Below are 208919 nucleotides of genomic sequence, written 5' to 3'. Positions count from 1 at the left end.
TAATGTAGAACTTTTCTGCTTAAAAAAATGTATCATGTAAAACAAACGCTACTGGCTGTTGCTCTCAAGTTTGCAAATTGTACGTCATCGAACGATCGATCCGCAATCGTGTACAATCTTATCCCAGCCATTTTCAGCCGTGTTATTCGGCCGCGCGTGGGAATTTCTCTTCCAGAGAAAATCACCGCGAAGGTCCCACCTGAAAAAGGGCGTTCTCACGCGAAGCGCGAGCTCGAGTGGTTGCTAACATTGGACATTTTCTAGAACGGCGACCTCGATCTCCGCATATGCCGCGTTCCGCTAGAGCGGAAGCGTTGTTTAATACGTACGAGATCGTTTCTGCGAAAATGTCCTACCGGGGGTGAGGCGACCCGGCGAGGGGCTAAACGGGCAATAGCTGTCACATGCTAAACGGTCAGTGTAATATGGTAATCCCGCGTGGTAATTCGCGAGGAAACAAGCAATTATATAGTGCCCGCAACACTGTTTGTTAATCGAGTTCCCGTTTTCTTTCGTATAGCTCATTCACTCGTGCAACGTTTATCACTCGAATCACCATAATTTCGCCATAAATAAACAGAATTATTTCAGTATCGTTGCATGCGATGGTCACCGAAAGTAGAAAGACGTAAACTCGCGGTGTATTTAAGAAAGGATCCAAATAACAGTGGTTTGTCAAGGTAAACATCTTAACGGACCGCGGTGGTGTAATTTTGGTGATTTACGAGGTATTTTAATACGGGATTCTCTCTCGATCTCGCCAAGCGAGAGAAGAGTCGGATAATTTAATCAACTGCACCGCCTTAATTACAGAAATTTTGAAGAAACGATAGAGAGGGATAATAATAATAATAATTTTAAGTCTCTTTAATCGATATAGCTCTTTAATCAGCTTGCTAACAAATTATCTATAGTCACTAGTCCAAAAGAAATAAAATCTATTTCTGGACATCACAGAAATACGTGTCTCATTCATCTATGTCTCTTTAATCGATGTAATTAGCTTACTAATAAGTTATCTAATAACGGTACTAAGTTAAACAGGATAAAGATAAAATCTTATTCGAAAAGACGCAAGAAATAGATAAAAATTGAGAGAACTAGACTATCTTTCGAACGCAACTTCCGCACTTGCATATTTGAATTATTCTGGTTTTTCCCCTTCACTTGCATAAATTGTGATTTTAATTATATGCACTTCCTATCCACACATAGATTTTTCATTCTTTATCAAAAGTCTAATAAAATTCTACGACACACGGTGAAAGCCGGTCCTCCGTTCCAATTCTAGTTATCAATTTATCATTGCTCTTTTATAATAAACATCAAGGTTATTGGGAATGAAAAGCGATTGATGGCCTGAATTTAAGTGTCCGCAAAGTAGGTCCGCGCTTTTCAACAAGCAAGATATTTGCCATTTGATCGTCACATATGTATACAGCTAATTACATTTTCCCTCTGTGCGTACTGCACACATGAAGAACGTAAGAGGAACAGAAGTAAAATTGTTTTATTAATTCCACACTCGACGATTATTTTTATTATCCCCCGTCAGAGTCTATAAATAATAAATCTTGGAATATCTTATAGATTTTTTTATGTTTCTGCAGCATCTAACAATGTTTCATCACTTCAATTTTCAAATACTCAGATCAATGATCGCTTGATGTTCTGACGTTGTAGTACTCTGCGACATAAAATTTATATATAAGCCAATTGCTGTTTGTGATTTTAGACAAGATTACCGTGTCTCACGCAAGATTGATTGCCGTGTCACGCACGCTTTAATAAGCGCGTCTTATAAACGCAGGACTTTTATATTAAATGAAAACCATTACATTTTTAGTTTATGACGTATGCTATATATAAGCTTAATAAATTTTACGGAGCAAGACGATTTCTTAAAAGTCATGCGGCTGTTGAAATTACGTAGACAGATATATGCGAAGAAGCTGCTCCAGATACGTCAAGAATAACGTTTGTATCGCGTAAATCGTTAAATATGATATTCTCCAGGAAATTAAGAAATTTCTAATGCAACGAGAAAGCGCTCTCTTTCCTGTCGTAAGAAAATATTCGCGAACGATATTGAACGCGCGTTGTAATAGCTTTATATTGCTTGCGCTCTTCGCGCAAATGGCGAAAATAAATATAATTAACCGAGGGATTAAACGTTAAATAATCCACTTGATGCAAAACGCTTATATCCGTAACGTAACGTATGCCGGAACGAGAAGATAAGAGGAGTAGACCCTCGGCAGCGCCCATCGCGCGTTCCGTAACGCGAGGTGATTCAGTCTTCAAACGATCTGATTAGAAGAGGAGCGCGTACGCATACTGGCCGCATGTATAATTAGGGTAACAATTATGATTACGGTAAACGCGCACGCGGTTGCCCCGAGTTAACGCGCCGCGTCGTTTAGCGTAACGACGCGACGTCTTTCCTTCGCGGAGTTTATACGACCGATTAAGTATAGATTAGCGTAAAATTTACGAGTCTCATAAATAATTAAAAAAAAAACACGTCCGTTTCGTACACTGTTAAATATGAAAGGATTAAATTTAAACCAATACCTTTAAGTTAAAATAACATTTTTTTATTTCTAACTACCATGTGAGGCAAAATTTATTATTTTAACACAAAACAATATTATTTTAACTCGATTGGTTTCGTTAAATTAACATTGTTTCAGTAAATGACATGTTGAATAAGAACAGTGGCGACCTATAGGAATGCTTAAAAATGACTCAAATTGAATATAATTTGACACTAAGAATTTAACAGTGCGTGATACACATAATAAGGCACGGTTTCTGCGAGGGTGTGATTCCGTGAAAAATCATATCAATTAAATTAAATTAATTTATTAAATAAATGTGCATTATAAACAAAAGATAAATTATTTAAATAAAAAATACTCTGACATTTTGCTACTTTTTTACAAGAAAAATATCCCGGATGTCGACACGCGCACCAGCGCGTTCATCACTGAATACTCGGAAATTAAATATATATTCCTGGCACGAATGTAGATGAGATTAGTTTTTTCCGCGCTCGAAAACAGAATCAACGTTACAAAAAAAAGAGGCTAAAATAAACTTGGAAATTATAACGCTTGAAAAATTATGACATCGTTTCTCCGCGAAAAACGTGAGAGAAACGGTTCCTTCCGAGATGATATTCCCGAGTTGAAAAACCCCGTTTCAACTATATCGCGTATGTCATAAATCATCTTGGACACTCTTATGATACCTTATGGTAGTGGTATACTGCCTGCTAATTTCACGGAATAGCCCATGCCATTGCCAATCAACGATGAAATGTAATGTGTATGAAATTGTGAAGAGGATATTATACGAAGCGTATAAGGACCGGAGTGGAAGATAGTATAATAAAAGTGAATATAGTTGAGCGGAAGGTAAACGATATCGCGGTATATCTCGTAGTGCCGGAATAATGGCCTCTAAATTTCCTTTTGTTTCATCGCGAGTCAAGTGCGGCCGAAGTTTATTGCGAAAGTTTAGTGCGCACGATTTAGAAGAGGGTTGCGTTTATTAATCGGAGCGCATCTCCCGCAAGGAAAAAGTCCAGTGTATTAGGATATTCAACCGGAGGCTTTTTATAATCTTAGGATATTTAACAAATTTATTTTAATTTCTTTTTCTATTATGTTGATTCTACTTATGCCTCAATTCTCGAAGCTTTCTTAGCAATATGTGTGCATCTTGACAAGCTTTGAGGTTTTTAAAAATTTCTCGTGTAACTCTGTTGGGCACATTACCTCAAAATATCATATCCTTTTACACACATAATTTTAAATGACAAAATATTTATATATAAATAACTTTATATACATATGTATACACATGGTTAATTCAGGACTGCAGTTACACCGTAATAATCGCTGACGAATGTAATCAGGCGTTGAAGATGCGGCCGCATTTGCATAACAAGAAGAATTACGTACGAGAACGACGAGAATTAAAGTGCGAAGAGGATGGTGTTAAATTTCCGGTTTCGTGCCGTTTGCTTAATGAGGTAACGGGTCACAAACTTCCAAATTGCCTTTTAAAAATGGTAACGGAAGTCTCTCACCGCCCTCGGACGAGATGGGCTTGTCACGAATAAACGAAACTATTATTTTTGCCGTTCTACTTTTGGACGTTTGAGACATGGCCCGGAACATCCGCTACATTATACCAGAATTCGTGAGTTTGACAGGATAATGAATGTGCTACTTTTTTTAAATATATATGCACTATCTATAATCAATATATAAAAAACATTAAATTAGATCGTTGATGAATAACCAAAAATTTGCAAATTTCTAACAAAATTAAAGTGGATTTTTCCATATAGCCAAAATGTTGAGCGTCAATGGTTTTTATAAGTTAAAATATTAAATGTTAAATATGTTCTGATAAAAAATTAAAACTAGAAAGTTTTCGTGAAATAAGCAGCAAAATAAGTTTTAACTATAAATAATAGGAAAACTAAGTAGCAAAATTAAAAATCATGTTGACAAAAATTATTAGTAAAAGAAGTAAATTAATGGATAATGTAATGTGCATGTCATCAAGTATATAAAAAATGCGAAGGTATCAAAGCAATTTATAAATAAAAACGAGAACATTTAAATGACAAATATTCTGTGACTTAAGTTTATTTATTTACACGTAAATATATTATATATGTATATATATTATATATCACTGTCTCTTGTCGCGTTATAACTTTTTTGACATTTACATGTAAATCAGCTATATATATTCTCTTCTATTCTCATCGCTCTCGCTAAAGCGGCCCATGAACAATATTATTACATAATATTTCCATATTATATAATAATATTGATTATTTGATATAAATGATATCAATGATATATTAATTATATCAATTATGTTGATATCATATGATGTCAATTATATCACTGTTATTGATACAATAAAATTGCATCAATATTTGATTGATTACGTATAAAAGCCGCGTAACACAGATTTAAAAACATGGACATTTTTTATTAGTATATTTTCTTCTCCAACATTTGACGACGTGTAGCAAAAAAAAAAGGGGGAAGAAGTAAACCGTTGGTGGGCCGAGAGCGTAATCGCGTCAAGTACCAGTAGGAGAAACCTTTCCTTTACAATTAATTCAACTCGTTCGGGAGGTCACTATTATGTCGTAGCTGACACAAAGGAAACGTGCCAAACCTCATTAATACTGTTAGCTTTTCATCGATCCGCCGTCGTTTCGCGCGTATACCCTGCATCACTTTCTTTTTCTGTCGTCAAAAAGAGCGAGATTTTCAGAAAAATCAGTATGCTATGCAACAGGATGTAAATGTGTGAATTACAATCTTGTTATCACGATTTATAGATTAATTCACAATTTCACAATGGCATAGAAATGCCGGCCGTTCAATCTGTTTAAAACGCGTTCGTCGACTCGGCATATTGACTCGAACAAAATGATCCGCTCAAAAATATATGAGTTTTTTAGAAACTCGTAGCACATCATACATTTTTTTTTCCCAGAGAAGAGAAGAGAGAAAAAAGACAATTAATTAAAAATACAATCAATCTTACGTCTAGACTCTTTGCAATAAAACAACTGCTCTCGTTTGTGTATATGTATGTCATGTACACAGCAAAAGATCCTGTCAAATCGATGGTTTCTTTTCGTCGTCGCGGCGCGTATGCATAGAGAATCTTAGACTATTCCGACATGAAAATATAACTGATCGCAGGATTTAACCATTAATGTCTTTTACGGATAATCCAACGGATTAAGCGGTGAAAGATCACACGCTTAAATATTTAAACATTATTTACATTTACAACAATCTGAAAGTTACGACGCATTCACTACCATTTTATTCGCACTGAGAACACCCGACGGTCGTTTCTTTTTGTTATTTTCTCATCGGCATCTTGTTGGTAAACCTCTCCTATCTTAACTAAAAACGTTCGATCTTGGTGAGAATAATCTATCATTTTTTAATTGTAAGATTAAAAAAAAGTAATCTACTTAATCGTACAAAGCACACAATTATTTGGCGAATTACTTTTTTTATGTGTACCTAAAGATAAAAAAAACCGTACTTAGCATTGTGTTCAAATCGCAATAATTATTGTAGCACACTTTTTACGAGGGTCAGATCACCCTTTCGCGAGTTTGAAACTCGCTTATAAAAACTTCTTTCAATCCCGCATCGCGGTCGATATAAAATTCTAATCGGGACGATCATAAAAAGTTGATCGAGACGATTATTCAAGCCGAAGAACTCGAATGAAACGTCATAGGAATCTATTCTATGAACAGACGATATTGATATACCTCTTGAATGCGGCATTAGAAGGAAGTGTTACTTTGGTCATGCACTTGCTATATGGAAAAAACTTATGGCCTCTGTGGGGTGTTTATTAAAACAGCTTTTTACCAAAAAGTTCGTGTCCCGAGTGCCGGTAACTCACTCTTTCGCATCAACAAATCTGAATACGGACTAAAAAAGTTTCTTCACACACATACAGGTCATATAAATATAATATTAAAAATGCAAATGTGTGTCACCTCGAAAGTCTCACAATCGATCCATAAAAAATATTTACTATATACAAACTGCCGTCGATTTCAACGATTGGCGTTTATCCTTTCACTATACGGTAATCATATTTCCAACCTACAGCCGTCCTGGACAAGTGTTCACACTCGAATTTGAGGTGCAATGGCCTTTCCAACTTCACGGCAGGCGGTTACTTCGAGCACTCGTTATGTATTGTACATGTATACCATATTTCTACAAACGTACTTAATGAACGACGCGAAAAGCTCTCGTGTAAGCGCTCTAAGCAGCCTGTTTATCGATCAATAGTCGTTAACTGCAACAGCACAAGTACGGTCACAGTTAAGTATTCAGTCTTGAGACGCTTTCATAAAAGCTTTTCCTTCCATTATAAAGCTTGATTTATATTCAAAATTATTATATTAATAGTGGGATAGGCACTTTATGCTTTTGAACACCTATGGTTTATGCCAAGAAAAAATATGCCTGATTATGCCCTCATTATGCGCGATTATGTGATTTCGACCTTTCACGTAATATGTAACAGCCCATGACAACTGTGAAATTGTATGAAAAATGGGAAATATAGGAATTGGGCTAGACCTGTATGTAAGACCGTGGTTACAAACATCCGTCGCCCTCAACCGTTCCCCTCTTCCTCCGCGAGACTTTTGAGATTCTCCAATCGAGAAATTTTTAGGCTGGCTTCCAACCCAGCTTCTGCGGCGGCAGAGCGGAGAAAGTGTACGATTTTGAAAAGTGTACGTCGTTTTTCCCCAAATCCGAGTGTTTTAAGTCCAAAAACGGACTTTTTTCGATAATTACGCGAGAACCACATTATGCTGCGCAGAGGTCTCATTATGTGTTATTATGCGACTAAAATCTGTCAGTACTAAGTGCGTACTATGCACAACTAATATCAAAATTAGAGCTTAAGAACAATTTTTGACATTATGCTATTATAATCAAAAGCATAAAATGCCTATCTCCATTAATAGTGTCTTGGCACATCGTCTTTCCTAGTACGTAAATATTCTGTTTATACACATATATATATGTATATATATATGGTATTCATGCAATTACGAGCGGTTCGTCATCTGAAAAGCCTCGAATTACCGGACTATCTTCTTCTTCTGTAAAAGAAAAAGAGGAGAAAGAGTCGTTAGTTTATTTTCATATTGTTTCATTCTTACCCCCCACGTTTTTCCCCACTTTTCAAATGCAAAGTAGCACTCACCTAAACCATCTGTCGTGCCTGGGAAAGTGGCTTGTCCCCGTCTCGTATCGTAGTGGCTATTGGCAAACTGCGTAAAGCTGTTAGATAGCCTCCTATGTCGAACGATGAAATATGCGAGCGCAGCACCGAGCGCTATAACGATCAAACAGATCGGTATAGCGAGGGATAATATGCTCGACGTGTTCATTATCACCGGCAGCTGCGATCCTGCGTTAAATAGAAGAAAGAAGAGATTATTATTATTAAAGCACGGCAGGGGCTCCTCACGTCGAAAAGAAATCTTAAAGACATCTCACCTGATATCTGCGTGCTCCAAGTTTCGCTCAATGGACTTTGGTAGCCTTCGTTTGTGACCAAACGCGCGGCGAAGGTGTAAATCGTATCCGTTTTGGCATCCTTGTAACGGTAAGGCGGATCTTTGGCCTGCAAGACTTTGGCGGTCGATTCGTTTATTGTTCTCGATCCCTCGGCCACCAAAATTTCATAGTACAGATTGGCATCCTTCCGGATGTTCTCCGGCAAATCCGGTTCTTGCCAATAAATCAAATATTCCGTATTATCGTGTAAGACGGTGAGTTGATGAGGCGGCTTGATTGGCGGCGCTACGTAGATAAACGGTTGCGTGGGTATGGCATTTTCGACATCTGTGGCTATTGTAATACTGTACTTCCCGCCGTACTTGATGGAATTGAACGTATGCTTCATAATGGTTTCGTTAGTCGGTGACAGTGTCACAGTCATCTGCTTGTTGAGAATCATTTCCGTAACGGAAATCTGTAATCGGAAAAAAGATACGAGATCGATAAATATTCTCGCTAAATTTTCAAATTTTTATCAATAAGAGGAAAGAAAAATTTTGGGAAAATTTCTCGTAAGTATAAATCTTTCTCAAAATCTCTCGCGATGTTATTTCCCCAGAGAAATGTTTCGTAGCATTATTGACTTACCGTGTAACTGATCGGTTCGTCAATCGTCGGACAACTCGCGCTCCACGAGACGATTATGCTATTGTTTTTATCCGGCGACGGCGTTACTCGCAATCTCTTCGGAGGTGCACGTTTGTTGAAGTGCGTCGTGACCGTAATCGGTTGATTTAAAGGTCCCGCTCCGTAATCCCCAATAACGCCAACGGCAAAGACGTACGATTCACACGCTTCCAGATCCTTGATCGTAGCCGTGAGATTAGTGGTGATGAGTTTATAAGCTGAAAACGGAAACAAACGATATTAAACGATATACAAACACATCGATTATATCACCCAAGATATAATCCTCGTGTGAAGAAAATGTAAATGACTTTTAAATACCTTTAAAGAACTCCAACATGTTGGTAGCGTAGTGAATAGCGTATTGCCACTTGATCTTCCTGTTGCTCTTCGGTGGATCCCAAGTAAGCTTGACGGTCGTTCTCTGAGACTTGACCAATTGCGCGTCGAAGTCAATTACCGTCGGGAGCACGGTGCCGTTCGTCGTGGCGGTCACCATGGCGATCCTACCGACGTACTTCTTCTTCATCGCGCCGACCTCGAAGGTGTATTTGGTACCCGGCGCCAATTTCTTAACCTCCATCAGATTTTCCATGGTCGAGACGGTTTGCAGGGCCGGATACGCTGGCGGTGCTCTGGGAGTGATGTGATACCCGTCCACGTCCTTCATCTTCTTCCACGTCAAAGTGACCGAGTGATTCGTCGTGGCCACCACACGGAGATCTTCGATGTCTTCGATGTTGGCCGAGCCGTCGAACATCAGCGTGACAACATCCGACGAGGCAGATTGATATTGCCGGTTCTTCGCCACGAGCCAAAAGGAATAATTCTTGCCCGCTTCGAAGTCCATGCTGTCGATGGCCGCGGAGGTTATCTTCTGCCAATTGAACTCCATCGGCGGTATCGGCGGCGTCATGTAGCCCTGATATCCGATGATGAGACCGTTGGGACGTACGGGCGGGTTCCAGGCGACCTCCACACGGGTGCCGTTCAGCTGCGTGACGTTCACGGACCACGGCTCGGACGGCACACCCTCGCCGGTCATCACCACCAGATACTTCGCCGGTGGGAATACGGTGGCCTGGCCCTTCACCTTCACGTAGACCGTCAGATTGTACTTGGTGTACGGCTCGAGTTTGTTGAACGGGTACTCCGTGTCCTCGATCCACTCGCTGGCGTTGGTCCACTTAGCCCCTGGTACCGCCCGCGCGATAGACGGCAGAAACTCAAACGTCACGTTCGACGGTATCGGCATCCACCAGAAGAGGAAGAAACTCGAATCGTTGACAGAGCGCTCGTCCACGCCCATCACTAACACCTGATACACGCGCGAGCCGTTCTTCTCGCAATTACTCTCGTCGAAGCCGTCTAGACAATCGTGTTTGCCGTCGCAGTAGGCCGCCAGCGGGAAGCAGCGGGTCTCGTCGCATGGGAAAAGGCCAACGTAGCAGGACGGCGTGGCAGGTGGGTTCACCTCGTGATCCGTGTGGCAACCAAGCTCGTCGCTGCCGTCCGGACACTCCTCGATGCCGTTGCAGATGCTCGAGAGCGGTACGCACGAGCCGTCTTGACGGCACATGAATTGATCGTTCTCGCGGCACGCGTGCGTCTGCTCGCAGTGTTGCTCGTCCTCGCCCGACGGACAGTCGTTGGAGCCGTCGCACACCCACGCGTTCTCAATGCAATCGCCGTTGTAGCACTGGAACTGATGCTCGCGACAGTTGCGCGGCTGTTGCGTCGTGTGAATCGGAGGCGTAGGATCCAGGCCGCCGTCCACGCCGCCGCCGCAGCCTATCTCGTCGGAATCGTCGCCGCAGTCGTCCACGCTGTCGCACTTCCACCAGTAGGGCACGCATTTCTTGTTGTTGCACATGAACATCCAGTCGTTGCAGGAGTTCATCGATATAGACGGGTTTATCGGTGGTGCGATAGTGGTGATGGTGCAATTTACCTCGTCGGAGCCGTCGACGCAGTCCTTGTCACCGTCGCATGCCCATGATTTATATATGCACCGATGTCCGTTCTCCTTAGTGTTGTTGCATGTAAACTGCCACGACTCGCACACCATGTTGTTGCAGTCCTTCTCGTCGGCGCCGTCCTCGCAGTCTGGCTCGCCGTCGCACTTCCAAGAGGTCGGTATGCACGAGTGATCCGCCTTGCAGACCATCTCGTCGGAGCGACACGTATTCGGTTGAACGTTCTTGGTGCAATTCTGCTCGTCCGAACCGTCGCGGCAGTCGTCCTCGCCGTCGCAGCGCCAACGATGAGATATACAGCGGCCGTTGTGGCACTTGAACTGCGTCTCGGTGCAATTGGTGTACGTGCAATTCACCTCATCCTTGCCGTCCTTGCAGTCACGATCCAGATCGCACACCCAGTATTTAGGTATGCATTTGTTATCGTCGCATTCGAAGTTATTCGGGCTGCACGTGGGGCGGTTGCAATGCACCTCGTCTGAGTTGTCGCCGCAGTCGTTGTCGCCGTCGCACTTCCAGAATTCGGGGATGCACACGTGGTTGTTGCAGGCAAACTGGTTGGACGAGCAGGTGCTGGCGACGCGCGGGCACGTCGAGTTGGTGTACGGCTTGACACCGTTCGGGCAGAAACACTTGCCGTCCGTCATCACCATACCGTCCGGGCAGAGACAAACGTAGCTGTTGCGCGGCGCGCCCAGGCAAATGTGCGAGCACGTGTTGTTCTTCGCGCACTCGTTCTCGCCGATCTGCACGCTGTGCGCGAAGATCTTGAGATCCATCAGACCCGCGATCTGGAAACCGACTACCGTGTTGATTCCGACCCCGTGATCCTTGTTGGCGATGAATATCATCGACTGCTTCCAATCGTCCCAATACACGTTGTCCTTGAACACAGCGACCGCGAATGGATGCGAGACACGCGCGTCGTTAGCGATGATCTTCTTGAACCTTTTACCATCGAAGTCGGAGGAAGCTATGTAATCCGCTCGAGCGTCCACCCAGTAGATACGTTCGGCGATATGATCGATCGTTATTCCGTTCGGCCATTCGACAGTGGGCTTAGTGAACAATCGTTTAACGTCCGTGCCGTCCAAGTTGGCTCGGGAGACCGAGGCATTGCCCGGTGCCCAATCGGTCCAGAACATATAGCCGTTCATAGGATGAACCGCGATACCTCGGGGCTTTTGCAGATTGTTCGGCCCTAATATCGTCCTGCGCATTCTGCCCATGGCAGGTACATCCGTTCGAATTATCTGTATCCTCATCTTAACACCGTCCACAAAATAGAGCACATTGGACACCCAATCGAAGGCCATTCCCTCGACAGAACTCAGATCGGTCTCGACGAGAATCTCGGGATAGCTAGCGCCATCCTTCAGACACTGTCTACCGATTGTGTCGTTTACAATATCTGCCCAGTACAGACAGTTATTTTTCATATCGAATTCGATTGCAATGACATTCTTTAGATCGTGCACAGGTAACGTCTCCATTTTATTCTCCACCAAGTCGATTCGCGTAATGTGTTCTCGTTGAGCGACCAATAAAAATTCCGGCCTCTCGTCCATCGGACATGGGATCTCGTCGGGCTCAAAGTTCCTCGCGAGGCCGTCGGTACAGTCATCATCGGATATCTTCACGTAGCCCTTTGTGCGATTATAAAACGCACCGGGCTGACACGTGATCGGCACGGCGTAAGGATCGTAATCGGCGACGCTGGATTTATTGCGAATGCAGTGATAGGGATTCCCGACGCGCACGAAACCGTAATCGCACTGATAATCGTTCGCGTCGCACTGACAGGTTTCCAGTCTCACTGCCCGATCGTAGTCCACGCCCTGGTAGCAATTGGAGCGCGGCGCGCGTCTCTGATACGTTTCCTTACGTCCTAACACGCAAGCCATGACCGGTTGGTCGGTGCTCGACGGAGACCAAAACTTGTAATCGTCCTCCGTGCATTCCCTCTCGAACACATTTCGTAGATCGACCTTGATGATAAGCCATTGATGCTGCCCGCTGTCCGATCCGAACATGGTGAACACCGTGGTGTTTTCTCCAGGCTCCGTCATGAGGCCGTAGACACGTAACATCTTCTCGTTGAACTCGTATGTCTCCCACGTCTCGCCCTCGTCTGTCGAGTACGAGATATCTCTGGTCTCCCCGCGCGATTTGAAATACTTAACCGCCACTAGTAAACCTCCGTGATCGCCCATGTTGAAGAAGTAATAATCCTTCAGTACTTGTTTCCACGTAAGACCGGCGTCTTTAGACACGTAGAGCGCAGGATGACCCTTCAAGCTAGATCCGATCACACCGGTGGCCATTATTATTCCGGGCGCCGATTTCGAGCTCATGATAGTGACGGATCTTGTCACCGGATATAATTGACTGAATCTCTGACTCAAATGTAACGAGCAGTCTTTTGTGCAGTGAATGTAAAATCCTTCGTGATTCGTCGATGGTGCCTTAATACTGTTCCAACTAACGCCATGATCGAAAGTGATTAATGACTCCAAGTGTTCCGGCCCGATCGAGCTTGATTTCGGGTTACCTTTGACCCGCGACGCTATGTATATACCTCGAAGACCTTCGACCTTATACAGATCCGTGAATGCCTCGTCAGCCACGTCACTACGCAAATAATACAAGGGCGTATAAATACACGGATGAGTCAAGAAAATTTAAAGAGAAAATTAACGAGGAGCTGTCTTATAATCTTATTATCTAAAATTTATAATCTTATTTTCACGAGTTTCACAGCTTTCATAGTAATTATAAGTTCGCAAAAACTTGTAATTTTATTTTTATAAAATAATTATCCGTTATATTTTGTTACTTACTTCAACCAACTGTCCTTCCAAGTACTGTTGGGAAAAAATGTGAGGATGCTCTCCAGAGACAATGTAAATATAGCTTTCTCGTGGTCTATAACTTGCGACACGTAAAGATTGATCATAGTGTCGCTGTGCGACACAGCGATGAAGACTCGATTGTACGACACGTCTACAATATGATAATCTTTGCAATCCAATTCCGTGTTAAAATGCGCCGGGACAAACGTTTGATTCTTATAGGAGACGTACAGATCCAGATGCTCCGACGTTCCATTCTGTTAAAAAGAATTCAAGCAACGATCAATGAAAACAGGTAAATTCTGAATCTTATATGAGAAATTTTACATATAGCATCGTAACACTTACCTTCGAGTTTTTCATAGTGGCGAACATGTAGTCACCTCTGATCTGGAAATTCTCAATGTTTTGAATAACCACGATAAATTCCTTTCGTATAGACATTCTAACTCGCAACGCATTGTTCGCTCTTTGATACCAGGGCAAATTTCGCAGATCCAGCTTCAAAACCGTATTTAGTCCAGTAGGCTCCGTGCGTTCAACCAATAGAACGCGATCCGAAGACCAAAAGAATGCCTTTACGAATTGGTGAATCGGTACCCAGGATGTTCCACGATCGGTCGACAGCCACAACTGAAATTGAAGTATTCCAAAGTCAGAAAGAATAATTTTCGACACTATCTTATATTCTTTAAAATAAAATAGGAACGGTATAAATTCAGAATTTAAATAATTGCTAACAATATTATACCTTCCGCGCTGGATCAACTTTGTCCAGTGCGATGAGCACCCGTGGGTCTAATTCGTAAAACGAGACTTCGCTCGGATGAAACGGCACCGTGACCCTCTGGATCGTTAGACCGTTATTATATGTTATAAAGATTAAACTATTCTGACTGTCCACGAAGACGCACTGCAAAAGAAGAAAAGTCTCGAGAAACGCTCTTCGAACAGCAGAATTGGAAATATGCCTAAGAAATATACGAGCCATTTATTTCGTAGGAAACGCTCTTGTAAAGCGGAACTCACGTGTTGGTAGTACTTAGGATGATTGGTGAATTTGTCCACAACCGCATAATGAGCATTGGGGTCGGACGAAACCCTGAACAGTTCAGTCTTATTCTCGAACGTCTCGCCGTAATCGTAACTGATGTACACAGCGCTAGGATGAGTCGGGGAGGAGAATTTACCACCTCCTTGATAGCGTACCACGGGCGTGCTATCCCTCGCTAGACATATTATTACGTTGGAGCCCTCCCCGACCCAATGTACCATCAATTGCTGATGCGAATCATTTAAAGCATTGACCTGTAACGACAAAGAAACAACATTTTTATCGAAAGGCATCAAGTATCCATAGAAAAACTTATATAACGTAAAAATAAAATAATATTTATCCTACGTGAAGTCGCACGAGGCGGCATGACGAATAATGATCGGAGATAAGAGATAACAGATAAGGGGTTCCGATAAAATAAAATTTAAAAAAAAAAACCAGAGAATAGAGAAAAAATAAACACGCAAAACACAATCTCCGCAGCCAGTCGGATGTGAGCCAAGATTTATTAGCGGTTGGACACGAGATGCACGTGCGTGTAACTCGACATCTTCAATAAGTGTAATTGTAGACGGATAGATATATGTATAGCGGGAGATGAATCATTGGGTATAACCATTCGCGGAAAAAATCTTGCTATCTCAATCAGCTCACATCCCGTCGGTGTCCGATATCACGTTGCTTTGTTCAATATTCAATGTCACGCGAAATGTCGTGCAAATTCTGAAATGAAAAGAATTAAGCAGCGAATATAATTCAGGACGCCGTTGCGCGTAATCCAGAAATGCAAATTGAATGGGCAAAAAAATTACAGAATCGGCTTTAAAAATCGCACGCGGGGAAAAAAATTCCACGATTTGAAGGTCGATCGTAGTAACGTCAAAAGTGAAAGTTAAGAGCTGTGTCCGGTTCCTTCGTTTTTTAATGCAATTAAGGTAGACGAACGACGGCACAAGGATGAAACGTATCGCGTTCGAATGAAAAGCTATTTAATTATATTAATCGAGAAGTTGTATCTGATAAAATATAAACCGCTCGTAATATACAATGAGCTTGCAAAAACAAGATAGTCCATTCTAATTACGTCGTGGTACAATTAACTATTGAATAAAAATTAAAATATGCTCACTGCTTATATGAATAAGTCGGAGATGAGATGGTGAACGTTAAATAAGAGATAATAAATCTAGCGTGCAAACGATAAGTTCGGAATAATAAAAATATGAGAAACGAAGAAGCGCGATAGATAATATTGTGATTGTTCGAATAAATCGGAGGTGAGAGAGTAAACGTTAAAATAAGAGATAATAAATATAACGTGCACGATGAATTCGGAATAATAAAAATAAGTAAAACGTAGATAATATGTGATTGTTGCTCACTGATTATGCTTATCGAATAAATCGAAGGTGAGAGAGAGAGTAAAAAAACGTTAAAATAAGAGATAATAAATATAACGCGTACAATAAACTCGGATCAATAAAAATAAGGAAAACGGAAATAAATAGAAACAATAACTTCCTCCGCCAGTGATTAAAACCAAAATGTTTTGACGATTAGATCGCACTTGAGAAGGGCTCAAACCGCGAGCCGAAACGTAGTGCATACTTTTTTTATTTTGTGCCAGTTAGTCGAGAAATAAAATAATATTTTGAAACATATAGTATTGAAAACATAATATTGATACATTATATGGCCGACCGAGATTAACGCTTGTCAAATAAATCGGAGATGAGACAACGAACGTTAACCAAGAGCTATAAATAAATATAAGGTGGTGCGATAAGCTCAAGGAATAATAAAAAAAAAAAGGGAAACGAAGAAACACACATAATACTTTGCGATACATTTGTAGCCGACTGAAACTCGTGGCGACAACGTAAAACGCTATTCTTTTAGGTGGCTCTTATCTCCTCGGCCAAATGACGAACTGCGCTTTTTTTGTTATCACGAAAATAAGTGCTCGCAACGCATGCATTATCCTCGTGCGTGTTCAAACGTGACTAAGCCCGCGACGACGACGTGGCGTAAGGCGTAAGGGGGAGACCGGGAGACGTATGTACAACGTACTACGCAGGAAAAATAAACCAGAAATCGCGGCGAGTATACTCATTCCCCCAAAAACGGCGACCTTCGGTAAAGAGAAAAAAAAGGAAAGTCCACGCCGTCCAAATAATGACGGCGCGATGCTTAAAATAATAACGGCGCGTGTACATACGTCCCGACGACGAGCGTCGGCGGGGGCGTGCTGTTTACGAAGTCCCCCGGACGGCGCGGAAAACTCGGGAAAAGCAATAAGGAAGAAAGAAAAATGATACGAAGAATGATATACGAGAAGATATGCGGGACGGTTAGTGACCCCTTGGCGTGTCAATAACGTAGCGGACCCGCGACGCTCCGTTTCTCCGTCTCTCTCTCTCTCTCTCTCTCTCTCTCTCTCTCTCTCTCTCTCTGTCTCTCTCTTTCTCTCGTCCGAGATTGATTTAATTTACTCCGGAAGAGAGAGATAATACGGCAATTATTGCCCCGGCTTATTCGCGCGCCGCGCACAAAGGACGGCGTTGTGCGCCGCCTATCTCTCTCTCTCTCTCTCTCTCTCTCTCTCTCTCCCGACGCGACGCGACGGTCCATTGGGAAAAATTCCGCAGGACGACACGCAGCAGCCAGCGGAGGCCGGAGGGCGAGGGAGGCGGAGAAGGGTGGGTGTGTGCGTGCGCGTCGCGCGCGCGCGCGCATACGTGTAGGTACGCGTCGCGTGTATGCGTCCACATATGTGTGTGTATTCGTGCGGAGCGTCTATTTGCGCGAATGTGTCGGAAGACCCGGAGGTCGTGCGACGTTTCTTCCGGTCGTTCTCGTACGCGACGCGAAAACAATCGTCGTCGTCGTCGTAGCCGTCTTCGCCGCCGCGCCGCGCCGGTCGAATTGCGACGCAACGGCGCGGCGGCGGCGGGGGCGACCTTCGGACGATCGAGCGGTTAGGTTAACTACTCGTATTGCACGTACGTACCTTCGTCGTGATGTTTGGATTATTGTTCGGGTGCTCCGGCAACGGTGCGGGCGCGGGCGCGGGCGCGGGCGCGTCTCGGCGCGTACGCGCGAATGACGTTTCCCCGTCGTCATGCTCCTGGCCGCGCGGATCCGCGTTCCGTCTGTCGACAATAAGCGGCTTCCGATACCGCGGATCGCTTGACTCCGCGACGTGCAGCCGCTTCGCCCTGTCACCGTACCGCGCTCCGTAATTGCATTCCGTTAGCAGGACCAGATGGAGGATAAACGCAAGGTAGTAATAGTGGGCCGCGCTCGACCGACCGGCCATCTTGCCCAAGACTGACTCCGCTCGCCGCGGGAGCGGCTGTATTAAATGCCTTGAGTCGCGAACTATGCGCATGCGCCTCACGCCAGACGCGCATACGTCGTCGACGGCCGCGCGCGCGCGCGCGCGCGCGCAGGTGGCGCGACGAATCCGTTCGAAACTATATTTCGAAAAATATCAATGAGGGAAGCACTTGTTTACATATATATGTTAAAATTTAATCCAATTTATGTATTGGAGATAATTATTTAAAAAAATTACATTGTCTGCACTGTCGAGAAAACGTAAGGGGCGGATTTTGTACTCGTGCCATATGTAATATATTATTCTTCAAATAAAGAAAAAAATATATCGCAATTCCTTTTTGACACTGCAGAACGCGTTAGAATTATTATACAATTTTCACTACGCAATAGAATTATATATCGATAATCTATTGATTGTTAAACGCACGAAATTTTTTTTGCGAAGAAAATTTTCCGAGGAAAAAGAAATAGAGAATCAATCGAAGAAAAAGAAACTTAAATTAACGTGACGTGATTCTTGTTTCTATCCGCGTTCCATATTTAACGCTAAATATACGTGTTTGTGAGATTCTACGGACGATATTTAATATTTTCCCATGCAAATTGTAATATACAATTTTTATTGGATAATATATAAAGAATTGTCGATTAAATATTGCGCGACAGTTCCGTAAGGAGAACCGGTCGCGAAAAAAGAAACAACGTTGCGACTCTCTTTCCCATTCCATATTCCGTGTTTGGCGCAAAATACGCTCCGTTTTCGATTCTGCAATGCGATTCGAGAAATGCATTTATCCCTCTAATTTTTCTGTATATAAGAAGATAGAATCGTCGAGAATTGAATTATTACGCGCAATTTGCGTTCCGAAAGGGAAAGAAAAGGAGAATTTGTTGTAAATATGAATCACATACGAAACGCACGCCATGATTGATCGAGATTATCGCTTTGCGATTGATTTCAGAGATTTGCTGTTATACCTTAATTATTTGGGCTTCTGCGGGTCACCTGCATGAATCAACTATTGTGAAAATAAATGCAATTGAGATAAAAGAACAAGTAAAAAAAAATTGCGAGTAATTCCATTTACTGCGCAATGAAATATGACTAACATAAGATGTATTGCGCACGTTGTAGATAAAAATAAACTTCCACCGACCCTCATTATTCGTACGTGAAATGAAAAGTGACATCACCCAATATTTTCCATTTAAACGGTTCAATTTATCATGAATTTAATGTATGTTTACCGTTAGAGCGAGAACCAATTAAGGATCATCTCCTATATATATCCTACACACACGCACACAATCCTATTCTCCCTTTTACGAGTAGGACGGGTGTTATTCGACAGAAGGGTGTGTCAAATTATTGAACGCGACCACCCGCGATCGATAAAATATGGAAAAATAACGGAAAGGAAATTTCCCGACGGGCGACGGATCGGGCCGGATTGAGGGGACGATGAGTGCTTCTATAACGGCGGCGCGCAGATGCGACAATAAAAGTATATTAGATAATAACATTCGTTCTCTCCCTCTCTCCTTTCTCGCTACACTCTTATTTCCTAGTTGGAACGTTGTTCCGCGTCGTAGAGTCGTGGTTACTCGCGCGACGTGGCCCCGGAATCTGAAAATGCCATCAGCTGAAAGCCAAATTTTCATTCAAGCTTCGACCGTGTGCGTTCAACTATATATTATATATCTGATATATATCACACATATCCGACGGTCGATTTACGATAGCTTGTTCAGCGGCTTGACTGATCGACACTGAAGACTTCCTCACCTTCGTCGCATGAAAAGACCGTTAAACTCCGTTATGGACATCAAGGATGTCCCTTATTTTGGATTATGAGATATTACACGTCGTTTATTCTGAAAACGTACGAGTAACTTGATAAATATTCCGAAGATTCTGCTTGCGCGACTCAACGTATAGAACGACAGTTTTGAATTGTAATAAGATCCAATTCGAATCTTTTAGAAATATATAGGACACGTGTAAATCGAATCGTACGATCGTTTATTGACCAAATATATATAGAAATATAGCAACTCTGTAAATGAGACGCTACAGCATTTCGTTTTCGAAGCGAATATGGCTTTTTTGAATAATGTACAAGTGATTTATATGGAGTATTTATATGGACATCCCGGAAAAAATTTATATATTATAATTATATACAAAATATATATATATATCCATGTTTTCTTTCTCTTGTATACAATCTCTATTTCACATATACAAAAACATATTAACGAGAAAAATTAGAAAATAATTGAAAGTACATATTTTCTAATTATTTTTCAAGTAAATCTTATCATTTTTCTTATATATACGAACAGAGAAAGAAAACATATATGGACATATTTTATACGTAATCGTGTACGAAAAAATATTTTCCGTAATAAATATAATAAATAATAAACGAGTATACTCTCTATTCTTTTAAATAAAAAACTATCTCTTTTCTTCTTCTCTTTAAAAGTTTATTTGTCCTCGTTGTTCCATTCGACTGAAGAGGACCTTTAATAAAAGCCAAAATTAGTTTCAACTGAGGAGTGATTGAAATGCACAGGAAACTCAATTGGAAGGTATTAAAAGCGCATAAAAAGTATATAATTGTATTGTCGAACGGACATCAGCGTCCATATTGGCCTTAATTTAATCTTCTATATGGTTTCTTTCTCTCTTAAAAGATGCAGGGTGTACAAAAAATACCACACTAATACGGAGCAAATGATCGACTATCTATATCGGTAAGAAGTCACAGTTATTACATAATATTAGTAATTAGACGATTGAGCGAGACGGTGTGTCTCGAAAGTTTCGATGCCACGATTTTATTACTGTTTATTACCATTATACAGCACTGTATATGATATTTTGACGATTTTTGAAACCTTCTAACATGGAGCATATATTGATAATTGGTATTAATGATTTACGAGAGCAAATTTCAATCAAACGTATAAAAATGAATAAGACGCATAAAATATTTTGCGCATTTAAATAAAACTCAAAAATTGATTTTGCCGCAAACTTTTTTCTTATTTTCCATTGTCTATATAAATGTACGTCAATTTTTATGAACTAGCAGAAGTTTCGATTTCAGAGCTGGTTGATTAAAGTTTAAAATCTTTAAAATCTCAATCCGCAAGGAACAATGAATAATCCATTTCTTCGGAATACATGTATAGTTGCAAAAATGCCAGACGGAGATGCTCAAAATTAAATGTATCGCTTATCGTGTTCGGAGTGCAGGACACATCGATGTAATTAAAATGATTTATTTTGCAATTCGCACACTAATCAATGAGTGAATGTTGAGCTAAACGCGATTATAGCGCGCGTCGATATGCGATAATCGGAGCGAGCTGATCGATCACTGATAGTCGTAAGACGAGAGAACAAAAATGCAAAAATAGCCTTGCCATTTATCTTTCATACCGCGAATCTATTTCGGAAGCTTTTTGTCCTAAAAATGCGAAGAACCCCAGCGAGAAATGACCCGTCGACGTCTAATTAGACGTCTATAGACGTCGATAAACGTCGATTCGACGGGTCATTTCTCGCTGGGACAACACGAGGCAAACCCGCTATAGACATGATATTCACATCAGATTTGATAGAAATCTGACGCGTTAGTTTTCTCGATGTGTTTTGTGTGTGTGCGCTTTAATATATATTTTACATATTTGTTACAACGACGTAACTCAAAAATTGCAGAGAATAGTGAAAATTCAATGCACAGCTGAATAAATAGCTAATATATAGCTAGATATTTCTATTCCTCCACAATGTAATTCATTATGCTAAAATCGCATTTAAAATATTACTTAAAATTTTAATAATTTATAACATTCAAAATTCAAATTTATTTTCTACAAAAACTTTAATTTTTTTCGAGTTATATATTTTACTATTGCAACAAATGATATGTGCGTATTCTAATTCTTCAGTTTCTTTTCGTATATTACACGGTACATAATATTATAAATAGGACTCTATCCTGAAATTCGACAGGAATTGTAGGATCTAAAATCGGCGATTCTTTTATAAATAGCTCCTTTTATAAACGTTTGCTAAAAAGTGACACTAGAATATATATGTAATAAAGATCAACGTTTACTTTGCAGATTTATCTTTATTGATATAACGACAATGTAAACTTCGACCGCAACGCGAATAATTTTGCATCTCGCCTAACTTTAAATGTAGCGATCTTTAAAAGTCTGACTTTCCGATTCGTCATTAATGAAGAGGAGATTTCCCAACAGTGGGGGGCCGAAACATTCAACGTGACTAAAGCGTATTACCAAATCACTTCTCTATCATATATTTGCATATCGCTTGCGCATCGATATCGCGCGTGTTGGCTTATTGCTCCGATCGCCTTTATCTCGTCGACAGTGAAAGGTAATACTCTTCTGTAACAATTCCACATCCATTGTCTAGAAGGTTGTCGCTGGGCAACAAGAATCTCTCGTCCAGTTGCGTTAAAATGCTACAGAGGCGTGTATTTCGTGCTTTCAAAACGAAGACCGATCTCCTTTCTGAAATATGATTCCCTTATTATATGCGAGGCGTGTCTGTTCAAGAACGACATCTTACCTTGCTCAGCCCGAGAGAAATAATAAATCGATTGTACGAGGAACAGCGGACGGGGCGTTATCGCGCCACGGACGATTACGTTGTCAGTCTCTTTGCTTTCGTGTGTGGACGATCTAAAATTCGCGCGCGTTTTGCCCGCATCTCTCCTCTCTCGAAATAAATCGACGGAGTCCGTACGGAGATTTTCGCGCGCGCGCCCATTCATCCCCGATAATTCGATAATTCGCGGTGGACGTAACTGGGGCGAGAGTTATCGCGGCGTAGTTTCCTTTTTTTTTTTTTTTTTTTAAGCCCCCGCTCGACTTCGCACGCCGCGCGGAAATCGATACCGTTAAAAATAGACGGCTATGTGCTGTTTGCGTTTTGCGCCGTCACGTGCCAACACGTGCTCCCGCGTGCGTTCGGCATTTAAACGCGGACCAATTTCGCAAACGCAACTTTGTGCTCGCAGTTGTCGCGCGTTGGCTATTGTAATCGCGTAACTTGGCGAACCGCGCTCGCGCGAAGAGCGGGATCGAGGTCGAGCGAGCGCGAACGAGCGCGAACGAACAGCCTGCCTCAACGAGCGCGAATGATATTTATTGGGATATTTATTGAGACAAATTGCTCGTTCGCGCGCACATTTATTCGTTTCAGCTCGACTGTTATATATGACTTAAACGATCGTCTCGCGATAAATAGAAAAGAATCGAAAGGAGAAAACGGATCGAGACGACTGCGATGTCTCATTTTCTCGTATTTCCACGAGCTCGTTTGCTCGTGCCCGTTCGAGTTGTTGCTACACGGTCTTTCCGCTGGCACCAATCACGCTTGATAGTTGATCGCATTTTATTTCTCAACGAAGCTGTAAAAAGGCACATTAAAAAATTACACGTTGACCTTAACGAAGTTTGAGGGTAAAGTAATCGGCGCGTACCTATACAATTACATTTTCGTGTCTCGCACGATGACAATGATTAGGAATGAAGCGAGAGATTATCAAATCCGTTTTACAAGCGAAGACGGAATTCAATAGAGCCAATAATATGATGTATAGCGTTAGATATAAAGAAAAACGAGTACTTTTTCTTTTCGCTTAGAGAAAGATACTGTGCCGCAAATGCGTTCTAACGTATCGAGGATAACAATTTGAAATATACAACCAAACGTTTAATTTAAGCGAGTATTTAATGATGCATATTGCAAATTCTTTTCGTATTAAAGCGACCCCATCGAGTAAATGCTCGAGGAAATTTTCATTTAATGTTGCTGATAATCACTGATAATACATCTCGAGAACGCCGCCCAGACGTTTTCCTTATTGAAAACATACGGGGAAGACCGTTTTAAAACGAAAAGAATCACCATGTCAAAAATTTGACAATTATTATATATATATATATTATCTATAATAATAATAATTTTTATTTCTTATAATTTAATACTCTTCATCGTTCTGTATTTATATATTTATAGATATATTTATATATAAAACACATAGCTATGACATACCAAATGTTGTGTTTATTTAGCAATGCGACTCTGATATTCAATTCAATGTCCTTCGCTAAATGCACATGCACGAAATTATAAAAGCGGGTGTACGATCGATTTTGATTAGAATTATTCTCGCGGACATAACGTGTATGTATGCGTGTATATAGCTCCGTATATACAAGTCTCGTAATAAGCTTAGCTGACAATACAATTTTTCTATACGAACTTAAATATCCCAAATATTTGATGTGGAGTCGCAGAATTAAGGAGACTATCGCAGAGAGATTATGTTTCGAATAAACAAAGTACACACCGGATCGAGTCGCATCGAGATAAAAAACAAATAAAACGTAACATTTCCTCGCGCATTATCAAAAAAGCCATTACAGTTCTTCCAAAGTGTACACTAAACTAAAAATTGTTTCCGAAGCGAAGGAGCTCTTAGAACGTCTCAATAGAAAATCTCTGTACTCTAGAAAGGAAAAGATAAACGTGATAAATATTAAAAAAAAAAGAAAGTTAACAATTACAAAAGAGTAATGTATAGTCCGCGTGTCACGCCAAATGTCGAGTTGGAATCAAGTGAGATACAATTGATTCGCAACAGTGATATAATACGGCTATAATAATTTACCGTAAGCCCTCACTTAATACAAACTGTATCATTTGCGCGAGTCCAGAGGTTTTTAAATACTCTTGCAATTCTGCAGAATTATGTGATATAAGGGGAGCGTGTAAAGAGGAAAGGAGAATGGGAGGTGGGGAAACTCTCTCTCTCTTTCTCTCTCTCTCTCTCTCTCTCTCTCTCTCTCTCTCTCTCTCTCTCTCTCTTGTTAGTTATTACATTTTTTTTTATAATTCTTCAATGCGGTATTTCCTTAGGGCGCTGCATATTTAACAATTTGTTAAAAGCTAGTTTATATAATATTATGTCCCAAGTTAGTGTGGCTCTTAAAATATATGGCAGTCATCCGAACGCAAACAGACACGTTTGCAGGAAAAAAAGTCAAGTAAAATACTGCGGTGCGATAATATGATAATGAAAGCGACATATCCTAAGCGATCAACACGGCTGGAATCGTTCTCGCCCTTCATTCAGTATTGTCGGAGATTATATCTGCTCTGTGTAACACGAGAACTCGCGTGAAATGCAATCAAATGCATTGAAAAAAACGTTAAAATTCTGAACTCATCGTGAAGAATAATTATAAAAATCATCATAAATCGTGACTAAGATATATCTCCTCCAAACCTTCTTTGCGGACTCAACAAGATCGTCTTCTTAACGTTCTTTAAAAAAAAAAAAAAAAAAAAAAAAAAAACCCCATTGCTGAAGTATAAAAACATCGCAGCAACTTATAAAATACTTTGTACCACGAAGAAGACGTCATTCGTTTCATTGACAAGGAAATGATCGTGCATCTTAATGCGTGATAATACATACGTAAAATGTAATGGAATTAAATCCCGTGTCAAAAGTCTGATCACGCTAACGTGGGACATCGAAAATGTCGCTTGTTCAACTAGCAAATATTGCAAAGTGTCCAAAATTCATTGAAGAACTAAATTTAATTAGACTTTCAATAGCCTACACTTGTAAATATCAACATATAACCGTTTAAATATCTCCGTTCTTCGAAAGTAGGCGTTTTCAAAGACCCGTTCAATCCGTCCTTCAATTCATTTCATAACACCGTGTGGCCATGTCTTCTAATTTTATATTAGCGTTGCTTTAACCATGTAGAGCGACGAAACATTTTTCATAAACATGATGTTGTGCAGACGCATTACGAGCGGCTTACACCGTACTTCACTGCTCCAGTTTAGCTGAAAATTAGTAAACGTGAAAGGTGTGATAATTATTTTATCAGGACAACCAATAATTGTCACTTCCAATTACTGCTTTTGTCTTACAATTTAGTAATCATATGTACATACGATGGCGAGGTTACAAGAGAAAGGATATAACTATGTAGAAAATCAAAATCCTTGTAAATCATTAAAATGCATTTTACGATTTCTCAAGGTATTTAATCAGTTGCGTCAAATAAAATTTTATATTAGCAAAATTTAAATTAAGATAATCACAATAATTGGCAATAAATCATCGCTCAAAGTTCCTCGCAAGGAAGTTCGTTATACTTGTTCTACTTTCAATTATTGCAACTTATGCATTTATACACTATTATTATTTATGAAATACATATGTTACACAAAAAAGATGCTACCATATAAAAATTTCAACGCATCGCGTAAATAATTATACATTACTTATAACTAATATGTAAAAAATAGCAAGTATATTCCGTCTTTAAGGAGCCACATATTGTGTAATATGTGTCTCGCACGCGTCTGAAAGTAGACGCGCGCGGACGATCGGTTACCTCTACGATAAAAGTTCCTGGGAATATTCTGATAGCAGAAAAAGCAATGAGAAGAATAAATGACGATGTCAGAAGCGGGTGATTGAACATAGCTACAATATAGAATTTGACAATAATGCACAATAATCTGATTATCTACGTAACACACTATATCTTATGCAAAATGAAAAAAGTATTCAAAATGAAAGCGAATAGCTATGTATATGCGTATTAAAAAGCATCTATTTACGTCGAACAATGTGATGTAGAGAATAATTGCGTTTCACATATCCGTCGTTACTGCACGAGAATCTTATTGTTAAAGACAGTAGTAGATTCTCTGCAGAAATTTACATCGATGTGGAATCTCTCCAACTATGTTATTCCTGTGGCGTATCACTCAAGCATTTTTCTCGTGAGATATTCCGGCTAAACATTTGTTTGGCGAAACACAGAAAGCTCTACACACATCCAAACCCTCTCGTTTCAGAGATTTTTACGTAATCATTCCGCATTCACAATTGGAAGAACATTCCTGTTGTATTTTCCCAGAAGCTAATCATAACGAAAGACCAAATAAAAAAAAGAAAAACAATTGGAATGATGATCGATTAATAATCGTGCAATAGTGTACGACGGCAGAATGATCTAGAGGATTGTGTGTGCGACTCACCGCATTTCTAAATGTTGTTCCAATTGTGTACTGTTTCATACGTTCATTGGTATCGCTTTCTACTTTTTGGCTTTTCTAAAATATGATAAATGCAATATGATCGAATGCGATAGGAAACGACGCGAATGGATTTCGTATGATGTTGGAGTGAGGGCGCGTATCTTTTTCGATTCATTGGCTTATGCTTTACGAGACGATCGTCCGTCACTCGTGAATGACAATGACGATGAATAATGTTTTCTACGATAACCAAATAAAACGTTGGCTATCGTATCGTCTAATGATTAATTGAAATGATATTTCAAACTGAAGAGAGCTGAAGAGAAAAAAATCAAGAAAGATCATTTCGAAAGAAGAAAAATTAGTGTCGTAATATGGAATACGAAGAGTGTTGTTAAAAGGGAAGTAAAGTGATGGAAAATGATAAACGCGTATTTTTTTTATTGCTAACAGAATATTCTCTGTCAATTTCATCGGGACGTGTTCGAAAGGATGAAGCAAGATAACAACTAAGTAACACAGGCACCTTATATACAAGAATACACGTCTTGACTTGAAACGCTGCAAAACTTAGTGATTCATACAATTCGTGATATAAATATTCGCAACATTGTCAGATATTGTAAAAATGTAGATTTAGAATTTTATTACGACGTAAGAGAGAATATTTTATTGGTCAACAGAATAGTTTATTTGTAAAATTTTTTTACACAATTTATTCGGTTTCGCTTGAAACTTGCGCTCAGTCAAATGTCCATATTATCTTAAAATTCTTGTGTACGATATTGCAATAGCAAAATTTCTTAATCAACACTTACTTTTTCTTGAGAGTGAAGAAACTACGCCGCTTAGTTTCGGCTTGTGTCGGGGCTGGCAAGGTGTGAGCCCTGGATGTGCTTGCACCTGATGTTCCCTGTGCCGCTTGATTTAACGCAGACACCCAATCATTCATTTCGGTATCGTCTTTGGCCTGGAACAGGAAGTCGGATCCGCTTTGCGACCTGTAAAGATAAAAACAAGTTTACGGCGATATCTATACATCGCAGAATGCGTATAATTATATAACATCGAGTACACTGACTTGACTCGGAAGACATGTTTCTTCTTAGTGTAATCACTCGCTACGGTAATAGTCGCGCCTCGTAAGTCAAGAGGAGCCTCTCCTTTGTACGGTTGATCGGGTGAAGCTTTGTACGACTTCTGATCTTTATATACACATAAGCTCTGCCCGCGTACGACCATGTAAACCTTGTCCCAGGAGCGATTGGACGCCTTCTTCGTCGTACTCTCCCACTCGTGCTTCCGCTGCAACGGCCCCTCGAACTCGTCGTCGCTCGGACTTCGTTGCTCTGGAAAAGGTAACAGGTTTTAACTATCTATTACGCGATAAGGAGCAATTTGCTAAAACATTTCGATAAGTCGCATCATGAATTATTTATACGAGAGAAAAACGCCACAGTCTGCGTCCCTCGCTTATCGGATGGACGATAAAGCTGCAAATAATCAATGACATATTATTTTAATCATAACAACGCATTCGGTGGAACACACCGCCCAGTTATAACACATTTCCCAGTTCCCTATTATTCTAATTTAGAGACCGCATTTGCTTAACGTTTGAGCTTCCCAACGAGCCAACATACACTGCATATTTATATTTATGACACTTGGAACAAAAACAAGCCCCGATTACTCATTCCTTTATTTGTTAGGCGTAATGCATAAGTGATAGGATATAATTTAGTTTCAGTAATGTCTTCCCATTATGTAACATATAATCATAGCAGCTGTCTTCTTGAATACACGGCAAATGATGAAATAATTGTTAAAAACCTACATAATTGAAATATGATCGATTAGTAAAGAGATTAGATGCCAGATTCCACCTGAATAACATTTCGATATAGTGTAATTTAGAATTCCGCGAGTTAAAACCACACTAATAGATATCATATTCCCGATTTCCTCGAGCAGTGACATCATTTATTTTCAGCCAAGCTGGACCACCCGTTTTCATACTTTGTGCTGTAAATATACTTCTTATATAAAGCAAAGTTGAAGTGTAATCGCGCGAGCGACTAACAAAAATGTGTAAAAAAAAAAAGTAGAAAAAAAAAGGATATTTGACGTTCAACGAACGAACGTGTAAGTGTAATTATTGCATAATTACTGCCTCGATCGTGTAAGTCTCTTTTCTCATTCACTTACCAGAAATACTGTGCTCATCATCACTCACGCCACTGCGATCTAAACTCGGCGACTTGGCGGACTTTCTCCAGCGGAAGCTCCTGAATGGTGACTTGCTGCGGCTCCGTTCCTTACGTCTTGAAGCCTCGGAGCCACTTCCTTTCGGAGCTTTACGACGTACGCAACACACATAACGTTCATTAGCTTACTTACGGTCGTACCCTAGCTTGTAGCAGAGATTTGTGTCAGGTAAACAATTTGCCGCTAATAGTCCTCATATCCACACGTGTTACGCGTTATTTTTTTTTCCATGCTTTCTAACTACATACAAAGAACATACGAGAATACACACATGCAACATGCTCATGCTTAAGATGCCAAATGAGCAATGCATGCTCGTCAAACTGTATGTAACAAGTAGGAAGTACTTTTCGCGTTTATCGCATTATAAATAATAGCTACGTTAATTTAGAAATATATATGTAACATATCTAAATATTTTTATTTCTAAATATATTTTATATATATATATATATATATATATATATATATATAGCTATACCTTTGTCTCGAGGAAATGATTTTCTAATTGGAAAGATACGTATATCACGTATACCTTTTTGACATAACTTTTAATATTATGTATATAAGAAATAAATAATCAAAAAATAATAAGAAAGAACTGAATTTGAAAAATCTATTGTTTAGTCTTTCTAATTTGTTTACTGTTAACTCTCGTTTTAATTGTAAAAAGCTAAATAAGCCTCCATACGACTGGGGTGATTATAAGCGAATTTGCTAAAGGATAAAAACCGCCGTAGACGTACGACAATCGTCGTCAAATGAAGCTCCATGAGATTTACTCACTTTCTATATATGGCTTTCGTTCTCTCCTTAAAAAATTTCCATCGTGAAAGTCATAGCATCGCGAAATTTCACAACGCGAGCGATTATTATAGAATAGTTCGTATGAGAGAGAGAGAGAGAAAGAAGTGAGCGTATGTTAATTAAGATGACGATATCTACAACGAGATGCAGAAAATAAATCAACAAACGACACGCTGTATGGAAGTAACTCGGTAATCGTGTCTTCGTTTATTATTCCTTTAATCGTTTTCACTTTTTCTTTTTCTTCAATTCGTATAACTTCTTATTATAGAAATTAGAGAATGGTAATTCACACATTCTACATATATAATATATCTGTAATGCTTTTTTAATTTAGACGTATATATGATCGAATTTGTAGTTTTACCCCGATTCTCTGAATGACATATTAAAGGGATTTTCTTAGAGAATAGAAGAAAATTTTTCTATTGTCGGTTGGCCACTGACTATTGGGAATCGTTTACATATGAGATTAACGGTTTTTTTTTATCGCTTAGAAATGCAGTTTATTTCATTACATTACAGAAATACCCGAGAATTTTTTTAGATGTCTGGCGATAGGCATTGACAGTTTTGAAAACAGTAAAATTGGAAATTTAATTTTAATTTTAATTTAATTTTCGCAGATAAAGCTATAAAATGTTACGCTTTATTTAATACACTATACAGAATTCCGGATTTCGTTTTAACATGATTTTTTAACTCCGGGGACAGAGTTGAAAAATGCTTAAGTATTTAATATTGACAATTTTGAAGAAATTGTGCTAGTGTTGTAACCGCACGTGAGATTCAAAACGATTCCGTTTCATTACCGTTAAAAAAAGTTGTCGAATAAGCTGACCTGATGCCGTGTAACAGCTAGTGATCGAAAACACTTTCTTGCATTCCCCTGTAAGCGTTATCGCTTATCGCGGCGATTCCGCGCGGAGGGATCGGGCGCGGCTCTCGCTTTACAAGAAGCGAGAACCGTGCGGTCTTGTATTTCACGTGCTATATCGTATATCTCGTACCGCGAGTCGCCAGCATTCGTGCTTGAAAATCTGCCGATTCGCCCGTCGCTCGTCCGCGTGAACAGTTTGAGAAACGAAATGTTGCGGAAAGCGTTATACGTTTTACTTTTCCTTTGCGCGCTGATAATTCTCGACAGTAAGTGCACGCTACATTATTTTACCCCTTCATTTGTCGAAAGAGATCCCTTCTTTCTTTGTCACACTCCTGCTTTCTTTCTTCTCTCTCTCTCTCTCTCTCTCTCTCTCTCTCTCTCTCTCTCTCTCTCTCTCTCTCTCTCTGCCACGATGTGTATTATTTTTCGATAACAATTAAAATGAAGTTGCTGGCTTCATATATTATATGTCAACAGTCACTTCAATTCGTGGCTTTCGTGACTGTCGCGAGTGATAGAAAAGTTATTGCAGTTTTCTTGCAATCGAGAGAGAAAGAGATTGATTGATTGCAAGAAAACTGCAATAACTTTTCTATCACTCGCGACAGTCACGAAAGCCACGAATTGAAGTGACTGTTGACATATAATATGTGAAGCCAGCAACTTCATTTTAATTGTTATCGAAAAATAATACACATCGTGGCAATTAAACCCATCCTCAAAAAATTAATAAAATTTTTCAACCGGTTTTAAGTAATTAAATAATAAGTAATTAATTTATTTAAAGGTTTTAAAAGCTTTTTTTTAACGAGAAGTCAGCGTGTGCTCGTAATACTTGCCACTGAATGGTAATAAAAATTACTTTTTATTTTCTACGACGATACGTCTCGTGTCTTGAACGGTGAAGTCTGACGATGAATGAAAAATAAAGTCGATCGTAAAAAGTTACCACGTATCCGCGACGATTGGCGACGTAGAAACATGGAATATGCAATATCTGATCTCGAGGGACTGATGTATCGGCTCATGTCGGGCGTAAAAAAATAAGGGATGAATACTTGTTGTGCAGAAAGGTCAAAGACGCCGCACTCACCGCCGGTGCAATTAATACCAGCGGTGTCACGACCCGCGCCACCCTGGTCGGCTGCCGCGATAATCGATCTAAAGATGCAGGAACTGTCGTCGCAGCATTTCGCGGGGAAATACCTGGTGCTTCTCTTCTACCCGTACGACTTCTCGTTCGTCTGCCCCTACGAACTTATCCAATTTAGCGACCGCATCGCCGAATTCCGAGATCTTGGTACGAAGTTACACATTTTTCTTCCCCCGTTATCGTTGTTAATGACGTTACAAATACGATTTTTCAGCAACAAAGTCGACGAAGAGTACTTGTAAAAAAGAAAGATTCGTCAAACAAACGTTTGGAAAACAGACTTAATTATTTTATATTAAATTTGGTTGTTCTTTATCCCGAGTTTTTATACTTATGACAATGTTTCCTCTTCTATTTTATCAGTGCTAATCAATTCTCGCATTTTGCACTAGGCTCGGAGGTAGTAGCGATCTCAACGGATTCCAAATTCTCGCACTTTGCGTGGGTGACGACTCCGCGAAAGCAGGGAGGCTTGGGCGAGATGAAGATTCCGCTGCTCTCCGACAAGAGTCGTCAGATAACGCGCGACTACGGTGTGTTGAACGAGAAACAAGGATACGCGTACAGAGCTCTATTCGTTATAGATAGACAGCAGATCATACGCCATGTGACGATCAACGACGAAGATCTACCACGATCGGTGGACGAGGTATTACGAGTTGTCAAGGATTGTTGTTTCGTGGATAAAAATGGCAATATATGTCCTTACGGGCCGCTGCCGACGAAGAACGCCTTCGGAGAAGAACCAGACTATTTCAGCACGAATTGATCTCGATCGTGTGTGAATCGCATTTCTATATACTGGGATTCCTCAACTATGAATATAATTGTTCGTTAATTATATGGTTTGCGTCAAAATCAACGATTGTACAAGATTTGAATTGATCTTGAGCAATCACTCACGGTAATATCGTGGCAGCTAAGTGGCGAAAAATATTAATAAATGACCTTTCGGCACACATAGTTTGAAATTTGAGTATTTGCGAACACTTACTTGTCGGCGTGCGGATACCTTGCGGCGGAGCTTTCACAGATGTCGGCGTGACAGGCGAGGTCCCATCTCCATCCCGGAAGGACAGCTGTCTAGGTCTTTGTGCATGCACTACACCACACCAATCACAAAATCATGCTATGTATTACTCTTATGATACATCGTTTGTTAAATGCGTCTCGCGTATATATTCATCACGGTTATACCAATTACAACGCGATCGCTGTGATTAATAGCGTGAAGGCGTGACTCTCGACGTTAATCTACAAGTTCAATGATTGATTCTTCACAGTGGTATGACCGTACGAATATTCGAGTAAATTCTATATGCAACACGTATATACGAATGATAGAACCCAATTTCGTGCTTTCGTAGATCTAGAGTGACGAATGACGATTTCATGAGTGTGCTTACCTTCCAACAAGGCATTATATTTCAACGTAATTGTGCGATAGACGGGAATGAAGTATAGTATAGTTAACAAAGGTGTACCTACCAGGTGAATGAAATGGAATTGGCAACAGATTAGTATGATCGAAAATTGAGACTATAATTAGAATTTCGCTCGATATTTCATGTCAAGTTGTTATATGTGATTTCACACGTGTGCGGTACCAAGTATCTAAAATGTTCGATAAATCGTGATAAATCGTGCTTTCTCGTGACATAACTGAACTGCCAGACGACAGAAGGAACATCTCGGGCAGAATAACGGGCCATCACCTGCTAGAGAAAAAGTTAATAGAAGCAAATAGTGATTTATGCGGGCGAGAGCGATAGGTGCGACGTGGCTATGAGTAGGTATGCTGAAAGATACAAGATTATTGCGACGTATGTGACTTAACGCTAACGTGAAATCTGAAGAACAAAGCTATCGTTAAGTACTGCTACGAAGACGTGATCTGATCATCCATCCATCACCAGTTTGTGAAATTATGGGATACCTATATACATATAGGATATGATTCACTCGAGACTACAGTTTCGAAGGAGTTGCGGAGAAATTAGAAAGATGTACTCAGATGCAGAGACGTCTCACGCTTTGACAAGTTTCATACCTATCGCGTAACACTCACCTTCCTTGGGCTTGTCTTGAGGCTGTGGTGTACGTGTAGAAGCCTTGCGATGTGCCGCTGTAGTTCGTGCATTCCGTGCCGCATTAGGGTGCATTTCGAGTGGGTAAAATGAGATGACGTGGACGACGGATTTAATACGGATCGGAATAAGTTTCGGCGTGGGTGGGGAAAAGGCAAAAATAAACGTGCTGTTAGCGATGTCACACATGCTTATCCAGACAAACCGTATTCGTAATACTATAAGTCGTCAAAGTTGAATTTTACGTCAAAAGCAAGATTTCTCGATGCATTCGCGATTATTAGTCAGAAGGAATGAAACGTTACTTTTGTTCCGCTTTTTCTCTTTCGGTTCACAATATTACTCTACCAATTGCAATCATTACCACGCCAAGTCAATAAAGAATTATACAAACATGAAAATACAATCCTATTAGGAAAAAGCACTCGACATTATATTCTAAAATAATGTGCATGTGTTATATACCGGTTATTCTATATCAGCATCTTCAAACAGAATGCAAAACCGTAGACAGAATTAGAAGATGCGGTAAGTACCGAGAAAAGTCACAGTTTCGATTAGTAAAACCCAAAACATATCCATTATGTGTAATTATATTACCGTGTCCTTCGTCCTCTCCGCGTTCTCCACTTGTTGCCCCATCAGTCTCAGCTCTACAATAAAGAAAATTCATTCATGAATTCATTCACGATATATAACGCAGTTGGCATAGATTGCGCGAAAAATATTTATGCATTACCTTTCGCTAGGTGGTTCATCTGGACTAGTAACGGGTGTCGCTTTGGCCAAACGTGCAGCCTCCGCCGCTGCCGCTTCCTCCTTCTTGCGTCTTTCTTCTTCCTCTCTTTCTTGTTCTCGTCGTTTTAGTTCTTTCAATTCGAACTGCAGTAAAAAACAAAAACTTTATTTCTATACACTCGTGATACACGAGGGAGACAGAAATATACGTTTTATCGCAGAAAATGTACGAGTTTAAACGATATATGACACAATAAAAAGTATTTCAGTATTTTACGAGCTTTTCGATTACAATGTTATTCAGTCATATATTTCCTGTGAAACTACTTACAGTAGTAAGTCGGTGCAAGGCACTAAACCTTTCTTCTTGTGCAGCTGCCGATTTTTCGAAAGCCTCGTGTTTCTTGATTAAATTCTCAACTTCGTCGATAGTATGCTGTGGAAAATGGTAAATTTTTCAAACAAGATTCGATTACATAAATTCGTATTTGCGCTCCAATGTAACTACTTACACCAAGCTCCTGGCTCATAAGATACGGCTCTTGAGCGATTAACCATGCTTCAGCAACTGCCGCATCTCGGGCAAACTGATAAACTTCCAAAACTGCAAACACAAGCAAAGCAAGTATTAAATACAATATAATCATACAAGTATGCGAGATTACAAATTCGAACAGCAAGTGCAACTTACTGAGTTGCAAGTTCTCCCAACGTTCCTCCCATCGGTGTAACAGTGCATTCCTGTGATCGGTCAACGCCGCTAATTTCTCCTTTATCTGCGCGCTGGCGTAATGATTCCTAGCTAATAGATCCTTTCCGAGATTAATGCACGCCATTAGATTATCCTCCCTGGCATCGATCTCCGCCTTCAAGCTCTGATGGTTGTTCATCAGCAATTCGACGCCGGCGACGTCGCGTGGTTTCTCGGACGTGTTCATCTGGCGCACAACGTCGTCCATCCAGATCATCAGGGTCCTGACCATGTTGAAGAATCGGAAGAGATCGCCGGTGTCCTCCAACTTGGCTCGTCTACCCTCGCACAACGATTGCAAATTGTTCCACGCCGCTACGACCTCGGCCTCGCGATTCGTGATCTCTCGCGCTTTGTCGCCCGCGTAGCTCGCCTGCAGTTTGGCGGACTCCTCCTCGATCTGCGTCACCTGATTCTGCAACGTGGACAGGTCCTGAATAAAGTTGGCGTGTTTACGTTGGAGAGCGGACACTGAGCCAGCGTCGCGACCCAATTCGTCAGACATGGCATTTTGTTTCTCCAGGATTCTGCCGAGAACGTCCTTGCAGTCGTGGAAGAATTTGTGTAACTCGCGACTGGCCACCAGCATCTGCGTGCGCGTCTCGATCAGTTCGAGCAGATCCTGCCAGACCTCGTTCAAACCGTCCTTCCACTCGGCGATCGTCGCTGCATCGGAATGACCGGTGGCGATGAGAGAATCGGCGATTTCATTCACGGCGTTCACTCGCTCGGTACCGATCGCCGCGGTGTCGCGCGCGAACTCCTTGAATCTCTCCCACAGTAGCGTCACGTGATCGTAATCCTGGCCCAACTCATGGCTACCGGCAACTAATTCTCTCTCCTGGATCCATTGCTCGAGATCGTCGACTTCTCGGTTCAGCATGAACAATTGGAGTGCCTCTTCCAGTTTGGCGCGTCGCTCGCCCGCCAGATCCTTCAGGCCGGCATACAACTTGTCCACCTGCGACTGTTTCACGGCGATCTGATCGGCCAACGGATGCTGATCGTTTATTAGCTGCCTAGCGGTCTCGCCTAGCTGACGAATCGTCTCCGCGTAATCCTCGACCGCGTGCTCAAGCGACTCGTGCTTCTTCATCAGATTCTGTGCAGAGATCTCGTCCTTACCGCGATCCTCGACCATCATGTACAGTTCCTGTTCGCTCATCCATGATTCGGCCTCGGTAGCGTCGAAGAAGTATTGCTGCGCTTTCTCGTTCTGCAGTAAATGTTTGTTTCTATCGTCAACCGCATCCTTCAGCTCGCGCCACTTCTCCGTTAACTCGGATATCAATTTCCGGAACTCGGGACTGTCCTCGTGTCCCTCGTCAATCAACTTTTGCCCGTTATTACACACTAAGTTGATCCTTGGCTCGTGATTCTCGATTTCCGTGCGCAACGACTGATTCTTCTTCTTCAACATGTGAACGTTAAATAGCGAAGTTCCATACTCGTTGCTAGTTGCCTGCGGCATCTTCTCCGCGATCCACAGTTTCTCATCCTCGACGTCGCGTCGAAATTGGAAGGCCTCTTTCTTCTTCTCAAGATGCCGTTGACGATCGATGAGCGGCGCCTTGAGCTGAGCAAATCTCTGAGCGACTTTCTCCTTCTTGAACTTGATCTCCTCCATTTTATCATCGGGTACTGTGCGTTGCAAATGTTCCGCCTGTTTGTCCAGCTCGGTAACTTGTTTCGCTTTCACCGCCATTTGAGTCTCGATCATCTGTTGCTTCTGCATCAGTATGTTCACGGATGCCAGATCGGAACCGGTATCGGTGCTTTCTATTTGCTTCTCTAATTCGTTCATCCAGGAATCAATGTCGTCACAAGTCTGGTGTATCAAAACCTCGCGGTTCGAGTCAAACAATCGTTCGCCCTTATCGTGAGTCATGGTCTCCAGATCGACGAATTGTTCCGCCAATTCGGCTACCTTCGGTTTGATAATTTCGGCCAGATCCGGTTTTTGTTGAATCAACTCGTCCGCGGCTTGCTGCAACTGCTGCAGGCGGTCTTTGTTGCTGGCGATTTCTGCTTCGAACGCCTGGTGACGCGTCCATTTGCTGTGAATGGTCTTTGCGCTTCTGTATGTCTCGTCCTGAGCAGTGATATGTTTCTCCTGCACCCATTCGCCGAGTTCCTCGCAATCTTGCAGGAACATCTGCAATTGAAGCTGGTCCTTGAGTTTCTCCATAAGTAGATTGGCCTTCTCGCGATTGATCCGCCGACGCTCGTTGATGTTCTCGGCCTTCTTCTTCACCTTATCAGACGCGAAGTGTCCCTCATCGACCAAACGTCCGGCAAACTGCACGACCGAATTGATTTTCTCGTCGTTGGCGTCCATGGTGGTCATAAAGGCCTCGTGTCGCTTGATCATGTGTTCCGCTTGTTCAAAGTTCGCCGGCGTCTCGTCTTTGGTGAGAATGTGTTCTTGCTGCGATAAAAGTACCTCCGCTTGACGCGCGTCTCGATCAAACACCTGTAGATTCAAGGAGTTGGATAGCAAGTTCTGACGATTCACCCACATCTGATGCAACTCTTCCCAGCCCATCTTCAGCGCATTCAGTCTCTCGCGCAGGAACATATATTGGGTGTCGCCATCGCCGGCCTCCGCTGTCAGCCGCTCGCCATACTCCATCATCTTCTGGTAATCGTCGGTGTAATTGTCGATCTCCTCCTTTATGTTCTGATGCTGCGTAAGCAGCTTCTCGGCATCGGCGAGACTGGTCGGAGTGTCCTCGCTGGCAACGTCGGTCTGCGTTTTCGTGAGCCATGCCTGGAAGTGATCGAGGTCGCGCAGGAATCGGTGCAGATCTCCAGCCTCCTCGAGCTTGGCATCGCGCTCTTTCAGCATCTGCGTCAACTGCTCCCAAATCAAATGAATCTGTGAGATTCTCTCGCGTATAACCGCAGCCTCTTCCGGATGTTCCTTCTGTATGATTTCCGCCTCCTTCTCCAGAGCGTCTAATTTGGCCTGAATAGCCGCCAAATCGCGTTCCATGCCGCTCAATCTGCGCTGCAGCGTCATCACGCCGGTCAAATCCATCTCCAAGCTGTCGGTCTGCTGTAGAATTCGCTTTTTGTCCTCGATCCAGGACACGGTCTCGCGACACTCGATGTGGAACGTCTGCACGCCGTGCGCAGAGTTCAATTCCTCGCGCTTGCCCTCCGCTTTCTCGCGCAGCTCGGCCCACTTCTGGTTCAGCTCGTTCTGTCGCGCGATTATCTGTTCCGAATTCGGATGTTCGACGTGCAGCAACTGCCTGGCCAGCTGATTAACCACGGCGACGCGAGATGCGTTCGCATTCATCTCCTTCTCGAAACCGTTGTAGCGGTGCTTCATGATCTCGACGTCCTCGATATCCTTGGCGGGCACCATCGTGTCCAGCATCCTGTTCTTCTCGCCGATCCATTGTTCGACTCCGTCGGTCTCGCTGAATACCTTGTACAACGACAGCGCATCCAGCAGTCTTTGCTTACGCAATTTGGCCAGCTCGAGGAGCTCCTTGTACCTGTTGTCTATCGAGGTCAGTCTCTCCAGAACCTCCGGCGATTTGGCGTCCTGCTCGCCCAATGTGGATGCCTGTTGATGAAGTTGGTCAATAGTCGTGGCATAATTCTTAAGCTCGTCCGTTACGTCTTTGTGCTTCTTCAACAACGACTGCACATTTGCCTCGTCTCTGCCGACATCCTCCGACGAGACGAGTCGCAAAGTGTCCAACATCCAAATGTCTATGTCATCCGCGTCTGCGAAAAGCTGATGATAGTCTACCGCTTCTACGAGACGCTTTCTCCTGAAAGCCGCCAAATCGAGCAGATGATTCCACATAGCGAGAATCTCCTGAAGTCTCTCCTGAATACGATCGGAGCCGAAGTGTTGTTGCCGGACTAGCTCGTCGCCGACCGCTGCGACCGACATCAACTGCGGCTCGTGCGACTGTATCTCGTTCTCCAATGCTTTGTGCTTGGACAGCAGTAGGTTGATGGTGGTCAAGTCATGACCGATGTCGCCCGTGGATACGATCTGTTCCTTCTCCTTTATCCAATTCTCCTCGTCGGCCATGTCCCAATAGAATTGCCAGAGTTTCCGAGATTCCTCGAGCCTGGTACGACGCTCGATCGCTAACCGCACCAACTCGGCGTACGCGTTCTCCAATTGTTGCACGCGCTCGACGATGATGGCCGGATCACACGGTCGATAGCCTTCTCCATGCTCTAGGAATCTCTGGCTCTGCTGAACGACGGCCTTGACTCTTTCGCCAAGCACATTGATATCTGCTTCGACGAGAGAGTGCTTTTGCAACAGATCCTCCACGCCCATCAGATGTTTGCCATAATCATCCGTCAACAGTCGCAGCTTGATCTCCTCCATGCTGTCCAATATGTATAACATTTCCTGGAAGTTCTGCTGCAGCTGCAAGGAGAGTTCCAGCCGCATCCGCCTAGCGCGTAACAATTCCAGAAGATAGTTCCACAGTCGCAGCACGTTGTCCTTGCGAGCGTTGATACGCTCAATGTCGTGATAGTTCTCCGCCTCAAGCTCCTGCGAGACCGCCATGACGGCCTGCACACGTTCCTCGTAGGCAAAGATATCAGTCTCTATAGCTTCGTGCTTCTTCGCGGCGGCTTCTACGGCAGCGAGATCGAAACCGAAGTTATCCTGCGATACCAATCGCTGATTCTCTGACAACCATGTCTCGCGCATGCTAGCCTTCCGGTTAAATCTGGCTGCTAACTGCTCCAACTTCTCTTGTCGAATCAGTTCTTCGCGCAGGGCCAATTCCCGTTCGTGTTCAGCCTTCTCCAGTCTCTCCCATGCCTTGTTGATGTCCGATATCATTTTGCCCTCTTTGGGCGTATAGGGCTTCTGATTATTTGCGCGCATCTTCGATTGTAGAGTAAACAATAACACCTCGAGATTACCTTTTTCCACAAACTTGGGCGGTTTTTCTACCGTGCGATAATTCGAGAACTGCGAAAGTTGCGATTGAACGCCTACCAGGGAATTCGCGAACCTGCGATCACCGAGGGCCTCTATCGTGGCTTCAATCCAGCGCAACAGATCGCTGGTGAGACTCTCGTATTCGTGTATCATACGGTCGTTCTCCATCGCGATACCGACTACTTTGCCGATCCTTTTACCTTGCACGGTTTCTTGTTTCATCTTCGAGAAATAGTGATAATACGTGACAACGTACGTTATGATGGACTTTTCATCCGGATGATCGACAAAGATATCCTCGGCATCCAGTAGCTTCGTGAGCCCAAGCTTGTCCTCCGCGACGTTAAAGGCATTGTTGAGATTGTAGATCGCGTTCGACTTGGAAAGCTTGTCGAACTGAATCAGATCCGGACGGTGCTTATGTATGATCGCGTTGAACGCCAAACCGTCCCGCCACGACGTCGTGAAATTTCTTACGTTCACGTTGTGATAACCCGCGGTCTTCATCTGACACCACAATAATAACGCGTCCTTGGCGGATTTGGTCTCCTGATTGTCGGTCTCTTCAATCGTGATGTCCTGAATCTGGAATCGTAGGATTATCGTCCAGATGAGACCCAGGCTAAGACGCGGATTTCCGTCGACGATATCGTGGGACCCCATGTTCTCCAGGTGTACCCTTTGCTCGCGCAAAAACTGCAGCGCCTTCTCCACGTTTTCCAGGCAGTGGATGCGCATCTTGCCCTTGGTCGGGCGCGGTAGACGCTCACCCGACAAAATCTCCAACAGCCTTATCAACATCTTGCCGTCTCGCAGATCGACGTACAGATCGCCGATTCGGCACGAACATCGGACTAAGTGGGAGTTGACCCATTTCTGGAAAGTCTTCTTTTGGACTAATTCACGCTCACCTGGTGAAAAAGATCACAAAACGTGCTAACTTTAAAACTGATTTTAGATATAGCTAAATTGTCTAGTATATCATTCAATAATAACTAAATTAAAAATTAAGAGATAAGTTTTAAATAATTAACGTAGAGTTTCTTTACCTCGAAGATCGAGCACGACTTTATCGTAACTCATTCTTAAAGTTAACGATCTGCGATTCTGATATTTATTTCTCACTTACACAAATAATCAACATTATTCTATTCAATTATGCTTAGTAAGTTTAATTTTCTATAATGTTCAATATACGTTCAACGTTAGCTATACATCTCGACCACTTTCAATCTAATCTGAGAAGCAACTGCTAAAAACTCATGAAGTTATCGAATTTTTAAAACGATTATCAAAAGGATGTGGTTGTTTGATAATCCCAACCGTAATTCTCTAAAAGCAATGCAATGTCCCACTATCACCATTCGTCATTATTACAGAATGTTATGACGAAGCCGAGCTTTAATGCACTCATTATAGAATCAATGAAAACAAATCGCACTATCGTCTTTCGCAAAAAAAGAATGATAATTGTAAAAGACATGAAAGATAATTGTGATAAAGTATACATGAATGAAGCAATTGAAGAAGAAAATCGACAGTTTCGTACCAGCTAGTGCCTTGATACGTGAGCGTTCGAAGAGTCTCGAACTCGAGTTTCCCCCGTCGTATTCGTACTCGTCGACAATCTCTTGTTGTAGCGTGGGGTCCCAACCCCCGCGCACCACCGAGATGTCGGTCGTCATTTTGTCAATCAGACCAACAGCTCACTTCTGCCGAACCCTTAAAAAGGGTGCACCTGAAAACAATTACCATAAATTCATTAACGCGAGGAACTTGTAAAAACAATTTATATATTTTTCCTCTTTCTTTTCGTCTCATAATACGTAAATAAAAAATATATTTTATAAATTTATTTTTAAATATATAGAGGGGTAAAAGCCATAGGGTGTAAGCCAATATCTTAAAAAATTTGACTTACACCACTGTAGCTTTTTTACCCCTCCATATAATATTTATAAATCTTTATAAAATCACGTCTCCATTCGTTTCGTACGCGGTACCACGTTTCCCAAACCCTTGTTCCAAATGCTAAAATATATTTTCCGCGATTCTTTATACATATTCTTTATACTTTAGATGTAAAGAATATTAAGCGCTGAAGAATATCTAAGACCTGCACGCCTAGGAAGCGCAAACCACGCATAAAATGCAAACGGGGACGTGCATGGTAATAATCATAAGAATTTCTTCCTTTTGCTGCCCACGCGGTGTAATGGCAAACAACGCGATGCCACGGTACGTTTCTTGGCAAGCTAGTCAGCGCGCTGTCACGTCAAGTCAATCTTCGTACAGATAAGAATTGCAGAGTAATCTTATCTTCTTGCACGGCGGGTCTAACGATTAATAATTGGATAAATAGTAGGGACTTCGAGGGTGATTAATGTTACGCAACACTATTCTATCGATAATAGTGCACGATTGCGCACACACGCCCATGCACGCGTAATGTAGGTCTTTCATTTATCTTCTTTTTCTTCCAATGCGCTTCGCTGGTCTCTGAGACACCTCTCGTACACGTTGCTTTTCTTCAACACTCGGCGTTACAGCTCGACCCGTGCAACGTACAACGTATATAGATATTTGGTTTTCACGTCATAAAAATTTGTATCTTTGGTATCTGAAGGTAAATACTGATAAGTCGGTTTTGAGAAGCGCTCTGCAATAAATAAACTTCAGCGCCTGTACTATATGGATTAATCGTAGTAAATCTGATTCTCCGCGTCAGGTCTATTGTTAGAGCATTTAATAAGTCATATATTTCCTTAAATCGACACCCACGGGTCGCGTTATATACAGGGTGTCCCGCGATAACCGAGTGTCTATGTTACTTCTATATATATTTTCCGTTTATTTTATATTTACATATATCGAGAATCAGCTCCTTTCTAATCGTATTGTTTATTGCGAGACACTAATTAAAATTCTATACGCTCAACATGGTATATAAAAAAAAGTTTGTAAAGAACGTATTGTATCGCAATCGTCGGTTTCTAGCGAAAATTCATCTCTCTTTTCTTTCCACTTTTATTACTCGTATGCTCGCGTTTCTGAAATCAGTCTCTCTCGCCAGCTAATTACATCGCTCTAATCGCCGAGTTTGCTATCGGAGTCGCCGGATATCAAGACGATGGCAACGTTCTGTTAACGCCCGCGGAGTACATGTCTCTAAGTATACGTGCGTTCATTTAATAGATAGCGTTGCCGCACTCGTCTCCGCGTGGGAGACGCGGCCGCCTCGCTCGCCGCGCCGACGATTACATCACGCGAATGATGTCACACACGCGAAATACACATCGCCGGCAACGGCGTCGCACCGGGCCCCGCAGGAGGGTGACTTAACGGGAAGGTAGACGCTCGCGCCGCGGCATTGGCGTAACGTCGACCTGCGACGCGGAAACTTGCATATACGGGATAAACTTGATGGAGCAAGTGCCAAGCAGACTTTAAACGTCTTACATTTACTTAGATATAAAGAAACGAAGGTCGATAAAAAAACGGATTCAATCATTTGTCTTTATACTTCTTCTTTATGTCATTGAAAAGGTTTGCATAGAGTATCCAAAGTCTGGAAATGTTAGATTTACACTAAAGTGGTAAATATATTAAATAATCTATCTGAATAGCCTAATATCACCGTAGAAAAATTATGTAAAATGACACGGATAATAGGTACAAAGCGATTTATAACTAAAGTGTGTATATGTTCATTATAAGTCACACGACGTTTACTCCTTCTGTCCGCATAATTCTGCATGCTATTTTTACAACATTGCAGAATGAAATATGCGAAATACAGTAGCACGTGTCCGATAATTCAAAATTTAAATGCATGCTAAGTTTTTGTGGCAGAAAGAGAAAATTATTTCTAGATCTATAATTAAAGGTATCAGATCAAAAAATGTTTTCTGCATCTCCTTTCATATTATAATTAATATGTATATATGTTAATGAAAAAGAGGAAGTAAAAATATATAAGCAAAAACGAATACTCTGTGTAAATAAGCATTAATCGCGTTCTTCCTAAACTCGCGCAAATGAGCAGCATCGCCAACATGATTCAACGTTAAAAGAGAACGTCATAACGAAGAATGACGCCTGATTAACCGCGTTGTCTAATTTACGACGATCCGTCGCGAACGATGTGTACCAATTAGTTCCGATAACGCGGCAGACAGTTGCATCTGCAGCTGCACGAGCGAGCGCGATATCGGCTTTTCTGTTTTTCTTTGACGAACCAAATGTCACAGGTAAGTAATACGCGGCAGGTCGCGGACGTTCGGGCGCGCGAGAAGCTCAAGGAAAACCGAAGTAAACAGATATGGGTGTCTAATGATGAAAACGACAAACTGAGAAGAGTAGCTTCGCCGAGAGCTTCGCGGCAAAACGCATCGGACGCAAACACGATTACGTCACCCTACTGGAATTAAAGACGCGCTGTGTTCACGAAATTACACGACAAGTGTGTAAAAATTCATACGGCTCATACTTGGATACATCTTACATTCTTACACGTTTTTTTCTTACAGCGTCGCAATTTTTATTACATCCATTACGTAACTGTACGTAACTGTTTGGCATTTTCAATCAACGAGAGCGTCCTCGAGGCGTTATCGTCGCGCATATAAAAACGCAAATGAAATTTATATCGCTTGCTGTCACGACGTTATTACATCTCTGCCGAATTGCATTACATCGATTATTACATCTGAAGAAGGAAAGAAAGAAATAGAGACAAAAGCGATGCAAGTCTTTTCGCACGTCTAATCCTTTCTCGAATTCGTTAATAATGCCGATGCGAAGCGAGATCGATCGCTCCGCGACGAAATCGACGCGTTCACCACGAGCGACGATGTTGAAAGCCTGGAGAACGCGGGTATGAATGGCATTCTTAAATGTCTGGACAGTCATTTACGTTGAATTAAGAGCAATTACGCGAGTGCCGTCATACTTAACGGCCGGCGTAGTGGGAACGTACGTACAGATTAATGCCTTTCGTATCCAGTGGGCGGGGTTGAGATGAATCACAAAGTGAATGACACGATAATAGAGGAAGGTTAAGTTTACTGGCACTTTCTAACACTTCTTCGGAAGAGGCAGTATGGGGGACGTAATCCCGAAACCTCCTTTTTCTGAAAGAGTTTATATACACACACATCACGGACAATTTTTAAATATTTTTTTATTCTTATGATAAAAATAAGTAATTGATTAGTTCATTAATTAATTTTAATCAAACTTAATTTAATTTATAATAAATCAATTAATAATTAAATAATTATTAAACAATTTAAAATTAATTAATTGAAATAAATTAATATATCAAATATAATACATGCAAACCTGCAGGCGCTTGAGAAACAATTTCTATTTAAAATAAAAAATAATAAAATAACAGTACCCTTCCTCACCAAGTTTTTTAACAAACGTAGACTTTACATGCTGCAGCGACTATTTATTGTACCGTAAATTTACCCGTTAGCAATTACGGTAACATTAGTATTTTTAATAACGCGGGCAATATGTCTAAAAGTGCTTTCTTTTTTTCTAAAAGAATCTCTCCTTTGAAGTTGTATATCATAAATTGAGATAGAAAGTGCAAAGATTAATAGCGTTTTTTCTAACAATTTCGTCTAGTGCGTGTATGCGCCATCGCGAAGAGCTCTCTGTTGAAGTCGATAAAGTACGGTAAAGTAAGAAGCGAAAATGGAAAACAAGAAGCTCATTGTGCGCCGAGACGAGAACAGCGCCGGTCTTTATATGCACTCTATATGCGAGTTCCCCCGCATTGCTTCGGGTGCCTCGTAAAAGCAGGATCCTGTTGTTTAAATACATTCAGCACGCTTTAAAGCTTTCTCTCATGCAAGCAGAAAGTTGTCTTCAATTCTCTCGATAACGGATACGTATATGGCCTAAATTTGTCACGTATACATTGTCTCTCGAAATCTCTCGGCTTGTCGTTTTTTTCGAGAAACTCTTGAAAAACGAATTAGACCACATATAATCACCCATAGTTTAAATTCATTCTTGCGAAGAGGTCAAATGCCTCGCCTAAATATTCATTTGTAAAACAGCGTAGACGTGTAATCCTTAATATATACCACGAAAACACAAAATCGATAGCGTCCACGCAGCAGCGTTTGACTGTTTATAATTAGCTATATTCTCGTTCCAAATCTACATAGGCATCCTAAAATTCACATCTCTAATACACGGAGAATTTTTTGTTATATTTTACCTTTAAATTCACTACAACTTGGCAACCAAGGAATTTTTTAAATATACAAGACATTTTACAAACAACGTGATAAAAATTACCAAGCAGATTGGTAAATTTTGAAAAATTATTGAAATTTCCTAGATGTATTTTAGTAAAATTAATCAAACATATTTTATATTTTAAATGTAATATATAGATATATATTAATATTTTTTATTATGGTAGATATTAATCAGAATAGCTCGCACATAAAATTCTTGGTGGTACATGTTGTCCCACAACCACCATATGATTTCAGGGCAAATTTTAACATAAAATTCTTCGTGTATTCATCATCTCTATCGTCAAATTAGCTTATGTGTAAAATTACCAACTGGAGTTTACAAAGAATTTATTTACGCAGTGTCGCGACCTCAACGATTATATTTTGTCGTGGCATGGCGAAATCGCGTATACAGATAAGCGTAACGTCGACCTCTTCGCCGTCAGTTGGTCTATCTTTAGGCCGCGCCAAGACGAGAGGATACACGGCGGGGCGGCGCGGCGCGGCGTTTCGTCGATTCGTCATTTAATGCGGATCAAATCGCGCTTTTGTGGCCCGGGGTTCGACGCGCCTTCTCTCCACCGCAAAAGGATCCGATATATAGCGAACCACCGCACCGCACCGTCTCGTCGCAACGCCGAAGGTAAGATGAACGCACGGAGCGCACGCACGCACACACCCAGGCACACGCGGGGGACATACAGAGCCAGGATTATTGATTTTCCACCGGAGTCACCGTGGCGCCGGTGTCCGCGGCGTACACACGCCGTCGAGAGCACCTGCATAAGGTGGAGAGGGCAGGTGATACCCCTGCGTTTTGCGAATCATTAACCCTTAAGTGTGCAACTTTGCATATATGCAAATACTTTTCGATGCTCCGTGTACCTACTCTTCTTTATTAGTTCGAACTGAAAACGCGCGCGGCTTTGCACATCTGTAAAGAGTCTCTGGCCCTTCTTTTTCAGCTGAATGAGAAGGCTCAGAACATTATTTATTTTAGAAATACCTATTTATTTAAGAAATATATTAATATATATATTTGTATTTGTATTTATATATTTATTTGTTTGTTTGTTTGTTTATAAGGGTTAACCCTGGAACTTCTATCCTGAGCTGCTCGAAATCATATTTCCTCTAGCTCGCTCCGACCGCGACAATTTATCACTCCGAACGCGAGATTTCCCCCACGTCTCTCGAGAGGGAGCCAAGCTTTAATCGTCAATGATACTGCATTCAGGGTGAAATGAGAGAGTAAGTGCCACTCTCAATATCCTTTGAGTTATCCGACCTACGTCCCGTATGTCGTGCGAAGAGAAGCCACCGCGATCGTGCAATATCAGTAACGGTATTTTATATATTAGCAGAATTTGTTCAAGTTTTAATTATAACAGATATAACTCGTAATAACGATAGTAACGCGCACAAGCATGAGAAATATAAATAACGAATGCATTGTGGGAACGCGCGTCATTATTTACCGCTCGCATCCAAATACATAATTCTTAACAATTACAATTAGAACACCGAGAAAAATCATTACTGCAGAAACAAATCGACGTCGTGCCTCACATTATAACCAGCGAGATTAATTTGATTCACATATATGATTTACAGGTTTAGTTTGATTTCTTCCAGCCGGATCTCTCCCAAGAAGGTTTCTCCGTCTATATCAGCTTGAAGACCATTTTAAAAAATCGACGAAATGTGCGATAGCAAGTTTAACAGCCACTTGGGCAATTACTCCCAGTCGCTTCAATGCGCTCGAAATCGTTCGGACGTTTATCGCCCGACGAACTCGCGCCATCGTGGGTCGGGTCTTGGGGAACTAAAATCACGGTTGTGTATATAGACGACGTATAGGAGTCACAATCGCGAGGAATCGCCGTTACACAGCGATTTGAGCGATTGTACTCTTCAAAACGATTCCCTGATTCCCTGCCGCAATAGGCAGCCAGCCTTTTATCAGCACCGGGGAGAGAAGAATCGCGGAGAGGTGTGAAGCGGGTAAACGCCCTTACGATGACCCAGTTTTCCCGGCAACGTGCTCCCCCCTCTGCCCCGAAGCTGCGAGCTCCCATCCCGTTAACGAGATTTCGAGAGTCGATGCTCTTGATTTGAACTTTACGGACCGTCACATCCGACGTGATGTCCGATTCGTTCCAGCCTCACGCGATTGGCCCTTACTATGCCTTTGACAGATTAACGTACGTTTTTTTTTTTTTTTTTTTTACATTTAATTGTTACACACATGCGTTTTGGAAGAAAGTCTAATTATTAATATTACTGTTTCGTGCTGTTAAATTCTCAAGAAAGCGGTGTAAATCGCGTGTAAATCAAATTAATTTAGCTTTAGTGTAAGATTAATGTAATGCAGCAATGATTTGTCTCGGTGTTCTTTACTTATAATTGTTAGGAGTTACAACGATAGCGGTAAATGCATTCGTTACTTATATTTCTCACGTTATATTAATCGTTCAGAGCTAAAAGTAACTTGCACACAGTGCAATTTTGAATTCACTCCTATACCGCGGCTACGAAGTATCCGAAAATAACACACACACAAAGCATTCTTCTTATTTTAACTGCGTCTATATATAATTTCGATAAACTTTGCACGCCGTGCTTTGGTAAAATCAATCCGCACATTCGCTTTCAATGAATCGAACATCTGATCATCTGCTTAACCAGATACGTATTTACGGCCCTAATTCGAGCAAAAAAAAAATAAAGAAATATAAAAAAAAGTGTGATTGCTCTAGAGAGTAACTGCTCGGAGAATAAAATTAACGGGGCGGGGATTCAGAGGAACCGCCCGGGGTGAATGTCCTTACGATGACCCGATTTGCTCCTCCTTCGGCCGGCGGAGAATCGTCGTTCGTCGTCAGTGGTAAAGAACGCGACTTGACTTTATGTTAATTAAGTCAAAACTGTTGACACATGTCGCGGCTTTCCCCAGAATAATCTCGCGAGCGATCGCGGCATTCCGTCGCGTGTCATCACCCAAGACCCCCCCCCCCCCCCCCCGAGAAGCGCGCTGACTCACCGAACCCCTCGTTGTTCTTATTACAGACCCGTTATTGAACAAAAGAATCGCCGCTTTGGACGTTATAAATATCCGCGAACGCGTGAGACGGACAGATACAAGAGCAGAATAGAAATTCCGCATTCCGAGTACTTGGAGCTAGCATCGATGTGCCACTGCGAATTAATTTGTCAATTGCGAATGAAATCGCCTTCTGTACCAGCGCTAACCTCACCACCTAATTACTCATCTCCCTGATTAGTTTAAAGTTTAAGCGTATAAGACGGTTCATATTAAAAAACTGTTGTTCTCAGCAGAAATAAATAAATATTCAGGAAAGCGATTAACAATCGATGTAAAAAGTGAAATAGATAAAAATTCTGTTTGTTGTCAGCGAAAATAAATAAATATTCAAAAAATAAATATTAACAATCGATGTAAAAAGTGAAACGGTTCAAAAGCAGCCCCGAAGGCTTAATCACACGCTGTATCTTCGACGATACGTATACAATAGATTATTATAAATAGCACACGTTGCTGCATTAGACGAATAATATCAACGAGGGAGATTGCGTACTGTCAAAGGCATTCAGCATGGCGCTCGCCAAGCGGCCAAGCGGCTGACAAATAATGTAACATCTCAACGACATGCACGTCTCGCTCTGTACTCAAGTCCCATTATTCACATCTCGACATTTTTCCAGCATTCTGAAGATTTTCGCATCAGATTAAATTGCAATTCGTCACGGTTTCATACATAAGGGCTTCACACGTCGGTAGTTACTCGCAGAAATCTGAGCAAATCTTCGCCTCAGCTGTTGCATTACGTAACGATTAAGTCGCGGAAATGGAGCGGCGAATCGGGTCGAATCGCGGATATATCGTCCTCGAGCACAATTCCTGTCCGTGGCGCACGGAACTTGCGGCCGAGCGACGTCAGCGCAATTTTCAGTAATTCGTACGTTCCGTTTCGTCGTCCGCGCTCGTGCCGACAAGCGATCAACAAATCGTGTTACGTCAACAAGATCCAATTGATCTAAGGAAATCGATCCTTACGCCTATTTAAACACAATAGCTCGTATAAGCGACGATTGAGGAACTTGGTACTCAGTCGCGTATTAATTAGCGCAATTTGCACGATGCAGAAAAACAAGCTGGTTAAAGTCGGCTAATTAGTAACGTTCTCGGTTTGATTACTCGTTTTGGATTCAAAAGTTCGATTCAAAGTTTACTTTTACTGATTTCTTTGCGCGTAAAAGTGATCAATTTTAAAATTGTCATGCACCTTATACCGATAAATTTTGAAGTCTTTATAAAAAGACAATAACAATAGAACACACAATACATTAAAAAACATATAAGTCTGGAACAGATTACATGCAATTAACAGTTGAGTTCTTTTTACGTGCCAATTGATTAAAAATATAAATTACGTGAAAGAAACCTCTCAACTGCTGTCTCACTTTTTCATAATTTTATATCTCTCGTAACGCAATAATTCTAATGAAATGTAAAGCAATTTCAAGACACCAAACTCAATATTTGACGGTTTAATATTTTGTGAGACCAGATTCGCTTTGCAAATCACGTTGATAAAACTCCAAAAAATTAATAATTTCTAATATATGCGTGCGATGACAAATATCACCGTGCAAACTACGCAAAAAAAAAACGATATTTCAACTGGAATTATACGAAGAGACGTTGGCTGAAAGTCCCTATTTCTAGACGGAGAGCCGACGGTTGTTACTGTACACGGGACTACGTCACATCCGCATTTGCGCTAATCTGCCCGTCGGGCAACTTGTTCGAAACGTTTTAAATACGTGGACGGAATGTCGCTTTAGAGTTTAGAGTCCCGAGATGCAAACTCTAACGCTATTCACTCTGTCGCACCAGTCGTTATTAACATGTTCGACAGCCTTAACATCCTTAACGAGAGGGGAATCTTCACAAATCCGGCACAAACTCCGTAATCCGTCTGATGATGATTCTGATGTGCACGGACGTGTCCAGTCAACAACAAAAGATTCGTAACGGTATCTCGATCGACGTTTCTGGTTATTACCGGACAATCGAAACTGTAAAACGCCTGGCGCGATTGCGCAATCCTGGGAAGTGGAATGACGTTCGTGGAAAAGTAAGAAGGTACAGTTAGGCTGGCGCCTGGATGATGATTTACTATCGTGCGTCGACGCACCCGCGAAAAAATGAGCCCCTAGTGATGACTTAGGTATGCCAAAACAATAATCAATCCTGTTTAACGCAGCACTTAACAAGTTCTACATAGGTGTAATTATAACGGCAAAAAGGAGAGAATGATTGTTTACTATCTGTCGCGTGCTTTAAAAAAATGATTTCGACATTCTCTTACATAAGATATTTTCTTCCTTAAATTTAAATAAATAACTCACCCTTCCATTCTAAATAGTTACAAATGTAATTACCATTATTCATAGTACAATTTACAATTCATATTATAATATGATTCTTAAGTCTACGAATAGCGATAACGCGGGGCGATTTACAGTAAACTATAAAGCTTTAAGAATAGATCTCTCTTGTTTAAATTTAAAACAAAAAATGTCGCTGCAATATCAATAACGTCTTCTTAAATAGATAGAAGAATTAACGCTCAAAAGCTTATAAAATAGTAGAATTAATGTTTTCTACGCGTTAGGTTTCAAGCATACAATAAAATAATAAAAATGTAACTTTCTCCGCTTAAATATTTGCATTGTTCCCTGCTCTATACGAAATACTCAATAACACATAAGCGAGTTGACAATCCGAAGCTCATCCCTCTTTCTCTCGTAGGAAGGATGCAAGCCGAGCGTCATCGATTATCTAACATTTCGCGTTTACGTTTCGCACTCCGCATGATGATGTATTGTACTCCGTCGTCTCGCGAACGAGGCTGCGCGTAATCTGGCTGCGGTAATCTGGAAACTAGGTTGCGTCGAACCCCCTTTCCGTAAACGGAAGCGCGCGGCTTATTAAAGTAATCGATATCAGAGACACAGGTATATCTCTCCCTCGCGAGTTGACAAAGCGAACGCTTCCTTCTTCTCCTCCTCCTCCTCCGCCCCTCATCTATAAAAAGAAAGATACGAGTGCACGCACGATACGTATATAAGTACGGCACGCACACACGGAAAGAGAAGAAGAGCGTAACTAGGTTTAAGTACATCGCGAGTTTAACGTGATCTCTTCCGAGGCGTCGGTCTCGCGGCATTTTCCGCTCTGAAAGTAAAGCGAGAGAGATTAGATTATTCGCGTTCGATAATTTTCCTCGAAAGCGCGGTTTACGCCTCGCGGGATCGACCCGTGTAGTGTAAACAAGAGAAGAAAGCATCGATCGCGACGATCACACCGCGATATAAAGAAAAAAAGAAGAATCGCGCTAACTTTCTCGCTAGTATACATCATGATATAACGGCGTCATGGATTATTTTTATTTATAACCAACATCATATTGCAATATTATATTTTCCTACTTTTAATTAGTATTTTTGCTGTATAAAGATGCATAAAGTTCATCTTTCGTCACACATTCATTACACATTTTTCTCATTTTCGTAACGCCGAAGTGTATTATTTTTATTTCTAATCAATATTACATCGCAATATTATAATTTTCCTACTTTTAAATTAGCATTTTTTCCGTATAAAAATGCATAAAAATTCATCTTTCGTTACTCATTCATTTACACATTATTCTCATTTTTATTATAAAAATCAAAGGAACGAGCCGATAAAAAGCGTAACATAAGTTTCACGTGATTGTTTCCCGATACCTTATCTTCCTAAAACGCGTGAATTTGTTTTGACAAAGACAGGTGCGTTTGTTTCAGCGACGCTCAAAATAATTCCAGAAGTAGAATACCAGAAGAATAAAGAAATCGCTGCTCCCTTTAATTGATCCCCAGGGCACCCGCGTAGCGTATTATTTCGTCGGGCTCGCACATCACGCAACTCGCTTCTTCATTTTACGAGGCACGTATATATTATATTATATATATGCACGTGTTTCACATAGGACCCAGAAAAGGGTATCGGGTATCTACGTTAGGAATCACGTTCGACCTCGCTATAGCGCTCGCGAGTTAACATTAATGTATATCGCGTTGCCTTGATCTCTTTCATTCGTGTTCCGCACAACTGTACGTATCGTATGCAAAACATTTTATTGCGCTTCTATTTTCATGCCACGCTCGACGCGACGTCACACAGAAGTAAAAAGTTAAACTGTCTAATTAACGGCATATTACGACGCGTCGTCCATCGGCTCGATTAAGTTACTCGCTCTTAATTCGGGAGGATGTACTGATATTCGCGCGCGCGCGCGCGCGCGAGACGCAACGAACTTCTCGGAAACTTCGGCTAAATATACTATTTTGTATGGCCTGCCTTCTTCCCGTGCCCCCGTATATTTCTCGTATCGCTATATTCGCTTCGGGGGAAAACGTTCATCCAGCTCAATTTCTCACGAGCGTGACATTTTCTATTCACGTTATGCGGACGAATCGTCCAGCCGAGAGAGAGAACTCCAAGCTTTCTTCCCATAGCTTTGTATATTTTAATGCTGCGCATGATTGTTACTAATATCCGACGCACGTATTTTAATGTAACGGGGATTCGAATTAGATCGGTGTACCGCGTGTATGTCTTAAACGTAACTGAATCTCCGCCGAAGTAAATTCGCGAATGAATTGGAGATGTAATTCCTATAGTCTTCGTATTGCGAGCGAGTTTTGACGTTCGGCAAGATAAGATCCTAACGATTAGTAGTACAAACAGAAATATCTGATTCGTAACCGTGAGCAAGCTTACGAGGGCACCGAGAGAGCGAAAGAGGCAGCAATTCGATTATGTGTGCGGACGACAATATTATTTTCAAAAGATATCAAAGTGAGAATACACACGTTGTATACAAGTGTTAAAGAAAGAAAATATGACAAACGTTTCAAAAGATTAAAATAAAAAAATATTAAATGCAAAAAAACTTGGCGTTGTGCTAGATCTTGGAATATAAGATGATAAAAAAAAATGTTTTTAATTCAGACCCTGAACATGACACACGTGTATCGTACACGCTTATCATATTTATTCATTTATTTCAGCCGCAGGTCTAGCAACGCCAAGTTTTTGCATTAAATATTTTATTTCAATTAAATATTTAAATATCTTCTCTGTTAGTGCTTGGTCAACAACTTTGCTTTAAAGGATATTTAAGCTCTAAGCCGTAAGAAATTTACCATTCACAATGGAATGTGAGGAGAATATTCGATTGTGATTGGTCAATTTCTTACGGCTTAGAGCTCAAATACTCTTTAAAGCAAAAGTTGTAGACCAGCACTTATGTTGGCGGTTTAAAAATGTTTAATTTTTTAATATATATATAAGAAGCTCGGATTTATTTTTCTTTCTTTCTCTTTTTGAGAAAAGTTTTTAATAAAATTTGTGACGTAATGGTTCAGCATTTCTGACAGTTTCCTCTTGCTGTATATCAATCACAATTAGAAATTAAGTATGCCCTCGATTATACCGCGAATGAACGAGAAGAAAAGAATAAAACAGGAAATTCGGATTACGTGTCGCTTGACCGGCGTGCAAGTGTCACGGTGAAGTAACTTTCGCGTTCAAGCGTGAACAGACACGCGTTATTATATCGGTTGGCTCTCAGAAACCACACAAACCGATCAACTTCTTCTCTACACAAAAAACAGAGGAAATTGACAAACAGAAAATCATATGTATTTGTTTCGCCGATAATTAATAAACGAGAAAGACTATTCGACCATTGGTTTTGGTCAGATTAATCGTCAAGACTTTTTCGACCATGGGTTTTGGTCTTTTTAAACCGAAGCAATCTTTGATACTTATATTTAAGCATCTCATTTAATTAAATTTAAATAATTAAATCTATTGCGAAAAATATTACTTCGGCCAGGGTTCGAACCTGGAACCTCCCTCATTCCGTGTATTTAAGGTCGAAAAAGTCTTGACGATTAATCTGACCAAAACCAATGATCAAATTGTCACGACATTAGCCAAAAACGTTGTCGAATATAAAAATAGAAATTGACAAAGACTAATAGACTAATCTTGTGCCAAAATTGGGCTCCAATATTAAAGTTCATCAGAAATTTGTGAAAAATGCAGTTTGTGAACGGGTTGGCTTCTGAGAGTATAGTAGCTCGTATCTCGAGGCGCGCGCACTCTGCCGATTATATCTGGATAATAACCATCATATACGCACAAGGTAACCGCTGAGGTAAGCGCAAATATGTTACAGGACTTGAGCGTGTAATTATTGTCATTCTCGCCGTACAGCCTTCGCGCCGCTCTGACTGAACATGCGTTATGCCGTCAGTCGCGTACGGTTCGGCTTGTCGGAAAAACAGACTTGGAGCATCTTCAATTTGAATAGATAATATCCATTGCGCAAGGCCGTATTAGTTCTTTCTTTTTCTTTATCGACAAAGTGCAACAGTTAAATCACGTTGAAAAGCGACGTTTCTCTCGCGGCGGCTAATTTGAAGAAATATTGTGAAATACGTTTTTTTTTTTTTTTTTCAAAAACAATATTAGTTGTCAATGACTTTCCAATCGCGAATTAAGTATCTAAACACAAGCGATGATCATCTTTTGGAAAAGCCACTAAAAATTCTTCGGGACATCAGAATATCGATGCCATCAAAATGTATTGAGATGAATCTTGAGCAAATCGCCAATTCTCCACAAAAATCGCGATTCTTCCTACTTAAATTAAAATGCCTGGAACGCACACAAGCGCGTCTATAGAAAAGATTAATCCTAAGCACCGATATCGGTTAAAGATTGCAAATTGCGATCGAAATATTATTCGGAATGCTAAAAGAGTGTCATAGCTGGGGCGTGTTAAACAACGATAACATGTCGTATTAAGTTCTCAATGCGACGGACTATCAACCATTAATTTATTAATATATGCCGGAGACACACGTATGCTCGACGCTGGCATACGCCGTGACGTAACTGTAAACACCGCACGCTTGGTTGAATTGATCGGAATCACTTGCGATCGAGGGCGTCGACGGGACCACGGTGCTTTAAATGCAAAGGTCAGTGATACGATGGATCGTCGATTATTCACGGCCAGATCGGTTCTCCCATAGAAATCCCATACAATTGGCTGGATACGAAAAATATGATCTACAAATCCGCTCCGCTCGACGTCCTCTCATCCTTCTTCTCATCCTTTTTCTCACGTAAATAGATATTATAGATAACAGACGCGGAATCACGCGCACATGTCTCTAAAATTAACCACAGCAAACGACACGCGACACTCGCGAGTCGTAGTCTCCCATAGGGAAAAAAGAAAATTAGCGTTGTTTCCGCGAAAAATTAACGACCGTTGTGCACGGGAAGGACGGGGGGCCGAAACGGAAGTTCAATTTTCCGGGGTTATTCCCCTCGCCCATCTGTTTCGTGCACCCGCCGACGTTCATATCGAACGAACTCGCGTTGCACACTCCGCGACCGCGAAGCTTATTCGCCGACCTCAACATTTTTCGATTCGCGATTTAAGTGACTCGGCTCTGGATTCGGCGCCGGTGACGAAACCGCTCGCGATTCAAGAGGCGGCGCAGAGACGATTGGTAAGCTTCTGTGCGTAAAGCACGATCGAAAAATATTAAGCGAGGAAGATGGATCGCGTATGAAACTTTCTCGGAGTAGAGAAGGGGAGGGAGAGCTCTGCCTCTCGCGAGAGAGGAGCTCGCTCTCTGCCTGCCTTCCCTCGACAGATTAACGTCGTTGCGTGTGCTCCCGAAATAGCGCATACCGCGTAAACGACACGAGTGTGTACACTTCTTCCTCCTCCTCCCGCGCATTCGCGAGCGAGGGGCCAGGGAACGAACGAACGAACGAACGAACGAACGAACGAACGAACGAACGCACGCGCGCACTTCCGTCGAGCACGACGCGGCGGAAGAGGATGCGCTGTTGGACGCGGAAGCGGCCGTAGATTGTGATCGGTCAGCTTCGCGAGATCGTATTAGAGTTGACATCGCGATTGTCGGCATTCATTCGCGAGTTTATTCCGGGTTAACGACGGAAGGAACCGCTATTCTCTCTTTTTTCTTTTCCAAACCGGAGCGGAGTGGAAGTTGAAGCAGCGTGCTACGTGTAGCAGGAATGACGCTCGAAGATGAGATATTTTGAATCGCTCGTCACCTAGAGCAACGCTGTTGAATTCGTGGCGTCAAGTTGTACACTTAATTTGAGTCATTTTTAACCAAAAGAATATGTCGTTAATTTAACTAAAACAATGGAGTTTAAATAACGCTGTTTTGCGTTAAAATAATAAATTTCGACACACGCGTGCTAGTTAAAAATAACAAAATGTTATTTAACTCAACGTATTGGTTTAAATTTAATCCTTTAATATTTAACGGTGAGAAGTGCCGTATGCAGAAGAGAGAGCTTGTTGCTGCAAGATTTGAAACTTGGATGTAAAAATATTGTTCGTTGGAAGCTTACTTACACCCGTTAAATTCGTAGAGTCGAATTTATATTCAAGTTGAATCACTTTTAACCATTTCTGTAGGGGCCGTCATACTATTCCTACTCGATATGTCGTTAATTTAACTGAACTAATGGAGTTAAAATAATACTGTATTGTGTCAAAATAATAAATTTCAACTCACATGGCAGTTAAAAATAACTCAAAGTATTGATTTCATTTTATAATTTTTAACGTGTAGCTTTTCACTGGCCGGAGGCATTTTCCTCGAGAACCCATATAGGGTTTTACAATCGGCCCAATACTGGGCCGGTATAACTAATACTGGCCCAGTATTGGGCCGGTATAACTAATACTGGCCCAGTATTGGGCCGATTGTAAAATCCTATATGGGAATGCGGAAAGAATGTTTTTTATTGAGTCTAAAGAACGGCCAATTTTCATATCATTCACAACACTCGACTGATTTTCAGCTTCCGCTCTCCGACGGTCAGATCTCGCCAAGTTTCGACGAGGCTTCGGGACACGCGTTCAACTCTCGATCCTTGAATTTTATCTGCGCGAGACACGGTAATGGTTTCTGATAATTCTTACATAACAGCCTACCTCAATAGGAAGTAGGGATAAAACGCGACAACGCTGCGCATCGATATATCAAGGAGAATCGAAAAGAGGTTTACTCCGTTAAACTCAACTTCCGCTTTAACCCCGTTCAAAACCTAATCTCGCCCTCGAGATGCACGCGAGTTTTCGAGAGACTCTCTCCAGACGTTTATATTTGCTCGCGCCGCGCCGCCGCGATCGAGTTGCGAGCAAGCAGGCAGGTACAAGGACAGGTTTATCTCGAGCGATCGTCGCGCGGGATCGCTTTATTTGCCCTTCCACGCCCATTGACATCAATTTAAAGCCAAGCTGACATGACGCGCTGGCGGCCCCGAGGGGGGCCGCGATTACTTCGCTCCAGGGCACTCGCGTCGCCGCGCGGCACGGATTATTAAAAAAAAAAGAAAAAGAAAAAGAAAAAAAAAACCCAGAAGACACGACACGTACCACCGTCCGTTTCCCCGTCGCGTATACGAGCGACAACGTTAACACTCGCGCGCGGGCGTGCGGAGTTACGTTCGATTCCGCTCCTCGGCGCTCGGCGCGTTCAATGGAAGCGCCGGGAAATTGGGTCACCGGCAGATAGGTCGTCTTGACAGGTGAACAAAACCGTCGGCGGCGGGGAGGGAGGGACGAACTAACGGACGGACGGACGGACGGACGGCGGGGAGGGGACGGCCCTCGATACCGCGGCGGAAATTAAAGTCGACCGACGGCGAACCACGTCGGGAAAGAAAGAGAGAGAGAGAGAGAGAGAGAGATACGGGCGAGAGAAAAAACCCGCCGACCGGCCGCCGATCGAAACCAATCGAGCGAGGATCGGGGCGTCGCGCGCGGCGCGGGGGAAGGGTTAAACGACGAGCACCGCTGACCGCGGGAGAAATCGGGAAAAGGGGGGGAGCGAAAAGGGCGGCTGCGGACGACGCCGCGATTCAATAGAGACAAGCACGGCGGGGGCCACGTTCTTCGTCAACGACGACGGCAATCAATGCCGGTAGAGCCCTACAGCCTCCGTGGGCGACACGACGCGATAACGACGCCGCGCCGCCGTCGCCACCGCCGCCGCTGCCGTCGCGACGCGATCTCCACGGATGGGACGCGATCGTTATTGACAGCGCGACTCACCGTCGCGACGCACCGGCACCGACGGGCCGTAGTACTATATATATCCAGTATACTACTATTACTACTATGTATGGAGAAAGAGAGCGGAGTGGAGAGAGAGAGAGAGAGAGAAGCCGAGACGGCGCACGCCATTTTTATCCCGACACCGATATCCACCCGTCACCGAGTCGAGGCGGCGACTCGGATACGCGCACCGTCCGGCGTTTCCGCCGTAAACGCCGGCGGAAGGTGAGACTGAGCAAACAAGTCGGGCTTATTACTTACCCTCGCGTAAGAACACCCCGCGGACACCGTCCCGCCTCGCAACTCGCATAAAAGTCCCGGCCCGGTAACACCAAAATACCACACCAAATAACGCGATCCAACAACACCGATCCGCCCGTCCACACACTCGACCGGCGCGCAACCGACTGAGCGGCGCGCGCCTACGCCGCCGCAGCCTAGTCCCTTCGCGCAAAAAGCGCCGCGCCGCGCCGCGCCGGCGCCGCCCGCTCGAGCGCGGAAAATTGAAAAAATGTTAAAGAAGGCGCGCGCGCGCGATTTTGGGCGTCGAAAAGGAAAAAAGAAAGGATCGAGGAGTTCGGTTCCAGGAGCAAGACCTTTTGCAATACTGTGTCGATCGAATAAAACTCCGAACTCCGATACCTGTGATTTCGAAAACAAATAATAACGAGCGAAGAGCACGACCGTTCTATGATATGTACGATCAATTAGAGAGAATCATTAGTCTTAATTCAAGTTCTCACAATCAATTAGTCTCTCTAATTGATTTAGAGAACGTTGCGAGATTGCAACATTATTTTCAACAAACAAAAGACGTTTCTTTGAAAAAAAAAGAAAACTTTTTTGAGGATTGTGCATGTATACGTATTTTGGTTCTACAGACTCATCGTTAGCGCATTGTAACTTACGTGTGTAATGTCGAGATAAAATCTAAAACTGACTTCGAAAGTATGAGACACTCGTCTGTATAAACTATACATTCGCAGATAAACGTTAAATTTGTACTATGTATACGTAAGCAAAACTTTGCGCGACGAAGAACATCTCGGAGGGAATGAATAAAAGATCGTCAAGATAAGGAAAAAATAATTACGGAGAGACTACTGTAGTTGCGAAAAAAGTACACAAAACTATAATAAATATTACCAGTAATTGTTATAGTTTTGTTTTTTTCGCAACTATACAGATTTCATAAGGAATCAACATTTTCAGGAATTTTGAGATAAAATATCGCTCCGATTATTTTTTTTAATAAATAAAGATGTGTGGATAAAATAATGTAAACAAGATTATCGACTACACGTGTAAAGGGAGAGAATGTAAATCAACGTGGCGTCGCCGTCGCTCCTCGGACAATCGCGAGCATTCTCATCTAGTCTCTCGGCCGTCTTACGCCGGCCGGCGTAGGAATACACGATCGCTTATGACATCATCAATCCGTATTCCGGACCGCGGTCACGCCCCATCGTCCGTGTCGCGCTCGTTAGGAGTCTCGACTCTTTCTTTTTCCCTCCCTGTTATTATGCAGATGCGTGGGCCCCCCGCCCCCGCCCGCTCTCCGCGTCGCTCGCGCGGGAAAAGGGCCCGCGTGGTCACCCTCGCCGGAGCAACCGCACCGGTTTCCGGTCCCGCAAACCTTCGATTTCGAATGTCACGCGGGGGCGATTATGCAGCCAATCGCGCCTCGGCGCACGAAACGCTTTGCGCGAAGGAATTCAAATCGCGCCGAGAACGCGACTGTGTTAAAATTTCTTTTTTTCTTTCTTTCGAATTTTACTTTACGCTTTACGCCTCAACTGCTTCGATCTCGTTATCGCAAAGATTTTGATCGATAAAATACTTCTTGCGTATTCTGTTTTTTTTTTGCACTCATCTTTTGTGTGGGATATAAAAAGCATGCTATGGAAAAAGAAACTGCAGTATACAGAAACGGAGTTTTACTGGTAATTTTTAATAAGTGGCTGCAGAGTGGATACTTTTTGAATTTCGCGTAATAATACATGTATCGGAATTTCGTATGCGAAATTCGTATATATAAAATGCGTACACTGGATATATATACAATCTTAAACTTATGTATCATGAGAATTATGACTTGCACGTATAATCTTGCGACTCCGTCTTTATCCCTTGCGATCTTGACACGAGTAATGCACTATATCACCATTGGGATATCTCGCGAAAGCGCTAAGGAAACAGAGCTGATTAATGTCGTATAGGTAATTTGTGAGAACTAATCTACGTGCGCGTCATAAATACTTAAATACTCCAAATTTTAAATACGAGAGACTTATAGAATTTAATTATAAAACATATATACGAACCTTTGGTTGCCAAATCGTTTTTTACAAACTGGGCATATATTAAATTCTGTCATGAGGACGCTCTGTGATTCGTAGTGCATCCGTTGCTCCTGCACTTGTAAGTGCTCCGCGTAGAGCAGCCCTTTGAGAACCTGCGTTCTCCGCCTTGCGTTCAGATTGTTCTGCAAACTAACTTCCAGAAAGTGCTTTATTCTACCGATAGGAACGGAATCTGGTAGAACCTCCAAAACTTTCATAGGATTTATCTTTGAAGCGTGTTCCTCCAGCAGTCGGAGGGCCATCTCTAAATCTGGCTGTGTCGTTCTTTGAATTTCCGGATTACAACCTTAAAGAGTAAATATATTTAAAAGGATATATATACATAGAGAAATATATAAAATAAAAAAATAAAAAATTATATTACTGAGTACACAAATTTTGTATGTAATCTATATATAATCCCGTTTACGTCAATATTTACCAGCCATTAAAACTCCTTCGTTGTCGGGTTTCAATAGTTGCTGAATTAGCAAAACGTATACTTCGTCGGCATTATCCGTTTGCTTTTGCTTCTCCGCGCGATCTTGATCTTAAAATAATGCCCAAACAATTACATTTTTTACTAACTTGTAATTAACACTTAACATAATTACTTAACTCAACTTACTTTGATACCTTGTATATACATTTTGGCAATATTGTGTTGCACGCGGTATATCGTTTAAAAGACTAACGTATATCGATATAGCTTGCTGATGTCGACCGAGTCGTCCAAGTATGATCGCACGTTCTTCGAACAAACTGTCAAATGGAAAATGCACTAATATCGTTTCTGGGGTATAATGTGCCGATTTCTCCAAGAATTGTTGCAACTTCTGTCGGACGTGCTGCGAAATTTCTTTCTCCGCTGGCGTTGCGTTTGCGCTCATGGAGGCCAGACACTTTTCCTTGTACTGATGTATCAAAACGTTATGGAATAATGGATTGGTGTCTTCCCAAACATGTACTACATGTTCTAAGTATTGTATCACTAAATCTTTGTGGAAACGTAAAAGGTAATCCAGTATCTTTGGTCTAGGTAAATGTTCAACTTCCTGCAAAATACAGCAAAACACATAAATAAAAGAAATAGTGAAATAATAAATGAGAAAATTGAACAAAGATGCAGCACCTGTATATCTTCCATAAATATTCTAAGGCCTTGCTCGGGATCCTCCGTTAAAACCCATCCGGCAAACTTTAGTATTAGATCCATGTGATCCTTGCCGAGATGCTGCAAATACTGTATAGTTCTCTCAGTGCCTTTCAGACTAGAATCATTTTCCTTTGCGTGTTTCTCCAGTAGCTCCAACGCTTTCTTGTGCTGCCCTTTGGTTTGATACAAAATAATGAGCTCCGGATATTTCTGATGCGTCAATAAAGTTTTCTCAGCTTCTGCCAAGTGACAATGATTCAGCCTGAGTAAAGGCGCCACCAACGCGTCAGTAGTCTAAAACAAAATCAATTCAACGTTTATTCTACTATAGTCTTCGCAAAAAGCCTTTTCTCCGCAAATTTTTATTATTCCTTTTTCTTTTACCTGTAGATAGCACTTTAAAAGGGTAGTATCTATAATCTTCAAAAGCTGCTCCGTAGCTACAACAGTTAGATTCTTTTCTCCATTTACTCCATTCTTTTCCTTTCCAAGTTCTTTGTCTTTTGCCATTAGCTTATGCCTGACCTCGGTTAGAAAAACTATCAATGCACGTAAGCCCTTTTCCAAATCGTGATCTTGCAGCTTCGGCAAACTGGGCGTTGGTTCACCGAGTTCGTTAACATTGGTCGAAGGCGTAACTAGATCCGGAAACAATCTGATCACCTCGTACGGATCGGTCCCCAGTTTCAAAAACAGATCCATCGCCTCTTGGAATCGCTTGTTGTAGAACAAATGATGCGCGTACAACGTTTGTATCTTGTATGTTTGTTTGGCTTTCTCTTCGTCCGTTATGTCTGATAGACTCTAAAATATATATACTGCATAAGAAAATAAATTATAACTTAAATTGACATTATATATAATTAACGTACAGTCAATTTTAGTGCCAACTGAAACTGATTTTGCTCCAGCAAAGTCCTAATTTGTAAAGTAACGTCAATTGCCTTGACACACCAAATCTGACTAATGGATGCCACAAAGACTTTCCCTTGTTTACACCGGTATATAAGTCTAGCCTTATTTAGATCCTTTATTGTCTGGATATGCAGACATCCTTCTAATGTATACACCTCCAATCTGTCGTGTACGATACCAAGCAAGTAAGGATCATCCCATGCTGAAATACATTATGAAAAAAAATTTGATTAATCACAATTAAAAAGAGAGAAAGGGAAAATAGTAATGATAAAGTTTATTCTCTATACCTATTACATTAGGTGTATCTGACCACTTTACTGGATTATGCTGAACCAACTCTCCCTTCGTATCCATAATAAACGATTGAGAATCTTTGCCCAGGACAAAGGAACCGTCTGATAATTTCGTAATACTTGGTTCTGGAGATTTACCGGTGGGAAAGAGCTCCTTAGGTTTACCGTTTAGGTCGAAAATTGTATAGGACAGTCCGCGAAATCCTAATATCAACGTTTCGCCGCACCTCGACAATTAATATAGATTCGTCAATAGAGCAATTACGCTGAGGCATTTTAATAAAGCTTCGGTATGCCTTACCATGATAGCTGACGAGGTATATCCGGCACGGTTAGCTCGAAATCATTAAATTCCTCAAACTTCTTTCCCTTCCAATAATATAGCTGCAATTTACGTTTGACAGCGACGCACAGGCGCACCACAGTGTTCTTTTCTCCCGTCAGGCTCTGAGTCGACTGAACCTCCAGAGTAAACAGGGTGGCGCCGCGGGTCTTTGGTAATTGACATATTTGTTGAAAGTTTGGCGAATTCAAATCATGAATGCACACAATGTTATCTGCAATTTTTCAACAATTAGACTGAGAAGCAGATATCGCCGTCGCATAAATTCAACTCATTGCGACATTGTCAACCCAGCTATACCTGTCAGGATAATCAATAAATTATATTCCGGCACAACGTCTATCTGATTAATTCGCTTCTTGTTAAAATTCTTGCTGTGACGTAACAATTCTAGCTTGTGGCTGTCATCGAACACCGACGGCACGTTGTACATAATAAGATGACCTTCCCTGGTGCCTATCAGTAAGTTGTCATCTGAAACAATTTAGAAATGCAATAAACGCTCCGCTAATCCCCAGGAATTCCTGACAATCCCATTGCATTGACCAACCAAGGGTCATCTCTTACCATAGGCAGCCATAGATTCGATTTGCACAGTGATATTTAATATAGACGTCTCCTCGTAAGCGTCGTGCATCGTTGCGGTTTTTAAAAAAGAATATATTAAAAGAATAATCACGCTTTATATATTAGTTGAATCTTTCAAACTGTCAACGATACTCGAGTCTCGAGTTGTTGGTCGACAACGCGTTCCCAGTGCATTCTACTGCATCCTCCTAAACGCGATTTGACGTTTCATCAAAGTAACCGCAGAATCGTGGCCGAACGCCGAACGCTGAACAGACCTTAATGATCTTGAGCACTCGGCTTAACACCCGCTCGTCCAATTAGCGTCCCGCATTCTTGCACGCTGAAATTTCCATTGAACGTCTCGTTACAACAGAGATTTCTGGAGATTTCTACCGTTTTCCTTTTGATTTCTTACATAGATCTCTTATTTTGCACGACGATTGTGCTGGATCATCGCGTTTGAAGGTCGTATCGTTGTATAAATAGACAGGCGTGGTGGAAAACAAGATCTAAGTTATTACGATATTGCGGAAATGTCGGTGCGCGTTGCTGTGGTACGTAATTGCGAAAAATTTTGAAATTTATCAGTAAAGAATCATTGAATTTTCAGAAGATTGATTATAGTCCTTTCTTCTATTAAGCTGCATTCGGTTATACTTCTTGCTTTAAAAATGAAATTGGTGTACAATTGAAGGCTACAAGAAAAAAAACGATCGATGTACATATGGAGTAATTTCGAGAAAAATGCAATTTAAAGTTTGAAGACATCGGCAGATATCGTAGGAAGTTATTGAAAATCTTTTGGCCTTATTCCCAATGAGCTGTAATTGCTCTTGATCAACAAACAGATAAAAATTGTGAAAGTGCCACAAGATAACAGCATGATCAGATCAATTTCGATAACAAGTGGACTTTGATCGTTTTTTCCTTGTATCTTTCAATTGAATGTTGGAGAGAAGGGGAAAAGGATGAGACGTACAGGAAGTTTAGCTATAAAGAAGAAATATAAGTTTTTATTTGTAGTTGGATTTTCATTTGCAGTCCATACTTTTTATCCTCTTCTTTCTCTAATATTTAATTGCATACTTGTTTTATTTTTAATTTAAAAATATAACACAATGCACAGCTGCAAAAAACATCTATGAATCTTAATTGACGAGTAATGCTGTTGTTCAGGTAACTGGTGGAAACAAGGGCATCGGCTTTGCCACCGTCAAAGCCCTCTGTGAACAGTACGATGGAAATGTTTACTTGACAGCTCGCGACACTACCCGTGGCTTGAACGCCGTCAGTGATCTGAAGAAGCAGGGCTTGAATCCAAAGTTCCATCAGTTGGATATCAATGACGACGACAGTGTCAATACATTCAGGGATTACTTGTGGAATAAGTACGGTGGTTTTGATGTGCTGGTTAACAATGCCGCCATAGCATTTAAAGTAATTGAAGATATTAATATAGTAATTAATAATTTAAGATGCGTCATTGATATGATATTCGACAAATATTTTTAATTCTTTATCTTCAAAACGAGATTATTTTTAAAGAATAAATTGGTTTTAAACAGAAGTAATATATTTCTTCTATATTCATATTTGTACATTTTGATAGAAAACATTTTGAATACAATCTTATGGTAATAAAGTGTTATTTCTTTTTCTAACCAGGTATATATTAAAATTTATTTATTACAGAGGAATGCTACGGAGCCTTTCGGAGTCCAAGCGGAAGAAACGATACGAGTAAACTACTTCAGCTTGCGTAGAGTGTGTACCGCTCTCTATCCGTTGCTCAGACCGCACGCCCGGGTGGTTCACGTCTCCAGTAGTGCTGGACGCCTGCGCAACATTATTGGTGAAGCGTTAAAACAGAAAATAGCCGATCCTAATCTGACTGAAGCGGAATTGGACAAAATCATGCGCGATTTTGTCACGTAAGCTTTACCATAAAAAAAAAAGTTTTTAACTCAGAAAGGTTTTTGCGAGATTTATATTTGTACATATTTATTTCCAGTGCTGCAAAATCCGGCACGCATCTACAAGCCGGTTGGTCAGATTCAGCGTACAGTGTAAGTAAAATCGGCGTTTCCGCCTTAGCTGGCATTCATCAATCCATGTTTAACGCGGATCCTCGAGAAGACATTGCAGTGAACGCGGTTCATCCTGGTTACGTAGACACCGATATGACTAACCATAAGGGATCTTTGACACCAGATGAAGGGGCTGTAGCCCCTGTTTATTGCGCGTTATTGCCGGAGGATACAGAGATAAAAGGAAAATATATCTGGTACGATAAGACATTAGCAGAATGGAAGTAAGCGTATATAACAGGTGAACAAACTGGATTGTACTTAATCAATCCTATGATACGTAACACGAACAAATAGTCGGTTGTTATACTATTACTACGTTTACGCGAGCGTTACTTCTGTAGTAACTTACGATAATTCGTTCGCGTAAACGGGATTTTGTAGTAACTTACGATAATTTACTCCGCGTAAACGGGTAAATTATCGTAAGTTACTACAGAAGTAACGCTCGCGTAAACGTAGTAAATGTAGAACACCTATTTTCTTACAAATATCTCTTATTTTAAAACAACTGAATAAAAATATATTGAAGAAGTTACATTATTACCCACATTTTTTAGAAAAAAAAACTTGCGTGAATAATGTAAAACGATTCTATATATTATTTTCTATACTAAATACGAAATGTACGCTATATATATATATATATATATATATATATATATATATATAACTTATAACTAAATAAAGGAAATGGATTCTTGACATAAGCAATACATTTAGGGTCACTTCGACCATCTGCGATTAGTTTAACCGGGCGATTATTCCTTTGGAATTGACCAATCGCATTTGTCGTTAAGCAGATTGACCAATCATGATTGGCACTTAATCGGAACGATTAAACTAATCGGAGATGGTGCAACTGGTCCTCAAATAATTCGGCCAATTGACCAATGCGATTAGTTAATTATTTCGCCGTCCGAGATGTCAGAATGACTACACAAAGCTTTATATGCCCGTATCACACTAGCGATTGGCGATTGCGTCTACGTTTACGTTTACGTCTGTTGACCAATCAGAAAGTAGCTGCTGGCGATTGCAATTCACGATTTCCGTTCTGATTGGTCCAAAGACGTAAACGCAAACGTAAACGCAATCTCCCAATCGCTAATGTGATATGGGCATTTATTACACTGGTACCGATATCTTATCATCTTATCTGCACAACGATTGCGCTTGATCATCGCGTTTGAAGGTCGTATCGTTGTATAAGTAGACAGGAGTGGTGGAAAACAGGATCCAATTAAGTTAATTATTACGGTGCGGTGTTACACAAAATGTCGGTGCGCGTTGCTGTGGTACGTAATTGGGCAAAAAATTTTGAAAATCAATCAAGAATCTGCGTTTTCGGAAGATTGATTGTATAGTCTGTTCTTTTCTTAGCTGCATTGCGTTGGTCCCGGTCTACAATATAAGGTGCTTTAAGCTAAGCCCTAAAGCCGTGATCAGACTACGGATTGGGTTTGAGATTGGATTGAAATTTAATCAATCAGAATAAAGAAAACTAACTTCAAGTTTAGTGAACTTTGCTCTAATTGGTCAAATGTCAATCCAATCTCAATCCCAATCCGTAGTCTGATCACGGCTTAAGGAATTGACAAATCACGGTCGATTATTCTCCTCATATTCGACTGTGGTTGAGCAATTTCTTAGGGCTTAGGCCCAGTTTCACCAACGCCGTTTAACTGTAAGCTCACTCTTCGTCTCTTTCTAACTGTTTTCCTTAGAACTTGAAACTGGGCCTTAGGGCTTAAAATACCTATTGTAGATCGGGATTTATACTTTCTGCTTTAAAAATAAAATAGGTATACAATTGAAGGGTACAGGGGAAAAACGATCAATGACTACGTTTACACACGACGGCTTGCAATCCGCTTTAATAACTATACCGTATACTGTCCGATCCAAAACTTTTCTTGTTTTGATCATATTGATTTAATAATTATTCAGATATCAACTTGGTAATTCTTCAGTTTAGCTACAGCAGCACAAATTTTCAACCTTATTGTCCAATGAATTGTAACTGCTCTTGATGAAAATTTAACATATAAGAATTGTAAAAGTGCCACAAGATGACATCAGATCAATTTCGATAAAAAGTAGACTTTGATCGTCTTTCTCCTGTATCTTTCAATTGGACGTTGCAGAGAAAGGGAGAAGAATGAGACGTACAGGAAACTATAAAGAAACAAAAAAAACAGATCTATGGATCTTAATTAATAAAGTAATTAATGCTGTTGTTCAGGTAACTGGCGGAAACAAAGGTATCGGGTTTGCCACCGTCAAAGCCCTCTGTCAACAGTACGATGGAAATGTTTACTTGACAGCTCGCGACACTACCCGTGGCTTGAACGCCGTCAGTGATTTGAAGAAGCAGGGCTTGAATCCAAAGTTCCATCAGTTGGATGTCAATGACGACGACAGTGTCAATACATTTCGGGATTACTTGCGGAATACGTACGGAGGTCTCGATGTGCTGGTTAACAATGCCGCCATATTTAAAGTAATTAAAGATATTAATTAATATAGTAATTAATAATTAAAGCTGCATTATTAATTCAATATTCGACAAGTATTTTTAATTCTTATCTTCAAAACAAGATTATTTTCAAAGAATAAACTTCTTTAAACAGAAGTGATATGTTATTTCTTCTATATTCATATTTATATACATTACATATTATGATAGAAAATATTTTGCATATGATTATGTGGAAAGTGTCATTTCTTTCTGAGCGGGTATATATTGAAATTTACTTATTACAGACGGATGCTACGGAGCCTTTCGGAGTCCAAGCGGAAGAAACGATACGAGTAAACTACTTCAGCTTGCGTAGAGTGTGCACCGCTCTCTATCCGTTGCTCAGACCGCACGCCCGGGTGGTTCACGTCTCCAGCAGTGCTGGACGTCTGTGCTACATAACTAGCGAAGCGTTAAAACAGAAATTGGCCGATCCAAATCTGACCGAAACAGAATTGGACAAACTCATGCGCGATTTCGTCGAGTAATTTACCATCTTTAAAAAAATTAACATTTCATTGATTAACTCGGCAAGATTTTTGTCGGATTTATATTCGTACATATTTATTTCCAGTGCTGCAAAATCTGGCACGCATCTACAAGCCGGTTGGCCAAAAGAAGCGTACGCTGGGTTAGCTGCGTACATCGCAAGTAAAATCGGCGTTTCCGCCCTAGCTGGTATTCATCAATCCATGTTTAACGCGGATCCTCGAGAAGACATTGCAGTGAACGCGGTTCATCCTGGTTACGTAGACACCGATATGACTAGCCATACGGGACGTTTGACACCAGATGAAGGGGCTGTAGCCCCTGTTTATTGCGCCTTATTGCCGGAAAATACAGAGATAAAAGGAAAATATATCTGGCATGATAAAACATTATCAGAGTGGAAATATATAATAGATGGACAAACTGGATTGTGCTAATCATTCCTATGATGCGTAACATGAACAAATAGCTAGTTGTTATACTATATATTTGTTTTTATCACGTTAAGTACTTAATAAAAAAAAGGAGCAGGGAGAACACAGAATCCACAAAACAAATGTAGAACACCTTTTTTCTTACAAATATATCTTATTTTAAAACAACTGAATAAAAATATATATTGAGGTATGTTACATTATTACCCGCATTTTTAGAGGGGAAAAAAACGCGTGAATGTGAAACGTTTCCCTATATTATTTTCTATACTAAATACGAAATGTACGTTATATATATATAACTAAAGAGAATAAATGGATTCTTGACACAAGCAATGCATTTAATAAAACTATGAGCTATCTCGCTTGAGCGGTCATCGCTTCTCTCCGCGCTGCTTCAGTTAAGAGATGGATATCTACTTCATCCACTGGAAGTTGTACGTATCGTACCACAGATCCACGTATGAAGCAATTCTTTACCGACAACTAGAATTTAATATGCATCTTGTTAATTATATTTGATTGTGCATTAAATTTAATGACTATATTGCATATAACTGTCATCGTTAGTCATTACTTTAATTTTGAATTGGCAGACAAAGGTTTAAATTTGCGCGACAAACGTCAATGGCAATTGACTTATTGACGTACCATGTGAGGATACTTCTCTGAATCCGTTACGCTGATGTCGGCCAGTTTTATGTTCAGATACTGATCAACGGAATACAATGTGCCGCAGATGCTGAAACAAAACGCGTTGTAGTGTCGGCATCAGTGTCGTATTCAAAACGTTGTAATCGCGCGACAACTCACCTGAGGTCATTTTTTAGCTCGACCACCACGTCCTTTCCGATCAAGGATTTGAAGAAGGAATAGAACAGCTGAAATATATTGAAAACACGCTCGGTTGAACTTGATAAAAATCCGGATGTTATTCGCGTGGAAGGCCGGACGTTACGTATCTCGCTATCGCGACAATCTACGTTTTAAGACTTACCATGACTAATTCGATAGATCACCGCGATCACGGGGATATTTAGTATCGCGTGTGCTACTTTGCAATTGTTTACAATGATAAATCCCTTACAAAGAGTTTCGGCGGCAAATTTATAACCTCATCGCGAAACGACGAAACGACGGAGCGACAGCGACGCATGGAGCATATATACTCCGAATTGATGAGTGGAGACCTCTGTCGGGTTGGCTTTTATGAACGGTTTTTCCCAAAATTTAGCCAAATTAAATTAACGAATCTCATTAAAATTATGCTCGGTTTTAATCGGTAAGATCAGCCGCAATCCGGTACATAACCGGATTTTCCATTTTTGCTCTTAAAAAAATTATAATAAGTAAAATACGGACTCTCGCGCAGCTAAGCCAACCCGACCGAGCTTCTTTGCAACTGCGCTATACTTTTTGCTTCACTCGGAATACTTTTTGCACTTAAAATATAGTAAATTATATTATAATTAAATATTAAAGAAGCAAAATGTAAAGCACAAAAAACTCAAGGAAAATTTAAATTTGCTTGAATGTTGCTTCTTCATAAAAGAAGCTTTGTTTTCGTTAAAAAAAAAATTTTTTTGTTTTTCTGAATGTGTTCAGAATGTTCTAAAACGTCGAAAAATTGCAATTTTATAAAATGTCTGTATGTATGTATGTGTGTGTGTGTGTGTGTGTATGTGCCAAATTAACCGAAATTTCTATAACTCTAGAACTAATCAACCACATCTTAACGAATTATATATGAAATAGGGATAGAAAAAACTGAAGAATATAATAGAATTAATAAAAATTGCTAATAATCAAGGAATTTTTTTTAAATAAAATTTTGAATTTTTGCAGAAATGTTTGTTTATGCTTTAACTTCCGCAAATTTGGAGATATCGATCTATTTCTAATTTTATTATATTTTTCAGTTTTTTTTCTACCCCTAAATTTCATATATAACTTTTAAAGATTTATTTGATTAGACCCAGCTTTATACGCGATCGAAGGTCCATAATTTTGATTGCATATAAAGCTAAGTCTAATCAACCGAATTTAAAAGAATTATATATGAAATAGGGGTAGAAAAGACTGAAAAATATAATAAAATTAGAAATATATCGATATCTTTAAATTTGCGGAAGTTAAATTCCTCTATGAGGAACCCATAAGTGCAAATTTCCAATTTGCACAATTTTTAATTAGAAATAATAGAATAAAAAAGGAAAATTAATTACGTACATATTTCAAGCAACATTCAAAAAAGAAATATTGCAAATTACTTGATATTTATTCTTTAATGCGCCTATATAAATTCTTATCAGACCGTTTTCCTAATTAAGATATGAAGATAGAGAAACGATGTGTGTGAGGGAAACGTCGAAACGTTCGTTACATTTGTGAGGAATGCATTGTCGTCAACAGGCAGTTTATCGTAATATTGAATCATGCAAAAGTTATGCGGCAGTTCAAAGCGCGAGAGATCCCCCCAAACAGTTCCGCAAGTTCGCTTCATTAAGACCACAGAGTCGACTCAATTAATCTTATTACAGTTTAATCGCGATCGCGACAGCTATAGCATCCGAATGTATCATCCGAAAATAACTCTCGATTGTTTATCGATTCGCGTAGCGACAACAAAGAAAATCAGCATTATTCTGATGCGCTTCGCAGCAAGGGATCTGAGAGAGATAGGGGGAAAAAGCATTAAAAAAACATCGAAAATTGCTAATTGATTTTTTTAAATCTAAAAATGAGGCACGAGTTTTCATGGTCGCATTCCCTCGACGGGATTACAGATGAAGAGGCAATTAGAATATGTACGTCTATGACCTTTTGAGATTATCAATCTTAATAGGCTCCATGCAAAAGAAAGAGAACTATTTCTCAGTTCAACCTAACGCTCAATTCTTCTGTGAAACGGAACAGGAGATATAAAAATATAAGAAATTCGGCGGAGCAGTCGTGGGCGTAGCAACCTAAAGTGCTAGGCATGAGAACAAAGAATCCCGAGATATAAGAAATTCCTGCCGTTTCGTTTCATTTCCGTCGAAAAAGAATCGAAATCGCTACGACAAAATAAACGCCTTATCATTGTCTTTTTCTGACCAATAATCTGTGTCAAGGTGAGCCGAATCTCAATCGGGACGTTCAGTTAGCTAAAACTGAAAAAATGTTTTCCATCAGGGCACGTTTCGCACATATACATAAAACATACCGAGAACTGAATACTAAATTCAGCGAAATTTCGCAAAAGCCACAAATATAATTAATAATTAATGCATCATGTGAAGTAAAATGGGATAATTGCATTATGTTCAACGATGCTGAAAAGAGGTCATAAGAGGTCGTGTTTATAATTTAATGTCGGCGAGTCTAATGCTAACTTGATCCTTGTTCTTTGTTATCTTATTGCTATCGCCACGTGCGACATCGCACATTTTGCTTCGTGCCTGTTCGTGCAGAACAGAAGACGAGATATTCCCCTCCAGAGATCCATGAAAGAAGGAGAAACGGTATATAAAAGGTGATTTTTCGAAATTTTAATATCGTCTTTTCTTCCTAGTGACTTCCTAAGCAAGAAAGCAAGATGAAGGGTTACATCTGCGCGATTTTGCTGTTGATTTGCGGCGAGATGGCTTACTCTGCGACGCAAGTACGAGGTATGTTGCATAATTATCCGATTGGGAGATTATCGCTGAGGAAAAGACATTTTTACGTCCGGACACTGTAAAACAAATGTGTATAGAATAATTTAGCCAATTTATAAACGACACGATATTGCCATTAGTACTTTCTCAAAAGACTTGCTACACAGAGAGAATTTTCTCTTAAAATTTACCCTGAAATCATGGTAGTTATGGGACATGTACCAGCAAGAATTTTATGCGAGCTATTCTGATTAATATCCACCATAATAAAAAATATTAATATCTATTACATTAAAATATAAAATATTTTACTAAAATATATATCTAGGAAATCTCAATAATTTTTCAAAATTTACTATTTGCTTGGTAATTTTTATCACGTTGTTTGTAAAATTGTATATTTTGTATATTTTAAAAATTCCTTGGTCGCCAAGTTGTCCCAAGTTTGTAGTGAATTTAAGGGTAAAATATAACAAAAAATTCTCTCCGTGTACTTGTCGTACACGCGTGCACACATTATGTGTGACCTCAATATTTCAATGACAGATTCATTGGCAGATTTGCAAATTATACAGGATCATTCCGAAACCAAAATGTAGCTACTTATTATTAGCTAATAATAACGCGGAAATAAATAAAAAATTTTGAGTCATATTTTTCGGACAGTATACTTTCGGATTTTAGATCACACAGAGATCACACACAGATATGCTTTTACTTTTAGGTGGCTGCCTTTTTGGAAACCAAGTGGTCAGTGTGGGTAGACACACGACTGCCCCGTGCATGGAGTTGGTTTGTGACACATACGGTCAAGTAACTATGGCTTCGTAAGTCAAAGCATCGTATAATTATACATATATCTGACTTAACTTAACTATAGATATAAGATTTCACGTATCTCGGAAAATTCTATTTAAAGAATAAAAAAAATTTCGTCTTTCACGTAAATGACGGCTTTTGATGCCTAATCTTGTAATAATCGAGAAAACTGGCTGGTACACAACGATCTTTTGATTATTCCGATCCTCGCTTTAATCCAAATTAATTAATCTTCACGGGACGTAAGCAATGACAATAATAATGTGATTAAACACCTAAATTATAAATTAACAAAGGAAAATGTGCTTAATTTATGCAAGGAACAATAGATTTTTTGGGTGATGCTGAAGCTTAATTTACCGAACTTTCAAATTCGTAAACGGTTACAAGAAAAAAAGATTACAGAAAAAACTTTAGAAATTAAAAAAAATCTTGTACATTTATTATATTTTGACTCTGTGTGTCTCTCTAGAAAGTACGCATGATTTCTGGGACACGATGTATTTGCTAACAAACTTGTAAAGTTAACGGTTAAATGAAATATATCGCGAGAAAGCATTTTATAATAAAAAAATCTCATATTATTTCACATTTCTGACAATAAGTATCTTTCTTTTTTGATTAATATATTTTAAATAATTAACAACACACTCCGTATTTCGCAATGGAATTTGCACAACTGCAAGATTCCATCGCGTTTTCAATGCTAATGTGTAAATTTTCTATCAAATCTCTTTTTCGTAATCTAATTTTATTCCATTTCTTTCCAGATGCCCGTCAATGGCTTGTAATCCTGGGGTGGAAGTTATTGGTATGATGCCTGAAAGACCAGGCAAACCCTTTCCAGATTGCTGTGCACAACCGATTTGTAAGGGTAGACATTACCCTGAAGTCGCTGACGCACCGTACTATTTGCCACAGATAGGATTCGAGTAACGCGCCATTCTCTACCTCTGCTTATTAGCTCATAATTTATTATGTATTCAGTCTTATTCATTACAGACTCACATAATCATATAGTTATTATTATATACTCTTACATTTTAAATATAACATATCAGGCGCACAACTTACATTAGAGTTACATATGTGACATCACCATACTCCGCGCGCTTTTATAAAAAAATTACTTTTCTTTATTTATTTACTAACATCTACTTCTAATTTTTCTAACGCATAACTACTTTATTTTACATATTCTCATGGAAAGAAAGTAAGGTGTGCTATTATACGCACATTTCTAAACAGCCAATAAATTTTGTTCCAGCGACCGTCATTTTGTAGTGGCAAATTAAACTGATATGCCTTCACTGCCAATACTGAAAATCTATATTATGTAACACGTGCATGGAAAGTGGTCCATTACGCGCGCGACGCGCGCGTGACAAGCCACTTTTCATGCACTTGCAACATAAAATAGGGTATGCAAGCCGTGCGAGAAGATGAAAATTCCCGGGTGCGGTAAACCGCACGAACCGAAGGCGAGTGCGTCAACTTCGCACCCGTGAATTTTCATCTTCCAGCACTTGTTGCACAATAAATAGCTATTGTATGTAAGAACATACGTGATGAAAACTACATATTTTAATACTGACAGTAAATATCGGAACATAGCCATAAGCCAAAGACACAAAAATTTAAAAATAAAACCGCGGCTGTTACAATGCTCAGAAAAATACCAAAACGCGTCCTTGGTGTATGAGTATACCTTTGTTTTCTTTCCACTATATGCATATTCTTACTTTATTATTAAATTGTTTGTATCTTTTCTGGCCTAACGTTTTAGTTAATATATCCACAATTATAAGTTAGTTGGACAATGCTTTATATTTCGATTAATTTTAATTATTTTTATACATCTCGTGCATAAATTTTATTTTTTTTATGTCTATGTGTTTGCGTCTATTCATTGTACCATTTCTAGAAGATATAAATGTTATGACACTTTCTATTTATATTTACCGCAGAAATTCGTATATAATATTCTATTAATGTCAAAAAAAAGTAATAAAAACAGTAACGACTCGTTAGTTATAGAATATAGAGTAACGATAAGTCGGTACAAATTGCAGTGGATGTATTAACTAAAAAGTGATAAACGTAAAGGAAAAGCTGTTTGTTTCCTCTGGTTGAAAGCGGTTAACACACACATCGATACATTTCAATATTATTTAATAGTTTAATACACAGTACAAAGTACTATTTAGTTTCATTACGTATGTATTTGTGGAACGGATAGACGAAATGTCTCTGTGCGTAAGTGAAGGGAGAAAAAGGCCGATGTGCTCGGGATCGAAATCGCATTACTGGCTCGACGGTTTAACGAATCAGCAAGTGGACCCATTACTCGATCTATTAGTTTAAGGGTCGGTCTCACGGCGTCCGGATAATGATGGCGGCGGCATGAGTATAGCGGCCAAGGCTGCTTCTTCCGGTTGGCGGCATTGGACCTTTGAATGTACAAAAAAAGAAATAAATACAAAATATACAAAAGATATACACAATTTATGTAAGCGTATACAGAATTTCTGTATCTGTATATCGAATATATATAGCAGGAGGCCATGGCTCGAGCTTGAGCTGCTGCGCCATTGGAGATTGGATTGGATATATCGAATATATATATAATATATATATATATATATATATATATATATATATATATATATATATTCCATGGCCTGTGTATGTATTTGGATACCATATGGATACCAATACTCGTATTAAATAACAGAAATTCCAGTCACAGAAGTATATATAGAGGGTTTGTGTATAAATCGGGTGTACAGAATTCGGGTTCTGACGGTAACTATAATACATATATTAATCTTCTGTATACTCAACTAAGAATTTTACCGCAGGTGTACACCGTATATTCGACTGTATCGAACATTTTTATATCCGGATACATCTACTTATAGGGATTATAGTGTCATTCCGGTGTGACATAAAAAAAAGTTTTTTTTCCCATTTTGCGAAAGTATAACATTTATTTAAAAATGTACTGTTAAGTTTTGGTAAAAAAAAATTTAAGTATTTCGGCTTTTGCCGCTGCTTCTTCTAGAAGTGCAAAGCGTTTTTCTTAAAACATTATTTCTTCATCTATAAACGGAGGTAAAATCTAAAAATGTAGCCAATCGATCGTTCTAAAATTTTGACAGATTATATTCTATATCAAGTATAGCTCTGGCAGGAACTAGAATTACGTCTTTTTATGTTGAATTTAACATATTTTTTACATTAAAAAATTGTCGAATTTGTTATTTCTGAACATAAATTAATTTTTTTCCAATTCTTGCAATAGCGACACTCATAAATTTTTTGTTTCAAATAAGTCTACGTGATCAAATCACTTCCGCCGCCGAGACATCTTTTTTTAAACGTGTCATCATTGCGTTGCAAAAACATTAAAAAAAATTATTTTTAATAATGTTAATATTGTTTGATATTCATTGTATAAGTAGCTTAATAAATCACAAAAAGTTTTATACTATTACAGATAGTATTCATTAAAACAAGAATTCCTGAAAATTGCTTATATACGGTATACATAAGCCTGAAAATACTACACAAACTGAGTATACAAGACAAGATGCACAAATTTCAATTACCTTTTGTTGAATATCCATTTCCTCCAGAGTAATGGTACCGACTCGCAGTATCGTTTTAGATTTCCGGTGGAGGAGGTGCGGCTGGAGCTGGTGACGGCTTCGCTCTGGCTCTAAAGAGCCGGAACCACCGGTCGTCGATGGACGGCGCGGCAAGATCATATATTCGCCGTCCTCGTGTAGGAGTGCTTCGATGTCGTCGGGAATGCCTTACCCCATCGCGTGTTCGTTCTCAAATGATCGCGATAACGATTCCGGGGATGGGTGACTTAAGTCATCATTATTTTGCCCTCCACCCCGCGTCGTTTTATTACTTTGCCGAGTGCCTCAATTTCTAGAGCTCCCTTGTTGTCGTCGGTGCCATTGCTCTCGTTGAGTTGCTGGTTGGTAATAGAAGCGCTTTTGAAATCTAGCATAAACGTGTCGGTATCATTTCCCTGTCTACTCCTCAGTCCCACGATGACAGATATTAATCAGCAAACTTCGAACGGCCCGATGTATCTGAAGACTAACTTTTCATTGAACGCAGGCTTTTTGTTGAAAAGCTTTTGTTGAAAAGCGTGGTCGTGTTTCCACACATGGTCGCCGACTTTAGGTTTCCAATCGCGGCGGCGCAAGTTGTAATGGTTTTTCTGACGGTGGAACGCTTATTGCGCTAAATTTACGCGGAAATTTTCAAAGGACTGCTCTTCTAATTTCTCGCGTTGTTCCGTCGGTGTGCAGGCCTGCCCGGCGGGTTCTTTGGGTCTGCGGAACTCTCGCCCATCGTGGTTAAGATGTGTCCCACCAGTATAACCAGTCGCGTCACGCAGAGCAGTATTAAACGCGAATTGCGATTACACTATACGTACACGAACGGTGCCTTCAGTTGATGTACTGCAAGATCATGGTCTTAATGGTCCACTCCATGCACTGGGTTACGTTGCGATTCATATGCCGGTGTAAATGCGGTGTCCCCAGATCTCGCATCACGTTTGTTAGCTTTGCGGTCTTGAGCTGCGTTCCATTGTCGTTCAAAATCATGTTCAAACGTCACGATTTGGAATTGCCTGAGCCCATTTCCTGGCATGGCAAACGCCGTGATAGGATTGCTTTCGAATTTTGCGGGCGGTACGTTTCCGTTGATAAACGACGCTTCGGAACCGGTATCGAGCAAGTTTTAAACGGTTGTTGCCATACGTATACGATCAGATACAGTCTTGGCGTGTATATTTTATTCGGTGGACTGGGGTGCGGCCGCCTTCCTTCGACCTGTGTGGCGTTTCTTGGCGGTAAGTGGCAATCCTTGATGAACACCCTATCCTTGCCGCACTGTGAGCAGAACTTCCGTGATGGTATTCTCCGGTAATCGCATAGCATGTATCCGCACTGGTTGCATCTCCAGTAGCCAGTAGCACTTTTTGCAGTCGTATAAGGTAGCGGCGATCGCAGAGTAGGCTTCAGAGTGACCGGTCGGAGCTTGCACTGGCCCTCAATGTGTTCAAACTCGTCCGCGCGCCTCAGCAGATCTTCAGCCCGGCGGATGCTCTCCTATCATTGTATATAACATACAGCTTATATCGCAGATGCATGTTCTCGTATTACAAGATATCCAATTGTTCTTCGGCGAAATATTCGCCTGCCTTACGCATCATAATAGCCAGCTCAGTTTCAATACCGAGAATTTCTACACTAAAAAAAAAGTAATTGGATAAAAAAAATATAAGTTGAGCCAACAAAATGTCTCATTGCGACGTGCCAACGAAAGATATACTTATTGCAATCATATTTGCAATTGCAATGCCATTTCAAAATCCCGGCATTGCGTGAAAGAAATATATATATGTAGTTCTTCGATTACTCTCTTAATACTATTATATGGATCACTTCCATATAATAATATTAAGAGCGTTGTAGTTGAATCAATGACATTTTTTCAATAACAGATGCTATTAAATTAACAGTTTTTTTTCTCAGTGTAGTTCGCTTACAAACATATACAAACTAGGGTTTCTTATTTAAATCGCTCTAATGTCTGCATTCCGAAATTCACTGTCAGCAACTTTCAGTACTGAAATTCTATAGTATACGTGACGTAAAATATAGATTTGCAGTACTGACAGTGAATATCGGAATACAGCCAATGTCTGTGGCACGGAACAGTCTCTGTTCGGGTGCCGTAAAACGACCTGTCGTTTCTCGAACGCAAACAAGTCAGTCGGGATTCAGGGATTGAGATATCTCGATATTTACTTAGTAGGCGGTTGCAATAAGCGAGATGCGGAAATAGTTCGGCCTACTTTCTTGTCCCATTTATAGATACGCTTAAATAGCCCCGGCGCGTAAGAATGGTGCGCGAAGTGATCGCGGCAGTGTGAGAGAGGCACACTGAGATATATAAGTAATAAGTATACTGGAGTATGCACTGGTTCGGCTGGCGCGAGCCAAAAATCCTGATAAAATAAACACTTATGCTTCACCCTTCACCAGAAGTAAGTTGATATAATATATAAGTTGAATATTTTGAACCAACTATATATGATAACTTTTATTAACTAAATTTAATTGATATTCTTTTAAATTATCAAGTTTTCTTTTTGAAGAAGTATATAGTTTAAGTTTACATTATTATAAAATTTACTTACATATCAATTATTTTTATCACCGCGTCATACTACATAATAAAATATTTATTATCTACATTATTAAATGGCTTTTATGTCACACGTGATAGACCACTTTCCACGCACTTGTAATATAAAATAGGGTGTGTGACACGTGCGGGTTGAGAATTGGACACTCGTGCAGGTGATCGCACTCGCCTTCGGCTCGTCCGTCGACTCCGCACTTGTGTCCAATTCTCAACTTCCCGCACTTGTTACACAAATAACTATTTTTTTGTAGTGCTATTCATTTTAAATTGTCTTTAATTTGTTGGTTTGATGTATTTATTTTATTTTTTCTTTTAATTTTTTTTAATTCTTCTGCAGTGTATTCTTCTAAAATATTTTTTTAATTTACAAGCAACTAAACTAGTTGTGCTTGTTCCAATTAAAGTTATTGTTCCTGAAATAGTTAATATTTTTTTCATTTTAATATATATTATTTTAATTTAGTTTAAATATTTGCTTTTGGATCCTGTTTCGGATTAAAAGTTATAGTACTTACATCAAGACCAAAATCTAAATATCTTTTTTTCGCACCAACACTTTTAAGAGCTCCATCAATAAAAGGAATTAAATATAATTTACTTTCTAATTTTTTGAATCCTAACCCAATTTTTACATGTATATTATATGCGGCTGTTTTCTTATCAAAAGCATCAACTATATTTATTTTTCTAATATTATCATTATTAAAAGTATTTGTATCAAAATGTAATGTACCAAATTTTCTTTTTCCTACATCACCAAAAGTAGACATTGATATTGCTTCCCCGTTTGTTTCTATTGTAACATTAGGATATTTATCCCTAAATTTATCAAATGTTTCTGCGTAGTCAAGATAATCTACTACTAAATATAGAGATGAATAATCAGAATGTGCTGCTGTTTTTGACCATTTTGCCCACATGTTTCTATAGTTTTTATAATTAACATTGTAAGTGATTGGTATATTTTTTCTTTTTGGCTCCCGTTTTAGATTAAAAGTTATAGTATTTACATCAAGACCAAAATCTAAATATCTTTTTTTCGCACCAACACTTTTAAGAGCTCCATCAATAAAAGGAATTAAATATAATTTACTTCCTAATTTTTTGAATCCTAACCCAATTTTTACATATATATTATATGCGGCTATTTTGTTATCAGAAGCATCAACTATATATATATTTTTAATATCATCATTATTAAAAGTATTTGTATCAAAATGTAATTTACCAAATTTTCCTTTTCCTACATCACCAAAAGTAGACGTTGATATTGCTTTACCGTTTGTTTCTATTGTAACACTAGGATATTCATCCTTAAATTTATCAAATGTTTCTGCGTAGTCAAAATAATCTACTACTAAATATACAGATGAATAATCATAATATTCTCTTTTTTTTGACCAACTTGCCCACAAGTTTCTATAGTTATTATAATTAACATTACAAGTGTAATTTTTGCTTTGATAACTATTAATTATTATTATTGGTTTATTGTTATTTTGGCTTTCATTTCTTTCTAAAAAATTAATTTTATTATTTTCTAAGTTAATTTGTTCATGTTTTTGATAAGGACTAGCAGCAATTACAGATGGGATCGCAATTCCACTAATTGTTAATATACTTAATAAACTTAAAAGCTTCTTCATTATTGTATTATCCTTTCTTACTGACTCTATGCTGACTTGTTAATCGGACAAGAATAAAAAGAGTGGTTTATAAAAATGGCAATTACAAAAGAAGAATTAATAGAACAAGGTTTAAGTGAAGAGATAGCAGATATAATGTCTTAGATCAGTTTAATAATAAAGCAAAACAAATTAGAGAATCTGCTTTTCACTAAATTTATTTCTTTTCAGGTATCTATTTGCACATCGCGGTGCTCGACAAAATAGCCGCTGACTGCCACGTAGGCCGGCCGGATATTCGCGCTAACACTCCGGTCTAACACGATTACAAATATTCGATATTCGTTGTATAAATTTATATATACGTTGCGATTTCGACGCTTATTCGCGGGTTTACGCACCGCTCGCGGGTTAACTCTTGGTTTTGTATGAGAGCAGTCAACACGTCCGCACAGCGCGAGCTCTGCCAGGAAAAGGACCTTTTGTTTCAGTATCAATTTATCGATACACTTCGCGTTATTACTCGCGACTTCACACTTGCGGGATTATATACGCGCCGCTCGCGGGTTAATTATCTCTGGTTTTAATAGAGAGCTTGATAGAGAGTATTTTATCGGTTCTATCGTTGCAGATTTAGAAAACAGATAAAACATTAATCGAATCGAATCGGTTTCTATCGCTTTAGATCCAAATAAGGAAATAACTATACAAATTTTATAGTTATGAATCGTTTTCTATGTGTACAATTATTGCTCGTCTGAATCAATCGATCGTATATACACGATATTTAGTACATATATTGTTATTTATGGTAATAATTTTATAAATAAAATGATAGACATCTTATCGATATTTATATGACTTAACCGAACCGATACATCTATCGTTTCTTATCAGAATTTTCTGACAAACAACTTATCGGATGTCTATTATTTTATTTAAATAAATTTAATAAATTTAAATAAAATGATAGACATATCATCTAATAAGTTGTTTGTCAGAAAATCCTGATAAGAAACGATAGATGTATCGGTTCGATTAAGTCATATATAAATATCGATAAAATTATGTCTATCATTTTATTTATATATATTCGTAATAATGCGCATATGGTAAAATATATATCGTGTATATACGATCGATTGATTCAGACGAGCAATAATTGTACACATAGAAAACGATTCATAACTATAAAATTTGTATAGTTATTTCCTTATTTGGATCTAAAGCGATAGAAACCGATTCGATTCGATTAATGTTTTATCTGTCTTTTAATGCAGGGTCTATACAATGGCAGTCGCAAAGTCGTGAGTCGCAAGAATTGACCAATCGCAGTCGATTATTCTCCTCAAATTCGATTGTGATTGGTCAATTCTTGCGACTCGCGACTTTACGACTCGCATTGTAGACCTCGCATAAATCTGCAACGATAGAACCGATAAGATACGATTGAAAACGATACAGATATAACTGTTTTTAATCGTTTTCTATCGGAGATGGTTACCACAGGGACGTTTCATTACGTTCACTCGTTTCGTTACTTGCGGCTAACAATAAGATGCGTAACGCGCCAGCGTATATGCGTAACCCGCGTATTCTATAATAGTAATGTGCCAAAACACTTTACGCCATTTAAAAAGTACCCGATTCAGGCTGAAGTCACATGGCATGTATTTTCCGCGTAACGCGTATTAAGCCCATTTTACAATAGCCGTAAAAGTATGTTTTAAAGCAGTAAAAATTGACCAACTATAGTCGATCATTCTTGGATTGTAAAAATCCCATTAATCAATAGCTTACTGCTTACGTCTTAAGGCTGATTTATAGAGGCCGTAAGGGCCTTGGCACATAGAAAAACTTAAGCAGTTAAACTTAAGCAGTAAGAAATCAACGGTATGGATTCGCTACCGCTTAGGGCCGTGCCTTAAGTTCTTGACTGTGATTGGCTGATTTGCTTACTGCTTGAGTTTTACTGCTTAAGTTTTTCTATGTGTCCGGGCCTTAACCGTTGATTTAAGCCGTAATCTTTAAGAAATTGACCAATCACAGTCGAATGTGAGAAGAACAATCGACTGTGATTGGTCAATTTCTTAAAGATTACGACTTACTTTACGGCTATTGTAGAATGGGCTTAATAGAAGCGTTTCGCATTTTTGGTTATTCGCATATTCACGCTTCTGATTGGGTTACGCGATACGCGTTACGCGAAAAATATCAGTCCATGTGTGCGTGACCGCACCCTTAGGGATGCATCACGCAGATCCGTCTGAATAAAGCTTAAATATAACGTGCCGACTGCCGACGCATTTCGAAGAAACGATTTGGAGTATTTACAAACCCTATGGATAGATATTCGATAAAGCAAATCTCTCTCTCTTTAAAATACATGTCACGCATATATGCCCTTTCAATGTGCAATAATACGCTCCATAATATGCAGTATGCACTGCAGTAATTGCCGCGATTGATGCACTTACCAATTGACACTCCTGGGCTATAACCCGGCGGAACTTTGGACTTGGACGTCACTGATTAGGGAGCGTTATTTTTTTAGACGTTCAACGTTACAGGCGAAAAAGAACACGAATTTCCGCAACTATGTTTTCCACCTGCGCGAGGACGTTACGGGCTACTAGCAAAGTGAGCATATTTCTTCTCGAATTCGTCGATAATCATCTCTCATTTGTTTTGCCGTTTCGATCATATGATATTCGTATTTATACTTTGCGTTCCGAGCACCATGACCTCAAAGATTCGTTCCAATTTTAACGCTAACTACATTTTCGATCTATTTTTGTGAGAAGCGTTCGATAACTCGCTGTTTACGCTTGTTCGAAGCTCGATTAGCTGCATCGTGAACAAATTTTTCGGATTGTTTCCTAAAATTTGTAGAATTTTTTTTCAATCTAAATGTCTCACAAATGTCACTTATTTTCAGTTCGGCTCGTTGGCACGTTACGAGTCTACTCTGGTCATTGCGGAGCACAATAACGAGACTCTATTGCCGCTCACCTGCAACACGTTGACAGCTGCCAAGAAGATCGGCGGCGACGTTACCGTCCTGGTGGCTGGCACGAAATGCGAGGCAGTTGCGCGGAATGCGTGCAAGGCCAAAGGCGTGTCCAAGGTCTTCCACGCGGACAGCGATGCGTTTAAGGGATTTACCGCGGAGTCGTTGACGCCGCTTGTACTTAAGCTGTGCAACGAGCACAAGTTCACGCATATATTAGCCGGTGCGAGCGCGTTTGGCAAGGCGTTACTCCCCCGAGTTAGTTCGCAATTTATTATTCCGCCAAAAGATTGTACCAACACTACGTTAATTTTATACTAATTCATATATAAATCTGTTTAAGGTTGCAGCTAAGTTGGACGTATCCCCAATAAGCGAAATTATCGATATAAAAGCTTCGGATACCTTTGTACGTACCATATACGCTGGTAATGCGATTCAGACTCTCAAATCTAAAGATAACGTGAAGGTAGTATCGGTGAGAGGTACCTCTTTTGAATCGCTACCTTTGGAAGGCGGTGACGCTACATGCGAGAGTGTCCCTGCTGGCGACTACGCTTCGAATCAAGTGGAATACGTCAAGCAAGAGCTCAGCAAGTCGGACAGGCCGGAATTGACGTCCGCTAAAGTTGTGATTTCCGGTGGACGTGGAATGAAATCTGGGGAGAACTTCCAATTGCTTTATACATTGGCGGACAAGCTCAATGCGGCAGTAGGAGCATCTCGCGCCGCAGTCGACGCTGGTTTTGTGCCAAATGATATGCAAGTAGGACAAACAGGGAAGATCGTTGCGCCTGTAAGTAAAATGATAATAATAATTTAATACGACTTTGTTTTATTAGTCGTTTCAATCTTATCTTATCTTGAGTGCGACAATTGCACGCACGACTGTGATTTCAGAATCTGTACATAGCAGTTGGAATTTCGGGAGCGATTCAGCATCTCGCTGGTATGAAGGATTCTAAGACGATTGTGGCTATTAACAAAGACCCGGAAGCACCGATCTTTCAAGTAGCGGATTATGGATTAGTCGCAGATTTATTTAAGGCTGTACCCGAGCTAACGGAGAAGTTGTAAATTACAAATGACTCGTGTAAAAATTTGTATATCAAATCGTTATTTTTGTTACTATATATTGTACTATGATACAGGAGTACTAGATTAAAATTTTTATAACGGTTTTGAGAAAAATTAATTTATTATTCTTCTATTATATTTTAAATGTTACAATTTGTTTAATGTCAATAATGTAACTAATTGATTTAAGGATGACTCCGACCAAACCTGATCAATTTAATTGGGGATTAATTCAACCGGCAAAATAACTTGAAGCAAAATTTCTAGCTATGTATAATTTTTGTTATTCCTAATCTGATATTTCCATACGTCGGACAATAAAAACTTACAGTTTTATTCATGCCAACAAATTAATACAGATGTCATTTGATAAGTTAATCGCCAATTAAATTAATTAAAGTTTTGATTGGTTTTATTGTTTCTAAGATTTATTTTTTGTAGATAAATTTTTATACTTTTTATTTTTTCTTCTCTTTCCACACCGTTTAATTTTACATATGTAAATTCAAATTCAAATTATATATAATTATTAAATTAAACTTTAGTTCTCCTATAATGACGCTTCTTTCATTAAAAAGAACAACAAGCATTTATCTGCGTCCATTTATCATATCTATCGAGGTTAGTGTTAAGAGCTATGCGACTGTATGCGACGCGAGAGGTGTTGGCCCTCGTATATGTGTGTGCTAAAAATCAATTTATTTTTACGAAATGAAGTGTAATTAATACGAAACTAATACGCATTTGATATATTCATAAACTGAAAATCTTTCTTGCAAAAGTATTTTTTTATCCACGGCAAGTACGTGTCTAGTATAATTCAATTTTTATGTTATTAGGGGTTATGTTATATGCCTTGCTTTGTTAAAAGAACATCGCCTCGTAAAACTCCGTCGAGTTATTTATTACCATATGTGGATCTTCTTTATCAAAAAATCTTAAAATTTGTCACCTCTTCGCCGTATGAAACAAAATATATCGTAATAATTTTGTCGTCGCTCAATTATAATTAATGCTTTATAGAAAATATTGATATATATGGCAAATTTTCACATTTACAGAAAATGCAGAGTATTCGTCAGTGTGTCAAGCATTTAGCGTTATACGGCAGATCCGCTATAAATAGGACGAATATATTGTCAAATGCAACAAATCTTGCGCCAGCACGTAGTTTCCATATTTCTGCGATGTGCAGAGGTAAATTGAGTAACTATGAAGCCCCAACAGGATTTCTAGATTACAATAAGACTGTATTTCCACCTCAAAAGCCGGGCGAAGAAAGAAGACCTGCCGTGAGTTGCATTTTGCCAATATTTTAATATTAAATATTAAGTTAATAGAGTTATTGATCACTTTGTACATTTGTTTCTCAGTACGTATGCCACATGAAAGCTAATATAAAATACAGTCCGAAGAAGATGTGGTACATCGCGGGTTTTGTGCGAGGAATGTCCGTGGACGAAGCTGTGAAACAGTTGAGTTTTTTATACAAGAAAGGCGCTATAATTGCGAAGGAAGTTATATTGGAAGCCCAACGGTTGGCCGTGGAAGAGCATAACGTTGAATTTAAAAGTAATTTGTGGGTTGGTGAGTATATCGATTAATGTTCGAAACCTCGGTTACACGTATCTATGAACCATTCTGTTTCCAAAGTCTTCTAACGATTCGATTAATATCGTGAAAATGTTTCTTTTTTTCAGCGGAATCGTTCGCCACTAAAGGTATCGTAATAAAGGGATTGCGGCGTCATGCTTTTGGACGCAAGGGAACCATACACTATAGGTATTGCCATTATTTTGTACGCTTGGAGGAAGGACCACCACCTAAGCATTATTACCTACCGTATCCTAAGACTGGCGAGGATTTGTTGAACGATTGGTTGAAAGAAGCGCACCAACGCAAAGTACCGAATTCTTTGTAACGTTATGAATATGTAATGCTGTAAATATATATTATATGAAAGCTAATAATTGGTATCGTATATATAAAAATGTAATAAATATGTCCTGTCTTTTAGCAGTTTTTTTGGCAGGGGTTTATTACAGACGTGCAATTTCCTGAAGGTTGCAATATCTGTTTTATTTTAAATCGTACATTTTTGAAGTGACAGTAACGAAAAATTGTGTGTCGTATAGGTATTAATGTTGTAGATAGTCATACAGACGTTGAATAGAAGAAAATTGAGAGATTTTGTTCCTTATACAGAAGTGATATCTTTATTCATTATCTGCAAGCATGGAATTACGTGATTTACAACTTTAGCTTAGTTCTTCTCCAATGACGCCTCTTTGCGTTGTACCTGAAAACAAAAAAGTTAGTTTTAACATATAAACCTTTATAAATCTTCATTAATAATGTTTCCATTATATATCTTAATATATAAATTATAAAATAATCTCAAATATAAGCATGTGCTGCATCTATAGTAAAATTGTAACAACGATAGTCTATCTTCTATCTTCTCGTCGAGTCCAAACAATCAATAATGTCAAATTATTCAAAGATGATATAAAACTAAAGAAACATCTAATATTATATCTAATAGTCTCATTCGGTACAAATATTTTAATTTTTTCTCACAATCAAGATTATGGATATAAGGTGTAATACTAATTTTATTTTAATACACATAACTACGTCAACATTTGCACAATTATATGCAATGAGAAAACGAAGGATGTTTATAACCAATATGCGGAATTAAACTGTGCACATCTTACATATCGCGCAGGCACATCTCTTACGTCATGTAAAGAGCTATATTTGTTAATTAATTAGGCTCGAACTTACCGAATAGTGTTGCCAGTCCGCATTCTCACCCATTGGGGAATCGGCCTGTTTTGCTTCAACTTTTTCGCAAGCTTTCGCTTGATAATGAACGTCTTGTGAGCCGACTGAAACACATACGAAACGAGATCAGAGTCTGTAGATATGATTTTTGAGCGTCTTCACGCGCGGGAGAATAGGATTGCGAGAAGAAAAACGGATATAACGAGAACACGCGTAAAAACTCACCATCGTGCCTGCTTACGCTTCTTCAGCAACACGCGAAGTGAAAGATGAAGGAATGAACGCGCGAGACGTGTGTTCATAAAGCGTTTTCTAGAAGACCGTTCGATAAATCGCTATGGCTTCCCCTCTGCCGTTTATTCGTGAACAATTCTCACGGCGTGCGACTTTCAACCAATCACAGAACGACATTCCTATCTCATGTCGCTTGAGAAGATGCGGCAGAAAAAATAAAAACTATATGCTGGGTCTACAATGCGAGTCGCAAAGTCGTGAGTCGTAAGAAATTGACCAATCACAGTCTATTATTCTCTTTCGGTCGAAGAATAATGAACTGTGATTGATCAATTTCTTACGACTCTTGCGATTGCGACTTATTGTAGATGGCCCTTAATGCCCATATCACACTAGCGGCTCGCGGCCGCGACTGCAATTGCGATTTCAGGTCTGTTTTCTGTTGCTGCACTGCTAAACTAGTTGCTGCACTAGTTTAGTAGTGCAGCAACAGAAAACACACCTTTCGTCTCTTGACCAATGAGAAATGTTTGAATTGCCAACAGCTTCTTTCTCATTGGTCAAGGGACGAAATCGCAATCGCAGTCGCGGTTGCGAGCCGCTAATCTGATTTTAGGCTTTAAGGCCATTGCACGTAACAAAGAAAATTGACCAATTATAGTCGATTATTCCGCTTGAGGCTCGAGAAAATAATCGAGTGTGATTGGTCTATTTTCTTTATGACTAAGAGTGCCGTTAGGGTGCCTCCCCATGCAGGACAAATTCCGTCTTGCATGGGGAGGCACCCTCACATGGCAGTCAGAAATTCGGAAAACGGAATCTCGGAAAAGTAACGATTTTTGTGACTGGGCTCCCCATGGACTGATATTTCCGGAATAAGTAAAAATTGAAAAAATTATTTTTATTGTTTTAGAAGAAAAAATATATTAAAAAATAAAGCTTCAACGTATTTTTTATTATACTCTAAAAATTATATAGAAATTTTTTTAATTTAAAAATATGTTAAGGTTAGAATGCCATTTAGTTTTCCGTAAAAGTCGTTCCATGGGGAGCCCGGCCCTTGAAAAATCGCACCGATCGAGCTGACTCTGATTGGTTAACCCCCTCTCCGTTACTTTTCCGAGATTCCATTTTCCGAATTTCTGACTGCCATGTGACGGCACCCCGCGGATAATATCACTCCGTGTGACATGTGACCGCAGCCTAAGGGCCTTGGCACATAGAAAAACTTAAGCAGTTAAACTTAAGCAGTAAGAAATCAACGGTATGGATTCGCTACCGCTTAGGGCCGTGCCTTAAGTTCTTGACTGTGATTGGCTGATTTGCTTACTGCTTGAGTTTTACTGCTTAAGTTTTTCTATGTGTCCGGGCCTTAAGGGCCGGGGCACACAAACATTGGCCGTAGCGTCTTACGCCACTTTACGTGAAAATTGCCTTACGCCTGAAAAGCTGCTTAGAAACGGTTTTTCCCAAATTTTAGCCAAATTAATTAACGAATCTCATTAAACTTATGCTCGTTTTAATCAGTAAGATCAGCCGCAACCCGGTACATAGCCGGATTTTCCATTTTATAGCTCTTAAAAAATTTATAATATAAATAAAATACGGACTCGCAGCTAAGCAACCCGACAGAGGTCGGTAGTGTTACTCCTGTCGACCCTTGGCTCGATTGGGCTCGATAGCCAATCCGCGTTCAACAAGTACGACATCCCGATTTCAGATTGCCGATTGCTCGCGGAATCTTCGAATTTCCCGAACATATCGATCATCCCCGTAAATCGCCTGGAAATCCTTCCTGGACGCACAGCGACCATTATGTTCGCGTGACGATTGATCGTTATTAGCGGGCAATTGGCGATTGCTTGATGGCGCCGCCGTATCTCGCGTCGTCTGCGTTCAGCCGTTCGTTGTCAGCTGTCGTGACGATGCTCGTGACGTAATAACCGAATTACCGTGGTGGAGTGTCGGAGGCGGAGGGTTCAGTGTGTCCACGCCTGGCGTTATTTACCATTCTGCCCCGTCACCGCGTGATCGCGTCCGAATTCCGTTGACCGGGTAAACTCTCGTGGGTCTCTCGTGGCACTTGGCAGTCGTGGCACCTCTCGCCTCTCGCGGCGACGGACGAGATGGACAGCAACAAGGACGAGGCGGAGCGGTGCATGGAGCTCGCGGATCGGTTTATGCGGGAGAGAAAGTACGAGGAAGCCGAGAAGTTTGCCCGCAAGGCCCAGAAGCTCTATCCGACGAAAAGAGCCGAGGGTACGTGTCAGCTCGCGATCTCTCTCCACTCCGTTTGAAGCACAGCGTCGAATCTTGGCTTCTTTTGTCGACTTTGCATTAGCCGCGTATAATCAGGGCGGAATAAAAGGCTTTCAGGCTTACATTTTACGAGAACGCACCTTTCTTCTCTTAGTCAGAGTACCGATGGTTACAGGAATCAAATAATTTGTATTTATAGACCTGCTGGCGGACGTGACGGTACTCACCAAGCAGAATCAGAAATCGGAGTCGGCTGAGCCTAACGTTAGAAAGCGACAAAATGTAGCCAAAGACGGAACACATTCCCAGAGTAACTCTGAATATTCGAAAGAGCAGCTGGAGCACGTCAAGAGGTAGGTGTTTCGAGATTGTTTCGATTACTTGTGAATACAATGCTGTTATCAATTTTATATTTTACTTATTTAATTATCTTGGATAAATATATGTTTCTTTTTGTTTGGTTATTGTAGGATAAAGAAATGCAAGGATTATTACGAGATTTTGGGAGTCAGCAAAGACGCTGCGGACAGCGACATTAAGAAGGCTTACAAGAAATTGGCGCTTCAATTACATCCCGACAAGAATAAGGCGCCAGGCGCCGCCGAAGCTTTTAAGGGTATGCCGAGATAGTGGGGAAAAAAGTGAAATTAGGTTTGCTATTGCGAACTTGCATTTACGCGAGAAATCTTTTATGCAGCTATCGGTAATGCGGTTGCTATTCTTACTGACACGGAGAAACGGAAACAGTACGACACGTACGGTCCTGAAGAAGAACGAATGCAGAATGTGCACACCCGCCAAGGCCATACGCATTATAACTATACCCGTGGATTTGAAGGTAAGAGAGAGTGTTGAAAGTGGAGACGTGTGTCGTGAGAATATCGTACAAGTTCTCTCGTGTATCAAAATTTAATCTATAATATCTTTTTAGCCGATATCACAGCCGAAGAGTTATTCAACATGTTTTTCGGCGTCGGCTTTCCGCAACAAGAATTCTATATGCGTCGACCAGGTGGGAGATGGATGCGGCAGTCAGAGGCACAAGCGCAACATGCCCATAATCAGGTAGAGCAGAAAGGCATTAAGCCCAATTTCAGTACTGTTCTTTTTTTTTTTTTAATCCAACAATATTTTTCAGCAAGCGAATGGATATACGTCATTTCTTCAGCTGTTGCCAGTTTTGTTATTAATATTGTTAACCATGATGAGCAGTTTTTTCATATCCGACCCGGTATACAGTCTGCATTCGAGTTCGTAAGTATAGCTCACGAGTAACACTACTGTACAACACGTCCCGTCAATTTTCAAGTTTTTTAACGGGAAAATTCAGCTCAATTTCCTGGGCACGTATTACGGAACTTTTCGGAATGGATTCCGATCGAAATTATTCTGTTTTCCCTAGAAAACGCAATAGAAATCTAGGAAACAACTAAACAATTCCGATCGGAATCCATTTCGAAAAGTTCCACGTGTCCCGGAATGCGAGCTCCCCTGCTAACGTCCGGGCACCAAGAAGAAAAGGATGGGTTGCTTTGTTTCCATTTCTGTGTCTGTTTAGCGGACTTTTGATTGCGGTCAATGATATTCCGTTATTCTCGAAAAGTACAGCGATAAAAAAAGGTCGGATTGGAAACAAAATTCATCTCGCTTCTAGAGTAGAGTTCGCATTCCAGTATAGCATATATACATCCTCGGTCGAAAAACTTGATAAATTTTTGAAAATTTGTTGTACCGTGTAATTATTCCAATGTCAATAAAGATTTTCGCGGGATGAGATACGTAATGATTTCCTTTTCCTCATTTGCAGGAAATATTCTGTGGCCAGAACAACTCAAGTTTTGAAAGTTCAATATTATGTTAAAGAGAACTTTCATAGCGAATATCAAGGGAGTTTACGTAGGCTAGAAATTTCAATTGAAGAGGAGTACGTGAGTAATTTGAGGCAAAGCTGCGCCAGAGAAAGGAATTACAGTATGTATTTGTTTCTTTTATCTCTTCCAATATGTCCATCATGTTTTTCATCAATGCTGCTATAATATGGTTAACATAAATGTCTTTGTAAACATTCTCAAGATATTTCAAATTTGTTTTCTAATAGGGGAAAGTATAATGTGGAAAGCCCGTAATTTGGGAGATCAAGATCTATTCATGAAAGCTAAAAATCTCGAAACACCTTCGTGTAAGAAGCTACAAGAACTGCAAGCGTAATAGATAAAACGTGTAAACTAAAAATAGGAGTTTTGTGTGTTGTAGATAGATGTATATTATATTTACACATGTATAATTGTCTTTGGGTGTATAATGGGAATTTGTTATAAAATTACATATGAGGCATCTTTATACACTCAGAGTAAATCATATTTCAAGTCCACACAACACACATACTTGGTCTCTAGTAGGGCTGTTATTTTTCACAAGTTCGAAGTTTAAGGTGTCTTCGAAGCAAATCATCAGCCCTAGTCTCTAGCCGTTAATTCCATGCATAAATTTCAAATTACATAATGAACGATTGCTGTGCAGAGTAAATGAAGGTTCAATCTTTATTTACTCGATTTGAGTGAAAATATGTATATAAGAAATGGTTCTTTTCTTCGTTAATTTCCATTCTCTCAAAACAAACATGTATATTAGTTATAAATATATTTAAAAAATTGATAAAAATTGTCTATAAAAAGAAAATAATGTAATATGCGTACAATTGCCTCTTCAGCTTTTCAAGCAAACTATATAGTATTGTGGAATATTATTAGGACATCCATTCTCAATACTCAATTATTTATAACGAGCAAAATGAAAGCTTAGTACTTGCTAAGTACGATTACATAGATAGCGTAGATGGAATGAATATCATACGTACGTGTAGATAATTTCGTAGATTCGCGGGTCCAATTTATTTCATGTGATGACGCTTTTTTCAATTGAGAAACTACGAATAAATTTGTAGTAGGTGACTGACGATATATATTTTACACTTGGACCGTTATTGCACCGCTGATTATTAGTATATGCCTTTCTAGCGACTTTTGAGAATATCTGTGATTAAGTATATAGTGTTCAGCAAGAAAGAAAGAAGCAATTTGACAAGAATATGTTAGGATAATTTTAATACTCCTTTCAATTAGCTATTTTGTTGACTTCAACTACTTTATTACTGCCTCTGTATTTCATCTATTATAGATCTTTTAAATCTAAATCATTATATACGTATACATTATGCCGAATTGCTTCTCGCTTAAAAATTATTCAATTTTTTTATCCATCTTGTGATTTCAGAGAACGTATTAATAGGATTGTAATCCGTATTGAGTTCATTATTTTAATGTATACAGTAAAAGATTCAGTATTTAATTCTAGCAGATTCTAATATATAAATTTCCCGAGTTGATGGTGGAATTCTCTGATCATTGTCAAAAGATATTTGTTATTCAAATCAGTATCTACTTCGATACACTTTTTTAATTTTATTTTGATTTTATTTATTCTATTTTTATTTAACACAAGCAGAATTCTTTAACAGCACATTAAATCAATTTGAAAGATGACTGATAAAAATTCGATCCTACAATGAAAAAATGCGAATAATGATCATATTTGTTGGGCATTATAAAATATCGAATTAATTGTAATTCAACCGGAGAGTTTCAAAAATGTTTATATTGTCCCAAAGCTAATCAAATATTATAAACCTTTGTTGAAATAATATGCAATAGCGCGTGTTTGTTTTAGTATACAATTTATAAATCGTGCAATGCTGTAAAATGTTTACGATTATTATTATACATATAAACGGTCTTAGCACAGACGTATTTATGTTATTACAAATATAAATTATGTTATTAAAAAATTTTTATATATTTATGTATATCCCTTTTTCCCTATCTGATTTGAATTTTATTAATAAAACATTTAACGATTATGTATCTGAAAATTATGTTTATGACTGAAATATGTAATAATATAATTTCTAATTATTTATTTATATATTGTTTTGAATGTGTAAAATTATAATTAATTATATTAATTATACTTGTATATAAATAACAATTTATATTATACGCTATATCATTTACAATAACGATGCGTGTTTCATAAAAAAAAGTGTAAGTAACATTGATTTGTGATGTCTGTCGAAAGTTTCTCGCTTGTTGCTGCACTCTCCTGCACTTAAAATGAAATAGGTGTACATAATAATTAACCGTTTAAAAGAAAAAGAGAAAAGATCGAAGATTTGGGAAGGGGAAGTTCAGCTGTAAAGGACACGTCACGGCCTCTTGTTTTCCGAAAAAAAAAAGTTAACACAAAAATAAAAATAAGGAAAGGTGATTAGCTGCGGTATCGTTTCTTTCTGTGCAGTATGCGTTGCTGAATCTTGTGCGAGCCGTTTCTCTCCAAGCAGCTCGAAGCTGTTTTAAAACAGTTTCGTTGCGAAGCGAACCTCAAACACATGGTAAACATGTCACCGGTACGAGAAACCTTACGCGATTCCAGCGGCGATTCTGGTACGTAACATCAACGAACACATCATTTATACCGTTCCTTCGCGGATTACTCTGGAAAAATATCGGTGTGTCATTCTGTATTTACAGTATTAAACAAAACCAATTTGTTTAACGATATTCCTACTCGAGAGGTTATACCTCATCACCGCGGACGGTGCTCTGATCTCGCGATTATGTTTTTCAGGCTCGGAGTCCGATAACGCGTCCGCGTCCTCGAGATCGAGCCGCAGCGGTAGCCGAGCGTCGCAGGCGCTGGCGCGGACGTCGAGCAACGCCAGGAGCGAGCGCTCCGAGGACGAGGACGGCGCACCGGCCTCACCCTCGAACGCCAGCGGCAGCCGCGCCTCGAGATCCACCAGCCGCAGTCCAGTCGGGTCGAACAAGCTGGACGGCAGTCGTAAGTCGGAGAGTCGGTCCCCGTCGCTGGCTGGATCCGGCTCGAGACGCTCGAGCGTTGGCTCTGTCCGGAGCGAGAAATCAGTCGCCTCCAGGTCACCGAGGTCCATCAGGAGCGAGAAATCCGCCTCCAGGTCGCCACGGTCCAGAAGCGGGAAATCCGCCTCCAGGTCGCCGCGGTCCAGAAGCGGGAAATCCGTCTCCAGGTCACCGAGGTCCAGAAGCGGGAAATCCGTCTCTAGGTCACCGAGGTCCAGAAGCGGCAAGTCCGGTTCGCCGCGGTCCAGGAGCGGCACGCCGAAATCGGCGGTCTCTCGCAGCTCGGCGGATTCGCGAAAGTCACCGCGATCGCGCTCGCGCTCGCGCTCGCAATCCCCGCGCGGCAGCGTGCGCTCCTCGAGTCCGAAGTCACCCATCAGCTCGAGGTCTAGGTCGGTAGAGAGAAAGTCCAAGACTCCGGCTTCCCCCGCGTCCAATGCCTCCGGTTACGATTCCCCGAAAAGTCGCAGATCTCGAAGCGTATCTTCTCAGAGAAGCAATAAGTCAGCGGGTTCCGCGAGCCCGGCGGAAAGGCGGTCGAATTCTTCCGCGTCCTCGAGGAAGTTTGACGAATCGACAAAGAGAGAAGGTTCTGACAAGTCTGACGACAAGAGATCTGTATCTAAGAGTCCCAAAAACGATAAGAGCGACAATGAATCGAACAAATCCTTCAAGCAGAGAGGTTTGTGCTGCCGTTTTATTAGTTGGTAATATTCAGAATATGTTTTCTGATTACCTAATTAATTGTATTGTTTAATATTGAAACTTGTTTCCGATTAGATCGAAGTCCAAAATCCGACGAGAGCGACGAGGAAGAACGGTCGAAGAATAAACGGCAACGTAGCAGTTCCGGTTCAGATGCCGAAAAGCCTGTTAAACGAACTAAACCGGTAATACACTCAGATTCCGACAACGAGACAGCTGAGAAGGAAAATAGCGTCGCTCCAACCGCGGACGCGCTGTTCGGTGATGCGAGTGACATTAGTACGGACGACGAAAAGGATAAAAAGGAAGAAGAGAAAGGAAAAGAACGGAGCCGCAGTCGGAGCAGGAGCAGAAGTAAAAGTCGCAGCAGGAGCAAAAGCAGAAGCAGGAGTAGGAGTAGGAGTAGGAGTAGGAGCAGAAGTAGAAGTCATAGTCGCGGTAGATCTGAGAGCGGTGGAGAAGGTCCAAGCCATCGAACCGTTATCGAAGACGTAAGTTAATGGGACGAGAAGCGAATAAGTCTTTATTTCATATTTTTTTTTTACGATTTTAGAAATTTACTTATTTGTAATGTGTGGCAAGAAAAGCGCAACGGACTTCGACATGAAGAAATGTAGATATTTTAATGTTAAATTGTGCGTTCTCTGTGTAGGAGGAGAATAAAGATAAGGAAGACGAACCAGAGCCACCTCCAGAGACTCGAATTGACGTAGAAATCCCAAAAATTACTACCGATCTGGGACGCGAGATTCACTTTGTGAAGCTGCCAAATTTTCTGTCTGTCGAAACAAGGCCGTTCGATCACGAGACCTACGAAGATGAAATCGACGAGGAAGAGACTCTGGACGAGGAAGGTCGCGCTCGATTGAAACTCAAGGTTGAAAATACTTTGAGGTGGAAGGAATCGTTTAACGACGACGGCAAAATGGTGAAGCAAAGTAACGCGAGATTCGTAAAGTGGTCGGACGGAAGCATGTCCTTGCATTTGGGCTCGGAAATCTTTGACGTGTACAAACAGCCGTTACAGGGTGATCACAATCACCTCTATATTCGCCAAGGTACCGGTCTGCAGGGTCAAGCAGTGTTTCGAACGAAACTAACATTCCGGCCGCATTCCACTGAATCGTTCACGCACAGGAAGATGACTATGTCTCTGGCCGATAGGTCGCAAAAGACCTCTGGCATCAAAGTTCTTTCTCAAGTAGGAATGAACCCAGACCAGAACAGATACGAGATGATAAAGGTGTGTATACCTTATCATTTCTGTACACGCATATCATGGTGAAACTGTTTATTACTCCAATGTTTCCAATTACTTTTTCTTTTGTAGAAAGAAGAAGAAAAACTACGTATGGCTATGCGAGTTCAAAACAAAACGAAGAAAAGTACCAGTGGTATTAGGAATACTAATCGTGCTACAGGAGCGTACAGTGGTGATGCTTATCACGATGATGGTTCCGATGACGAGGGTGCAATTTCATTGGCAGCCATAAAAAATAAATATAAAAAGGGCGTGATTCCTTCCAAAGGTTATTTAACATTCTTTACATTCTATTTAAACGTGTTGTTTTAATATTCTTTACATTGTAAAACGTGATCTTAATGTTTTTTACATCCAAATATGTTGCTCTAATATTTTTTTTACGTTGTACTAGAATGTGTTATCTTTAACTTCGAGATATATTATTTTTATATTCTTTTACGCGTAGGGGTTATATTATATTAATTCATTCTGTCCACTAGGACCGTTTGTGATTTGAAAAATGCTTTATTTCAGCAGCATCGAATATTTATTCTTCGGATGAGGAAGGTTCAGACATCGAGACACACAGACCTAAAAAGAATAGTAAAGGGAAAGCTCTTAAAGATTCAGACGAAGAATCCAATTCTGAAAGTTCTGTGGGTAGCGGCGGAGACGATAATCAAGCTGATGATGCAAGTGATTGAAAATGTATATATAATTCAAAATTTAGTAAATAAATGTTTTTTTTTTCATAACAACATAATGGGGTATACCATTATGGCACATAATGCAAATAACGTTAAAGAGATAGTATCTAGTAATTTTATAGACGGTATTTGAGATTCATGCGTGTGAATAAAACAGTAAACGCATGTTCGAAATAGTCAATACAACAATAAATTGATACCCCTAAGTGTACCTAAGCATGTCAAATCGATCTATTTTACTGTCAATAAATGCTCAAAAGAAATGTTTGAGTAATATAAAAAAATAAAATATTAGAATCTATATATATACATCATCTCTGTGAAATCGCTTAAAAATTTTCACCACCCAGGTGGGATTTCAATTATTAATACAAAGCGATGAAATCACATTGCACGAACTATTTTTCAAAAGTAGTAAGTTTATTATTTAACACCGTAACTGCAGTTTTTGCAAAAGTCATACAAAATAAACATTGACCAAATATCTATTAAAATTATCATATATTAAGTAGAAATTCCGAATATGTGCAAGCCACATTTTATCTTGCGCGTCAATTTTTTATCCATAGCCCTGATTTTTTTGTTATGTCCTTAATCGGGAAAGGAGACTTGTGAAATGGAATTTAACAGCTTTTTTAAATACGGCGCTTTTTATAACATTTCTTTGATTCGAATAATTTTTATGGCAAGAACAGCGAAAATAATAACGCACGGAAAGTTTCAAAATAATGACGTCCTTATAACACTTTAGTAACATTTCGTCTATATAATATGCAACAAAATGAATTTTATTAGAATCCACGTAGAATTACGTGTTAATTTCCGTGAAAATTAAAAATCTTTATTATGAAGTTAACTTCGCGAGTAAGCAGAATTCCTTTAATAACCTTGTGTCACTGTAAATTACTTGCAATCGACCACCGTTAAATTCTATTGTGCTGAGAAATTTCGTCAAAATGCTTTTTTGAAAAATACTGAAACTAGATTGCGCGCGCGTTTCTGACAATATATTCAATAAAAGTAATTATTTTAATCTCGTTGACATAGTCAGTGTGGTGCAAATACTTCGACATAAATTGTAGATATCCTTAATAGATTTTTACTGACCATGCGTTACGCGAATACTACATATTTTCGTTGAAACAATTAAGGTAATATTCCTTATTGGCAGGCATATTCAATGTTCTCGCGGTATTTACCGATGCAAATCAGAAGATGGCCGATTTGACTAGACTACGATCTTAAAATGGTAATCCTCTCAACGATATCCTATAGAAGCGCTCGGTCAGGTCACTCTATGCGTCAGCTCCATTGTATACATATATATTACAGTTTATAAATTCTAATTTAAACTAGGATTTCGTACTATGTCCCACTGTATCTCAATCCTTGGCCACTTTGTTTGCAGGACCGTCAGCATGGGATTGCTATCCATGATACATTTTACAGTGCACTCGAGCAATACCGCTTGTCCCTTGTGATATTTCACTCTGTTTTCTGGATTGCTACGCTGTAGACCATTGTAGTGATACAAGACGAACATGTCTGGGCACATACATGGTTCCTCGGGAAAGAATTCATCCATGAACGACGCGAGAAGTATTATCCCCAAATTTTCACCATCCAGTTTCTTCCTCATGATATCGACACTGTAAGAATATTTTGTTATAAAACTTACTGCAGCCATCAAAATTAGAATCAAATTCAATATAAATAACTTTACACATATGCCTATTAACGCAATATTGTATATAACGTGTGAACTAAGAAAGCGAGCACGTACTATTCCGCATCAGCTACCAGTCCTAATTCCGCCAATACGTCCTGCAGCAAATTTGCCGCGATAAAGTTATTCCCTTCCGGGTCGAAGCGTTTGAAAATTCTTCGCGCTTGTTCCGACGGCGTCTCTGGACTCACTAATCGTTTCTCCGTAGAGAACAGTACAGTTAAATGCGTGTCCGATCCTAGCACCCAGATCGGGTGCGACGGTGATTTCAAGAATGTTCCCACTTCGCAGTAACGTAAATGCTCTAGCAGAGTGAGGAATCCCACCGTATTCTGTTTATCAATACCGCGTAATTCTGCAAGATACGTAACGTAACGTATTAATGCCAGAAAGACCAATCTAGTATCGCGCTACATTAAAACATACATAGAATCGAGACGATAAAGTCATTAAATTTAAAGAAAAAGAAAAGCCAATCTCACTTAATCCACTAATATCTTGATCATGATCCCAGACGTGACTAACTGCCCGGCCGGTAAGCATTAAATTTATTAAACTTTGGCTTCCGTATCCATAGGTGGAATCGATCATGGGTTCTGTGGGGTCCGACATTTCGAAGCATATTTCCGAAACTCCTTTCGTACACATCACTGTATAAAGTAGCAGCAGTATACCATACTGATCTTTTAACATTCCAATTCGTTCCGTGAAGAAATCCTCTACGTCGTCGATGCTACTCGTGGTAAATATCCTGAAAATGACGATCGATAAAATATCAAAAACGTTGAACAACGAAATAATTCTTCTGTTGGGACGTTATATTCGAACGTAAAACGCACCTTAATTGAGAATGAAAAACCTCCGATTCTAACGACGCTTGTTTCGCGGCTTGCGTTTCCTCAATTTGATTACCCTCGCTAATATCTCGGGCTGGATTCGCCGTCGACTCGGTCGACTTCGAGTCAGTGTCGTCCTTGCCGGACACAAAGCCATTGGAATCACCGGCGTGCACCACTGAATACTTGGGATCCTGAATATCGGCGGCTTGAGTTATAATTTCAGTCATGGCTTTCACAAGCAGCCGATCACATTTTTCGGCCTTGATAGCCTTCCAAGTTACGACGTCGCTCTCCAGCAGTAACTGCTTCAAAATAAATGCTTGAACCGCGGCTATCACGGCGCAAGGTCCGCCCTCTCTCTGTACAAGCGCGGTAGGTTCATCTATGCTGAAGTAGAAGCCTATAATGGAGATAACCGTTATAGCCACATTTATAGGAAATACGGCATTATATTTACGACGTTTCTCTCGCTAACTTATATTACGTTTCGACTCTCTATATCATGTTCTGTATTTATTATATAAGAGGTACATGAGTAAAACAAACGTTGAAACTTTACTCCGGGTCAAAAATTGTCAAGTTTATCAATTTCACAGTGCTGTCGAGCAACAGTTTTTTGCGCGGAATGACGTTCAGAGAGGCGTGATAAACGATTTTTTGGTGCCATCTTTCGCGGAAATGATTGCAAATTGCAAATTGTCTCTAGCGATCGGCCATTAAACCGGTGTGACACGACGTGGATTGTAAATTTGTATGCCTACGATGTGCGGCCGCATCTACGAGATGCAAAACGCTGGTCCAGTACCTTGCGCCCATCGCTTGAAAACGTCCTCCTTGACGGTCGAGCCCCAGAGGAGCGTTTTAATATTTTTCAGGAGCTCGTCGTCGCCTGCGATGGCATTATCGGCCATTATCTTCCACCGGGTTGCGCGCGATAATACGGGAGGTTAAAACGCGCCGTGTACACGAGTCTTATCTGGAGTTGATCATAATAATATACTTGCGGCGCTATTAGCTTCACGTTAGATCCCGCGGAATTGTCGGTCGCATATAGACACCACCCCGATAACCTATTTTGTACGACAGAAAACTGCCAAGTACGCCGCCATTTTGAGCTTGAGCCGTTTTCTCTTCTCACGTGAAGTGCGTTCAAAGATGGTTCCCACTCCGCGTGCGTCGACGCGACACTCGACACTCGACACGCGCTCCGGCGCGGGACAAATCGATATATCGAATTTCGAGAGCGGACACGTTTTGATTATTTTCACAAGCGCGACTTCGATCGAACAACGATTAATTTAACCGGCGATTTTGAATCAAGCTTGATTGCTTACATCGAGAACTCGAAGCTACAATTTGTTGTTCCTAATCTGAGTTTCCTATTCTAAGTTCTTTTAAGTTAACATAACTATTTATTTACGTTAATAAGATATTGTAGTATTTGACGAGTTAATTAACCGTCGATTAATAGGCAGAATTGTTTCTAAAAATATAGAATTTATTGTCCTATTATTGTCTAATCTTTTTTCCTATGTCGAACAATAAAAAATTAATAATTCTATCTGTTAACAAAATTATACTATCGATTGAATTAATTCAACTAGTAGAATCGCTTAAAGTAAAATTTCTAGCTGGATAATTCGACGGTCTCTCAATCTTTTTTTTATATCTTAAAAAACAAAATTATTAATTTTATCCATGTTAATAAAGTGGTATTTTATTTGATCGGGATTTTATCTCGGTCACATACTTTAGCGGCTTTAATTATTTTATTTGTAAAATTATCGCTCGTAAATTTTGATCGATGAGTTTCTTTCAGAAGATGATTATGACCAATTAATCTTTTTTGTGTGTTCTGTCTTCAAGAATATAAATGTCTTGCTAAATTTGAACTGATTTGACAACATTATTATAAATTACCGTTTTAACTTACATAACTGCTTTTATATAATTTACGCACTGCTAATATCCATTGGTTCTTATATACTGCCCCTGTTATTTCGTCTTTGATGCAATATGTACGTTTTTTTTTGCCCCGCGCGAATTACGCTTAAGTGGTATCGTATCTCTTAACGCGACATGTGCAAATTCTTATCTCGATACAATAAATAACACGCTTTACGCTTATTTATACATATACATTATTCGTTATTGCTCGTAATCGAGCATTCCGAGTGAAAGTAAAAGCTCATAAATCCACGACTGTTGGCAGAAGGCATTTCGTGATGGCTCGACACGGCGCGTGTATTCTCGCGGTACCGAGAGAAATACGAAAAATATTTTGCGAAAAAAATAAAGCTTACATTTTAAGACAAATTAAAAAACTAAAAAAATGTTAAAAAGAATATTGAATGATACATTACAGAACATTTTTGAAAATATATTTTTGAAAATTTCGAGTGTAAAATTGAAGCTATAAAACTATTGTTCAAACCATTTTTTCATCGTATCTTTTACCGTTTTGCCTATAGAAATTTTTTTTCTATTTTCTTCAAGATGTTTTATCTGACAAAATTCTGAGCATAAAATAGCTTTGAAACTATAAAATCATTGTTTAAAGTATTTAAAGTATTCTTCTTCGTACTTCTCTCTCTCTCTCTCTCTCTTGCCGTTTTAACGCGGTACACGCTTAGAAAAATGCTTGTTTTCATTTTCTTCAAGACGTTTAAGAGCGCTATGAAAAACTACAAGTCTCTTGTTTTGATCTATGCTACTAAGGGTCATGAAAAAATTTGGAAGCACTCGCGCGTAAGAGAACAAAACGTCTCGAAGTGACGAATCACTTAGCAGTCGCGCCCGATACGTGCGCCAGGAAACGTTTGTATTGTTTTTTTTGGGGGGGGGCGGGAAAAACATGTACACGAGACACACAAAGGTGGGTGATCTTCGGCGTCGTTCTCTTTTAAAACGCGAGAAAATATTAATTTCGCGGTTTAAAACATTTAAGTAATTCCGTTCTCGGATATACTTTTCCCACCTGTCGCGACAGACCGCCGGTTGGCGAATCGTGAAAGTCTTGATTCCGATATATATCAAAACGTCTCACAATGAGAACCGTCTCGCGGAATAGAGAGACGAGCGAGTTACACGTGTGGGATGTAACGGCGCGTATATACCGTCGCTGTTATATTTTCTCCTCGAGCACGCACTTCTACGCTAATCACGTAGCGTAATTAGATTCCGCCGGACCGCGGGGGCCTAACGAGTCATAATTGCTGGTGCAGCGCTCGCGGCTCGCGAGTAATATCGTACATATACTTTGTTACAGTTCCGAGGTTCTTACGACGCTTACGAGCGGAATGGAGCGAGGATATCTAGACGCGGAAGTAAGCCGCCGCGTTGGCTCTCTGCACTTGGCGAATTCGCTCGCGTACTCGCGGCCTCGCGGCGCGTATGTCGCGTAATCGCGCGCATTCGCAATCATAATGGACTAGGATGGCTATCCGTCTGTCCATCTACAGCGTGAATAGAATCCCTCATCTTCGATTAGTTTCCAACTGAGCGCCAGAAAGCTTCGATTCCGCGCTTATGCAAGGCGAGATAAACCGCGAAGCGCGTATCTCCTTGAAATTTAAACCAATATACCTTGAGTTGAAAACATTTTGTTATTTTTAACTGTTATATGTGCGTGTCAAAATTTTTTATTTTAACGCAAAACAGTGTTATTTTCACTCCTGTGTTTCAAAACGAAGTTAGAAGTTTGAAGGCCAATAAACGAGCAATCGCGAGAGATGTTAAATTTAAAAACAAAAATAGTTCAATATCTCTTAAATATACATGGGGACCTTTCGATCTACCCCCGAAGAGTCTCCCTCAATCGTTCAAGAGAATAAATTATTAAATTTAATAATTAAAACAAAGAACACACAATACGGAGAATAAAAAAAAATAAGAAACGCGGAGATAAGTCAATTAAACGTCGATGCCATGGTAAAACACATCCTCTCGTTATTGGCCTTTGAACTTCTAACTTTATATCTCAACTCCATTGGTTTAGTTAAATTAACGTTAACGACATATCGCGCGAGTATAGGAAAATTACTCAAATTGAGTTACAATTTAGCAATGTAATTTGACTATATGAATTTAATAGCGTAATGCCGAAATATAAAAATCGGAGACGCATATATAATCTTCCGGCGACCTTCCGTGCGACTTTCGGCCTCGGGGGAGGACAACCCATTCATATAATTTTGCCGGTAGTCGCACAAAGTAATCTGGAGAAAGGTATCTTTCGTTATATAAGGCGGTCCTCATTATTGTCGAGTCGCGTCGTTCTGCAACCGAAGTTCAAATGAATGAATGTGCGAGCGTCGCGGGCGTTTAAACTCTTCGACGCCGCCGCCACGCTCCGAAACGCTTCGGAGGCGGACTCGTTAAAAAATTAATGCCCTCCGCCCGAGGATGGCCGCGTCCACGTCCGGTCACGGTTTCGAACGTGACTTTTACCGCGCGATCGCGTTAAATTTGTAATTCGGAACAAAGTCGCGCACGGTCCATCACAGATCGGTGAACCGCGTCGGTTCCGGCTCTCTGGCTTTCGCTTTCGTGGTGTCGAAAGAACGGAACGGAACACGGAGCCTATATATAGTCTATCTACCCGCTTGCGCGTATACACGCACGTGTATATACACACGCACGTGTTCGGCAACATTCATCATACGTATACGTCGATGTTTCAGGTATCATAAGTAATTCGCGAGTATACTCGGAAATATCGCGGGCCGGCGTAAAAGTGAAATGTACCGGTGGTACATTAAGACCGACAATAAAAGCGGCCTTACGCAAACCACCTGTATTAAAAAAAAAAAAGGATTATATCGTTTCCTTAAATCGCGCAACTACTGCTCCTGCACTGCGTCGTCGTGCGATGCTACATCCTATACGATATTGGATCGACGCCGAGGAAAACCGCGACCGGTGCCAAGGATCATTCCCAAACTGCAGTATAAGACGTCGGTCGCCCGTTGACGAACCTACGCCGAGTGCCAAAAGGAAATCTTACGGACTCGACTGGAAAGTCAGTCGCCGCTGGCCGCGAAAGAGAGCGACGACGACGGCGGACCGAAAGGTGAGAGGAAGATTTTTCGCCGTGCGGTGAGGCGCGCGATATCGCGCCAAAGTGAAAATATTATTTCACAAGAATCTTGATCTCTCTCTTATACGCAGATCGTGAGATAAACACCACCGCCGGCGACGTCTTGCATCGCGATATCAAGGCTGCGTTCGGGGAGACGCTATAGTAGCGCTGACAACGTCATTTTGTCTCTGTTACTTACTGAAAGTTGAACAAAGGACAGAGCACGCTCATAGCGCTAAAAGCGCGCTCCCCGAACCCATGCAGCCCAAATGGCCCGAATGGGGCAGCGGCAGCGGGGCGGCAACTGGAAGCTCAGGTCTCCGGTATAACCGGCAAAAAAGGCCGACCGTTCAAGGATCGAGGTTTCCTCCACGTCCTCCGCGTCCTTGGCAGCCTGTCGGTTGTGCTGTTCGGTCCCGGCGAGTACCGCGACAATCTCGACACGCTTCTCCGAGCGAGGAAGGACCGGTTCCGTTTATAAATGCGACTGCTTAAAACCCGTACCGTGTCACACTACGTATCGCGGACACGGATCGGATTGGGATTACGGATCGCGGATCGATTGTCAGCCAATCACAGATGAGCTGCTCGTCCATGATTGGCTATAGATTACGATCCGCGACCCGCAATCTCAATCCGATCCGCGTCCGCGATACGTAGTGTGACACGGGCTTTAATTAAGTCTCCGTTGAGATTGTGGGGATGTATCAGGTCCATCAACGAATCGATGATGACATTTATCGTGCCCGGTCTCAACGACTGGGCGAATCGGTTGGAACCGGAAATACGCCGCATCCAAAAGCAGAGATCCGCCGAAACCGTAACATCTGCCGAATCCACCGATCGCCACGTCGCCCGATGATTATTATGAAACTGTAGAAAACCACGGCAAGATACGCAATGTTAGTAATGACGGAGCTGATAATGACGGTCTCTATTGATTCTTGAAATTCACGACGAAAAATTAAACGACACAGCAAAGATACAATATAACGAAGTAAAGATTGATTCTGCATGGATACTCGAAGGTAGTAAATTGGTCGCGTAATAAGACCCTTGCGACTTAATTAATGTCCCGATAAGTATAGGTACGCAGTAAGAAATTAGTTTAATGCTCGACTGACCATTGTGCCATGTTCGTGGACACGCTAATGATTTCTTCGTACTTTAATTTCGCAGAACCAAAGATTGAGATAATAAAATATATATTATATTATTAAAAAAAAAAAAAAAAATATAAATAGTATTTTAAAAGAAATTGCATTTAGTCAAACATGTGAGAGGACCAGCATCGCGGAAAAGCGTCAACAATAAAATCTATTACGAAATACAAATGTTTTATTATTCAAGAAATTCGAATCTTATTTATTCTTCCCAACATCTTTCTAAAGTTCTTTCCAGCTTTCATTTTATATTAGAATTGAGACAAAACACTTGAAATACCTTGAATATCCGCATGATACTTCGCAAATATAAATATTAAAAAAATGTAACCACTTAAAGCGCTTTAGGCGTTTTTGCTCAATCTTATTTAAATTAAATAAGTATATTTTTTATAAATGAGACAATGTATCGTTATCGAGCTTCTTATGACGCCACTTAGCGGCTTAATCGCGGCGTTTGAATTTTCTGCTTTCGCAAGTTTCAACGATGTTACGCGCGTATGGTGAAATTCGTGCGGTGAAATTTGTCCGTTAAAATCGGGCACGATGAAAGAGCATCGCCGAATACGCAGGTGACCCGTTTTACGATCAGATAATTCGCGATAATAAGTACTCGCGATACCCGCTCGAGATCAGCGAGCGGGTGAACAAAATCCCCCTGACTTGGCTCGCGCGCCAACGTCTCTCGGCATCTTCCAACTTGGCTGGATCAGCTTCGCGCGTCTTGAAAATTAACGGTGTTATCGCGTATCGCGGATCATAGGTGTGCGATTCGTATATAGGAACGCGCGCGCAAAGGTTACACACACATCGGCGGCGGCGTAACGTAAGAGGGAGATTAATTACATTCGCAAGAGAGATCGCGAGGAGATTAGACTCGAGGGAAGATACCCGGGGATACCTTCGCCTTCGCGCGCGGCGCTCTCGTTTGTGTGTTCCGGTTTAACGGTCCGGTATTCGCTCGCCCGGCGTGAATCGCGCGTCGTTTTTAGCGCGAGCGCTGTGCCTCTGATGCTTGCAACACAGCCGGCGTGTACTCGCCGTAATTAGTTTGACTTTCACCCATCGCGGTCGCCGTCCACGTCGGGTGCCGTCCGCCACCGCCGCCGACGACGCTGTCCAAACGGATGGTCTCGTACTCGTGGGTCCAAGGGCTATCGAGACCCAATAATCGTCTTCATCGGTGTGATTTTTCACGCCGATGCACGACGAGAGTAGATTTTGAAACCCACACGCGAACACGGCATATCGGCCAAGGGCACGCAAATGTCGCAAATTCTTCAGGATCGCTCCTCGAAATCTCTATTTTTTTTATCTTATATATGTTTTCATCGTTATTGTCTTGTATCTCTCTCATCGTTATTATCATATACGTTATATACGGGTCACAGGCCACGCGCGCCGGGAAAGCTTTGAATTCGCAATCGATATACCGTATATTAAATGTCGGCGACTTATTAATAGATAAACTCCTCTTTCGATGGCCCCGCGTCAGCCTTGAGAGCCGTCGAAAGTCTCGGGATTCTCCGCAATATCGGGCAGGTTTCGAAAGATTAGGAGAGTCCGCGATTATGCGAAATATTTGGAATCTATTGGAGTCGATTTGGGGATCTAAGGGTGGGCGAGAAAGCGCCGGTATAATGCCGACATTCGGCGATTTCGACATTACACGGGACACTCGGTGAGGATTACACGAACGTCAGAGAGGCGAGATTCTTTTACCATTTTCATATTCCACGCCGCCGCGCCGTGACGATCCTTTTGAAATTGTGCCACGCGTGTGTGTGTGTGTGTGTGTGTGTGTGGATACAGATCGTCCGTCGTCGGGGGCATCCAAGCGTGCGCGTTTGACATTAAATCTCCTGGTCCCTCATCGCGATTATATCGGATTGTGACGAAAGAAAAATCACGTAACTTCTTTTCCCTCATCGAACTAAATTAATTTGTCATCTACGAAAGGTGGCTACTTTGCGAACTATATCGCCGGAAATAAACGGCCGCACATGTGAGGAACGTAATTTATTTCGTTGTATAAGATACAGATGCAGGAGAAAGATTCGTCGTGGTCCAACCATGGATCGGCGAGGAACAAGGAGCCTTATAGGTGAACGGGCTAAAAATGTATATAGGCTTTATCACACCCAATTCTATTATATCTCCGAACCGTGAAGACGGGTGAGAGTATTCGAGACTTGGATTTTGGGCTTTAACCCTAAGCTGTTAAATTCGCAGTCTGTCAAATTATATACTCAATTTGAGTTATTTTTAATTATTCCTGGTAGATCGCCACTGCTCATCCTACTCAATATGTCATTAATTTAATTAGAAATTAGAACAATGTTAATTTAACTAAACCAACGAAGTTAAAATAATACTGTTTTGTGTTAAAATAATAAATTCTGATACACACGTGGTAATTAAAAGTAACAAAATGTATAATTTTTAGCTCAAGGTATTGGTCTAAATTTTATTCTTTAATAACAGTGTACGAAGAGGAGAGTTCGGACAAAATTGTTTGAAATTAAGAACCCGACTATCCGTCTCTCGACGATCTCTCCTACTTCTCGACGCCGCGTTGGTCGCGTAAACTTTCGTATGCGAAAATCCATACGATTTATTAATTATAATCACCATCGTATTTACAGTTACAGTCTGTTACACAAGATCATCGTCTTGAAATTAAAGTTCTTCGTACCGTTTGAAAGATCGTTAGGTTGCATTTTCGTGCTATTATCTGAGACAAAGATAATGTAATAACATAATATAATACAATAATCTAAAATACCTCTCGTACACGGGTTGGAAAGTAAAAAATCTTATTACGACTTAACGTATTACACACACACACACACACACACAAACCATTTCAGTCGGCCAACCCAACAGAAAAAATGTTTGGTCTTTCATCGGGATGAAGTAAACATGCGCCCATCTTGAAACAGCCACGCTTCCAAAAGCGATATAGCGATCATTATGCGTATCAAGCGTTGAAAATTTAGTGGAAAGTATAGTGGAGAAACGTTGCCGAGCAGTTGGATTGAATATTATATTGGGTAATAGCACACACGAGAGTATTAGGTAATGGCCTGAGTGTGTGTCTAATAATGATCTTTCAAACGACGACACAAGAAATTTTGTAAGGCAGCTACGCGAGAGCAATCGCCCACACGCTTTCCTGTGACAAATCTCTCTCTCTCTCTCTTTCTCATATTTACATATATATTTAATATCAATCATTTACAAAAAAATACATGCGTATACGATACATATTTTGTGTTTCTACGTTCGTTGCTGCTCTCGCGCGCTTCGTTTAGACGCGATTAATTGATTTTTCAAGAGGAGTACACACACACACACACACACACACACACACACACACACACACACACACACACACACACATCGAGGAGTACATATTTAATATTGAAAGATGAAATTTAAATCAATACCTTGGGTTAAATTATATTTTGTTACTTTTAACTATCATGTAACGTCGGTCGAAATTTATTATTTTAACTTCATTGGTTTAGCTAAATTAACATTGTTTTAATTAAATTAACGACATATGAGCAGAAGCAGTGAACTATATAGAAAAAAAAAAAGTGTTAAATCAAAACTTGCATACTCGTTGGTGCGTATATACGCAACGACGTATAACTTTCTTATAAGAATTTCAACTTTTTATTTTAATTTCTATTTCTTGAACTATAAAACTTCGTTTAACTATACAAATAAATGACTTCATTAAAGCAAGTTTTTTCCTTTAACGCAATATAAATGTTGATTTGACACCTCTTTTTTTCTGTGTAACAACGGTTAAAAATGACTAAAATTAAATCTATAATTTGACACTACAAATTGAACAGCGTGGACAGTGCGCGATCGCCCGGGATATTTATGGCGGACCCGATCGGGCCTGCATCGGGGAGACTGAGATATCGCTCCCGACGGAGGGGAACAATCTCAAGTCGCCGTTTGCCGAGCAAGGTGCCCTTCTACGTGTGGTAATAAGCGATGCAGGCGTTAAGGAGAGCGCGCGCCGCGACATATTGCGTTACATGTAATATTACACATCGGGCACGTTCACTCGAGCGATTTTGCGATTTTGTATATGCGCGCCCAATGTCCTCGCAGACTCCTCTTCTTCCATGCTCCGTCGCGTCGTGCCCGCTGGAGTCCGCTCCGGGTATAACGCGATCGCGACGATAACGCGCGGAGAGGAAAATGAATCGAATCATACCCCGAGGCGTGAACCCTCTCCTCTCTCCGCTTTTTCCTTCTCGCACGAAATCGGATCGCGTCTCGCGGTACTTTTCTACCACGATACACCTCTGTCTCCTCTCGCGAAAACAATAGCACAATCAAGGAAGAACACGCCGGATAAAGAAAAAATATTCTATAATCACAGAAAGAAAGAATATTCTTGATTGGAAAATATCTTTGGTTTCAACGCGTAAATCTTAAAATAAGATAAGATTATGTTGCGTTAAACAAAGAAAACTTGCTTGACTGAAGTTATTTTACACGGTTCGGTCGAGAAAAAAAGTTGAGATTCTTCAAGAAGATTATAAATTATTTTACGTACACATAAGTTTTTTGATTTGACACTTCTTTTCTTTTCCGCGTATAAGTTCCAAAACACTTTCGTCTTCATATATATATTGGATGTAGGAAAGTATATCCTCGACGCCTGTCTCGAAACCCCGCATCTCGAATTCAAATCTCCTCTCCGAAGGCTGTATTTCGAAGTATCGTCATTAACATTAACGATTATAAGACGCTACGTGACAGTAAGCAACGTGACTGAAACAATCGTTTAGTGTTTCACGACGACGACCGATAAAATGTTAATATTAGAAATTGCATTCTTTTCATACACACGGCTGAAGAGAAACTTGAGGCCGATGCCGTCGAAATGGTTTTTATGGTTTTATGGTGTGCCTCCTGGTGAAAATACCGCGTGTTTCATTTATTCCATTGCAATAAGCGCATCTACGGCACAAGCGCGTGTATACCTATATCTAAGTCCGCCCGTTTCCGAGATTATAACGTCTCTTTCGGGGGATCACGCGGGGGACCGCACTGACCTACATAGGCGCACGTTACAACGATCCGGGCCTCCGATCGGTAATTCGTGTCCCTCCTCGTCGTTCGCTCACGGACGTCCAATAAATAACTCGCGGGTCGAGCACCCGCGTGGATGAAATCAGAGTGAAATGCTCCGCGCGTGCTGCGCGCAGCGCATACTTATCAAAGTTTTTCAAGAGGACGTTACGAATGCCGGTCATATATCCTGGCAGCCGCATACGGTCGCGTAACGCACCAGCGACGGACGACCTATCCGCATCAGAAACAGATTCGTTTTCGCTGTTCTCCAGTTCTTGCCCCCCCCCTCTCTCTCTCTCTCTCTCTCTCTCTCTCTCTCTTGGCGTCTTAAACGAGCAACAGATAATCGCACGGCAACAAAGTATTCGCGGAAGAAAGTAACATTGGGTAACGAGCGATCGCGTCCGGCGTCCGGCTGACGACGATGACGGTCCCCGCGATAATGTAGCCGTTAGATCGGTTTACGCACGGTATAGCGGATTCTTTTTTTTTTTTTTTTTTACACGCTATCACGTTTCGCTCTTACCGCGAGTCCTCGTAGAAAATAATGAATAATTCATTGGTACCATCGATCGAGTGGATAGTTATGTCAAGAGCGGTTTCGCGACATTCCTGAGATTACGATAGCGCGATGAATAACTCACCTTTTACAGATTTAAGCGCCTCCGGACCGGAGTTTAATCGGATATTTAAATCAATGGATGTCGAGTCCGGTGTAGTAAAGTGTAGTGTTTTATTAACAAGACGGCTGCTGCCATGCCGTCCAGAAATATCTTCTCGCACATTTTACGTAATGCCGACCGTGCGGTAACCGCTGCGGCGGCAGCGAAGAAAGCGAAAATTACTCTCCGGTACCCGTGGATGATACAGTTTTTAATCATTCCCATCAAGCGCTCGCGTTTCAATCCGTTTTCTCCGTTATGTTCTTCACTCGCCAAATACCTTCCAATCTCTCGACTAATCGTCGTCTCTCGCGAACTATTCGCTGTCTACATAAATAATTAACAAAAGTCAAGAAACAGAAAAATATTGTTCATAAATGTATATATTTTATTTATTCGTGTATATTACTGATCATACTAAGCATTACAAATATATATACTTCTTGTAGTTTACCGAGACGTATCTCTTGTGCGTTTCGTCCAAGCTAATAAATAAAAATATCTAATATCTAATTAAACATATGTAATTGCAATATTGAAAATAAAATAAAATCTGAAAATAAGATAAAATATTAAAAATAAAGTCAAAATATTGAGTAAAATAATTTAACAAAAATGCACTTTGGTTTAAATAATTCAACCCGAGCAGCTATACACGTTTTTCTTAACTTTCGTTTGCGGGCGGAATCTGCGCGCAATTGCCGCCGATTGGAATTATCGTGGATATACGCGAGAGAATAAATGCTTGTTCGTTTCGGCGGTATATACGGAAGGAAAAATCTCGGCCGGGCAGCGTCAGCTATATTAGATCGTCGCGTAAATTGTTCCGCGCGACGATGAATCTTCATTTTCTGGAGTAAGTACTTTCATTTTCTAGCTGTGTGTCGCGCACCTTTCGTCCCCGCGAATCGAACCGCGGCGAACGATGACGACGAAAGAAGAAACCCCCTTGAGGAGGCCCGCGTAACGACGGCGACGACCACGAATACCGGGCCGCCTTCCTGTGCCTTCCTTTTCCGTGGGTATCCCTCTCGGTTGGCCTCTATAAAAGTTCGGAAGAGCCTCGACCGCACGCCACACGCGTGAAAGCTCGCAAGTGAAACGCTCGACATTCCTCTTTTTCTACGTGCCTCACATTTCGGGAGTACTACCTTTGAGCCTCCGGCGCGCGCGCACACACGTGGGAGAAAATGCGGACCACCGCGGTAAGTAAGCGAAGCGCGACCGCGATGAACGTAAAAACGTTCTTAATTATCGAGCCCGATCATTCGGTCTCCTGTCCGAAGGCTCGCGGTCTTTAAAAATAATCGGTGCATAATTTTTTTTTTCTTTCCATCATCGCTTACTTCGCGTCTCGCGCGTTGCAAGTTTGGAGATGAATGCGAGGTGACCGCTTCGTCGCGAACGCGTTCTTAATTATTCGAGTTCGATTATTGTTTCTTGTATACACTGTTAAATTCCGTAGTGTCAAATTATACTCAATTCGAGTTATTTTTAATTATTTCTATAGGTCACCACCGCCGCTGCTGTTCAATAGTTATTAATTTAACTAAAACAATGTTAATTCAACTAAGTCAATGGAGTTAAAATAATACTGTTTTGTGTTAAAATAATAAATTTCGACAAAAACATGGTAGTTAAAAATAGCAAAATGTTATTTAACTTAAAGTATTGGTTTAAATTTTATTTTTTAATATTTGACAGTGTACCCAAAGGCGCAATTATTTCTTCGAAGATAATTGTGTGTATTTTTTTCCATCGTCGGCGTTACTTCATGTCTCTCGCGCTTCAAAGATGAGCGCGAGGTGACCGCTTCGTCGCAAACGAACGTTCAAATTGTATACTCAATTTGAGTTAATTTCAATTATTCCTATACAGGTCGCTATTGCTTCTACTCAATATGTCGTTAATTTGACTAAACGGAGTTAAAATAATACTGTTTTGTGTTAAAATAATGAATTTCGACACACATGGTAGTTAAAAATAACAAAATGTCAAGGCATTTAAATTTCATCCTTTAATATTTAACAGTGCTATACTCAAAGGCGCAATTATATCTTCAAAGATAATCGTGCGTATTTTTTCTTCTCACCGACGTATCTCACACTTCAGGATTCGAGACAAACGCGAGGTGACCACATCGTCGGTATACGCAAGACTGTCTCAATTAAATCATTATTCTCGAGCGAATCCGTTTACGACGCGATGCGAGAGACGTTGAAAATATCCAAGTGTCACGTTTGCCGTTTTGCAAACATTTATACGCGAACGATCGCGCGTCACATGCGTGTCGGGAAATCGTTTTACTTCGATGACTAATATATTTACGACGACGAGCGTAATTTTCCTGTGTGAATCGCTCGCTCCTCGAGCCGCGCGATTATCCGATAGGTGCGCAAACGAACGTCTCTTCTGCAACGTTCAAGACCGGTTACCAAATTTAAACGTCGATTGCAGCATTCCTCTTGACCAAGTGAAACGCGTAAGTCAATTGATCGAGTAGCCAGGTGCATTTAATATATAGGAGTAACTTTCGGTTCGAATTCTTACGAAATCGTCGTGCAATCATCGCTGGATACACATCCAGTCGCTCGTCTCTTTTTTGTCTCTTTTCTTTTTGCGTTTTCACCGCGTCGACAAGGCATACGCGAGATTAATGATTCGTATATACGCGCGAGAGAATTTGTCGAAAGGCATCGGGGATTTATTTGAGATGTCCCTCGAACAAGAGACGTTGCCCCGTCTCGTTCGAGGAGAAGCCCGTGTGCGTTTACGTCAGCGGTTTCAGCGGTCGCGCATCGGCTCCTGTTTTTTTTTTTTCCCCCAGCCGATGGAAAGCGACGACGTGTGATCGCGTTTTTCCCGAGGAGAGGAGAGAAGAGAAGAAAAATCCGTCGAGCGTGCATCCCGCTATATACGCGCGAGGTGCGCATCGGCACGAATCTCATAGCGCGGATCAAAAGGATCGCGCTCGCGGCGCGGGCAAAAGTAAAAGGGGAACCCGTTTTTTATACCGTGTGCTGCTCCCGCTCTGTTCACCGACACCAACGACGCCGACACGGTCTCGATAATTATATATAGCGCGAAAGAAGGAAAATGGGGAAAGCGGCTTCAGAAGTCTTTTATAGCACGCGGAACGGAGTTTCGATGCGGCACTAAAAGCACGATTGAATGATCGGCGCGGGGGTCGTTATAAGTGAGTAGGAAGCTCCGCTCGAGCGGAGTGAGTTATCGCGCACATCGCATCGCATCGCATCGCATCGCATCGCATCGCATCGCACACGCCGCGCGCGCGCCTTCTTCCGTTTTCGCGCTAATGGAACATGCCCGTCGCGCGGGAATGGGAAACGCTATTCGGAATTTAATGGGCTCTCTCGTCGCAATATCTCCGGAAAGAACGCAAATCGAGAATTCAAAGAATATCTGTCGGGCGGACGAATGATGGTTTCATCTAAGAGAGCGTAATTGGCGTGGATTATAACTCGCCTTCCTGCTCGCGCGACCGTAACCAGTCGAGATTTAAATTATACTTTTAAAACGCGCGCGGATGAGACTGGCTCAGCGCGGTGAAAAAAAAGTAAAATTAATTTCCCAAGAGATGAAAATCACTTATCTTTCTCTCCCCTTCTTCTTCTTTGATTATACTCGGTGATTTTTATTTTGAAGTAATAATTAAATAAAATAATACTCTCTCTTTCTCTTTCATTTATTAAGACTCGAAACTCAAATTTTATATTCAGGCTTGCTTAGAGCTGCAAAGCTGCTTGGAAACGGCTTTTCCCAAATTTTAGCCAAATTAATTAACGAATCTCATTAAACTTATATGCTCGTTTCAATCAGTAAGATCAGCCGCAACCCGGTACATAACCGGATTTTCTATTTTTTTTGCTCTTAGAAAATTTATAATAAATAAAATACGGACTCGCAACTAAGCAATCCGACAGAGGTCGGTATATAGTGTTACTCCTGTCGACCCTTAAATTCTTAATCAAATTCCAATTATGGACGACTCGTCACTTCACGCGCCGAGATACACAAAGCTTTTTGAAAATCTATAAAGCCATTAGAAGCTAAACGTAATCTTAGATAAAACGCGGCACTTTGACCCCGTCTGTCGGAAATTGCCCGATCAAGTGAAGAAGAGACGAATGTACAGCTTATGCGTGGGGGCTTATTGAAAGTCGTTAATCAGTTCCTTGACGCGTCGCATTTATCCTTTTACCGAAGATAAATACATGAATAATCGTGCGCGATTACGCGAGTCAGATCGTACACGGGGAGTTCGCGATAAACGAGCCATTGTGCTCGCACAATTTGGCCGATAGCGGCCGAGAGAAGTTGCTATGTGGAAGTGTCTGTCGCAAATGAGCTCTTTAAGCGAGTTAAGCATTGCAATATGTACCATGTCGCGTATTTTCATTTCTATTGATCCTGAATCGCCGTGGACGAGGTAATCGGTAAAATAATTCGCTGTTACACGCTTTATATCGCGAACGTGTTATATTCGACACGCCATACTCGCCTGCGATAAATGATCGGCGAGTCGTTGGTCTCGCGGAGAAAATATATTGTAGCGTAAGTTACATAAAAAGTATAATTCTTCGTTTTACATTTTTCGCAAAGCTGGAATGTAATGACGTAACCATCCGTTACCGCGAGGAGTGGCAATCAATTAATCGTCTATTTCGCATTAGTTAAAAATTATAATGTATATTACGAAAGATTATGCAGGCTCTTCACACCAGACCGGGTAGAAACTTGTATATTATAAAAACGCCTATGCTGTAATCAGCCAATCTCTCGTTGCTATCTAAAAATTACTATATCGGTATTTTCATTAAACAACAAAATGTACAATTTAAATTGTAAAATCCTTTCTCTCTCAAACTTGGTTTTCTCTAAATTGCATTAAAGTGTATCGAATATAATCGCGCAATTCTTTTATCAAAATATAAAAAACGCAGGTGAAATTTTTGAATAAAGATTTAATTCCCGTCGAATGTAAATGCCCGCGATATATATGATACAGCAAAATCTTTATAAGTATCGTAACTTTCGCTACAATTCCCCTCGTTAACATTACAGTCACGATCACGCTTGTATATTTTCACTTTTAACAGGGCACGATTTTCGCTATCGCTTGCTCGTCGATCGCGCTGACGCTCGCGAAACCGGCGCCGGAGCCGCCGGTGAGCTCGTACTTTCCGCCCTCCGGAGGGGGTGGCGGCGGCGGCGGCGGCGGTGGAGGATACGGACCGCCCGCGGCGGCTTACGGGCCGCCGCAACAGAACCCGGTGATCCACAAGCACGTGTACGTCCACGTGCCGCCGCCGGAAGCGCCGGAGTATAGGCCGCCCAAGAACATACCGCAGCCGCAGCCGCCGCAGAAGCACTACAAAATAGTGTTCATCAAGGCGCCGACCCCGCCTACGCCGACCGCGCCGCAGCTGCCGCCGCTGCCGCAGCCGGACGAGGAGAAGACGTTGATCTACGTCCTGGTGAAGAAGCCGGAAGAGGCGCCCGACGTCGTGCTGCCGACGCAGACACCGACGCAGCCCAGCAAACCGGAGGTCTACTTCATCCGCTACAAAACTCAGGTAACGGATCTTTCTTACCGCCAAACATATGTGACTTTGTTTCGCCAATTAATAATTAACAAATTGTGATTCTTTGTTCCAAAAATTGGCTATCTCGTATCTAATATAACTGTCACAACTATATCAAATAAAGATGGGTCAGTTTGGTCGAATAAAAAATCATTGTTGATCTGTGTCTTTCTCTCTATAAAACTTAGGCAACGATCTTTCTTTCCAAATATGACAGTGCTTCGCTATGTAAATAACTAACGATGATTTTTTTGTTCGACCAAACTGGCAATCTTTATTTAACATAGTTTTTTGTGACACGACTATATTAAATAAAGATAGCCAGTTTGGTCGAATAAAAATCATTATTGATCTTTCTTTTTTTACGCTTTGGCGGTGTAATTCACGCAGTTCTCTTTTCTTTTTTCAACGCAATCGCTTGGACGCGCGCAAACTACGAACCTCGGCAAGGATAACGCACGACGTCCCTATCGTCGGATCTAAATGCAATGCGTTGCGCAATTTTTCAGTTGCTCAAACGCGCGTATATATATATCTACAGCTGGCAGCCGCTTTCAAAGCGGTCTATCGAGAAACGATTTCGGCGAATGTCGAAAGACGAAAGTGTGACGTCTCGCGCGGCATATAAATTGCTCATTTCGATGATATAGGAGCGAGCGGCGCGGCGCATGTTTTTGCATAGGATACGAAAGGATCCGGATATTAGGCGTAGATGATATTCGCACGTCATATATTTCGCTTCATCAGACGAGTATACGACCTTACTGTTAGTCGGACGCGAATCACCTTTCCACGACTCGACTATGTAATAAAAAAAAAAAAAAAAAAAGAAGAAAAAGAAGAAGAAGAAGAAGAAATTGTCAAGGTGATTGCCGTGCCGACAATTTGAATAATTACAGAGAGTTTCTCCTCGAATGTCGCTTCGTAATGCCGCTCTAAGCGAGCTTGTCGAGATTTCTACTACAATGTGTCGCAGATTGCACGGGGATTAATTGTATTGTAGTACAACTCTAATATCGCTATAACTCTTCGTTACAAAAGATATCTTTCGCTATACACGTCGCATTCCGGTTAGCGCGCTACGAGTATCGAGAGCCTCGATCCGGTTGTCGATCAAGGGATGTTCTTCCGCGTGGCGTACAATTAACCGCTGAAAAAAATCCCTCAAGCCTGAGCTACTTTCCTTGAAATCGCTTGCCTTGCTAGCTAAACTACTAGATATATCGGCGAGAATTAAATTATGCGAATACGAAGACTAACTACCGAAACTCTGCTAAATTGCCATCACGGAAAAGATCACGGCCGAGTGATAGCCACAATATAAATTTCATGCGCCACGTGTTGTCTCTCTCTCTCTCTCTTTCTTATCTCTTATGTATTTATTTTTATGCATTACAGAAGGAGCAAGGCGGCGGCGAATACGGCCCGCCGGGGCAACAACCGGGGCAACCCATCGACAGTTACGGGGCACCGCAACCGGGCCCTAGCGGACCGTACTAGAATCGGTCGTCGCATGGAGCGCACATCACTCTCACCCTCGAGACCCTCGGCATTTCACGGAGACAAATATTTTACGTGGTGACTATTCTCGGTCGTTTCGCAATACGCGACGCGACGCGAACGCGGGCCCGGATGGATCTTAATAATCGTAGGAGGGATGTATATATATCGCCAGTATCTCATAAGATAGGCCGCATGGTGTTTGAAGGTGCTTAAGAGGCAGACGCTTCGTGTTGCTAATAAAGCCTAATCGTGATGTCGCTCGCACACACACACGCACGCACACTCACACATGCATAGATCCACACACACACACACACACGTAACAATAAGTTCTTGAACGACTGAGTGCCGACGTTTGTCGCGGTCCTCTGTTGAAAGAAATGTAAAGAAAAAAATAATTTTTATATACGAAACGTCGATGTTTCTTTTGTATCTTTTAAGAAAATAATCGTAAATACACTGTTTTTATATCAAATAACTTCCGGCATTATTAATCACTTCACCGCCTTTCTCTTCGCTAGTCTTATTCCTCGTTTCACAGATTCTTACAATCCGTTTCTCTCTCTCTCTCTCTCTCCTCCTTTCACTTTCGAGCTTCTTGTTCCATCTTTTACTACTGACGCGACACGAAATCGAAATTGTTGAAATCTAGATCGCAAGCACACTTGCAAGTGCAATCCTTATCATTATCCTTGAAACAACGTTTTAGAGAGTCCTGAACTGTACTCGAGAACACATACCTATCGCCCAAACGTCTTGCCCTATCTGTCGACTAAATTTGCGATTATATTATAACGGTAACGATTCCCACGAAGACGTTTGGAACGTATGATTCCAAGATAAGCTATTCGCAAGTATTTAACAGCGCATTTGCCGAGCGTGTTCGCATTGGTATTAAGTACGAAACAAACGACCAGCGTGAATCTTATTTCTCAATGTATAGGTAATTGAAGAGTTAAAATTCCACCGTTCGCGACTTATCAACTACGTATAAGGGTCTCACGTCAGGAAAGTCACGTTGGACCGTCCTGTTTGTTTCAACTCTATAATAAATGCTATCGGCAAATGTACGCAATATAACTCCTGACTGCGCTACGCTTGTACACTCCTATTTGTTCCAGTATCTAAAAATTTGTAAACCTGTATGCGACTACGTCAAAGACTCCCAGAGACTGGGCGTACTCTTGCAATCGATAAATCAAGGTCGTTAAGCGAAGGATTGCGAATCATTTTTTTTTCGTCGATCTAACTTGATATCGCACGTGAATGCGACAAGAGTGTCAAAATCGCAAAGTATATCAGTTTCTGAACACTTTGTTTATATATCGAACTGGTATCCACTAATATCTCTTAATTTCGATGAGCTGTGTGTTCGAAGGGCTGTGTGCATAATAAGAGCCGCGTTTCTACTGCACGAATAGATAGGTATGTACATACATCGTTGTTAGACTTTTACCTACAAAAATAACTGCAAACGTATAAGATTGAAAATCGCTTCTCGCGTCGCTTTATACCGTATATTGACACTGATAGAGCGTGCATATACACGGTAGAAGGTACACGCTCGACTAGAATCACGGTCAATCTGTTATCGTCGTATTTACATCTAGAGAGGTATAGCAAACGCGTTTAATCGTATTAGATCGGTAAAAATGTAGCACTACGATAAAATATATATTTAAACTTCAATCGTGCACGATATCGCGTATACCTGACTATGTTCTTTTAGCTATTTTTGCACTTACAAAAACCACGGTATTATTCTCTAAGTGTTCTCTGCAACGCAATTTCCCTAAAATTATTTTAGCGAGTGGACGTCCTTATTGCGTTACCTAAATGCACAATTGCCTCTTCCGTCGAGTCCTTTTCGAGATATTGTGACACTTGACTATCTTACGCGGCCGCTACACTATTATATTCGTAACGATCTTTATCGCTAAAAGGGCATAACGCATTTAAACAGATTTTATTACAAATGGAATACATGTAAATAAAACTTTCCAATCGAACACGCTACATATATAAAAATACGATTGAGGACGCAAGAACGTACTGTTGTAGGAAAATACTGAAGTATCTAGAAACTATTTGCTGGAATCGCTTGAATTTTTGTGTCGTAAAGTTTGATCGTAGAAACGTTCAAATACAGGCACACAAAATTCCCGACCAGCGAAATTTTCTCTAAATGGTGCGTCGATTTACAAATTGAAATGTTCTTAGCAGTAATATCCGCGCATATATTCCATCTACCACCGTCATTTCGTTTCAGCGATAGATTCTTCAAGGGAGAATTTTTCACTCGTGAAACTTGATCGTTGACCGTATATTCAAGCCATGAAATTCAGCATTATGAAAGGATTCACAGCCGTTACGAAACGCGATAGTGATGGTAATACGCTTTATTATTTCCCGTATCTTCCGTATTGGATATGCGCTATCACATTTCTCTCTGAAGACTAAGTGACTGTAAGTGAACGTAACTGTATACCAGCCAGCGTCCCTTACCATCACAGCTGTATGTCTTCTCGAATATCGATTCGCAACGAACAACGGTGCGAAAGAAAAAAAAACCAAGTAAGTACAGGGGCAATGCCTCAACGATGTCGAGGAAAAAGAAAAGAGATATTGTGCTATCTTATTCTTGGTGCGATCGCTGACGTTCGTGTCTTTGACCGATCAATCGTTTAATGTACGGCGCGAGGAACGGGTAGGAGAGGAAGAACACGTGTCCGCAATAATACAAACTAGCGTAAACTTGATTATACCGCGGATACGAGAGAAGTACGAACGACACGAGGACGTATCCCATGAAAACAAAAGTGTAAAGCTTCATAAAGATCCAAGCGAGCATACGTGCTTCCCATCGCGTCTTCAGGAGCGTTTGCACTTTCTCGCTGTTCTGTAATACTGGTCCAATCTGAGAAAAAAAAGAGAAAGCGAGCGGGACATGAGGATTAAACAAGCAAGCAACTGTCAAATGTCAAAAAACCTGCGAAAGCTCTCTGTTCGTGCGAGCCGCAATTGTATATACTTACGTCTCGTTCAAAGTACAACACGATAAATTCCATAAAGAAACTGTGATAGTATCCAGAGTGAAAACCGTGCCAGAGGGCAAGGAAAAGCAGCGTTATTACTTGACTGTATATTTTTGAACCCAGAAACTTCAGCCTCTTGTAAATGTACTCGGCACACCAGTGATTGGTGTTTATGTTGAACGAGAGAATGTAGTGATTGAACCGCGTGCTAGTTTCGAATGTTCGCAGTTTAACGTTCGCGCAACCGTCCCATTTAATACGACCTTTGGAGTCTTTTCCATTATGTGTGAGACCAAAAGTGATGCACACCTGAAATCGAAACATTAGACGATAACAACCCAACAAGCACATACAAATAAAAATAAACAATGTTAAAAAAAAAACTGTTTCAATCACGTACCCCTTCTGTGATTAGCCAGACGCTGACGTATTTGTATAGATTGATACGGCCCCACAAGCCGATCAGCAAGCACTTCTTTATTAAATTCAGCTTCTGGAACGATGGTTCAAAGAGATACTGATCGGAAACGTAGAGTGTGCCGATTTGGAATATCGCTACATATATGAATCCGACGAAAGCTCGTAATAATCCCGCTGACACGCAATCCGGCAGCTTAATGGCACCAGTTCGAGGATCCTATAACCATGTAAAAACATGATACTTACATTAAATGGACATTCGTATTTTCTTAAACTGGAGAACTAAATGATTCGTCGATAGATTACAGTATCTTTCTAATTCATTCATCAACGTACGCGTTCTGTGAGACGACCGTTGACATAGTCCAAGTATCGTCGCATATTGAACTGCGGCCCGATGAGGAAGGCGCCTGGAAAATAAGCGTACGCCGCAATTTCCAACAGCGACGGTCGTTCCTTCAATGCCACGCGTTTTTGACCATCGGAGAGCTCCTCCTACAACACCGTGATCGTTACGTCGCGAAATGAACGAGATAATAGAATTATGGAAAAAAATTGCGTTTCGTACGTCACGTTTTTGACCGTCCCATAAATTAAATGCAAGTCCTATTAACCTAAGGGTCAGCACGCACTGCGGCATTGTCCATTTTATATCGTAATCTTGGGTACTGGTGGTGTAATAGCCTGTATTGGAAAACAATTTATGTTTAACAAACAACAATTTGTTTAAATTGCTTCGTAGCTCGAAACGATCGACGAGAGAAAATGAGACAACGATGACGCTCATTACGAAATAAAAGCAAACGATTGCGAAACTGAAAAGTAATATTTCGACAAATTACAACAAAAATTATTATGGTGTAATAATATTTAAAAAATGTATTTAAAATGTTTGTTATTTCAAATTATCGATACAAATTGCCCGCAACTTTTCGAACATGCCAAAGAAAATTCCAAATGGAAGGCTGTAACGCGCACGTAACGTAAGAAAATTGTCGTTCTTCGTTATAATTGTCGTTTAAATTCTTACATTTCAATTTTTGGCGCCGTTCTAGTTTCCAGGTGCGAAAAGTGAATTTAAACGGTAAATCGAAAAAGTTTTCTGCTAGAAACGTTGAACGCATTATTTTAATTCCACGATAATTTCGCGCCAGATAGCTTGAGAATAATAAATAGGTAGTGTCGCAGAGTATAAATATGTAAATAAATATATGCGTGGTTTTTCGAGGATGAATAAATTTTCAAATTTATCGTCATTGTTGCTTTACCGTAAAGTAGGTACGTCATGTTGAAGAGGAACGTCACTATGACGGACAATCCGCTGCTGCCGAGGATCGTCAGGATCAGATACGTCGCGCATACCGCCGTCGATGAATGGAGTATATTACAATCTGAAAAATCATTATTATTGCCATGTGATCGTCTATTATAAATATACGAGCGCCGGGGTATCATTTGCGCGTATCATTCTCCGCGAATTAAGATACTGTTCAAGTGAATTACCGTAATTCCAGTAGCCAATTGAGAGACCGCACGCTATAAAAAATAAGTGCTGACGAATGGGGTCTTTGCCGTAGAGCGTATACCTATGAATAAGAGCAACGGGAAATCCTGAAATCAAATTACATATCAAGTTAGAATTTTTTATAATTTTTTCCTCGGTTATTATAGCTCCACATTGATTATCTCTATAATTTTCTGCGTCTTTTCTACATTTTCTCTGTTGTATATATCGATCTTGAATGAAATAAATATATTGATCTGTACACAAATTTTATATACGTGTATAAAATCTTTATGTTGCGATTCTAAAAGTCTCTAAACCTGGCCAAAATCATTTATACAATACTTATATAACTTATATTATTTTGTAAATAAATTTCGTTCGAAATTATTCTTATAATAACCAAGTAACACATAATACGTGTATATCTCGTAACATTGCAATAAATTATTAGAACAAACGGTATTGCGGTTGAGCCATTTATATATGGATGTCGATCACATATTCATTTATCACGAACACCTTCAAATATATCTTCGTTAAATATTTTACGACATCAGCAAAGGGGGCAAGTTCTTTCTTCAGACATTCAAACTTAACATTCAGATATCACATTAAAAATGAGTTCTCAATCGGACTTTTTTGTAGGTCTAGGAACGCAATAATTTATTTAAATCAAAATAAATAAACCATATTGGAAATAAATATCGTTTAACAATCAAATATCATTGCTCATTTGGTTGAAATTAATTGCTCCTCCACAAAATTTTAACCAAATAAAGTAAAAACAGACATATTATTTCATATCTGAAAAAAATCTCAGAAAAATAATTTTAAAAATACTTTTGACGCTACAGAAAAAGTAACATAGAAAATTGTCTATTTTTAATATTCCTTTTAAATAGAGTAAAATGAAAATAATCTCGAGATTTGTTGGCTCTATAATCTTTCGATATAGCACAATAAAAAATCATTACAATTACCACAAATTGATAATTAAAAAACAAAGCTTTGGCCTGTTTTTGAAAAAAATTGAAACCACTGTGCGTTGCAATGTTGTATTATCAATGTAAGCAAGAAATAGTGTAACGATTGTGTTTTATAATTACTTTATTGTTGCAGGTATATTTATTTATAACTATTACATATCATACGATTATTTATAATTATATTATTATGCAATTAGATACTCATTCAAACTCGCTCGAATTCGCTTTATCTCGTTTTCTGATAAACTGTTATAATTAAAAATTCTAAGATTACAGAGTCAATATAGTAAAATTCAAAATTTTTAATCAGATAAAATATCAAACGGGAAGCGAGAAACAAATTGCAGAGCTAAATGTTTCCTCTTTACTTCCCTTTTTTTCACTCCGCCGCTTCTCGTTTTGTCAAATCTCATTATTTGATACAATACAAGCGCAACTTTGTGCTTATCATATATGCCTGTATTCTTGGCATTCTTACGCAATCCGTCTGTTCAAACACTCTGTTTCTCTCGTCTTACGTTCCGTTCCCTTGCGATTAAATATCATTTTGTTACGGATAGGCATCGTATGATAGCCGCCCCTTTTGCAAATATGTATATTTTTTTCCATTTTTTTAAATGCTCTTTTTAATCATCCAACCAACTTCGACGCTATTTTAACAGTAGATCGTCTCACGCGTAGCGCATTTTTCTATTGTCCGGACTAAATTCTATCAAAAGAAGAATGGAATTCGGCCTTATTAGGACGGAACAGATCACACCGGTTTTTTATATATAGCGATGCATCTCCTAGCGTAACGCGTTATGCAACGTGACGCGGTCGTAAATAAACACACTTGTGCATGTATACATATATATGTATGCCCAGAGGTAGGTTCTGGGACTGTTCACGTTTTCTAAAATGTACATACAGTCCTGGAATTATACCCTGACATTTGTAAAACAGATTCGAAAACTGTCCTGGAAACTGGCCGTCGGACTTAAATTTTTTCCAGGACAGTTCTGGAAAATGCCGATATAAAATATAAAAGTCCCGGAACATACCTCCGGGCCTACACATATTCATATACGTATACCGCGCGCACGCGCTTTTTTTGCTCCCACATATACATTTCATATTATTTTACGCTGAGAGACTAAACACACGTAATATATTATTACCGCGTGTTATTGAGCCGAGGAAGGAGCGATTGTGTTGACGTGCGCGCGGGACCGAACAGAGAGCGCAAGGTACAAAAATTATGAAATGTCTTAAAATATCTTCCCCGTGTGCGCGAAGAAGCTCTCGGAAGATGAAACGCGATTTTCAGCCGTCGTTGAATAAAGAAACAGCAAAGGGCAAAGAGCCTGCATGGATCCGAATCTGCGCGCATGCCTTTTTACGGGACACGGAAATGAGACAGTCCGACAAGAGAGAGGCTGCTGACAGTAAAGTTTAGTAGTGTGTTTTTTTAACGATTAGATAGGGGCAACCTTCGCGCAGGAGCAATTATACGCCGTTATAGATTACTATCAACCGTATCGCTGTACACGCTATAACGACGTAACGCGAGGGGTGTCCCCGAGGAATTAAGGCTCCGCGAGGACGGGGGTGGTGATACGAAGTCATGAATGAACACGCGCGGATCGATTCCGATTCGCGAGACCCGAGGAATCTCGAGAAACGGGAAAGAGGGACGAAGGGAGGGAAAATCGGGTCCGCTTCTCGGATCGTCCCTCGTCGATCGTCGACGTCGACGCGGCGCGGCGCGGGTGGAAACGCGGAAGAAAAAGAAAAGAAGAAACGGGTTAGGTTTACCTAGCAGAATGGAGACGAGGAGACGCAGCGCGGGTTCCGGAGCGCCGAGCAACGCCGACAGCCTCGCCAGCCCGCCCGGGCTGTGCGTCACCGCGCTGTCCATGATCGGCGACGACGAGGGCATTGTGGACGTGGACGACGGAGCGGCGCGGCGGACGACAGCGACGACGATGCGCGACGACAGACGACACGCGCAGCGGCGTCGAGTGTCGACCGTGTCGAGTGTATTGCACGTATGTACGCGGCGCGACGCGACACGCTACACTGCTACAGCATGGCCGCGTCAGTTTATGCGAGCGAGCGCGCGCGCGCGCGCGCTTGTGTGCGCCGTGCGCGTGTATGTCGCACCTTTTATCAGCAGCGAGACGTGCCGCCAGACTCCTCGGCACTCAGCTGCCACCGTCAGCAACGCGTAAACCGTCACTATCGAGTGCTATCGAGCTCTCGCGGCTGCCGGCGCGATTAACCTTCGCCACCGTCGTCGCCACCGGCCACCGTCGCCAGTACTGACCATCGCCACATTCGCCACTCGCCGCACCCGATCACCGCTACTACCACTGCCAAGTTTAGTGCCAAGTGCTGGCACCGTCGTCGTCGCAGCAACGACAGTGGGGTCGGGGTGACAACGGCGACAACGTTGACGACGCGACGCGACGCGACGCCGTTACCCGGACGACGCGGCCGGCGCGGCGGCCGTCCGAGGGAGACGCGTCTCGCCCGATGAATCAGACGCTCGGATTAGATTGGAAAATTAGAACGAGAAAACTAGGACCATCGCACTGGTGGCTTTTCTTCAACGGCGATACGTTCCTCCGGATGAAAATCCCAATTCGGACCTTTTGCGTTGTGACGTATATTGTATATTGTATATTGTATACGTTATTCGTGAAACGCGTAGAGGGAAAGTATATAGAGATACTTTTGCGGAACGAGAACCAGCTATCGATTAGTCCACGCGAGGTCAATCGGTCCCAGGAGTTATGACTGAAAAATTATATATTCTGGAAAAAAGGTAGAAGAAAGAGTGCGCGTACTTGAGTTGAAAAAAAAAAAAATAATAATACAGCCGGATAAGAGTTAAAAAAACGTGGGGATGATAAAGATAGATTGTAAAAGATAAATTTGAAACGGTAATTTATATATAGCCCTGTCCTCTTATATCGTTTTTAAATTTGAAGCAATGAAAATTATATAATTTTAAAGACAAAGAAGACTAAGCAAAATGTACTAACGTGACGAATACATTACGATATATATTATTGTTTAAATCTATTTTTCCTAAAAAGAAGGTAACGACGTTCTAAGATTTTCAGGTTCGCTTCGTCGTTCGCCCGCGTCTCCCTCGATTAGGGATCTGCTATTGAACTTTATAGCTTTCTCACCTTTTCTCCCCGTTTTCTCTAAATGCACGCCTATTTTCTATTTTTTTGTAAAATGGGAGCAGAAAATGCAATGTAATAAGAGTATGCAATGTAATATATAATATATATATAAAAACCAGGCCTTATAAGGCCCGGAACATAGAAAAACTTAAGCAGTAAAACTCAAGCAGTAAGCAAATCAGCCAAATCACAGTCAAGAACTTAAAAGGCACGGCCCTAAGCGGTAGCGAATCCATACCGTTGATTTCTTACTGCTTAAGTTTTACTGCTTAAGTTTCTCTATGTGCAAAGACCCTTAGATCTCGATCGGTCGGGAGGTCGCGGTCCAAGCGGTTTCGAAATTATACGATCTCGACGGCCGTCGCAAGATTAAATGGGTCGAACGGGGGCCAATCGAGGCTGACAGCGGGCCAATTGGGCCGGCCGCGGCCGCGGCGTTCTCGAGGCAGGGCTGCGCGGATGTATGTCGGTCGGTCGAGGGTTCGCGAGCGACGCGATCTCTTCTTTTCTCATCTCGGCGGAAGATCGATCGATCGAGCGCGGGCGACCGGGGAGGGTGTCCGACGCGGATTAACACGCGCGCGTATACGCGGTCGTCGTCGCCGCCGCATCGAGGCCGCGTGTGGATTTTGTTCCCCGCGCCAATTCCGTTCCCTTTTGGCGCTCGCGCGTACCGTCCGGTCAGTCTCGCGATTCGCGACCGCGCATATAATCATCGTGATGAGGAAAAATTATAATACGACGATCCGACACTCGCGAGGCCGCGACGCCCGCGACTCCTCTGCCCGCAGATTCCGCGGCGCGATTTAGAAACCGAAACGGATGTGGACGGCGACGTCGGTCGCGTCGAAGTCGATAATAGCCGAGCGGGAGAGAGATTGCGCTTTCCCTGGAAACGCAGGCGCGGCGAAATGGTCGTGGTCGTGGTCGTGGAGTTAATGCTTCTCTCTGATCGTGCACTGTGCACTTTCGCTCCCCTCTTGCTTTCGTCGTCGAGTGAAATCCTAACGATAAATCGTCCCGATAGAAGAGGCGATCGAGGCGAGCGAGCGAGCGAGCGTTGGTCCCTGAATTGACGCGGGCATTGAAAGCGCGGCATTGTTATGCGGGCAGCGATTGAAAAGAACGCTATGAAAAGAAACGAGTTCCCACAATTTTATACGATAATCGAAGTAAATGAAAACTGATCGGAAATAGAGCTTGTTACAACGTATACGTATGTTATTGTGGACATCGACGTTCTCAAAATAATCACGAGGAAAAAATAACGTGAAATCCAAACGAGAAGGAAACGCCGTGTAATGAATTAATGTCCACGCAACAACACAATTGTAATTTAATTACAAATTGTGATTAATTGTAATTGTCCAGATGTGTACATTAACAATATTGACTTTTTCCTCGACCCTGGCCACCTTTGTTCGTTATAATCACAAATTTATAATGAACAAAAAATAAATTTATTCATTGTAGTTACAACGTTTCGACAATTGGTTTTGGTCGTTCTCATAATCGATTTAACTTTTGACGCTAATAAGCATCCTTTTTAAATTACTGTAAAGAAGGTGCATTAATTTATAAGGAGTGAATATTACGAGAATCGTATTGCTTACATTGACATTCGATAACGCAGTGGCAATACAGTAAATTACCGAAAAACCGCATTTATTGCCGATATTACAGAAATTTTCGGTTAAATACCTTTTAGAGCATTGCGGTTTTACATATGTAGTGAAAAAAATTTATCAAAATCAAGAAAAAATATTTTTTTATTCAAAGAAGTAGGTAGATTGGAGAAAATATTTTTAAACCCAGAAAAATGTTTTCTTAAATCTATACCCAATACTTATTTGAATTAAGGAAACTAGATTCAAAGAAATATATTTTCTTGATTTTAATATAGATTTATCTTTTAGCGTAAATTAAAAACGTGCACACGCGATATATATACATGCGCATATACAATAGCCATATATAAAATTGTCGCACGTTCAGCCTTTATCTGCGAGGGCAGGTGTACGGAAGGGAGGAACGATAAACAGAGCGCTTTGCGTTAATCTCAAGTTGCCTTTTATTTCGCGAAATAAACCTAAATAGATACGGGTACGCGCGCCTTATGCACACCCGTATATATATTTTGTAAACGCATATCATGTGTGCCACGTGTCTATCACAGAATAAATGTGGTCGGAAGACCCGCGAGATACGGTGGCGAATAACGGCACGATTGCTTTTCGTTCGCTATCATCCCTTACGCAATCGCCTCGCGTCGCGGCTATACGCACACGCGCGCTTGGTGTGCCCGCACTTACGCGTCACGCACTCGGAACCTCGTCCCGAGGAGGAGAGGAGGAGGGTCCTCCTCCTTCCGTGGCTCCCGTCTGTGTGAAATTACGTCGCTGCACATTTTCCCATGCTTCTCCGTAACGTCCTCTCCGTTGCGTGACCCACCGCGATTCTACTTCACTTTCTCGTTATTCTCGCGTCGCGAGAAAGTACTCGCGGAGGAGAACGTCACGCTTCTTTCTCCTAATCATCAACTTCAACTAATTCGAAACGTTTTGTAAATGAATTACGTTTGTCCGGAGAAACGGAATGCTCTAAAACCAAAGCATCGAACATCGTTGGAGGGATACTTAAGTTGGTATGAAATCACATAGAATTAACATATTGCGCGAATAATAAACTACGTTCTTTTATAACCAGGGTAAGGAGAAAGTGTCTTCGTTTTGCAACCCTTAAATATGTCGAAAGCGCAAAATTTATGAAAGAATTTTTTGACATGTAGATACTAATCGATTTATCTTGTTGATTTTATGTATGAATAAGGCATAAATCGAAATATAGAAAAATCGATATTTTATGAGATATCTCTCACGCTTTTCTATCAAAATAATGTTTAAAATATTCCCGTCTCTTCTATAAATTTTCGAACTTTTTTTTTTTTATAGCTTTACGTTAATACTTTTATATTCAGGAAAAAATAAATTACGTAAGAAAATGTTGTGGCTCCATTAATAACATCTGTGACATAGATACCTCGTGAAAAATGCGTGCGATAAAATTTGCATGCGCGCGTCACGTTTATTCTCTGTTTGAGATGCAACATTTTTATTCGAGATATTTGTTTTTTAAACGCTTCGTTATTTAAAATATCCGGGGCCTCTCTTTTCCGTTCTCCTCACTATACCATTCAACGATCTCCAACGTGTGTAAAGTTTACTTAACGTCAATATAGAACAATCATAAATAATATGTTCACGTTTATACATTTACGAACATTAAGATTGGATTAGTCTAATAAATTTTTCTTTTCTCTTTCGTCGAAATTGGCACTTATAAATGTTTTCTCGGACGCAACAGATTGATATACTAGCTTCACTACGCGCGGCGTCTTGCAACGCGAAATTGTCAAATTTAATGTCTTCAAGCGTAAAAAGATCAGTCTGTTGTTCGCATCGAGTCAAATTCTTTTGATCTTTGCCTTCTTAATCGCCCGCCAGACACTAAACATATATATAATATATATATATAGTTTTAAAGTTCCCTCTCTACGCGGTCAAGCTTTATAGAGACAAATCATAAAGAAAGCGTCGTTAAAAATAATATCACAGGACGGTCCGAGTTATTAGTCGCTTACACGTGTCCTATCTGTTTGTAGAGAGTCGTTTTACAATTAAATCATACGTTTGCTGGGCGCGTCACGTTACGAGAGCGAAAGGAAAAGAGTTGGGAAGTCTTTATTCTGCGTGTTTCAATTATACGAGTTACTCATGCGTCCACGCGTGATAAACTTTACCATTTAAATGTCCGGTCGTATATACGCGCGCTCCGTGTCTTGGTATCTAAATCAATAACGATAATCTTGACATTACTACAGTGCTGTCACAACCACGATAATGTTTATCCAGTCAGGTCGTGCGTTACGAGCGAACGAGCGATCGAAAAGAGATCGGCGGGGCGAATAATGGTGGAGGCTCTAAGGGCGCAAAACGCGAGTCTTGTCCTTCCCTCTCTCGTACGTGCATATTATAGATTTACACTTATTTTGCCGGTTAAATTATATATACATACATCTATATATAAGGAATACCGCCAATGTGCGGCGCGCACGTGTATAATGAGAACGCTGCGAACAAAACGTATACAAGTCTTGTCGCTCGAACGAGGCTTCTGTTCCACTGCGACACGAAACAGCGGATGTGTATGTGCGGTGATAACATGCGATACACGGTCACAAAATATCTCTCGCTTTGCCTCATCACGTGTATATTCACCGATAATATATATTCCATTTTCCCTAGGCCGTTCCTATAATATATATACCAACTTAGGGTCTTTATATAGTTTTTTATCTCAAATATGCTTTTTATATTATATATATCTTTCTTTATATTTTCAAATGTGCATAAACAGGTAAACATATTTGATTCTTTTGCCTTATGTACTATAGTACGCGAGCTACGCGCGAATAAATACTTTCCTCTTGTACGTGGTCTTTTTCGCATCCGAGTGTTTGTTTTCCGTAAGTGTAAAGCGTCAATTTTTTCAAAGAGAAATTCACTTTTGCCCCTTGATTTGATTGTGTCATTTCCACTGCGGCTCTATATTATATTTTGATACATTACAGACACTTTGGCTCCCCTTTTCTTTTTTTGTCTTTTGAACTATGAACGTACAATGTAACTCCTCATAGCCAAATCTTCCGATCAACTAAACTTTGCGGCAGTAAATCTAAGCGACGATTGTACCGGTATGTCAAACGTTATCGTTATTCGTCGATTTTATGCTATTATATCTTTTATTTTCATATCGCAAACAAAATACTTGAGTTTAATCGTATCAAAAAACTTATGCACAAAAAATACTTTTAAAAACGATTTTACGAGTCGTAAAAAATTGAAAAACTATCAGTGCTGGTTCTCTCTTTCTTCCGATTCTCTCTTTCTTCAAAAAAGAAAACGCAGAGCATGTCAAGAATCTAGGCAAGGTAGAACAAGTTGCGAATAAAAAGCTTTTAAGCCGCTAAGAATTATCGCATTATCTTTTATGAACATTATAGATCCGTTTGTATGTTTCTTACTTTCAACATTCAATATTAGTCCCGTATCACGAAAAAATACAAACGTAGTGTGCATATATGTGTAGTGTGTATATATAGATATACAACGTACATATACATAATATCTTCTCGTTTATAAACTATTTGTCTGTTCAACATCTTTTTAAAAATATAATGATATTTTAGCTCACGTATTCTATACGTTAGTGTTGCCTAGTCATAATTTTCTAATCGCAATAACTATTCTTTAAAATTATAATATATTTCTTAAAATTTTCGCGCATTTTTTATAACCACAGAGATTTTGTTTTCACGTTAGAGCCGTACCTCTGGAACTTTATCAGGACTAAATACAAGAGTCCTTTCTATATATGTATATATTACGTACAATATAATAGTATCGGAAGTTCAATAATTATCTCGATTGGTACATTAAGATTCTGAGACTCTAATAATATGCGTCGCGGAGAATTGATTAATCGTCTTCAGTCGCAAATCCCAAACTCGTTACACACTTGAAAGATTACGATTTTACTCTGTGACTCGGTAAATTTGCGTGCGCGACAAACATTCATAGGTCTGTACACTTTACTAAATGACGGAAAGAACGATTATATATCTATTGCCAATTTTTTTCGGATTTCTCGCTCGTAAGCCGAATCCTATATTGCATTGATTTTATATTGCGATAATCATGCGTTCGAGATATGATTTTCCAATCATATCATCCCGATATCGTGGAATAAAATCGTGGAGGGAACAGTATTTTGTTCAATATAAATGTTAAATGTTCCCCATCGTTAACGTAAACAATAACATTCCGTTTCTTTTCCTCTATAAATTTACGTCCCACATATTTAATATTAAAGTCTACTGTAGAGCATAAAATGTTTCCACAACATGAGATCTATCGATTTAGGACATCACAATAGCACAATCGCTATTTCGCTCTTTAAACCTGATTTACAACTAGTTTGATTTACAACCAGTTTGATTTGCGCAGTTTTATTTTCCGTTTAACGACACGGTATTATAATCGGGTATACCCTCTCATTGGAATAACATATTTAGTCATAGATAAAATCCTGCCGTATCTGATCTTGTAGAAACTTTCAACTCTTTTCCCGCAAGTTTGTTGTAAAATTTCACGTTTTGAGATTTTCGAAGCAATTATATATCGGATACGTTGCGTCAAAATGCTGTACGTTTATTTCTCCCGCAAAATTAATCACCCGGCTATACTTTCAACAATTTAGCACACCTACGATTAAGCTTAAGAGATTTACCGTGCTTAACCGTTAAGCTCGGCTCTCGTGCTCTCCGTGTTGTTGTAGTTTTCGGTGGACACCACGATCACCTCGCTATACGGCGTCGTCCCATTTTCGGGGGTGCAATACGACGCTATGCCGTGAAAGCAGGTACCGACTGAATTATTGTTGAATATAATCAGCAGGAGACCCGAGATGGCGACCAGAATACCGGCGACCATCAGGCCGAGCGCCGGCAGCTTCTTGGACGAGAGGACAGGCCCCTCCTCGAGCTTGAGGTAGCAGAGACCGGGCAGAATGTAGGCGAGCGGCACCGCGGCGAGGATGCCGTTCAACTCGAGAACGACGCCGAGGCAGTCCGTCCACGTGGAGATCAGATATGCTATGAATAATATCGCCAAGGTGATTATCAGGTACTTACGGTCCGAGTCAGGCACATAAGCCTCGTCTCCCTCCAATTTTTCCGTCCCCTTGATCGCCGTCATGAGCACCTGAAGCGGTAATAAATCGCGATCGTAACTCTGGCAAATTCTCCGATCTGCGTCAGACGACCGCATCAGGATGAGAGACATTATATTACCTCGCGCGTAACGAAGCACTCGATCGGAAAGGTGAGAAGTATGGTGCCGCTGAACATGATCCTGGCGAAATTCATCAGATCGTCGTCCAAGCAGTAATTCTCCATCAGATCGCCCTGAACGTACGACGTGAAGGTCGCGTAGCCGGCAATCCCGAAGGCCGCGGCGATCAGGAAAGAGGTGAAGAGAGACCAGTGCGTCACCACGTCCCACTTCTGCTGGGTCGCTCTCTCAATCGAGCCGTAAATCAGGAAGGTGTTGTGATGGCACATGAAGGCGAACGCCATTATACCGATGGACTGGACGATCCCTGAGAAATTGGCGAACCTCCAGCTGTCCTTCTGACTCGGGCTGCAATCAATCACGCCTATGATTACAAAATCATTTAGCGAATTTACAGGAGATAACAGTGACCCTACCCCCCCTCCCTCCCCATGAACTACAGGCGAAATTCTCGCTTACACCGTGTCGGACATGGTGTCCATCCGGATGAAGATGGCGAGGAGAATGAACCCGATGCAGACCAGAGAGAGGAAGGAGATTCTCGCTAACCGCGCGATGTTCCTGTACAGACAAAGCGGGACGATGATGCAGAGGGTCGTCAAGAGGGTGACGATGTTTCGATGAGCGAAAATGTTCCATTGGTCCGTCCCCGTCATTCTTACCAGGACCGTGGTGACCGTGTCGCCGACGACGACGTTGTAAGAGATCATCGCTGCAACGTCAATAAAAGTGTTTCATGCGTTGATTAAATACATGGTCGAAATATGACGGTCGACATGGATAAAGACGGATAAATATCATTATTTATTTATTATTTACTTATATAAACGTTCTTTGGGATAGCATCCCTTCAAGCGCACTATAGCGTACCTATGAACGGATAAATGAACTGCAACACCGTGAGGATGTAGAAGCCGACGCGGCCGAAACTCGCTCGCATCAGGCCCTGATAACTCATCTCGCCACAAATGTGTCCGCTTCGCACCATAAGAATTAACGAGTAGTCGGTCAGTGCCGCTACTAAGATTAACAGGGCGATGCCGAGACCGAAGCCGGCTTGATGCAGAGCATACGGTATTCCTGTAAAAATTCACATTAATCTAGCCGACTTTTTAGGATAGGGCTTCGCCTCTCTCTCAAGCGGATTTCTTTTTCCCTTCTACAATTATTTTGACGATACATATAATTTTGAACGATATTATATAATCTCGAAATTAGATCTAGAGCTACAGATAATTTTTTCTCACCGATGACGCCGCTGCCGATGATGGAATTGATGAAATTGAAACTCGCGAGCGGCAGGCTGCTGAATTTGTCGGACTCTCCTTCCTGCTCCTACAACACGCGCCGACATTAGCACGAGTGCTTTTCGCAGTGATAAACGCGGCAAGAGATCGTATATTCAGTGTATTCAGATTATCGCGATGTGTGTTAACGTTAATTAACGTTAAACGTTAAATTAGATGTCACATTGCGTATTCGAGCTCGTACCCGCGAATATTCTACGAGCGTCCATATATTTTCATACTGATGAATATTAATGGCACGAGCGAGGGAAAAAGCCGTTAATTCCGAGAGGCGCCGGTTAAAAGTAAATAAAAATAACGCGGGTATAAATTATTAGCGTAGGCAAATTAGCTAAGACCAGGCAGGAGCTAAACGGTTACGCGCGATCGTATAGTTCAGCGGAATAATTTGGAGCGATACCGAGCTGAGAGCGTAGCGGAGAGGGAGCGGCGCGATAAAAGTTGAAAGAGCGCTGCGAGAAAATGATAACGCACGTGCGCCAGGTCGTAGGCCAACGGCCCGTGACTAATTGACGAATTGAACGTCGCGTCGGAGGAGTGCATCGTCCCGTCGCGCGTCGGAACAACATTACGCGGGACTAATCGATAGGCCAATATCAGCGAAGCTAACTTGGGAATAAGTTTCTGTCGCGCGCCAATTAATCCATGCTTGTTGTGCGCAGCCCGGTATCTCGCCTTGCAAATTAGAACGGGCATATAATGAAGCTGCGTCCGTGGCAATTAATCGCTCGTCGCTCCAATAATTAGAGGGAGACGGGAATGAGTGAAGGAAGATGGCGAAAAATAGTCAATTTCTATAATTAATTTACAGAATAAAAAAGAAGAGTTAAATCAAGAGTTATATATAAACTGCACTCTATAATCTTGGAACTGAGATTATATTACGTTAAACGAAGAAAATTTGCTTGAATGAAGTCATTTATATAGTTCAATCAAGATGAAAAAGTTAAAATTCTTGTAAGAAAATTATAGATTGTTGTGTATACACGAGTAAGTTTTAATTTGACACTTCTTTTTTTCCTGTGTAGATGCGCAACCCTTACCCCGACTAGGTGTCTCGTGTCATCGTAGGACTCTTCCGATGCGACACTGCCGACCTGTCGAAATTTCCGAAACAATGCGTCATAGTCATATAAGACAGTCGTGTGCGAGATGCGGGGTTTTTGCAACGTATCCGTATTTCTCTTTCGTATATCGAGAGAACACCCGAGGGGCAACGAGGATTTTCATCCCTCTCGTCGCTCGCACACAGAAAGAAAGAATATTCTTGATTTAAAAATATCTTTAGTTTCAACGTAGAAATCATAAAATAAGATTATATAGCGTTAAACAAAGAAAACTTGCCTGAATAAAGTTTTATTTTATATATAGCTCAACTAACAAGTAAACGAAATGAGACTTTGGGAAATGATTTAGGCATGCCTCAGGATCATTTAAAGCCAGTCAGATTTGCTGCAAAATTCTCAGAAGCGCCAGAATTCAGAATCATTGTTAATGGCTTGGCGGGGTCTACCGCCCAAACTGATAATTGCATTTGCGCATGTACCTGAAGAATTGCGTGTAAAATTCACGCGAATAATATTATTGGGCAACCAAGTCCTGACCGTTTAACGGCGTTTTCTCTCTTTAATTTGATTTTATAAATAAATTAATTTATAGATAATGATTAAGTAGAATAGAGAGAGTGTGCGGTGGCCGCATGTGCCCCTACCAAGCATCACATTAATTAACCGCGCGCGCAGACAAAAACGCGCTTTCTCGCGAGAGCTCGGCCGCGCGCCGACACTTAAATATATTATATAAATAAATTCGACAACAATATATTCATTGCCCTGATCGACGATCTCACCGACGATCTCGTCGGACGACAAGAGCTATAGGCGGGCATGATATTTGTGGAGTCTCACCATCGCGACTCACGGAGAGTCATATGGTATTTTTGGGGACACATCCTCTATACAAGTACATCCATCCAACCATATATTTCTCTCCATCGCACCGTTATCCCACGATCTACCAGGCGATCTCCAAAGTAACGAAACTGCGTCGTTCAGCTGCTGCTATATAGTCGCTGCAAACAGGGGTAATTTTGTGGAAACATTCAGAAACAACATTACCCATAGAAGTACATGCAATGCAATTATCAGTTTGTAATACGCTAGACCCAACCAAGCCATCAACAATTCTGAATTTTGGTGTTCCTGGCAATTTGCAGCAAATCTGACTAGTAGCTTTAAATGATCCTCTGAGGCATGCGCCTAAATCATTTCCCAAGGTCTCATTTTAATCGCGAGGATAGAAGGTAAAGGGGGGTTTACTTGTAAGAAACCGAAAATATAACGAAATTTTGCTGAAATGTATTTCAAAATCTCTCTCAATTGACATTTCATTATTATTTCATCCATACTTCAATAAAAATTCAGTTAATTTTGTTATAATTGTTTTCTACTTTTCAACAGTATAATTTAACTTTTCTTATATTTTACAATATTAAAAGTACATTACATTTATTTTAAAATATATTCAAAAATTTTCAATAATTTTTTATTTCACTTTTCACGGTATTTTCAGCTAAATATTTCCGTCAAGGAAAGATTATCAAATTCTTATAAAAAGATTATAGATTGTTGCGTATATACGAAACAATGAGCGCGTTAATTTGAGTACAGAAGTTTTGATTCGACACTTCATTTTTTTCCATGCACTTTCCGTCGTTCGCGGGTGCTCGCTCATCCATACGATTACCTTCATTGGCAGTACGTCTTAGAGTGTCTTAGACGGATATGACAGTTCTTCGCGAAAGGCAGAACCGCGCGGGAGAAATTACGGAGGCATTGATTGAAACGAGCGTATCGAGCGAAATGTCATCGCGAAAATTTCTCATCGCGGATATGGAATTGTTAAGAGACCGCGTCTCTCTCTCTCCCCCTTCCTCTTTTCAAGACGACGGAAACTTCAATCTCGAAGATATTAGAACCCGCGCCCGCGCTCGCGCGAGGAGAAGAGCCGTAATTGCGCGTTTCTGTTCGGCTCGCGCGATTACACGCCGCGGGGAGAATCGAGCGAGAATCGCAGCGAGAGCAATCAAGATCGCGGACTTTCTTGCGCTTAACACCGCGGGTTAAGAGCTAAGAGCGAATAGAATTAACGAGGTAGCGAAAGTGGCGTGTATATATATATATATATATATATATATATATATATATATAGTAACTTTCTCGTACACTTTTTACAATCGCCAAGAGGATTCTCGCGATTCTCCAGCACGATCGTTCGCGAAATTACTTAGTAAATCACGCGACGGGGTTGCTCGATAGCTGTGCGGTGGCTATTCACTTGATAGTTCTCGAGAGATTTGCTTATATTTCGAGCAAAACTTCCCCTCGTATGTGGAAAAAAACTATTACGTAATACAAATTACATAAAGAGCGTATTCTTTTTTCACATTCTATTATAAAGCTGTAATAACATATTGTAGCATATGTTGCTATAAAAATTGACGAGTAATTATTTTTGCTTGAATCAGCAGAAATTATAATGCTTCTGAAAAGTTATGTGCGTATTTTAAATTCTACCAACGTATAAAAACTTAATTATAATAAAGGCTTTACTATGCAATCAATCTTTTTTCATGTCTGAAAAATGACTATATCGATATTGTAGTTCACTACAAAATGTTCAATTTGCATAGAAGCAACCAAACTCGGGTTGTAAGACTTCTTTCTCACTTTAGGGGAACTTGAGTGTTTTAAATTGTACATTAAATAAAGTATTGGAATAATCACGGTAATTCTTTTGTAAAACGTAACATCTTTGAATAAAAATACCGTAATTTCCGTCATAATGTCAGTATATCCTAGAAAAATAAAAACCTTATTGCAATTTTCACTACGTTTCCTTCGCATAGCAAATCTCGGTAAGACGGAATTAAGAAAGAACACACACGAGAGATAGATACGAGACGTTCTCTCCTCGTTGTATAGTGCCGTTTAATGATCTGATACGTCGCGCGTCGCTTCGCCGGCGATGATTTCGCTTCCGCGAACGAGAGAAAAACGGAACCGGATGTGCGCGCTCGACACGGTAGACCATATCCTCCGCTTACTCACGTCCTCGAGGTTCTTTTTCGCGTCCAGGATGTAGCTCTTCTCGTTGACATCGTTGGACGCGGCGTGGGCCATCCCGATCTCTCTCGCGATTAGGATCTCCTCTCGCTCGGTGAAGACCGGCCTAACTCTAACGGGAGAAAATAGCGCGAGAAAAACGTGCAAAAACTTAATTAAAGGGAGGGAACGAGACTCGCGGGCAGGTCCGTAGACGTCTGAAGTTCCGGCCTCTGTCTTCTGCCCCTTCTTCAGCTTCTCCGCTTCTCGTCTTTCCCCTCTGGCCATACCGTTCTCCCTCTCTTACACACTCAATTCGCTCTCCCCTTAGTCTCTCCCTCCGCTCACGCACGCGCGTACATGTATTTTAGCCTATTTCTCTCTTCCTCTTTGCCGAGAGCCTCAATCGCACCCCATCGTCCTCCCCATTTTTCATCCTTCTCCCTTGTTCTCGGTTAATCGGGAATCACTAGTTCCGCGCTCGTCCTCGTCTACCCAATGTCCGCCCACATATGCGCACCCCTCGTGCCCTCCCTCCCGCCCCTCTTCTCATTCATCTATCTCGTCTCGCCCTCGCAACTCGCAACCTCCCTCTACTTTCTCCCCCCGGTTAACCGGTCGTGTCCTATTTTCTTTCTATCTCTCGTGCTTTCCCTCCGTCAAGATATCGAACGAGACTGTGGAGCCAAGTTTATTGATTCCGTGGCGTTTAATCTTCCCCATCCAGTTCCACCAGAACTTCATTCTGCATGACGGACACGTTCCACGTCCTGCGTTTTTTGCGTGAGATACATGAGCCCCGCGCGCCCGGATCTGCGCCAGATCGTTACGATACGCACGGATATAGCAATGTACAGCAATAGATTCAACAATAGATTAACCCGCTGATTGCAAAAAAAAGCGGATTCGATGCACGACAGAGACTAGATTTTCCATAGTTTCCCGTATAACAAGTTCGCCGCTATTGAGCCCTATTAGTCTTTCATCGATCTTGTAAATGACCTATCAATAGCATATGTTCATACGAGACGTTCTTCTAACTTTACTAGCGCTAGCGTCTCCGTGCCGGGAATACATAATAAAAGATCTTGAACACGTTAGTAAATCTCACGGCAGCTTTCAGAGATATATTTACAATTCTATGTTACATTTTCACATATTTAAACGATAATTTCATCAGCGATTCTCAGGAGAGAACCTATCGAGAAATTTCCGCAGAGCGTATAATTGTTTGATCGTTTGTTATCGCTGTCAAGGTAATACACGAGGATAGTTTCAGGCTCTCGTTACATTATACTTAACATAGGAACAGTAATGAGAACGTTAGCTGCGAGCTGCAGTCGCCGCCAATCGTTAACACGCGCGAAACTTTATCATTTCCAATATCATTTTCTACGAAAAGACAATCCCGTTGAAACCGCTATCGACATATGCGCATTTTCCCGTACCTATTTTATTAACAAGCGCTTCATGCGCTTAATATCGTTTAAAATCTTTTTACTACACGCCTCGCGCGTATTTATTCCAAATATTACATCTTGCATTTAATTCGTCAAATTCAAATTGAAACACTAGTACGCTCCTGTATGTATCATGATTAGTGCACTGACTTGAGTAATGTTACTTCGTTAGATCTGTCATTGCAGAGAAGTCATTGCTCGCAGGCGAGACGTAAAATAGTTATTTACATAGACAACCACATATTAGCTAAGCGAGAAATTAAAAAGAATTTTTTATTTCTTGCATAATTAACTAAAAGTAGCAACAGGATGTGGATTGTGTTTTTGACACATGATTAATTCAATCGGACGGTCGAATATACAGTATATCATACAGTAATGAAAGGATGCAGACCTATATCCATTTCGAGATTGATACTTGAAAATATCTTCACTACTGTGCGATATGCCATGCATGAGCACGCAAATTTCAGACAACTTCGGATTTTCATTTCAAAATGATCTCAGGAATCTGCTATTAATGGACATCATGATAAGTCTGAGACATTCCTATACTGCAAATACTGTATGTATACTGTATACTGCGAATATCACATAGAAATAAGCGCATAAAATACTTTCCATTGATAGACAATAGTTTAAATACTAAAAGCTGCATGTTACATCACACAATATACATACATATTACATGTCAAAATGTAAACGAATGACTCGATGAATCGAAAGGACTAGATTGCAATTCATTATCATTATTAACAACGCCTTCGAGGCTTTGCAATAAAAAAAATCTTCCATATTCTATATTCTCTAACATTCTCTTAATGATATTGCCGCACTTGCGTTTGAAAGCGTGAATGTGTGTGTTTGTTTTACTCCCTTGTATTAATTGTATATCTTGTATTAATTGAACTCGTGCCGCAAACGAGAATGCGTAGAAGACAAAAGATGTGACTGTGGGGGAAAAAAAACCAACGGAAGGCGTATCTGTAAGTGCGTACTTGAAATTGCGCTTTTCATGTTGAAAAATCGAAAGTCAATTGTATGGTTACCGCGCGTGGATAGATAGCGAGTTTTGATAAGATCGGAAATGATCTTCCGCTATGGGCGACCACTCTGATTCACATACTCTAGTAAGCGACGCGGGGTTGATTTACATTCGTACGAAATTGGATTGGAATCTCAAGGTAATTCCATCCGCGTTGCACATCACCGACTAGTCGTCGGGACCGTGCAACGTAGCGTAAGTACACTTTTCGTCGAGACCTTTGAAACGCGTCAAGTCGCAGCATCTCAAGAGAGCCTCGATGGGTCTTGACGGTGAGGTACCACCACCCAGCCGTTGTTTCCCGAAACGGCGGGCCCTATCGTCGACGCGGCAGCGGCACTCGTCAATGCCCCCCTCTGATCCTTCATGATCTGCAATTGCCGCGTCAGATTGCGACACAGTTTCAGCAGGGACTCCTGAAAGTCATCGCGTCAATTGCAATAATTATCGATGTTTGAAGCCTTTTTAAGCTCAAGAATATTTTAAGAGTTACATTATCATCAACGAGAAATCATCCATCGGCTCCAACGCTGCAAGCGAGTGCGAAATTTATGTAAAGAGGAATAAAAAGGGGAAACCTTTTCGTCTTCCAGCTTCCGTAGCTCCTGCTGCTGCCGGAGACTGTCGACGCTCAGATTCTTCAGCATCTCGTTCTTGTTCTGGCTTAACAACGCTATCTCCGTTTGGACCTTAAGGTATTCCTCAGCTATCTGCTTGTGCTCCTCGAAGATCTCTCGCGAGAGTTTGCACGTGTCGTCGGGCGTGAGAGGCCTCAGGTCGGCATCCAGTAGGCGGCAAACGTTTCCCAAGTCTTCGCTCGTGGTGCTGCTACCTATGACATCCCAAGATTTTATTACGGACGATAATAATCGCGAGACTATGATCGTATTCGGCTGCAACGAAATACGCATTATTAAGAGAGTGCAGTATATTATTAAATATACAAGCGTAAGCCTAAGTAAGCCTAAGTCTCCAGAATATTACAAGATTGCATGTTTGCACTGGCAAATGACTCGCTCGTGAAGGTTTTAGACCCAGCATCGAATCGCTTTAACAAATCTGCGCGCGTTTCCAGTCTTACTAGTCATCCGCAAACGTAATTTCTCTTAAATTCTAAATATGCTTCGAGCATCGGTTTCGCATAGAGAATCTGATGAGCATGTACTAACGCAGTAGGACCCAGCAGCGCTTGAGAGTGTCGGTGGCGACGATCTCCGGGTAGTCGTCGCACATGTCGATCATCTAGCAGCCGCCGCTCTCGCGCGAGCCGCAGTTACTTCGACGATGACGATTAACGTCCACGATTATTCTCCGACGACGTGGCCGATCCCGTCGGCATAATTCCTTTGTTCGGTTCTTCGCTATCAGATTCGGGTCCCCGTCCTAGGGAGTAAAGTGCCAGCCACGCAGACAGCGTGATAGAGAATTGCAGCGCGGCGATAGCGATATATCAGGAATCTCACTGGGACGGCTGGACCCTCGGTAATCTCACGACGGTATCGCTAACTCGATTGTTCAGTGGAATGATCCGGGAATGTACGGCCGTGTTAAAAAGATATATATCAATTCCCGGTCGGATCGGTCGATGTGCCCTCGATAAAATCGAGCTCGTATTGCGCGCTTGGCGACCTGCGTTCGGCGGAAGGTGCTCCTCCGTAGGGAGTCGGCTCTCTACTAAACAAACGTACGTCTATATTGAGGATGCTGACTCAGCCACACCTGCTTCTAAATACCCCCCACCCTGAGACTTCGTCGAGGAACGTCGCGGGGCGTATATGCGAGCCAAGAACAAAACCACGCTCTCCGCAGCTTGATTCATCCTCGAGAGAATTTCATGCTTGATTTTTTTTTTATTCGTCTTGCGGTCATCTTCGTCATCTTCCTCTATTCTTTTGCGCGTATTGCCTCATCTTCTTTCTCTTTTTCCTCAACGTTTCTTTTGCTCGTTTCCACAATTCGTCTCTCTTCCTCGCGTTTCCCTTGGCCGTTGGCGCGATGGTCGTCCTCTTCTTCGTCGTGCCAATCAAAAGCGAGTCACACGTCCTAACGATTAGTCGTCAGTTAAATTTAGTGCACGCGCACATCGCGGCTGCTATTGCGGCTACACGGGCCCTTTGCCAGGGTACACCACCGGCGAACTCCGCCGATCGACGAACCCTCGATGAATATAGCATGCCGAGCTCATATCGCCGTCCGATCGTATCTCGAGATTTGACCGCGATTACATTATTTGTACGGTCACTATACAAAAATACATGATCCCGTGCGAGGAGATACTTTTATCTGTTATATACACAGCATATGTCTTATATACAGCAGTGTATACCGAGGTGTATATACATACGTAAATTTTTACAAGCTTTATGCGTAAAGTTCAAGATGTTTAAAATTATAACGAAATGTGCGCACGCAGAGATCTATACACTAACATAAATATATGATCGGGAAAGGCAGAAAAAATATTGTAATATTAAACGATTGTTATACCTCCCCGGATGATTGCGTAAAGAGAATAATTATCGTGTTGAGCTAATAACTACGACGAATTGCGTACGTAGAAACGCATTATGAGCAATGTGCGTTAGTCGACGCAGACGAGAGACGAAGACGTGGCCGAGGAAGGCGCCCGGTGAGTCAGCGCACGGTGCTTAGTATTCTAGGCCGAAAATAATCTACTTCGTGTACCACAAAGCGCTACTCTGTAAGCTCAAAATGCGTGCTCGTGTCAGCTCGCCTGAGGCGTTGTGTCCATTAAAACGTTTCGCATTATCCGACATATTAGTCACGCTAACTTCATGCCTTTTTCGTAATTGTGCCGAAAGATCAGATATGATGAATTAATGATAGAAGTTAATGATAGAAAAAATATCTCCTTTATCATCACTGGTCGATTACTATATCGCAAAAATCCTGTGATAAACTTCCTATATCGATATTTATAATGCAAATACAGTGATTTATAGTATTTTACATGCCATATGTGCTATAACATTACATGCATTATACAATTTATGTTATATCTATTTATATATAATATATATATATATATATATATATATATATATATACTGTTATATACTGTTAAATAAATATAAATCTTTCTTGATACGTTCAATATTTCTAGCAATAACGCAATATTATTGTACAGTTAATTCATGCATCGATTGCCATATAAGGCATAAAACAGGTAATTCTTGCGCGAATGTTCCTGGCAATATGCCTTCAACGCGACAGAGACAGGTCTCGCACAGACAGCCAGTTTGGTGCCACAGCCTCCTTGCGATTTTTTTTCGTCACTTGTTCTGAGAAAGACTCGAGTGCATATTCAAGTACAAGCCTCACGAAACTCTTCCTGCTTATTCGTGAATAAATCGAAATCAAAGCGATCCTGTATGTACTATATTTGAGAATCGCGCACAAGAAAAAAAAAAAACAGAAATCAGAACCATCGATTCAGTAAAATGAAAAATATACTTTATACAAGTATAGATCAAAGTTAAATAAAAGTTTTTAACAAAAATATAATGCACAATTAGAATTTAAGCATGAAGTTTCTAATTTTTTTATTCAGTATATTTTTTCATGAAATAATTATATGTTAACTAATAGCTCAACATTATGTAAAAATTGCATTTTTATCTACATACATAAGCAAACCAAATTCAAAATACTTACATTGGTTATTTTTCTTCGTTTTGTGAACCACTTTGTCTAATCCGGCCATGTTATTTGGAATTACATAAGATGTGTCAGAGGAGCTCTGCAAATCCCAAGCGTTCTGCAAGATGACAAGATTTATAAAAATTATTTTTAATACAGACAAATATACATTTACATACTTTTGATATTATAAATTTAATAATATAAACAATATGTGATAATCAAAGAGAAAAAGTTATATGTGAGACATAAAACATAGAAATGTATAAACTAAATTACAGATACAAAAATAATATTCAAAATACGCACTAACAAGAAAATTACCAACCGGATCGCATTCCACATGCAACGGAGCAAGACTGCAGTTTTTGTCTTGTAACGCGGCGAGCTTGTCGTCACATGCCGTTGTATTTTGCGAAATCGATGATTTAACGTGTTCTAAATTGCTGTCCACACTCCCATGAAAGTTATTCAATACCGGAACTTCGTCGGGTATTCCTTGAAATCCTAAATTATTTTCTCGCGGCGAGAATTTCGTCGATCCATCGTTGACCGACGTTGTACGAGATAATGCAAAGGGTGATGAATTCTCTTCATTGAAGCATTCGTTAGTTTTATCTACGGGCTTTGGAATTGTACGAATGGTGCCGTTTGCGACGGAACCGTTCATACGAAAATCTAACGTACTGACTATATCTAGTGTATCTTCCCTCGAAGTTTCGTTTTCATCTATATCATCTTCACTACCTGCAATACATATATAACACGTGTGTATATATATATATATATATATATATATATATATATGCAAATGGAGTTTATAACGTTATGCACTAATCATGACATAAATATGTATTTTACATACTTATAGAATATTCAACGGGTTCTAAATGGCGGCTGAAAAATTCTGATAGCTTGGTCATTATCCTCACGACCTCGTCCATAGATGGTCTTTCTTCAGGTGTTTTCTGCCAACATCTGTCGAGAAAAATAACAAATATAAGATTAGGAGATAGATCTTATATATTTCAATAAGTATACATATTTTTGTATAATTGCGTGATTTTTAAACCATCATTCGCAAATATGAGAAACTTGTTTCATGAATAGTCTGTATACAAATAGTAGACTTAGATTTGTAAGTCAATAGATGAATTTATACACTAATGTGATAAGTTATTAGCCACGCTGTTCTTTTGCATATCTCTTACCTAGTCATAAGATCCTCAATTGGTTTCGGGCATCCTTCTATTAAAGGAGGCCTTTGTCCTACATGAACAGCCCACATTATCCTATAGGCTGAAGCACCAATATCATCAAAGGGTTTTTTGCGTGTTAAAACCTCCCACAAAATGATACCCCAACTAAATACATCGCACTTCTCTGTATACCTAGATCCTTCAAACACTTCTGGTGCCATCCACGCGGCCGAGCCTTTATTATTAGTCATATATGTATTTAAGTCACAGGCTGTGCCGAAGTCACAGATTTTAAGCATCTGTCCACCCATAACTAACAATAGATTGGGTGGCTTTAGGTCTCTGTACAAAATCAAATACAAATTTATCAAATTTACTTCTCAATTCAGTTTCTCGAACACGAAAGGACATCAAGAGCGCGCGTTAACGTTGTATTTACCTGTGTATCAGCGGTTTGGGCTTCATATTGTGAAGATAGGCGACACCACGCGCGCACTGGAGAGTCCAACTCATAGCGTGACTGGCAGTGTAATGTGGTTGAGGATTGCAATGTAGCACTGCACGTATAAACGTAAAATCTTAATACGATTTATTCAGTTTGCGAAATTAGACGAGACAATTTCTTCCGAGGGGCATTACCATTATATAACGATCCACCTTCGGCATATTCCATCACCAGGCATACCGGATTCTTGGTACACGCCCCATATAATTTAACAATATTAGGATGAGCGACTCGGGACAGTTGTCGAACTTCCACAGTGAAGGCTTTTCTCTCCCCTTCCGAATTTATGTGTTTCACGGCGACATCCTGCCCTCTCCACTTTCCTTTCCACACAACTCCAAAGGAACCCTTGCCAACTACCTACGAACGAATAAAGACCAACGATAAGTCAGCGAAATACAAGCACTCTTAGGGCCTGAGCAGAATAGCTGACTTATAATTCTAAGACAATGTTTTATGCTTTAAATTTCTGTTTTCAGTAACACACAATACCGTTTTGTGTCTCAAGTCTCACAAATATTGACACTTTGCGCATATATGTACAAGACGTGTGACACAAGACAGTATCGTGCGTTACTATCAACAAATATTTAAAGAACAAAACACACCGTCTAAAAATTATGAGTCAGCTATTCCGCTCAGGTCCTTAGCTGAACATTTTGATCTCATATATCAGAACATCGGGTAACAAAACTATATATTAAAAGAAAAAATGTCGTATAACCGTAAACGTTCCTTTTTACATATGGGTGACTTCGGTCAAACTCCGATTGATCGAATCGGACAATTATTTAATCGGCAGAATCATTAACAAAGTAAACAAAGTAAATAGTAAAGCATCCAGCTGTTTCACCTTTTCTGATCTAATCTTTCTTAACGTGCATCAAACGACGAGAAATTAATAATTCTGTTCGTATTAACATCACAGGTATCACTTAAAGTCTTAAAAAGTTAATCGCTCATCGAGTTAATAGAAGTTCGGCCGAAATCACCCCCTGTATTACTCTTGTGTACGACTGATCGTTCTCTCTCCCCTTTGAGGTTATCCTGCCGAGATCGAACGCTCCGTAGGAACGACAGGAGTACAGAACAGGCTTCGGCTGTAAGGATTAGCGATCGAGACGACGTTAATTATACGTAAGAATCAACCGGTGAGCGTTCGCTTTCAACGATCGAGAGAAAATAGAATACGATGCGGGAAGGAAGAAGGAACTACCTGCTCCGTTGCGATTTCATTGTAATCGATTTCCTCAACGAACTGCTGCTGATGGCCGGTCATATCTTTGCTCGCCATCGCGCACAGTCGACATCACATCACTTTCAGGGCACATTTAACCAACGAGTTGCGAGTGCGCGCGCGAGTCTGTGTTTACTCAAAATTGGCTGCAAACAACCTCGCGGTCCTCGCGGATCGCCATTTCCCGTATCAGGCCGAAGGGCACTGCACGGCTAATCCCGTTAGGACGAGCGAAGCGCCACTGGCGGCTCTGCGGGGGGGGGGGGGTCGAGCGACTGAAGACCGCGACGTCGGATGGCGCTCGCGGTACAATTCGCGGCTTCGTCTGCTTCGGCACTCTCGATCGCGTTTACGATGCGTATATACGATATACGTCTGAAGGGCAAGGGCATATTCTTTTAAGATTCGCTTCGCGAGTGCGAGACTGAGGGAACCTGATGTGTGACGAGAATATTTGGAGGTAATGAGGTTGCATACGTTTTAAGTTTGTTAAGTTCGAATTTCGACTTGATCTCGAAGTATACAAGTATTGTATCCGAAATCAAGATTTCAGATTTACTACGCACGAATACATTTATGCGCGCGATTAATTATGTCAGTCGTAGGAAACGTATTTGGTAAAATGAAGAGTTTATATTATTTATTTGTATATCGCGAAACATATGCATATACGTATAGGCGCGCGCATGTGTGCATACGTGTTGTACAAAAGATAAAAATAAAGAAAAATGATGGAGGAAAAAATTGGGTTACAATAAAGGTCTATGCCACTCTATGCGATAGATGTTTTTTTCGTATTTTTTTTCGTAAGTACAAGAATGCCTTACATTTCTTTAAATAAATTTATTTTACAAAAATATACAATATAAATAAAATATTTATTCAAAGAGATTAAAACATTATATATTATATTATATATATATGTTTTATATTTAAATATATATTTTTTATTTATATTATTAAAATGTACTTAAATAAATCAATTTCTTTAATTATTTCGCTTATTAGAAAAATATATTATATAAATCATTAAAGTATCAAAAATTCATGATATATTTTATACTTTATTTTCACATAAAATATAAAATGTCTCGTGAGAAATATTTGTTTATCAATTATCTTGCTATATATTTTTATTATTTTACGCTTATATTTCACGAAATATGTTTCTTGTACGTGATACAATTTTTATGACACTTCCTATTAGACTCGGCATAAAATTTAAGATATATATACCGGAATACAAATCGGACGAGATCGAAAATCCCGCGTCGTTACGGCAGAACGCGACGAAACAATACGTTCGCGTTATCTGTAATGCATAATTCCAGATGTGTACAGATAACGTTCTCGTGCCACGCGAATATTCGCATGCGAATGTGGCAATAAATGCGCGCGCGCGCGAGCGCGTCGTAGAATAAGGAAAGCGAGAAGGAAATGGCTCCCCCCCCTCTCTCTCTCTCTCTCTCTCTTTCGACCAAACTAAACTAAGCTTAAAGCCCCTTGCACAATGCCAGGCAACAGGCCATAGGAACAGGAAATAACCAAAAAATCGTTAATTACAACCTAAAAAATTCAAATGCTATGATTGGTTGGCAATAGGCAATAGGCACAGAATTTCGAACGTGACGGAAACTCTGTGTCTGTTGCCTGTGTCGCTGTTTATTCTGCATTTATACATGATTTCTGATTTCTATTCCTTGTTCCTAATGCCTGTTGCCGGGCATTGTGCAAGGGGCTTAACTCGCGCGCGCGCGTGTAATTGCGAGTTAGGGATATGCGGTTGTACATACGTATATATCGGGCCTAGATATACACCGGTGCCTGGCCTTTACGATGACCCATGCTTTCACCCGGTAGCGTCTTTGCCTCCTCGTCCCCCCCGTAGCCCTCATCGCGGATTCGTCCCCGCTGGTCACCTACTTAGCCTGCTGGTCGTGACGTAATGTACGAAAGGACGTTTACGCGAATAATGCCGGATCTCGAGTCATTATCGAATATCTCTCTAGGTCCTCTCGAGGTCCTCTATGCGGTAACGCCGACCTTGCGATTGCTCTCCCGAGAGAAGAACTCTCTTTGCGCCCAAAATATATTGCCTCGGAAGTTATTTGCCGGCAAAAAGAATTTTGTGCGGAGATCCTTTTAAGTGCGCAGCACTTTGCACATATTTTCAATCCTTCGTGTACTCTCCCTTATTACGAGATTCGAACTTGAAACGCGCGACTTTGCATATATCCGCAAAGGGCTTTCTCCGGCCCTTCCGGTCCTTTTTTCCCTTCCGCACGGGAAGGCCCAGAAGGTCGTTACTTATTTAAAAAATACTCCAGAATGCTAAAGAAAATTGCGCATACAATGGTTAATAATAATAATAATAATTTATTGCGTGCGAGATGACAGCGATAGTTGACGGGATAGACAAATGTGCGGTGCGAGTATGACGGAGATACACGCAGAAGATAAGACGTCGGCATCCCGCTGCCGTGATGTCTATCAGAAAATTAAAGGAAGAGATAATGAGAGATTCGCAACTTAAAAACAGATAGAGTGCGAACGAAACAAAAAGGTGCGGCAAACACCTGATTTGCACACGCGATTTTAAACATCACGAATCGCCACCTTATCACCACACTTTTCCTTATCAAAGTTAGTTGGAAGGAACGTTATTGTGAACATCAATCTAAAGTAGAGCGGATGAGCTAGCCAAGGCGTGCAATGTCGCGTCGACACGCGAGAGCAAATAAGAGGAGAGCGCACCGGAGTATAACGGATTACGCCAAAGTTACATTAGGGTCTGCTAGATTATGGAGATAGATTAGACAGCAGCGTGAGTCTGAGAAAGCCAGAATACAGGTATCTCTGCCGCAGTGCGACGGCGACGCGACGGTCTCGTATGTACGCGCTACTTTGGCGTTATATTCATTATGTCTCTCGCAATATTTCGTAACGCGGTCTACGGCATCAATTCGGTTACGAAACCGTATTATTTCGAAGCTCGCGATCAATTAATGAAATATTGAGCGAGGATCTATAATAAGGAAGGAGATGGCTCATAAGCTACGCTTTAATGTTGCTTGCGGTATGTGCGCGTGGTGCAACCGTCATCTATTTGTTATATTGCTATACGTGATTATGCTACTCCACGGATGATCACTTTGTCATATCCGCGCGAGACCGGCAGTGCCTTAATTACCACCATTTTTCATTACGATCCTTGTGATACGTCGTTGACAGCGATGATCAGATCAATCAGAAGTTAGATAGAAATTTCAAAGATTATTTACAGCTGTAACGATTAATTATCATAAAAATAGGTTTCTTGTTGTCTTGTTTATTGAGAAGGGAAGAAAAACAAAACGGAGAGAACAACGAAATATAAAATTATTGTTTGATATATTTCGCCCGATTTAATCGATTGTGCGTCCAAGAAATGTATATCTCTTATGTCCATTTCCATCAATGTATAAGATTGACTTTAATCTCGGCAATCTTCAAAGTTAATCTGCATTGGTAAAAAATGGACATTACTCCGCGAGACATATTTCTGTGTTTTTCAATGAATGTACATGTATTTAAAATCCGAGTGATAAGTAGATCGATCAGAAATTAGATAGCAATTTCAAGGATCACAACTAATCACAACCAATATAACGATCGCTTAATTAATTGCTGTCGCAAGAAACACGCGCGCGCTTAAAAATACGTTGCCTCGTTACTTTACGAAGAAGGGAAGAAACGAAATGGAAGTTAAAAGATGAAAGCAATTACTGATAAATTTACATAATTATTACCTTAATTACACATTAATATATTTAATCGATCGTGAGTATCGTGTAAGTACAAGAATATGTATCTGTTAAAACGCGCGCGTGTTTCGTCGAGATGAGCGCGGTGTGTCTTTTTTATCTAAAATGCGTTTGTCAGGCTGACGTAACGCGATGTACGATGTAATCGTATATGATAATTCGCTACATTACTAGGGTCAGCATCTCCTCCGATTCGGTCTTGTGCCCCGTGAATACGGCGAAAATGGACGGGACATACCGCGCCGTACCGTGTACTACGTACCAATCTCTCGCTCTCGGCACCTTTCACCGGAGCGCGTGTCATCACGGTCCATCATATTCGGGGCAGGCTCCAGAGAGCCTCGCGCGCTCGCTCGCGAATCTGCGATCTTAACGTACTTACCCTCTCGTCTCGTCTCGAGAGCTGAGAGCTCTACCCGCCGGCTATAATATCGTGTCCCGCACGACGACGCTCCACGTCGCGTCGCTCGGCACGTAGAGCCCGGCGCGTTAAACAGTACGTACCCCGTACGTCTTACGTTAAGGAATGCACGCGGGAAAAGCCGCGGTTTACTCCCCACCCCACCTCACCCCCATTCGGACATCGCATAATCGCATTTTTTTCACCGGTGCCTCAAACTATATGCCGCTGAATTACCCCCGTAAATGCCGCGCGACTGGTAATTCCGCTTTTCTTACATTCCTTCGTGAAGAAGGAAGCGCGCGACGAGAGGCTTCCAGTGGAATCTCGGGCATATACGTGGTCGTCGATTAACCGAGATCGACGGCCGCTTATTAGCGGCTATTATACGGCCGCGATATATGGATATACAAATAATTATTTATCGTACCTAGACTAACGATCGTGTGCAAAAAATTTCCAAGACTATAATAGTATATGGATCATAACGAATGGAAAGGCTTTTGGAATTTGTTAAACTTGAGCTGGGATGGACAACGTAAATTTCGATCTCGGTGAACATCCGTAATAATGGTACCGACTGCTGATTTCGCGCGATAATGATGCTATGGTACTTTTGTCAGGGATCTCGAGAAGATCCTCGACTCATCGCGGACGTTTCCGCAAAGATGAAATTACGCGATCGCGTGGAAGTGTCGGGAAACTTGAGACAGTGAAAGTGATCCCTCGACCCAGGCGAATGTACCTCCGATGTTCTAATAAATTAGTTGGATGGTGCTGTGTGTGATCAGGCATTCATTCTCAAACTCGTGGGATAAGATCCGCGGGAAGAAATCTCTCGCGTTAAAATTCCTTCCGCATATATTATATTGTTTAAATCCTATTATATTATAATATATTATAAAAAAAGATAAGTTTTATCGTTGCTTATAATATTAGTTAAACCTGTTTTTTCTATAAAAGTAATGATATAAAACATTGCACCCCAGTTGGGATTAAAATACTATGTATAATGATGTAAAAATTCTTTCGCACAGCACATTTCGATTTGCTATATCCATTAAAGAAATACAGAAGGAAAGAAAATTTAATAGAAAATAAACTTGGCGATGTTATGCAACAATTTTCAAGTGAGATATCTTAATTAACTAAAAAAATATCTGGTTATTAACAATAAATGTTTATCACGGCAATATTTATTTTTTATTGGCATACAGGATAACTTGTAACAACAATTTGGATAACTGTGTAACTGTGTGTGTTTTCGTATTAATTAGTCAATAAAATATTTAGTTACCAACGATAATTTTTATTAATATGTCAGTCAGAATGTTATATTTGATCGACACTCGATGGAATACGTCGTGATCGGTGAGAGATCGTTATCTCATGGGAGATTTAACATTCTTGATGAATAATTGATCGCGAATACGCATCGCTGGCGCTCTAATGTTTTTAATCGAAGTTACGAAATACCTAAGTGTAACCGCGCAATGATATTAAACACATCATTACTCGAACATAACGCGTTAGCGTGAACGTCGTGCCGTGATTTCACGCTCCACCGCGCGTTATTATCGATCTCTTGTTAGAAGCCATTAAGTACCATTCATTTCTATATACGAGACCCCGTGGCGACTCGGGCGAAGAATTCGTTCGGCATCGAGCCCCACTCTTAAAGCCAATTATATATCGATGCACCTTATAATAATCTCTAATTCTCCACGACAGGTGCGTTAACGCGCGGACGATGAAAAAGCTCGACACTAAGGATCGTGCGGCCGGTTTAGAAAATGTATTTGTCATATACCACCTAGTGGGCTAGTGGGAGGGGAAAGGATCGCGCTTTCACGCTCGGACCAAGCGTCCCGCGACCGGGATGAGATCACGATCGCGAGAGAGACAATGTCCGAATAACGGCCTCGAATCGGAGTCATCCGATTTTTGAAGGAGGCCGGTGTCCGACCTTTCGAAAGTGTTTTTTCTCCTCCCTCCCGCTTCCCTGAGTGCCAGCCGGCCTTCTCTCTTCCTCGGTTAGGCTCGAAAAAAAAAAGAAGCGATGTTCCCGTGAAAGTTGCCTCCTGGCTACTATATACGAAGTGCCGTCACGCCGCCTCCCACCCCGGTGATCTTCCCTAACACTTACCCCCCCCCCCCGATCTCTTCGCTCCGCTCAACCTCTTACCCTGGTCTTCCATCCTATAGCCCTATTTCGCGCACAGAGTTTCTCTCCGACGCCAATTTTCTTCAAAATTATATATGGCTAACACTTTTTTCGTTACGTTTTTAACGAAGTTCGAGGTTTTCTGGTTTCCTCGAATCCAAAAAAGTTACTCGAAGATCGATAGACCATCAGCACAACGAATCCGCGGTAATATAAGTTATAAATTATTCTTTTTTGCGCGACAACTGGGGAGCGTAATTTTTCTTTGGAGATTTCTCTGCTCCGGTTCATTCGCACACAATAAAGCGGCTAGAATTCACGAACCGCGCGCGCATAGGACGCTCGACTTATTCACATCGTGAATTCAAAGCGATTTGAATCGTCGTCCTGTTCCCATCGTTACTCGCGTCACGTGCACGTGAGAGCCCGCGAAAGAGAGAAAGAAAGAGCATACGCGTATGTACATACAATACAGACTGTCGCGCGCGAGCGTGCCGGCGAGCTTCCCTTTCTTTCTTTTCATCCGTTTTCTCGTCTTCTCTCGCGCGTTAAACTCTCGTGTCAATGAGCAAAGCAGCCTCGCTTTCGCTCGTCGTCTCATCTTTCCCCTCCGGGGCAATTTCGAGCAGCGAGCAGCTGTTCGGCGCTGTGATGCACGCGACGTATATACGCTTTTCACCCCGCGTGTTTGCCGCACGGTAAACGATAGCCGAGACGCATTTTCTCTCCTTTCGATCACCATCTCCTTAAGAAACATCGAGACTGCAGAGACTTCCCTCGGGGAAATTATCTTTAATTTACACTTTCTTCTTTTTTTTAAAGACCTACTAAATTGTAAATAAAATTAAAGCGATGCATAACTCTTTCTTCGCCAAAGAAAACAAATATTACGTGTTATGACAAACGTGGCTTAGGAGGCTTTGTTAAATTTGAAAAATTCAAACAAATAAGAAATTAATACAAACATCACGTAACGAGCAAGTCGATCATCAAATTCGTATATGTTACATTCAGCCTGTATATAACTCCCAATTTTATTCCATTACGTGAAAAATAGCAGAAATATTACGTACGCGATGTATATATATCTTGTATAGAGTATATTTGTTCTCTCCTGATTCTTTCGTCCAAGACTTTCGTTCGCGAACAGATCTTAATTTCGCGATACGAGAATCTGTGTCGCCTTAATTAATTGAGACCCCCAGCTATCTTCTCGCATCCCGTAAACACTTTTTAGGAAGACGCGTGCAAATTTCGCGCGTGTCCTATGCATTTCCCATGCGCATTGACGCCTAAAGAAACGCACAAGCATTATTCGCCCAGTCATCGTGGGAAATCCTCCTGCGCTACTTTACGGATTCCATCGGATCTCATCGTCGAGTGTCGAGTAGCTCGCGAGGATCCTTCGAGAAGCGTTCCGAGAGCGAGAGAAAAAAAAGGAGAAAGATAAAGAAAGAGAGAAAGAAAGAGAGAGACAGAGAGGTAAGGGAAACGCTTGAACGAAATCTGGCGACGAGCGTCGTTCTCGTCTCTTGATTAGCGGTTGTTTAGAGGAGCAGTGAAAGTTCCTCCGCTCGCGAGAGATGCGCGGCCTTTTTGGAAAGAGATAAAACGCGGCTTCCTCCCGTCTTCTCGCCCTCCCCCGCCCCCTTTCTACCCGTCCACCTGGGTTCCCTTCTCTCTTTTTCTCGGCGAGAATTGACGAGAGAATTCTTGTCGCTGTCGCGTAATACTCGACGGCGTTCTCATGCGGAAACGCACCGAGAAGGGAAATCGTCGCCGCACGGGGAATTAACCCCGTGGCCCACCTGTCCGATGAAACCGGGACCAAGCTGGAGTTGTGGCGTCTCCCTCTTTTCCCTCCTCTCCCCGAGTATTCCCTAAAATGTCAGTTGTGATACTATCATACAAAATACGATTATGTGCGCGTGCGAGTGTATTATTATAAAGCCACGCACCGAGTATAATCGGGATTAAAATGCCTTGTTAGCACACACCAATTGACGTGAAATTAATCGTCCATAAAAATGGTGATGTCGCGAATTTCTAAAGGGAGAAAAAGAACCGCGCGCGCGATTGGTTTGGGGTTTTTTCTAATTTGCAATTTTTTCCGAATTTTACTTCGTAATCCCGTTTAGAATTAAAATTGACGAAATTTTTGACGATTTTGCCTATTGTCTTTTTCGTTCGAAAAAAGCAACCCTTGGCAGATTCAGAAATGAAGGAAGTTCCACACTGAATCCGTTAGAATGTTAGAATCGATTCGAGTTGGAAAGGTGTACAATAAGTTGAGAGGCGTAGACATATTTTTTTTTATGTAAAAATACATAAAAAAGCTTTATTTCGCCACCGTTTTCTTGCAAAAAATAAGTATAAAAAACATCTCTCCTTCGCTCTAGTCGTCGTAAACATCATCATCATCATCATCATCGTCATCATCATCATCATTGTTATTGTCGTCATCATTATCATGGTAGTCGTCGTTGTGATCGATATCATCATCATTCTCCTCATTATCGCCATCGTCATCATCGTCGTCGTCGTCATCATCGTATTCAACATCGTCATCATCATCGCCGTCTTCAACTTCGTTATCGTTGTCGTCTTCTTCTCTCGGCGATCGCGCATACAACACAGCGATACGTCAATAAGGCAAGTATCGTCGTCGCTGATCATGTTAGAGGTATGTGAGCGGTGTGTGCGTGATGTGTGTCGGTGAACGGGGGGGTAGGACGGAGGGGCCGCGACGGGGGTAGCGGTGAATTGACTAGTATGGCCCGGATCCACCACTGGGTGCCCCGTAACTCGTGCTGGGTCCGCTCGGTCCGGTGCCACCGATTCCGCCGCCGATTCCGCCGCCGTGACCGCCGCCAATACCGCCGCCGTGACCGCCGCCGATACCGCCGCCGATGCCGCCGCCGCCGATACCGCCGCCGATTCCGCCGCCGCCGATACCACCGCCGAAACCGCCACCGCCGCCGCCGCCGCCGCCGCCGCCGCCGCCGCCGCCGCCACCGGTAATTTCCTTCTGTTGATGCGAAGAAAAAAGAAAATTAAATGATTGGAAGATTGGTTTAGAATTTTTGCGTTTTTTTTTTTACGTCACGCCTCGAGCTTCTTTCCATTACCTGCGTCTTGTATTTGATAAAGTAGACTTCCGGTTTGCTGGGCTGAGTGGGCGCGATGGTGGGCAGGCTGATCTCGGGCGCCTCCTCGGGTTTCTTGACCAACACGTAGATGAGCGTTTTCTGCTCGTCCTGTTGCGGCAGCGCGGGGATCACCGGAGCGGTCGGGGTCGGCGGAGTGGGCGCCTTGATGAAGATGATCTTGTAGTGCTTCTGCGCCGGACCCTGCGGCGCGATCGGCCTGATCACTCTTTCTTCGGGAGCCTCCGGGGGTGGTACGTGAACGTAGATGTGTTTTTGAATGAGCGCGCCACCGCCGAATCCACCGCCGAATCCACCACCGAATCCACCTCCGCCACCTGCGCCGAACTGTTGGATACCACCACCGCCAGTCCCGCCGCCGAGGCTACCTCCTCCGCCGAATCCGCCGAATGCACCGCCACCGCCGAATCCACCGCCACCACCTTCGAAAGCGCCGACCCCTCCGCCGCCTCCTCCGAGGGATATCCCTCCGCCGCCTCCTCCGCCGAATCCACCGCCGCCGCCGGGGGCACCGTAGCTACTGCTAGGCTGGCTGTAGGAGTATCCGGCTTCCGGCCGCGCCATCGCCGTCGCGGCGAGCGCCAGAATCTATGATTGCGAATCGATTCAATTTTACTTTCCCGATATGTTTAGATGTCAAAATATAGATAATAGAGATTCTCGCCTCGATGTTCGAGCATTGTCTCGTGGTTTTTCTTGAAGGATATTTTAATATGTTTATGTTTGGTTCTAATTTTAATACAATGTATCCCTCGTTATTCCACTTTCTCTTTCTATTCTTATTGTAATTTATTATATATATTTATGCAAAAATTATGCTACTGTTAAATTAAATACAGCTCACGAATAAGTCAAGACGAATTTGTTAAAATCTCAATATTTCTCACGTTAAATGCTTTCAAATTTGTCAAGTGAAATAATTCTATTCTTCTGCTCGTTCTTAAACTTCGGCAAACGAAGCAGTAAACGTATATATCTAGAGAATAAGCGGTAAAACGTTTCCGGAAGTGCACGGCGGTGGATTTACGAGCACGTGGAACTCATCCTTTTGTTTCAGCCGCACCGGTTCGCGCGCTTAGCGTTCCACGGTGTTGTTAGTATTACGTAAACCCGGGAGAGAATCCCGATACTTAAGTTCTTTTCTTCCTGTTTTCTCTCTCTCTCTCTCTTTCTCCTTCTCTTTCTCTTTCTCTTTTAAATCGCGCGAACGGAACTAGAGAAGTGGCACAATCACTGAACCGGTTCTCGGGTTAGTCACTATCACGGAGTACATTGACACCGCACACAATACTCCCTGTGCACCTTCCCCTCTCTTTTACTTTCTCCCGCGTTCTCCGCGCCTCCCGCCCTCGGATGGAACCCCTCGTTCTCGGTCGTGAACGAACGACGAATTCTCTCCTTGTCTCTCTCTCACGAACCTATCATCATCCTCCGAGAAATCTCCCGTACGCGCGAGAAGAAAGTCAGACAGAAGGATCCGAATGAAAAAAAAAAAGAGAAAAGAAAAGAAACAGCGAGGACGGGAGGAAGAGGAAGAAGGAACGAGAAGGGAGAGGAGAGGAGGGGAGGAGGAGGAGGAAACGAGAAATCGGGGAAATGAGAAATCGTCGTGGACGGGCTACTCACCACGAATGCCCTCATGGTTGCTGCTGTTCCTTGATTTGAGGACTGATGCTTCGCGGATGTCTTGCAGCCCCCTTTTATACGGGCCAGGCATGGGGGCCCCACTCGATGCCTCGACCCATCACCTATGAGATGCGACGGGAGCACTATTGCAAATCTCTCTCCCTCTTTCTCTCTCTTTCTCTCTTTCGGGGTTCTTACCTCTTCTTGCGATACGGAGAGCCCGTACTGCTCAAATTTGTCTCTCTGTACTTTCGGTTGAAAAATCAACCATTCGATCCGGATAGGATCGGTTGCGTCCATCCGTGACACACATGCGTCAGGCAGTGTTAATTCAATGACGAATGAACGTGAGAAATGGATCGTACGACATCTCGTATCACGAAGATCGCGAGAATTTATCTAGTTCGTTTATACGCGATTAACCGTATAATAACAGCATTATTTTGTTAACACAACGGTCTTTCAACGAAATGATATCTTATCACTGCTGATCAAACTCAGACAGTTCTTATTAATTTTGATGGCTGCGTGATGTTCTCGTACATAAATTTAGATAAAAATTAAGTATTTCTTGCGTTACGTTATTCCTAATAAAGAACGATAAAATGCTGCGATAAAATATTAAAAAATTCGTGTATAAATTTCGTTGACTTTTATTGACTCATCGAATGTCTGACATTTTATGAAGTTGTTAATGGCGAATTTTTTAATGATATCGCGCAATCATTTACATTCCTTATTACAAGACTCTTACGAAGAGACACAATAATTTCGCAGGTACTTGAAGAAAGATTGTAATGCAGGCATTATTCCACCCGCAAATTATGCTGCGGTTTGCCATACAAGTTTCAGTCAATTTCCTGCAGTCGCCTGCAACTTCCTATATAAGTCGATGTCCGCCCACGAAAACGCCACTTTCTTTAATACCAAATTTTTTCACGGCCAGGTACATAAATTGTCGATTAATTGTCGTCGGGCTGAAGCTGGGAACGCTAATACTGAAACGGAACTCCACACAGAGAGAATTTTCTCTTGGAATTTATCCTGAAAATCATGGTATTTGTGGGACGACATGTATTACGAAGAATTTTATGCGAGCTATTCTGATTAATATATCTACCGTAATAAAAAATATTAATATCTATTACAATAAAATGTAAAATATGTTTGATTAATTTTACTGAAATATATATAGTAAAAATTCAATAATTTTTCAAAAATTACCAATCTGCTTGGTAATTTTTATTAAGTTGTTCGTAAAATGTCTTTTGTATATTTCACAAATTTCTCGGTAGCCAAGTTGTCCCAAGTTTGTAGTGAATTAAACGGTAAAATATGACGAAAAATTCTCTCCGTGCAGAGATTTTTATTGCCGCGATTCTTTTCGTACCTCGTGCACGTACACGTGGTCGAGTAAGCAGATGACGAGAGTACACACGGTATAATGACACGCAACAATATACGAAATACGCGAATAATGCGAGCGTGGATCTTGGCGCAGGGTATATAGTTAAATCTTACACTTAAATGCAGCTACGCGTTTCGGAAAATGTGAGTGAGAGCCGAGGGCAGGCTGAATCGCGAGAACCTCTGTTTTGTATGACTCGAAACGTGGATTTGTAGAGCGATGATGATAACTGATATAACGCACGCCGGCCTATTCAGGCCCGTGGGAAAAATTGAAATTGAGTTTTACGGCGGTGCGTAGGCCCGTTATCGTGCGTATCGCGTGTTTAAAAAGCGTGATTTTCGCGCTTTTGTAGAAAGCGTAACTGGTAACGTCCGACAGCCGCTTGTGGCATCTTCACGAGACGCTCGACTGAACAAATTTTGCTCTATTACGTCATATTGAGATGTTCTACTTGAAAAATATTTATGCAATACTCTAATTCATAAATGCTGCGATGTATATGAAAATCTTCGGGCTTAATGCGAACTCTGTTTCGTAAGAGCTTATAAAAACGTTGCTATCGATGAAGAGGTCAATCTTTCCTCGTAAAAATCTACAATTGGAATTTACAATAATGAGCCTGAATTTATTTTCCTCGTTTTTATTTATTTATTTATTTATTTATTATGATCGATTTTTCGATCGAACAATTAAGCGACGAGAATTCATTCAATTTCATTTTCGTCAATTTTCGAGGCTTCTGTCACACGTAGAAATCTGCATAAACGTTTATCTCGTTTTTTTCTCCCAACTGAGACGCGGACGTTTCACGATTGACTAAGTACTTAATTCGCGGTAACCGAATGCTTTCCGCCACTGGTGGTTGAAACAATGGAATTGGCTGCTTCCGCGATCCGCCGAGAAACGGGCAGGAAGAGAAAATAACTTAAAAAATTTCGATTGCAACTTCCTCGGAAATGCCTTACGTTCATGCATACCGCACAACGACGAGAAAAGGAGAAGGACCGAGAAAGAAAGGGGGAGTGAGAAGATCGGTGAACCGAAACTCGTTTTTTTTTCACCGATATATCGTCGCTATTAATGCGGAGAAAATTAGCATAGAGGATCCTACGAGCACGTGCCGACTTAATTTTGCAATGATGCGCGATGCTCTTGCCGCGCTACAAGAAAAGTAGATCACGAGCGGAACGAGTTCTCCAATTCGGACGCGGCACGACCATCGGTCGACGAAAAGTCAGCCTTGCTAAGTGACGGTATATCCTCTCACGTTCGAGGTCCATCTTTCCTGCCTCCCTCCCTCTTACCCCTCCTCAGTTAACATAGATATAGACGAAGAGAGGCTACGGTTTCGATGAACGATTCAAGAATGACATAATAACGAAACTGACACAGGCCTCCGCGCAGGTCCTACTCTTCTTCTGGCAGCCTCGACACGTAAACGCTGTATTATTCGGCTCTTCATTTCAACGACTGTTTAAGTCAAACGAAAATAGAATAAAAATTCGAGAAAGTTTAGTCGCACGCGTTGTGGGATTCCACGATTTTATCTTGTTTGTAAACACGATTAATAATCATCAAAATTAATTATGTCTACAATTCGCATATTTATGTAATAAAATAATATAATTAAAAAACTGAGAGAGAGAAAAAGAGAGAGAAGCAGAAAAAATAATGACCAAGCGGGAGAGATTTCGGTCATAAAAGGCACACTCGCTACACGAATTTCTCTCGGAGAATCCTTCTTACGATATAATCAACATGATAGATCGCGGTAAAAGCAGATGTGTGTATCGTTTGATAGATAAATATTTCGGGGAATGTTAGAGCTCACACGGTGACAAGTCGCAAAAATTATCGTCGGCCTTCATTGCGAAACTGAAAGTTTTTGTTGCCCGCAAGGAAGCTTTTGCCTTCCTCGCGGGAGGAAGACGGAGAAAGAGAGAGAGCTAGAGAGAGAAAGAGAGAAAGAAAGGGACCTCGAAATCCATTTGACCCGAATATTCGACTCGACGTACATACATACATACATACGGAGACGCATCAGCTTCTCGTTTTCTTCTTCGTTTCCCGGTCGAGGAGGAATTAAACTTTCCCGGCTAAGGAAGCGACGGCGGGAATCTTCCTTCCTCTGTCGCGTTCTCCTCCTTTCCACTGCCTGAGCGCGGATTCAACGGGATCTAGATCCTTATCGATCGCACACCGGATTCTCCGATCGGCGTCGGCCATTGAGGACGAGGACGAGCACGAGCACGAGCACGCGAGAGAGAGTCGTGCCGACACAGCTTACCGTGTACCACGATTCCCCTTGGAGAGAAGAACCGACGCAAATTGCTCATAGAATTTGGTTGCCAGACGATACATTTTTTAAACTGACATTAGAAACTGACGCTCGTCCCAGTTATGTAAAACTGTTAAATATTAAAAGGGTGAAATTTGAACCAATACCTTGAGTTAAATGACATTTTGTTGTTTTTAACTATTATGTATGTCGGAATTTATTATTTTAACACAAAACAGTATTATTTTATCTCAAAATTAGTTCAATTAAATTAACATTGTTTTAGTTAAATAGCATCATATTGAGCAGGAGCAGTGGCGACTTATAAGAATGATTAAAAATGACTCAGTTGAGTATGATTTAACACTACGAATTTAACAGTGTATTTTAAGATACTAAACAAACAAACTAAAACAAACTAACAATATAAGTTAAATAGATATATAATGAAATAAACTCGTCTTCTCTTTATCGTCGAGTTTTAAAATGTTACAACCTTACCGAATGCAACTAATTTATCATTAAAGGACGCTCTTAAACGGTAGCGTTGTAAACCTTTATGCGTTCCGTTGCACAAATACCCGCGACACAAAAAATTCATATCGTCCCGAAAAAACAAAAATATCACCGGCCCAGAGAGTGTCCCAACTCCTTCCCATAAAGCGTCGTAGCGCGTAATGTAAACGTAACGTAATTTGCGTCACTTACATTACGGGCAGATTAGACGTCACGCTCGTCGCGAATGTGGAATACCGTGAATAGTGTGCCTTCTTTTCCGCGACCGTTGTGCAACACACGTGCGTGCGTATATGCATATAACGCAACTCTGCGCTAGCCATTATGCGTAAGTATCTTGGAGTATAATGATAATGATAGGATACGTCCTCGTAAATTTTACGCTCCCTCGAGGCAAAACGCTAAACCGTCGGAGCATATACACCTACGAGCCAGTGAAATCCCTCGAGATCTTCGAGATCGTGGCGAATAACGCGTATATACGTATGTCGGCATACGTCGCGCGCAGAGGAGTCGACTTTGCGTAACGGATCTGCCTTCGAATATGAATACCGCCACCATAACGGACCGTTCGATAGGTGCCGATAGTTTCCTCATTGAGAGCACTGGACAATCGGCTGGGAAAAAATTTTTCTTCTTCCCCTCGCGCGTCCAGCGTGTCCGGAGAGCACCGGGTATAAATTAACGTTGCGCAATATTTTATTGCGAGACGTAATCGAGCGAGAAGCTGTAAGAAACCGAATGTGTAAGACTCGGGCTCGTTAGAAAAGGTGAAGCGAAATAGAAACTCGCTCGATCTGATGGCCGCGATATGCCGCGGCCGAAGGTGCGGCGAAGAAGCTGGACCCCGTTACGCGAAATATATTACAGCGAGAGAGAGAGAGAGAGAGATGCCCTCGAAAACGCGGCGTGGCGCTCGGCAAATGAGTTACATATGCAAATAACGTTTCGCGAGCGATTCAATTCGTGACGGGGAACATCCCGACACGCTGGACACCCCGCCGCCAGTCTTTCCCACCCCGTTAGATAATTTCGCAACGCGAGGCAATTTGCGCCGAGCGCTGCGTCAGATTGAGCATCGATTCTTCGCAGCATCTAGATATTCAATAGTTACAAAAAATACGCAGCATTTTTAATATAGTTATAACAAAATACTTTATATATATATGGAGAGGTAAAAGAGTCATAGCGGCTTTTAAAATATTGACTCGTATATGCATATAGATGCGCAATTTATATATTGTACAGATTGCATCTATGCACACGAATCAATTATATTTCAAAAAATTCGACTTACACCACTATGACTTATCCCTCCATATATTATACGGTATATTTTTTTAACAAAAATCTAGATGCTATACATATGTATATATATATATTAAGATGTACAAAGTGCTTTATATGCGCTACGATCCGTGCGCGGGCCTCTCGAGGACAACCAGAACAAATCTCTCCTATTCACTGACCCGGGAAGGAAGACCTTTCTACCTTCGAGCGCTGTGCGGCATATCTCGGGACGTCCGGTTAAATCGCGCGGGGTACTCGAGATACGATTTTCCCGTTCACCTCGGGCCTTACGCGGCTTAATTACATGCCCCTTCGCTCTTGCTCTCGGCTACGTTAACTGTCCAGTAAGAGCGCAGCGAGGACGCCCGTTCTTCCTCCGCTGTTCTTATCCCATCTCGTCTTCTCCTCGTCTGTCGCATCTTTCACCGTACGAATTCGCCATTGACGCCGATCAGACCCGGAGTGGTCGTACTCATTGCCGTAATTGCGAGGATATTTTAATTAGATCACTTAATCTGTCGAAAAGCAGTAGATGTATATTAATTTATTGATTTCAATGACTTAATGTGTATTTAATAATTTTTTCTTTTCTAATTTATTGATTTATGGAACCATTGGGATATTGATTTATAATTTTAAATTACGCAAAAGGGATACAGTTATAGTGTTATATGTTGTAAGCTACAGGATTAAACGCGACGCGATCGCCGATACATGACACGTGTATTCCATAAAGGCTGCGCGTAAAGTCTCCTCTTTCGCGTTCTCTCGATCGGCCCATTCGATTTGTCGGTCTGGCATGGTATTTCCGCGGGGATAATCGCGTTATAATTGTAATGCCACGGGAGAAGAAGCGCTACGCAGACCACAGACTTGCCCGAGTGCCAAGTTATCCTTATCTAACACTTTCTCTCCTTTCCAATACCGTCGAGTCAGAGTATCCGAACGTCGTCTCCGAGGCGCTCATCTCTCGTCGGGTATTAAGGTATAAAATCGCCTTTGCGAATTTTCGGTTAAACCAACACACGGGTCAATTGCGTAACGCGCGCATCTCTCTCTCTCTCTCTCTCTCTCTCTCTCTCTCTCGAGTCTATAATCGCGTGATTCCTTATTTATTACTGTACTATATCAAAGAACTCTACATACCAGATAATTTTATGATGACTCTCTCTCTCTTTCTCTTTCTCTTTCTCTCGCTCATTCTGTATAGGATCTTACGAAATTTTTGCTGAGAAAAAATATGAGGAGAAAGAGAGAGTCGTTATAAAAATGGGGAAAGAGAGAGTCGCGTTATAAAAATGATTATAAATTGATTTACGTGGAAATTAGATATAATATTGCGTCATCAAGCTGCGATACTCGTTCTCTTGTAAGCACGAGAGGTCTATAACATTGATCTATAGATCCGCCGATAATCGTCTGGATAACGTTAACTCTATACGCCGAAGAGTTTCTTTCCGTCGAGATTATACTCGCCCGATATTGCCCGTTGTTCTCCGTTTTCTAAAACTTTTGCAAGCTCGGAGAAATGGAAGCGCGCGCGCGTTAATTCCATCTCCTGGGAACACGATACAGCGGCTCACCGGGGACTCACCGTGTTACTCTCGATTAATCGGCGCAATCATCGCGTAATTCTCACGTCTCTGCTGATGTAATCTGGAACGGCCGACGCGACGCGATTCGTCCTTTAAATGGGCGGGAGTAATTGGCGCACCGGCTTCTTGCTCCATATCTATCATCGCCCAAACGTCATAATTCTCCCGAGGTAGCGGTTAACCCTTTCGCTCTTCCATTTTTGCTGCGTTGTTAAATAATATATATTGTATAAGATATTTAACTATACGAGGATAAGTTCCACGTGGTTCTCGTTGTGTGTGAGAATGATATTCGTTAAACGTTACGAAATTTTAGTGTTTTATTTTATTTCTTTACAAATTATATTATAGATGACGGTAAAATTGATCGAGAGGATTAATCTCAATCTTTATATTAATCTCGTATTAATCGCATATTAATCTCGTGCCCGTAAAATTCTGTCGATTATAGACTTAACTCCAGAATTAAAATGATTCTACCAAATACACAATAATTGATAACAATGGAGATTGGGTATCAGAGTGCTTGATGATCTTTCAAATTGAGCAAAAAAATCTTTTTTTATTTTAAGACAATAATATAAGAATAATGATCCACGATGCTCCTGCACGACAAGCTATAAATTCTTACTTTAATTTATTTAACGTGTTGAGAAAATGAGAGTTATGCTCGCTCCAAGTTGCTCATAAATCCGATAGCAATGATTATCAATTAGACGGACCATCGTACGATGGGGTATCGTGAGAAACGGCGTGTTGTATAATAGCGTTGCACCGATCCTCGCTAACAGACGGATATAAACCGTAGAGGCCCGAGCGGCGGCGGCGACGGCGGGGCGTTATATACTTTCCAGGAAGTATCCAAGGCGGAAGGGGTACGTGGTCACCGGGGTCAGGAAAATCGATACGTGCGCAAGAAGCTGCATCACGATTCTGCATCTCCGTTCTTCGGTATAACCGACACACCGCGCGATTTCTTCCGGTATAGAAATATCTCTCCCAATTCATCACCTGCGGCGAGTTAGACCTCTGTTTGCATTAAGTTTCCGGTATGAAGGATAATTTCTTTTTTTGGGGGAGGGAAGGGGAACAAATTATGTGTAATATTGTAATATACTAATGACATTTCGTAGCACATTCGAATAGCCCGACGTCCAACAAATCTTCTTTATATATATATATATATATATATAATCCAGCCATAATATAAATAATTTATAAAGGCGCGCGCGCTGAAGAAATGCGTGTATGAGCATCTCGAAAAGCGCAAATCACGCCGACGAAGTTAGAAAATCGGCGTGCAGCCGTGAAACTCCCACGCCGACAAAGGTAGAAAACCGCCGGGTCTAAGAAGAAAAAAAAAGAGAAGAATCTCTCCCGCGGGGGTGACATAACGTATTGTGAACGCCGATCGAAGGCGAAATCGTCTCGGCGGCGCCAGTATAACACCGAGAAGTGAGGAGAAGAAGATGCGTCAATAATAGACAAAACCGGCGGAGTACTGAAAAGCTGTGGGAACGCGCGGTGCCAAGCATCATCGGCGGTGGTAGGAATGTCTCTATGGCCGAAGAAAGTTAAGAATTTTCACCTCCTAGAGAAAGCACACCGCATGACGCATGTAGATATTACGCCACGTATAGAATGAATTTCCCCCCTCGCCTCGACGGCCTTCGATCCCGTCGTCGTCGTCGTCGTCTTCGCCGTTGTCGTCAGCACAATACATCTTCTCTCAATGGGTCGTCTCTTATCGTCGCGTTGAAGCTTCCTTCTTACTGCCTTCCGTTTTCTACCCTTTCGTATAATAATAATAATAATAATAATAATAACTTTATTGCATAAGATCCCAGCTAGCAGAAGCTTCTAAGACATCTTAAAAACGCTTAAAAGAGGTCTAACGTCTGAAAAATTATGTCGTCTTTCAAACGTCTTTATGATGTCTTTAAGACGTCTTTTAGAACTTTCTGCCAGGTGAGATTGTGTGGTATGATTGTATGATAATTATAAAGAGCTCGAATATATATATATAAAGAAAATGTACGGATAAAACTACTGATAAAAGTTATTGCTACGATGCCTTTCTGTAATAAAATGAGATGATCAAAGCGCGCGAAAGGTGGATAGATCGTGAAATAAAAACGCGGCGAACAGAATAAAAAAAAATTTCCCTTATTTTTTTCTCACATTCATTAATACTATTTTCGAATTATCGTTTCAATATAACAGATTCGTATGAAAATTGTGGTATTCCTGATGCACTATGCAAATTCACGATATTTTTCGAAGAAAGCACCCGCGTCTCTCAACGTTCTTCATCCAATCAACATTCCAATATGTATATACGTTCTGCGGCTCAGCTGTGCGCGCGGAGGAGATAGTTGTCGTTCACTCTTACAGCACTAATACAACTTGCAATTAAGTCGGTTAATTAAGTCAGTTAATTAATATCATTTATACTTGAAAAATTCATGACCCAAATAGCATTTTTTGTCTAGGCTTAATTCGGAGATGCGAGCAGGCATAAATGGCAAGCTCTGAAAAACTGAGATTTTTCCGAGACAAGTACTAAACGATACTAATTAAAGAGGAAGCAATCTCGAGAATTGTTAAAATCGTTTTCGGTTGTATGCGTACGAACCAACTCTCTCAGAATTTTCGCTCGTACCTCTTCGCATCCTCCAGATCCACGAAATTACGAAAGACCGATCCGCGGAAGCGTCCCGCGCAGCAATGCGTAGTAGCGTAAATCGCGATAGGCACCGTCGGTCGCGTCACCTCGCGTTCGAGGCACCTAGGAGTCGCACGATTCTTACGCAATACGGTGGATGGCAGGCGTAAAGCGATTACGCAGTAAGCAAGCAAATTTCACACTCGGACAGGTGGCCGAAATGTACAATAGCATAGAGAAATGAGTTTCTAACCGGTATTTCTGCGATACCGCGAAGAAATTTCGCGCAAAATGTAGAAAACAATTGTTGATGGAGTAAACTGACGGTACATCGTATGCGTATTGCAATCAAAATGACGATAAATCGATCACGAATTTGTATCAATAATCGCGTAATATATTTACGCGACATGATTTATTTTTTACAATATGATCGTATACTTAATAATGCTATTGATCGTACGCTTAATAATGCTAGAAACAGTATTTGATTACCAATAGAAATATACAATTTTTCTGAAAAAGACAGTTTTATCATATTTTGCTTGTACTTAAATATTGCCGCGGCTGTCATAATTTGTGGTTTGGTGGTGTTGTATTATAGGTGTAAGGCATTTTTGTCTCAAAAAATTCTTTGGTCTAAAGATATCTTGCTTATAGTTTAAATCCCGAATGAATAGCGACCATACCGAACGTAAGATTTTGATAAGTCACATTTCTGAATCCTGCGAATTCGATCATGTTCTGAAAATATAACAAAGAATATGAAGAGCAAGTATAAATAAAAACCGCAAACTACATTAGCAAGTTGTTAGGTATAATAGTAAAATAGGCAGAATAAAGGAGAGGTTAATAATTAAAATAGAAATAGAATAATTTAAATGAAACTACAGAAAATTCTAAAAAAAATCTCTCCTTACAACTCGTTATTACAGTTTATGTGTGTACATATAAGAAAAAATAAAACAGATATAAAAAAGTATTTTTTACCTTAAAATCCTCTTGTTTTGGAAATCTTCTAATGCTCTCTACGAGATATCGATAAGGTTTCCACTGCCCGACGATTAGTTGTCCCATCACAGGTATTATTTGAAAGGAATATTGATCGTACAACCTGAAACAAATACCAAATAAATTTTTCTACAGGATTGGTTCATGTATAATTATATTTTTATAAGTTTCCTATAATTTTTTAAGCCATATATACCATTGTAAAGGTTTATTTTCGATATGACTAAATTCTAGGCATAAAAATCTCCCTCCCGGCTGTAACACTCTGTATGCCTCGGACAACACCTGTGTAAAAATAAACGTAAATGTGTTTAATATAAATTTAATATTCAGATATTAAGACCTTTAGCTTAAAATGTGTAGCCGATATATTCTTTAAAGATTAATAAATATCAATTTCATATACTTTACTATCTTCGTACAACGAATGACCGATTGAGCGATAAGCTCATTACAAGCACCTTGTCAATACGCGTCACATTCCTTACACCAAACCCTATGGTATAAGCGGAGAAAGAATCGTCCGGGAAGGAAAGCTTCTCCGCGTCTTCTTCACTCCACGTGATATCGCAATTACCGTCCCGCGATAAACCTAGTCTACTCGCCCGTTTCTTCCCAACGTCTAGCATATGTTGATTTATATCGCACACAGTTACGTGGCTACGCACGTTGCGCGGATTTGGCGTGTTCCTCAGGAAATTAATATACCGAAACGTAATGTCGCCCGTGCCACCGGCAGAGTCCAGGAGACGGGTGCCGTGCGTAGGTCCTAATTCTTGCATAAACATATCTTTCCAGACGCGATGGATACCCAGACTCATCGTGTCGTTCATCAAGTCGTAAGAATTGGCGACATTTTCAAATACGTTATACACTGCAAGAAATATTCAACGTTAAGTGGCCGTTGATGTACATCCAAGATTTCAACAAGCTGCAAATGTTTGATCTCGTCCGCTTGGCAGCTGCCAATCTTCCGCGGAAAGAAGAGAAGAACGAAAGATATAAAAGAACGACAGAAGAATTGGAACAGAAACAATGGGGGAATCTTTACCTTCCTTTCCTTTCTCGCTCTCCTTAACCGTTTGAAAACCGAAGTGCGTCGACCTGTCATCGTCCTCCGATGGTGTCCTCGCCTCTTTCGAGTAACCGCGTCCAGCTGCAGCGGCTTTAAGACATCTGTCTAGTATCCGACCTTCCTTAATGATGTTCGCGCAAAGATTTTTACAAGCCATCGTACCAAACCACGTGTAGACGTAGACGATCAGGTAAACAGTGCCGTATGATCACCTGAATCACATAATGATACTTGACACGTTGACACTGGTCCGTTCGTTTCACGTGCACTTTCCGCGCTCGGGATTGTCTCTCTTTCTTCCTCCGATGTCGCATCAAGCGTGGGACAGCGTCGCAAAGTGCAAATCAGTGCAAATACAACAAACAAATATCAATGGTCGTCGCGTGTTATCATAAATGTTATCAGAAAAACACGGGATAGATTGTGTCAATTGGCTGTCGAATGTGGAGCACGTCCCAGGTCTGAAAACTTTTTCACCCGATAATCAATCGCGTCTGGTTATTGCAGGAGCGCTGCAGTCGGTTGCTGTCGGCAGGCGAGCGACGGTTGTGCGGTTGATAAGCAGCAGTCGAACGTCGATGGACCCGGTAAATTGGAGTGAACAACAAGGATGCTCGGCTTTGTTCTGCCCAATGTCCAGAGAGCCGTCTTGTCCAGTCCGGCGGTGCGTTCCTGGCTGCCTTTACGAATGCCACGGTAAATATCGATATTTACAATACCGCTTCTGCGCTGTACTTCAATCCCCCCGTGCGAACACACCGTTGAGGGTGAAAAAAATGCTGGTTTAGGATTATGGTGCGTATATGGGTGTTCGCCGATTCAAAATTGCAATTACAATTCACCTTGAATGACACCGCGTGTTTTGGCGTTCGCCAAGCGGCCTTGCGCGTCGCTCGCGTGTACGATTAAAAAAAGAGAGTTCGGTCTGGAGTCCACTTACGTTAACGTGCTTCCCAATATTCGTGTGAAATATTTAAAGGCTGTTGAAAAAACAAATCTACGATTAATAATGTGCACTTTATAATTAGCACTGCTTTCCATCGCGATGCCATCACTTTGCAAACGGTAGATTTTGTGTATTTAATGTCACACCTGTGTGATCTTCGGCATAATTGATCTTTATGTTTGTTTAAATTGCTTAATTTCCCTTGAACGTGACCTTATTTTAAGAAATATATTTTCATTGTGGCGCAGTTTGGTGATGAAATTTTTGCGAGTACTCACCTCATGCCTTTTTACATCTTATACGTCTTATTGTTTCAGATTTGAAGGCAAGAATCCCGGTTTGAAAGTAAAATAGCAAGTATTTTAAACAATTGTCAACTGTTAAAGAAATGCTGTTAACGTTTATTTATATGATAGCCACCGTCATGCAAGCACGAAGGATAACATTTCTAAAAGCGCACTTAGATGCCATTTTTAAGGGGAACCAGAATCGTCCTTCTTTTACGCTTAAAATTAAGTCATCTCGACGTTTAAAAAAAGGTAATTTTTATATGTGTATACACATATGCCAGATTTTATCATACAATCAACGAGTAACGTTACTTTTGCTCAATGTATATATAACGTGGTCTGTGAATAAAAAAATATCGCAAATAGAGAGAATTTTTGTATCGTCAGAAAATTTATTTCATATATAGCCATGCTTTTATATACATATTGAGATTTTTAATTCACATTTATTAAAAAGGAGAAATATTATATCAAATAAATATGCATTGAGATAATATTGTATATTTATATCTTGTATAATGATTTTTTTAAGATCGCAATGGATACGAGCAGAATGAAAAGTTTTTGAGTTCTCACTTATGTACTAACAAGAATCTCGCGAAACTTGATGAATTATTGTGGTATAATGAAAGAGCGAAATTATATACTATATATCCTCAAGTAAGTACAATATGGCAAATATTATTTCACTTATATTTGCAAGTGCGATACAATGAGATTGACAACTATTATTTTATTTTAGCAAAAAGTTGACGTGTCTAACTGGCTGACCTGTCCGTATGGAAATTCGTTTCCCCTCTATATAAATAATAATTGCTGTCAGGTTTTAAGCGAATCTGACTTGCATATTCTCGTGGAAGTTGATATTGAAACTTACGGATCTAAGACCTCAACGACTTCTGCAAAAGTACAATGTTCAAGTCTTTAATTATTAATTTTATTATTATGCATTTTGCATGTATAACTATGTTAATTGTGTAAACCTTTGAATCTGTATTATTATTTTTCGAATAAGTGAAATTCAAGATTTATCATGTTCTACGCATTGTTTTACAGCTTGAAGATTATGGTCTAATCGTGGCATGGACGGTATCGAGTAGAAATATGAACTTTATTTTAAAAACAGACCTAGAACATATTACGAGCTTCATAACTGGGATCATGCAGGGACAATATTGCATTAACAATGGCTTATTTATAAAACGTGTTCAATGTATATATCACTCTTGCATCTCGAAATCTAACATACTTCGATAACTTGACGTTCGCTTGCTTCATTTTGCTTAATTTTTTTTTTCAGCTGTTTTGGTATCGGGAAAACCGCGTATTTACAGTGATACTGGACACCTCGGTCCACCGCCAAATAAAAGCAAGTTGTAATAATTTAACTCTTGTATTTGTTGCGACGTATCTTCCAACGTAACGATTATATCACTATATACTTTTTACAGATAGTTTTTATGCATTATGCGATGCAGCCCAAGGAAAAACTTCCCAGCAGAAACACAAGCCTAAAGAGGTTGTTAGAGTACGTGGTATGAGTGTACAATCGCAAGATAATAATTTGAACACCGAATTTACAGACGAATTCTTTGCAGAAGTTATGAAAGACATTGGTATGTTGGAAGGATATTGCGCAATTGCCCGTAAAAAAAATTCATAAGTATAATTTTTATTTTTATATCTCTTAGATGCTAGTTCATCTAATTCTGCACCAGCAACATGTAATTCGTCACCAACCAAACAGCATGTAGGATTAACAAAAAAGCCATATAATTTGAACCATTTACCGGAGGATGTGCTCTTAGCTGTTACTCAAGGCACATCTAAAAATTATACTAACGTTCATTTACCTGACACGGAGAAAAAAGACAATACCGACGATGAAGAATCTGAACATACTGATCAAAGCAAGTCTACCAGAGAAACTGATTCCAAGTTAGTATAATATATTTAAAAATAAAAAAAAAAGTATATATGAGGGTGGAGAGTATTTAATGATATATTTTCTGTACTCATATTATGTGAACAATAGAAAAAAAACGTGATTTTTATGAATCATATTAATTTACAGAAGTTCTGAATTGGAAGAAGAAGAAAAACCTAGTAAGGTGATTAAACCACCAAATGTACTCGTCTGTGCGGATAGCCTAGGCGCGACCGACAATTTACAGAATTTATTATCAAGAGTGCTAGAGGAAGATAGGTGTGTTATGTTAGTTTTATATTATATGGAATAGAATTTATAAGTTTTAATAAGTTGTTAAAACTTAATGAGTTTCAACAACTTGCTTCTGTGGTTAATTATCTATTTCAATAATCATTAGTTATGAACGATTGATTTATCTTTCCTAGGTATGTCATCCATGTATTTTCTAAAGGGGAATATGATCGTTGCAAGGTTTGGATAGATCAGGTTTCGTTGGTTGTTCTTTGCGGTAATGTTGGTGCAGAGCTCGGTGCTCATCTAGTGGAATACGTTATACGCGGAGGTAAACTCCTAGCGTTATGCTCCGACATGCTCCATATTTTGCTACCATCGTTCAAGACTGCGGAAGTGCGTGAAAATGAGCTCGTTGACTTTTCGTACGGTAAATGGAAACGAGTGCGTATGATGCATCACATTTTTTGCTACCACGCATCTCCCATACGAACTCGTTTTTCTCAAGATCACGAAGATATAAGGTAATATCTTCTCTGTATCAATAAAATAAAATATAATTATATCGCGGGAAAAAGAGAAAAATAATATTAGATTAAAATAGATATGAAGAAAAAGTAATTATCCAAGATGTTACTTTTGTAGGGCGTCTGCGCTGAATCCTCCAACGTCGGCTAGCGTTAAGGACAAAAAAGGGAATTTACATTCGTTTGATGTAAAAGTATTGGGCAAAGAAGAAACGTGGCACAGTCCAAGCATATTGCTTGCAACTCTGCCTAGCAGCGGTGGTAAAGTTGTGTTCTCTCAAATCCATTTAGAGATAGATCCAATGCAATATGTGTACGAGGGAGATAAATTTGATGTGTTGAAGAAGAGTAATGTTGCACGTTTGGAGATAATCAGCGATCTACTGAGCACACATTTAGGATTAGATGTAAATTGTGATACAAGTCAAAGATCTGTTCGGTACACTGCAGGTTACTTTTTAGGCAAATTTGAGGTACATAAATCTATTTAAGAATGAACAATCCTGATAATATCTCAATTATATAATTAGCAGTTAAATGATTTATTAATGAATGCGTACATATGTACACATACACAATATGACGTTATACATTCGTAGATGAAGCTTAAGATGCTTGAAAAATTAAAGGATAAAATGAGTGGGAATAACGTATTAAAAATGTCAGGAATGGAAATTCAATTTTGCGCAAACAACGAAAATGTGCAATCACCATCAGCTAATTTCCTTCCTGTTATGATGCATATGTGCCCGCCTAATTTCTCGACCGTCGATTATTTTGAGGTAAATTCTTCTAATACATTTGGATCATTAATTAGTGTACCAACCTTCCAATATATTAACAATAATTGTGCATATTTAGAGATTAAATCATTTTATGCACTGTGTGTAACTTCGACATATAGCTAAATGAGTTGAAAAAAAAAAACAATTTTCATTATTAAATTCGAAATTTATTTTCAGAATCTCTATACAAAGGAATTAGGACGCTTAGTAATATACGCGGATGTCTTAACATCATCTATGAATGCGATCGACGCTCGATTAGAACATGGACTGACAGTTATTCCACGACAACAAGCAGATGGACGAGGTACTATTTTTCATTTTTGATTATATGCTGAAATAGTATAATGGCTACGTCATTTCCAGGGCGATATTCTAATAAATGGCTCAGTCCAAAGGGTTGTGCTATGTTCACTTTACAAATACATATTTCTATAATGTCGAGTATCGGTCATTATGTCTCAATTCTTCAACATGTTGCTGCTGTAGCACTTGTGTCAGCAGTAAGATCTATTAAAGGATACGAGGTATTTTTTTTATTTTCCTATTACAAATTATGAGAGATCTTCATTTCTATAAAAATTCTGACTCTTCATATAATACAATTTATTTTGCGAAATTAATGACTAATAATTAATAACTAATTTATTTTAGGATATTGATCTCAGAATAAAGTGGCCTAACGACATATATATTGGTAATTCGATCAAGATTGGTGGTATAATCGTTTCTACGCTGGCGGAAGATGGTGGAGCAATGTTCATCTGTAATATTGGTATGTAACATCAATCACAAATAAAATATAAATTTTATGGATAATTTATTCATATATAATTTAATCCACTTAAAACGAATGTAAATATATATTTCAGGTGCTGGTATAAATCTTTCCAATAGTAAACCCACAACTTGCATTAATGATGCAATTCTGCAATATAATCAAAAATATGGTACAAAGTTGGAAACGTTCTCTTGTGAAAAGTACTTGGCGATGGTATTCAATGAAATGGAAATTTTATTAGATATTCTACATAGCGGCAAAACAGATTACTTCTACCAACTCTACTACAAATATTGGTTGCATACGTAAATAGCCATCATACTTTAACTTCACTTTGTTAATGGTCATATAATAATATTTTCACAGTATTCACACATACGTAATTCTTTTTTAGGAATTCAAATGTCATGGTAACATTTATAAATGGAAGAAGAGAAAATGTTACGATATTAGGTATTGATAATTACGGATATTTGTTGGTGCAAGGAAAAAAGGGCATGTTTACTGTACATTCAGATGGAAATAGTTTCGACGTTCTCAAGGGGCTAATAGTACCAAAAGAAAAATAGGGGATTATATATTCGTTAATTGTTACCGAGAATTATATCTACATGTTAAAATATGGATAATAAATATGTGTACATATAACATAGTTTTGTAAATATTAGTACACACGTATCATATATATTACATACATATATTTCACATATGTACATATATAATATAAAGTTCCCTATATATGTATGTATGTATATATGAATGTATGTACATATGCATAAAACTTCATATTGTATATGTGTATACGAGTGTGTATATATGTAACATAATACAAAATTATACATACACACACGTGTATGTATATTATTATTTTTATTTGTTATATATTTGTTCATTGTGTTGTTAAGAAATACAGTTATGTTTGGAGATTTTAGAGAAATAATTTTCTTTATTTTACATGAAATTTGATTCATTTTAATGTTCGATGCTCTGCATGCTCTACACGCGTAAGTATATACATACGCGCGAAATGGAATAATTATACTGCATGTATAAAAAAAAATTTGTAATATCTTAATTTAATTTAATAATTTTTTATTTGAATTAAGTAATGGCTACTGAAATTACTTCGAAATAAATTATGTATAAAGATATTTAACTATATGTGTTATCTATTTCATAAAAGTTTTTCTGAAATGACGGATCTGTGTTTTATAACTAACATATAAATATACGTTGGATTAACATATAATGGAATTTAATTAAGAACGTTATTTCAAGAGAGTTACCTCGTGAACGACGGAGATGCAAATCTAATATTTAAAAATAGATTTATAAAAAAATGTATTGAGATAAAATGATAGCAAATAAGTGAAATCAATCACGCAGAATAAAATAGATATGCGGGGTAAAAATACACTTAGGATAATGGTAAGATACATATTGTTAAACAATATATACTTATCATTAACTTAATATATTAAGAAACATCATACACAACGTATATTTATGCAATTACAATGCCATTCAAAAAAGTGTATATCATAACAATATTCACATTACCGCCAATAATGAATGAAATTCGATGTAAATAATTCACTATGTACATCTTTTTTTACGTACATAGTAAATCATTTACATCACGAATTTTCAATTTGATTCATTATTGACTTCAATGTGAAAAATATAATTCTGGTCGCAGTATGTGACCAGATATGGTAAAATATGGTAAAGAAAAAAAATTTTTTTCCCTATTTCTTATTCAAATAAAGATAAATATACAAATTTAATAATCTAAATCTATTGCACGCTTATTTCTATCTAATTACACACAGTGTTATAATAATTTAAGTGTGCAGATAGATTGACGGAGTAGATATATATAAAATACATTTTATATAATTAAATTCATATAAATTATCTCTGTATATGTTTTTCATTTTATTATGCTAATGCATCGAATTCATAATCTCAAGTTGGCTATTTGCAGCAGCAATGTTTAATTAAATAAAACTGAATTTGGATCCTCATTGTCGAGCTGCTTTACATGTCTCAGAACGTCTTTCTTTGTAATTACACCTAGTAATCGCCTGCATGAGAAATCTTGATATTAGTTAAACACACAATGTGTTACTATGTTAATGTAAACGATTTATATACATACCCGTTATGCGTAACTAGAGTTTGACGCAATCCCAATTTTCGAAACATATCAACTACAGTTTCCATGGGAGTTTGGTCTGTGATAGTGATAGGGGCCATATCCAATATCTTTTTTAATTTCAAGGGCGGTGGCGAATGACTTTGGATATTGTTTCCATTAGTAAAGACAACTAACGATTGCCTGCTAATATCTTCGATCATTCGCTTGGCATTGGCAATAGCAAGATTGAGGTCCCGTCGTAAAACAAAACCAACTAGATATTGAGATTCTTTCGAGACTATTACAGGAAAACCATTATGTTCCGTTTCTTTAAGCAAGTTCTCTACATCTTCAACCGTCATCGAATCTTGAGTAAGAACGTGAAGAGCTTCGTTTCGTCTAAAAGTTAACAAGAATATATATATATATATATGTATGCATGCATACACACACACACACATACACAATCTTAAAATATACGAAATCATTTTTACATATATCGTTTTGTACTTACTTGGGTTGCATGACATCCGCTGCCAGAGTCGTATGTTGAAACTCATCCTTGCTATCCAGAAATGGATATCCATTCAAGCCGATATGAGCATCATAGATCCCTTGTTTCCCGAGAGCATCGCCGACCCATTTACTCGCCATGGCCGCAGCCATTAAAGGTACGATATACCGCACGCCGCCCGTTAATTCAAACATGATGACGACTAAAGAGACCGTCATTCTAGTTACACCCCCAAGAACAGCAGCAGCCCCGACCATCGCGTACAGTCCAGGTGTTATACAGTCGACACCCATGGAACACTCTTCGCTGAACATCCATATGTGAGGATAATTGTAAGCGAGTTGTTCCATTCCTATTCCGACGATACGACCCATTATCGCTCCCAGACAGAGAGAAGGAATAAACAAACCGCATGGAACTTTCATGCCGAATGTGAATATTGTCATAATAAGTTTTAATATCAGCGCCAGCACGAGTAGCCATATAGCTTTGTAGACTCCTGGACCAGCCGCGGCAATTTCGATTGCAGATTTCACAGCGGTGAAGTTTCTATTGTAATTACTGTTGAGGAGGAGAATTTCTCGAATAATTTAAATACATCCAATAATATATGTTAATTTTGTATCTTGACGATAAAAATTGATGCAATCGTTAAATTTGTGTATTTATAGTAATTTAAAGTTACGTGATATCTTCAATATAGAATAATTTAAATTAAATCATTGAATTAATATTAAAATCTTTTCTTATTTACTAACCATAACATATCCGCATTTGACACTCCACATTGGCTGAACAACAAGTAAATGAGTTGACTAGTGTTCATCCTTGTGTATGGATTAGGATATCCAATTACTGCTGTTACCACCGTTACAATTAACACTTCAGTAACAGGATATTGTCCCAGTTTGGAAGTTTTACGATATCGGCACCAAAATAAATTTGCTTTGATAAATAACGTTGCTATTATTCCCTATCGAAAATTCGCTCTTATAAATACATGCTTTTGAATAATTTTATAATATATAATGAAAGTTACGTACCCCAATTATACCGAGCATGACGAAAGGAATCAATTCAAAGAATATCCAAGGTTTATTATACTCTACATAAAACAGTACTGAATGTTCATTTCCAAATGGATTTATGGAGCGTAGTACAAAAGCAGCTATCAAAGCACAGAAGAACGATCGCCATAAAGTTTTTAATGGGAAATAATAGCTGACCTAAAACAAACATAATTCTTATAACATAATTTCAAAATATAAGTACATTAGGCCTGTTCGTTTAGCTGAACTTGTTGCACGGTTCATCTATTCTCCTATTCTCTTTAACACGAAAGGAAAAAGAGGAAAGATGAATCGTGCAAGAAGTTCAGTTAAAACAAACAGGCCTATTATTATTCATGTACACGTGCATACATGCACACATATGATTTATGACATTTTTTCTCGTTTTCAATTCTAAATTCATTTTAGGTATATTGACATATAATTAAAAATTACTCTGTATATTTTACTAAGATATCTCTAGCCTTGAAAAAACATTGTAATCGCTCTTTAAAACATAAGATCGTTATATTTATTTTTCAAATACCTCTTCCAAGCTAAACAGGACACCGCCAATCGGGGCTCCAAAAGCAACGGAAACTCCCGCCGCGGCCGCGGCAGATAAAATTTCCCTCTTTTTTGCTTCATTTCTACCATATTTTGGAAATAGATAAGAAAATATATTTCCTATACAACATGCAATGTGTACCATGGGACCTTCCTTTCCCAAACTTAAACCCGCCGATACCGAAAGAATCAGACCTACTGACTTAATAATCAGTGTCCATTTACCGAGATATCCGCGGATAATAAAACCACTCAAAATAGTTTTTATCTGAAAAAAAGAGGAAAATATATAAATAAACATTTAATGTAAAAATCATAAAGTAAATACATTAATTTACTAGATTACATATTTATTATACTTATTAGATTATGTATATTTCTGAAAAAGAAAAACTTGATGAATTTTTACTTCGGGTATTCCAGAGCCACAAGCGTAGGGAGCAAACATTCGCACTAGAGATGCAGAAAGTGCTGCAAACAGAAGCGCCCATGCTGTATAAAATAAATATGATATCGTATAAGGCCCTGCACCCTCTTTTGACTGACCAAATACTTGGGGCCATGTCCTCCACTACAAAAAAGATATTATATCTATTAAAAAAATTAACTAGAAAAAATTTAATTAATAGGATATAGCTTTCGAAATTGTAATAAATTTGTGACTAAAATTAAATAGAGATATATTTACCTGTGAACAGTTTCCACCATCGAACGTAGTCTCATTATAGCTCCAACAACATTGCTCTTTATTTAGCCAGAAAGCTTGTGGACAGATACCGAATTTGAGATCTGTCATCCAGGAAGCGCCAATATCTATAACACCAGCCGCCACTCCCGTAAAAAGCCCAACTAGTAAAACACACAGCCATCCCGACCATGCGTCGTGAGCTCCTTTTATTAAACCCCAGATAGAATCGTGCTTCTTCTTCACGATATAACGATGTCGCATTCGATCCCGCGCGATATCCCGTTGCCAATCGATAGTATGGAAATCATCATACTGCCCGATGCCAGGTATGTCATCAGAGTCAACTGAAACTATTAAGATAAATTTACAAAATTTTATAACGATGAAACATTTTTTTAATACTTGACTTTGAAAATTGTATTTTTAAATATTATTATTGTTATGTATATATACAAAAAGGTTTAATGATTACACGAATAGTACAGAATATTGTGTATATGTCAGAGATCAGCAAATATTTTTCTTATCAATTTATCATCTTTTTTACTATCAACTATCAATTCAACTCTTAATTTATTTAAAAAATCCAATATGTTAGATATAATAGTTGAGGTAAGATTTTAAAATAGAGCAAAACAAAAAACGTACACACATTACATTTAACTGTTATGAGTTAACAAAGTAAATTTCAGCATTAAATACATATAACACATACACATAAATACTCACCAGTTTTTCATTTTGTAATGAATTGTGGGACATGGGACATGTATAAAAAAAGTGAAAAATGTCTTTGAGCGAAATACTAAATAAATCTTTGAAAATAACTCCATAATTATAGAAATCAATTTTATTTTAACTATACACGATTAGAAGCACTTTACAAATTACATATTATATTCTGCCGAAAAGACTAAGACATCATACTAGAAATATGCATATGAAACTCCATTTTTACAATCAGTAATAGTGTAAATACTCTATCAATTTGAAAAATATCTTATCCAGATAAATAGGTTTCGAATCGATATATCTATTTGGTTATTATCGAATCAATTATATCGTATCTATATAGTTCTTTTTATTAATTAGTTAAATTGGCATTAAATTGGCAATTAATCGTGTTAACTTACACATTTTGCCACTATGACATGCCGCAAGTGCAAATTTGGCTCGATTGTTTAACTCGGGTATCGCTCGGGATAAACCACAGATCAGATGAGAACGGATCAACAGATAAGATGAACGGATCAACAGATGTCCCACAAGTTTCTTCAGTAGCAAGAGATAAAGTATGACGATATTTCAAGCTAGGGATACAGACACCAGGTATAAACTACTAAACTCCGTGACAAAATTATGCAAATGGATTTACATTTAGTTGTGCAAAATTTCTTTTACACTTCTTTATAACGCTAATGATTGAAATAAACTTGAAACTTACTGTGGGACGACGCATCGTCGATGCGGACGCAATCCGACAACACGTTATTATCCGAATGAGATGTGTGACGATTGATATCCAGCATGTCGTCGTCGCTACTTAGATTTGTCTCGCGTCTTACAGTTCCGGTTCGCAGTCGTACATCCTCTGTAATGTCACCATACTTTATATTCTGGAAAACACAAGATTTATCAGCTATATATATCTACAGATTCTGTCTTCGCTTAACAACATTGTCGACTTCCGTAGTTTAGCTGTGGTTTAAACACCGATAATTTTAGAACAAAAAGATACATTGAACAAAGTTTACGGAGATAAAACGTGCGATGATTTTTAAATAATTTCAACAACTTTTTTAGTACATACGAGTATACATAAAATATTAATACATGCAAGAAACATATGATAACGTGCAGAACTGTTAAGGGAAAATAAGATAAACATTACACATTTTACAAAAAGATATTGATCTAGGCACAACGGCAACGGCCTATAAACGTGCAAAGCAAGAAGATGCAGATTGGAACCAACAACATACCTTTGCATCAACCGAACGATATGTTGTAACGGCATTTGCATTCGAATGAAGAATCGCCGAGTTCAAGGACGCTGTACCTTTCAGCGGAAACTTCTCCATGGCATCGTGACAATCTAATTTTACACAAGCAAGATATTATTTTACCCGTTTTACCGTCTTGAAAGAGAGAGAGAGAGAGATATATACAGGGATCCGTCGTCAAGACTCTACGCGGCTGAGAGAAATCGAGAGCTAACAGTGCCATGCACGGTACTAAATATTCGATTTACGAGCGAGTCATTAATATGTAGCTTAATCAGCTTTACTGTAATCCCTCTTTAATCCTCCACAAGTGGACGCTACACGATATAACAGGCATGGTTCTTTTCAGCTGAACTTCTTGCACACAGAGCACCTCATCCTTTCTCTTTTTCTCTCCAACGTGAAGAGAGAAAAAGAGGAAAGATAAACCGCGCAAGGGGCTCAGCTAAAAAGAACAGGCCTAATTAGAATGGCACATAATCGTGATACAGCAAAATTGCTTCAGATACTTGATCCGTTATTGATTACACAAGTGTGCCAAAATTTCTTGCGAGAGAAACATCGGTTTTTCCTCTCAGACTGTCTCTCAACGATTATCTCAGTGATTTGCATCTTCTTGTTCGGATAAGAAAAAAGAGATTTGTGTTAGAACATCGATTACACACACCATGCCAAACTGACACTGTCAAAAATGAAATGAAATCATTCCTGAAAAAACGATTTCGAAACCAAGTGTAAAAAAAAAAAAAAAAAGAGAGACGCACAAATAAATGAAATGAAGACCACAGTACAATGCACTTGGGGACACCATACGACAGCTTTTTCTCGCCCTCTCGGGCAAAGCGTGGACGTCGCGAACATCGTCTCGCGGACGAGTCGAGCGCGAAAAGTACGTTGACGTCGGTCATGCTCTCGAAAACTGCGTATTTTAGAGCCCATTTTCAAACTTCCCTTTCACATGACGTTTCATTCCTCGGGCGAGATGAGGTTATCTCGTCAACCTGCGTTGCACGCATACCGCTCGTGAACTTACCATTTTTAAAAGAACGTCCTCGTGTTTTATCTACATGCGCCGATCACTGTGCCATGTCCGAGATTAGATCATATCAGATCAATTTGAGAATTCCACGACAAGAACTCCGTCGGGCAGATACTTCACTTTACTCCACTATCACGTCCGATAGACGACAGACCACCCCTTTCCCCCACGAAGTCAAAAGTAATTTAAAGCAGGTAGAAGGTTCTGCGCAAAAGTTGTGGCGCACAGAGAAGCGAGGTCGACCAATCGTAAGTAGCTGAGTGAGAGTTTCGGAACGCTTTATATCCTCGAGAATTCCTCGATTGTGATTGGCCTCATTTGTTGTATCGTTGGATGCTACAGATAGATTAATTAACTTTAATCTCAGTTTAACTTACTTTTTTCTAGCGTTTACCTTTCTCTAATTTTAAGAATTAGAAAAAGATAAAAAAAGTAAAAACTAATTAAGGTAGATGAAGAACGCGCAGTTTACATTAGATTTGTTCGTGTAGCTTGAGATTCTCAAAAATTCGTGCACTTAAAACAAGATAAATATACATATACATTGGGCGTTGGAGAAAGAGAAAGCGATGAATTCAAGTGCAAAAAGTGCAAGCGACACGAACAGACCTATTTATCACGTCTACGATCGGTTTCCGAAACTCATCAGAAATGAACGCAAGAGCACGCACTTTTACCGCAACTGCACTTTGCGCAGCGGATTGCCCCGGTCGAGTGTCGAGTGTTGAGAATGTGTTGACTGTTGACGTTGTGACGTTACTTGGCAATATTCACCTCCTCACACTTCGACCGAAATAAAAACATCGTTAAATGTGAAAATGATTAAACTAACGCAGGATATTAATTTGGAGAATTATACGCTCATCTTGCCGTCGGTGGCGGTCGGGAACGTCGGCCAGTTGTCCGTCGATTTACTCGTTTCGAATCTTAACCTTCCCAAGATCGGTCAAATTTTTAGCGCGTCATTCGTGCCGGTCGTCGGCGCGAACGCCTACAATGAACATTCGAACGAGCTCGTCACGGCGATCGACATTTACGCGGGGATCAAGGAACGTATCGTCGTTATACAAATCCGCTCGCCGTACGTGGGCGGGCTCGAGGAATTCTTCAACGAGCTGGCGCAATTTGTCACCGAGAGGAAGATAGCTAAAGTAATATTCTAATCTGCCGTTTCAACAGTGGCGTAACTTATAAAATGTGTTTTTTTTTCCCCTCACAGGTAATAATTCTCGCGAGCAGTCACGATTATGCGAAGAGAGAGGTCCAGCCGCGGCATCTCAAGTTGAGATACGTCGCGTCTCCTGGCGTACGCTCCAAGATCGGCGAACTCTTTGAAGACCTCAAGTGGATTCCGCATCAACCGGGAGTCGCGTCCGACCCGACGAGAGGAGAGGAAAGATTGCAGATACCAGGGGGTGGCTTCGCCAAGAGCCTCTTCGAGAGTCTGTCCGGTGCCGACATTCCTTGCGCCGTCTTGTTCAAATTCTGCTCCGAGGGGGATAACATAGAGGACGCGATAGCTCTGGTGTGCTACTTAAATCAATGGATACGTGTGTTGGAAACAAGCGGTGGTAATGATTTGAAGTATCCACCGTCTTGGAAACACTTATTTGGGAAACCACCGTCACGGGATATATATTGAATATGTATGGATATATTTTTTTTATATTCCGTTAATCTCGAAATAATAATATTTTCACTATGGTTATACAAGCGTATATCTGAATTTAATATAAGATCTCAAATAGGACTTATATAATTTTTTATGTATAAAAGTAATAAAGCTACAAACTTAATTTTTATACAGCTGTGCTATGTAAAAATCAAGATTACGATATATATATTTATATATAGATATATATAAATTTAATTCTTTATGGTTTTCAATGTAAATGCAATAAATTGTATATACCAACGTCTCTATGACGAACATGGAAAAATGTCTTAAATTTCATTTTATCAAATTTTATATCTGAAGGATAAATAATAATTAACAGAATAATAAATTTCTTTTGCCAGTATATAGAATAACAATTAAAGTAATTTAAATCGACCTGACTGGCAATATATATAACGTCTTTCCGATATGAACATTGAAAAACTGTGAGCCAACTTGGTTTGTCGGATTCACACAGCACTTTTTTCAGATCGATATCGAGACATTATTAATTTTGACCATGGTTTTGGTCAGTTGATGTAATTTCTAAATTAAATAGTTTTTAATTTTGTGTCTTAATAATTAATAATGTCTCGATATCGATCTGAAAAAAGTGCTGTGTGAATCCGACAAACCAAGTTGGGCTCACAGTTTTTCAATGTTCATATCGGAAAGACGTTATATATATTGCCAGTCAGGTCGATTTAAATTACTTTAATTGTTAAATAATAATTGTTTGAATACTTTGTTTAAACGTTTATTTTTTTAGTAACAAAAAGAGTTTTCTACGCTAGAAGTTTGTACTTTGCGGAAAATGCCGAGTAGGATACAAGAATAGCTAAAGCAGCAGCTAAGAATTCCGAGTTGACCCAGGGACCGAGGAAAACACCGGGATTGTTGAGAACGACCACCGCCGAGGGATTCACGCTATCGGGATCCTCTCCATTTCTTATCGCTTTACGTACAGCGACGTATTTTTCCTCGTCATACAGTTTTATATAATAATCGCCGGATCTTGCCTTCTTAATGTCTTCCGTCCAAGATATCTGCGGCACGTGCGAAACAATTTCACGAGTGTTACATTATCGTTGATGACGATGATTTCTACTGAAAGATCGAGTTAGATACTTTGTTTCAAATTCAATTTTCGATCGATGGTTTAAAACAAAAATAAGTAAATTGTTCAGTATCTCTAAAAATATGTCGTTATTCTCGTTCCAATCGTGTAATTTACGATCTTTGTTCATTTACAGATGTATCTATCTCGATTCACTTATGTCGAGACAAGAAGCGTCAAAAAGATTGTGTTACCTGATATTTATTATCGGCGCTCAATCTGACGGCCGGCAACGTCTTGCCCTCGACTTCGGCGTACAAACCGATTCCCTTTACGCCGTTGCTGCACTTCAACACGAATTGCATGGTAAAGGCGACGTTCGTGAGGACCGTCGCGTCCTCCGTCACATATGACGAAGCGACGATCTCGGGTTTCTGACAGGTCTCGGCGAGAGCCGTCGAAATTATACCCGTTAACGCGCACAAGAAAATAATTTTATTCATCTTGCAAGTTTTGTCGGTTCTCTCACAAACAACTTGACAACTGTCGACGAGAAATGTTGGTTGGAGAATGCGCAATGCACCTGCCCTGCCTGATGGCCCGATGCCAACGTGCGCCGACCAGCGCCGACCTATGCGCCGCAATAACTCCAACCAGCCACCAACTGACGTGCCACGTCGATGAGATTGGCGTAACTCGTGTTTCCCTCGTTTAGACTACTTTCGATTGGTGCTTTGATCCGCACCACGTGTTTCAGACTAACCGCGCGAGGGAAACCCTGAATTATTATCGATAAATATTTATGATATACTTAAATAATAAGTTATTTTATTTAAAATCGTAAACTATTAAATTCAAATCGAGTTATTAAAAAGATATAATGGAAAAGTACAATGAAGAATAGAAATATAGATGTAGGTTATAGAGGTTATTAAAGAGGTATTATAAATTATAAATTAATAGATAACATGAAAATGATGTATTAAAAATTGTTTGATTATATAAATCGATGATTTATTTAAATATATACTTAACATTTTTATATTAACACACACACACACACACACACAGAGATACAATTTTAATATTGCTTTACAAATAATGAAATTTCTGTTTTACAGATGTAGATTAAAAGATTTTTAGATCATATACGGTGATTTATTTAAATTTAACATTCTTATATTAATAAAGATAAGATTTTAATATTATTTTGCAAACTGCACGAACTGATGAAATTTCTATATATTTCATTACTTATTTTCACCATTGTAGATATAATAATAATAATATTTATACATGTGAATTATTGAGTTAAAAATGTTTATTCCCTCAATCTATTTTACGATGTCTTCGTTCTGGCAGTGAGAGCGAGATGATGTAATCAATTGTAAATCCACCCGAGTCTACCATAACCTCAAATTGGAAAATTATACTTGCACCGTCAATCCGCGATTATTTGACTGATAGTGCGATAAGTTCTGGCGTAATTAATATTTATTTATCTAGATTTATTTTTGTCGCGTCGATTTTTCTATTCGCGCGACGATGACAGTCGAGAATGAGAAAGCGGACGAAGGAAAAAGGAATGAGAACGGTGCTGGCGGAGGAGCGGTCGCGGACAACGGCGATTTATGGGGATCTGATATGTATCCGGAGAGGAGAGGAGCGAAATTGAAGCGTAACTGGTGGAAGTGGTTAATTGGCGCTCAGGGACGAGAATCAATAGATAGAAACAAGTGCGAAGACAATGTTTATAGATGTATAAAAAAGAGTAAGGCATTCTCTTATTTGTATAAAAGGAAGTAGAATAAGTGAATTAGCGATGCAAATTTATTTCTAATTACTAGAACCTACTGTATTATTTCAACATATTTTCCATTCTTTTCAAATAGAGAATCTATCATTTAATTTTACTTTTTATTTTATCTAGTCAAATCCGATATATTATTTTTTCATCATTTTAATCGTGTGTTGTTTCTAGGTCCTATAATAAAACTTATGATGGGAGCACTGAAGAGTTCTGGATGGTTTGTAACTTATTCTTTTATGCTGCATATATATGTGCAAATTTATAATTTCATTTCGTTTACTGTTTACTAGATTAGATTATTATTGATATTCCAGTGAAATAGATATTCGGCGACATATTTCTTGTGAGGTGTGCAATCCGATAGTAACTGGTGGATACGATTCGGAATTTAATCAGGTAAATATTTCTTTTAGTCGCTTAATTAAAGTTTTATTTATGCCAGATGTTTTGCTGATAAAATATTTTGTATTATATGTTTGTCGACATGTCAAAAAACGATCTGTTAAAGAAAAAAAAATTGATTCTTTTAATATATTGTATATTATTTTGATAATTATACATGCTATAAACGATAACAACTTCTTTCCTTTACAGATAGTTGTCTGTCAAAATTCGGCGAGTAATGAAAGCATGGTTCGGGGAGTTCTTTTACACGAAATGATTCATATGTTTGACTACTGCCAGAATAAATTAGACGTGAAAAATATTGATCATCTAGCCTGTACAGAAATTAGAGCGGCAAATCTTGCACACTGTAGTTTTATGAGCTCATTTGTGCAAGGCGATTCATCTTTCATTAACGTAAAAGCAACGCATCAGGTAAATTATTGATCTATAAGGGACCGATAGATATATTTATTCATATGAGAGCTATTTCTAATTTACCGTAGCATATGTTAATATATGTATAATGTTATTTATCCAGAATTGTGTAAAACGCAAAGCTAAGATGTCAGTAATGGCTGTGCACAAAGTATCAGAAGAAGTAGCAGAAGCGGCTATAGAAAGAGTGTTCACAAAATGTTACAATGATTTAGAACCAGTTGGCAGAAGAATTCGTAGAAATTCACTTGATATGCCTAGAGCATACGCAGAAGGACATTTATACGGATATGAAATGTAAATATATTATATGAGAAAAAGATCAAATAATAGTATAAATATATTCTGTTGGGATATATTTACTAGAATTTATTAATATCACATGATAAATTTTATTTTTTTATTCACATTTAGTCATATTTTTTATAGTCACCTTTTTCGTAGCAAAAGGATAGGAAAGTTTACTTTGACAATATAGAAATAAAAACTTAAAAATTGTGCAAATTAGAAAAATTTACACTTGGCTTCCTCATAGAGAAAGTGATGTTTAAGATGCTAATACGGCCCTCTGATTGGCTGATGACGCTTTAAGACTATACTTAAGACGATTTTGGATATAAGACCCGACTATGAGTATACCGGCCTTAAAGAATTATATATGAAATAGAAATAGAAAAAAGACTGAAGAATATAATAAAATTAAAAATAGACCGATATCTTAAAATTTGCGGAAGTTAAAGCTGTTACGGTCATTTTTCTAAAAATTAGAGACCTTTGATCGCGTATAAAGCAGGGTTTAATCAACCAAATCTTAAAAAATTATATATGAAATAAGTAGGGGTAGAAAAAAGACTGAAGAATATAATAAAATTAGAAATAGATCGATATCTCCAAATTTGCAGAAGTTAAAACATAAACAAACATTTCTACAAAAATTCAAAATTTTATTAATAGGGAACCGCTTTACCGATCATTGCCAAATTCAATCCCAGCTTTCCTCACGTGATACTCTATCGATTAAAAAAAATGCACTCCGATGATATCTAAAAAATTACGGAAGTTAGAGCATTAACGGACAACAGAGTAAAAATTCAAAATTTAAAAAAAAACCCCTTGATTATTAGCAATTTTTATTAATTCTATTATATTCTTCAGTTTTTTCTACCCCTATTTTATAGGTATATAATTCGTTAAGATTTGGTTGATTAGTTCTGGTTATAGAAATTTCGGTAAATTTGGCACATACACACACACATACATACATACAGACATTTTTTTAAATTGCAATTTTTCGACGTTTTAGAACATTCTGAACACATTCAGAAAAACAAAAAAAAATTTTTTTGTAACGAAAACAAAGCTCTATGAGGAAGCAAAATCTATATATAATGATCTTATTGTATATAGATACAGTTCTAGTAACCAAGTGAAAGATAATTGATGAAAATTTAGCATAATATATAGACTTTATTAAGTTAAACGTTTGATAGTAATTAAGTATTTTTTTATTTAAAAAGTTTAAACATTTTATTTAACATGGAAATTAGTACAGAAATTAAAATTTTTATTTATATTACACATACATATCAGTTGAAACTAGGGTTGGTAGCAAAAGTATTTCTATTTACCTGGCAGTATCAGGCAGTATTTCAGAAAGAGAGGATATTAATATTGTTTTTAAATTTTATCGTAAGTGAATTTTCCTTAGGTATACAATTGTTTATAGCCACCTTATTACATGTTCAATCGTGAATTAATTTTAATATCGGTTGCAATATCGGTAATTATCTATACACTAATATTGTTTAGTTTAGAGTCTTAAATTATTCGATAACTTCAAATACTGAAGATAAAACAAGAGATTTTAGTGTGCAAAGCAGAACAGCATAAACGTAGAGTATTATATGTCTATTCTATGTCTATTTTCTTTTTCATTCTGTGTCATTTTTATCACAAAGCAGTGCTAAACAATTCGATTTTATTGCACAATAAAATATGTAGGAAATTTGTAATATAGATCAATGTAATCCAACTTTTCAAACGATTTGCTATTAAAATTGGTCTGTAATCAAAATAAAAATGTAATAATAATATAATAATTATATATCACAGATAAAATAAGTACTTTTTTAATTTACTTTATAATATAACTTATAATTTTGTATTATTTGTTAAATTATTTATTTATTTAATTAGTTATTTAATTATTTAATTAAGTCTGTAAATAAAAACAAGAAAATTGGATCACACCGATATACAGTTTGTCCCAAATGATACATAGCACTATTCCTTACAAAATTTTGTGTTAAAAATATATTTTTATTTGTTTATTGAAAATAGTAAGCAATAAATTCTGTTAGTAATTTTTTTTAGTTGTGAGCTTTGAAAAGTAAAAGTGTCTCACACGATTAAAGATTGCAAATAAACATTAGAATTATTATTCTATTTTAAATTAAAGTAAAATTTAATAGAATTCTGTGATTTTTAGATGGAGTTTAAATATCGAATAATATCGAAATTCAAAAAGTTATCAGAAATTATCTGTTCGCTTTTCTTCGTTAAAGAAAAATTAATAAAGTTTCGCGAGAAATGACGTTATATGTGTAAATTTTTCGTGAGTTTTAAAACGCTGAACACTATTATCGGTATCGTAATAAGAAATATATAGCGAACATTTGTCCTCTACGTAAGCTAACATATTTTCACAATACATCCTTAATAATCTCCAATATCTCTAAAGAATATTGTTACATGCGGTATATGCGACAATTCGTTGTGCTCTGTAGTCTTTTCGATTTAACGGAAATTGAACAACCCTATAACCCGACGCTAAAGCTAGTAGCCTCGATTGAAGCTCCCACCGGGTCTTGGTACGTCGAAGCGAGGATTCCCGTCGTAAGAGACCTGTGCGCTAAAACCGTGTTGCCAATCTGCGGTGTATCGCACAATTTGCGTCCTACCGTCCGGAAGTTGTACCTTATATTCACCGCGGGTGATTTCGCCGTCGCTAATTGCATTGTGAGAATAATCGTTGCCGAAAGCGTCCTCCTTCACGGCGTAGTTGAAGTCGAAGGGCATACCAGGTTCGTGATGATGATGATCATGCTGCAATACATCATCAGTTAAATACGCGTGCTATATCTAAATATGTAACATATATGCATAATGTATACATAATATATGTATAATTTTACATATACAAATCTTATATCATCTCATTCAGATAAGATTTAACAGTACGAAGCGATTATTAATTTGAATAAAAAAAGTCATGCTTATATATAATATATATATATATATATACTTTTTATTATAACTGAGAGATTTTTTATATCAATATATATCTTATCACGTATCTTACATCTTTCTACAAGAAGATACAAATATTTAGTACTTGGAATTCTTATGCGTTTAAACAATTTAAACAGTTTGAATAATAGTATGAATTTTAAGACTAAATCTGAAGACACATTTAACAGTTCGATCTGTTATAAATTTGACTTCAAGTCGAAAATAAAACAAGCAAAAGCTATTTATTTCCTTTTTTTCAAATGAATACTGTTTTTATTTAAATTTTCTTTTAGTTCGCTATACCTCCCATCCATTGATTCTTAAAATGACCAATTCTACTATAAATGGAAGAAAAAATAATTTTATCTCTTCTACGATTTCTGAATTACAGATTTCTTATTAAGCAAAGAACGTTACATATTGCACCTATTCCGTAAATAATTAAATACAATTTTTTTTATTTAGCACAACAGCGTATACTTACACCAGGGCCGATAACGTTTCCATCACCACCGCTTGGTTGGCCGGTATAGTCCGGGAAAGTAGGTGTGGGTCTCGGTCCTGGTCCAGGGTAGGTGGGCGTCGGTCTGGGTCCGGGGAAGGACGGCGTCGGCCTGGGCCCGGGGAACGACGGCGTCGGCCTGGGCCCGGGGAACGACGGCGTCGGCCTGGGCCCGGGGAACGTCGGCGTTGGTCTGGGCCCGGGGAAGCTCGGGGTCGGACGCGTAGGAAACGGCCCCGTCGGCGTGGGCTTCGGAAACGGTACCGTCGGCTTGCTGTACGTGTAACCGCCTTTCGTCGGCTCTGGCGGCAGGTAAGTGTTGCGCCGTGTGCCCGGTGGCAGATCACCAATAACGCTGGCTACCGTCACGCATAGCACGACCAGCTGCGCAGGAGAAATCAGTTTGTTGAGACGCACCCTCTCGGAGCAAATTTTACTGAAGAAATTTCACCGAATGGGACTAAAGCCTGATGGAAAAATATGTCTCAGAACTGTCTATATTGTTAATCAGAATTTCTATACAAATTTTCTAGAAAAATCAAAGCGAGGATAATATCCAACATTTGATTGAAGAGAATCTGAGAGATCGAAATTAATACCGTTACTTACTTCGAATACTGTTAATATGTTAGCTCGTATTGGCCTACAATCCTCGTTTAAATTGTAGAACACTGCTGTACTTTTGTAATAAAAAGTAAATTTGACGCTAAATCGAAACGTGGACAGTCGGAAGAATAAAAAATCCTGAGCAAAACGTACGGTTGAGTTAAGAAAAAGCTACACCTCTCAACGTTTTTATAATACTTATGCATATTACTTCTACATCGTCGAGTAGTTCTTCGTAGTGCGAGAAGAATGTTGACGGCTGCTTCAATGAAATATTATTGCCGCATAGTGTGAGATCTTAAACTTCTCTTACGCCGTTGCGCGCTGTGATATGTAGTTTTTTATTATTTTGAAGGACTTTGGGATAATTTGCCGTACTACGTATACGGTAGAGAAAGTTGTGTATAAATTTTTTGTAACACGCATTTAAGCATTCCACAAAAATAGAACTAATAAAATAAATCGGAATTTCTTGCAAGATTACATAAATTTCTTGATTTTTAAAAAATATTTTTGCTGGATAAAAGATTTTTGAATTTGACAAAAATTAAGATTTATTAAAGTAAACCTGTTTTTTTTTTTTTACAAACAATTATAATAATCTAGTTCGTTGTGATTTTGTCTTATAATTTTGATTGAGGAATTAAGTTTCTAAATTTTTAATTATTATATCAAAAGAAGATGCAGAATTGGTAGGAGAGAGAGAGAGAGAAGAGATAATACATAAAAATAAATTTAAAAATCTCTAACGACCAGTGTCCGGTTTCAGAAATTAGGATTTTATAATCTTGCAGAATAAATTCTCTTTCTCTCCATCCTTTTTAAAAATTTATTCATTCCCATATGTTATTACGTGCTACATTACTACACTGATGGAAAATGTTACCAAATCTTAATAAAAACTCGTTCTTTAAATAATAGATCTTGTATTTCCAGAATAACGAAACTGAAATAAATGTAATATTATGTTTTGATGCGTAATAAAGCGTCACAAACGCGGCTATTATTTATCTCACGACGTTGAAGACGCTGCAAGTTTACCGTGGCGATGCATCATTTCGCATTTGCGATATGAATGCGCAACGAAGACGTGTTTTTATAACTGGAACATATGTCAGCATTCGACATTTCGAGAAATCGTCCAGGTCTATATAATGAGTAATAAGTTGTCACGATGTCGTAAACCGATGGAGACAGTTTAGCGCCATACGCGCACAGATGCGCACTGACATTCGATGCATAGGCTTCATATTTATTTTTGCAATTCTAATTATCATATGTATATTAGTGCAAGAGTGTTTCGGTCAACTTTTTTCATCTAATTTTATCGCGATCACGCGTATTTATATAGTGTGTCTTGATACGTAACATATTTTATCATGCGTAGACGAAGAATGTTTATTCTTTTTTTAAATATAATAACAGTTTTTATAATTTTTAAATATTGCTGCAAGATTATTGCATATATATATATAGGCAAAGCAAAATATTATATATAAAGTTACATATTTCTTTATTTTTTATTGCAAGACATACTATCTTATAATCTTTTGTATGTAATTATTATACGCAAATAGGTGAAAAAAAAATGACTAGGTTTATGCGACGGGTTAATGTGGCCGGATATATGAGTTTCCGTCGAGCCTTTATTCCACCGTATTACGCGTCTAATGCAGTAGAATCTTTTGTTTGAATTATACCGGCATGCACACACACACGCGATAGACGTTTCTCGACTTTCACAGATCCGGTGTTGAATATCGCCACAATCGTTCCTCGTGTGTAAACTGACATTTGTCGCGTAGCTTATCAGCTACAAGTGCGAGCCGCAACGCGAGTCGTGTGTTATAAGAGGTGTGTAATTTTAATAAATCAAGCGTCTCCTCTGTTAGTAGTGTTAGTACTGAGCTTGATATTTAGTACGTCAAGATGTCAGGTATGCCGGGGGAATATTTTTTTTCCATAGTGCAACGTATCCCGTGAGTTGTGACTTTTGATGAGATTGATGGAAATAATTATAGTCTGACGAAACGTTAGTTGAATAAAATAATTCTAATCTGTCGTACATTTATCGTCTCGAATGCCCGTTATCATCGATATTATCGCATTATTATTTGCTACGATAAATCATGCGATAATGCAAATATAATTTTTTTTGCGGTAATAATTGTATATAAATCTTAAAATGGATTACTCTTATTAATATAAAGATCATAAATAATATATTTGGTAATTTTCTCATTTTCAGATATTCCCATGTTACATTTATTTAATACTTATGTTGCATTATATATAATTGACATAATACTTAGCTTTTGGGATTTGTCATAAATCGAAAAAAGGTTGCGAGAAATGTTTTATAAGTTTGAAATAAATTAGTTTGAATTTTAGGCTTAATATAAATAGCAAAGTTAAATTTTAGAAACGTTGTTTTAACGTATTTAAATGTTACACTAAGCACTTAGTCATATTGTATAGAAAAGATCAAACATCGATAAAGCTTTAAAAGGTTTATTATAAGAGAATTTGCGGTTAATAAAATTATTGTAATGATTACAATAACTTTATTTGCGTGAATCAAGAGACGAATTATCAAGTATAAGCAATGAAAATGATAAATAATGCAGAAAAATTAGCAACAAACTTTTGAACAAATTCTCAATTGATTTGCACTTGGTTAACAATTATTTAATTATTTCCGAAACATTTGTATAAATTACATTTTATTACAAGTTGCAATGTACTATCTATTTAAATTATATAAAATATACTCTCGTGAGATAAGTTACGAAATAGTAATGCAATAAATTAGTATTAAATTTTGTTATTTTTTAATTAATTTTAAATAATTGTTATTTCTCGTACAATATGTGTATAGGTGTACATATGCTGTTTATCCACATATACTGCACTTTTTAATAAAACGCAATATTTTACATTAAGTTTTCATTTAAAATGGCAGAGGTAATGAAAAACGTAAGGAATGCGCTCGCGTGAAGGATCGTTCACTTGCGCTCACAGCGTTAAGAATTAATATAAGAGAGCTAAAGCAACCGGTTAGCCAACGTTGTCCGTGCGCAACAAACGAGACCGCGATATTTTGCATACGATAAGTACCGCGCGGGACTTCTATCGCGAATCTTTCTTTCTTTCCCCGGCGTAATAACAGACAGATACGCGCGCGATTCGTCGCTGCTCATTAGCCTCGGAGCCGGCCGCGACGGCGAAAGAAAATCGACGTGAAAGAGGAGCAGACCGAATCAATAATGTTACGGCGAATGTTACGTCAACGTTGCAATCGGAGATGCGGCCGACGATCTGTGCTCTATTGCGACAGTAGAGACCTTTGTATTATGCTCTTAACCCTGTACTTCGATTGCAGCGCGACGCCAGAGAAGAGTGTGTGTGTGTGTGGTGTGTGTGTGTGTGTGTGTGTGTGTGTGTGTGTGTGTGTGTGTGTGTGTGTGTGTGTGTGGTACGCGTATATATAAATAATATAAAATATAAAGGCTGCATTCGGGGGGAGCGCGCTATCCCTCACGGAAAAAAACTTGTAGTAACTATTGAAATGACAACTATTCGTAACTATTAGTGCACACTACTCAATAGTAATTTCGCGCACTGTTGGAATTTGCACTAGTAGTGTTACGTCCGCATACTAGTAGTTATCGATCTAATAGTGATCCTCAAGTGTGCGCAATAATGGACCATTAGTTTACTAGTTGCCAGTCCACTAGTTTTCACTAAAATTGAGACTAGTGCATTTTTTCTAAATAACGACGTGAATAAAAATAGACCTAGCTGCACATTAGCGCTATATATTGCATTATTCTACTTTTATCGCTCGTCGGGTGTGAAACAAGGATAGAACAAGCAAATAGCGCTAATAGCGCGCTGCCCGAATCCCAGCCATAAAAACACACGCGAGAGGGTAGAGAGGGAGGAGAGAGGAAGAGAGAAAGAGAGAGACGGAGAAAGTGAGAGCATATTTGAAAGATGCTTGTCCCGCGGCGCGGCGCGGTGCAACGTACGCTTCGCGTGTAAAGGTGGTTTCGCAACTTCGTTCCGGTAGTCAATCGAAATGTGGAGAAGCGTGAGAAGAGCTACACTCCGACGGGGCTGACAAATGCGATATTGCATGCGCCCCGTTAGTTCATTAATATCTCATTATGATGTCGATGCGCACGACGCGTGGGCGCGCGTCTGACGTGTATATTATGCGATGATATCACCGACCATTGTTGTAATCGCTTTCCTTCATATTTTAATAAGAAGAAATAATGAGACACGCTAATGACAATGAAGGGGGCGGAGGGGGGGCCGGATTGAACTCGCGGATAACTTCAATCCTTTCGGAAACTGAATTTATCGGAAGGAAAATCTAAATTTATCACCAGTTGTGTTTCTACATGGCGGTAGATAAGTGAGATATTTGCTCAATGCAAATTAAAATAAGAGATAATTTTTTGTATCTCGCGACCGCGGGCTCTCTTCGCAAGATCGACAGCTAGTCAGATCTATCTGCATCATAAACGGCGAGTATTTATAACGGATAGATGCGGCGATCATCGATTTTCCGCGGATAAGAGATCGTTCGATTAATCAAGCGGGACGTAAATTAACCGGGCGACAGCCGTAAGTGATTTATAACAAAACCGTTCTATCAACGCGCTGACTCTTTGTGGGTGGGCAAGGATTGAGCCGTAGTAATTTTACAAACGACGTAAAGGTCGCGCGCCGTGTAAAGAGGGAGAGTAATCTTGGCTGATCAACGCACGTATGGCAAGACAAGCTCCATGCACGCACCTTCCCTCTGCGACTGTTTAACTTGTATTCATTTTTTTTTTTTTACTCGACACGAGTTAATCGAGGTAAATACGAGAGATTTGTAATTGACAATTGAAGATCTGAATACGTTTCATGTCGTGTATCGAGAAACTTATATATATATCCATCGCTCGAGTATAAGATCACTTGTCTTTTCTTTAAACAGGCAAGAAATATGCCGTCACTTTTATGATATAATAAATTACAATTGACTTTTATCTCTGCAAATTACCATAAATTTTTTATAATTATAACGAATTATATAACGAAGCGTGCGACAGTTATGAACAATAAAGTATACGAAAGCGAAGATTATGCAAAGTCCTTTCTAATATTTCATCTTTTGATTTGACGATCAATTTGATAATTTTTTTTTCACGTCATCGCGTGAACATAAACTCTAACTATATATGACAGTTTTGAAGTTAACGATGTTTCTCAATTGTAAATGTGCTGATGGACCACGTGGGCGGTAACGCGCTTGCTGCAACACTCGTGCGTGATTGCGATTGCACCTACTAAGCGATACACGCGAATCCGTGGTAACAAGAGGATCAATTTTTAATTTTTATAAATCTGTATTGCGTGATATGTACGGCGAATTAATAACTGGAAAAAAAACCAAATCGATCTCACACGTACCTGCAAGTAATACATCTTTCGGCCGCACTACGTGATACAGGTCGACGTGCTGGAACCACGCTAACTCGCGTGCTCGTTAGCGGAAACAACAACGAGACAACCCTTTAGAGCGATTAACGCGCACTGAAAAAGTTTCAAATTAACACTGCATGAGAGGGGTGCGACGGCAGCTTCCGCTATTTGAACAAAATACATGCTCGCGAGAGACGTTTTATGATCATGAGCGAATAAATGTACGAACGGGGGAAAAAGGGATATCAAAATGCGTCAGACGATGATCATCTTTATATACAGAATACGACAGTATTCTGCAATAAATCACGATATATAGTTCTTTTCACGATATCTTTTTATTAAACAGTGTACGGTTAGGAAAGAAAAAATTCGATTACAAATACTTATTTCTTTTGTGCATTCAACACGTAATAGGTACTTGTTTTCTTTGTTTTCAACACGTTTTATACAGTGTTGCGATTTTTTAAAATAGAACTTACAAAGTTTACTTTAAATTATTTATAACTCGTATCGTATTTGAGAAAACTATTTACAATTGTATATGTTATGCATTTTTTAATATGTATATGCGTGTGTATTTTAAATATATATTTTATATGTTTTCTGAGTCTTCAAAATTTTCATATTATAAAATTATTATAGATAGAATTCTATCTAAATTGCGATACAAATTATAAATTATCTGAATTTATATTCTAGATTTAATATAACAATCAAAAGGGGTGAATATATGCAAACATTACATATAAATTTAGTCTATTTTCTCCATTTATATTTATTTAGAAATTTAGTTTTTATTTTGTCCTTTTCCTGTAATATCCTTTACACCGTATATATTTTTTTAAATATGGCAAAATTTTATTTATTATTTGCACAATTAATTATCTTTTTAAGAAACAAAAACTCTCGCGGGTTTAAAAACACTTTAGGAAGATACTGCTTTTACTCCAATAAGTCAAAGATATTATTTGCACATCAACATTTTCTTTAAAAGTATCAAATTAGTGCCACATTTTTAATTTTTTGCAATAATAATGTGTGACAATAACATCCACGGAAATCATCCGACGATGCTTGATGCAGATACGAATAGAATCGTATTTCTAAAACACCAAATAATTTAATTATCCAGTTAAAAAACTATGTTATAGACATAACTCTCCGTGCACTGCTTTGAAAAAAAGATCCTCGATAAATCGATGGTGTCGATTTTAATGATCGATGACGATACATCCACTCAGACGCGATGGGATCTTGCCCGGCAAGTGTCGATTCGAAGGTTTTACGCGATCAACAATTTCTCGAAGAGAGGTCTCACAAAACGAGGTGATACGATCGGCAGAATTATGTGGCACACGTGCGTATGCGTATATACGAACAGGATGCAATGTATTGTGCTGTGGTGTTATGTCGTCGATGCACTCTCCGGCGCACGACTGTGAATAAAGTCAGTACGTAACTACTCGGCATGCTGGCACGTTGGGTTTATATAGCATGAGGGACTCGATAATAAGATGATTCTTGGACGGCGTGTCGGGGTTCTCCAGGTAGGCGGTCCTCAAGTAGAGGGGCCTTCTTCGCCCGTCATACGCGGAGGGGCGGCTTCCTTGCCGTGCCTTACCTTGTCGTGTCTTGCCTTGCCTTGCTTTGCTTTTGCCTTGTCTCACCCTTGCGCCTCATCTCACCGCGCCTTTACCTTGCCTTAGAATCTTGCGCGGGAGATCGGCAGGGCAAAACGCGCGGCGACGCTCCCTCCGAGATCCTCGTTTCTCAGATTATGTTAACGAGAGTACGCGAATGAGAAAGAGCGTTTCCTTGTACACGTGAAATTCAATTCATTCAATGATATTAATCTATGAAATACTGAAGGAAGAGAGGGGGACGCAGAGTATATACATTTTTGGAAAAAGTATAAAGTATCTCGTTGTACCTAAACAGCTGTATCTCGTATTAACTATTAAAACTGTAGTCGTTGTACGTAATTTAATTAAAATAGTAATTGTACTCAAACACTTTTTAAAATCATATCTACTTTGCATATGCTAAATTGGAGAACATATAAAATAGCCTCCGTGCGTGATAAAATCTAATTTATGTTTAATATAAAGTAAGTAATAATGTAATAATATAATATTATCAGCACACTTTTTCTGTCAAGTAAAAATATAAATATCTACAGATAAATAGCACGAAATAATAACTTGACAAATAACATAATATAATAATTAGATTGTATAAATAAACTAAATAAAAAAAAATAAAGATTTAATAAACCACTTAGAATGAATCGTATACGATAATAGTAGTACCATTTGCTATCGACCTATTTATGCAATACGTGTGAATTATATTACGATAATAAACCTACATAATAAATGAGCACTTAACAAGAGATATCGTAATACGTATAACTACTATGCGCGGAGGATCGAGAATTTCTGCAGTTATATCCATGTACAATACGGCAGGCTAATGAGAAATTATGTTATTCTAAATCCTCTTACTCAAATATCTCGCATTTAATACGCATAAAATATTTGTTTACTACTTTTAGTCGCTAGTTTATTATTCCATTAAATAGATTAAGAATCGTGTCATCGCGATTTATTAGAATATAAACTTCCATCATCGCGGTAATAATCATTACTCAACTAATAAACTACCGCACAATACAGTTCTTTTTTTCTAAAAATACATACCTTCTATGGCTTGTATCCTTCACTTTTAATGTAATGTAATAATATACAAATATCATTGTGACCTAATTTTATTCAGATAAACTAGTTTGGATCGTAGAACTTTAATATAAACAAAATATGGTGGTTTTTCAATAACCATTAAATATTGTATATGTATATGGGTATTACCAATTATGATTCTCTCGTTCATTAATTTTAAAAAATTATTATTCTTGTCCTCAAAAATCATATTGTTTCACACTCATGACTTTCAATTCTTGTTGACAGAAATATTGAATAAACATTTCTATTGACGAAATCATTGCGGAACTTAATTTTAACAATAAAGAGAAGATGACATCCTGCATCAATTTCACAACTATCGTACTTATGCTTCCACGAAAGAGATTGAATAGGAATTAAGTTTCGACTAAAGATTATTTTCTTCATTGTCGAAATATGCATTTCATTGCTCATTTCAATTTCGTGATTTGAATTTTGTAACGTAAGATTCGTTTGTGTTCCTGTCAGCCGTCGGTTATTTAGCATTTGAAGTTGCTAAATCAAGATTCTAAGATTCACGTCGTATAGCTATTCTACAACGGTGAGCGGCGATCTTCGTCCGGTTATCCGTGAAAGAAGGAGTTCTCTATGCCACTCGATGCACGCGGCGCGGCGTTCGCTCTAGGAGTTTCCAATACGGTCATCCGCGTAATCGATGGCGTAATACGAGGTTTCGAATCCACCGAGCACAGATGCTCCTTCGTGCTTCTCCCATGACGTTTAACCCTTTCATAACTCTTCCGCAAACGAAAAGAAATTCTCGCATCGTATTCAATCGCTGTACAATCGCTTCCTCATATTCTCATGAATTATTATATCATTGGCCATCGACTAATTGGCCCAAAACAATAACCTGATTATGCTTTAATGAGAAAAAAAATCAATTTATCTTTCAACTTTAACGCAGTTACAGATTGTATATCGAATTCTGCATCCTTATACAATAATATAATTGATTGTATCAGTCTTTTTGTAATATCACTACAATTTTTATGTTATTTATTTTTATAATACATACACGTTTACAATGTAGTCAAAATGTATTTGAATGAAGATAAATAGTTCTTCCCTCCGAGATTAATTGTAAATCTGTTAATTATCGAAATATTTGATAGTTTTGTAAATTTTTTTTTGGATGAATGAAAGAAATATATTATTTCACACTCATATGCGTCACAAAAAATATTTAAATATTTATTTACCGTACTTTGCTTTATCTTGTTTGTCGCATTGTACTTCATTTATCACATAGTGCAAAATTATTTTTGAGAAGACTCTGATTGCAACATGTACTTAAAAATAGTTGTTTAAATATCAACAAGCGATTTGTCTCATCACATTTTGCTAGTTGGATTGAAAAATACATAAAACAATAAAATATACTTTTTAAGAAAAAATTGAATCGATAATAATGCGTACAAAAATTATATACAACTATGTTCGGCATACAGTTTTAAAATACGTGATAGCTTGACTATGATTGTCTACGTA

At 39.9% G+C, this 208919-nt stretch overlaps 26 protein-coding genes and 4 long non-coding RNA genes across 52 annotated transcripts; 15 read left to right on the top strand and 15 right to left on the bottom strand.

The window, feature by feature from the left end:
• Positions 1–4633: 4633 nt before the first annotated feature.
• On the bottom strand, positions 4634–18084 carry LOC143898734 (sortilin-related receptor). The gene is made up of 10 exons (XM_077408406.1): positions 17685–18084; positions 14647–14925; positions 14369–14530; positions 13966–14250; positions 13606–13874; positions 9111–13396; positions 8751–9007; positions 8100–8577; positions 7804–8010; positions 4634–7699 (listed from the first exon to the last, which is right to left on the bottom strand). The coding sequence occupies exons 1-10, from the start codon at positions 18063–18065 to the stop codon at positions 7638–7640; spliced, it is 6666 nt and encodes a 2221-aa protein (XP_077264532.1). The 5' UTR covers positions 18066–18084; the 3' UTR covers positions 4634–7637.
• Positions 17606–34340, top strand: LOC143898735 (peroxiredoxin-like). 3 transcript variants are annotated; one of them, XM_077408409.1, is made up of 3 exons: positions 17606–17676; positions 32171–32401; positions 32647–34340. In XM_077408409.1, the coding sequence occupies exons 2-3, from the start codon at positions 32269–32271 to the stop codon at positions 33021–33023; spliced, it is 510 nt and encodes a 169-aa protein (XP_077264535.1). In that variant the 5' UTR covers positions 17606–17676; positions 32171–32268; the 3' UTR covers positions 33024–34340. The 3 variants fall into 3 exon arrangements, with proteins under 3 accessions (XP_077264535.1, XP_077264534.1, XP_077264533.1); XM_077408408.1 differs by lacking the exon at positions 17606–17676 and adding an exon at positions 29440–29579; XM_077408407.1 differs by lacking the exon at positions 17606–17676 and adding an exon at positions 31154–31364.
• Positions 22145–60692, bottom strand: Beta-spec (spectrin beta chain). Of its 4 annotated transcripts, XM_077408402.1 has the most exons (13): positions 60556–60692; positions 42316–42504; positions 35771–41677; positions 35592–35683; positions 35411–35515; positions 35081–35223; positions 34942–34994; positions 34323–34379; positions 33249–33356; positions 29352–29498; positions 28225–28492; positions 27962–28144; positions 22145–25934 (listed from the first exon to the last, which is right to left on the bottom strand). In XM_077408402.1, the coding sequence occupies exons 2-13, from the start codon at positions 42449–42451 to the stop codon at positions 25931–25933; spliced, it is 7203 nt and encodes a 2400-aa protein (XP_077264528.1). In that variant the 5' UTR covers positions 42452–42504; positions 60556–60692; the 3' UTR covers positions 22145–25930. The 4 variants fall into 4 exon arrangements, with proteins under 4 accessions (XP_077264528.1, XP_077264530.1, XP_077264529.1 ...); XM_077408404.1 differs by lacking the exons at positions 29352–29498; positions 33249–33356; XM_077408403.1 differs by lacking the exons at positions 33249–33356; positions 34323–34379.
• LOC143898685 (uncharacterized) lies at positions 47305–50375 on the top strand. Its single transcript, XR_013257275.1, has 3 exons — positions 47305–47672; positions 48116–48280; positions 50099–50375. It is a non-coding gene; the product is annotated as an uncharacterized LOC143898685 (long non-coding RNA).
• A 1533-nt stretch (positions 60693–62225) lies between the features above and the next one.
• On the bottom strand, positions 62226–66124 carry Vps39 (vacuolar protein sorting 39). Its single transcript, XM_077408190.1, has 11 exons — positions 65914–66124; positions 65647–65820; positions 65305–65560; positions 64998–65230; positions 64665–64909; positions 64177–64596; positions 63769–64086; positions 63265–63691; positions 63079–63186; positions 62619–62943; positions 62226–62481 (listed from the first exon to the last, which is right to left on the bottom strand). The coding sequence occupies exons 1-11, from the start codon at positions 65981–65983 to the stop codon at positions 62418–62420; spliced, it is 2640 nt and encodes an 879-aa protein (XP_077264316.1). The 5' UTR covers positions 65984–66124; the 3' UTR covers positions 62226–62417.
• Positions 66125–66298: 174 nt separating this feature from the next.
• LOC143898612 (carbonyl reductase [NADPH] 1-like) lies at positions 66299–68541 on the top strand. The gene is made up of 4 exons (XM_077408193.1): positions 66299–66470; positions 67093–67353; positions 67609–67847; positions 67928–68541. The coding sequence occupies exons 1-4, from the start codon at positions 66450–66452 to the stop codon at positions 68229–68231; spliced, it is 825 nt and encodes a 274-aa protein (XP_077264319.1). The 5' UTR covers positions 66299–66449; the 3' UTR covers positions 68232–68541.
• Positions 68542–68800: 259 nt separating this feature from the next.
• LOC143898610 (carbonyl reductase [NADPH] 1-like) lies at positions 68801–71640 on the top strand. Of its 2 annotated transcripts, XM_077408192.1 has the most exons (4): positions 68801–69301; positions 70249–70506; positions 70770–71008; positions 71099–71640. In XM_077408192.1, the coding sequence occupies exons 1-4, from the start codon at positions 69281–69283 to the stop codon at positions 71448–71450; spliced, it is 870 nt and encodes a 289-aa protein (XP_077264318.1). In that variant the 5' UTR covers positions 68801–69280; the 3' UTR covers positions 71451–71640. The 2 variants fall into 2 exon arrangements, with proteins under 2 accessions (XP_077264318.1, XP_077264317.1); XM_077408191.1 differs by lacking the exon at positions 68801–69301 and having other exon boundaries at positions 69973–70506.
• Positions 71641–71651: 11 nt separating this feature from the next.
• On the bottom strand, positions 71652–72618 carry LOC143898613 (U6 snRNA-associated Sm-like protein LSm2). The gene is made up of 4 exons (XM_077408194.1): positions 72445–72618; positions 72261–72328; positions 72099–72189; positions 71652–71933 (listed from the first exon to the last, which is right to left on the bottom strand). Exons 1-4 carry the CDS (start codon positions 72445–72447, stop codon positions 71805–71807), a joined length of 291 nt encoding a protein of 96 aa, XP_077264320.1. The 5' UTR covers positions 72448–72618; the 3' UTR covers positions 71652–71804.
• A 2338-nt stretch (positions 72619–74956) lies between these two features.
• Positions 74957–78397, top strand: LOC143898619 (uncharacterized). The gene is made up of 3 exons (XM_077408202.1): positions 74957–75097; positions 75810–75912; positions 76675–78397. Exons 1-3 carry the CDS (start codon positions 75025–75027, stop codon positions 76838–76840), a joined length of 342 nt encoding a protein of 113 aa, XP_077264328.1. The 5' UTR covers positions 74957–75024; the 3' UTR covers positions 76841–78397.
• LOC143898621 (uncharacterized) lies at positions 78060–84803 on the bottom strand. The gene is made up of 2 exons (XR_013257264.1): positions 79516–84803; positions 78060–78354 (listed from the first exon to the last, which is right to left on the bottom strand). It is a non-coding gene; the product is annotated as an uncharacterized LOC143898621 (long non-coding RNA).
• Positions 84804–86114: 1311 nt separating this feature from the next.
• On the top strand, positions 86115–87959 carry Wal (electron transfer flavoprotein subunit alpha wal). The gene is made up of 4 exons (XM_077408200.1): positions 86115–86409; positions 86708–87037; positions 87123–87575; positions 87680–87959. Exons 1-4 carry the CDS (start codon positions 86368–86370, stop codon positions 87854–87856), a joined length of 1002 nt encoding a protein of 333 aa, XP_077264326.1. The 5' UTR covers positions 86115–86367; the 3' UTR covers positions 87857–87959.
• Positions 87960–88505: 546 nt separating this feature from the next.
• On the top strand, positions 88506–90028 carry Mrpl22 (mitochondrial ribosomal protein L22). The gene is made up of 4 exons (XM_077408201.1): positions 88506–88658; positions 88918–89148; positions 89230–89443; positions 89557–90028. The coding sequence occupies exons 2-4, from the start codon at positions 88921–88923 to the stop codon at positions 89775–89777; spliced, it is 663 nt and encodes a 220-aa protein (XP_077264327.1). The 5' UTR covers positions 88506–88658; positions 88918–88920; the 3' UTR covers positions 89778–90028.
• Rpl39 (ribosomal protein L39) lies at positions 89910–91024 on the bottom strand. The gene is made up of 3 exons (XM_077408204.1): positions 90872–91024; positions 90647–90750; positions 89910–90155 (listed from the first exon to the last, which is right to left on the bottom strand). Exons 1-3 carry the CDS (start codon positions 90872–90874, stop codon positions 90107–90109), a joined length of 156 nt encoding a protein of 51 aa, XP_077264330.1. The 5' UTR covers positions 90875–91024; the 3' UTR covers positions 89910–90106.
• A 1527-nt stretch (positions 91025–92551) lies between these two features.
• On the top strand, positions 92552–97055 carry LOC143898588 (dnaJ homolog subfamily B member 12). The gene is made up of 8 exons (XM_077408167.1): positions 92552–93139; positions 93339–93492; positions 93610–93755; positions 93837–93977; positions 94071–94204; positions 94278–94393; positions 94947–95110; positions 95238–97055. The coding sequence occupies exons 1-8, from the start codon at positions 93007–93009 to the stop codon at positions 95345–95347; spliced, it is 1098 nt and encodes a 365-aa protein (XP_077264293.1). The 5' UTR covers positions 92552–93006; the 3' UTR covers positions 95348–97055.
• A 161-nt stretch (positions 97056–97216) lies between these two features.
• Positions 97217–100770, top strand: Atu (Another transcription unit). Of its 2 annotated transcripts, none has more exons than XM_077408163.1 (6): positions 97217–97638; positions 97823–98755; positions 98854–99269; positions 99431–100021; positions 100109–100307; positions 100556–100770. In XM_077408163.1, exons 1-6 carry the CDS (start codon positions 97584–97586, stop codon positions 100723–100725), a joined length of 2364 nt encoding a protein of 787 aa, XP_077264289.1. In that variant the 5' UTR covers positions 97217–97583; the 3' UTR covers positions 100726–100770. The 2 variants fall into 2 exon arrangements, with proteins under 2 accessions (XP_077264289.1, XP_077264290.1); XM_077408164.1 differs by having other exon boundaries at positions 97222–97638; positions 100559–100770.
• Positions 100771–101127: 357 nt separating this feature from the next.
• Positions 101128–104405, bottom strand: LOC143898587 (ubiquitin carboxyl-terminal hydrolase MINDY-3 homolog). Of its 2 annotated transcripts, none has more exons than XM_077408166.1 (5): positions 104055–104405; positions 103294–103693; positions 102937–103205; positions 102512–102809; positions 101128–102377 (listed from the first exon to the last, which is right to left on the bottom strand). In XM_077408166.1, exons 1-5 carry the CDS (start codon positions 104107–104109, stop codon positions 102071–102073), a joined length of 1329 nt encoding a protein of 442 aa, XP_077264292.1. In that variant the 5' UTR covers positions 104110–104405; the 3' UTR covers positions 101128–102070. The 2 variants fall into 2 exon arrangements, with proteins under 2 accessions (XP_077264292.1, XP_077264291.1); XM_077408165.1 differs by having other exon boundaries at positions 104099–104403.
• A 372-nt stretch (positions 104406–104777) lies between these two features.
• Positions 104778–109691, top strand: LOC143898589 (uncharacterized). The gene is made up of 3 exons (XR_013257260.1): positions 104778–108364; positions 108463–109461; positions 109553–109691. It is a non-coding gene; the product is annotated as an uncharacterized LOC143898589 (long non-coding RNA).
• Positions 109692–115895: 6204 nt separating this feature from the next.
• On the top strand, positions 115896–122891 carry LOC143898762 (uncharacterized). Of its 2 annotated transcripts, none has more exons than XM_077408450.1 (3): positions 115896–116509; positions 120425–120901; positions 122309–122891. In XM_077408450.1, the coding sequence occupies exons 1-3, from the start codon at positions 116495–116497 to the stop codon at positions 122408–122410; spliced, it is 594 nt and encodes a 197-aa protein (XP_077264576.1). In that variant the 5' UTR covers positions 115896–116494; the 3' UTR covers positions 122411–122891. The 2 variants fall into 2 exon arrangements, with proteins under 2 accessions (XP_077264576.1, XP_077264575.1); XM_077408449.1 differs by lacking the exon at positions 115896–116509 and adding an exon at positions 116994–117786.
• Nes (lysophosphatidylcholine acyltransferase 3 protein nessy) lies at positions 121624–130667 on the bottom strand. The gene is made up of 8 exons (XM_077408448.1): positions 130159–130667; positions 127372–127479; positions 127137–127259; positions 126437–126552; positions 126205–126363; positions 125849–126085; positions 125449–125757; positions 121624–125330 (listed from the first exon to the last, which is right to left on the bottom strand). The coding sequence occupies exons 1-8, from the start codon at positions 130280–130282 to the stop codon at positions 125049–125051; spliced, it is 1458 nt and encodes a 485-aa protein (XP_077264574.1). The 5' UTR covers positions 130283–130667; the 3' UTR covers positions 121624–125048.
• LOC143898763 (uncharacterized) lies at positions 129083–143320 on the top strand. 2 transcript variants are annotated; one of them, XR_013257290.1, is made up of 3 exons: positions 129083–129590; positions 138053–138272; positions 140787–143320. It is a non-coding gene; the product is annotated as an uncharacterized LOC143898763 (long non-coding RNA). The 2 variants fall into 2 exon arrangements; XR_013257291.1 differs by lacking the exon at positions 129083–129590 and adding an exon at positions 131046–131170.
• LOC143898760 (putative sodium-coupled neutral amino acid transporter 11) lies at positions 132978–144823 on the bottom strand. 2 transcript variants are annotated; one of them, XM_077408446.1, is made up of 7 exons: positions 143868–144823; positions 140802–140855; positions 139699–139786; positions 139322–139531; positions 138911–139163; positions 138451–138799; positions 132978–138361 (listed from the first exon to the last, which is right to left on the bottom strand). In XM_077408446.1, the coding sequence occupies exons 1-7, from the start codon at positions 144147–144149 to the stop codon at positions 137894–137896; spliced, it is 1704 nt and encodes a 567-aa protein (XP_077264572.1). In that variant the 5' UTR covers positions 144150–144823; the 3' UTR covers positions 132978–137893. The 2 variants fall into 2 exon arrangements, with proteins under 2 accessions (XP_077264572.1, XP_077264573.1); XM_077408447.1 differs by lacking the exon at positions 140802–140855.
• A 139-nt stretch (positions 144824–144962) lies between these two features.
• On the bottom strand, positions 144963–153169 carry LOC143898759 (mitogen-activated protein kinase kinase kinase 7). Its single transcript, XM_077408443.1, has 9 exons — positions 152947–153169; positions 151865–152090; positions 151665–151782; positions 151238–151567; positions 150892–151004; positions 150355–150773; positions 150042–150144; positions 146945–147198; positions 144963–146782 (listed from the first exon to the last, which is right to left on the bottom strand). Exons 1-9 carry the CDS (start codon positions 153022–153024, stop codon positions 146612–146614), a joined length of 1812 nt encoding a protein of 603 aa, XP_077264569.1. The 5' UTR covers positions 153025–153169; the 3' UTR covers positions 144963–146611.
• Positions 153170–161638: 8469 nt separating this feature from the next.
• Positions 161639–164180, bottom strand: Twdlt (TweedleT). Its single transcript, XM_077408581.1, has 3 exons — positions 164128–164180; positions 162463–163089; positions 161639–162362 (listed from the first exon to the last, which is right to left on the bottom strand). Exons 1-3 carry the CDS (start codon positions 164140–164142, stop codon positions 162102–162104), a joined length of 903 nt encoding a protein of 300 aa, XP_077264707.1. The 5' UTR covers positions 164143–164180; the 3' UTR covers positions 161639–162101.
• Positions 164181–171557: 7377 nt separating this feature from the next.
• Positions 171558–176341, bottom strand: Coq5 (ubiquinone biosynthesis protein COQ3, mitochondrial). Of its 6 annotated transcripts, none has more exons than XM_077408575.1 (7): positions 175945–176341; positions 175355–175767; positions 175090–175178; positions 174873–174996; positions 173880–174626; positions 172806–173008; positions 171558–172246 (listed from the first exon to the last, which is right to left on the bottom strand). In XM_077408575.1, the coding sequence occupies exons 1-5, from the start codon at positions 176123–176125 to the stop codon at positions 174537–174539; spliced, it is 897 nt and encodes a 298-aa protein (XP_077264701.1). In that variant the 5' UTR covers positions 176126–176341; the 3' UTR covers positions 171558–172246; positions 172806–173008; positions 173880–174536. The 6 variants fall into 6 exon arrangements, with proteins under 6 accessions (XP_077264701.1, XP_077264700.1, XP_077264696.1 ...); XM_077408574.1 differs by having other exon boundaries at positions 171558–172228; XM_077408570.1 differs by having other exon boundaries at positions 171558–173008; positions 173853–174626.
• A 181-nt stretch (positions 176342–176522) lies between these two features.
• On the top strand, positions 176523–182384 carry Hcs (holocarboxylase synthetase-like protein). 3 transcript variants are annotated; one of them, XM_077408561.1, is made up of 17 exons: positions 176523–176664; positions 177232–177453; positions 177737–177864; positions 177947–178111; positions 178261–178417; positions 178505–178573; positions 178656–178820; positions 178896–179142; positions 179279–179410; positions 179560–179889; positions 180011–180365; positions 180492–180674; positions 180855–180984; positions 181044–181204; positions 181332–181452; positions 181550–181763; positions 181853–182384. In XM_077408561.1, the coding sequence occupies exons 2-17, from the start codon at positions 177303–177305 to the stop codon at positions 182025–182027; spliced, it is 2883 nt and encodes a 960-aa protein (XP_077264687.1). In that variant the 5' UTR covers positions 176523–176664; positions 177232–177302; the 3' UTR covers positions 182028–182384. The 3 variants fall into 3 exon arrangements, with proteins under 3 accessions (XP_077264687.1, XP_077264689.1, XP_077264688.1); XM_077408563.1 differs by having other exon boundaries at positions 176659–176763; XM_077408562.1 differs by lacking the exon at positions 176523–176664 and adding an exon at positions 176775–177033.
• Clc-c (chloride channel protein 3) lies at positions 181675–189607 on the bottom strand. 5 transcript variants are annotated; one of them, XM_077408564.1, is made up of 11 exons: positions 189453–189607; positions 188399–188511; positions 187861–188032; positions 186417–186766; positions 186138–186299; positions 185709–185996; positions 185156–185338; positions 184871–185085; positions 184113–184673; positions 183620–183997; positions 181675–183545 (listed from the first exon to the last, which is right to left on the bottom strand). In XM_077408564.1, the coding sequence occupies exons 2-11, from the start codon at positions 188495–188497 to the stop codon at positions 183455–183457; spliced, it is 2499 nt and encodes an 832-aa protein (XP_077264690.1). In that variant the 5' UTR covers positions 188498–188511; positions 189453–189607; the 3' UTR covers positions 181675–183454. The 5 variants fall into 5 exon arrangements, with proteins under 5 accessions (XP_077264690.1, XP_077264691.1, XP_077264693.1 ...); XM_077408565.1 differs by lacking the exon at positions 188399–188511; XM_077408567.1 differs by lacking the exon at positions 188399–188511 and having other exon boundaries at positions 187861–188007.
• A 563-nt stretch (positions 189608–190170) lies between these two features.
• Positions 190171–191398, top strand: LOC143898827 (proteasome assembly chaperone 2). The gene is made up of 2 exons (XM_077408577.1): positions 190171–190609; positions 190678–191398. The coding sequence occupies exons 1-2, from the start codon at positions 190277–190279 to the stop codon at positions 191098–191100; spliced, it is 756 nt and encodes a 251-aa protein (XP_077264703.1). The 5' UTR covers positions 190171–190276; the 3' UTR covers positions 191101–191398.
• Positions 191399–191856: 458 nt separating this feature from the next.
• Tapdelta (Translocon-associated protein delta) lies at positions 191857–192820 on the bottom strand. Its single transcript, XM_077408579.1, has 2 exons — positions 192427–192820; positions 191857–192161 (listed from the first exon to the last, which is right to left on the bottom strand). Exons 1-2 carry the CDS (start codon positions 192673–192675, stop codon positions 191901–191903), a joined length of 510 nt encoding a protein of 169 aa, XP_077264705.1. The 5' UTR covers positions 192676–192820; the 3' UTR covers positions 191857–191900.
• Positions 192821–193478: 658 nt separating this feature from the next.
• Positions 193479–196348, top strand: LOC143898826 (mitochondrial inner membrane protease ATP23 homolog). Its single transcript, XM_077408576.1, has 5 exons — positions 193479–193943; positions 194154–194199; positions 194297–194378; positions 194577–194801; positions 194908–196348. The coding sequence occupies exons 1-5, from the start codon at positions 193718–193720 to the stop codon at positions 195103–195105; spliced, it is 777 nt and encodes a 258-aa protein (XP_077264702.1). The 5' UTR covers positions 193479–193717; the 3' UTR covers positions 195106–196348.
• Positions 196349–197369: 1021 nt separating this feature from the next.
• LOC143898828 (uncharacterized) lies at positions 197370–206160 on the bottom strand. The gene is made up of 4 exons (XM_077408578.1): positions 206067–206160; positions 204673–204795; positions 198580–198981; positions 197370–197909 (listed from the first exon to the last, which is right to left on the bottom strand). Exons 2-4 carry the CDS (start codon positions 204685–204687, stop codon positions 197640–197642), a joined length of 687 nt encoding a protein of 228 aa, XP_077264704.1. The 5' UTR covers positions 204688–204795; positions 206067–206160; the 3' UTR covers positions 197370–197639.
• Positions 206161–208919: the final 2759 nt, after the last annotated feature.

Source organism: Temnothorax americanus, unplaced genomic scaffold, assembly GCF_048541705.1.
Source record: "Temnothorax americanus isolate GAGA-0224 unplaced genomic scaffold, ASM4854170v1 Scaffold24, whole genome shotgun sequence".
Taxonomy (NCBI): domain Eukaryota; kingdom Metazoa; phylum Arthropoda; class Insecta; order Hymenoptera; family Formicidae; genus Temnothorax; species Temnothorax americanus.
This window is presented reverse-complemented; position numbering and strand designations above follow the sequence as displayed.

Bases quoted from the DNA above. Each gene is read 5' to 3' on its own strand.
- Atu (XM_077408163.1), top strand. From the start codon at position 97,584: ATGGTAAACATGTCACCGGTACGAGAAACCTTACGCGATTCCAGCGGC. The intron at 98,756-98,853 runs GTTTGTGCTGCC...GTTTCCGATTAG, and splicing joins CAAATCCTTCAAGCAGAGAG to ATCGAAGTCCAAAATCCGAC. The intron at 99,270-99,430 runs GTAAGTTAATGG...TTCTCTGTGTAG, and splicing joins ATCGAACCGTTATCGAAGAC to GAGGAGAATAAAGATAAGGA.
- Mrpl22 (XM_077408201.1), top strand. From the start codon at position 88,921: ATGCAGAGTATTCGTCAGTGTGTCAAGCATTTAGCGTTATACGGCAGA. The intron at 89,149-89,229 runs GTGAGTTGCATT...TTTGTTTCTCAG, and splicing joins GCGAAGAAAGAAGACCTGCC to TACGTATGCCACATGAAAGC. The intron at 89,444-89,556 runs GTGAGTATATCG...TCTTTTTTTCAG, and splicing joins TAAAAGTAATTTGTGGGTTG to CGGAATCGTTCGCCACTAAA.
- LOC143898610 (XM_077408191.1), top strand. From the start codon at position 70,165: ATGAGACGTACAGGAAACTATAAAGAAACAAAAAAAACAGATCTATGG. The intron at 70,507-70,769 runs GTAATTAAAGAT...TACTTATTACAG, and splicing joins ACAATGCCGCCATATTTAAA to ACGGATGCTACGGAGCCTTT. The intron at 71,009-71,098 runs GTAATTTACCAT...ATTTATTTCCAG, and splicing joins CTCATGCGCGATTTCGTCGA to TGCTGCAAAATCTGGCACGC.
- Tapdelta (XM_077408579.1), bottom strand. From the start codon at position 192,675: ATGAATAAAATTATTTTCTTGTGCGCGTTAACGGGTATAATTTCGACG. The intron at 192,162-192,426 runs GTAACACAATCT...CACGTGCCGCAG, and splicing joins GCGCCGATAATAAATATCAG to ATATCTTGGACGGAAGACAT.
- Nes (XM_077408448.1), bottom strand. From the start codon at position 130,282: ATGCCCTCGTCGTCGCCGATCATGGACAGCGCGGTGACGCACAGCCCG. The intron at 126,553-127,136 runs GTAAAGCAACAA...TTTCCAATACAG, and splicing joins CATGACGTACCTACTTTACG to GCTATTACACCACCAGTACC. The intron at 126,086-126,204 runs GTACGTTGATGA...ACATGGTTATAG, and splicing joins ACGGTCGTCTCACAGAACGC to GATCCTCGAACTGGTGCCAT.
- LOC143898734 (XM_077408406.1), bottom strand. From the start codon at position 18,065: ATGCGCATAGTTCGCGACTCAAGGCATTTAATACAGCCGCTCCCGCGG. The intron at 14,926-17,684 runs GTACGTACGTGC...TTGTCGTTACAG, and splicing joins ATCCAAACATCACGACGAAG to GTCAATGCTTTAAATGATTC. The intron at 9,008-9,110 runs GTATTTAAAAGT...TTCCGTTTTCAG, and splicing joins CATGTTGGAGTTCTTTAAAG to CTTATAAACTCATCACCACT.
- Hcs (XM_077408561.1), top strand. From the start codon at position 177,303: ATGCTGTTAACGTTTATTTATATGATAGCCACCGTCATGCAAGCACGA. The intron at 180,675-180,854 runs GTAAATTCTTCT...ATTTATTTTCAG, and splicing joins CGACCGTCGATTATTTTGAG to AATCTCTATACAAAGGAATT. The intron at 181,453-181,549 runs GTATGTAACATC...TATATATTTCAG, and splicing joins AATGTTCATCTGTAATATTG to GTGCTGGTATAAATCTTTCC.
- Vps39 (XM_077408190.1), bottom strand. From the start codon at position 65,983: ATGCACGACGCTTACGAGGAGACGTCTATATTAAATATCACTGTGCAA. The intron at 63,187-63,264 runs GTAAGTTGAGTT...CATTATTTTAAG, and splicing joins TGTATATACAAGGTATCAAA to ATCAAGATCGCGCGGAGAAG. The intron at 62,482-62,618 runs GTTCGTATATAT...CTGTTTCCTTAG, and splicing joins AAACGATTTGGCAACCAAAG to CGCTTTCGCGAGATATCCCA.
- LOC143898735 (XM_077408407.1), top strand. From the start codon at position 31,307: ATGTTGCGGAAAGCGTTATACGTTTTACTTTTCCTTTGCGCGCTGATA. The intron at 31,365-32,170 runs GTAAGTGCACGC...CTTGTTGTGCAG, and splicing joins CGCGCTGATAATTCTCGACA to AAAGGTCAAAGACGCCGCAC. The intron at 32,402-32,646 runs GTACGAAGTTAC...ATTTTGCACTAG, and splicing joins CGCCGAATTCCGAGATCTTG to GCTCGGAGGTAGTAGCGATC.
- LOC143898762 (XM_077408449.1), top strand. From the start codon at position 117,616: ATGACTAATATATTTACGACGACGAGCGTAATTTTCCTGTGTGAATCG. The intron at 117,787-120,424 runs GTAAGTCAATTG...CACTTTTAACAG, and splicing joins CTCTTGACCAAGTGAAACGC to GGCACGATTTTCGCTATCGC. The intron at 120,902-122,308 runs GTAACGGATCTT...TATGCATTACAG, and splicing joins TCATCCGCTACAAAACTCAG to AAGGAGCAAGGCGGCGGCGA.
- LOC143898827 (XM_077408577.1), top strand. From the start codon at position 190,277: ATGATTAAACTAACGCAGGATATTAATTTGGAGAATTATACGCTCATC. The intron at 190,610-190,677 runs GTAATATTCTAA...TTCCCCTCACAG, and splicing joins CCGAGAGGAAGATAGCTAAA to GTAATAATTCTCGCGAGCAG.
- Clc-c (XM_077408564.1), bottom strand. From the start codon at position 188,497: ATGGAGAAGTTTCCGCTGAAAGGTACAGCGTCCTTGAACTCGGCGATT. The intron at 186,300-186,416 runs GTAAATATATCT...TCTTTTTTGTAG, and splicing joins ATGGTGGAAACTGTTCACAG to TGGAGGACATGGCCCCAAGT. The intron at 183,546-183,619 runs GTATGTATATAA...TTTCTCATGCAG, and splicing joins ACTCTAGTTACGCATAACGG to GCGATTACTAGGTGTAATTA.
- Twdlt (XM_077408581.1), bottom strand. The intron at 162,363-162,462 runs GTAATGGAAAGA...TCGCATCAACAG, and splicing joins TTATCAAATACAAGACGCAG to AAGGAAATTACCGGTGGCGG.
- LOC143898619 (XM_077408202.1), top strand. From the start codon at position 75,025: ATGAAGGGTTACATCTGCGCGATTTTGCTGTTGATTTGCGGCGAGATG. The intron at 75,098-75,809 runs GTATGTTGCATA...TTTTACTTTTAG, and splicing joins CTCTGCGACGCAAGTACGAG to GTGGCTGCCTTTTTGGAAAC. The intron at 75,913-76,674 runs GTAAGTCAAAGC...ATTTCTTTCCAG, and splicing joins GGTCAAGTAACTATGGCTTC to ATGCCCGTCAATGGCTTGTA.
- Rpl39 (XM_077408204.1), bottom strand. The intron at 90,156-90,646 runs GTAAGTTCGAGC...TTTTGTTTTCAG, and splicing joins CGGACTGGCAACACTATTCG to GTACAACGCAAAGAGGCGTC.
- Beta-spec (XM_077408402.1), bottom strand. From the start codon at position 42,451: ATGACGACCGACATCTCGGTGGTGCGCGGGGGTTGGGACCCCACGCTA. The intron at 35,684-35,770 runs GTAAGTTGCACT...TTGTGTTTGCAG, and splicing joins TTGGGAGAACTTGCAACTCA to TTTTGGAAGTTTATCAGTTT. The intron at 33,357-34,322 runs GTGAGTGTTACG...GGTGTGGTGTAG, and splicing joins TCAAGACAAGCCCAAGGAAG to TGCATGCACAAAGACCTAGA.
- LOC143898587 (XM_077408165.1), bottom strand. From the start codon at position 104,204: ATGGCCGATAATGCCATCGCAGGCGACGACGAGCTCCTGAAAAATATT. The intron at 103,694-104,098 runs GTACTGGACCAG...TCTCCATTATAG, and splicing joins TTTCAAGCGATGGGCGCAAG to GCTTCTACTTCAGCATAGAT. The intron at 102,810-102,936 runs GTGAGATTGGCT...CGTATCTTGCAG, and splicing joins TCAAGATATTAGTGGATTAA to AATTACGCGGTATTGATAAA.
- LOC143898613 (XM_077408194.1), bottom strand. The intron at 72,190-72,260 runs GTGAGTTGTCGC...GTTTTGTTTCAG, and splicing joins GAGCTAAAAAATGACCTCAG to CATCTGCGGCACATTGTATT. The intron at 71,934-72,098 runs GTACGTCAATAA...ATTAAATTCTAG, and splicing joins CAGAGAAGTATCCTCACATG to TTGTCGGTAAAGAATTGCTT.
- LOC143898612 (XM_077408193.1), top strand. From the start codon at position 66,450: ATGTCGGTGCGCGTTGCTGTG. The intron at 66,471-67,092 runs GTACGTAATTGC...GCTGTTGTTCAG, and splicing joins TGTCGGTGCGCGTTGCTGTG to GTAACTGGTGGAAACAAGGG. The intron at 67,354-67,608 runs GTAATTGAAGAT...TATTTATTACAG, and splicing joins ATGCCGCCATAGCATTTAAA to AGGAATGCTACGGAGCCTTT.
- Wal (XM_077408200.1), top strand. From the start codon at position 86,368: ATGTTTTCCACCTGCGCGAGGACGTTACGGGCTACTAGCAAA. The intron at 86,410-86,707 runs GTGAGCATATTT...ACTTATTTTCAG, and splicing joins CGTTACGGGCTACTAGCAAA to TTCGGCTCGTTGGCACGTTA. The intron at 87,038-87,122 runs GTTAGTTCGCAA...AATCTGTTTAAG, and splicing joins GCAAGGCGTTACTCCCCCGA to GTTGCAGCTAAGTTGGACGT.
- LOC143898828 (XM_077408578.1), bottom strand. The intron at 197,910-198,579 runs GTAAGTATACGC...GATGTATTGCAG, and splicing joins GAAACGTTATCGGCCCTGGT to CATGATCATCATCATCACGA.
- LOC143898826 (XM_077408576.1), top strand. From the start codon at position 193,718: ATGACAGTCGAGAATGAGAAAGCGGACGAAGGAAAAAGGAATGAGAAC. The intron at 193,944-194,153 runs GTAAGGCATTCT...TGTTGTTTCTAG, and splicing joins TTATAGATGTATAAAAAAGA to GTCCTATAATAAAACTTATG. The intron at 194,200-194,296 runs GTTTGTAACTTA...TTGATATTCCAG, and splicing joins GCACTGAAGAGTTCTGGATG to TGAAATAGATATTCGGCGAC.
- LOC143898760 (XM_077408446.1), bottom strand. From the start codon at position 144,149: ATGGCCAGAGGGGAAAGACGAGAAGCGGAGAAGCTGAAGAAGGGGCAG. The intron at 139,532-139,698 runs GTGAGAAAAAAT...GAATTTTTACAG, and splicing joins CATCGGCAGCGGCGTCATCG to GAATACCGTATGCTCTGCAT. The intron at 139,164-139,321 runs GTACGCTATAGT...TTGACGTTGCAG, and splicing joins GTTCATTTATCCGTTCATAG to CGATGATCTCTTACAACGTC.
- Coq5 (XM_077408570.1), bottom strand. From the start codon at position 176,125: ATGGCTTGTAAAAATCTTTGCGCGAACATCATTAAGGAAGGTCGGATA. The intron at 175,179-175,354 runs GTGCTTGTAATG...ATTTTTACACAG, and splicing joins ATGTGACGCGTATTGACAAG to GTGTTGTCCGAGGCATACAG. The intron at 174,997-175,089 runs GTATATATGGCT...TATTTGTTTCAG, and splicing joins GAAAATAAACCTTTACAATG to GTTGTACGATCAATATTCCT.
- LOC143898759 (XM_077408443.1), bottom strand. From the start codon at position 153,024: ATGGCGAGCAAAGATATGACCGGCCATCAGCAGCAGTTCGTTGAGGAA. The intron at 152,091-152,946 runs GTAGTTCCTTCT...ATTCGTTCGTAG, and splicing joins ATGAAATCGCAACGGAGCAG to GTAGTTGGCAAGGGTTCCTT. The intron at 147,199-150,041 runs GTAAGTATTTTG...GGGATGTCATAG, and splicing joins AACGAAGAAAAATAACCAAT to GTAGCAGCACCACGAGCGAA.
- LOC143898588 (XM_077408167.1), top strand. From the start codon at position 93,007: ATGGACAGCAACAAGGACGAGGCGGAGCGGTGCATGGAGCTCGCGGAT. The intron at 93,493-93,609 runs GTAGGTGTTTCG...TGGTTATTGTAG, and splicing joins CAGCTGGAGCACGTCAAGAG to GATAAAGAAATGCAAGGATT. The intron at 93,978-94,070 runs GTAAGAGAGAGT...ATATCTTTTTAG, and splicing joins CTATACCCGTGGATTTGAAG to CCGATATCACAGCCGAAGAG.